This window comes from Cygnus olor, chromosome Z (assembly GCF_009769625.2).
Source record: "Cygnus olor isolate bCygOlo1 chromosome Z, bCygOlo1.pri.v2, whole genome shotgun sequence".
NCBI lineage: Eukaryota > Metazoa > Chordata > Aves > Anseriformes > Anatidae > Cygnus > Cygnus olor.
The window spans coordinates 645,710-934,067 of record NC_049198.1 but is presented as its reverse complement, the minus strand read 5'-3'; the positions used below and the strand labels follow the sequence as shown (position 1 = coordinate 934,067).

General features: G+C 45.7%; 2 protein-coding genes across 9 annotated transcripts; one reads left to right on the top strand and one right to left on the bottom strand.

The window, feature by feature from the left end:
• Nucleotides 1-125,425: 125,425 nt before the first annotated feature.
• TXNL1 (thioredoxin like 1) lies at nucleotides 125,426-141,233 on the bottom strand. Its single transcript, XM_040541182.1, has 8 exons — nucleotides 141,046-141,233; nucleotides 139,645-139,741; nucleotides 138,476-138,649; nucleotides 134,862-134,984; nucleotides 134,418-134,487; nucleotides 133,632-133,804; nucleotides 132,348-132,452; nucleotides 125,426-125,677 (listed from the first exon to the last, which is right to left on the bottom strand). The coding sequence occupies exons 1-8, from the start codon at nucleotides 141,141-141,143 to the stop codon at nucleotides 125,648-125,650; spliced, it is 870 nt and encodes a 289-aa protein (XP_040397116.1). The 5' UTR covers nucleotides 141,144-141,233; the 3' UTR covers nucleotides 125,426-125,647.
• A 1,584-nt stretch (nucleotides 141,234-142,817) lies between these two features.
• WDR7 (WD repeat domain 7) lies at nucleotides 142,818-257,986 on the top strand. Of its 8 annotated transcripts, none has more exons than XM_040540757.1 (28): nucleotides 142,818-142,926; nucleotides 148,130-148,301; nucleotides 149,494-149,600; nucleotides 151,778-151,856; nucleotides 152,344-152,518; nucleotides 154,342-154,418; nucleotides 156,031-156,150; nucleotides 156,346-156,491; nucleotides 156,981-157,083; nucleotides 158,136-158,277; nucleotides 158,782-159,030; nucleotides 159,174-159,394; nucleotides 160,863-161,058; nucleotides 161,736-161,950; nucleotides 163,503-164,272; nucleotides 164,806-164,894; nucleotides 168,171-168,260; nucleotides 170,139-170,257; nucleotides 172,416-172,539; nucleotides 184,091-184,204; nucleotides 200,080-200,301; nucleotides 213,977-214,163; nucleotides 223,722-223,839; nucleotides 224,628-224,777; nucleotides 225,393-225,475; nucleotides 231,432-231,531; nucleotides 252,423-252,527; nucleotides 255,309-257,986. In XM_040540757.1, exons 2-28 carry the CDS (start codon nucleotides 148,143-148,145, stop codon nucleotides 255,510-255,512), a joined length of 4,464 nt encoding a protein of 1,487 aa, XP_040396691.1. In that variant the 5' UTR covers nucleotides 142,818-142,926; nucleotides 148,130-148,142; the 3' UTR covers nucleotides 255,513-257,986. The 8 variants fall into 8 exon arrangements, with proteins under 8 accessions (XP_040396691.1, XP_040396685.1, XP_040396688.1 ...); XM_040540751.1 differs by having other exon boundaries at nucleotides 142,841-142,926; nucleotides 158,136-158,280; XM_040540752.1 differs by lacking the exon at nucleotides 142,818-142,926 and adding an exon at nucleotides 143,307-143,428 and having other exon boundaries at nucleotides 152,353-152,518; nucleotides 158,136-158,280.
• The last annotated feature ends 30,372 nt before the right edge of the window (nucleotides 257,987-288,358 follow it).

The window sequence follows — 288,358 nt, the reverse complement described above, 5'->3', positions numbered from 1 at the left end:
GTGAAATACCTCATAAACCCACCCTGCTCTGCCACAGCTGCTGCCCTGGGGGCCAGCGGCCTCTGCCCACCTTGCTGACCTGGTTCTGTGCAAGTGGCACCATTCGCTATGGGACAGCCCGTTTGGAAATCCTTGGTCTAAAACACGCTGGGATGAGTCCTTCCCCTCCCTGCTGGAGGGACGCTGGGCTCTGCAAGCAGCCTGGGACAGCCGCTGGGACTGTGGGTGCTGCCCCCGCCCAGCCCCAGCCCCGCTCCTGTCTCCAAACTGCACCGGCCAGCCCTCGCCCAGTGGCCATCGCTGGTCCCCATTCGCTTCTCTCCTGCTGACCCCGGTGTCTGACCATTGACTGCACCTGGAGAGGGTGAAAAAAAATGACATGGGAAAACGGCATTAAAAAAGTCTAAGAATTCTTGAAACCCTTTTTTATCAGCGCTAAGGCTACGAGGCAGACAGAGGAAAACAAAGTCAGCAGTGGTTGTAAATTGTCTGGAAACCATAAATTAAAATTAAAGAGTTCAAATATGATATAAAATCATTTAATCTGGATGATTTATGCTCATTCTCAGATGCAATTATTTACTAACGCTTCTGTTTATTGCTCTTTTGACTTTTTTAATTACTGTATTCCAAAAATTCAATTACCGAGTGTAGTATATATTTCAAGCAATAGTATTGTAAATAAAAAGAGAACCAATTAATAATGTGCTTAGTCTAGCAAAGCTAAATCAAGTGTAATACAAAGTGCCTGGGAACTTGATCAAGGGCTGAACGCTGATAGAGAAGACCCCATCCCGCGGCGCAGGGGCTGCGCAGGCGCACCCGGGGGGCTGCGCTGCGTGAGCAGGAGCCTGGGCAGTGCTCGAGGAGCTGGGACAGATTATTGGGATTTTGGGTGCTGGCTACCCCACGGGCTGCCACGTGCTGGGGCAGTGCCCTGGTGTCTGTCCGGTTGTCGCCAGCCCTGAGCGTCCCCCGTGCGTGGGGACAGCTTGGGGCAGGGTTTAACTTTGGGAATGTTTTCATAATAAATGTTTTTTCCTTTTATCTCGTTCTGTCAACAGGCTTTGACATTACTAGAAAAATCAATTTCTAGTCACCTCAGGAAGATTGTTCAACAAATATCTCGTCTGAGACCTTTGCTTGTAAATGATATTTGCTTTCTCTCTCTATAAATATATACACACGCTGGTACAACAGAGACAAAGGCGAGTGTTTATGCTGCACAGAATGCTATAGGTGGGCCCAAGCTGTCTGATATAACATTGTTATAAAAGAAAAGCCTGACAGAGTATTTTAAAATAGGAAGAATGCATTTTTCCATAGCCTCTTTCTCAGAAATGGCTGAATTTATTTTTTGGCCCTTGGTGCATGTGTGTGCATGGGGATGGGGGCTCGGGGACCGGCCCCAGCTGAGCCCAGCTTGCTCCCATGCCTCAGGTGATCAGTGCTGGCTGCGGCCCCTTTTCACCTAAAAAAAAAAAATTAAAAAATGTTTACTGCCGTGTGTGGAGCTAATTTCTCTTTCTGCATCATGTGCCCAGTAAATCTATCATCCCGCAGTCTAGCAGCTCCAGTATTTCACATGTAACGTGGTACAAGAAGTAGTGATTTGTGAAATGCGATAGCTGCTCTGTCTGTAAGGCTGCAGCTCATGTAAAACTGGGGAGTTTTAAAAGCCATAAGTAAAGCTTCAACCAGAACAGGGGAAAGAAAGTGCTCTCCAAATCTTCTTCTGTCCTCAGGACAAAAAAAGAAAAAAGAAAAAAAGAAAAAAAAGCCTTATAAACTGGAATTGATTCTTGTAAAACCTTCATAAAAAATAAATCCAAACATTTAGGAACATCTGTTGTGGAGCTCAAGATTTCTTTGAATGAGTCCAGCCTTGGAGGTGTGTGACTGGGCACATCCTATAACAAAGCACCTTCCTGCTGGATTCTGGTCTTTGCAATATTAATTAGGATTAATTTTTAACTCATAAATAATTGTATGGTGTATGAGAACAGCATCTCTGCAGTGAGCCTGTCGGGCTGAGGCATGTGCAGGGGTGGGCGGTGGGATGCTGTAAGGTTTTCCTGCTTGTGGTGCACGTAGCCGTGAGTGTAGGGGACACGGATGGGAGGCAGCCCCACAGCCAGCACAGCCCAGCCCCTCCGTGTCCCTGTGTCCCCATGTCCCCATCCCCTTCCCTGGGGCCAGCTCTGCGGGGAGCCACCCTCACGTGGCCGGATGGGGAACACTGTGAGCCCAGGGCTACGTGGAGCTTGACCCCAAGCCCAGCGCTACCCACAGCCTTACAGCAGGCACACATCTCTGTCGTATTCAGGTGCCCAAATCTCCCAGCTTCCTCCTTTTGGTGGGTCTGCAGGGTGTCAGACCACAGGAGCAGAGGTGGGTTTCCCACACCTCCTATTTATTAATGGGAGTCATATGGCCGAATCCCTGCGTGCCGCGCTGCCCCCTGCATATCCATATGGTCCTGAGGACTCCAGTACGCCGTGTGTCTGAAGGTACTGAACGGCTTAATTAGAATATTAAACTGATTTACAGTTCCTAAATAATAGGTATCATTAAGCTAACTCTGCTCAAAAAGGGGTTTGACACATGTACACTTCTAGCTATAACATATGGAGCAAAATCCTGAGCAGTCAGCAAAGAGGCGCAGCGGCAGCTTGAAGCCGGACATCGCAGCCCCGCAAGATGTATGGATGCAGGAGAGCAAAGCGAGCCGAGGTGAAGGGTATCCTGCGGAGAGAGCAACCTCAGGTGCTTGCTACCCGTGCATTTTGTAAGGACAGGGGAAGGGCAGCGCATAGCGCCGGCGGAGGTGGGCACGGTGGGTTTGAGTAGCCGTGGGGCGCATGGGCTGCCCCAAATGCTTGGGGGTTTCCACCCCGAGGAATAGCTGATCCCATAGGCAGGGTTGGCACAGGACAGTGAGGTGCACCAAGAGCTGCCAGGGAGCAAAAAGAGAATTGTTTGCAGAATTTCCCTCGCTATTTCTCCCCGGAACTGCTCACTCCTCTTTGGAGTCCCGTCATGATGCAGAAATATATTTAATTTTTTCACACACATTAGCTAATTTTGCATCAGAAGACAGCAAGACTGACTTTTTGAACATTTTAGCATGAACATTTATTCTTCCAAATTAAATTTTAAAGGTTTAGCTCCTCATGCAGAATAAGCCCCTAAGGGATGTTTGCACTAAAGGAGAAATTTTTATGGAAAAGTGTTTCTCTTCTGAACTTTGAACAGAAACTAGAAGAGAAACCTGGAAGGGGAGGGCGAGGGGAAGTGTTACCAACTACCGGGCCTTGGTGCAGAATGCCGAGAGCCCTTGGATCCTCATCTTTGATTAGAAAATTTAACATTGAGGCTCTGCATTTGCATTGCGTGCCTTGTAAAACCCAGCGCTACCAAGGGGGAAAATGGAAAAAGTGAATTTTAGCAATGGTTTGAGGATGTCTAAGGGTGGAGGGGGGGGGGGACTGTAGAGTTTTCTTTGTGTTTACACGAAAACCGTTCCAGATGGTGGTTAGGAGGAATTTACACCCAGACCAGATGCAGCCTGGTTCGTCTAGACTTGTTTCTGCTGCGGGACAGATGCAGGAGCTTGTCGTAGGAAAGAAGTCCCTGAACCAAGGATTTCATTACAAAAAGTTATTATCAACTAAATAGTAAACGTGCTACCTGGCTAGAAGAAAGTATTAAAAGATATTTACACTTGAAAAGAAGTAATTAGTAGTAGTTCAATCACTACGGAAAGTGCCGGGACAGGACAGAGGAGTGAGTGTAAATAGATAGAGACAAGAGAGATTTATTATTAAATTAAAGTCACTTAATTACTGCAAATGTTAAATATGCAGTTTTCTGACATTTAAATGATATTTTTCACCAAAATTAAAATGAATTGTCCACTCTGAATTCCCACTTCTTAGACAGCATGTAAATGTCAGTCCTAAATTAAAGTTAACTAGGATCGGTGTCTGCTATCCATTTCAAAAAAAAAAAAAAGAAAAGAAAAGGAAGAAAAAAAAAAGAAAAAAAGAAAAAAGAAAAAAAAATATTTAATTAGAATCAATAAAGCACTTTTTATTGAAGTTTCCAGCCTGTGCTGGATTCCGAGCACACGGGAAGCCGCTAACGCCAGCCGCCCGAGGATCTTAGCAGCTTCGGGTCAAAGGCGAGCGCTGCCGCCCCACCTGCGCTGGCTGCGGGGCTCTGACCCCCGCCAGCACCGCCGAGCTGCTGGACGGGGACGGGGATGGGATGGGGACGGGATGGGGATGGGGATGGGGACGGGGGCGGTGGCAGGGGTGGGGGGGCCGGGAGGAGCGGATAAGTGAGAGCAGACCCTCGGCGGGACCAAGCCAGCAACGCCGCGCTGATTTACACCAGACGAGACTCTGCTCCCGCGCCTTTTTTCTTGCTGTGTGTTTTTGGATGGGCTCCATTCAAGCTGTGAGGTAAGCACACTGCCTTTTGACTTGCAATTAAAAACACTATTTTTAACTTAAATACATCCTCTGAACTCCTCAGAGTGTTTTCATAAAAAGAAATCAAAACATATCTACCCGTGCTTTCAGTTAAAAATGATGAAAAGCCCTTTAATCCGCAAATGTATATATGTTACTAGGGCTTTGATTAAACAGTCTGTCCCTGTTCAGAACGTTTTTCCCCAAATGTTCTGCTGACTGGAGGTGTGCTCGAGCACACATGGGCACGTGCTGGCCCGGGAGGGCGAGCAGCGCCCCGTCCTCACAGCTCTCCCTTCAGGCACAAGCTCACCTATTCACGCTGACATTTCAGCGGAGCAGCTTTTTCATGTTGCCAGTCCACTTTATTTTTTTTTAAATCATTTCTGTGAGCTGCACGACTACTGTACTCATAATCACCGCTGCGTGGAAGTGATTATATTAAAGGCCTTTTTACAGTGCATGCACTCAGATCAAGATGTAATATGCATTTCATATCCCCTGACTCCCTGTCCTAAAATAGAGACAAAACATTCTGTAATGTCAGATTGCTTTGAATTAGTTTTAATTTGATTAGAAATATCCCACAAGGCTGCCCTCGTACGTAGAGATTATGTATAATTAATGCTGTGATCAATTAGATCTGAATTGTTAGTCCATCAAGAAGCAATAACATGGGCTCTGATTTTCAAAGAGTTTTCCCCTAATCGTCTTGTTCTAGGGCTCTTTATGATGAGACACAAAAGCTCCTAAATTAGGACAACACGGTACTGCACACATTCAGAAGAAGCGTCCCCTGGCTTGTTGCTGACGAACACATACGAGATGTGGCAGGCCAGCCCCGACTCCTTGCACAGGGATCTGTGCCCACCCAGCCCTGCCGGGACCCCCTGCTCTGACTCCATCACCGGTGCACTTCCAGAGTAATTGTTAAAGGTTAAAATTCATTTCATTTCCCCTCTGTCGGAGGCTGATGCTTGTGGCGTGGCCTGACCTGACCCAAAGTCCTGGTGCTGTCCCCAGGTCCCCAGGTCCCCAGGTCCCTGCTGCCTGTCCCCTCGTGCCAAGGCGGGCGGGCAGCTGTTGGAGGTGGCAGTGGAGGGACATGGTCAGAAGCCGCCTGATGGCATGGCTGGGGCAGGCATGAAGCGGGTGATGAGGACAACCCCGTTTTCTTAATGTGAACCCACACGTGGAACCTAGTCATGCTGTCGGGTGACGCAGCCATTCGCAGAGTCCTGTCCCTATACTGCAGCAGCCGGCTGGTGCAAGGCTTCGTAGCCTTGGCCATGTCTGCGAATGCTGCTCTGATGTCCCTCATGGGTTCCCCAGGCCTTCTGGTGTCTGGGCCGTGCCGGCTCGTGGCTGACCGGTGACCGCAGGGCTGGCGGCGAGCGGGGCAGCCCCAGTCTGGACAAACACACAGCGAGCGGCCTAGGCCAGCCAGCGGCTGCTGGCAGCGCATCCCAGTTGTGTGTCAGACATTTATGACTTATGAAGGGCAAAAGATGATCAATCCGAATCAAACATCGTACATGAGTAATTCAGTCAGATCCTCTAGCAGTACGAACATGCTTCTGGTGCACCCCACACCCCTCTGTGGCAAATGCCCCCTCTTGCTGCCTGCAGCAGCGGCTTGAGGTCGGGGATGCACGGCGGGGAACGCGCCCGGCTGCCTCCCGTGCGTTTTACAAATGCAGCAGAAATATTTCATCTTGGATTCACAGATGGTGGAGGAAGCCTACACCTGGTCTCCGCTGGGATTTAAACCTGTGACCTCGGAGACGTGTGAGAAAAATATGTCAGCACTCTTCCGCCGAGGCTATCACGAATAATGCGCCAAGCTGCCACACGGCGAGCAAGGTGCAAGATCGCCCTTCTGAAGTTGTAATAAAGTTGTGTACTTTAAAATGCGGATCAAGGTGGGAATTGTTTTCCAGTGTGCTACACGAAAAACCTCTAAATAATTCATAGGAATTTATTATTCAATGAGTAATTCCTACAAAAGCTAAAATCAGGCAGTTGAAGCCCTCAGGAATGTTTTCCTCCTAACTGCTACACATGTCAGTCTGCGAGCCGAGGTATGAATATTTTAAGTACGACAACTTTTTTTTTCCCTTTTTAACAGACTGTATGTGTCACTGCAGGCCGTAGCCAGAACTGGCCAAAACTCTTAATTTACACTCCATGAGGAATGATAACGTTCTGACACTTGCTCCAGGCTGGAAAAAAAAAAAAAAAGTATAAATGTTTTTAAAATTTCTCAGGAAAAGGGATTTCCCCACTGACTCTTATTTTCTGGACTCTCCTCTGTTTTTCAGAATTTCATCTCAGATGTTGTTTTAATTTCTGTGTGCATAAGACATGTATTGCTTATACTGCACCACCGATCTCAGTCCCAGGACCGTGTGTCAGCGTTGCCTGTGGTAGTTCCTCTGTGTCCGTGAATCTGCAAATTCAACGGTGTGTGTTTGGGAAGGAGTGGCCTTTTGTGAGGAGCACATCAAACCAAAGGATCATGTAATTGGCTGTGGATTCTGAAATAAAACAATAAATGAGGCTTTCAAATCATTTTAGAGTGACGAAAAGTACATTGTTATTGGGAGGATAAAATGTTTCTATTGATATCTATTTGCAAATTTCCTTGATGATTAATAAGCAGGATGCAAACAAAAATAATAATAATAATAATAAAAGTGCTATACTTGATTCTATACTGACAAACTAAGTGCTACTATGTCACACCATTGTGATAACAGGAACACAGAAGAAAAGCATTAGAAAAAATGAAATGTTTAAAATAGCAGAATAAAACTGAATGTACATTTTTGTTTCCAAATGTTTTTTTCTTTATAATTTATTTTTGCCAAGTGTGATGTCCTGACAAAAATGGTTTTATTCAAACTGTTTTTTCCTGTAAGAAAAAATTTGTCAGCATTTTCCTGCCCAGCCTCAGTCACAACGTGTCATGCTCTTAGAGCTTGCTTAAAATAGGCAATAAAATATTTCACTTGAGGCTTTTGAAGCTTGCAGCTGGTTTAAGAACACCTTTCCGTGGTGCAGTGCTAGCAGCTGTGGGCTGCACCCCGCGACCAGGGCCACCCCATGCAGGCAGGACCCTGGCACCCAGCTGGCCCCACAGCCCCCGCACCGCTTTTGCCTGCGAGGAAATTCTTTCCCTTTTCTTGTTTATTTGCTTCTTCATTTCATTTGTTTTGGTGTTTTGGACAGCACGCACAAACGGCATTTAATCAAGCATTTCCTGATTATGTTTTTTTTTTCCATTTTTTTCCCTTTCTCTTTCAAACCCTGTAAGGAAGGCACTGCCCCATGCTCGTTTCTCATGGCCTGCTGGTGTGCCCAGGCAGGCTTCAGGCCCTGAACCTCCAGGAGTTGGGGTGATGCTGCCCTTTGGCTGCAAGGTGCCGTGGCCCTCACAGGGCTGCTCTCAGCACCTGCCCCGGGTCCTGCAGGAACTCACGTGGCATTTGGTGCTGGCAGGGGACGTGCCACCACACGCTGCTATTTCCAGGAACGACGGTGGGGTTTGCTGCGGGGGCTGGTGCTGCAAGCCCAGCAGGAGGACAACCTGCCTAGATGAGGGTGGCCCTGGCCCAAACGCCCTGAAATCGCTGCTCTGCGAGCAACGTCATGTACAAACGTATTGGGTTGTTCTGGGGGAGATGCAGGTTCTACGTGTTAGAGGTGGAGGTGCGGGAGGTCCCATCCCGAGGACACCCAGTGCCGGAGCCCTCTGTCACCTCCCTGGGTAATTCCCTCCTAGGGTAAAAAAAAAACTCCCGGCACACACACACAGAGCCACTTTTCATTATTTTGTGTCACTCATTTCTCATTTGTTGCTATGCATATTGTGCCATTATAACAGGAAATTACATTTGCATCTTGTGTGGCACAAGCATGTTGTGAATATCATAAAAACACATATGGTCATAAATGGTTTAAAAAAAAGGCGATAAAACTGACATTTAGAAAACAGCTTTTGAAAAGAGAAAACATGTTCATAGAGCTTTTGTACATTTCTTCTATGTGAAAAATTCTCCGGTCCCATTTCAGAAGCTTTTTAGGCAAACTTCTTAATTTTTTTCTTCATATTAGTTTCAATGGTTTGGAAATTCTACTTTGTCTTTTGAGCTCGAATATCCTAAAATCTCACAAAAAAAATCTGAACAAGTCCACTGAGCCTAATTTCGTGTTGCAAGTAGACTTTCTGTTTTCTATGTGACTGCTGCGCACATGTCTGATTTTATTCAGGGGTGCGGGGATTTGAACACAGTTTTAAGCACAAGTCCTTAATTTCAAGCAAATCTGGAGGGTGGTGGCATGCAGCTGCGACGTGTTTGCGTGCTTGGGAGCGGGGTCCCAGCCGTATCGACGTGGACAGGTTGGCTGTGGGAGCTGAGCTTGAGCCGAACTTCCCTGAATCCTGCCAGTGTCAAGGGAGGGTTAGTTCATATCAGCATCCTTTCGTGGAAGGCCTGAGGAACAGCAGAAGTCAGTGCACAACATAAGATGGCAACTTTAAGAAAGAAAAAAAATTACACATTGAAATGATGTGCACTACGAGTCAGAGGTCTTGGATTAAAAACTCCGTCTCCAGATTTATTCACGTATTTTTCAGCCATTTCACCGTGCCCCTAACTTTCTCCAGGGCACACCCTCGTGCTGTCCCTGCTGGCCCCTGGTGCTCGCCATGCGAGGCCGTGGGCTGTGGCACCACCACTGCTCACTGTCCCCCAGGGTTTTGTTTCTCGGTGGCTGGGTACATAACCATCTTCTCGAAGCTGTTTTTGCCATCAGTCAGCTGTGGCTCTTGGTCCAACTTAGCGTCTGAGGGAAGATTTCTGCTAGTCATTGTGCTGTGCTCACAGCAGGGAATTCATTCTAATTTTCCAGGGCTGTAAACTGCAAACCTTTTATCTGTAGCCTTTAACACGATCTGTGACAAGCAGATCCGATGTTAGCATGCTATGCTATAAATCCTCCTGAAATGTTCCTTTACACAGAAATTATGGTACTGATTCATGATCCAAATACGGATTTTCAGTGTGGGCCTTGCCAAGCCGCCAGCTCTACCTTCTGCTTGAAATGCTCATGAGGACTGTCTACCAAGCAAACGAGCTTTGCACCAGGGGAGGAGGAAGCTTTACAAGCAGCACCAGATCTTCTGCTTTTATGACCAGTCGTGGGAGAGGGCTTTGCTGCCACGGGGCCGCGTCCTCTCCCAGCAGACGCCGCGTGGCAGTGTTGGGAGGCACACGGATGCACACGCTGCCCAGCGCGAGGACGCTCACCTCGCCCGTTTCTGCAGGTTTCATGCAAACTGAGCGTGGTGCCCATCCCTTGAGCACCAGCTGCCCACGGGTCCCCCTGTCAGGGCAGGGGCCGATGGCACCGTGGGGACCCCCGCCAGCCTTGTGGCAGCCCAGTGCCCGCAGCCCCGTGCTCCTGGCGGCTGCACCCAGCTGGGGCTCCTCCGGTGGCTCGAGGGGGCCAGCGGTGTCTGCAGCCTCCAGGCACCTCATCTGCCCGACTGTGGCCCTGCCACCCCCATCCTGCGGCAGGAGCGATGGGGGAAAGGTGAAGCCCCCTGCTGCTCTGCCTGCGTGCCTCCGGGCTGCCCGCAGGCACTGAGGGAGCTCCTTGGGCAGGGAAGGCTCCCGCACCCCCCGCTCCCCTGGAAGCGCACCAGCCTCTCCGAGCCGAGCATCTGGCCTCATGTCTGAGACGCAAATAGACATGGGAAAGGCTGGGAGTCTACACTCGGGTTTCTAAATCCACAGTTAGGCACACACTGACAAAGTTGTGACTTGCAGAAGCACAAGGTAGGGAAAGGAAGAAGTTTCCTTCCGCGTGCCAGCTGCCTGTTTATCCGCTGCTCCCAGCCCGGTGTAATTCTTCCCCCTAGTTTTCAATAATGGAATAGTTGACATTCCTTTCAGCTCAGAAACTGCGACTGCAGAGCCATCCTGATCCTCCTGCCTCAGAGAAACACCCTTGCTCTGAAGCACCCTCGCCACGGAGCATGTTAGGTTGAAAAGGAGCTGGTGAAGGAAACAAAGGGGAAGGAGGAAGGATGGGAGCGGGGGCAGCAGCCAGCCCTTCGAAAGGCCTCAGTTGCCTGACATGACACAGATGTCCTACACAGCTACATGTGAACCATCGGCTCCTCCGTGACTCATTTCTTCATCTGCTGAATGGAGGCAATTGTTACATTTCCATAAAGCAAATAAAATCAGCAAACACCCACGAATCTGCCTTCTCCCCATCTCCGTGCACTCCTCCCCATCCTTTTCACACAGTGCGGCTCCGCAGCGACACCTCCACCTCTGCCCAGTGCTCCCCGAGTCTCAGCAGCCTCCTCCCTGCCCTGTCTGCTGCCCCGGGCATGGTGCCGTGGGGAGCAGGAGGGAGAGGAGCAGGAGATCGAGGAGGAGGAGAAGTAGGAGGAGGAGAAGGAGGAAGAAGAGGAGGACAAGGATGAAGACGAGGAGGTCAAGGCTCAGGAAGGAGTCCCGTGGAGAGCACAGTTTCCCCACTGCTCAGATAACAGAAAGGGGTTGCAACGTGTCAATGGGATACAGGGCAATATTTCACCTCTTTTAGCCTCCCACAGCTCCGCTTGTATCAGAGCACGTAGGATTTTACCCCCACATTTGTAAGAGGTGCTGCTCAGAGCCGGCTCGGTCAGCTGCGCCTCGCCCTCATCTGATGTGGTCTTCGCGTCTGCATTTTTTTCTGCCATTCAGCCTGATTTCTGATTGCACATTCTCTTTTAATATGAATATGAACATTTTGTACTTCCTGAATTTAGATAGGTGTCATATTTGTTGCTGAGCACCCATAATTTTTGGAAGAGTGTTTGTACTGAAAATGGAAACCTGTCATTTCTCTGCAGCTCCCTTCTACATTTAATTACATCAGCTATTGTATCTGAATGTTTCACATCTCCTCTGTTAAATTATGATAATGTTGCTCAGATTAAAACTAACATGCATATCAAAAATTCTATAACCGTATACAATTTTCCCCATTCTTTTTAAAATTTCCGCAGGCACTGATCTCTCAATGGAGTTGTACCTCTGATCATAATAAACCATCAAAAATAGGTGACTGATACAGAAACTTGAATACTAAGTCCCCATTTAAGCAAATCACTTTTATTCACCCTCTGCCGAGAAAACCTAGGAACTGGAAGCACTGATATTTTGGAGCCAAACATTCAGCATTTGATAATTAGCATAAATTAAGTGGGTGGGAGAAAGAGACCTGCGGTGGGGACAGACGTGTCCCTGCCCCAGAGCAGCGCTGTGGCAGACGCTGCCACCAGCTTTCCCAGCGACCGTACCAGATTACAAACAAACAAACAGAAAATTAAAACATTTTGGAGCCTCTCGTGGAGGAGTTCATATCGTATCGTTTGTGGCAAAGCCCAAGTGTGACCCTTGATGTTTTTTCCTGCAGGATGCTTTGTAAGGGGCATCGTGGTCTTGTGGTTGGACTCGATGACCTTGAAGGTGCTTTCCAACCTAGATGACTCTATGAAGACCTGAACAGCGCTTGTTTGGGTGTGTATGCTTTGAAAACGAGGTTGAAAAAAAGTCCCAATCTTAGTCATATGTTATCTCTAGTAAACATACGATCCGTATTTCCAGGGAGCCGAGGGTTACTGCAAATCATCCCAAGGTTCACAGCGAGCCTGTTCTTCTTATTATTTGTCTTTTGGTCATCCCCAATTAAAAAATGGCCTTCCTGGGCAAAGTAGTGCTCGCTCCCACATTGGAAAGTTTCTGTGCAAAAAAGCTAATTATTCACCACAAAAAGAAGAGGCTGGCTCTTAGTCCGGGCCCAGCAGCCGCGGAGGGGCCGGTGTCACACCGCTGGGGCCGGAGCTGCCGGCGGCCGCCTGGTAGTCACTGCTGTGTGGCTTTGGGAGGCTGCGGTGCCGGGGTGCTGGGGGTCTGTTGGAAAAAAGCTGAAAGCACAGCCCCTGCAGAAAAGTGAGCGTGGTGCCCGTCAGCTCTGCCAGTGTGTGCAGGGTCCCGATGGCAGAGGCACCTTTGCAGCTCTGACCAGCACACAGCAACAGCCCGAGCCACCTGCCATAGAAAATCAAATAAAATCCAAGCTCGCTTGCGTGTTCTGTCCTGTGACCTTTACCGGCACATCCTGACAACGGTTAGCTGTTCAGGCTTCACTGGGGAAAAGGCCTGTGAATATTTGTCCATGCAGTCACTGAAAGCAAATTATCAATTTCCAGAAAATTCCCCAAACGTTTTCCTGAAGGAGAAATTCACAGCTCCAGCGAGAGGCTGGCTGTGTGAGTCATTCGGTGGCGTTGCTATTTCCTGACGGCTGCCTTATGCAATCCCTGGTGTCAGCGCCGGCTCTGCGGGAGCTGTCCTGGGCCGGGGGGCACGCAGCCCCATCCCTTGGGGTGGCCGTGGGGCTAGCCCGAGCCCCCACTGTTGGCTGAAGCCATGGGTTTGGCAGCAGTGGGACCTTTCTGCAGGACTAAGGGTTGCCACAGGACTGGGCAGCAAGCCCCCTGCCCCTCCAGCTGAGGGCATCTCCCCTCTCGTAGGCATGAGGCGAGGCCAACGCCTGCCCCCTGCCCATCGCTAGCAAAATCAAACGCTGCAGAAACCAGCTGATTCTCCCTGCCTTTGTCCCTGCTGTGCCACAAAGATGTATCTGTCTCGCCGACACTAACAGAGTCCTCCAGCTGCCCTCCCCGCTTCCCTCTTGGTATTTTTAAGAATTTAAAATTAACACTGTATGACTAAATCCAGCCCTGGGCCTAGAGCCAAATGTGCAGCATGACACTCGGTGCAGAGCCGTGCGCTGAGAGCGCCTCTGCAATCCAGCAGCACCCTCCTCCTCCTCCTCCCCGAGCACCCAGAGCACCAAGGGGCTTCTGGTGTGCGCAGGGCAGGGGCTGAGGGAGCAGCCCGGGCTGTACGGGAGCAGGAAGGGGCCGTGGCACTTGCCAGGTGCCGTGGAGGTGCTGGGGATGCTCACGAGCAGCCCCGCCGGACGACTCGCAGCCAGGGGACCCCCAGTGCAGGGAGCTGCCCCCGGCACTGGGACACTGCCACCACCCAGCCAGGGGGAGAACCAGGCCGGGGGGGAGAAGGGGCGAGCGTGGCCGGGCTCGGGGTTGAGCGTGAGGACACAGCTGCGTCCCCTGGAAGGACCAGAGGCAGTTGCCTTGTCATGTATTAATAGAAGTTTTCTGTTTTAAATAACAAACACGGTAATCAACTTAGGTAACCTAACTGATTCTGGTTTGTTTTTTCAAATGCCCTGGAAATTGGATCTAAAGCAAAGATCCAGCAAGGAAGATGAATCATCTGATCAACAAGCAGAGCTCTAACCCACCCGTGGGCAGGCGTACCCAGGGCCTGTGCTCGCCAAAGCCCTGGCCCCACAAAGCCACCGCGGTGCCACCCGCCCTGGCCATGCTGCAGGCCTGCGGCTGCACTCGGGTCCCGCTTCCCTTCCCACTCGGGTGGGAAAGGGATGCAGGAATGGGATGCAGTGCTGTGCCATGGCACAGGGAACCCTCCACAGGGAAACTGGAACCAGGGTTTCTTCCATTTGTCAGAGCTCAGGACTGGGAGGAATTTAGATGATTTTTTTTTTTTTTTTTTTTTTGCCAGGAACTTCTCTTAGTAGCATAATGCAGCAGCTTACAACCTAATAATAGCATCATAAATATTTATTAAAATATAAAAAATAATAAAGCAGGCAAAACCACCGTGCCTTACAACAAAAGCAGTGGCAGTCAATATCCCCAGAAAGCCACCACGCACTGGAGGCATGAGGCTGAGCTGTAGTCACCCTTGGGCCGCGTCCCCTCCCTCGGCCAGGGAACGAGGTTGTCACCGCCACAGTTTGCTCTCCTCTCCCTTCGCTTTGGCAAGGAAGGCAGCTTGTGTTGTGGAAAGGGAGACACCATTTTTCCTTCATACACCTTGATTTTTGGCAGGCCCTATAAAGCGGCAGGGCAGAAGCCTCTGCAACTGCCCCTCTCCGCCCTGCGGACGCGAGCAGCACTACTGACACGAGTGAGAGAAGGGAGCTCGCTCCCCAGCGCACAGACACATCCATTTTTAAAACCAGGCCTTCTGTGCTCTTTTTTTTTTTTTTTTTTTTCAGCTGTGTCTCTCCAAACCAAGCAAAAGATGTTCTCAGCTTAGTGGGATTAAAAAACAAAGTACGGTAGAAGTATTCTGGCAGGCAAGGCGGCGTTTAACTAAAATGGTCTGCCACAGGCACATCTGAAATTAAGTTAGGCTTTAATGGCAAACAAAAACGGGAAATGGCTCTGCAAAAGAAAAACCCAACCACCCCAAACCCCATCATTTTTCTGGTGCTGCGAATCGCCTGAGGAGAGGCAGGTCCCCACGGCCACATGGCCGCACGCCGTGCAGCCGCGCAGGGAAGGCAGATGCAGAGGACGAGGACGGAGCTCTTCCTCCCCGCACGAGGACAGGCAGCCCGGCCAGGGGCAGGAGGAGGGTGCGATGCACAGCTCAGAGGCTGCTGCTCAGCTGTCCCCGTGCCAGTGCTGCCCGCTCACTCAGTTATCGGTGGCTTTTGCTGCTGCTCATAAGCAAAGCGCTCCCAATTCCTGTTCCAGAATTTGGAACTGGGAGCAGGGAAACAGAAACGGGTTGAAAATGACATGAGAAAAAAAACAGAGAGCAACGGTGCTTTGGAAGCCTGTTCAAGCCTATGATCTCCGGTGATGTCTGTACTGAGAGAACAAATCCACGCTGTGCTCCGGGCGGGGGGGCAATGCCACCGGCCGGGCTGGGTGGCACAGGCTGCCCGCAGCCACAGCACCTCGGGCTGGGACCCTGCCCCATGTCCCTGCCAGCTCCCCGGGGAAAGCTGGCAGTGCTGCGGCAGGGATGCAGGAGCCTTCCCCCCCAGAGAGCAAACTCCAGCCTGGCAGAAAACGCGCTGTGTGACGCTAACGTCCACCACCTGGAGGCTGCTCCTGCTCAGGAGGCTAGGTGTGGCCTTGAAACTGCCTTTTAATAACTGTCAGAGAAAGAGAAAAAGACCGTTTTTTACTATCCGTTCTGAAACAAGAATTCCCTTCAGTTCTTAAATGATGCGAGGAGCCACACCACAGCTTTTCCCAGCTCCTGCCTCAGGGGCTGGGCGAGCAGAGGCTGTGCTCAGCGCTCCGAGCTCTGCTGGGGAAGGGCCAGGGGGTGATGCTCCACCGCGTCTGGATGAAACTGCACAGGAAGAGCTTTGTCGGTACACAGGAAAGCGATGTCTTCTGAGACAGGCATCCCTAAGCGCCAAGCAAGTGTTCAGCCAGTTATCGTGGTATCTGCGGAGCATTGTAATGTTTCCGTCGAGGGAACACGAATTCCTGTTGTGTTTTGTTTTGTTCCTTTCCAGAGCAATGTTGTTTTTATAATGGTGTCTCAGGAACTTCTTTTGGACATCTGCAACATTGCACTTTCCCGGTTACCAGCCAAAGCACTTTTTATTTTTTTAAGCACAGTAAGAAAATACTTAATCAGACACATGCTGACAGACAGATTTGCTTTATCTTCATTGGGAAAACCCAGTGGAAGCAGCATTCCCGGCGACGGAGGAGATTTGGAGAGGGGACGGAAATGGAGCGGGAGGAGGCTCGGTCCCGGGCTGATGCTAACAATGCTCTTTCAGAGGTTCATAATGAACCTATTGAGAACACCGAGTTATTTGGAAAAATCCTCAACTGTGAGAAATATGCGCATGTTGCAGTTGAGTCACAAGTTGGCACAAGTGACACCAGAACATATTTTTTTAAGTGTACTTTTCTTTTACAGATTCAGAGACAAGGAACCATTATCATCATTTAATTTAATCTAAAGCAAAGAATAGCTGCATCCAGCACAGTCCTGCTGCCGAGCTAGAACAGCCCTTTCATAAGGATATCTGTCTTGATTTTAAGACTTGAAGGGACAGACTTTCCATTATGTTTCTTGCTAGATGCTTCCAATGGCTAAATTTTCATCCCTGTTGAAAACCAAAATCTGCTTATCTCTAGCCTGAAAGTATTTGGCTGTGACTTCCGCCATGGATCTCGGTAGCTTCCTGCCTGCAGGATTAAGAGACCCGTTCAAATCTATTCTCTGGCAGATATGTTAAAGCCTCTGGTTTCTTGTACCCTTCCCTGTCCTCTTTGTCAAATTAACAGGTTTTCCACACAAAATATAGCTGTGAATATGCAGGATCTGAAGAAGGGTTTGTGCGCCTCAGAGCTGGACTGGTTTTTGTCAACTGGAAAAAGCGATGGGTGTGCCCTGAACCTTACCTGGGCTGTGCCATGTCCGATGCCTTGGACAAATTGCATTTTTACTAGAAAAAGTGGTTTCTTTACAAAGCATGTGAAACCGTGCTGTTTTTTGAACAGTAGTCATAAAAAGAGGTGAAGGAGAAGGTATGTGGTTTTGTTTCTTCTTGATGTAATCGTCTCACCCATTTTTCCCACATTTTTTCTCATATTTTCTCATATTCTCATATATATGTTCATATATATTTTCATATATATTCTCATAAATATTTTTCTCATATTTTTCTCATGTTTTTTCTCATATTCAGCCCTTCTGGCCGGACACAGCCTGGGTGACGCTGCACCAGCACCTTGCTCTCTGCAGGGCCGCACCGGCTCATGCACAGAAGGGCCACGATCCCAAAGCCAGCGGAGAAGTTCCTTTTTATATTTTACTTCCCTATAAGGAGATTTAGATGTGCTGGCACGGCGACTGCCCTCTTGACATGGCACTGACCCCTGGCTGCCTTGCAGGCTGGGCTTTGAGCGGCCGATCCTCCGCGTCCCACAAGTACCTATCCGAGCGTGCTGCATTTCTGCTGGGAGCGCGTGATGCGGGCGACGGTGACCTGCCAATGTATTGTTGTGGAAGTGCCGATCAGATCAGGCACAGATGGGCGACACAGAGCTGTCATAATCAGCCTGGATTTGAAAATGTTATAATTGGGATGGTAAACAAGTTCACAAGGACCCTATTGAGGCAAGGGATTGCCATGGTAACAGACCAGAAAAGTCTGGGAACGAGGAAGGTATCGATAAGTGGGGGCAGCGGGAGGGAAGGTGCGGCGGGCACCCCGGGGACGCTCCTGCGGCGCGGGTCCCTGCCGGCATGGCAGCATGGAGCAGAGCTGGGTGCGGGTCCCTGCCGCCGTGCCACCACCACCCCGCTCTCTGGAGCGACGCCGCTCCTCCAGGCATTGAGCTTTCCCAGGACCTAGCAGGCGTGAACAGTTTCAGCCTGCGGGCGAAGCTCGGGAGAAGCCCGCGGAGCACGTTGGCTGCTCGAGCCCTCTCCCGGTGTTTCGGGGTGAGATTTGAACTTGGAGAAGCGTGAAGGAAATTAAAAAGCTCCCTAATGCATATCGACTTTGTTTTTATTCCAAAATAATATATTTTTAAAAACCTTCTTTTATTAATCAGCTATTTATCTTTCATAGGGTAATATTTTTCATTCCGAGACAAATGCAGCAATTTTCCTCACTACAGTAAAACAATAAAATTAGTTTATAGGCAAAAAAGAAATGTTAAGGGCCCAGTGGCACTGAAACCTCATTAACAAATCTTTTTTAAGTGGCAGGCTTGCAGCTTGAGTGAATGGACAGAAAAAGCAGTTGCACATTTCCAGATAATCAGGAGCCGAATCTGGTAATCAATCTATTGAGTTGGAGCAGACTTTTTTGAAGATTTGGTCTTGTTGCTTTTACGGTGAAAATGAATATATATATAGATAGTGTTTGATGCTCTCTGGGGTTACTTTAGAAAGCAATGGTAAGGTTGGGAAGCAAACCTATATTTTCAAAATCACACGTAATAAAATAACGAGAAAGGAAAAATATTCTTTTGGGGTAAGCGGCCCTAATTTAGTGGTTGTGCCAAACATTTGGGCTGCATATCTGCTAGGCTATTGGCAGATGTGGGGGCAGTGCTGGATCTTCTCTACTCGCAGAGACCATGGGTGTAAGTTAACAGCCAGGAGCGCCTGGACCAGGGGGAAGGAGCCTCCTCATTGTTCCCATCAAGTGAAATAAATAAGTCAGCAAGGCAGGTATCACACTGACAATAAAGTTCTTTGCTGTAGAGAGTAGCAGCAACAAGGAATGCTATAATTTATCAGAATTGCAATATAATATATGGCTACTTAGTGCACTGAGGGCATGGAAATGGAGCTGGAGAGGAAAACAACGTTTTACTAGTACTTTGTATTTAAATGCATCCTTGATGGCACGTCCACTGCCCCCATGGGATATTACTCCATGATACGACTTTTCCATCTGAACTTTTTTTTCAGTGAATTTATTACACAAAGAGTTTAATTATAACAAGAACAACAACAAAGAAGTAGGAGGAGGATACGAATCTAAGCATGTTTCCAACCAGAGAAGGAGAAAAAAAAAAAAAGAAAAAAAAAAAAGCCTTAGGACTGCTTGACACCTTAAGGAAGAGTCTAAACACTGTTTTTATTTGGGTGGCACCAACTAAAAGGAAAGGAGAGTCTGACTCCCAGGCATGTTTTGCCTTTGCTCACTTGCTGGAACAGCCACTAGAGCTAATGAGCACTCCCAGATTTCGTACCCTCTGGGAAAAGATGTCTCCCAGGAGTTACACAGCTTATTTAGGAAGAGGCCCTTGAAATACATCTGCATTCATCCTGGAAATAAATAAATTTGAATTCAGAGGAGTTAGATTTTTCCAAAAGTGGAGAGCGAACACGTGGGCACATCGTTATTTAGCAAAAGACTGCGAGCCCAGATTTTTCCATCACTATCATAACCGTACAGCAGCACTATTTATCATTTTTCCAGTTGCTGCATTCTGTTCCAATCACAATGAATTGCTATGAAAGATCTCTGATAATAACTAGCCACTAAGACCTATGAGACTTCATTTATTATGGCATAATATACACATTACCTAACTTGTGTTGGACCATATGGAGAGCTCTCTGTTGAATTTGGCGTAGTTACTGGGGTGAAACAAGGATGAATTTTGTTCCTCATCCTCTTCAATTATGCCATAGATTGGATCATGCAGCAAACTCCAACAGATCATCTGGGCATAGCAATCAGCCCTGAGGACCACATCACTGATTTAGTCTGTGCCAATAAACACAGTGCTGTGTGCGAAAACACTGACGGGAGCGCGAGTGGCACTGAACAGCACTGATCCCTGGAGCAAATCAATAGGGCTTAACACTTACCTAAAGCGAAGGTCTTCTCTGCAAATGGGAACAGCCTTTTCACTTTGTCACTTGAAGGCAGAAAAAGGCTTTGGGAATATCATGCTTGTCTCTGAGCTTATGGGGAAGATGGGCGATAAGATCAAAACTTACGTAAACCAAGGTCAGTTCAATCACTGCATTTGAAACTGCAGGGAATTTAGCTGCAAAGCTCAACTCTGCAGGGATAAATCCTTTGATGGCATAATGTGCAGTGTAAATAAGCTATAAGATTATCCCGTCTCTGCCTCTATGCATACGCATGCATGCTCTCACCTACATATTCTTTCATTTCTCTACAAATGTGTGTGCATGTATGTGTGTATCTACATATACCCACACACACAGAATCACAGAATCATTAAGGTACACATATCTGATGGGCTGTAGGAAAAAAAAATTAAGTAAGGCAGATTTGTTTGGGATCTTACTGTCTGCCATTAGCAAACCATGAAGTTAAGAAACGCAGTCCGGTCTGGTGCCCATAATTACCATGGAACCGATTTTATTTTTTTTTTAAGTGGAGCTGAGATGCCCAGCACTGCTCAGAAGTGCTCAGCAGTCCTCGGGACTGAGCCTTAATGGTACCAGTGCCTGGATATTGCATGCCACATTTACATCAGAATTGCTGTGCCTGTATTCAACTCTACCCAAAATCTCCCTGATAAATAGTCTCTATTTAACTAAAATCGCCTTTTTGGTATATAAGGACTAATAGAACATGACATTTATTATTCAAAAGAGGTGGCAAACGAATCGAGACATTGATTCGATGTGAACAGGCAGAATACGATCCCCCACTCCTGCCTCCGTGCCTCTCTCTCTCTCAGACATAAATAATAGAACGGTTCCCATTCCCATTCCATTATTGCTAATAATGAGTTATGAGTAAAGCGCACCATGTCCCTCGAAAAAGGCAAGATATAGCTATGCTTATGGTTGATTATTAGAGGATAAAATAAAAAGATTGATGCCCAAAAAAAAGTCTAATTAGTGTTAGTCTATTGGAGAGGAAGCTGAGCATGCTGCTCTAGCACTGCCAAATGAAATTAAGGCCCAATTATTGATAAATGAAGAGTGGTTTGTGCTGGAGTCTGGCCTGGAGTCGAGGAAATACATCTGTCATTTGGCCTGCACAGAAGTCATTCATGTGTGACATAGCATCCTGTGCATTTATCATGCATCTGTAGATTTTTGTTTTAATTCAGTTAGCTGTCTAACTAGATTCGGTGCTGGATGCCGCGTACATAGTCAGAATTTGGACTGACAGATGCAATTCGAGTCTGAAATGGTGTGTGACACGACTAGCTATCCTGCATATTAATTATTATTGAAACCATTGTGGCCAAAGCTTATACACTAATGGTCTATTTTGTTATCTGGTTTTGTGGCTTTTGCATTTAACAATTGCCCGGCGGCTCCGGGGCAGGTAAGAGACAACCCAGATCAATGGACCATTGTTGTTAAGCGCCCTTACTGTTACCACGAAAATTGGAAACGGAGGCGTTTGAAATGATGTAAAGAAAATGCCTCGTTTTACCATTATGTAAACTGCAAACTCTATAAATGAGATAAGTGGGGTCAGGAGCTGAGTGGTGAGATACACTTTTCATTAAACTTAAATTGGTGAAATAGTTTATTAATTCCATTGTCAAATGCAAATGGAAAACAAACGTTTGTTAAGATGATAAAATTGCAGCGCTGGTGCGATTGTTCTGACGCCAGTTCGGTGCAGTCAACTGTGAGACTTATTTATCCTGTTGCACTAAAGTTTGATTTAAAGTTCATGTAATTTCATCATCTTATTGTGGGGAGAATTGAAAATAAATGTCACCTTCAAATGGAGAGAGCTAATGGAGTTTTTCAAAAGTTCTCAGGAAGCCTTGGGCAGGAAAGGTGCTCAGGAGGCGCACGCCTGGGCAGCCTCCCCACCCGTCCTCCTTGGCCTCTTCTTCCCCTTCCTTCGGCCATGCTACCAGTGCCCGAAGCCTTCCAAAGCCTTGTCACACATTTTTGCATGGGTGAAACCACCGTGACTGGAAAGCACCGAGCCCCATTCCAGCACGAGCTCCAGCAGCCTTGCTGTGCCTCGCTCATCCCGCACAGCCACCGTGGTCCCGCCAGACGGGTGCTAACATGGGTACTCCGGGTTCCCCTCCGGAGGCCTGGCCTCCCTCTCCTGGCTCTGGGTGCATGGGTCTGGGTTGTGCCCAACGCTATTGGCTTCAGAAGTGCCAAAAAATCTTCCAAGGATCCGGGTTTGGGTGCTGATCTGCTTGGCACTTCAACACATGGGGATCACTCCTTTAAAATTAAACTTTAGAGACAGGCACCTGATACATCTTTCCAAAGTAGGCTTCTCACCGTCACAGGTTTCAGTGCTTAGCGGCTTTTGAAGGACCTGGTAAGATCTTCGACGTATCTTTTAATACCAAAACATTTTGGGAAATCTGCCCCACTTCTAAGTAGGGCAGAGAATGTCTTATCGTCTCAAAGAGCTGTAAACCGATTTTCTAGATGGGGAGTAAAGTTTCCTGAGGCACCGTATGATCCATATTCCCCAGTCCTATTTAACCGCCGCTGTGGCCAGTCCCAGCTTTGTGGGGAGGCTTTCCGAAAACCATGGCGTTTGGTCTGGGACTGACTCTGGAGGTCAATGCCAAGGTGATGCAGTGCCTAAGTCCTTCTTACTGCAGAACAGCACGCTCAAAATGCCCGTGAGCTCCAGGCCTCTACCCATTGACCTCTGAAGGAAACCCTGCTCGAGGTCGGAGCCCAGGTGGAAATCCAGTGGCAAGAGCCCCCCTGGGCCTGTGTCCGCATGGGGTGCAGCCGGCAGCGCTCCTGGATTTCCCCCCAGTTTGGCACACAAACCCCTCATTTCCCTTCACAGTAATCCAATTCTTTCTTCACAGTTAAGGCTCTTGCAAATGAGATACTAATAGAATTTTCTACCTCAGATTTACAACATTTTGACCAATATTAGAGCCACTGAAAACTAACAACAACAAAAAAAAAGAAAATCCTTTCTGGAACGTGCTTCTCCTTGTGACTTTTCCCTGGATTCCTCTGAAATGGGGATTATGCCACTAGCTGCTATTTTCTGTGTACTTCACAAGCTGAGCAATGTCGTGCCTACAATATAGGCGAAGTTTCAAATATTAAAAATAACAATGAAGTATAATTCCTCTTACTCATCCTAACTCGATTTGGGGCCGCCAGCATGAGCCGCGTGCCATATGGAGATTTGTTAGCCACTTCTGCTCAGTGACGCAGCGTTTTGGAGGGGCGCGGACGGCGCAGAGCCGCCTCCCCCGTCCTCTCCTTCGGCCGCCCCCCGCAGCCCTTCCCCACCCTTTGCTGCAGCCCCAGCACCGCAGGGCAGTTTTTACCTTTCCCTTTGCAGCACAGCCTCCTCTTATGGCACAGTGCTGCTGCTGGGAGTGCTCGTCCCCTGGCCCTTGGTCCTTGGCCCTTGGCCCTTGGCCAGAGCATGGGGAAGGAGGAGAGCTGAGGGCAGAGGTCTGGTCCCCAGGCGCTTGTACCTGCCCAGGGCACCCCAGAGAGTTCCCGCAGGCTCTGGCCCTTGGGGATTTAGGAGCTGCACCCATGTGAAGCACTCCTTTTGCAGCAGCCCTGGCGGCCGAGCTGCCCAGACGCTCGGTGACACCTGCATGAGGCAGGGACCTGGTGGGGGCAGCTCGTTGAGGGCAGCATCTGCCCTGACGCTGCAGATGAGCACAGCCGACCTTGTTTGTCACCGCCGTGTTGTTCCACCTGCGCCGTGACCCTGTAACTTCCACAGAAAAGCAGTTTTTGCTGCCAACAACAGTTTTGTGTTTACAAAAGAATATGCAAAGCAGTGCTAAGTAGGGAATGACATTTTCTCCCTCACAAAGAGACAGATTTCCTTGCTCTCGCTCTATGCATAACCATATCCCCACAGTATCCCGCGTGCTGCTCCCAGCCCCTGGAATGGTTTTCCTGTAAGTCACGGCGGCAGGAGATGCTGGTTTGGAGCCAGCACTACGTGGGCTGCCTGCTGAATGCTCCAGGCATTGGGCATGGTGGCCACAAGGCATCATCACCACGCTGAGCATCATCCCTCGGACCAGCGCAGTTTTAGAGCAGGGACACAGCATGCTTTCACCGGCGCTGAGTAATGAGCTGCATCACACACATCAAATGGGAAAGGTCGGCCTTTATCCTTTTTACTTTTCTGTGAGAATATTTGTGCTCAGTGACACCCCAGCATGTGCAAGAGAAGGCCAGAGATCTCCAGTGGTGGGCTCCTGCTGCCAGGTGACCCCTTCCTTGCCCCCATCCTTGCCCCTGCAGCAGCTGTCCCTATGCCAGGGCAGATGAGCAGAGCTCACTGCTGCCCAGAAGCCCTTTTTCCCCTTAAACCTGGCCCCAAAACCTGAATGGCCCCTGCCTAACCCTGGTTGCATCCCTCCCCTGAGCGCTCAGAGAGGAATACAGCTTTCTAGAGCCTTTGAAGCGAGGATTTGCAAGCACACCTATGGGATGGAGACATCTGCTGAAAGGCAATGGAAGGCGGCCACCAAACTACCCGACACTGCCTTATAAATCCCAGAGTTTATATTTACAGCTCCAGCCTTTAATTTGTCCTATTCTGATGAAAATGCAGCTTTGTGTGCTAAGGAAGTGGCTACACAGTATGGCCAAGGTACCCTTCAGCCAGACCCGCTACATAGTACAGAATGAAAAGAGGAAAAAAAAATTATATATATATATATTAAAGAAAAGAACATCAATAAAACTTATTTAAAAAAATAGGGGAAAAAAAAAAAAAAAAGAACACAACAACCCAGTCATGGAAAATAAACCCAGGAAAGCCAAACTACACAGACACAACAATAGCTGCAGGGCTGAGACCTTGTAAAGAAAGCTCATGCCTGGAGTAAGGTTTTACAGTGAGTTTTAAACCACTTTAAAATGTCAAGTTTGGTTTTTGACGTGGTTACGTTTACCCCATAAAAATAAAGTGATTTGAAGACCCTTTGGGGCCCTGGAACGGCTCCCAATCTTGCTATATAGACTTTGCTTCACATGTTGGTTTTAGCTGCTTATTGCCTTTTGTGATACTCTGGTTATTAGGTTAGATCAGCAGCACTTCCATTAAAAACCTCTATTGATCATATGCAATACCTGAACGGTCGGTAGCTTTTATGTGAAGAGAATAAATGATATATTTGTTTCTAACTGTTAAACTGTAGGGTTATCGAGGGACTGAATAACTGCCCTTAATATAGCAATTATTTTTGCAGGTACAGTACTTGGTAATGTTTGTGCGTAATTACCTGGTAATCTGGTATTTACTACGTAACTGCAAAGTGTAATATTTGCACCTTGTAAAATAAAACAGGCATTTAAAAATATTTAGTACTTTCTGGCTTTCCTTTGTGTCTCTGCCTGCGTTTCCCCCACAATGCAGCGCTGCGGCCCGTTTCCTTCCCCAGACCCCTGTGGCTGGGACAGGACCAGCACAGCGGGTCCCTGCCTCGGGGGCTGGCCTCCCCCAGGACCCCACCAGTCTGTTGGTGGGGCTGCAGCCCCCAGGCACCCCACACCCCGCGGGGACTCGGCACGGCCACCCCAAACCCTCAGCAGCAGCCCTGGGAAGGAGCAAGGAGGGCCACAAGCAGAGGGAAACCATTCCCGTGTCGGATGCAGAGCTGCCACTCCGCAGCGTCTCTGAACCCCGTCACCCCCCGACTGGCAAGAGATGCCCAGAAGGATGCCTGGCTTTCCATCTCCCAGCCCGGCTGCTCCCCGCGGGCAGCAAGGGGCAGGCTGGAGCTCCCTCCTGCCTGGGGGAGCGCTGCTGCAGGATTGCTAAACTGCCGAGTGCTGTAATGTGTTATGACATAGATCAGCTGTTGTTTTCCAGTCTCAAAGGAAACCTTGTGGAATCTCATTCCTTTGACTGTATTAAATTATCTGCAAATGTTGTCCTTTAAACACAAACTCAAGGCCTTTGCGCTGAACATTAAACATGGATTGCGCGAAGGGTAAAATCTCTTTAAAGCTATTGTTTCTTTGGATATTTGGTTTACCTTTAGTTTTAGAACAAAGTAAATTAATAAATGAAGGGTTAGGAGAATTGTTACTATAGCAATCCCCATGGTAACATAAAAAATGCCACAAACACTCATCTTCAGACTCCAGCTCCTGCGAGAGCACGACTCTGGGTAAAATGCAGGGACGGCTCTTCCTCGCCGTGATGCTGCACTGAGCCAAATTCCAGTTGTCTTTCAGATTGCACTCGAGAGAAGTTACTGCCCTCAAATAAAAAGAAGTATCTTGAATCTCCGCAAACCTCTCAGGAAAAAAAAAAAAAAAAAAAAAAAAAAAAAAAAAAAAAAAAAAAGGCTGTTTTCTTAAATAAACCCTGGGGAGCTCATGGCTTTAGAAAATATTTCTGACCTGAAATCAGCTTTGCAATGGGAACGGTTCTTTTCCTGCTGAGGAACCAGATCTGTCTTCAGGCTCTTTGGGCTTCCTAATAACTTTCTACTGGGTTTGCATAACTCCTCTGTTGTGAAAGAGCTTAGCAAACATCAGCACAAGGTATTGCATTCAGATTGGCACTGCACTCACATTTTTCCTCCATCTCCTCATGTCTCTGCAAAATGGGATGACATTGGAGCCACTCAACTGTTACCAGAGGTCACACTGCCACCGCTCCGAGTGGCGGAGGAGTCAGTGAAAACGGGCTGAGTTTTGGCCACAGAACGAAAATTAAAGACACCTGCTGAAATAGCACTTGGCCTAAAAAATTAATCAAAAGAGTCATTCTGGGCTGAATCCTGATATTTCACTCTAATGTCCTCGTTTTAGGAGAGCTGTCCCCGGAATGCAACACCGGCAGCCAGAGTGCAGGTGGGTGGGCGGGCGATCCCCCCAGCCAGCCTCCTGCTCCCTTAAACCAGCACTGCGGCTAAACACTTACAGCTCCACGGGGCACTTTTAAGCTAAATTCCGCAAATTAGTACAGGAGCCTGCGTTACCTGGTGCTGACGGCCAACCTTGTGGCTGCTTTTGGGGTGCTAGTAAACAAGGTCTCAGGGAGACACCCGCTTGTGTGGTGCTGCGGGCATTGAGGCTCTTCTGAAAGGCCAGCAGTGTATGAGCAAGGGACAGACAGGTGGACAGAGAGGCAGAGATGCCTTGGGGACAGGAGGGGAGCCCCAGCCCCAGACCCCACTGCGAGGAGGCAGAGCAGGAGCTGGTCCCAGAGGTGCCAGCCGCAACGGCTGCCCCTGCCCGCCCGGCTCAGTTTGCTTGCACTTCCCTTGGTGCCAGCCGGGTAGTACTGAGCATAGACCAATTCCTTATTATTTTTGTGTTCTTCTAGCCCTTTGCAATAAATAGCGGGGGCCTGGGAATGTTTTCAGAAGCAGAGTTGTGCCATTTTTCTGCCTGTAAACTTCAGCATAGTTCTTCTACTTTTACTAAACATTTACAGAACGGTATTTGTAAACTGGATGTTCACGAAAGCCATGACCCAAAGCCCAGCAGGTCCAAGCACAGGCATTTTCATGTGCAGATTGCCGGGCAGGATCAGGCCCAGGAGCTGAGCGTTACTGCCCGAGGCCTGGTGTGAGCGGTGCCTTGCAGCCTGCATGTGGGCCTGCACGCCGTGCTGCGCCCTTGGGCCCTTTGCAGAGCTTAAACAGCAGCTCCTTCCTCCCAGGGGAGGCCAGGGGAGGCTCCCTCTGACTCTGCAAAACAGTCGGAAGAAAAAAAGCCCCCAGTGTTGGTCCCGACAGCAGGTGGTACGCTGGAGTTGCTCCCCAAAGGTGAAGCTCCGCCCGAAGAGCAGCCAAATGTGCCTCTCCCACAGCACCTCCTCGTCCTCTCTGTGGAAAAGCTGCTGCCTGCCAGTAGGGATTTGAACTTTCCAAGTTAAGCTATCAAAATGCAGCTTCGCAGCTCCACACAGGGAGTAAGCACACAGAGCTTCCACTTGTCTTTATGCTGACAAATTCGTAAAGTAACACGCTGCTGAGGCGCTGCTGGTTCGCCCCAAATGAAATGATGTGGAGGTTAAACACTGCTGGTAATACTTTATTACAACAGGGTATAAGTGGAAAATTAAAAGAATAAAACGAGCACTGGTGGCTCCGGCAGGGCTATGCACACAGAAACAAAGAGAAATGTAATGAGGTTGAGGGTGAAAGCTTTCTTCTCAGCTCTGCAATTGAAGTGTTCAAAGAGCAAACTGTAGAGCAAGCTGCAAGGGTCAGATCTGGAGAACAGCCACGTTCCGTGTCTCAGCATCCGTTCGGGGATAAATTTGGCTCTTAATCAGGGCTGACAATTAGGCCGTACAGTTAATATTTTTACAGCTGTTTTATTAATAACACATACAGAGCATCCAGCCAGGATTTGTTGGAGACACCTCAGGAAAATGAATGATGTAAATAACAGATGGATGCAGAATATTCTTACAAACAGGCACAGAGATATTCCCATCTTGTTTAGAAGGAATTTAAATAGACAGATTGTAGATAAACAGGCAAACCGAAAAGAGGAGAGAGTGGGAATGGGAGTGGATAGCTCGCAGAGGAAGCGCTGGGGTGCCAAAGCGGCGGCGGGGGCAAGGTGCCCCCTGTGCTGCTCCCCGGGCACGCTGCTCGTGGTGCGTGGCCTTCGTTGTGCAGTCCTTGCCTGTGCGTTTGGTGCCTGCATCCCCTGGTGCACGTGGGTCTCAGTCACCGCTCCCTAGCCGCAAAACGGTTGTCCTGTGGATAATTTCAACATCCCTCCCATGATTTTACCTTTGAATCTTAACTCCACTAATTACACGGCTTCACATCTACGAATCTCTTTGAATTTTTGTACATGTCGATAACATGAGAGAAGGGAGTGGCGGGTGTGATGCGGGGGAGCTTTTGAAGTTTTGGAAATGAGCCTCACTAGAGGCTGTCACAGGTGATGCACAGCTGCAGGGCAATGGACACAGTCATTTAGAGGGGCCACCAAAAAAGCACAGGTGGGAGGAAGCGCGGGGGCACATCTGGGACAGGGGTGAGCCAGGAAAGCACTGCCTGTCCCCGTCTCTGCTGGAACTGGGGTCTCTGAGAAGGCCAAGCAGGTCAGGGGGACAAGGCCCCAGGGCTGTGCAGGGCGTGCGGGGCTGCCAGCGCCAGGCCCGAAAGCACCACCCCAATTCTGCTGGCGAAGCTTCCCTTCAGGAAGCAAACTCCATTGGCCCAACAGGAGCAATTTTTTTTTTTTTTCAGCAGAACTACGTTAAGCAAAAGGTGACTTTCTCTCCTGCAAGGTGAGAATTTAGGTGCACGCTCGGAGTTCAGCACACATGTAAGTGCTCTGCTGAGCCGTGGCTTTGATTAGTGCCTTTCTCGGGGCAAAGAGCTGCCAAATATTTTGTGTACAATACAAGATGATAAACATCACTAGTGTATGATACACTAATGCTTTGTGCATAAATGGTAAAACAAAATCATTTGGCACCAGCAGCCAGTGAATCATACGGATTTGCAGTTGGATTTGTACGTTGGGATTTTCTTTGGAGCTTTGCAAGCAGATCCAATGGTTAACAGCTGTAATTGATTGCAGTTGCTGAAGCCTGAGTTACCCGGTGCTTAACGTGGGCCGAAGAGCACAATATATCAGTGATGGCAAGAGGTGGACACCAGCGCCAGGCAAAGGCAGATACATGTTCTTTTCGCCATGCCCTCTGCCTGGCAGCTGCCCTGTACAGCTCACACGCTCTGCGCACACCATGTCCAGGCTGACAGAGAGCAGGAGGAAGCCCTCTGCAGCTGGAGGGGTGGCCGGGCCATCACAGATCTCTTCGGCAGCAGCAGCTCCTTCCAGAGGTGCAGCATTTCCTGGCGTCCCCGTTTCTGCAAGACCCTGAGTGCAGGGCTTGTCAGCAGGGTGCGCAGGGCTGACCCAGCGGCTGAGGAGCCGCTCCCTCCTCCTCTCCAGCAGCTGTTGTTCACTGCAGACTCCTTCCTCTGTGGTTTACCAGCCCTTCTGCCATGAAAGGCTTTCTTAGCAGTTTTGCTCACTGAAATGACATGCTCAAAATGAATATGGCATAAGCCGTGGATAGGGTTGCACTGCACCCTAGGAGAGACAAAGCTGGGCAAGACAGACCTGTGAGCGGTCCTGCTCTTACGCCCTTCCACTACAGCAGATTCGGGGTTCGTAACTGTACCAGGACCCCACATGCAGTGGTGCAATGAATGCAGCAGGAGGGCGATGCTGCTCCTGCTGCTGTCTTGTCCCACCCAAGGAGCCCATCTTTGTGCATTGGGATTGGCTGTTGAGAAGATAGGGTCAGCCTTCAATGCAGGAGTCAGGACCAGAAAATGCTGCAAAAATATTTGAGAAACAAAATGAATGAAAGTAGACGAAGCTCCCAGACCTGTCAAGTCCAGTCCCCAGTAATTATGTCAACACAAATCCCTTTATCATGCTTATCCAGCCATCTTACAAGTTGGTAAACTTCTTTCCCTGGTGTCTTCCAACAGCTTTTGCAAAGACACTGCTAGTGTAAAGGTTAAGATTTTTTTTTTTTCTAGTTTTCAGGCTTAACTTAGAGATCAGCACCAGCTGCAGAGAGGCATCCTCATATGTTCTCTGAAGGCTACCACAGTACCAGGCCCCACACTGATACTACGGTGCTGGTGGTGCCATGACTCCAAACAGATGCGTTACTAAATAATGCCATTGGCATTAAGTGGGGCATAGGATGCTCAGCAGATGGCACCGGGGCCACCCCATCCCATCCCGGCTGCGGATGGGCGGTGCATGTGGCTGAGGTCTCACACCCACATGCTGCAGGGACTGCGCTGATCTGAGAATCGTGATATGTGCAGGTAAGTGCATATGATATTCTCACCCAAGCATGCATTCAGCGGAGAAACATCGCTCTAAATAGCAGTGAAGTCATCAGAGTATGGAAAAATACGGAAAGCAAACATATTCAGGAGTTCTAAAAATCAAACTGTGATAAATATCAGCATAACAAGCCTCATTTGGGAACACACCGTTCTCCCAGAGGAGGCTGTCTGACTATCAGTGCCTTTAGAAACACACTTTCTCCAGGGCTGTGTACTGAGCACGGGGTAAGATAAACACGAGTGCCTTTTCCCAGCCTGCTCATCTACAGGCATCTAAATTAAGAGATTGTGTTATCAGTGATAAAAGTTCATTGAGGGTTCATTTCAGTTGGTTTGAAGGTTTTTAAGGAGAAGAATAAACAAACAGCAATTAGCACCATATTTAACATCGCTGACATTTTGTGGAGCCTATTTCTATCACGGGTAGAGGAAGATCTGCTCCGGAGATCGCTGTGTCTCAGCACGGCGTTACACTTCTGCCTCCGGGACCTCGCCGGGCAGCGGCAGGGCTCGCACGCCCGTGGGCAGCGCTGGCTCTGCGCGGCTCCGGGGTGTGCAGCAGCTGTGGCCAGGCTGCCCACGAGCCATGGGCACACCAGTGGGACCCCAACCCCAGCACCCCGGGGTGGGCTGGCCGAGGCCACGCTCCCAGCTGGTCCCCATGGTGCTTGGTGGCACTTCGGGGGGGTCTGGCTGAAGGGCACGTCGGTCTTCCTCCTGGAAACGGCTCCTCAGGGCTGCCCTGAGCACAAATCCAACCTGTTCCCCGTGTCAAGCTTCAGGATTTCATCCACTTACTGAATCACCGCGCTACGTGCGGGCTGTGTAATTGCACTTTGTTACTTTTAACACCAGGCACCCCTGCTCTGAGCTTCGCCAGAGCCCCTCGCCAGGTAGAGCAGAGCTGTGCGACGGAGCGCACACCAGCCACCCCTCTGCCAGGCATCGGGACCGTCGGGTGCTTCGGTGAATAGATACAGGATAAAAAGTAGAAGCAGACAGTCTATTGTGCTTAGCTACTGATGTGCAGAGCTCTACAGTACAGACGTCTTAACACATAAATTTAACAATTATTATTGTGTTGCCCTTTTCCAAGAAAGGGTAAAGGAGATTTGTAGGAGCACTTAACACATGTAAATCCCCACCTCTTTAAACCAAAGCAGTGTGTTAAATGGGTCCATAAATATCATAAGTATTCTGTCCTTTTAGAAATCATACCTTTTTTTTTCTCCTTTCAATGCAATTAAACCCATGCCTTATTATAACACAACTCTTGGGAACCAGACATTTAAAAAAACTCCAAACAGGTGTTTATTGAGAAAGACAATGATCTTCATTGGGTTAAGCGTAAGTAGAAGTCAAAGACAAAAGGCAGTCTGCATAACACACGGTCCTGAATCACAATTTGGCAGTTTTCTGCCAAAATTAAGTTAAAAATCTCATTCAGCCACGTCTCTCACCTACATGCGAGAGCTGAAATATTCAGCTGGGGCTTCTCTCTCTTCTTGCACAGCCCCCGGGAGCGCGGGCGGGATCTCCCCAGCTGCCGGGTGTCCGTCCCGCGCCGTCACCAGCATCACCCCACGGTCCTCGGGAGCACCCCTTCACCCCACGGCAGGGACCCAAGCCCCTGCTGCAGATCAGCACAGCCCTGGACAGGAGTCACAGGATGTTTGGTGAGATTAAGCCCATAGTCACTGTGTGCACATGCAAACCAGGTTTCCCAGGTGTTTCTCTGACAATTAAAGTGTGTGCTTCCTTATCTTCAGTGGATTCTGACACACCTATGGGCACCACCACCACTTCCCTGGTAGGAAAAGAGGCCACCACCAACCACCCTGCCCAAGGCAGGCTCCTGGTCCCTTGGCCAGGACTGTGTGCCCTGGTGGAGGGAGATGCTGGCCCTTCCTGGGGCTGGTGGGCCCCCGGCGAGCCCCCAGCCCACGGATGGCAGGCAAGGCCCTCGTGGGCCATTTCCACACGGGCACCACAGCTTGCTGCTCGAGCTGGTCCTTGCAGAATACCTTCAACACATTCATTGTGATTGAAAAGTGCCTAATGTATAATTTATATGTTATGATTGCTGCACAAAGCCCCAGTTGTAAATTAATGAGGTTGGACGGTACTTAAATCCCGTATTCTCGAGTTAAAATTCACTCGCTGGCCTGCTCCTTTTATGATTCCTGTCATAACTCTGTGGTGTTGCATCACTGCCAATTCAACTACACTTTTACCAGTATGATGAATAAGGAAAAATGAAAATCGCATTTGGCACTTTTAATCAGATAATTATTTTTAAGAAACTAGCAGGAATGTTAAATACATTTTCCAGATTTTTCCATCTGTTCCGGCTGACGTGCAAGACTGGTGCTCTAATAACAAGGCAGATCTCATGAGCACGCCTCATAATGAGTATTTCAGGATTATTCATGTACAAAGATATATATGTGGTATCTGTTTGCAGGACATCTGGCTGCAACATGTGCCTCGTTAAGTTACACCTGTAAATCTGAGGTCAATGCCTAAACCTGCAAGGGTACAAATAACAAGCCCCATGAATGGGGTTATTAACGGTGCCAGGTGCTGGCGGTGCTCAGGGCTGGGCAAGGCGCTGGTAATGGCCCCGGCCTCGGCGGGCTGGTGTAGTGTGTCAGGAAGCAGGAGCAGGGCTAAGCTCTGCCGAAGCCGTCCTCGACGGAGCCCGTGTTCTCCGCAGCCCGGCGAATGCTTTCTCCAACTGCACTTTGGTAAAACAACGAACTCGGTGTAATTCTATAATATTTAACTTTGTTCAACTAAGCTGTGCGTTGTATAAACTGACTTGAATGTTTGGTTAAGGTTCAAAGCCAGCCCAAATACTTTCTATTCTGTAAGAAAAATTCACTTGCTTTTTTTCCTCTTGGCGTGTTCCGCACTTGGACAAACTGAGTAAATACATAACGCAATCGAGCAAAGAGCAAGTGCCGGTGTGGGAGTCTTCCCAGCCCTCGAGCACCAGAGCGGAGGGGAATTTTCCTCTCTTTGAGGGACTTTCTCACAGTTTTTCCAATACAAGCTGCAAAGCAGAGCGCACAGACGGCCAGGCGAAAAGTCGAGGAAAAAGGTCACGCGCACCAACACGCGAGGGATTTCGTCTCCAGTCCAAAGGGAGAGCGTACCTATGGTGTAAGGACGAACACAACAAGGGAAATGGATTGGAGAAGCAGTTGTAGGCATTTGTGGAAGCATTATCTGTAGGCTAGACTTTAGGGGGTATGGGGGTATCTAAACACACAGTCATGGACTTTGCAGCTCCCTCTGAAAGTGAGAGCGCTGTTTCCCCTATTTTCCCTAGCTGGGAATTACAACACAGAGAAGAAGGTTTGTTGTTTTTGCTGAATATTTTTTGCTCGTTTGTTTGAGAAAACTGTTTCTGGAAAATGACTTTCCTTGTTAATTTTACCCTTTCTCCAATGTTCGTACTCAAAACAAGCCATTTCGCCCCCTCCGGTGCTCCTGTGAGCAGCTCTCACTGTGCCTGCGTGCTCTCAAACGTCGCACCTGAACCATACCTCCCAGCCGAGCTGCTGGCACTCAGAGAATTACAGGCTGCAGAAACCTCACCCTCACCACAGCCACGTGAAACTAAACACGAACAAACAGAGGAACATCCCCTAATTACCCGGGGGGATTCCGAGGCGGCCAGGTGCTGGGGACGTCGGGTGCCTTTGCTGAGGGCAGGCAGTGCCTGTGCTGAAACGGCCCCACCAGCAGCAGGCACGCAGCAGCAAGCCACGGCCGGGGGCATCCCCCCCCAGTACGTGGGGGATTATCCTGGGGCTGGGTGCTGGGCGCCTCTGTGACCTGCCTTCCCGCGGGGCGCGCTCAGGAGCCTTGGGTGAGCTTCTGAGACGGCTGGGTTTCAGAAACTTTTAAAGTTTGCTTTTCCACCAGCGAGAGGAGCAAGTACAGCAAAGTGGACTTGGAAGGGGGAACGTCTCCTATTTAATTTTGCAGTTGCTATAGTGATTGATTAAATTAGAAAAAAAAAAAAGAAAGAAAAGAAAAGAAAAAAAAAGCAACTTGTAAATTCAAAATCCTAATTGTACTGACAACAATCTAAATGTGGTTAGAACAGTGAGTCACACTCCAGATTATGTGTCTCAAATAAGGTATTAATTTAAATTTAACAAGGCAATTATTGTACAGTATGTTAATTCAGTATCATTTGATTAACAAAAATGTGTTGTTTGAGCTTTAACACCTATGGTATTTAGTTAGATCTATACCTATTACATAGTTAAACCTCTCTGGCATACGTGGTGCTAATAATTAACATACAATAAGCGTGCACATAAGTGTACCTTTCTAGATTTGTTGGATATTTGTGATGTAGTAGCTGATTATTAGATATAATTCTGTATACAGGGGTCCAACGACAGTGGAGGGGGAGCAGAGGCGGCAGGTATGGACAGTGAGACAGGCTGCCGGAGGGGGCTGGAGCAGATACGGAAAATTAACTTTGATGATCAAGGATCCAAAGATTGTGATAAATGTACAAGATGAGAAGACTGAAGTGTTAATGGATATAGCGCGCGTATATATATGAAAGGGCAGGAGGGGAATGCTGCCCAGGAGATAATAGGAAACAAGGGCAGGCAGGGGATAGATTGTGACTGATTGGGCTTATATGACAGGGACACGCTTGTGGTTTTTGTTTGGTGTTTACTTCTGGTCACTGTCACAGGTTTCGCTGAAGAGCGCCGCAGCCCACAGCCTGAGTTGTTCCTGGCTGCTGCCCTGGGACCAGCGGAGGACACGGAGGAGTGGGACGTGCAGGGGGCAGGGGGGGAGGCCAGTACAGAAGGCTGCTGGCTGGAAGGACAGACTGCTCCCCTGTGCGCCTGGTGGTGGGCTTCGTCACGGGCAGGTCCTTCCTGGTACCAGCTCAGGTACCGAATGCACGTTTCAGCTTTCACCCCGGGCACCTCTGGGTCCACCAGAGGAACCGTTGCCACCATTCAAGCTGGAGGAAGGTCTTCTACCCGGGCAGGGCACTTAAAATCCAACAGTGGCACAGGGTAGCCTGAGTCAGGGACCCCTCAGCTCTGCAGCCACCAGGAGAGCTGCAGGATGTGATGCCTGTCACCAGATCTGTTGCAGGAGGAGAGCTTTCCTTCTGCTGGGAAAGCCACTCCAGCCCGGCTGGGCTCGGTGAACACCCCAGATTTCCTAGACACCGTGGCACAGGACATTCCCGCACCCACCCACCCACACACCTCGTCATGCTTTTCATTAAAAATCTTTGAACACCGAATTTTGCACTAAGCTGAAAACTGAAAGAAAAAATAATAATAATGGTGAGGCATAATGAAAATATTGAATCTAGTATTGAGTTCAGTACCGCAAAGATGACTGCACAGCATTGTTTTATTCATTTTCACATCTAATCCCATAAAAGCTTCTGTTTCTTAATATTGGAAGTTGCCAAGGAATTCAAGGCCTTCTTCCAGAAGTTAGGTCAATACACAAAGTCTTGATAATGAGTTGTTGGTGACTCAGCTCTGAGACTTGGCAAGGGCGGGAGGAAGTTTTCGGAGCTGGCTCCGATCCTTCCTCCCCACAAGATCCCAGAGGGTCATAATGACCAGCTGCACCACTGTCTCGACTCAAAACTTGCGGGTTATCTGCAAGTCTCTATCTTCTCCCACAAACTTCTTAACGCATATGGAAAAATGCATGAGAAGATCGGGAGCCATCAGGGAGCCGAGTGCCATCGGGACACAGACGACATCCACGTCTCTGTCCTCCTGGCGAATGCAGACAGCACCACCTCAAAGCTGCCTCCGGGGCTACTCGAGGCAGAGACCTGGACGAAGAATTGGGCCATTCCCTCATAAAACCTCCCCAGATATGGGTGATTTCCTGGCAAACAGAGGGCTGTGGAGAGCGAAGCAGTGCCATCACACGACACCGGGCCACATTTCCCCCTACGGGGCAGCACCGACTCCTTTAGGTGCACAACCTGCCCCAAAGGCCCCAGGGCATTCCCTTCCCAAGCCCGGCCTGCAGCGTTAACAAATGATAGTGCATTTTCAGCATGAGGTACTTTTACACTACTAATTGATTTTGAGCCATTTCTGATGGATAATAATCTTCAAATAAAGCGCGCTTCCTTTTAAATCCATATTCTCAAGCCTCTATATCTATGTCTCATCTCTAAATCACAAGCTTTTACCTTCAACACAAGTTTCCAAACTGGTGGACTTTGGGGTTTTGCACTGGACTGCCCTCTTTCTAGACAAAGGAAAGATAGCTAAAAACACGTTAGTGGTAATGGTTTACAGCACCACCGTTGAGTGCTAAAGTTGTTTTCCTATGAATATAGATTACATTTTTTTACATAGCAAGTAAACAGATGCATAAAGATGCATTATTTCATAAGCATAAAAAAACCTGCTGCAAGTATAGTGCTTTTAATTTGTTTTTATGATTACTTGTAATTAATTAGCATCAAAAGTAAATTATCAACATAGCTAAAAATTGAAATTGTACCAGCAAATGCAGGAATGATTTCGCTGGTTTATCTTTATACTAAGGTGGAAAAAAGAAATTATCCTTTTTTTTTAACTACGCTTAAATTAAAGTGTCAAATGCTAGTGGCAGTACAGCCTAAAAATGTACAAAAAGAGAAATAATATTCTATAATTACAAGCTGTGCAGAGAGCATGCCATGCACATAAATATTTAAGGCAGTTCCAACAAGTTTGGCTTATTATTAAAGCTGTGTTTCAAAAAGAATTTTTAGAAATCATGTTTACACTTTATGGAGCAATTTATGAGGTCACTGTTCATGCACCTCATCAAAAACTTCAACCTTCAACTGAAAGCCATAAAACGGAGGCATTTTGACAGGATCTGGAGACTTTTAACAAGTTCTTGCTGCTGGGCTCGGCGGCCCTCCCCTCCCCGGGATAAACGGCCGGGCTGGTTGTGCTTTGGTCAACCTAAACCAAATCAACGGGCTGCGAAACAGCGATCTGCCTGACCCCCATCCATTTCCCTTGACATTTACTGCCACGTCCCGCCCTGCTGTCAGACGGTTTACACGGTCCTTTGGAGGAAGGACGTGGAAACGAAAAGAAACGAGGTGGCTGTTGGGGGGCAGCGGCGGTGCCCCCCCAGCCTGCGTGCAGGAATGCATCTGATCCCCAGCTCGCCCCTGCCCCGCTGCCCAGACTTCAGAGAAACTCAGCAGCAAGGGGAGAGGAAAAATAAACAGGCTGGTCACGGGAATGCTCTCCTGCTCGCTCGGTAACTCTGAAGCTGGTGTTCCTTGCCTGTGCTAACTGGGTTACATTAGGAGGAACTTCGGTGAGCAGGGTGTACCTGGGAGCAGCACTGGGATCCACCTTTTGTCAAAGACGGAAAACACAAAACCATCATTTTCCCACTGTTTCCCCTCCACCTAATCAGAGGAATAGAGCAGGTTCTGTGTGGGGAATCGCTAAACACAGACTTTAATTAAATCACAATCAAAGTAACTCTGCGTAAAGCAAATTATGCTGGAATAAAAAACTCAGGCACAGGGTAACTTGGGAGGCGTTCTTAATGATTTCCTCCCCTTCTCTATGGCCCTTAATCCAATTAAATTAATGCTATCAGGCGCTGGGATGCCCACAGACATCAGGACACTGAGCTGGGTGTTTCAGAGGAGGGGTGTGCGTGGTGGCATCCCGGGTCAGTGCAGAGACCTCCACTGGCGGCCATCTCCACTGGTGGCCACTGGTGGCCAAGGTTTACTGATAACTCATGGTGGCTTCTTTAAGCAAATCCCCAGGCTACCAATCCTATTTCACAAAGACATGCAGACCACTGAGGCTTTGAGGTGAGTGCTGTGCAGTCTGACAATTTTCTTGGTCTTCCAAAACCAGCGAAGACTTGGGGAAGAGAAGCAGTTCTTGGAGATATATCCATAACTCTGTTTCTGTGAGTGCATCTCCAGTATTTATCATCCTGGAACCTTCCTGTAAGCTGCAGAGGCTGCTAACCCTTTTTCAAATGAGCGTGGTGCCTGATAAGCTCTTTTTAAACACCACTTTTACTATTAAATGCCAAATCTAGAGCTCCATGCCCTGCTTCATTAGTTATTAATGAAGCAACATATTTGTTCAAAATTTATGATTGTTGATTTGCTCCCATCATTGTATGAAATATTAACACAGCATTTGTACTTGCAACCATTTTGCAGACATTAGATTGTGAATTTGCATATTCATGAATGCTCATAAATGTTTAAGGAGACAGCACAGAAAGCATGTGAGCTGTCAGGGAGCCAGTAAAAAGGCATATTTACAGTGTTAATAAGTAGTTGAGTTTATAGGACAAAACGGCAAGTAACAAATTAAATGAATTTCAGTTTGCCTGTTGCAACAAACTACAGTAGCTTTTCCTCCTCTTCCTTTTACTAAGCTGAGTAAACTTCAAACCTGCCTGTGAAATTCTCCATCGAGCAGCTCACGATGCAGCTGAGACGTCTTGCTGCTTTTGCTAGGACTTCAGCTTTTCACGACGCCGCGTTTCCATCCAGCAGCATGCACGGAAGACATCTGTGCTATGCAGTTCTATAATTTGACTATCTGCTTATCTGCTGCCAACGGGAGATGCAGGGCTCCAGGGCTGCGTCCTCGCTGGCTCATTAGCGTGGCATAAGGCATCGCTGGAGCAGGGAGGCTGCGGGGCTGCGTGCTGCGCCAGGAGGTCCTCCCGGGAGCTGCAGGCTCCCACCAGCCTCTGCTGGCCCTGGGAACGTCCTTCAGGATGAGACCTTCGTTACCTGGATGCGCACAACTACAGACAGATGAGCCTGGGAAGCTCTGCATACCTTTGCTTGAAAACTGGGCTTTGTTTCATAAAGTATAGGTGCAGACATTTCATACCTACAAAGTGTGTACACCTAAAACTGGCTGCTAAAAGGAAATTAACATTGTGTAAATCTTGGAAACTGAGGCAGCCACTCTGCTGACCTGATTAAAGTTTTGGAGGTATTATTGCTAGCCAGGGAAGACAGTCATTATTTAGAAGAGCTATATTTCTAATAAAATGCTAGATTACTTTTATTAAATAATCATTTCATGTTTATTAACTTTTTTTTAAAGCAGGACAGTGATTCATTGGCGAGACAGAAAAACTTCCTTTTCTGCTTACTGGATTTTTCCCCCCCTGCAAAACATAAATCATATTTTGTGTGAAGTGTACATCCTTGCTTTGAGCTGCCCATGTTTTAATAGCATAGCTAAGTCAGTTATTTTAATCTCTGGTACTTTATAATAAATGCTTTTTATTGATTTTTGTTGTACACTGCCATGAATTGAATAAACTATATACATGAGCAGCTGAGAGAAAAAGGCTGAAGGAGAAAATGTGATCAGCATGTTTCAAAGTTAAAGGTGAAAACACGATGGTTAGCACTTTCTTGGTCAGCAGCTCCCTGGGAGTGCCATGAAAAGCACCGAGCATGATGTACGTGTTATTCTTTCCTCTTAAAGACCTAGAACTGGAGTCATTCTTTGGGGAGGCCAAGTATGATGTACTGCAGATATTTCTTCAAAATGCAATTAAAAAAAAAAAAAAAAGTAAGAAAGATTTTCCTTGAAAACAAAAAGATCAACGTGTGCTTTGTTAATCCTGAAATTTTGAATTTCAAAAATGACATTTTTGAAATTTACTGCTGGGAAAGAATTACGGATCGTCTCTCTCCCACTCATCTTTGCCCCAAGGCCACGCAGACACGGAGCGGAGCACAGAGCACCAGGCACGCAGCGGGACTTGCTGGGGGGCAGCCGCACCGCGCCCTGCCTGCAGCCCAGCCTCGTGCTCCGGCGGAAATGGAAGCTGTTCCAGCACTGTGCGGGGGGCTGAGGGTGGCACCACGGCTTTGTCCCTGGGCCCTGCCCAGGCAGCGAGAGCTGAGCAGCTGGGACGGGTGGGAAGAGCACGAGGGGACGGGTGGGAAGAGCAGTCACCAAGCTGCAGCCCAGCCCGGGGATTGTTGTCCACGCCAACCTATTTTACAAACCCTTCTTCCTTGTATCCAGAGGAGAGGGAGCTGCAAACCCGGTGTCTGATGGTTTGCCAAGAACTGTATAACACATAAATAACTGTTTCTTTAGCCGTATTGCTTTCCCCTACCTAAAACCAGACACTCCCTCCCGTGGGGACAAGTCTTAAACACCAGCAGAAGAACGACACTGGTTTATTATTTCCCTGAGTCCCCTCTCTGCAGATGACCTATAGAAGTGATTTAATGCAGAGCCACTGGAGTTCCAACACTTTCTCGGTGCTCCTCAGGCTGAGACGAGCTGATTTCTTTGGGGTGTTATAACTATGACCTGCTCCATTAAGTAGCAAACAAAGTACAGCTGGATATAGCAAGCTCAGCTTGACTCTTAGCTTTCACATAACCTGCTTGATTAGGAAAAATGTTGTGCCCTTGTCACACAGCTCCTACTGTAGTCTGAAAAGATGGGTATCCATTGATTTCTGCATAATATGGATTCACACTGTCTTTCCGCAACAGCATGTTTCACACCCTAAAATAACCTGGCAAAAACCATTATTTTTCCTGCTGGTTTAGCTGTAAAAAGTGTTACTACTCTAGGTAATGTGCTGCTTATTACACAATTACCTGAAGTGCTTTACAATGCATTAATTGCTGCTTGATTTAAACATTTCCCATTTAGGAACCAAGCTATATCATTGTGACAAATTACAAGTCAATAATCTGGTTACTAAGAAGAGGAAATGAAGAAGCTGGGGACTGCTTCATTAAGGGAAGCAGACCATTGCTAAGTAAAATACCAAGCTGATGCTATTATCAATATTGTGATGCATGTACGCTGATGCATGCTGCAGAGGCAAGCGGGAAAGCAGAAGGTAAAACTGATCCTCTTGTAGTGATGCACTTGGCGCTCAAAATAATGATCGTGAAGACCTAACGGTGAATTAATTCAGGCAAAGACTTGTTTCCTCATCAGGGCTTGTTCTGCCCTCAGCTGGGAGCCCAGGCGTGGGGTTCAGGACGAGGTGGGTTTTCCAGGATGCCGGTTGCCACAGCAATTGAACGTCCCTTGGCTGAACCTCCAGGTTCCTCCCTGCTACGGATGTATGTTACTTTCCACGAGAAGTCACAAAAAAATGAAAGCTACACGTCAGATATCTCCTGCTTAAAAAGAACCCGTCTCTTCTTCAGGATGCTGTGGGTCTGCTGCAGGAGGCAGAAGGGAAGAGGACCTGGCGCTGCTGGAAAAAACACCCCAGGCAGCTCTTTACAGTTGATCTGAACCCAGAAGTGCAGGTGGAAATGTGCACAGCCAGTACAGTCAGGGGCTTTGGCTGGGATTTTGGTGTTGCCAAAAATATAAGTATGGTACCCCCCCACTTAAAAGGATTCCAGGTATGACTGTATTGCATTATTTCAATTTTCTTTCCTTTTCAGGGTCTCTGGGGGTCATATTTAGAAGCTCTACCCTGCTGTTATTAAAATCCGCTATGCTTTTATCATCAGTTGTCTTCAGGGGCTGGGACTGTTAATAACGCACTGAGAAACCTCGTGGTATTACTCCCACAGTCAGAGGCACTTTTTTTTTTCAGAATTGCTCAGCATTAGCCTAGCTCTATCTCATCGATTTTAGAGGGAGCAGAATGAGATCAATGCAAAGAAAATCCTACCATTAATGTTTTGACTTAAGCTTTGTATTTCTTCTTACAAGGGCATGCACAGAGATGCCATATTTTAAAAGCACTAATGTGGGAAAAATTAACACGAGTGATTTTTAACAGAGGAGTAATCAGTAGAAGAAAACCCAAGTGTGGAAATAAATAGAATTACCACATAAAAACCAATCCTAAGTAGAAAGGACAAGAAAGGAGATAGAAAATTGGAGAATAAGGATGAATTATGAGACTCGGTGTAGCAGAAGATGATACATGAGACACACATATTTGACAAGCAAGGTGCTGGGCTGACACCAGATAAAGCAGAGGGGAAAGGGAAGCCAGTGGGACTGAGGGTGGAAATAGAGAACCGGCACTGATGTTCTCCAAGTCAATTTGAGGAGCTTGCAGCACACTTTCCCTTCCTGCAGCATCCACCCCACATGCACGCCACTGCAGTGGGGAGCTGGGACCCCTCAGCAGGGGACAGCCCGAGGGGATTTCTGAGCCCAAATGCGAGGTGTGATCAGTCCCTGCATGCCTCCCATGGCCAGAAACCTTACCAGCTGGGCATGGGCGAAACACCAGCCCTCCGTAGCCCTCCAGACTCACAGAGACGCTGCCCTGAGTGAGGCGAGAGCTCTGCAGGCCCCTGCAGCCTCCCGCTTCCCTCCCTCGGCCCTGCCCCAGCACTGCTCGGTGGCAGGGGCTCCGCTTGCTGCCAGCACCCGGGGACACGCGGCCACGGCCATGGGAGGCTCCTGCCACCGGCCTTCTGAGAGCATCGGGCTGCTCCTCGTGTGGGCCTGAGGGAATGATGGGCAAAGAGCACGTCTCTGCCCGCACTGAGAAGCCATAGGCTGCACGCTTCTGCAGAGGGAAGGGGAGGAATAAATCATTGGGAATGGCCTTAGAAAGCCAACCATCGGGCTGACTTAAATGATGATTGATGAAGCTACTGACTGGAAAAAGATAGTCTTGCCATTAAACCGTGGGACTGGGGCTCAGGAGAGCCAGGCTGTGCTCTTCCTGGGCAGATGGACTTCACGAGTGTCTTCAGGCAAGTCATTTAAGGGCAATTTGTCAGGATGAAGGGATAAATCATCAGATATATTACTACGGTAATATTTATGCAATAAATATCTATATGGTTAAAGTTACTTATTCTGTAGTTACAAGCACGATTTAGATTTATATGTTTAACCATGTACGTTTGTTTCTAAACCTGCAGTTCAGCTGCTGAAGTGTCCAACATTCTTTCTATCAACAACACAGTTCAGGCCTTAATATTCCTCCGTTGCAGTTTTCTCCTCTGTCCAGAGGGGAAGGGATCTGCCCCTTCACAGGGCTATTTCAGGACCAAAGTTATTACTTAGAAAAAAGTTCAAGATCCACAGGAAGAGATGAAGAGGCAAAGCATTGCATATTTCACAACAAAATTAAAATATTCATCAAGTCAGGGGAGAACAAGGCCTTCTCAAGGAATTGCTCTCAGGCCACCACCTCAGTGACTACGTAAGCAATTCACAAAACTCTGCAAAGTGAAAGGAGCTAGGACGTAAAAGAGCTCAAAACCATGCCCTGGTGTATACATTCTCCATATGTCTGACCTTCCAGAACAACACCAGAGTTGCTGGACTGCCACCCCTGGTGACAGGACGGCAGCATTTTGGGGGCTGCCAACCCCCATGGTCTGTCCCAGTCAGAGCTGAGGTACTGGGCCTGTGATTTCAGCTGTGAGCCTCCCGCAACCAGCCCTCTTGTAAACTGCCACATTTGCTGATTTTGTAACATAGATTAACACTGACTAAGGACCTTGGGCACAACTATTAAAGTATTCACTTGTGAAACCCAACTGGATTAAAAATAGTTTTCCCTGGAGAAAAAAAAATCCCCATCAAACAACAGAGCAGGGAAAACTGCAGACCTCTGGCCCTTCTTCTTTCTGGTGTTTCTGCTCCCTTTCCATCCGTACTCGCAGCCCCCAGCCCTGCTAACCCCTGCGAGCTGCTGCGGGTGGGGAGGCCCCAGCAGGGTGCCCGTGGTGGGACAAAGCCATCGTGCGGCAGCACACACACCGTGACACCGCGCCGCGCCGCCTGGCAACACCCGGGCGAAATTCTGGCCGTTTTGAGGTCAGTGGCAGATTTTCCATTTGCTTCAGCAGGGACAGAATTTTGCCCGAGGTGCCTGCAGATGTTCAGAGTGATGCCCCAAGGCCCTGCAGATCACCATGCCTTCACTTTCTACCTTTCGCATTTCCTTCTGCCTCGCTGCCCGCTGCTGCAGCCTGTGTATCTCCCAGCCCCACCTGCCTTGAAAAAATAGCTCATGGGTGGCCAACTTCTGGTTCTTGAGCCATGGTTGAGCTACAAGAAAATTGAAGGCAGCTTTCATACCAAAATTTATAATGAGGCTGTTTGTGCACAGAAGCTCCTGAGTAATCCTGATTTCCAGCTGTGGGGGAAGCCAGCCAGCACGGACCCACAGCGGACATCTGTGGTCCACCCCTGGATGCAGCTGCACGTCAGCCCAGTGCCATCGAGCAACACACGGAGCTCTGTCTCTCCCACCCAGCCCTGACGTTCTCTGTCCAGGAAGACCTCAGCTCTTTGCACCTTGGAGGGCTGGAGGATGTGTCCCACGGCTCAGCACCATGTGGGGACCAAAGGGAGAGAGGGTGCCGTCCTTGAACCAATGGACATCTGCTAGCAGCTTGGCTCCAGTCCTGGCGTGGTGGCTGCACTGCCTGCGGTGGTCCCCATGATGCTTCCTCCCTTTTTGCATGCATACAGCAGGGCCGAGTTTCCAGAGCTGCCCGAGCTTTTTTACCAACCATGAATTTATACAGAACCAAAGAAGATTTCATGAAAATGTGAGTTACTGTGGAGCTATGATGAGCAAGAATTTAAAGGAGATTTGTAATTTATTGGCCAAGATCATAGTTCAGTAGGAGCGACACTTGATACTGCATTTTGTCTATCTACCAAAGTATTTTTAATACTTGAATAATTTAAGAGCTCAAATCCCATTTACAATAGCATCATGGAAATCAAAGTCATTCAAATCCAATAACAAATATGTTTATTTATTTTCTTTTGAAAAAGCGTGCAGAGGGAAAGAGGTAAGAATTTAAGATTCTCTAGGAAGACTGAAATGTTCTAGAAAGACTGAAATGAGTAAAGAATTTCCTAACTAAGATGTTTTATTTTTATACTTTCTAGCTGAGAGAATCCCGTGATGGTTTTATGACTTGCAGAACCACACTTCCACAGGACGTTTCATCAGGATATTCTTCTAATGGAGATGTCCAACAGCTCATTCAGAAGAAAGTTTATTCTTCTAGGAAGTTCTGTGACACTTCTACAAGGTTTCGTACATCAAGATAAACCTGGCCTTCCCCTCTCATATCTTCCTCCCTCCTTACTCAAGGTTCGGGCCGAGGCACCGGGGTCCCTGCTCTGCTTCTTCTCCCCCGAGGAGGAGAGGGGCCTGGCTCTCACTGCTGGCAAAGTACTCTCGTGCTGCTCTGCCGGAGTTTATCTTCTTAAACAGTTCTCCTGGCAGCCCAGCCTTGTCAATCCTGCCGTAATGACACACTATTAGTCAGTGCATGTATCTGCACCCCTCCCTTCAGGGAGAAATATTTGTGTAATAAAACTGTTTTCAGCAAAATGTGAACCAAAGTTGGTTTTTTTTGAAAAGAAAAAGAGAAAAAAATCCTGGTGCTTGTGTTTCAGTCACAGGCTGATAAAATGGCTGTTTCAGAAAGTGCTACAATGTGATGGAGCCTGAAATTACCGGAGTCATTTATGATGAGGCTGCTACACATGTAAATAAATTGTCATGGAGAAATACTCTCAAGAAATTCTTCACATCCAGACAGTAACTTTAAAAAGCCAGAATCACCAGTAGGTATTAATCAGTATCCGAGGTCTGCAAATATTTGCTTGTTTCCATAGCGATTGGTAAGCCTACGTACAAAAAAAATACCTTTTCTCACATACGTTATCATCACTTCCTAATAATATAATCATAAAACCATTTCTCAGGCCAGGCTGAGAGGAGAATAAACACCATTAATTAACAGATTCATAAACTAGTGGAGGAGGAGGTGGCAAATGAGGAACTGAGTGTAACATGCACATAGGAGCAGAAGATGATGGCCTGGGCCTTTTTCATTTCTTGAGGAAACTTCACAAACTCTTAATTATCTCACAAAATACTATCTGTCTTTTTTCCAAAAATAAAACTTCTGACAACTGTTCAAACCACGCCGCACTCTCACCCACAAAACACACATTTAAGTAAAAATATAAAGCCATGGCTGTGAAGTGTCAGAGTAATTTATTTGAAGTAGAAAAGTGAGACTTCTGGCACCGCTCTCGAAATCTACTGAGAAGTTCTCTGCCAGAGAGGGATGCTGCGGAGCGCTTGTCTGGAGCTACGGGGAATGTGGCACGTTACAAAAGAGTAACATTTGGCCAGCTAGTAAATTAGTAATGTAATTTGCACAGCGCATACAGGATTCCGCACAGGAACAACAGTTGTCTTAAATAATCAGTCCTGCGAACAACAGGCTCCCGCTTATAACGGAGCTTATGTTTCCCAGTGCAGCCAGCCATAGGACTGCACGGTCGTATTCGGATTTTTTTGTTTTTCTGACAAGGTTGGTTTATTTATGCGCACACACACATGCGCATGCATTCACGTAAATGCATATATGCACGTGTTTCTGTGTGTGCAAACGTAGAAACCTGGAAGCAACTGAAAGACAACAAGGAAGAAATCTCACTCCTGGGCCTGACAGAAGCTAACTGAATGCATGCTGAAAATCAAACTCGGCCTGTGGTGGTACCAAGGCACCGACACTCATGGTGCCTTGTCGGGGACGTGAACTGGAAGCTGTGTGCCTCGGAAAGGAGGAGCTCTTCTCTTGAGCCACCCTCTATGGTTGCTTGGAGAAGTGTCCAAAGAGAGAATAATTACCTTTTAGTTTGCGTCTCAGTAATGCCCAACCTCCTATATCTTCAAAACTGACCCCATACGCGTTGTTGGTAGTTCTAATGAAGAACCGAGGAAGAAAATATTTCCACACACACACTCCTACTGATGGAAGCTCAAATCAGACACTGCTGATTTATTTCCCGGTTTCTGCAAGTGTCTTGTTTTATCTTTTGGAGGACAAAATGCGTTTTCAAGCCACAGGACAAAAGTTAAGCAGCATTATTTAGACAAAGAAGCAAGTCTTTGTTCCCCAAGTCTTTGGTCCCCAAACAAGGAGGATTTTAAAAACTGAAGACGGTATCTGCACAACTGAACCTGCACAAACCTACTTACTTATCAGGGAGGTTTCACGGTGCCCGGTCAGTGCCTCCGTGTGAAGCAAGAGGGCATCCCTCTTGCCAGCTTTGGGAGGAGGAGGAGTGTGTAGGTCCTTCTTGCTTCCCTGCTGAACAGACACCTAAGCTTGGGGTTTTCAGAATAAATCTGAGAATTTCGGCCACTCTGATGCTGTTATGTTTTGCAGCCTGAGACGAGGAGAGGAGCGTGGCTGGCCTCTCGTACCGGAGTGCTCATGGCAGCTGGATTGCTAGCAACAGCTCTTGTTGATTAATAACATATTGCCATCTGTAAAAAGAATTGAACATATATATATGGGCTGCAACATTTAGCAATCTCAAATGACATCTGAGTAATGTTGATTTTGTTTAGATGACAACCTCATTATGGTGCATAATTGCTAAGCAATCTCCTAGTAAACACTGGGTTAAAAACTACTGGAAGATGCTTGTTCCTCTCATTATTAATTAGCATGTGTCCACTCCGCCAGATCCAGAGCCCAAACTTCATTTGTTATGTTCAGCCAAATGCATGAATAGCTTTTGAGTAATTATTTTCCAACATCATCTAATACCTCTCTGCACATCAATTAAAAATCCTCTTAACAAGGAACTGCATTTTGTTTGAGATCAAATGCCTAGTCCAAAGCTGTATCAATCATGTAGAGCTAATTAGTGGGTCTGCTTTATATCATTTGTTTTACTTTATTATTCTATTATACACTTCCTAATGAAACCAATTGAACAATTTTAAAATCTTTGTTCAATTAATTGAAGGCTTAAAGGCCAGCTACCTAGGCAGGCTTTTTCTGCTTTAAAAAGCATACGTGGAAAGAAGAAAAAAATCCGTACATGGTTTATATCTATTTGTTTTATGTGGTAAATGATCTACAGCTGTTTTTAAAGGTTTATCACTGCTTTTATATTGCTTGCAAATAACTTACGGCTCACCAGACCCTTGAAGCCCTTTGTTCACGGTCACGTGAATTTGGAGAAAAGGGTTGAAAAAGGGGAGAAAGATCTGCGGGAGCTGGTCTTGAGAGCAGGGCTGCCACGTCCCTGCATTATTACCAGTCAATGCTGGCTTTTTCTGAGCCAGTTGCATGGTGTTCTTCCTCACCGCAAAAAGGAGCTGTGAAAAGTCTGGTCAGGGGAAATGCTTGCCAGCAGACGTTAACCTTTTAATTCTTTTATATTAGAAAACCAGTGGATTAAATGTTATGTGGGGCTCTAAAAGGTTGATACTATCTAACTTCTCACATATGAGTAGTTTGGCAGAAGCCAGTATGGGCACACCTGTACTTTTGACATTTGAATAGATGCATTTTTGAAAAAATGAGGTTAATAAGTAATATTAATATACCTTTAATCACTATAAACATATGTTACACTGCACTGTAGCTGCACAGAGTGTCTCCCCTTCCCACGTGCCGTGCCTTCTGCATTCCGTAGGTATTACTAGAAACGCCTTTTGACCCCAGTCCCAATGTGAGCACCATGCCCAGGACAGCTGCGGGGACAGGTGCCAGCGTGCTAACACCAGCAGCGGGCAGGCTGCTCTTCTCCCAGGCTGGGCTCCCGCACGCAGACACGGAACTCACCCCCTTTTCACCAGCAGCTCCCGCAAGCAGGCTGGGAGCTGACGGCCGGAGCCGAGCGGCACTGACTTTGCTGTCCTGAGCTGCCGAGCCATAGTGCTCTCAGCGCCGCTGCGTTTTCCAGGTACCACAGGGAGGGGAACCCAGCTGGCAGGCTGGCTTTTCTGATGGTACACGGTCCAGAACAAGTGGTTCCTGAGCACCCTGAAACACGGCCCTCAGGCTGTGGCAAGAGCGCAGGAGAGCTGGGCAGGGGGGTTAGGACAGATGGGAATGCATTCATAAATAAATTTAAAATCCCATGAGGGAGGAGCGCGACAGGCCAGGTCTGCCTGAGCACACACCTTCTCACCTCCTCCCTTTTGCTGGGGCCACGTCCGCTGCCCCTGGCAGCAGCTGTGCCCCCATTTAAGCCTTTCACCAAGGCACTTCCACAGGAAATATTCCTGGATTAGAGAACTGGCACATTACTAGCGGCTCTGCCTGCTTGGGAGAGATTCGAACGGGCAGGGTGGGTTATAACGTTGTCCTCTGCAGCTCGCAGGGGCTGCAGGGTCACCTCATAGACAATGCCTTACTGGACTGAACTTTTCGTTGGAGCTGAAAATAAAAACAGTGAAATAACCTTAAACATCAGCTCACACAGAATACCCCCAGCACCTACACACTCAAGGTGCAGAAATATTTTTGCCAACAGTGCCTTTACCTCTTCTGTACTAATTTTAAAATGTCAAAGTGCCTAATTCCCAAAATATTTCTGCCAGGACATATCACATGTCACAAAGCATATCTAAATTAATGTACGATCAGGGTAGTTAATGTTGGTAAAGTAGAACTAATTTTCTCCGGCTAGCTTGTCTAAATGGTCCTCTCTGCAGCAAAAGTGAATCCATTTTAACTAAATAAAACTGACAAATCAGCAGATGCTTAGGGGCTTACAGCAAATGGACTGTGTTTCCTTTTTCATATGGGTAAGAAGGGTAAAAATAAGAATAACTTTCACATGCCGTCAGATTGCTTTGGAGAAATCAAGTAGTATTACAGAAGCATTTGAGCAGAGGGAATTCAGATTTAGACCTCTAGAAATCTGGGTTTGGGAGCTGACTTTCTACTTCTTTTTTAATATCAAAAAGAAATCCTGCATTTGTTACAGGCTGAATTTAAAGACACATGCCTCTCGGAGAAGTGCCATGCTTCCTTCTGCCTGCGCACCCGGGCAATTCCCACGCCTTCAGCAGGAGCATCCCCACCTGCCACCACCACCCGCTGCAGAACAAGGAGCTCGTGCATCCTGCGGGGCTCTGCCCGCTCCGACGTGTGCGTGGTGGGCTCTAGCCATGAACGGTGTGGCCACATGCACTAGTGTCACCCGTGGTTTGGACAGCTACATGCCAGCCCCGCAGCCCAGCACCTCGCCCAGCCCGGGGTCCCACCTCAGCCCAGAGCCCACTGCCCACGGGCCCTACAGCAGCTGCTGGCAGCACGCGAATGGCAAAGACAGCCCGGAGAAGGCAGAGGGAACCCAACAGTCCTGGAGGCTTAAAGAAAATGGGAGACAGTGCACCATAAAGAAATCCCAAAAGGCGTGGGAGAAAACTGCCTGGCCTCGGGAGCACTGGAGCCTTCCTAGTGTCTGGTCCTGGTGATGGTGTCGCAGTTAAATTTCATCTGCTGGAGAGTTACCAAAGCCTTGGTGGTCTTGGCTCATGCCTGCACCTTGATGGGATTCCCCAAGCAGATGTTCTGCCCCTTAGCCAGCCACATAGAGCAAATGTGTACCAAAGCATGCGTGACCCTGGAAAGCCACAAACACGTCCCAGGAGTGTGCACTGCAGCAGGCACAGATCCCTTCTGCCCTGGAGTGGAAACCCCCGGGCAGTGCCTGCTCCTGCTCCACAGGGGAGAGCCTGTGACATTTGCTGCACTTCAGGCTCTCCTGCTCCATGTTGCATGAAATGCAGCAATATTTGTTGGACCCCCCCCGTGAGATGATGTTTTCCCAAATCTGTAAGTCTGAAGTGGTGGGGATGACTCTGTGTTCAACCCAGTTAATTAATCAATCTATGCAAATTGGGACAGCTTAGCAGAGGAGGCTGAGGCTCTCCTTACAACCCTGTGTGAAGCTGTAGGCACACACAGGGCTCTGCCATGCAGCTACAGCCGACACAGCCAGCATGCCACAAGAAGTGTGTATTAGTTTTTATAAAGAAGCGTGTATTAGCTGGACCATGCAGCTCTGTAGCTCCTGTTTCCCAGCTGAGCTCCTTAGGCTTTGGTCAAGTGCCTGGGCAAAGCTGAGCTACATGGACATCACACCTGTATTTTTACCATTTTTTTTTCCCTAAGATTTTGAGTTGTATTCTTGTTTCTTAAGGCAGGGATGGCATTTGATCCTGAGGCAACAATTTCCCAGGAGAGTGTCCTGTTAAGAAAGAAATGCAGCATTTTTTCAGCCGTGTGTTAAAAGAAGCAATCCTCCCTCCTAATCAAGACGACAAACTCTGGGCTGTGAGTGCCGAGCAGAGATTCACATTTTCCTCCTTGGCCATCTGAGCCCAAGCAGGGGGGACTTCTCAGCCTTGTATCCTTTTCTACAGCTAAGGACGAACTGCAAGAACATCAGCTTGTCTCCCCATCTGACCCTTAATCAGTTATGACTTGTGAAGATAGATATAATCCACTGGGTGCTGCTATCGTGGAGTTCAGTTGGGAACTCCATAATGTGATTAGTTTCAGCAGCCCACTCACACACTTGGAGTTACACATGCCCTTATACTTTCACATATGTTTAAAGTTCACTGGCAACCAAAGTGCAATGTGTCTTTGCTTACATAAACATCCCTAAGATTAAAATCCTAAGTCAAGGTTACTGCACATGTGTGCATATTTGTTGGCTGAAAGATTTTACAAGCTCTGATGGCCAAGTTACAAACCAAGCATGCAAGATCTACATGATGGATTTGCAAATAGCTGTGGAAAAAAAGGAACTTGCAAGCTTCATTGGCAAAGCCAATGGTGCTTGTTAGGTGCATCAGGTGAATAAGGGGGGGGCTGCAATGCCTGTGGACACAGAAGCGATGGGAGCAGCTTCAAGGGGAGGAAAGTTAGCTTGCAAAAAGAGCAAATGCACAACGAGTGCATGCAGCAACTTAAACAAGAAGCGGAAAAAATAGATACAACATACCTAAAACCTGGGCTGAATCTCACCTTTGTGCTGAAGATTGTTATTCATCCTGCAGAGCACTTATGTCACATTTACAGTCTCAAAATAAGGTTTAAGTAGGACATAAGTGTTCATAACCTTGTGCCGGCCACAGCACGGGGATGTTTTCAGCTCAAGTGAACATTGAATTCTTGCTTCAACTAGATGAAATCCTCTTGGCATTGAGCCTTGATCAAGGTTTGGTGAGTGTGTGCTGTTACAGCCAGCGCTCAGGAGCCTGAGACTGCCCTTGCCGAGACAAAACGGAGAGCACAAGTGTCCTCTCCCAAGTGAAAGCATCCTTTATGGATCTCAGGACACAAATGAAGACTGGCCATACAATTCTGCCTCTATTTTCTCCTGCTTCCTTCCTCCCTCTGAGTGCTGCAAATTTAGACTATTCAAAGCAAATGCTACTCTGTCCTCACATTGTTCTTTGTGGACATCAGCTTGCGATGCCTTTACAATTAAAACATACAAAGACGAAGTGACAGTACTCCCTCCATCCTCCGCCGTGGTTCACACGGGCCAAGACCTTCTCTACCTCATCGGCCAGACATAGGAGAATGGCCATCTGGAAATTAATTCTGAACAAAGTGTAAATAGAGAACATTTTTGTGATCTAATTCTTTAGGTAGCATTATTTAATTTATTTGTACAAAGAAATGAATATGGAGACAGATGCAAAACAGAACTTGAGAGGCAGAGAGCACATTGTTCTGTTCTTCTTCTGTAAAGAGCCAATTATTCTTCTTTAAGTCCTTTAGTTTCAGGGGCTGACTGAGTAGTTTAAGGGATAAAAGTATTAGCCTTTCATCTGTGGGATTCAAGTGCCAGTCCTCAAGGCAGACCAAAGCAAAATGAAGTGGGTAGTCTTATTTTGCTTCTTAATGTATTATTATATAATGGCATTATTAAACATTAGTGAATAGAGAATTAAAATTTCCAGCACTGACAGCTGATTAATTTTTTTTAAGTGAAAAAATTTCACTTATCATCAAAAATATAAATTAAATCTTTTAAAGCAACTTTCAAGGAAAGCACAATGGTTGCTATTTTCCGTAACTATAATACTCCTTTTGGTAATATTGTAATCAGAGTGCATTGCCTTTCAGCCTTTGAAATCCTAAAAAAACAGAGGGCAGGAATAAGAAGGAGAAACGTTTGCGCCGTTATTGCTGGCAATGAAGGGGTCACAAGTAGTTACAGCATATACCTTTTTCTCTTGCATTTCTCAGCCAGCACAGGTGATTTTCAGGCAAATCAGCTATTTCCAGAAGTTGTTGTGTTGCTGTGCTCACCTTCATTGTCACTTTTAATCTGTCTGTCCAACGGGCGCCACAACATTTACCTTCCCCCTGCAAGCATCGCCTAGTTAATATTTCAATTTACGCTCATTTGAATCAACTTTTGCTCTAAATCCTTGAACCTGACGGGGGAAAAGGGACGTTAAACTTGTAGCGCTTAGATAAATTCCTCTAATTCTCTTAGGCTGTCACTCCTCAGGGAAGAGGAGGCAGAGGGCCTCGTCACTGGCCTTGTCACTGTGGCGAGGGCGCAGCGGCACAGCAGGCCCGATGCTCCCACCAGGGCTTCTGCTGGCCTCGGCGGGGCCACCCAGCTCTCGATCCCACCTCTCTGCCCTGCTGGGCTCCCAAGCCTCGTGCCCACCCACACAAGAGCCCTGGATCTGCCAAAAGCCCGGTGGGATCCGCGCCCCCCACGCTGTGACAGGAGCGCCGGCCGTAACGGAGAAGAATGGCTCAGTGGATCCGACCAGAAGAACCCCCGAAACTTTCCATCTTGTCAGCAGTTTTCTGTCATGTCCTAATAGGTTCATTTGAGTAATTTTGTTTTCACTAATAGGATACAATGAATAATATAATCATATCAGGAAGTTTTTAAATTATATTAGGAAAAATGAATCTTGGAATGACAGGATGGAAATATGAGGTACAAAAAATGCAGGTAAAAAAGGGATATTTTGGGACCTGATTCTATTAGATATTCCTGTGGCATTAGTCATGGGGATGGTATTACTGTCCACAGCACTGCGTTTGATGCACAGCCTGTAGTTATCGGGGAATGGCAGACATCTTCATCATTCTGGGATGTTTATATGTTGGGAAAAGAATGCGTCTTCCTGACTCATATATGTTTTCCCCCATAATGTCCTTATTAGCCTTCCGTCTGCTCACACAGCAGTAACTGGCTGACTATGGCAATATGTTTTCATTAGGAGCCCAAAGCACACCGTGCGGGCAGACGGCCCGCCATCCCCAGGCACAACCCTACGCCTGGGATTTGAAAGTTTGTTTGAAATTGGTCAAGTGTCAGTATTACCTAGGAATAACTCAAAGTTTAAAAAAATAAATAAATAACAGTAATTGCTATTAATTGTTAATATTTGTTAATATGCATGGCCAGAGCTGAAAAATGTTTGTATGTAACTTATCAAAAAAAAAAAAAAAAAAAAAAAAAGCTAGTAAAATCACTAGCACCCTTCTGGAAGTAAGAACATCAGCACAGAATTTTCATGGAATCCTTTGTTCCAAGAAAGCAAAGTAAAAGCTGTAAATCAAGCTCTGAAATAGATCTCTCATTTTGCATTGTTCTTCCCTGTGAAGCCTGCATTACTCCTCCTTGACTGGAGCTCTGCTGGGACCCAGGAGATCAGTCCCAACCGGATGGATTTGGTCCTCCAAAGCATTCGCATTTCTTGACTTCAGTGCTCACATGTGCTCTCCTTCACTGTCCCCTCTGTTTCCTTCTGATTTCCATACCCACCCCACGTCACTCACTGCTCTGTCAGACAACTTTTAAGGTATAAATTTGAACTTTTGAAATGAAGAAATTTGCCTGTTCCTTGCTAGCCTGATTTCAAAACAAAGACATACCTATTACCCCGCAAAAGAAATCCCCTGGGCTGCCTGACCCTGTGGTCCCACCGGCGTGCCAGGGCCTCCTGCCTGCCCCGCAGCCGCTCGTGACCCCTCGCTCCATCCACTGCCTTTCGACTCTGCCAATTAATCAAGTCATATTAATATTAATTAGTAAATTGTATTAATACCTCACTTTTAGGAATAAGGACACATGGTCAAAAGCAGTTGTAATGCCATGGCTTGGCAATGTCTGAGTACGGAGTCAGGAAGTAAAACTGTGTGGGAATGTGTACTTACTAAGTGGTAATATCTCAAACCACAGCTCTTTCTAGATGAGTATCTGACCACCCCCCTACTTAGAATTAAAATTGCCTTAATTCAGTCTAACTCACCTCATTTTGCAGAAAATCAAGCTACATCAGATTAAGGTCACTTTAATTCCAAATGCACATGCTTCTACAATGCCTGAATTTAACTAACTCATTACAAATTCACACCTTTTATTAATTCCAGTTAACTTTCCTACATGTCCTGATATAGAAAGTCTTAAAGGTTGTTATAAAATATAAAAATCTGCCACCACCACCCCCCATTTACTGTAAGTGACAGGTTTGCAAAGAAGTACCCTTGTTTTTCCACAGTTTCTGGTCTGCATTCCCCCTGAAGAACATACAAACCAGATCATGTGGCATCAGTACCAGGCTGCTGACTACACAAAAGTGTAATGATTTTCATCAATCTCAGGAAGCCTCAAACAAGCTATGGAAACACCCTGGAACAATACACCTGTCCCAGGGACAGGTACTGCACAGTAATTACCAAGACCTTCCTGCTCCATTTCCAGATGCTGCACCACGGCTGCTAATAAAGATGCATGGCTTTGATGCCATCCATCTGTGTTCCCCGAGCAGGTATGCAGCCACACTCCCCACCAAGCCTGCTTGCTGCCTGGAGGAGCTAGACACCCAGTGATATGTCTGCAACTGTACCTGCCTTGTGCCCGTTCTCATGACATTACCATACAGGACCAGTCACTTCTGAGTTTATGCAGAGAACTTAATGATTCTGCTATTAACACTCTCTGCTTCATTTCCCAGCCAAGCGATATTGGCAAAATTCCCCTTTTCATTGAACCTTGGTAATAAGACAACAGGAGTGTAATGTTATTATTTATTATTATTACATTATCGTTATGTTGAATCAGGCAATATGTTACATTTCCTATCAGAGGCAATGAGGCAGATGGGGGTTTCCATGCTTAGATGATGGTCAATCGGCCGAGTGTGGGACGCTGTAACAGCACGTGGGTTTCAGAGCAGTCGTGCCCGGCGAAGGAGCCCATCCATCAGCCCTCTGGTGGGCCATGCAGCCAGCCGCAGCCCCTTGGCTCGGGGGTCAGCGATGGGCTGGGGACGGAGATCCATGCCCTACTGCCCACCAGGGTTACTGTTCTCTCCAGCAGTGCACCCATACCCACGTGCAGAGACACAAGCCATGCCCCAGCCTGCACGGGCTCAAAACAGAGGGTGGAAACAGGTAAGGAAGACTATCCCTATGCATCAGATGTCTTTTTCCTGTTATTAAAGGCAGCACAAAGACATGAAAGCAGCCAGCATGCATGCCAGAATGACATTTTGATAATGACACTTTCCCTCAATTTTAAAACAGGTTGGAGTGTTATCATAATCTCTGCAGCAGCCACAAGGTGCTTCCTGACTATCAGCCTTAAAGAAAGTGTAACGTTTGCATGAGAAGTTATTAGAAACTGGAAATAATATCTAATTGCATTTTAGTTTGTGGTTTGGGATCACCTGTAACACAAGAGTCCATGGCTTTTACTAATAATTTTCAGCAGCTTTGGGCACACTGACTGCAAGGGACAGACAGTAAGGGCGTGCTTTTCTGAACAGCAGCACCACTTTTTGTTATTTCCACACAAGTATTGCTGTTTGTTATTTCTTCACATTCAAAACTGTGTATTTTTATGGCAAAAGGGGAGAGCCTAGTGGCATCTTCCAGCTCTTCACATGGATTTGGTTATCTCAGAGATTAGGACAGCTTTAGCCATATGCCTAGTGCAGACTGCTACAAGCAGCATTTCAAACTCCTAATTTTACAAAATCTCTGTACTACCCTAAAGTTCAAGATCTTTGAGTGACCAACAGCTTTCCCTAGATTGTTGCCCAGAGCTGTTAATCCCAGATTTCATCCTTTCCCATTTTTTTTTTTTATTGGTTGAGAAATGTAATCCTAATCTAATCCTGACTCTCAAAAGCAATGAAAATCATCGCTGGGCCGGGGCCCAACAGCCAGCTCAGAGATGCAAACTCTCCACCTCATGCCAGTGCCAAAGCAGCCGAGGCGCTTTTTTGAAATTTATTCATTTATTTAAGGCTCTTCAGAGAAGCTCCACTTGCAGCAGCAGACGAGAGTGCCCTGGGAACCCCGGGTGTGAATGTGTGCGGGAAGAGAGGGGCAGGGACAGGGAGAGGGGTCGGGGGGATGCGAGGAGCTGGGATCCTGCCCGGAGCAGGGCAGCAGGCCGGGCAGGGCCTGGCGCTGCGGCCTAGCAGTGGCGCACAGCTCCAAAGCGGCATTCAGGACTCTGCTTACCTAATTGCACCTTTTTATTATAGCAGCAGTCTGATTGAAAGACAGGGTGTCATACTTAACTCCGAATTTCTGTGCTTTATTGGATTAATTCTGAATATAAGATGCTTAATGTTAGAGTAACAGACAGGCAGTTGAGTGGTTTAAGTCTTGGTGATTTTTTTTTTTTTTAAATTTTGATTGAAGGAATGAGCAGGGGGATTTATAAGAGACCTTTAAGATAAATTACGTCCCTTGCTTTTCTTCTTTCCTGCTACTTGGTTTCACAGAAGAGTGGCAGAATCACTGCAGAAAGACCCTTGACCATGCAGGTGCCATGCACAGTGGTGGCCTGCACCAGCCAGGTGCTCACTAGTCCACCCGTAACACCTTAATCGCGGTCACTTTTCCACCACATCTTCACTCCAGCCCGCTCTAGGCATGTCCAGAGCAGGTAACGGCCCGGTGCTGAGCTGGCCGTTGCACACCATGTCGGCAGCAAGGGGCTGTGCTGGGACACGAGCTCAGGCCTTGAAACCAGCCTGCTGCGGTGAGCAGAGTGCCCTGCTCAGCTCGGGACACTGCAGGATGTGGCCACCGGGTCCTGGCTTGGCACCCACTTATCCCCATATGACAAAAGGCTTTTAGACCTTTTGATGTCCTGCAGATATTTCTGAAATCTTTTTGTGTCATCTGCAGCAGATTCTGAATTTTCTTAATTCTTCCTAATAGTGCTGTGTTCTATAATCTCATCCAAGCCCAAACACGGATGAGGTTTCTTTCACAGCAGAATAAAGCTGTCTACAACCAGCACAGTTTATTTCCCTTTCCAAGTACCTTTATATTGCTGTAGCAGCATCCAAAATTGGAAGGAAATTTTAGTTTTGGTGTTATGGACTTATCTGGGTGATACACCCATCACTACTCAGCCTTCGAAGTGGAGGTAGGTCATGATGAGAGATGTCAGGGAGATGACAGCTTCACTGTGAAGCTGAAAGTTGAGTGGACAACTTGGACGTCATTAACATGTACATTATGTACATTAGCATGTACTTTAACATTCTCTTTGAGACAACAGTCAAGTTACCTAATCACTGATGTGAATTGACGCCAAAGTAAATATTAACAGCTCCTCCTGGGTTTGACATCCTCAGTATATTTCAAGAACTTTTATTTTCCTTGTAATCCACTACATCTGCCTTTTTCATTGAAGAGCATATGTTTTTTAGGAAAGAGAGACCATAAATACATCAAGACAGAGTGGGTGCCAATGGAAAGGAGAACATATATTTCTTAATTCATTCAGATTAAAAATTTCTCTGTCATTGACAGTAGTTGTGTTTGTGCAAATGGCACTGCCTGGCTGTTTACAGGAAAGCGTCTGATTCACCGCTTTGCACCCGAGTAACCCCGCTAACTTCACGTACACTTGCATTTCCTCTTCTCACACTGCCAGCACAGCTTCTGCATGTACTTGGCTCTATAATGTTTCACTTGAAGTAGAGGAACCAAAATACAATCTCATGTCATTTGCTGTCCAGCTGCAGTCTGCTGAGTTAAAACACTGCTGGCTCAGTTTCTAGGACAAAACATTTTTCATGTTTATTTTTATAATTAAAAAAAAAAAAAAAAGCTTTCAAACTTTTCAATGCTTATTTAGACTGCACATTATTAATTTTTGTCTGTTACTGATTTAACATTAGTCTTCTGTGTTGATAGAGGGCCCTGTTTCTGTTCTCTTTTTTTTTTTTTTCATTCTAGTTTGGTTAGAGAAAAAAATAATGTGTATTAGAAATGAAAATCTGACATCCCAAAAGCACGTAGAGCCAAAAGCTAGACATAGGAACCCTAAGGTCTTAGCCTTCAACCCACTTATTAGAACCAGGATTTACTGTGACTTTGTGCAGCAGAGGATTAATAGAACGAATCACCTTACTTCCCCTTAAGATTTGCCTAGGCATGTGATTTGTGTCTGCTAAGCTGGTATAATGATGAACAATCCTTTTTATTAACGTGGTTAAAAATAGAAACTGCAGTAAGACCTTACATAAACTGGAAGTAACACGTGCCAACTCATGCCCAAATCCCCCAGTGAGCTGTTCAGGTCTATGAGATGTTGGCATCAAACAAACAAGTTGACTATTTTGAGAAAATAAGAAAACACTAAAAAGCTACTCTTGTGCTGTTCTCTAAATGCTGTAAGCACAAGGTCATGTCTTTGCTTTACGGATTTTTCCCACAGTAAAATGTAATGGTTTGGGTGTGGAGTACTGCATACACATGGGCACCAACACAACCATACGAACACACACTCACATGTGTGCACACAGACACACAGGAACACACACTGCATTTCTGAGCGGCAATGTGCAGGAGCCCAGTGCACCCAGCCACGGGGCAGATGGTGCAGAGGAGGCTGGGGATAGCTTTCTGCCTCCTTTACGCCTCCAGTACTCGCGCGCAGAGGGACAAGCACTCGCCTGGGTGTGAGCTGAGCCTCAGTAGCCAGGAGTGGTGGGTGCCACCCTGCAGCACCCCACGATAACTCTGGTTCCCTCCCCTCCCATGTGGGAGTGTCATCCTGATCTTACTCTTAAACTGCATTTTCTCCATCACCCTCTTCAACTCAAGTATAATGATAACAACTCTAATACAGAAATGACTTTTGCCTTTATTATTATTATTTATTAGTTTTAAAGGGACACAAGGTGCACTGCCACATCCATTCAGTCTGTAGCTGTCAGACGTGTTGCAGCTCGTCTCCTGGCTAGAAGACTCTTGTCACTGTTCTCTTCAGAAACTAAGTCGCTCTGTTTGATTTGTAAATGCTCTGGACGGCCCCTCTCCTTGACCTGCAGTGAATGTTAACTTTGTCCAATGCAGGAATGGATGGGGACCTGTAGGAGTCAGAGAGCATGGTGGGGGTGGCATCAAGCTGAAGAGCAATACCCAAGTTATGTCTGTGCTGGAAGAGCAATACTGGGGCATCACCTCCTGCGTGGCAATCAGTGCTCAGCACAGGCTGCTGAGCCTATGGGATTGCCTCAACTTTCAGCCTGTGGAAAAACAGCCAGGAGGCTTTTGGGGCAGAGCGGTTTCCACGTTCAGCCCCCTTCTTGCACCTCCCTGAGGCAGCAGGGCATGCCGATGTGCCCTTTCTGAATGGGCTTTGGCACCTAAACTGTGCCTTCAGGCATCAGCTCTCGCCAGCCTAGCCTAAGATAAAACAGGTGGATGAAATAAAAGAGGGGCTGACATCATGCGTAAAAGAAAATGTTTGTTAGCTCATATAGAATAACACCATGGAGAATACCCATCACTGGTGAAATACTTTTTCAAATGCTTTCTCGCTGAGCTATATTAGCAGTTTGCAAGCTATAACTGACTGAACCAACTTAGAGAAGCTTCCCTTTAAAAAAAAAAATATTTTAGAAAACATGACAGCTTTTCTTTAAGTCTTGCCTGTTCGTAGTAAGTTTAAAGACCAAATTAGCAATGCAATCATGAGAAAAAGAATTGGAGATTTCTCCAAGCTGTCAAGTGCATTTTACTGGATGATTAATTGGCAATGCTCTGGCCAACCCTTGGGTCCTGCTAAAGGCCATGCCCCTTGACTTGCACCTGCCACTGTATGACTGATTGCAGAAAATGGATGTCTTCACTTTTTCTTTCCTTTTTTTTTTTTTTTGTTGCAGCTGTTAAACTGCTTTAAGGAAATCTTATTTATCTAGAACAGAAACTTGAACTTCTTCTCTAATCTCAGGAGGATAAAATGAATGTGATTCTCTGTCTCAGACTGACTTATGGAAGCAATATTTTAGAATCTTCAGGAAAGCTGTGATAATTGGACATGATTTTGCGTTCCTTCTTTATGAGCTTGAATGTTTCTTTCCTTTCATGCCTTCTTCTCAGAGCCACGACAAGATGCCTTGTGACAGCAAAGAGGAGGTGTCTGCCCCCCAGGGCCAAACGCAGCCACCCGGCTCCTGCGTGGCAGGAAGGTGGGAAAAGCGAGGTGAATAATTAATTACCTGTCACCTGCCAGGGGAGAGATGTGGCAGGAGAAACTTTAATTTTACTAGTTAATTTCTAAATACTGAATAAGGCCAAAGGGGCAAAAGCAATGCCAGCGAAATCCAGGATATTAGGGGGAGCGATTCACTAGTGTGGAAAAACAGGGGGCAGACAGCACAGAGCACTCAAAATTACCCAAGGAAATGCAAGCAGTTCTAAAGACTTTATTTGGCCAATAAATATTTACAGAAATGTCTTGGGTGTGTAAGTGCTGTGTTCAAGCATGTTGCCTTTAAAAACAAAAAGAGTCTCCTTTTCCCTGTACTGTTGCTGGATGTGGTCCTGGGCTGTTTCTCACACAAAGTCACCCTGGAGCACCACGTTACCTCCTTTTCTTTAACGTCAAGTCTTTCACCAGACCCTGACCTGATACTTAAAAAAATGAGTCAGATAAAAGCAAAAAGGTCATATGCAAACAAAATATCCCAAATAATCCTGATATTTTAGAGGACGTAAAGCCAGCTGTTTCTATATACAGCAAGCCAATAATACATTGATTTACTGTCATTATCTTCATACCAACTGCCACACACAAGAGAAGGAGATGGTGCCTACCCTCAAACCTACAGCCCAAGATCCTACTTCCACGGCTGACTTTATATACAAAGATTCTGCCCTCAGTGGGGTTATCTGTAAAACAAACAGGCAGCTGTAAAACTGGGATCAGTTATAGGAATCCCATACAGGCCACGACAGCCCTTATAAGTTCTGCAGTCAGTTTTTCCACAATATAGATTTAATGCTTCTTTTTTTCTTCTTTTTTTTTCTTCTTTTTCTTTTCTCTAGGATGAATGCTAATTCACCATATTTTAGGTATAGTCACCTACTGAGATATATTTTAGCATCTGAAAACACTATTTGAAGACCTCAGTGTTAGAATGAAAGCAGGATTATGGTGATGGATGTGAAATAATATGTAAGGTAAACAGAAAAAGATGTCACTCTGACGACTTCAACTTTGATGCCTCACACAAAGTAATTCCTGTGAGACATGGCCAGTACAGCCCCGGATCTTGTACAACAGAGTGGCTTTCTGTTGGCACCAGAATGAGGCACTCTCGCACCTCCTGAATGACCTCCCTTTCCTCTTGCAGGAGTGGTTTCGATTCTTTCTCAGTTACACTGGATTTTTGTAAATTTAGCTGCAGATTTGGGAATTTGTGTCATGCCCTTCTGTATTTCCTCTGGGCTCATTTGCATCATGGTGGCAATAAAACAAGAGACAGCAACCCAGTGTCTTTATTTTCTGTGGTAAGAATCAACTCTCATGAGATCTTCTGTAATTGTATGTGGCTACAGCAATTTGCAAGGTTTCATACAATGCACTTGCAAAATGGCTGCTCCCCGATTCGGCCTCTCATCTGTCCACCTCCAGGTCCAGGGAAGAGGACATCTGATATTCTTCTTTCCTTCAGCTTCTTCTCCTGTTTCTTTGCTGAACATTTCGTCCCATTTCACAGTCAGGGAAGAGGAGCTCCTTGAGGAGTGAAGTGAGTAGTTAAGCGGCCTGATAATGAGGTGGGTCCTCAACTGCACTGATGCTCTTCTGCTGTCCTGAGACAACATCTCTTTGGTGGTTTTTTACTGTGCCAAGGGCACCTGACACATACAGACATGTTCAAGGTGTTAGCAGCTACAAAAAAAAAAAAAAAAAAAAAAAGAAAGTATATAAATACATAGTATTAGTATACTAGAAGAGATTTTACTGCAATCTCTATAATGCTAAGTGTTTCATTCAACAAATAAATAAATAAATAAATAAATAGAATAAAATGGCCTTGGCATTTGCTCCCAGCAGCTCCCCACGAAACGCAAATCCCTGGTCCTGCACAAGCAGGGAGGGTAACTCTGCTCTCAGAGTTTGGCTCCTAGACATGAAACATCGAATGGGTGTCTCTGATGAGCCTGCCTGGAAATGGCTGAAAGAGAGTTAGAGCCTGGCATTGCTAATTACAGGCATTAAAATCACAGCCACACGCAGCTCACGGCTGATGGAAAAGCCAGAGTTGCTTCTTTGGTCGACGGTTCTCCATCTCTCATCTGTGGAGGAGGGAAGGAAGGAAGGGCTGTTCGCAGGCTTTTTACTTCAAGGAAATGTTTTGCAGTATTTGTCAATTCCCCTGCGGCTTAGAGACTTCTCATCTACCTGCTGAAATCTTAGATCCTCATGAGGTACCAGGAGTGTAGAAGCTGGGACTTTAAGAACAGTGTCTAATATTGTAAGACTTGCAGTAATCTTGGAAGAGTTGGAAACACTTCTGCTCTATAAATAAACCCTCCATCGAGCCCATATGCAGCTACTGTATTTTAAACCTCAGGAGACACAGAGAAGGCAGTCCTGGGAAGTGTGAGCTCCTCATTAGCGCAGGAGGCAGAGGGGAATGATAATTTCTGTATTCCTCTCCCTGCAGTGCCTCCACGGCCCACACCCCCCTCCCAGGCTGTCTCTGCTCCCACCCAGGTCTTGTCACCCAGGGCTGGGGTGGCATGCTGATAACTGGTATTTGTGGAATCTTCTCAGATGAAAAGCAATGGAGAAATGCAACACCTTCTCTTGTTTTGTGTGGTGAATGTGAAGAAAACACTTCAAAAATCTTTGCAAAGCCAAGAGAGAAAGGTAGGATCCTTTCATCATCCCACAGATAAATTGTCCTTTATCCTGATTTGCCCTTGGTGGAAATTTTCTTAACAAGTGTTTTGTTTGTTTGTTTGTTGTTGTTGTTTTTTTCTGAGAAAAAACAAACAAACAAACAGCAACTGAATTGCATAAGAAAGATGTGAGCATATGATTGACTAAGTTGGCTCCCTTAGGGTCATAGCAGAAATAGCTGTCACTTGAACTGAAGTGGAGATATTAGCTGGATTCAGAGGTAGTTATCCCTTTGTGGACTAAGAAAGTGACTATGCAGACTATATAAAGTCTGCATAATGCTTTTGTGTCCAGTTAAGATGGGGCTGCAATACCTCAAAACTCCAGTGCAGTTTCGAAGTTGCTTCGAGATCCTCTGGCAGAGATACCACTAGAGAGATGTAATTGCAAAGACAGCACCGTTTCGTCAGCCAGTCTGAGATGACCTGTAAATACTGTTGAAGAAGAGCATGGATTCTTACTTCCTCGCAAGTGGGGTCACATTTCATTCCTGATCATAATACAGTGCAACAAATAGAGAAACAAATAATAGAGAAGTTAGCGCTGGTCCTTTGGAAGTCAATTTCTCTGTGCATTTAACCATAAAAGCAACATCTGCTCTGCTAAATACAGGTGTTTTATATCCTTGTCATTAATTGGAGGGGACATTATGTCATCATACATCAACAGTTAAAGTTGGTTAAAGTGCCACTTATCTCAGGTGCTATCATTAATCAGATCCCTTTCATCTGGGTGCCCACACTGCCTCTGTCAGCAGCGACATAATGCCCTATGAATGTTTGCCTTTTTTTTTTCCTTCCCCGGTTTTGAATTAATGGCTTGGAAATGAGACACACGCAGCCACTCGCCAGGGCCGCAGTCGCTATCAGGCAGAAGCCCCCCGGAGCACGTAAGGCTCCGTGCGTGCTGCCCGGAGGGCGAGGGGCAGCGGCGTGGCAGAGCCCCGGCCACAGCCCCGCTATCCCCATCCAGCACCCGCAGGCAGGGACCAGGCTGGTGGCAGCAGCTGGGCAATAACCACGTCCCTCTATCAGGGCATCGAACGTGGTCACAAGGAGCGTGCGGAGAAACAGCCCATTAGCAAGTCTTAACTGCAAGGGAACTGTAAGTAAAACAAATTGAGTGTGACATAAAAAAGTAAAGTATTGAATGGATTTCCTTTCTGAGAATTACACGAAGTCAAGTATCTTATTAAGTTCAAGAGAATTACATTTTACATGCTTCAGCAAGAGACATGTACCCTTTAGAAAATAATAATGAACTGCTTTCTTTTTCTTTTTTTTTTTTTGCATTCATTTACATACCTTTGATAAATTACTGTAACCAGATTAGGGAGATAAAATAACTAGTCTATTAATTACAATGATTATTATTTAATAGAAAATGGGATTCTGGGCAACTTGTATGGTAAAAGGAAGGCTTAGCAATGCATTATATGGATGTGGTATTTTATCTTAAAGAGTAAGATAAGTGTCCGGCTCTTTCTGCAATCTAAAGAATATGTTCATTACCTGTGCAAGATTTATAAGTATAATTGAGTGTAATATTTTAAAACTATTTGCTTTATTTCGTAGTACATGGAGGACAAGGCAGAGCTGCCTCTTTAATTAAACTGTGTAAATTCCTCCATGAAGTTATCTAACAAGGGCTCCATTTGTAAGGAAATTACTATTTAATTTAAAAAGTTTGCAAGATGATTTAATTGCAGCCCAGCTTAAACTTAGGTGGCCATAGACGTGGGTAGTTATCTACATGTGTCTTCTTGTTTTAGGTGTGACTTATGTAAATCTTGTTACATCTAAACGCATACGTGTGTCTCTGTGCACATATTAGACACATGCATACATAATTCTGTGCATACATACACATGTAGGCATGCATACCCACCCACTGGCAATTAATAAATGTTGGGGGGCTGTCCTTGTTCCTCCTGGTGCCCGCCTGCCCCTCCAGAGGCAGCGACGTGCAGGAGCAGCGCGCTCACACCTCCGCCCTCGGAGAGCGAGCCCTTTGCTTCACTTCCATCCGCCGCACAAAATGGCCTTTCTGAGGGAAGATGGCTTGAATTGTGTCCAAAAATAGGAGACTGCAGTCTGTCACAGCGGAAACGCAGGAGAGGGAGGAATGGGAGTTACGAGCACAATCCCAAATCTGGTATTTTCCAGCTCTGAAGTGCCTGGCTTTGTGGCTGACACACTCTTCATACCGATTTTGAATGCAGTTTCCGAAGGTTTTTTGTACTGGTTGTGATTTTTACAAGGAAAACAGTGCAGTGCGGGTTACTCCATGCTGCCGATGCCACCCTCCCAGCAGCCCCGCCGAGGAGCTGAGGCCGCGCTCGTGGCACCCTGCTCGAGGAGGATGCTGTCCCCCCGCCCGGCCTCCACCCCACACGCCTTGCAGGTTTTATCCCACCTTTGCCACCGAGGGGGCTCAGCTTTAGGCAGCTTACATACCGTCCTTGCCTTTCAAGCAAACCATAAGCAGCATGAACTTCTTTCTCATGATTAATGCCACCACAAAACTGAGCAAAATCCAGCTGGACTGTGACAAAGCTCTGCATCCGTCTGCGAGCATCCCCCGTCAGCCATCAGGAAGGTACAAGAAGAAAAAGCGTAGTCTGAGAATTATTTGCAATAGACACCGATAGGCAACAGGAATGCATTGCACTACTTGCCATCAGCTCATTTGCTAAAACATCTTTAAGTAAACTCTTCCTTCTGTCCTTTCAAACCTTACCACTAGGTGGGCATGGCACAGGACCAAGACTTAAAGGTTGGCTAATAGAGCTGAAATTCATCTGTGCACTCAGGAATGTGAAAAAAAAAACCCACAAGATTGCTTATATCCTACTCCAGCTCTTGTCTGGGTTGTGAGAGCCAGCTTGGCTGTCCGTGCAGCAGCAAATTCATACAGGGTCCCTCCGGGACCCCCCACTCTGCCCTGCGGTGCTGCCCTCGCTGCTGGACGGCCTCGGGCCCCGCTCCCGACCCCGGGCTCCCCACGCTGACAGCCAGACCCGGCTTCTGCATCCCCCTCTCCTGCCTTCCCCGGGTGTCTCCTCTGTCTCGCCTGACTCGGGAGCTGTTGCCACCTTTCCCAGAGAGGGTCTCGTGTCTCACATCTTCTGTTCACACTCGCAGCATCTATCATCTGCAGCCGTGCTGCCGTAACTTCTTTTGGCATATGTCAGGTCACCATTTATTTCTACGTTTTATTTTTTTAACGGAGCGTCCCACATGCTGCACTCGGTGCTGCTGATTTACAACCCCCTGCAACCTCTCCGTAGCTATTTTTCTAAGCGGGTCAGGAAGCAGTGTCGGAGCTAGCCCTTCCCCTCCGCCGTCAAACAGGGGCGGCTTTCCCCAGCCCCGGGGTGAGCTGACATGCAGTTGTTCTTAGCATATCTGTCACATCTGGTTTTATTCACACATCTGGCAAAAGACAGCAATTACATATATTTTCCAGCTCTCCTAAGTGTTCCTGCCTTGCTTCCAGACGGAGGAAGGGTGAGGTCACGCAGGAACATCGCTCTCTGACAGCTCCTTGATGGCTCTATGCACCGAGCGCTGGTCCCAGGCGTGCTCCTCCTCGGGGTGCTCCCGCACTTAAGGAAATAAATCATGACTGCTGCTCATTAGCTCGGGGCATCGCTGCCCCACAGCAGGCCAGGCACCGCAGCCGGAGCACGGCGGTGCCGAGAGCCCTACAAACCCTTCCAGCTCCATAGGGCAGAGCCCCGCCGCCCCCACAAGCCTGGGATGGGCCCCCCGGCCCCCCCACCCCACTGTGCAGCTCAGGCTCCCCCCATGGCAGCACTCAGGGCGGCTGAAGACACTCAGGATGGCAGAATAATAACAACCACCTGCCAGGTCTTATTACTCAGGTATTTCACACCAGAGATTTGTTATATTAAAGGGCACTGAAATTACTTATGTCAGGTAACTGAATTATAATTAAATGCTATGTAGATTATTAAACTACTCTTATGGCAATGGGGAAACATAAATGATAACATGACAGCCCCATTACAGAATTAGCTTACTAGCAGTGTTTTGCTTTGATTTGCCATTAGCTGCAGTAACGACCCGCTCCCCGAGGCTCGCTCCCACTCCCTCCGGATGGCCGCGGCAGCTCAGAGCCTGTCCCTCCCTGCTGTCCCCTCGCTGCCACCACCCGCCCAAGCTGCTGGGTGGCATCGAACCGCTGTTCATACAGCGTAATGCCCGCCAGCACCCCTGGCCAGTGCCTCGGACAAGGACCGACAGCCGCCTGCTCCCTCCCATCAGCCTGGTGCCACCGACCCGGAGGGTGCTGCAAAAAGGAAAAGAAGATGGTGGGATGGGGGGGGTTCTGCTTCCTGCTTTTTAGCCCGTGAAAAGCCTACATTTGTGATACATTCTGATCTAAAGAAAGCACAAGAGTGAAGTGTATGAACTGAATGGACTATGAGTTTGCAGAATCGTTCTCCCTTTCTCACTCACTGCTGCATATGTGGAGGAGACAGTCACGATAAACTGCAAACCCCTATGATAAACAGCAGAGTCATCTCTAAGCCCTCTAGGATTTAACAAGGATGAATTTAATATATTAAATAGAGTTCTGCAATAACTATCCTGAAGCCCTACAATACAACATCCTTGGCTTCTCCTGGCGGGGCTGCCCCAGCACCGGGGCTGTGACTCCTTGCCCTGCTCCCTCTCCGTTTCCCCCCACCCCTGCCCAGTAGCTCAGCTTCCACGGGAGGGAGGGGAACACCCCGCAGTAGCACTGGGATTAGCCCGCCACTAACACAATCGGCATCTGCTCAAGCTGGCAAAGCCACCCGACATGGGTCATGCTCCTCCTGGGATGAGGGTCAGGGAAGATGTCCCAGACCTCTCCTGGTTTTCCTCCTGCTGGCACTGCCAGCCCCAGAAATTTCTTCAGGGAAGCGCTAATCAGCAAGACACGACGAGAAATAAAAAGTAGCGGTGGTTAATAATAACCCAAATGCTGTGGAAAGAACAGATTGCTCTAAATATTGCTGTCTTCCTCTAGATTTTGGGTTTTGGTGGGGGTTTTTTGGGGTTTGTTGGTGTTGTTCTTAGCTGATAGTTCCCAGCTGGGACTATAAATTCATCTGTGTACGGAGCTATTTTCTTACTCGTCTGCGCACCCGCTGGGACATTTTATCAGAAAACAACAATGCTTATACCATCAAGTGCCTGCACAAACACAGACACACAGAAAGAAACTTCATTGGTATCCTACGTGTAGGTGAGGAGAGTTTCTCAGTTACAACAGTTACACCGGGACAATCTTTCTTTGGAAGCTGCTATTTCCTCTTCGCTAGGCTAAAGCAGTGAAGTCTCGGGGGGGATGCTGGTCTGCGTGCCCGAGCGGGGCCATCCCTCAGAGAGGTCTGGTTTTCCCCTTTGGCAGCACAGAGAGGGCTGGACAAACATCCGAACAACTCAAAATATACTGAACTGAAATTCAAGGGAGCCAGGGGCTACCTGTGGTGATCCTGCGAGTTAAATAAGACCTAAATCGCTGTACCAATTATTTGCTCTGAACGATTCATTCAGCACTAACGATAAAACCCCACACTTGAGTTGTTTCCCGTCCAGCACCCTGGGCACCTGCTGGGATGGTTCCGAGCTGACAGCCCCAGGGGACGGGTGCAGGGCTCTTGCTTCTGCCCAGCCTCTGTGCGTCCCCCACCTAGGCACCCCCAGAGATCACCTTCCCCTGGGTCTCAGAGGAAAAGGAAAAAATGCCCAGGGCAGCATCCCCTCGCAGGTGTAGTCGGGTTCCTCTCACGGCGATCGCCCACTGTGTTTAAAAATAAATAGGTAGGAAATTCTTTACTGCGCTCTCTATAGGGTGGAAAGAGAGAGCGGAACGGCTAGGAGAGGAGCGTGCATATGTGTGTGTCTCCGTGTTAGTTTACATAACACTTTAACTAACAAGCTATGATCTTCTCCAGAACAGTAGATAAAATGGCAAATGAAATATAGGGCAATAATTCTGACACTAAGGCGAAGTTGCTGGTTTTAATATATGCCTCTTTGCAAGCAGATAGGCCATAACATGACAATAATGAAATATAAATGACCTACATAAAAAAAAGATAAAATCAGGTAATTACCGAAGCGTCAGTTCTTTACAAAATAATTGGTAATGACCTTTGATAAAGAAATCACTTCTGCGATATTGCTGACAGTACAATTTTCAACTCTGAGAAAACATAGCAGCTGGCTCTAAATCAGGGACAGCCCCACTGGGACGCGCGGCGGCGGCGGGGAGAAGCGCGCTGGCTGCTCGTGGCAGCGCCCGGAGGGTGGCTGGGCCCTGGGCTCAGCACCGGGTGCTGCCACGGGCACCACGCTGCCAGGGGGGCTGCTCCCAGCCCTCCGCGTCCTGCAGCCTGCTGATGGTGCCCAGTGCCGCGGGTAGTGGGGTGCTGCATTCAGCCCCTGCACAAAGGCACCAGTACTACCGCGGAGCTGCTCCTCACAAAACGTGTTGGAGCGAAGAAATTATAATAATAGCCCGACTCCTACTAAAACCATCCCGGCAGCCGCCGAATCTCGCAGCTTCGTGTGGCAAACCTTGCAGCACACCCACTCCCCGTCCCTTCCCCCTCCTGGCGGAGAAGAAAAAAAAAAAAAAAGATCTTCACACTTCTTCTAATACCAGCTGGTTCATTTATATTGCAGAAGTTTCACGAGACAGTTACTGACAGTGATACACTAAACACAGGTTAAACCCGCCACGCTCGCTGCCTCGGTGTGCGCGCTAGGAGCTGACAGCATTTGCATAAGACGATAAGGAGGGCACGAGGCTCCTCGTGCGCCCGCAGAGAGCCCCGAGCAGGAGCAGAGGCACGGCACAGCTCCCCTCACCTCGTGGTGCACGGCCCTGGTGCTGTGCTCAGGCTGTACGGGTGGTGCTGAGCTGCTGAGAGCGGGCAGTGACTGCCCTCCCGCCCCAAAGCCTGCTTCGGCTTTACTGGGGAAAGCCGGGTGTTCTTCTCCTTGTGAAGCCAAAAAATGGCTCAGCAACCTTCCTGCTGCTAGGTGAAGAGCTTTTGTTTTCCGAGGAGGTTTCACAATATTCTTCTTCTCGGAGTAATCTTACAACTACAGTGTAGGAAGAGGAGGGCAACAAGGCCTGTAGTGATTTGGTTAAAGCACTCCGTAATAATAAGGCAAGCGATAGCAACAGCATACAAGTATGATCCTGCTCATGGATATTTACAGCTCTTTTCCAGCTTCCCAGACGTGATGTTTGAGAGTGAAACCCTTATCCAGCAAGCAAGGAGGACGGCAAACGCCCGTGCCTCTGAGTGGCGGCAGGTGCCCAGCAGCCACCCGCAGCCCTGTGCCCTGTGCTGCTGCCTGGTGCTGGCCGTGCACCTCCCAGATGGGCTCTCCTGCACTCAGCACCCTCACCGGGTGCCTCTGTGTCAGGCCGAGCCCATCTGGGGACAGCACAGGCATTTTGGCACCTCGTCCCTCAGCTGTCTGTCCGCACCGATAATGCCCACACACGGGCTTTGCCATCTCCTGAGCCTGGCCAGGGAAACACCTTGAGCTCAGCAGCCTGCCTTTGCTATTTCCATTCCCAGCTGAATTTCCAGCCTCTAGAGTCCAAGCAAAGCAGCCCATGGGTTCCCTCAGGCAGGGTGGGTGTAGGGAGAATGCAGCCCTGGGTCTGAGGATGCAGGCAGTGCAGAGGGGGAGCTGCAGAGGCAGGGCAGCACAACTCACGCAAGGCACCTTGGCCAAGATCAAGCAGTTTAGCTAAAAAAAATCTGTTTCTAAAAAAAAAACAGGGGGAAAAAAATCTCTTTCTTTCTTGAGAGTGAGGAATAACCTGCCTTTTGACTTCGTGCGGCTCCTGCAGGCCCCTGCTGAGCATGGAGCATGCCTCTGTGTGTCTGCAGCCGTCGGCTTCCAGACCAGATGATGAAAAAGTTCCAGGAAAATCAGGTCTGCAGATGTGTGCTCTTTATTTGTACTTAGAGATGCTCCCAGTTCTCCACTTACATGCTGTCTACAGGTTAAAGAGAGGGAATGCTTAGCCATTCCAGCAGGGTTTTTTTTTAATGATCTGTGTTTATTAATTTACAAGCTTTACATCCAGACCCGTTCCATAATGCCGTAATTTGCATGTTAATACAGAAGTTTGCACCGTTTCTGAGCTGCTGCAGCTGGAGCGGCGGTGCTGAGCCCCAGGATGGCACTCTGCGACTCAGCGGTACTTCATGGGAAAGCAGCTCAGGCTTTTTGCAGAGCTGCAAACCGCGACACCGATACCTCAGCCGAGGGATCAGCCAGGGAGGGACGGGTGGAGGCAAGCGTCATCGGCAGAGCGCTCTCTTTATCACGTTTTGAATCACTTTCCCTCGTGCCACGGAAAGCCTGACTACCCCGGGAAGCCTGGCTGTCCAGCACTAAGGGCTAACTCTTTGGTGCCAAGGTGCCTCGGGGCTGGTGGGACGCTCACACCCTGCCGTGCCATCGCTGTGCTGTCCCCGCCTCGGCACCTTCCTCCTGCCTAGGGAAAGGAGAAGAGAAGCTGTTTGTGGAGACAGGCTGGGACCTGCATCAACTGGAGGCACGACAACATCGGCGAATTAGAGACACCCAAAAATTGTTATTGAAAAAATGCCCCTTGTCTGGCACAGCCTCAGGATTTGGGGGGATTTGCTGGTGATTTAGGAACACTTCAGACTAGCACTTCTGAAACAATCTACTTCCAGAGACATTAAATGCCTAATAGATTTACTGTCCATCTTCCCCATCTCCAGAATTAACTTACAATACTTTTCAGTTCGATATATATTTTTACATATAAGATGCTTTTTTGCAGTTCCTTCTCCCAGCTCTGTCTGGAACTGAGGAAGCTCATGAGCTCCATTATCCTCCCCTTTGAGAACAGCAGCCCCATTCCCTCACGCAGGGGAGGGAAGGAAGGGTTCTTCACGTTTCCTTTTCAAAGGGGGGGAAGGAAGAAAAATAAATAAAGAGAAACAGGTGCTTTAAAATTTTCAAGGTGCAAACTAAATTACAAGATGCCCAGGAGTGTGCAATAGCATTTCATTGTTTGAGATTGGAATAAAAGACAGATAATTAGGAAATTGGGAGTCTATTAATTTTCCAAATTTACTCATGCAAGAAGCACTGAGCTATGGTGATATTTGCTTACCTCGTCATTATGCAAAAATATATTAGCTAATTATTTTGACTAATGCAATTAAGATATGCATATTTAGCATAAACTATACAATAGAAATGTTACAGTCAGCAATTGCCAGGTTGCACTCATGGGCAGCAGAGAGGCAAAAGTCTCAGCACAGTCTCTGATGGTAAACCATAATATTGCTCCTATTCTGCCCGAACTGTTATTATTAGTTCTGTTGCAGTAATTAATTTACTTTACAGCATGACTAGGTGGCACCGTTAGCAGCGGTATTAATTTCTGTTATGAGCCACCTGAAGATGTCAGCTTTTGAGCAGCAGAGACTGTGCCTTTAATTGCCTAAATCAGTGGAAATGCAGTAACTCTTGCAGGGATCCAATTAGGACACTCAGTAGTTCCTCTTTGCTCTTTACGAGTCCATCACAGGACCAACGTCGGATGCATCACTGTGCCCGCACCAGGGATGTGGACACACAGGACACACGTCCTCCCCTGCTGTTCCCGCACTCCTGCGCACATGGGATGTGCCCCGGCAGCGATGGAGGAGTCCCTAGGCTTGGTGAAGAATTTCAGATGAAGCTGGAAGACGTAGGATTTTGTAGGACTGCTCTCCACACTGACACCTCTTCAGGTGCGTGCCAAGCAGGCAGGCAGGGCTTGGGGCTGCTGGAACCCTACTGCATCCCCTGCCTGGGCTCCCAGTACCCGAGTCCATCAGCTGCTCAGTCACCATTTTGTTTCCCTCTTCCAGCTCAGCCAAGCCTGGTAAAGACCGGAGCAAAAGTCCAGGGCACTTTTTACTTTTTACAGGGTAACATTTTACTCAATAGTTTTAATTCAGGTGTGGTCAGCGTGACTCAGGAGCGAGCCCACCGTTGCTTTGATTTAAGGGCATCCCAGATGCCCAAGGCACTGCAGCAGAGGACTCTAGGTAGAAAAGAGGAGCAGGGAGGAGAGGAGCACACTCACACTGAAATCGCTGAAGGTTTGGGTGCCTTCACTCAGCTGCACCTCCAGGTTTGCTCAGCACTGGCTGTGCTTCCAGTGGAGTCATTTTGGCTAATTTTGCACTAACCATGTGGACTGTCAAATGGCTTCTGCTGTATTTTGTTGCCCTTTCAAATATTTCTCAAAGAGTAGGCTGTACCATCTGGTGGACAATCTGCCTGTGTGTGCAACAGCAATATACCTAGCACAGCGCCGAGGGGCCCAAAGCAGCCATCGGCATCCGCAAAGGAGCTGGCGGTGCCCGCAGCACCCGGGGCTGTTCCCTGAAGGCTTCCCCTGCTTTTCTGCTGCTTTCCTGCTACTTCTCCTCCAGCCACATCGCCCTTTGCAGCAGTGCCTGCCCGCAGCCACACCCCATGGCACGGTCCTGGCGCCCTCATGGCGGGCAGCTGGAGGCTGCAGGAGGGTGGCCATGGAGCACCAGGCCTGGCACGGCCTGCGGCCTGCCCCCAGTGAGACCTGTCCCCATCATAGCCTGTCCCCATCGTGGCCTGTCCCCATCGTGGCCTGTCCCCATCATGGCCTGCCCACATCATGGCCTGTCCCCATCATGGCCTGCCCCCATCATGGCCTGTCCCCATCATGGCCTGCCCACATCATGGCCTGCCCCCATCATGACCTGCCCCCATCACGGCCTGCCCCCAGCACCGCTGCCTCCTCCGAAAAGGAAGAGTTACGGGGCATCTGGGAACCGTTCCCTGGAGCTGTCTCGCCAAGCTCTGGACCTCTCTCCTTTCCTTTTTATTGATTTATTTTTACATGTTGCACATTCACAGTTACTGCTGACTCCACACACTTCTTCCTTTTCACAGCACGCTCTGATAGAAGTTGCCAGACAGGTTAGAGAAGGCGGATTATACATTGCTGATGGTATATATAAATCCTCATTTATATCTTGCCATAGAAGGAACAGGATGGTCTTAGGGAAATTACTCAAATAATTCCTTGTGGATCAGTCCACATTTTGTTATCAAAAGCAAAAGCCTCAAAGACTGTAAGAGGAAACCAGTAACATCACCATTCATCTCAAAACACACATATCAGCCGGGCGTTGGAGGATCACAGTGCTGAAATAATCACCTTAGCCACAGCAGCCCCCCTCGCTCTGTGTATGCACACACACCACGACATATTACACGTCTGCACATTATATGTGTAATATATCCATTACACACATACAGCACTTAGTTAGAAACCAGAAAGGATTGACAAATCTTGCAGGATAAGACTGAGTCCCTTTGTTGGGATGCTTTTAAACACTGCTGTCCTCTGAAGGCCATCTCCTTCTCATAATACAGAATCTGTTCCTGAGCTCTGGCAGCCTCAAACACACTGCAGTGCGATATTTCAGCTCACACCCGGACAAAGCAGTTTATTTTTTATGGCCCGGGTATGACCAGAACGCAGGTGGTGATTCTGTAAAAATCCTCTGTCGGTCTACATATTTCAGCCTCTCAGCCTTTGTCCGGCCTTCTTCATCCTGATCACTCGGCCTGCCAGTGCCTCTCCTTCATGTATTAAGAAGCCAGATTGTCAAAGAGAGGTATTTCAGCCCCAGGAGGGCAGCACTGGAAAGGGAAGGGCTGTGGAGGAGAACTGCTCCCACAGGCTGGCCAGGGCCCCTGTCTGGATCAGACCAGCAGCAAAGTGCAGCCTGCGTGGTCCAACGGCCACAGTGGGTTTCGGGTGTTCCTAGAACTCAGTTCAAGCTCAGAAAAACATAGAAAATGAAGACCAGCACCACAGCTTGACCCACCAGGCATCAAAATGACGTCTTGGGTAGATCACTGTTTTACATCTCCACACCTACAGAGTTAAACCACCAGAGGGAACCCAGAAGGTGTGCAGTAGGGACACGGCAGCTCCTGTTCCCCTGCTGCATTCAGCACACAGCTATCAAGAGCAGTCAGAATTTCACATTCTCTGGATTTATGGGAATTTTGTGCCATGATAATACAAAAATTCTCAAAACAAAAGGGTGTTTTAGCGTTTCAGTGACCTCAGAGATACCCACGCAGGGATGAGGGATCAAGAGCAGAGCTGTTGCATAAAACGTCAGGGGTCACCACGCTCCTCTGTTCCTGCATAGGCTAAGTCTCACTCGCTGCCTTTTGGAGCCACACCCCCCCACCACTCTGTTAAGGCACCCACAAGGTCTCCTGCTGCTGCTGGCCTTCCTGGCACACATCCTTCCCAATGCGGCCGGGGTCTGGAGCCCCAGCGGCCACCGAGCCGCTGCCCAGGTGTCCCAGCACACGGTGCTCGGTCAGGGCCACACTGCCAAAGGCAATGCTTTTTCTCCCACCCGCAGAAATTTGTCTTTATTCCTGAGTATTTTAGGCATGCTTACTACGTACGATCTTAACAGCTTTGGGGGCCAGATTATTTCAGCAATTGCTGGCACGCAAATCCCACCAGGTTCAACAGGAGTTCTGCCACACATCTGACAATGCTATCTGGCGGCAGATCTCACGCGTGCTTGTGCTCCTACCAGAGCTCTCCTCTCCCCTGGAAGCTGGAGTGAAACTTAATAGGGAATTACACAATATGAATGCACACTAAGGAGAGACAGGACTTTTAAAATCATGCTGGCATCCAAAAGCCGTTAATCTTCTTAGGTAATGATGAAAAATGCAGTGGGGATGATGATGTAACTCACCAAGGGGGAAAAAGGAGCTGTAGTGAATGGACAGCTTGAGTAAAACTTCTGCTGGTCTTCTGTTTATCCCATTCTCAACTTAATTACCACTCCCAAATAGTTTTTTTTAAAACACTGTAAAAACACATCCGTGTAAGTGGCCTTTTCAGTGCTGAGAAGAGAAAAGGAACTCACACCAGCAGGCAGAGAATGTCTGTTTCTTTCCTTCTTTTCATTTAATTAATTCCACAAGGAGAACAGAAGAGAAGGAAACCTTGGGAGCACTGACACGGGACAGCAGGTGCACCGTGCGAAATGACAAACGCTGCAGGAGCGCTGGGACGAGGCCCGGCGCTGCTCGGGGTGCGGCGGTGCCCGGCTGCTCGAGGTGCTGGGGTGGCACCTGCGCAGGGCAGCACCTGCACAGGGGGTGCCCTGCCCCTGGGGACCTCCGTGCTGGTGCTGCCAGTGCTCATTCCCAGCAGCCTGCCACAGAAACTCCCCTGGAAGCCCTGGCTGCCCTGGAGACTTTCAGGACTTTGAGCTTTTATTTTTTATTCCTTGCAAATCCCCACTTACAAAATTGGTGTGCCAGAGAGCGCGTCTCCAAACCACTTTATATGCATGTTATACTAAAATATAACTCTATATTCATGTTATACCAAAATATAAGGGGAAGTTCATCAGATTAAAATATTGACGGCTTTGTCCCATCCTCAGGGATGCTCTTGTGCAAGTGCTTGGGGCTGTCCCGAGGCCTGCCAGGGCAGCGGAGCCGCCCCGGCAAGCACCCCAGGGTGCCAAGCACCCCGTCCTGCCTCCTGACTCCACCTGGGACTGAGTAGGGCAGAGGAGCAGCTCGTCTCCAAACCAGCTCCATTCCTGGCAGGTGGAAGCCCAAGGAGGTGGCTGGAGGAGGACAGCGATGCTGGTTGGGGGGCACGGGGACCCCTTTCCAACCGCCCCAGTGCTATTTGTGCATGGCGAGGAGAATCCCACAGCACTCCAGAGGACAGACACACTTCTCAGACACCCGAAGCCTTCACCACAAGCTGTGCCCTCCTGCCTACTTTCAAAGCAGGAAAATTAAGAATAAGCAATGCAGAGCCTTTGTTTTTACAGAAGCTGCCAGTACCATCCCCTCCAGGTCTTTCTGTGACTTTTCAGTATTTGCCGTATTAGAGCCCAGGCGCATTACAATGCAATTTAATGCTCACTTTGTAACAGAGCCCAAGGCAGCAGTTGGGGCTGGAGGCTTTGATACATCAGCACTGCAGCACTTGATGGGGAGGAGGGGGCTGCTCCTCGCTGAACTTAAATACGTGCCCTGGTCAGGTCCTGCAAACCCTCACAGCAGTCCCATTTGACTCCCGATGCTCACACACCGCAAGTGAAACTGAGAAATATTTATTGTAAAGAGGATGTGCTCTGTAATTAAAACTTTCTGCTATTACGGAGTTTATGATCTAATGATGTTATAGGAAGCAGAGTTTATGGTCACTGAATCAGTACTTGATTCTGAGAGCGCAATTAACAAATCACAGAAAGAGTGTATCAAAGTGCATCGTTAGAGCCAGAGTAGCCCTCCTCTAATGAAATGCTAGCTTTAGTAATATAATTATTAAGATCACCATTTCACTATTATAGTAATAACTGTAGATAATTGCACAATATTATCTTTCACGGAATCATCTTCTCTGCATAAATTAGAAGGTTCAAAATATAATTCTCAGGGCAAAACCCTCCCAGGAAATCCGTGGGGAAGATCAGAAATAAACAGCAGAAGTGATGACTTGCCTTGATTGCAGCAAAGACATGTGGCTTCATCATGTGTTTCCTTCATAAGGTGGTATCTCTGCCTAATTGGCCTACAGGGACAGAGCAGTACTACAGAAGAATAAATTGTTTGGCTGTGTGGCCGGAGGTACAGTGAGTCCAATAGAGTTAAATCGTGGTTACAAACAAAAGTAATGGTTACATGACATCTTTGGATCTATTTTTAATTAACTACCAATAAAGCTGTACAGTAATTATCAGTTGCCCCAGTCCCTACCACCCGTGATATATGGCTGTTGTTATTAGGACTGTGGCTGCTGTTGTTATTCCATCCTGTGCCGAGGATTTCCAGGCGAGCTCAGACTGCCCATTTCACATGTCAGCTCAGGCTTTACTGAGCAGGGGAGCTGCAGATTTCCCCGGTACCTGTGTGCAACCACACGGTCAAAAAGAAAAGGCGCCGTGGCACTGAGGTACCCCGCCTCAGCCTTCTGGAAAGGCACTGGGGGTCCTGGCCAACACCAGCTGGGGCACCTGGGTACACCATGAGGGGTGCGGGCATCCCAGAGAGGCCAGCAAAGGGCCGCAGAGGGGAGTAAGGGACAGGAGCATCTGGCATGTGAGCAGGAGCCGTGGCCCAGCGACAAGGGGACTCACCCACAAGGGAAGGCCTTGGGTCATGGTTGCTGCTGCAAGGCACATTGAGCTGCTTGTCAGCTGGGGCAGGGTGTGTTATGAACAGGCCTGAAAGCAGAAATCAGAGACCCAGTCCCCCCTCTTCTGTTGAATGCCTTAATTGCTGGGATGGAAACCCACTCCTTCTTCTTCATCTTCTGACTCTTCAGGAGAACAGTCTGTGGGCAGCGCTTTGACAAGAGGGCTGAAATTGTTCCCATCCCCAAACACCTTTAGCTAGGTGGTGCAGAACATCTCATCAGAGCCATATCATGTTCTGCATGAACTGCAGCAAGCAGAAAAGGCAGCTGAACCCAAAGGATTACTCTTCTTGGCATGCGGGTCACTGGACATGAAGACATCCCTGGATGCCAGGTTCAGTGCATGGACTTACCCCTAGGGGCACCAGGACTAGAATATATATTTTAAGGACCCCAGGTTGGTTTAGGCAGAAAATAAGTACCAAGATATTTGACCCTGACAGGATGACAATTTCTCTGCACATGCACATAAAAACCCTTGTATGAACTTTCAGAACTTTTCTGGTTAAACCTGAGCTGCCAGCAGACTTCAGCGATGGGATTTAGCGGCCTACAGCATCCCAGCCGATCGCATCCCAAAGCAGACATCAAACCACGGCAGATAAAAGTACTTCTCCCCTGATTAGAAATCAAGCTTAGATGCCAACCACATTTGTAGATCTTGAAAAGTACATGAAATGTTCCCTATCCTAGGGACCTGAAGGATTAAGCAGGCACCTTGGTGTCTGTGCTCTGATGTACTTAAATATTGTCTGTCACCAAAGTTATGTCGGGTATGCCTTTCTTCTGGGTGTGAGAATAAACCCCACAGTACCTTAGAGGAGGGTTTCTTACCCTACAAGTGCAAATTTGTAGCTGTTCTTCCCAGTTGCTGTTCTCTAGCTGCTCTTCCCAGCTTTTTTGGATTCACTTCCTCAGGACTGCCAGGAATGCAGTGGTGGAGCATTTGTTCTATTTATGTCTGACTAAAAGACGATAAGGACATGGATACCGATTGTGTCAAAAGTCCATTTCCAATCAGCCATACTATACTGATAATAATGAACTTGGACCAAAAAAAAAAAAAAGGAAAGATTTATTAGTGCTGAAATTGCATTATTATTTGGGACAAGGACTTCTTTTGATAGAGAATAATTACCTTCTCTCTAAAACTTTGAAATTTAGAAAGCTTTTAAAATGCATTAGCATTATCCAAATAATAAGTAATATTCAGATGATAATAAATGTTACTTCCTGGAAAAATAGGAAAAAAGAAAAAAAGAGAAAAAAAACAATATACAAGGAGAATCTCTAGCAAATGTTATAAGCATTTTGTTCTTTACACTCCTGTCACTTCTTTCCTTTAAAGTTAGTTGCAATGGTTTGGGCCTTCACCTGCAAATGAGTCTTTGCACCAAGGAACGGTGCATGGAAAGTCCTAGGTGCTACATCCTTTACAGCATAGGCTGTCATTTGTGCTAACGATTATGCTACAGACAGATTTAGCTGCACCCATTTTACAAACAGGAAAACTCAAATGCAGCCACATCTGCTTGGCAGCTGTAACAGCCTAAGTTAGGCACAGAAATCCCAGTTTCCACATTTATTTTTGGCTAGATGATGTGAAATTGATACAAAAAGCCCAGTGAAATAAATATGAAAAAGAGGGCATCACTCTGATAGTGAGGAATCTGAAGTGCAGTGTGCCGAGATCATCTCTGTGCAATATTAATTATTACGAATGATGGGTAAAAAATGTAAAGCACTGAAAAAAGAAAGAAAGAAAAAAAAAGAAAACTTCAGATGTGCCTCACTGGGAAACTAGAAAGGACACAGCTTCAAGTAATGATTATTTTTATTTAGAAAAACATTATACAAGGGACTCTTTCCAAGGAAAGCAATCTGGGTTGTGTCTGGGCTGAGTACACAATGTCATCCTGTTGCAAAGAAAGCAAACATCGTACCAGGACGTATAAACAGGAGTGTCATGTGTAAGACACATGAAGTCATCCCCCGCTCTGGTGGGAGGCCGCAGCAGGAGAGCTGTCCCCGGGCTGGGCACTGCGTTCCTGGGAAGCTCAGGACCGGCTGCAGGACCGGCAGGGGAGAGCAGCGGCAGGGATCAGAGGCTGAGAGCAAATGCCCGTGGAGGAGAGATCAGAAGAGATGGGCTTGTTTAGTCTAGGAAGAGACGTGTAAAGGAAGACGTGTAACAGCTCCTCAGACGTGTTCGAGGCTGCTGCAGAGGCAGGTGTTGAGCTCCTCTCGCTGCCTGTCATGTACAGGGCAAGGCGTAACAGCTCATGTCTCTCCTGGCAAGCAGACCACTGCCAGGGAGCACCTCCAGTTCTCCGAAGGGAAAGTTTTACGGGGCAGGCACCACATTCTGCAGCACACTGCCGACCACGCGGCCTTCCCCTGCTCCGTCCTGCAATTCCTCTCCTCGCTGTGAGGAGCCTGTGAGGAGCGGCTCTCCTGGAGAGCTGCCGCCCTGGCACATCACCTGCAGCTTCTCCTAGGGCTCGTTGCAGCAGTCACCAGTGCAATGCTTTCATGGGAAAAGGTGGTGCTCACACAGGCATTTTCCCTTTCGTTTGCCTCAAGTAAGGAGAGAAATTGCTGCAGATAAAAGAACTTCTCTGTTCAGTGTTCATCTGTGTTCTTGTGTTGTCTGCAGTGATCTCTGCAAACTGTTTGCAAGGGTCTTTGAGAGCCTTGGGGATGCGGCTTCATATCAATACCAAGCTAAAAAGAGATATTGCGGATTAGTTGAAATGGATCTATTATCCAAAAAAAAAGAAGCCACACAAATACCTATTTTCTCTCCCCCTCTCTCCTTTTTTTTTATCCCCGCCATAGAGCAAGGGAGTCAGCAGAGCATATTGAGCTGAAGGTGGCTAATCTCTCCTTCATGCCTCTGTACTTCTAAAAAACTGCGCAAGCGAGCAGAAATCCGCTGTATTTCAGATAGCCTGCGAAAGGTTGTATCCCAGGACAGTCGCCCCTTGGGGAGGAAGAACTGTGTGACCTTGTTTAGCTGAGCAAGCACATCAGCTGCCGGAGTAAAGATGCTGTAAGCACTTCCAGCCCGGCTGGGAAGGAGGTCACGTTGCAGGCGGGCTACCTGCCACGCAGGGGGCTCACCGGGGCCTCGCGCAGCAGCCTGCACGAGCAGGGGAGGCCAGGACAAGGCAAAGGAAATCGAAGCATTTAGGAGAAGTCACAAAGCTGGAGGAGAGCCGTGCGCAGTCGCTTGCAAAGCTGGAGAAGGACTCGCACCGCTGATAGTCCTGCTTAATTTTAACGAAGCAAATTGTGCAGCCGGCACCGCAAAGCTGCTCGGCGGTGGGAAGCGTTAGTCCCCAGGCGCCCGGGGGAGACTCAAGGTGACAAATAAGTGAACAAGCAAGGTCTGCTGTTTGCTGCGAGCGAGGAGTTTACCTAGCTACAAGGATGCAGCAAGGAGAGTTAGGGTTTTGTAAGATCAGTTTTCATTAGGGTTTACATTGTGATTTTGCCTAATTAGTCTCCAATAATTAATGCTGTGAGTGTAACAGAGATGTAATCAGACAAAATGTTGGTAAGTAAACCCCACGGAAGCCATACATCTTTTGATAGTAATGATTATGTTCTTTTTTATTATTAAAGATCCCATTAGAAAGAATTTATGATTTTCCCCTTTGTGAGAGAAATAATAAACATTACATTGGATGCTCTTATTTTTGGTATTGAGCAACCGAGTATACGTAATTAGCCACAGTTAAAAAGAAATTTTGCCTGAATGGCTTTTGGGGAACATTACATCCAAATTACAGCCCTGTAGATTTTTTTTATGTGAAAATACACTATCAATAGATAACTCAAATACAGTTTGTCTGAAAAAACATTTAGATTCTGAGGAAAACATGCAGGAAAGGAAACCGAAGCTGCAGCAGGCCTGAGTATCCACAGGAGAGAGAACTGTGCCAGCGCTACCACGGCCGCTGCGTCCTGATGGCTTTTCCAGGGCACTGCTTTGCTTCCTGGGAATTTGCTGGTGGTGCTGGAAGCACCAGCACCCAGCCCCCAGCCCCACCTGCCTGCCCAGCACTGCCCCCGAGCCCTTCCTGTGTCCTGGTGGTGCTGGCTGCCTACAGGACATCCCACTGCCCCCACCCTGATCAACCCACAGTCCAAAAAGAGCCATTCAGACAGTAGAAATCTGAAAAAAATGTTTTGTTCCAGCCATAACATTTATGTTGCAGTGCCATAACACTTCGGAGGACCTGGCCAGATGCAGGAGATGCCGCGCTAATCCTGCAGGTGTCACAGTGAGAAAGACACAGGCAGCGGGTTTGGTAGTGGTGCTCCGGAATGTTAGAGCCCGGTCCGTGCACTGCTCGTCTACCTGTGTGCTTCAGTCTCCAAGGGGGAGCACGTTTTCAATACTCTCCACCACGCAGAGAGCAGCTGCAGGGTGTTGGTAAGAGGTCTCGTGGGTTTGTAAATGGCTCTGGGCGAGCCGCTGTGACAGCAGAGTTTGAAACGTCCCCTCTCCCTGCAGTGAATTTCCCCCCAAGGTTTCAACCTGGACCAAGAAAAGCACACGCCTCCCCGCAGGTACCGAGACCTTGCCTGCAATACGCACACGTCTCCCCAGCGCGGTTGCTGTGCTGCTCGCCATAAGCCTGCAGTTACTGAATGTCGCACTGCTCCTCTTTCTGGGCCATAAAAGTGGCCAGCGTTTCCCCTGCCCTGGGAGGGACGAGGGTGCTGTGCGGTGGGCAGCCTGCTGCGCCAGCCCCAGCCCTCCGCTCCCTGCTGCGGGCCGGCACAGACGAGCTGTGGCCTTGTGTGACAACCAGGCATGAAGTGCAATCCAGGCAGCTCCTGCAGAGCCTTTGGTGTGAAGCTGTCTGACCTACACGCTAAGATGCTCCAGGAGCATTATCCCTGCCAGTAGTCAGTGCATGTGACAGCAGCAGCGCTGCCTGCTCGGGCAACTGAGACTCCTCAGCATCTAGCGATAAGATGCCGCATAATAGAGCAGCCAGTGAGGGAGGAAATGAAATGAGAACTGCTAAAAATGACAAATGTTTGTTCTTTGCTTCTTGCCAGAGAGAAATCCCCGGGGTGCGCATAGCATCCTGCAGAACGGTGCGCGAACACCTGCGTGTGGTGTGCTGCCCTCTCTCGTACCGCAGCCGGGGGGGCGACCCACGGTGTGGCAATTTACGGAAAAATATCCTCCCTGGAGTATGAGAGACCATCAAAAATCCTCTTTGGGATATAAAGGATGCACCTACAGCCGGAGGGACTCCAGTCACTGGGAGGACGGCAGATGGACAGCTGAGGAGAGGCCACGAGGAGGAGCGAGGCGCTGGGAGGGCTGCCGGGCACAGGGACCTCCAGGGCCTGGCTCATTTGTTCTAACGAGACCAAGACCAAAAATGTGATTTGTCCAATGTATCAGAGGTGAATACCAGCAAGGAAGAACACTCTAAACAAAAAGGGCTCTGAGGAAAGGAAATGAGACAGGGAGATAATTAGGAAAGCAAGGATGATCAGAGCCAAGGAACACAAGCAACCTTTATGGCTTTGCAGAAACGTGAGCAGGGAGGGGAGGCAACCTTTCAGCCAGTACAATATGAATGCAATCACCTGAGCGGTTTGACTGTGAGCTCAGGAAGCACGAAGTCCTAACACGATCAGACCTTAGAGCATCACGGGCTCTGCAGCTCAGCAGCTACTTCCCAAACTCAGAAGTCAGCGGTCTGCTCTGCGAGCATGAGAAATAGCATGTCGACGTGAGGCAGCCGCGGGTTTCTCAAGCCAACTGAGCCAATTTGTTCTTGTCTTCTGGACAAGCTCCAAGACGGAGAGGACACAGCCTGCTCCCATGACAAGACTTTTGTCTCGCTGAACTGGTAATCGTGAAGAAAATAGATACATTGAGGAACTTTCTGTGGAAAAAAAAAAAATAAAAAAATAAAAAAATAGAGAGAATTGATTCAAATTCATGTCCTGTCAGTAACGGGAAACAGGAAGAAGGAACAACTTCATGATAAAGACGACCTCTCTCAGAGCAAGATCTGCATTCCCAGGCTTGAGAGGGGATGCTCCAGAACATGGTAGAGCCAGTGCCTTCTGAGCATCTCTTCAAAGGAGACACTCTGAGCCCTTCGTCCCATGGTCAGAGACCTGGCAGAGCTGCAGCCCAGCCAGCAATATCTGATGGGAGAGTCAGTCCTTCCTCCATCAGCAACAACTGATGAGAAGTTTCTCTGTGCACGGGCAGAGTATTTCTGGAAAAACACTGAGCTGAAGTATTTTGCAGCTCTGAGGTGGGCTTTGCGATGAAGATTACATCCCAGACTAACCTTGGAGCGAGTCCCCTCACCAGGGAGAGCAGCCTCCAAAGTTCAGGGCTGTGCTTTGCCTGATTCAGGACTGGTGCTTGAGCCTCCACCTGCAGCGCTCACCGTGAGCAGATCAGGCAGAGAAGGAAGGGGTCAGGACTGCCAACCCAATGCTCTCTCTCCCAGACTGTTTCTGAGACATAGCTTTGGTATTTCACAAGTACATTTTCAATGGTCCCAGGTTTGTCCAGATATAAATAGCAAATTTTAATGGGACAAAACCCATTTTACACCCGTTAGGACTGTGCTTCAACAGCTCGAGGTGCACATTCATACCTTCCATGGGTGCCATTTCAGCAGCTGCACTTGGAAGTGGTTTTAATGGAAAGCCATTACAAGAGGAAGTCATTTTAAGAACATTCACATGCTAGGAAATTTTGTTTCAGTAGACATTTAATGCAAATTTCAGTCTGTATCCAGGCTGAAGTCTTTGCTTGTTGAGAGTTGATAAATTTAAATGGCGCTTGCCTCCAGTGAAAAGATCTGAGTTTTACACTGTGGTGTTTGCTGTGGATCTTAAAAACAATGCATGTACAACTTACATTTAATGTGTGAATTCATTTTTTAATTTCAAGAACACAGGCACTTTTTAAAGAGATGTGCAGTCATGAATTTGGCAGACTGCTTAATTCCGTATACAGTAAGGATGTAGCAGGGAGCCTTTTCCATTTCGAATCAAATGGAATTTGTGATTTGCATGCACCTTTTGAGTCAAAATCAAACATTTGCCCTGGATTGGCCCTAGTTTAATTAAAATGATGAGAATGTGTGATATGCTTTTGGTCTAAGGCAAAAAGGATGCACAGCACTGAAATTTGGAACAAACATAAAAAAAAATGAGAAATGCATGGTTGGAAGTGATAAGAAATGCCAAGACTATGTATTACATGGGATCACGGGATGAAAATAGAAAATATCCTAAAAAAATTCTGGCGTACTGTGAAACCGTTGTCGGAAGGTTTGGATAGGATTACATGCTTTATGGATAATGTCCCTGTAACTAGCACTGTCGAGGTTTGTAATCTTTTCTGTGGTCTTCCTGTAGAGCTGATGGGGATGCTCATCACTGCGAGCAGATTTTCCCCTTTCGGTTTGGTGTAAGGGAAGGGGATGGGGATTTTGTCTTAGACTTGGGCTGTAAGAGCTGGTGGGTATTTCCAACAGTTGTATAGATATTCCTGTGTATAAATATTCATGTCTTTATGTGGTAGGGGGTACATCTCTCATAAATGTGAGTTTTAGAAAACAATTGCTTGTTTCTAGTGAGAGACATTATTTAGGCAATCAGCAGTTCTCCCTCCTCTATTCCTATAATTTATGTCTTTGTACAGTGCAGCATTCAGGCATTTGGGTGTCAAATTTCAAGACATGGGTAAACTGGCTTTTGAAAACCTTTAGGCATGTCTTTCTGCCTTTCAGATCATGATGTCCAGAAATGAGAAATATGGGCGAGTCCTCCTACCCCAGCCTGCCAGGAGAAAATGTGTGTGGCGAATTGCTCAGAAGAGCTCCATTTCAGTGCATGAAATAATGGATGAAACTTTCTGATCACCAGTTTCTGATCACCTCTTTCATATAACCGTGTCTGCCTCGTGCAGCCTGTCTGCACTTGCTTTCCACTGTCCTATCCCTCTCTTGAGTCACTTCTTTGCTCTGACCGAAGGTTACCAAAAGTAGGGAAGGGGACATGCGTCAGAAAATATTTTCCCCAGTTTATTTTTAAAATGTAACATTGGAAGGCTGTTAAAAAAAAAAAAAAAAAAAAGAGAGATTAGAAATATATTTTGTTTTCACCAGAGAAAGTTGCCAGTTGAAGAGGTGAGTTATTTATAGTCTTGGACACGTAGCTCAGAGGAGCGCGGCGGCCACATCAGGGACGTGGGGGTGCTCTGCCAGCCCTGTGCCAGCTTCCGAGGGGTGAGCTGCCCCAAATGACCAAACGCTGCCATAGTTCCTCAGCTGCTCACGTGAACCAGAAAGCAAGCAAAGTGCAGATACTATAATGCTGATGCTGGTTTAAAGGGCCCTTTTTGTAACCACCATTCAAGTTCAGTGTTGGCTGGGTACAGCAATTTCATATGATAAAATCCCTTCCCATATTAATTTTTCCCTTTTATGAAGAAATCCACATTGCGTCCCCATCAGCCCATCCCATTTCCTACAGCACCATGAGACTTGACTTTATTTGAATTTGTAAATACTTTGATGTCTGTGGACTTGGCTCTTGTACAGTCCTAAACTACCAGCAGGAGGTAATAGTTTCCAGGACTTAACTTTACTTTATTTCCCACTATTCTTCAGGCTCTCTGATTTGCATTTATCTTAAGGGGGAGCTATTCATTTTCAAGCTGAATTTTCTTCTGCTGTTGGGCTTGCTGCTATTCCAGGGCTCGTGCAAGGCCCCATTCTTGCAAACCAATGCATACATATGGTTTGTGAAGAATGGGTGGAAATGTGAATAGAAGGGGCCGAGATGCAAAAATCCAGATGATTTGGGGAAGGGAGAGAAGGAAGGAGGGAGATGCAAAGGGTAAAAGCGGGGCTGATGAAGACTTGGAGAAACTTGTGAGGATTTTTCCTGCTGTCCTTATCCTGCCCTTCCTGCAGCACCTAAATGAAGAAGAGGGGTGTAAGAAAACTTTTTTCCCCCGTATCTCCAGCAATGTTTCTGGGGACCAGTTCTTCTCCCTCTCCCTGTAATGCCCCAGGATCTCACTTTGAAGACACAGCCAGTTCACCTCCGTATTTCAGTTGCTTTCCAGGAACCCCACTCTGCACTCCCCAAAAGACCCCTAACGTGCTGGGGTTAAACCTGAGCCACCAGCAGGTGGGGTGAGCCCTGTGTGAGGGGTGAAGCTCAGCTTGGCCCTGGCTCTTGTTAAGCGTGGCGAAATGCCCAGGAGCTAGGCAAGCAAGAAGAATCGGTGACTGAGAGATGTTCCTGCCTGCCAAGGGCATTTTCATCAGGGGCAGGAGGGAAACTGGACAAGGCAGCATTGCAGACTGTAAAATGGTAATTTCAATGCCTTCCACCAGTACCAAGCACCCTTCTTAAAACCCTTAGTGGCAGTACCCATAAAAACGTCAGCCAGCATTGATATCATCCTGCTGTGCGTGGCTCTCGAGGCTTTGGGGGCTGTCAGCAGTGCCCCTGTCCCTTAAGGAGAGCTTGATCCTAGGATGCCCAGCGCGAGAGCAGACTTAATGTAGGTACAGCTTATTGCCACAGGTCAAATGGAGACGGAGTTGCATAAACAGCCCGTCTTTGAGGAAGATGCCTTCTGCAGCCTCCAGGCTACTCAGCGTACCCTGAAGGACCGAGCTCTTTGCGCAGAGAAAAGACAACCCTGGAACTTAATGCGATTTTAGGAGAGACATCTTACTCCCCCTCCCTCAAACTGTTTTGGTTTGGTGCCCAGAACATCTGGGCACCCTATAGCCTTTTTTTTTTAAATCCAATAGATACATTTTTGCAGCACATTGCCGCCTGCCAACAGATGAGCTGCAACTGCTGGCACCAGGGAGCCAGCGAGGCATTAGCATGTGCCGCGGCTCCGCAGCCAGACCCTCCGCCCGCACCGCGCTGTGCTGGTGCTGGCTGTGCGGCCGCATGCGGAGACCTTGCACAGGGACCCTGCCTTTCCGCTTTGAAACAGGAGAGAGAGCCCGTGTGGGAGGGAAGGGGCTTGTTCTACTCTGGAGATGGCTTAGGGTGTGGGGTTCTTGGTTCTGGGGAGGAGCAGCGGTGAGTCCGTGGGTCTGAGCTGGAGGCAGCCCCGTGGATGGCCGGGACAGGGACCCGAGCTGCTGCCGCCGGGTGGGTGTGCAGCCCCAGGCTGTTTTAAACCTGAAATTGTCATTATTAAATTTCTCCTAGAAGCAGAAATATTTCCAAGAGTGTTACCACTGGTAGTTTGCAGGAACAAGGAACTGTTTTCCTTTAAAACCCTCCAGCAGGGATGGACCCAGCAGATATCAACCTGCGTGGGTGTGTGTGGACGGGGTCCATAATGGCCAGTGCCTCCGTCTTCGGCTTTGCAGAAGCAGAAGTGGCCTCCCCCAGCCGCTGCCTGGCTCATTCAGGAGCCGCCTGAGATGACACAGGGAGTGAGTCCCCACTGCCCTGCTGTGTGCTGGCTCAGACTTAACTGCACCCCGTGAGACAGTAGCGGAGCAGGACAGCACCGTGTGTGAAAGACGCTGCTGCCCAGCACGTTTAGCAGGGACATGGTAACTCACAGCATCTCAGGACGTGCCCTGCTCATCTCAAGCCCTGCCCTGCTCTCCGCTTGCATTCGTTGCTCATTGGTGTCTCGGTTGGGTTCATATTGCACTTGTGCTTTCGGAAAGCAGAGAGGAGGAGGAAGGCCGGGGACGGTGGGACTTGGAGCCAGGGTGTCAGGGTCGCATCCTGCAGCCCGGGGTGCAGGAGCTGCACAGCCCTGCTCTCCTGTGGGGCAGAGAGGTCAGTGCACCGAGCCGTGAGCAGGGGAAAAAGCACAATGTAGTGCAGCACTGTTTGGGTTAGCAACACACTAATATTGGTATAAACCATAACATTTTTAAAAGTGTAACAAAATAAGCAAGTGTTTTTTTCAAACCTTACCTCAGTCATGCCACAAGTATTTCAAGATGTTCACCAAAGAATTACAAATCGCAGTGTGGGCTATCAATCTGTCAATGAATAGCACGAGCTTTGGTATTTTCAAGTGATATTTGAAATCCTAACCCCATAAGAAAATTAAGCCAGGCAACAACATCCTGTTTTCTGCAGAGAGCCTTCAGCTTCCCCAGCAGTGGGAGAAGGCTGCTGTAGCTGCCCTCCTCGTTCCCTAGCGAAGCATGTAACGCGCAGCACCGAGCACTAAGCCTCCTGTTCTACACCGCACACCGATTTGGAAGCAAATATTTTCCCAGCAACATCACCAAACCTAAAGCATTTCAAAAGCCTGAAACCTCCCAGCAGGACCTGCCTGGGCGAGCGCAGATGTGCCAGCACCAAGAGCCATGCACCCAGCACCCGGCTCCTCGCAGGGGGACTGGGGGCACTGGGGGATACTGGGGGGACACTGGGCTGGCTGCCGGGTGCTCTCCAGCCCGGCTCTAGCGAGGTCTCTGCCTCTTTGCTGTTCACTTTGAGCAGGTATAGACACTGAGACCACATCTCTGCATGGGCGCTGGGAGAGGTTGTCTTTTGACAGACAAAGAGAAGCAAAAAGGAACGCAGGAAAAAGCCAGTTACGTCTTGCCAAAGCAGTGAGGCAGGCCAGTTCTAGTGCTTTTTTTAGCCGTTTTGTGACTGGAGGAACTTCCAAGAAAGGAAAGAAGAAAAAACCAGCTTTCTGATTGAGATTATCAGTAAGTGAAAACGGTTTAAGGGCAAATGGTGAAGCCTCCAAGGATTTTGAAAGGTTGGGGGACAAGGTTTAAATATAAACCTAGATAACTCAAAAAAAAATGGAAAAAAAAAGAAAAAAAGAAAAAGGTTTAAAATCACAAAAATGCAGAGCAAGAAACCCTAACCAGCAGCTACGGTGCCCACCCTCCTGGGAGCCAGAGCTGGCCCTGCAGCATCACCTGCGGCCGGGCGGGAGGCGGCCGCTCGCCCCCCCGGGGCGCACAGGGGAGGGAGCTTTGGCCCTCCAGGACTGGAATGAAATATATGACAGATGGTTTAAAAAAAAAAAAAGCAATTATCAAAGGGGAAGATTTTGGAACATATCCTTTGAAATAAAAATTTGTTTAGCATTTTTAGCAGCTGAAATAATTTTCAGAACATCTGATGAGAGATTTAAGTGCTTCATTTCCTCCTCTCACTCGCCAAGCCATCCGTTTGAAGATTGTCTGTGGCACATCTAGTTCTCTGTTTTATTGCTATTGGTATTTTTCATTGGATAATGGTAGAATTAGAGATCAATGGAGGAGAGGTATGAACCACAGTATTCCTGGCTGTTTGAATGTGTGGATGCTTTTGAAATGCTCTGCGGCTTTGCAGAAGATGGAAGGAAAGTATTCTGTGATTCTTTAAATACAACTACATGAAAGTATGTCTTATTACATCTTTCCTTTCTTCCCCACCTTTCTCTGTTCTTCCTAAAAAAAAAAAAAAAAAAAAAAAAAGTAAAGAAAATAAAAAGAAAAAAGAAAAAAAGGAAAAAAGGAAAAAAAAAGACAGAAAAGGGAATTAGCCATCCACCTTGTCCATTATCCTCAGTAATTGCTGGATCACTGGAAAAATTAATAAGATCACATACCTAAAGGTGAGGGTGAGAAAGCACTCTTATATTGCAGGCACAGAGTGCTGCTGCCCAGTAATGCAATTGCAATACAACTTCTCTTTGAGCTCTGGAATGTGATCTTCACTAAAAGACTAGAGAAGAAAAACTTCATTATCTAAATACTAAGGATGGAGCAGTTAAAAATGTGCAATTTCTCTCTAGCTCGAGTGTGCTAATTTTCAGTTTCAAAATTTCCAGTCCTTTTCTTCCCAGACTCCCGTTTGAGTCACAGCCACGCTGACACTGCTGTCTTACCACCCCTGGTACTTACCCAGCTGAATGCGAAGCCACATAAATTCCCCAGAACTGCTTGCAACTGCCACTCACGATGATTAATGGTTGGAGATCAGTGCAATAAGCGTCTTTGTGTTCACAAGATGGTTCTTAAGAAGAGTGGGAATTTTATACTGAATGCTTGCTAGTTTTTAAGGCCTAAGATGAAAAGAAGTGGGGCAAGTTTCCGTATGGTGCACTCGCCCAGCGCTGATTTTCAGCATTTTCTGAAATCAGGACTAATTGCTAAATTGTCCTGGTGTTTGAAAACTGCTCAGAAATATTCTGAACTGCAAGGGGAATTTAGCTTGCAAAGAGTGAACTGCAGAGGAGTGTAGCCTCAAATAGGCTCCGACAAAGCAGATCCTGAGTCATCAGGAGGTGTTGCAGCCCGCCCACGTAACCCACCCACTGGCAGGGGTCAATCTGCTGCAGCACCTGGATTCACAGGGCAGGTAATAGTCAGAATACTCACAGCCAAGCCATGGCCGTGTGAGGGGATGCCCAGCTCTCCTGGGCAGCAAGCCCCTGTGCTGAGGGCCCGTGGGACACCAGTGGGGATGTCAGTGACACTTCCCATTCACTGCCATGAGACTTGGAAAAGAGGACAATGAGGTCCTGAACGAGATTAAGGACGTTCACTTCTCCTGGTGTGAATCTGGAGGAGAAAAGTCCATAATCTTCCACCAAAGGCAAGATCCGAGGCCTTTAAATGCCTCAAGCCATGTAAGTTAGGGCTCCTGCTGGACCCGACGAGCGCTGCCAAACTGGGGGTGGCAGCAGGGGCTCAGCACCAGGAGCCGGGCAAAGACCCCCCTGTGAGGGCCTGGGACACATCTGTCCCCATCACCGCCCTTCGCCTGCATGCCCACGTCACTAGGCACCTCCATGGCACGCAGGAGGCATCCAGCGGAGGAGGATGAGGACAGTGAGGGGTCTTCCCACCACCCCCCTGCCTCTCTGTCCCACACTCAGCCTGCCCCACAGCCGCAGGATCCACGGGTTTTGACAGAGAAATCACTGCTGAAAATACGGGGGGCAAAGAGGCAAGGAAGTGAGAGGTCAGACACTGGTAGCTGCAACGGCTTCTCTTTTTATGGGAAAAAGGAGAACTAACTGTACAGCTCAGACAGACTAGTGAGACACCAGGAATGCGCATTTTGGATTTTCAGCGTGGTTATATCAGGACTGAAGGATTTTTATTTATTGGTATCTTTGTGCAGAGCTGAGCAGAAACAATCCCAAATGCCAACTGGTGGATCTAAGCATGGCTGAAATTAAAGTGGAATCTGTGTGGCTCACAAACTCACGACTTTGCAGGAATACCATGTGGGAATCGCAGAGCCTTGGTGAGAACAAGTGCCACATCTGTGCAACACGCTCCGCAAACAGGGGTCTTGCACTGAAGGGGCAGAGGTGCTGCAGGTGTGCAGCATCCTCAGGGCTGAGCGCAGCCAGTCCTGGTGGCATCGCTTGCGGTGACCTTCTGGAGGAACCACACCAAGGTGTCCCCTCTCCCAGCTACAGCACAGCAGGAGGATCTCTCCCATCATGAGAAAACCATCAGAGAAAGGGTGCTGACACAAAAAAATAAACCTCTTTTTCCCCTCTGATTTCCATTAGCTGGTCAGCATGAGGGCAGCATCTGTACGGCCCAGAAGAAGTCAAAGTCCTGGCCACTGAGCTGCCACCCGTGATGCTGGAGTGGCCATGGACCACTGTCACCCCACAGCCCGGCCAGGCAGGGTGAGAGCTCCGGCTCTGCCCGGGGGCTCCACGGGGCTGCGCTGCTCCCCTTGCTCTTTCAGGTTTCCCAAGTGCTGTCCTGCAGAGAGAAAAGTGCTTTAATGCAAACATTTCCCTTGCAAAACCTGCACGCCAGCTTTGTCCCAGCCCAGGGAACCATTTGAGTGCTCGGGTTGCAGTGACTTTCCTGGGGAAAAACTCCACGGTCTCGGTGCGACTTCCCAGGTCTGGGACTTTTTTTTTTCATTTTGTCAGGACTCTGATGTAGGCAAATCTGCGGCTTCCTAAGGCTGAGATAAACTAAAATAAACATGATTTAATCAAGGAGACTCAGTCATGAAAGATGAGTGTGAAGGGGGGCTGTGTTTGGAAGTACACTAAATCTTTATGGATTTTGCTGTGTAGCTACAGGGGGACCAAAACACGCAGAGATGTGAATCACTCCAGAGGCATGAGGTTCTCATTTAAAGTTTTCATGCCTGTCATCTTTCCCTTTTAATTTTTCATTTTACTCATTTTTTTTTCCTGCAATAAAGAGTGGAGTGACTGTCTTCATCTATTTCAATCATAGATTTTTCTGATTAGACCCCCAAGGAAAATGAAAAATGCATTGGGCATCTAAGTGTGACTCCTGTTTCTCTGAGCAGCGCGCTGCAGATGTGTGTGTTCAGCAGGCGCTGCGGAAGAAACCAGGGCAGCTGAGGGAAATGCTGGACGGGAGGCTGCCAGTCCTTCACGGGACTTTCCTGGGAAGCTTCAATGTTCAGAATCGAGTTTCTTTTTAAGCTGACAGTGCTGGTAAATGGGGGTAGGAAAGTGCATTTCCTGAGCCAGCAGCAGGCAGCGCAGACTGTGTGCAGGCCGCACACACCTCAGCACCAAGCCTGGCAGGAGCCTCAGGAGAGGGCTCGCGGCCTGGTGTTCCTCCAGCAGCGGCTGTGCTCCTCCAGAGCCCCCGAGACACAGCAAACCTCACGCAGAGAAACCTCGGTGTTTCCCTGGCTGTTTAACGGGGATGGAGTGGGGCAACGCCTCCCACATGAGCCTTTGAGCTCTTTTTCTAACACATACTGCTGGCTTCGTCTCTACTTCTTTTGTGTATTTGGTATTGCAGGCATCAGGGAGGTGTCTGCTTCTAATCCAGAACAAATCCAGTCGACTCAGAAGGCTTCACCCCGACACGTTTGGTGCCAATACAGTCGCCATTGCCACCGGGTAGCGCCTCAAGCCACCGGGATGGCTCATGGCACTGTCCTGTTGGAAATGTTCCCAGGCTCGGGCCTGGTATGGCAGCAGGTAATAACATACCTCATTTAAAAGTAAAAGTGTGCCTTTGTTGGTGGTGGAGGCCTGTGATGCAGTACAGGTGGCACAGACGGCTGCACCCCTTCGGGTCCAGCAACAACTATTGACAACCTGTCCCATTTCATCAGGGCTTACTGGTTTCTGACGCCTTACCTGTGCCCAGCGCTCGGAGCTCCGGATTTTGGCAATGCTAAGCAGAGAAGTAGCTGCAGAGTAGTTTGCTGAAAAGGGAGGGGAGAACCAGTAAGGTTTCACCTGTCAATGCATTGTGCCAGTCACTGAGGCAAGGCTTTGAGCCCACCAGAGGAAGAAGCGTGGTCCCTAGCCTGGAGCCGACAGAGCCCTCTGCATTGCTTTAGCCCCACTCCTCTCACCAAGGCTGGGAGCTGCCATCCCCCCAAAGCACTGTCCCCAGTGGACACCGTCGGGGTGACCCCAGTGGGAGCAGCCGGCATCCCGAACACAGGGGGATGCCATCCAGAACACGGGCATGCAAGGAACGGGTGGTCTTCCCCATGCAGGAGGAAGGGTCCTGCTGAAAACTGGGGCAGCCAGTGAGAGAGCTGAAAGCTGTTCTCTGATGTGGGGCTTCATACCAGCGCAGAGTACATTATGCTAAAAAATAGAACAGTCTGTGAAGAAAATTCATTGAGTTGAGCCAATATCAGTGATTTGGGATACGTGAATCCAAGGAGATGAAGCATGTTTAATGTAATTACACATCCACTTCTTGTGATGTACGACCATGTGAAGCATTACTAATCCCCAAACAGATACCTGCAGGGAGGACTATCAAGAACAGCTGTTTGGACAACAAGAAATGAACCACATGAACTCCCGGTTCTGCAGGCTTTCAGCAGAGACACTCTGGAGTCAGAGCTTGTCCGGCAAGAGCAAGATTTACAAGGAATTAAACAGTGCTCCGTAAGAAAGTACATTAGTTTCTTATATAAATCACACTGCCAACTCATTTATTATTGTAATAACCTTCAGCATTTCCATTATTGGAGAGGACTTCTCCTGAAATGAAAAATGACTTTCCTAACTGAGTGCGGGGAGCTCGCCGTCATACTCGTTTTGGCTTCCTATTTCAGATGGCAGAAAGGAAGACATAAACCCTTACGCCCAAAGAGTGCTATTGATTGCAAACTAATGCGTTGTGTGAGTTTATTGTGTATTTGGGAATTGTTAATAAATAAGAGAGATAATAATGCAAGCAGTATCTCTCCTCTTGGCTTACCCAAGAAATCTCCTACTCAGTAGCTGCTGAGGACAGTTGAGCTATCAGCACGGTTGTTTGTTTACACACAGACCGTTTAATTACCAGAACCTATAAGCTCTTTACCATCATATTACAGCACTTTAATAACCTATATTTTATTTATACCTAGTTTCCAAGTTTATTACACTTATTATCAAATATTCACTTAAGTGAATAATTAGAATTACTTTTGTGAATTTTTTAGGATCGCAGATAGATGACTGAATTATCTGCAGCCGCTTCCTGCATGCTAACAGGTGCAAGAAGGATTGACAGGGCTGCTGGAAACGTTCCTGCCAGGGGTTTGTCGAAGCACGGAGTGAAACCTCTCTATCATTAATGGCTGGCAACAAATGAGTGGTTTTACCCAAGCAACGTAGCAGTGCACACCCAGCTGAATGCTTTGGTCAAACTATTGTCCTGTTTTCCGGGACTTGACCCTTGGTGCGACTGCTGCCTCTTCCCATGAGAGGCAGAGAAGAAGAGCAAAATATTTGTATGTATATTTACCGACAAATGTATCAGGACTACTGAGTGGCACTGTGGTCAGGCCACCACACAGTTTTCCCAAATTTACTGGGAGGTTATTTCACAATTGTACATAAAACATTACCCAAGAGATCACTTCTGAACACGCGGCAGGGTACAGGAGGGCACAGGAGCCATGCAGGAGGTTCTGCTCAGCACCGCGAGCAAGGTGAGGTGAGGCGATGCCGTCACCCAGCTATGTCATTCTCCTGCTTCTGGATGCATGCACTAGACTTGCTTCATATTCACAGCTGGCAAAAAGCAAGTCTTGCTGCTGGGCTGAAGTCTCCCATGGGTGAAGGCATAGCCTTTTGATCGTTGCTCACATTATTAAGATGATTTTGGAGGATATGAACCAAAGAAATTAAGCTAGTGGCTCTTTGAAATAATGAAAGTCAGGGAGCCGAAATGGCACATCACTCATCCAGGATGCACTTGCCACGGAGAACACCTCCCTGTGGCTGGGAAGAGTGTCTGATGGCAAGACTTTCTGCAGGGATTCGTCAATACCCAGACCTGTTCCAAATGTAGCAGCATGCTTGATCACCAGCGTGAGCCACAGCCTGTGCACCGTCACTGCCCGTGCCGCTGTGACAAGTGCGTGTCCCTCCACCACAGCCAGGCAGCAGGAGGAAGCCACGGTGGGGCATGGGGCAGAGCCAGAGGGCAAAACTCAAGGGGCAAAAGCAAGGATTTGCTCCTCCCTGGGGCGCTGCCACCTCCTGGTGGGACACACAGCCCTGACACTGCCACCGTGCCCACCTGAGGCTGTGCTCCATCACTGCCAATACATCACGGAAACATCTCGGCTGTGCTCTGCCCTGGACCTGTGCACGGAGGCAATAACATTTTTCCTGCTGTTATTGCCCGTACGCACTATAAGCGGTAGATATAGGTCAGGGAGCCATTAGACCGGATAGAAATCAGAACTGAGATTGGTTTTCAGGACGGTCTGATCAGTTCAGATAAAAACAAAATCTAGCCACATTTGTATAAACAACTCAGATGTAATTATTTTTAAACTATTGGCCAATGTACATGCTGCCATGTGTGTCCTGCTTTCAGGAATTAATGTCTTTCACTCGTAAGCCACCTACTGCTGTTTACTTTATTAATGACATTCTGGTCATCTCTCCTGAGGGCAGTAAATGAAAGCTAAATTTGGCTCACTGTCTTCATTTCGATGATTTAGTCTATCAGGCACTGACTTTTTATAAAGCTGCGCTAAATGTGGACAAATATAAAGAGAATTATTGTTTATGGCTAATGAGCAATCATGTGGCAGTAGCTCTGTTTCACTGCAGAAGCGAAGGGAATTTTCCATTGTTGTACGTGGCTGACGGCGCTCAGTCCCGGCCGCCGGTGAGCGCCCCACACATGTTGCACAACACCCAGAGCCACCCATCGCGGTGATTCGGGAAGGCTGGATAGTTTCACTATGAGTAAGAATGAATGAGTCTCCCTAAGAGAAACCATATTGACATCAGCTACACAGGTCACCGCTAGAGTAGGCGTGATAATAGATTTCTTAAGCTATACATTTTCTCCGGTCCTTTAGATGTTCGATAACGCATGGACCACCCAAGTTAATTTAATGCAAATGTAATTTAACAGATTCCTTGTGTGCGTCTTCTAAACATCTCAAGCTTCTTGCAGGGCATACATCTAACAATGAACAAGGTTTTTTGCTAGCTCAGTACTTTACAGACAGGGTTGAAAGGCGCAGGAAAAGAGGGTTATTTACCCCAGGCCCCTCACAGGTCAGATTTTCCTGGCGGTGGGACCCTTGCAACCCCCTTCTCTCCACTGATGACACCAGCTTCCACCAGCTTTTTAGCATCAGCAAGCAAAAAACCCACGCGCTCATTCAGATCATGCAGACAGCGCTTAGTGACACATTTCTGACAGCGGAGGATGTTTCTCAGCAGCATTAAACTCCAGCCAGTTCCAGACACACCGAAAAAGTGTGGATCGGAGCCCTCTACAGCCCAGCTGGGGGCTTGGCCACCGGCTCCTTCCAGCCTCCCACCGAGCCCCCGCCTTTTGCACATTCTCGGACCAGGTCTCTGCAGGGCTCCAGTTTGTAGTTATAAATCGTGGCTCAATCCTTCCTTCCCCTTCCGACTTCTTCACCATGGCCGCAGTGCTCCCGCAGCACAGCCGGCTGCTTGCTGCCGCAGGTGGCTTGTATGGAGAAGCCTCCTGGTCTCGGCTGCAACCTTTGGGCTCCTTTGCGCTGCACATGCTGTATGTTTTTTAACATTGATACCCAGATCGTTTTGTGAAGGGTGGCTGAGGTGTGCTGGACGCAGGTCCAGCTGCTTCGTTTTGTTTTCAAGCAGGTGTAGCTGCACCTTGTCTGGAGTTGGAGAAGCACCCAGAAACCTCGGCAGCAAGCAGCAGCATGCAAATGGCAGCCACATTTTTACTTTGCACAACAGAAACAAATTTGACTCACCAGACCAAACATTTCAGCTCAAATAATGATTCCCATTAAAGAAATGACAACCCTTCCTTATAATGTGTAGTGTATAAAGAAAGGCATTTATAGTATGGAAAACTAATTGGTTTAGGAATCAAATTTGAAAAATGCAACATCTTCATACAGCAGTGGGAGTGCAAACACTCCTATTTTAATGAGCTTCCTCTAAAGGAGGCTAATGTGTAATATTTCTCTGTATGAGTTTGCATTAGAAATCTGCTGAGATGGGAATACTCATTACCTGCTACTATCTGAGCTTTGCACAAAAATATTGGCTTCTCCTGAGTAACCTGACGTGATTATCAATGGTTTGGGGAAGGCAGCACGTGACCGAGGCCCGAAACAACCATTGTGATGTGCAGGTGTGCAGCGAAATTTTTGCAAAGATGCAACGACTTCTTGGAAAATATGCACAACGAATATTAAGCGAATCTGGGAAATTCAGTCCTGATGGCTCAGATCGGATCAGCCCCATCTTTCCTAATGACTCTCATTTATCCTGTTGCAAACACGTTTTTCTCATTATTTCTGTCCAGCTCGGGGTGCACGTTGGGGCTGAGCCCCTCGGCTGTGCGCCCAGGCTGGGCGCCGAGAAGCAGGCGGGTGCCAGCGCTCTGCCCGGCCGGTCCCGCGGCCGTGCCGGACGAAACCACGGCTTCCAGGTGCTCCAAGGGCGGCCGTGCTGCGAGCAGTGTGTGCGAGGCAGGACGGGGCGTGAATTTGCATGTGGGAATAGATTTCATTAGATCGTGCCTACAGGTTATTTGCTCTTATCTTTCCTTGTAGAAAACCCCATGAAGCCAATTTAGATGGTGCTATGCTGACCTTTGAAAAGCATAAATGTAATGTTCCATAAATTATATCTTTACAGCTGTATTCTATTATTACAGCCGTGTTCCAAGGCAACGGGATCCGGGAACTTGCAGCATTTCCCCCTGCCCGCGTTTCACCATGCACCGGCATCCCTCCTCTTGCTGGCTTGGAGTAACACCAGAGAAGGGTTTTTCCCTATTTGTGGATTTTTATTTTATTTTACTTTTTTTTGTGGGGCTGCCAGGCCATTTGAGTAGCTCAGATTGGCAATGTCAGATGCCCTGCTGAGAAATGATCAAATGATTTCTATGCCCAACAGCTCTTTTCAAGTTGATGAATTTTTGAATTCCATTTCTGAAGGCTAACTTTCCAGCAATAAAACGTATTCACCCAGCGCATGCAAATGAAACAGTTTAACACCAAGGATACAAGCACAAAGAGTCATGCTCTAATTTAGACATTCATTGCACACAGAAAACGATAAAAAATAAAAATAAAAATAAAAAAATCCTTGAATATTTCTGATGGCCACTTAAGTATCATTCATTGACAAATAGTGAAACAATAAGTGCAAGCTCCTGCTCTTTGGAATCCATAGACCAAAATGAGGAAAGCTTCAGCCGTGTGTTCTGTGCAGAGCTGGGTCCAGGAGCTCAGAGGACTTGTCCTTTACCTGTGACTCTGGGCAGTCCCTGCAGGATGCAGCTGGCCCCGCACTGCGGCCGGCTCACGCCAGCCCGCGGCAGCACCATGCTGATGTGCAGATGCTCCCTGCGCCGCCCGGTAGCAAGAAGCACGAGCATTTTGCCAACAGGAGGGTGCATGAGGCTGGGAAGATGGGTTGTTCCTGGTGCGGTGCTTGTCTTTCATTTCTTGGTCTTGTATGAGCACCCTGAGCTGCACTCGCCTCGCTGTTAGCCAGGTACCCAGGCAGAGCAGAAGGCCCAGCTCAGCAGGTCTGCAGTGCTGCCGCGGGTCTGCTGAGGTGATGCTGGTGCTAGCGGGGCTTTATGCACCTTCATACGCCTCCTTATTTAAGATTAATAGCCCTTTCATTGTGATCGTGTATATTTCTGCAAGTAAAATTAAAAAAAAACTTTTTCCTCACCTTATCTTCAAAAGCTGTAGCCAGAACTGTTAATGAATACGCTCCCATGCTTATTAGAGTTCTCTTGTTTGTTTGCGTTTAGCTAAAATAAATCTGAAGAAAGGCTTGCCAGATGCTTTTTTAAAGACAGTGGTAGGAAAAAAAAATCAGCATGGGTGTTTTGGAAAGAATTTTATTTGCATTCTTTAGTTTATTTTTGTTTCTGGCTTGCTTTTGCAAATTTTTGAAACCAGGGAGAAATCTGACTTTTATGGGGTTGGTTCTCCAGCAAGCAACAGGTTGCTGAGAGGTGCGTGATAGTTCGGGCTCCCCATTTCACCACGAGAGCTATTAATAAACCATAAAAATGGTGCATTTGTAAGAAATGCGTGATCTGCCAGAGGTACCGGGAGGTGGCCCAAGGAGCCGCTCATTTCGGGGGCTGCCCCTGTGCCCCCTCCTCCTCCGACCCGCCGAGATGGCAGCAGCTTCATCCCATGCTCCGGGCCCAGCGGGGCCAGCCCGCGCTGGCAGATGCAGCGCTCGGAGGGCTCTCGGAAAGGTCAGGAGCATACATTAAGCCTGCCTCCCGGCAGCTCGGCATATGCCGGGGTCTGCTGCGGCAGGTAACCTCGGGCGAAACGGACCTGCAGCAGAGGCAGCGCCCGGGGAGCGACCGCAGCACCCGCCTCGTGGGCAGGGGGAAGCGTGCGTGGTCCTGGGTGGGTGCTGGGAGAGGTGGGCGGCAGCACTGACAGCACCCGGGTGCTGGCGGCTGGTTATTTGGCTCCATCCAGCTACGATGCTGCCGATGGGGTTTGTCAGGCCGCTCGGTCAGCACACAGGTGTAGAAGGGGAAGGCTGAAGCGAGTAGCGCTTTGGCAGGGATGGGTTTTATCGAGGATGTGCAAGCAGCAGCACCTTGCAGCTGGGCTGTGCGGGCACTGGCTTGGGGCAGGGCTGGGGGAGGCAGCAAAGCCCCCCCAGAACCCCCAGTGTCCCTCGTGGGGCACCACAAACCAGTGGCACGCCGCTGCCAGCGCCGCGGAGGGAGAGGCAAACCGCCAGCAACGCAGGGCGAGAACAGCAGTCTGCGTGCGGAGGGGCACGAAGGCGGCTTTGAAAGCGGAAAGTATTCGTTTAACGATACGTGGGAGTCCCACATCCTGCCGCCAGCTCTAATTGTGCAGCCTCGCTGAATCCACTCAGGTTGCAAGGGTTAAGGGAGAGCAGAATTTGGCCAGTGGCTGAAGGAGATAAGCCATATGTCTACACGCTCCTGAATGTGGAACAGAAATAATTACTTGATGTTCCAGCTGATAATAAACCTAATACATTATCACCAGAAATGACAGCTTTTCACAATATTTATGCTTTCAATAAAATGTGACGCGAGGAAATTGATATTACACTGAAGTTTTTGTTCCGTAAGGCGAACGCAAATAAATTGCCGTTGCAGCGTCCCCCCGGCTTCCACGAGGCTGGAAGGGGCGCAGCAGGCGGGCTGTGAGCAGCGCCGGGATGGGGATGGGGCGGCCACCCGAAACCCGGCCTGCGATGGGCGAGCTGGGAGCAGGGTGAGGCCCTCACGCTGCAGCCGTGTGCCCTCCTAAGGGCGCTCTCCTCGCACAGCGAGCAGGGAGGGGACGTGCCCCAATGCCCACATGGGTTCCCCCTCTCCCTTCCCGACCACGCGAGCTCCCCGAGCTCCCCACAGCGAGCAGCCGTGGGCCGAGGGGGCTGCGGCGAGGCTGGGCCGGGCCGCGGGCCCCGGGGGCTGCTGGTGCTCGGGGCGCCGCGCCAGCCATCGCCAGCTATACGTGTTTGCATTCCTTCTGCTTAATATTTCTGTAATCTTCTCTGGCATCATGCACTAGTAATTTTTCTCCTCCTACTTCACACTTTTGATAAGCCTTCTGGTCCCACAGCAGATGCATTGTGAATCTTCTCCTTCTAAGTATCTTGCATATGTTTCATTAAAAGTGTTTGTTTCTTTGATCAGCTTGAAGTTCTGATGTGAAAAAAAAATAACTTTTAGGACTTGGCTTGGCAGCACGCGGCCCCGAGATGACTAGCGGCGTCTCAGCACAGGCAGCCCCTCGGGGTCCCGGTGTCACCGCGCGCTCCCCGCCAAGCCGCCCGCCCGTCCCCCCGCCAGGCTACGATGTGCACTGGCACCCAAGATAGAAATCGGCCCTCGAACACGAAAGAACATGGTGGGAGGTGCCAAATGGGACCGGCACTGACGGGCTGCGCTCGCCGCCGTTGCTTAGCGATGGGGAGCGCGGGGGGTGGCACCTCCCGGCGCGGGGGCACCAGCCCTGCCGCCAGACGTGGGCGAGCTGCTGGCACGGGGCGAGGGCCAGAGGGGACGGGGACGGGGACGGAGGGGGACGCTCGGGACCGAGCGAGCTCCGTGCGGGAGGATCCCCGATGGAGCCGAGGCATCGCCGCGCTGGATGGCCCTGTGGAGGATGGCGGGTGGAGGTGGCACCGGCACGTGCCACCCGTGCTGTATCCGCACTGCTGCGGTGCTGGCTGCGAGCTCCCGGTCCCACCGCTCTGCCCGGCTGCCCTGAAGCGCCAGGCCATGCCAGACCCAGCGTGCAGCCCGCCAAAGCACCACGGGGCCATGTCCCCCCAGGCTCTGCGGGCCAGGGCCACCACCCGCCCTCTGCCCGCACCCGCCCCACACCGCACGCGGAGCTGCTGCCCTCGGCTCCGTGCCTCTGCGCCCCGGCAGGGAACGGGAACAGCGACAACAGCAACCGCAATGGGAACAGCGCTGCTTTCGGTTGTGTTTGTCCCTAACCAGATTAACGAGTGCCGAGTCTGCAGGTGCAACAGTCACTGCTATTAGCATTAGTATCATTGCCTGCTACTTGCCCTGCGTGATTTATTTATTGTCATTTGCATTACCAACCCTTCCGCTTAAGTCATTTCCAAGACACACTAACTGTAAAAAGCCGTCCTTCCAATTATCTCGGGCAAGGTGCAATTTAAAGGCAGGAGAGGGTGAGAACGTCTCTCCCGACTCACGGCCAGAGACCAGTTCATCCCTACGGCTTCAGGCAGGAGGAGGACGACGCTCTCACGAGCACCCGGCAGCAGAGGGAGGCCAGGTGCCCCCCACGGTGTCGGCAGGGCCCCCACCGTGCCGGCACGCAGGGTGCCCACGCGTGCTGCAGGGACGGAGCCGCGCTCCCGCTGGCCTGGGGGGCTGTCGTGGTGCTCCAGGCACTGCGCAGTGCCAGCGAAATCCCCGCCTGGCTTATTCGTTCAGCGCACATATTTTTATTGAATCACTCTTAACACAGCTGCCATTCATAAAATACCTAAGCCTGTACTTTTATTCCTGTTGGAAAACATATTTAGCTACAATTCCTACAAGTGTGTGGCTGTTAAAAATAACATAGTATCCTGCAAGCCCTAACACATATGGTATTTTAACTTCCACTAAATCAAGAGAGAGTATCCTGAATCATCTAATTCCGCATCCTTTTATAAAAGCAGCTTTTCACCTTATTTCAGTCCACGCGAGCCTCAGCAGAGGCAGCTCCAGCCGCCTGCTGTAAGCAGGCACGCAAGCAAACGATTATCTCTGTAAAGGGTGGCAGCCAGGCAAGGACACCTGGATGCTGGGGCACCTGGGATCCAGGATGCCAGGACACCAGGACGCATGGATGCCAGAACACCAGGACACCAGGCCAGTAGGACCCCAGGACATTGGATGCCAGGACCCCAGGACCTCACACCGTCCGTGAGCCATCCTGGAGCCGCGTGATGCCGAGCACTTCCTCGCACTCCCCAGCTCCGCTCCCTCCACCAGCCCCGCTCCCTCCCCAGCGGCACGCAGCTGCCCCGGCCGTGGGCAGCACCCCAATTTGACACCGACCAGCTCTCACCTTGGCCGGCAGGCAGCGAGGAGTCAGGAGGAGGCGACTCTGCCCTTGGCAGTCCATCACCGCGGCTCCGGCGGGGAGGAACAGACGCTCCGTGCTGCTCACGCTGTCCTGGAGGCTGCCGAGCAATTTGGGCGTGATGGATGGGCGCTCTGAGCTGACTCCCGAGCCCTGCCGCGGGACCAGGGCCCCCCACGGCTCGTCCCAGAGCAGACCCCACATCATCCTGGAGTGGGTAGCATGGGATGCCCTGAAACAGGGGAGGAGGAGCGCCTGTGCTCTGGGACTTTTCCCCTCGCTGAACCCATTTGGCATCGGCTTCATCCGGAGCTGCCCCAGCCCTGTCCCAGCACCGCTGAGCATCCCTGGCATGATGCTGCTCGCGTTTTTCTGGACACACCGCACCACCGCCAGGCACGGCCCCTGCAGCAGGGATCCCAGCACCCCGCCGCTCGCGCCTGGGTGGTGCCCCAAAACCAGCCTGGAGCCCCACGGGAGGGGGCGAAGTGTGCTGCTGCCAAGGGTCACTGATAATCAGACACTAAGATCTGTATTTCTTCTGATTTTTTTTCACTGGAATCACCATTTTCTGATACGTTAAGATCAGTATTTTTACTACGTACCTGCCTTACTTACATCAGTAAGACCCAGTGCTTAAATTTAACTACAATGCAAACAGCTCCACTTACACTAACCTCATCACACTCCTGAACACGACAGAAAATCCTTTACAGAAGCAAGGCCTTCGTTTGTGCAGCACTTTGCTGCCGTCCTTGTTTTTTGGCTGCCTCATTCCCCGGCTGGTGCAGCCCCAGGTGCAGTGTGCGGTGTCAGGGCTCCCCCACAGCTGCCCTGCCCCCCCAGGCCACCCATCTTTGGGGTGCGTGCCCGAGTGGTGCTGCCAGCAAACAGGAACCCCAAATAGGCCCAGAGAAGGCAGGAGAGAGAGGTTTGTTGTGTGGCGACCAGCTCAGAGAGAGCCCTTCTTGTCGTTGAAAGTCATCTTGCCCCCAACTGTCTAGAAGTTTTGCATTCAATTTTTCTGATGTCTTTCATGAAAAATGATGTTTTCTTACCAATCACAGAAGATATTTTCCCCGGCAGGTATGCTGTCGAACATGTTGCATTCACAACATGACACGAAGTCTAAAAATCACAGAGAGACTAATTACTGGAGGAAAATTACACCAAAAGACCGATTTCCTCATGATGGAACTGACAGCCCTGAGCCCAGCTCCCCAGCCACTCCGGGCAGCTGGCCTGCAGGATCTGTTACGCCCTGCTGCACGGCACGGCACGGCACGGCACGGCACAGCCGGGGAAGTGCCGCGGTGCAGGAGCTGGGCCCCCAGCCCCAGGATCTCGCAGCCAGCCCCGTGCACGCAGCCCCAGCCCCTCACCCTCCTCGCTGCCTCCCTGCAGAGCCCCGCCGGGATCGCTCCTGCTCCACCAAACCCCTCACATACCCGATTTCCTGATGTTCTGCACATACGGGCACTCCTGTGGCTTTGCTCCCTCGGCCCCCTCTGCACAGAGTTTGCTTCATTTTCCTTTCATTTTGCCGCCTTTTGCTTTTTTAACTCCAGTGATGGCAAAGGAATGGGGGAACCCAAGCAAGCGACTGTCCCACTTCTCTCTTCCCGTGCCACTGCATGGTCCTGCTTGTCCTGCCCCCGCCCCTGTCCCCAGACTCAGAGGTTCCCAGCAGGCTGAACCCATTAACATCTCGGTGGCTGAGGGAAGCATTAGGGTTTGAGATGGTGCCATCCTCAAGGGACGTGAAAAAGAACTACCAGGAGGATATGAGAAGAAGGCAGAAAGGTTGGTCACGTTGAAAAATGATAAAGAATGAAGAATTGAGATGTAGAGCGCAATAAGAGGGGAAATGTCATGTGGGTGCTCTTATTTATCCTTCTGCACCATAGGGCCGGTGGGACCCGGTGATGCTGGGAAACGGTGAACATAAAACTAGCCAAGGGCTAGCTACACGTTTCTTCTAAATCAATCTAAAATAAATAAACACTTAAAACAAAAACTACCATACCTCTTTTCTCTTATCAGAAAGTAATGTTAATTCTTATGCAGAAACGCAATTAAATTAATGCTGTAATAGTTTCAAATATAGTCAAATAATCCCTCAACTGTAAGAGTTTATATAAGATGCAAAATGCCCCAAAGATCATTTATATGAAAGCTGAGATATGCCTGATGAATTAGTTCATAATATTTACCTAGATTATGTACAATAAATGTAATGTAAATCATTTATATCCATATACTTCTAATTTAGTTGCAATCAGAAAATAATGCAATATGAATTCACATAAAAACAATTCTGTACAGGAAAATTAAAATGGTTGAGCATATTGTTTTATATGAAATATTGAGCTAGGTAATCATATTTCTTAAATGCTTTGAGCAGACTTCAGCAGGAAAACCATATTGGTTCCCTTTGGAGCTTCTTTATATGTGTATAAAAGCTTTAATTTCATACGGTCATAAATGGGTAGAATTTGACGAAAATACTGTCAACATTTTTCTCCCTTTTCCATCAACATTAGAATGCAATAAACAGATATTTGGAAATGCACGCCATCTCAAGCTGTGTTTCCTTTATGTTAAGTTATTCAGAGGCTATTTTCACTCATTTATTAAATATAATTATTAAAAGCTATTGAAGATCCCCACCACCACCACAAAAAAAATAATAATTTGCCAACTGTGCTGCTGCAGCCTAGGTTTTGAACCTTCATGTGCACACGGGCTTTGCTTTTGCACGGAGATGTCCTCACGGAGAGACGAACTAGAAGGTTCCTACACAACGCTGAGCCTGGAAATGAGAGCAAAGCCCACGGACTTGGTGCCTGGGGCTCGGTGGGTTTGGTAAAAAAGCCTTCCTGTGGGAGCTGAGCTCGCTGGGCGCAGCAAGGAGGTGTGAATGGGGACAGCGACCTCCCGCGCGGCACCAAGGGCCCCGGCCAGCACCCGCTGCCGTGTGCCGCAGAGCTGACCCCGGGTGCCAGAAAGAGTTCACAGGGCTTTGGAAAATCTGGGGCCTTGAAGGCATTCTGAGGCAATTCAGGGGCATTTGGGGAGTTCAGGGGCAGGGTAAGCTGCTGCTGTGGCGGTAACCAGCATCACTGATGTCCTGAGTGCTCCTAACCCAGCCGCTGGCAGCTAGCGTCAACGTGGGGCTCGCCCGTGCCCACAAACCCGCGGCTCTTCTCGCCCGCAGAACTCCTCTCCAGGCCTCGACAACCAGGAACGGCCCCACAGACAAACCGGAGGCACCACCGTGAACAACATCAGCTGTGGAAATTCACCAGCTCGTGAAACGATTGCCAAGAGGCGCCCAGAGCCCTCGGTGCTGCAGAGGGCTGGGGTCGGCCAAACGCAGAGCGCCGAGTGAGGGGACTGCAGAGGGGAGCCCGGGGTCCCCAGGCACCAGGCGGTGTCAGTGCCCCCGTGTTGGCTGCAGCAGCTTCTGCAGTGGGTGTGCAAGGCAAAGCAGGGAGGAACTGCAGGCTCCGGGCAGATTTTCCTGCGTTCCTGCTAACGTGGTGCTTAAGGGGGGAGAAGGGAGCTGGTGTCATTGTTACCGCGTGCGCCATGTGCCAAGCTGCCGGGATACTGCCAAAGATACCTGAGTCTTTAAGGTGTCTGTTAAAAACTGCTGGTATGATGAGATGCGAAAGAACTAGCCCTGCGCAGAGGTAGAAAGTAATTACGCAATTCCTATGTAAAATATGCATGCTTACTTTCAAGGAATGATGCATGGCCTTAAAATGACATCTCGATTTCTTTCCATGCTGGAGTACACTGGAGATGTCTCACTCTTCAGGCTCTCCAGAGCTGGGGCTGGCTTTTTCCGCAGCCAAAAACCAGAGCCAGGAGGACTTGTCGGAGGAAATAAAATTAAAATTCTTAGAGAGATCAAATAAATTTTTAAGCAACCTGTGTGTCTGTGTGAAGTGCATGCAGCCGATCCAAACTGTGTGCGTGTGCACATGCACACGTAAGAAAGATGAACTTAAAAAATAGCAGCTCCATATTTAAAGAAAAGAAAAAAGAGAAAAAAAAAAAAAAAGCGAAGCTGTCCTGGGCACGGGACATTGCCACTCTTGCATCTGCAAGCCCTGCAGGATCTACGTCAGAGGGGTCAGCAGCTCCTTAACGTTGGCTGGCAATAAACCCAGAAAGGTCCATGGCACAACACACTTTGGAAATTCATCCCGAGCCTTCACTGGGAGCTTCCCGAGGCACTGCTCATTATTTTAGGCTGTAAATAACATATTACAGTAGAGTGATGAATGTAGTTCAGCACAGTGCACTAACTGGGGTTCCACAGATAAATACACGGTAAAATAAAACCATGAATGAAGTGTGTTTCACTGGGGTGATAGCACAGATTATTTACAGGTGCAAGCAAGGTCCAACTCTTCAGAAAAATGGACCGATAAAATACCTATTTTAGATCTCCAAATAGATCTTGCCAGCCCTCAAAATAGTCCACAATTGAATCCCACAGTTATGAATCCCCATTTTTCTTTGATTTAGCACCATTCCCTTCAGGAAAAAATTCCCCACGTTAAAGCACTTTGGAAAATATTCCACATATGTGCCCACATAATTATTTTTCCCCTCTCCAGTCCCTCCTTATTCATCCGCTCAGCTTTCCTCACCTCACAAGGTTATGTGCTTTCCTCTTTCAAGTATCCCTTTGAAATCTATTTGACCAAAAATCCGACAGTGTTTAACCACATAATAGGGGAACGGTTGGCAAGGGAGCACTGGTGGAGCATGCCTGTCCAAGTCACAGCACACAAGGTGCTGTGCGCTGCTCCGGCTGTGCAAAAACCAGCACAGGGTCCTGCACCCAAGCCAGCAAGGTGGGCAGAGACACCTCGTAGTGCTGCAAAGCAAACCCTGCTGCAAGCAGGGCAGGACACGAGGAGTTTTGGTGTCCCGCAGTTGGACGGAGGTGGCCGTGGTCTACTCAGCCCCTTCAGACCCCATCGCACCAGCACATCCTGGCAGACTGCAGAATAACCAAGGGGCACTCAGCAACTAGGACAGACGGCTGAGGAAGGGCAAACGGAGCAAAAACTAATGGAAAATTTAATAAAATTCACAGGCATGAATTTTAAAAGCAGTTACTTGCTGTTTTCACATTAAGTTAGCTACTCGACTAAAGATCCAGTGCTGCTCTTTCCCTACTATTCCACCCCCTCACCTTGCTCTCTACTAGCTTTAAGGAGTTTCTTCTTGCTCCTTCTCTAGTTGGCACTCCTCGGATTTTTGCAAGGAGAGAACACAATCCTTAGCATTTCTTGATGGTGTGAGGACTGAATATAACTGTTACTTATTTCCACAGGCCTCATGTAAGCGAAGCAATGCAATAATAGCCATAATTGTAATATCCTTCATTTAAGTGCCTCTGTTCTGAATCGAGCATGATGAAAAACTCCCATTAAAACTTTTGGTTTTCCGTTGTAAACCATCCTTTTCCAGAAACACCTCTATTTGTTTTCCCTCCCTCGCAGACCACTTTTTAGTCTCTAGGCTTCCCTTTTGGTAGGTCACACACCACTTTCCAGCCCTAGGATGGACAGGCTGTTGGTCCGTCAGTGGGACTGTGCTGCTCCTGTTTATTGACCTTTCCTGGCTCAAAAAGCAGCCAGAAAAGTTAGACATCCGTAAACATCAGTTCGGCACATCCCATGGCTGGGCTTACTTGATACCTGTGTCACCATGCAGAGCTTTGGGCTTATGAAGATATAAACCCTCAACAAAAAGAAACAGCAAAAGTTAAAAAATTAGAACGAATAAATTAATATTTTATGAAAGTTCACTTCAGGAAAAAAAGCATTTTCCCAGTGAATGGCATACTTATTATCTCTCCATTTCATTGCCTGAGAGCATGGAGTGGAGAGGCAGTGCTCTTGGTGAGTAAAATACATGTTACAAAGGTTAGGAAAAGTCACTGAGCAATTGTTATTGTCTAATTTTTTGTCAAGATGCTGAAAGTTGAAAATTTCACCTAGTGTTAATAATACAGTATTAGTTACACATGACTGCTTTGCTGGAGTTAAACCAACATGACTCCTGCTCACTCAGAATGAAATGTCTCTGGCAGACGGCTATTTAGGAAACAAAAGCCTTCATAATTTGCAATATAGGTCAGTACTTAGTATGACAGGAGCCTTAACACAGAGCAAGCGCAATTTCAAACTCTGAGCATTTGCAAAACATGCCACAAGAATACCTGCTGCGAGTGGAAAATATGGGGAATTTGGGGACTCTACACTGCAGAAGTGACTCCCAAAAATTCCGGCTTGAAAACAAACTGCATCCAAGCAGCGGACTGATTTTATGACGTGCAGATACTCATCAGGCACAAACCAGCACAGCTCAGCTGGCTGCAGGTCATTTGTTTTGATAATCTGGGGGTTCACGAGTGGAAATCCACTGCCGAGAGCGTCTGAGGAAAATAGAGACCAGAAAGAAAAGGGGTTTCTTCGGAGAGGTCGGCAGAGCTAGCGGCACTTGGCACGCTCCCGGCAGCAGATTGTCCTCGCTTTGCAGGACCAGGCAGGGAGGTTTGCTTGGCAGCTCCTCCACCGTGATACCCACCTCTCTGCAAACCCTGGGCTGCCAGAGAAGTCACATCATTTGTTGCCATCATCGTGATGGGAACTGAAGAAACTCAGTTTCCCCCTGCACTAGATGCTAAATATTTTCCATCTTCGATATTTGGCTGTGTCAGTGTAACTGAACAGAAAATAAGGCCCAGTAGATTTAATAACAAAAGAAATTGGAAACATTTCTAGGAGAAATTAGTTTTAACTTAAGCATTTACATGATCTTTAGTAGATTCAACAATATTTTTATGAGCATCAGTGAATTCTGTGGCTAATATTCACTGATGATAGAAGAGATCCTGGGAAATCGGATAATTTTTCAGAATATAAGGTATTTAGGAGCATTTGGGAAATGTCTGCGAGTATCTAGCTACATCCCTTTGTCTCCCAGCGGCTCAATGCAGCAGGGGTCACCAGGCTGCCGAGCCAGAGCCCCCCGCAGAGCCGAGCCGACCTGAAGCCCACCACGTCCAGCAGCCCCCCAGAGCCCCCAGCCCTGCAGCTCCTCGGGGCGCTGCTCTCGGGGCAGAGGGGCCTGGGCTGAGCACTGCATCCCCGCCCTGTGCACAGCGGCTGGGGACGCCACGCAGGGAGCTCTGACTCCCAGCCGCCGCCTGCTTTCGCCCCGTTCACCATGCACCAGAGTTCGTATCCGGCACAACTTTAAAAACACATTTGCTCATCATTAGCCCCGCTATTCCACGTGGAATCCCATGAGTTACAGCTGTTGCTATAAAATTAAGATGTATACAGGGAAATCATTCACAAAGCCTGTATCTGTTGCATCTGGAAGTTCTGGAGTGCTGATTAGTTAAATACGCAATTATGAGATAGCCTTAAAGGCGAAAACTCTATGTAGTGACTTTTGCTAAGGATTCTCCTGTTGGTGTTATCATACAAAATGCAAAATGCTGTGAGTCTAAACAGGAAATTTATCTTAAAGAAAGAGGTTTAAAGACTTACACTGAAGATATGACTTCTTCAGAACATTTCTTCACAAATTAGATAATAATTGAATACAAATTAATTATTCTCACAAAGCATATCATTTAGGCAAAAGCATGCATTTTTGAGGAATGTCAGCATCTTGTTCATTAATTACACAGCTTGGAAGCACACAGTTTGGTCTCATTTTTATACTATTGCTTCTAAACTCTATATGTTAGCTCTGATTTCAAAAGAAAGCGTTCATTTCCACCAGTAACATGTCAGTAATGCAAATAACATGTTGGCAAAGCTAGACCAACAGGGACTGAAAACTGGAAATCCAATATGAGCACTGAGAAGTGATCCAGAGCCAGCAGCCGTAGCGGGAACAGATCTGCTAATTCACCGGCACAGGAAAGCCCTTAACCAAGTGCACAGCCCTCCGAGGTCAGGGGGGCTGCTGACGTGCTTGAAGTTAAGCCCACGCTTAAGTGCTTCCTTGGAAAATCCCGAAGCTGTAACGTCGGTCTCTGCTGCTAATTACAGTTCTTCAGGTTGTCGAAAGCCTCTTTGATCTTCCTGGGAGCCGATTTTGCCATTCCAGGTCAACCCATCGTACTAAATAATTGATTTTTGAAATCTTTTTTTTTCTTTTTTTTCTTTTTTTTTTTTTTTCAGGAGTGCTTGCTGAGTGGGGTTCAATAACCACATAACCATAGTCCATCTTGTGCCTGTCTTCAAAGCACCAATCCAAGACACAACATATAGTCAAGGGGCAGGCAACATGACCGAATAATAATTAAGAGCATCCACAAAATTGAAATTTTTGTATGGAGAGGAATTCCTCCACTGCAAAATTTTGTGTCATGTTCAATGAGAAAATCCAAATATTAAGAACATTTATGCCACGGAAACTCCGAAGTATTTCAGTTTGAATAAATGACCTTATGGAGATGAAACACTTTGACAACTATACATTGTTTCAAACACTCCAATAAAATGCAATTCCAAAATCAATTGTAAAGTTAATTTTGCATTGTTTGTCATTGTTTGTGAATCCTTTTGAAATTCTTCAATTGAAAATTTTATGAAAACTGCAATGTTCCTATAAACCATTTCAGTTTCAACAAAAGAATATTTTCCAATGAAAAATTGTTCAAATGATTTCTTTCCTGCCAGCTTTAGCTGTTCTCACTTGTTGAAGAAAGCTCTGGGAATTTCTAGGGGATAATTGTTTTAACCATTCAGCCTCATGGCTCGTTATCATGAGTTCTTTATCTAGAGGAAAATTTCTGTTAACATGAGGAGTCACCGGGAACTCTCAGGTGCTCTGAGCTTTAGAAAAATCAAGCTGTTTGATTGAATTTCTGAGTATAGCTTTTTCGTTCTGCCTCCTATAGTGGAAGCAGAATTATATTAAATTATATCATATGGTAATTTATTGTTAACGAATGAGACTGGAAGCGCTGATGGAAGATCTAAAGCATGACATTTGAAATCACGTCTTTATTTTGTTCCAAAGTAACAAAGAATTGCTGTACCCTGACATATTTACAGCACTGAACGGAGGAGTCGATTATGTGCCAGGTGATTGTCACCGCCGCCACCCGTAGCCCCGACCCCTGGGCAGGAGGAAGCCACACGAGGTAATGGAAGAGCGGCCATGTGGCTGCAGCACGCTGCCAGAGACCCTCGGGACACCCGCTCCAGAGGCTGAGTGTGACCACCACGCCAGGGAGCTGCTGGCCGCTGGTGGCCCAGCCACTGCTTGCTCTGCAGCCGCCACCTCCTGCTCCCCAAAAGGGATCAGGAAAGCAGAGGCCGCCTGCTGGGCCTCTCAGGAGCAGCCCTCTGCTCGAGGCGCACCTGCCAGACCGCAGCAGGCAAAGCCGTTCCCTTGCTGCAGAGGGGCTTTTCCCCACATCCCGTGTTTGCGCTACACAATTACGCTTCTTCTTCAGCTGTGTCGCAGGCCAGGAGGAAGGAGATGCTTTGTCCCGGGTCAAAAGTGGCTGAACTCAACCAAGATAGCCCTGGAAGGCAAGGACAGGGTTTCTGATGGCACTGAACAGCTTGGATCGAGCCTGTGCTGTAAGAATAACAGAGGCATTTTGGACCAACATGGGCTCATGCCATAGGGTCTCCTGCCTTGCAAAGGGAAGCCCCTGCTCCCCATTCCCGCCCTGCTCTGTGCCCGCCCTGCTCCGTGCCCCCCCTGCTCCGTGCCCGCCCTGCTCCGTGCCCACCCAGCTCCGTGCCCACCCAGCTCCGTGCCCGCTCTCCATGCCCTGGCAGCAGGCGGCGCCTCCGCAGGCACACAGGCTCGATCGCAGCGCCCGGCACGCACGTGGATGTGACGAGTTTGATGAAGTGCTAGATTAGGGCTTTTAAAATAATTGTGATAAATGATAGCATCTGCATGCACTAATTTCCCTCAAGATGTGTTAGATTAATTTTATGAAATTAACGTCCAGAATAGCAAACATTAGCCATTTGTGTGACCAACGCTTGGAATCAGTTTGAGCTCTCTCAGCTTTGCATGTGCTTTCAAGCATTTTAAATACAGGGAACAGCACAGATTTGAGGGGAAAAAGAGGAAGGAGCCCGAGCCCGGCCTTCTGAACCAGGAAGCCCACGTAAACAGGCTGCTTGGGCACGCCAGTGTCTCTCAGAGCTGACCTGAGCATCTCACCAAGGTGCCCAGACCCGAGCAGAGGCCTGACGTCGGCTGGGTCAGCACTGCAGCAAGGGCTGCTTTCGGCTCGCCCGCCGCACTGGCCAGCATGGCTCCCACCTGGCTCCCACTCACCCTGCCAGGGCTTTCCCACAGAAATACGTGAAACAGAGCCCAGGGCTTGGCATTAGCATTTTATAACATTGTTCTGGTGTACTAGCACACTTCATGTTGTATGCCATGGTGCTTGCACCGTGGGGCGAGGCAGCTTTATTCACGTTTCTGAATCCCGCGAGCAGTTCGTGCTGAGGACATGCAGTCCTCGGAGCTGAGCGGGCCTGACCCGTGCTGTCCAACACCACGTACGTTACTTATTCCCACAGAAGACACAGCTGAAGGGGATGGTACACTCTCAGTTCACTTTCCTGTTAACAGACTAGGGAGAACAGACGGCGATTTTCACTGTCCAGAGACGTGTGAGTGCCGCCATGCCCTGCTCCTCCTCTCCCTCAGGATCCGGACCGAATCCCCGCCGTGACCCAGCTGACAGGGGTGTCTGAACCCGCACCGTCTCCTCATCTGGTTCACCGAGCTCCGTCGCAAGGAACGAAATGTCTGAGAGATACGAGCATCTGGAAGAAAAATGCTGAGCTGAAACCCAGCCCAGAGGAAATGGAAGTTGGAAGAAATATGGTAACACTTAGCAGAGCAAGCCAAGACCATGACTCTCTCCTCCACTGAGGGAATCCGCGCTGCTGCTGCCAGGAGCGGGGTACTGCGGCGGCCGGCCCTGCTGGTGGGCCTGGCCTGCCCGTGACACAACACGCGGTGCCTTTCCCACGCAGCCGCTGCCGGGGAGCCCCAGGAGGACTTTGCCGGGAGCCCAGAGCCCACCAGGCCCCTGCCGAGCCACCAGCACGGCCAGAGCAGGGCGGCCGGGCAGCTCGCGGGGTGTCCTAGGGCTCCCCGCGGTCCTGTCTCCAGACCCCACGGGATCCTTCCAGGGGCTGCCGAGCAGTCACCGCCAGGGCTTTCTGCTACACCCATGGAAAACCGGAGAGCCTTCCAGCGGGAGGGAAAATAAGTTTTTGTTTGGTTTGGTTTGTTTCAGTGAAGAATGCAAAATTAAGCCTTTCGTGCTTTTTTGCCCTCTGTGGTGCCCCTGCACCAGCACACATCTGCGCTGTGAAGGCCGAGCTGCCAGGCGCTCACCTGCTCGGACCGGACTGCTGCCGGCTTTGCAGGCCTGGTTGGCGCCACTCGGTGCCCTCCAGTCTGTTTCTTTACCACCAAGCTTACACAACACCTCAGGAACCACGGAGAAAGAAAACAAGGAGGAAAGAGTGAAAAAAATCAGAAAAGACACATTCACACGGCGAGAGATAAATCCACCTCAGCTGTGTCTGCGGCAGCACCCTTACCCCTGGAGGAAAGGAGGGCGCGCTTGCAGCATGGAGGAGGAACACAGCCGTCTCCCTTTCACTGCGAAGGGAAACCAGCTGGAAAAAATAACTTCGGTTTCAAAACATTTGTGTTTTTTTCCCTGACTGTTTTATATACTTCATTGTGCATCTGAAGATGAAACAGAACTCAGAGCTGATGCAGCCCTGAACCACCAGCATTCAAAGATAACACTAACTCTGCTTATCAGTGTCTGTTGGCAATTACCAATGCATGCAGTGCACTGGTACATTTGGTTTTACTTATAATTTTATTTTTTTTCTGTGACTTGGCCATAGTATTTTATATATATAAATATATACACTCAAAGCTATATATTTATTTAGGTGTGTACACGCACACACACATTACTTTCACGCCTGTGTGAACACATTATTGAAACTGCACCACGACTGATGTCAGCTCTTGCTTCAGCTCCTGGTCGTGATCTGAGGCCCTGACCCTACCAAAACCATACCTGCGTGGCCCCTAGCAGCTGCAGGTCGTAGTTTCAGCAGAGCTCTGTGCCGAGGAGCGTTTGCCAGTAAGTGTTGTGTTTTATCTGCTGTATCAGCACTGCACAAGTACTCTGCTCTTAGCAAACTAGTGCACACGTACCGAAGTAATTTTCATTTTGCTAATTGTGAGGAAAAGAAAACTGACTTATGGCAGAGGAACTTGGGAACTTGGCCTTGGGAATGGAGAGCGGCAGTAGAAATCTGGGTTCGTTGAGTTTGAGGCTTTTTTGGCTGGATGCAGCTCACAACACACTGGTGACACCACACAGGTGCCACCACAACCACACTGAATGCACTGTGTGTGGAACCCCCTTCCAGGGGATCAGACACTCGTTGTGGCGAGCTGGAGGAACAGCTCATGTTAACAGCAAGAACACAGAGCAGCAAGCTGCTGGAACGAGATCCAGCAAGGGCCAGGTGTCAAAATTAGTAGATAGTTTCATAATATTAAAGGCCAGTTTGCACAAAGCGCCAGCGCAGCCTCTGCCAGTGGCCATTTGCCTCACGGCCTGTAGCACTGGCACTGACAGGAAGGCAAGGCCTCATCTCTCCTGCTCACTTGAAATTGGATGAGAAGCTGGGGCTGGGAGCCAACGTCCCACCTTCGACGCAGCCCCAGCGCCGGCCCTGGCAGCACCCCTCACAGCCTTGGACACAGCACAGGGGGCCAGGAGCTGCAGGGTGCCCCCACAGCTGCACAGAGGCAGAGGTTTGCCTCCCACCACCCTCCCCAACAGCAGGCAATGTCCGGGTGTCCGGCCTAACTCTGCAGATCCACTCGGGCAGTTACAGATCCGAGTTAGAAAAAACATTTAGACAATCTGTCAGAGTGCCTATTAGAGACGCATAGTTCAGTTACCTCTGAAATTTATTTGAATTAATTTGAAATAACAAAGACATGCAAGATCATACACGTTCACCTTTTACCCTGACACATCATTTCCTCTCTCTTTCACTTCTCTGAAGGGAAAGGAAATTTCCTGGGTAAAATGTAGCTGCTACAGTGCAGCTGAGAGGAAACGGCACATTAGCAGAGCCAGTGCTATCCAGCCTTCACTCCCTGACACCCGTGCTGGCTTCACGAGGCGGTGTTTCCAAAGACTTCAATAGATGTACCTCGGACAGCCTGCACCTCCCACCGCTTTTACTCCAGCACGGAAAGCATCTTTGCAATTTCCCCATCCTAAAACTCGGTCCTTCTTCTGTCAGAACAGCAATGTCAGCTCCTTCTGTACACTGAGAATATTGGCAATATTCAAAATGAAAAATAACACTGTACAGGTGTAGAAGGTTGTTGACGATTCCATCAGCTCGGTGTCTGGTGTATGCCATCCATTCCGCTCCCATTAGCAGCTAGATCTCAGCATACATTTACGAGCATTTTGATTTTGTCTCTGCATTGTTTTCAATTAGGAGCTTTTCTGCATGTGATACACCAAGGGAAAAACAACACTTAGAGTTAGAACTTAGGTACTCCCGGAGACAAATATGATTAATGGGATAATCTTGTAGACTACAATAGTTAGAGGCAGTTCCTGCCATTTCCCACTCTCCAAGGACTGGTTCTACTCACATCCAATACAAACAGCTGCAGATTCCTCAGTACCATTAGTATCCAGTGTAGGACTGTTTGACATTTTAAAACTCCTATAATATGCATCTTCTATAATTGCCTATTGTCTAGACTGAGTTTTACAAATTTAATCTTAAATAGTGTTATTTCTTGATTGAGGGGATTTTTGTGGAGCTAGTTGTGTGCGTGCTTGCCTCTGCAAAAACACACCCGTGCACACACCCACAGTGCTCACACCCGCTGCAGGTAATACCCTTCAGTTAATCACATCCTAATTAAACAATGATCAGGCCTTATTTAATAACCTTATTGTCACTGAGAAGAGGTGTATCTGGTCGATAAGAGAAGCAATGGCTCCTGACTTTCATCTGAATTCCCATTCAAGCAGAAGGCTTCAAACACTCAGCAGGAGGCACCTTCTAAACTTTGGGGGCAGGTTTCTTAACAAGTACAACCAGACACCACAGGAAGGATTAATTGTGATAGCTTCAGTTGGCTTAAAACTCAGCTTTCTAACAAATTTAATAGAGACAAAACATTAGGCTACTGAATTCAAGTGTTCCGTGTGTGCCACCCCCCGCCCCCCACCCAACCTTTTACATTCCGTAGCACTCATAAAATTAATGACAAAAGACCTATTTTATTGGGGAAAAATAATTTTGGCAAATATCTATCTCACAGATCACTAATCTCAGATTCTGGCATATGAATACAAGATTAATGTTTCCAGCAAGGTGACCAGAAAGAAAAACCTCTGTGTAAACACCGGCACACAGGTTACCAGCACCAGGCTTTGCAGTCAGCAGCAGAGCAAAAGGAGCAAAGCAGCGCACTTGTTTCAGAGGTTTGCTTCCCATCACAACCGGCAGTGTGTGGTCAAGTTTGGTGCGGTGGGTTTGGGCTGCAGCCACGGGAGCTGGGAAAAAGAAAAACTAGTGTGAAACACAACACAAAAGACAAATTGCACAGCAAATTTCACACTTGCAAAGTTTTGGGACACACAAGAGTCTTATTACATACTTTAAGGTACCATAATTAATTGAACCGGTCGCTAAACCTTCACAACAGTGCTGTTACACCTGAACAGAAGCGGGAAGCAAGCCGGGCACAGGATGCTCAGCCGGCCTCCCAGCCCCTGCTGGCCCCTGCTTGGCACAGAAGCACACAGTACGTATTTTTCTTTCTGAGAGCTGAGTGCTAATTTTGAGTCTTTTCAACTTTTTTTCTCAATTTGTATTTGATCTGCTTGCATAAATTACTTATTACTGCTTACCGTAGTTTGCTTTTAATTATATGCGCAAAGAGAATCTTCATCTGGAGCTAGGCAAGGGACACGCTGTCCTCTGGAAGCACCCACCTCCTCGTTTCTGCCCCTCTCTAATCAGGGCAATGTTAGCTTCTCCTTGGAGCACCAAAGGAGGAGCAGTACCTCAGAGAGGTCGGGGCTTTCTTTATTTCCGTGCAGCTAACCCATTTCCTCTGCCAACGCTGGGGCAGTTGCCGGTTAAAATTTCACTTGAAGTCACTCATCCGCACATTGCTTTCTGCCGTTCACCCTCACTCGACTTGTAATTGATGTACGTACAAATTTTTTATTTTTCTTCCGTTGTGTTACAGGACAAACGTGACGTGTGCGGGGCTGCCCGCGCAGGGGGGAGGCCGCCGCAGCCCTTCTCCATCAGCAGGGAGCGGGAGCCGTTCCCTCCGGGCCCAGCGCGGGGAGGTGGCCGCGGCCGCCCTGCCGCACCACCCCTCGCCCCCGAGGCCTGCAGCAACAGGCGGCCGGAGGCAGCAGCCACCGAGCGGAGGCGAGCGGCGGGCCCGGCGCCCCGCGGCCCCGCGCCGCATGGCCGGGCAACGGGCGGCCCCTGCTGGGCGCGCGGGGAAGGGCAGGGCCGCGCCGCGCCGCGCCGGGCCCAGGCGGCCACAGCCGCTCTTAGCGGCCCGCAGAGGCCGAGCCCGGGGAGCGAGGTGCAGCCGCCTGCACCGCGAAACGCGGCGGCCACGCCGAGCCTCGCGTGAGCGAGCGGGGCGGCGAGTAAGGCAGCCGCGGGCAGGAGGTTCGGGCAGCGGCCCGTCAGCGGAAATTAGAGTTACTCGTACCCCCTCGTTAGCTTTGTTTGAGGAACGCCACGCATCTCAGTGAAGAAAAATGCAGAACGCTTTCAGAACTGTGACAGTATTCAAGGACTGTGAAGTAGGAGGTGCTATCAGTCCCTAGGGAAAGGGGGTAAAAAAGGGGGCAAAAAAAAAGGGGGGGAAAGGGGGGGAAAAAAAAAGGAATATTAAGGCGATATCAGAAACAAGTGAGACAGGAATATAGCTAAAGCAAGTTGACTGAGTTTCATTAAATAAATAATATTAAAAAAAAGAGCAGCTAAAGCAGACCTGCCACCTGCGCAGGCTCAGGAAGCCCCACAGGCAGGGGGTTGTAAAGCTGGCCCTGGCAGTGCTGACCAGTGGTTCAGAGCTAAGCCTGAGGTCATCGCTGATAAAAGCATCCAGATAAAAAAGCTGCACAAGAAAAGTAAACAAGGACAAAGCGCAGAGTCCTCTGGACTGCCTGGTGTCAGACCATTCCAGCAAAATCCTTCTTCAGGCAGCCAAAACCAAAAGCCAGCCGTACCCATGGAGCAGGGGGCGCATGCAGAAAGCAGGCCTGAAACAGGCTGAAACACCAGGCGGGAGCCTCTGCAGTTTTATTTCGTTATCACTCCCAGCAATACTCTTGAATTCCTCCTCACCACATTGAGGGGACGCACCGCATCACAAACCCGGGTCTCCTATTGCCCAGAAAATACTACAAGAGCCTTCAACTAAACGTGAACGTGAGAGGAGGAGAGAAGCAACGCTCCCTCAACGCGACGTTGTGAAGGGATCAGGCAGATTAACGATGTACCTCCTTGACCGCAAGCACTTCTGAAAGGCTCTAGCTTCTAACCATTACTACTTTTTATACTTTCTCCATTAATTTAGAAGCCAAGTGATATTTAGAGGTTAGTCTTTTAATAACTTAAATTCTTATCAGAAATAGAAACATTGAGGCCTATCAACATGAAAATAAACAGCTTCCCTAGTGCTGTATTTGCTCTCTCTAGCAGCCTTTAGATCAAGTCCGGCAGCTTCCTGGTAACGCGTGCTTATTAATCTCAACGCACAAGCATAAATAAAGGATAAGACAAGACAAGCCTACATCAAAGGCTCCCGGCCATACAGTATCTGCTGGCAATTCAGGCCCCACCCCACCCCCCAGCAATGCTCCAAGCCCCATCAGGGAGCTCCCAGCCCCGTATCCTGGCCATGACCGCCCCTTGGGAAGCCCTCGGCCAGTTGACCTGTAGGGCCTTACCTGTCAGGCCTTTCGGTGCTCAGCAAAGCTACAGCTGAAAGAGCTGCCCGGGACCAGCTTCCCAGCCCTGAAGGAAGCAGGGGAAGGTCCCACCTAAACCATTTTTAACAGCTGCTCTTAGGACTTTTGCTGTAAAATACACGCCCATTTTTTTTTCTTTTTTTTCTTTTTTTCTTTTTTTTTTTTTTACACCAAAGGCAGTATTTTAGTGGAAGTTCACCAGATCAGGGTTTGCTAGAAGCATCAACCAAGGGCTGGGCTGGCTGTAGGGAGCCAAGGAGGCCAGCATGCTGCAAAGCTAGGCCACAGCTCGCGCATCAAAGCGCTTATTTTTGTGCGCACACCACCTACCTCAGTAAGATTTGGAGCAATACAACGGCTTGTTTCATCTTCCCACCCCAAAGGAATGCAGTCTTAAGGTACAGGAAGCAGCGAATTGCAGGGGGAACCAACTTAACCTAAAGACAGGGAATGGTGGTGATCCCTCTCTCGGGTTAGCTACAGCTGTCTATTAATTAGTACCACCTTTGCATGATTTGAAGAGCAAGCACTACGGGTTCCCTTCTAGGCAGTTACAAAACAGATCAAGTTGACAGCAGGACTTCTCCCATCCTGAAATGATCACAAAACACAGGCCAAACAGCTGCATGGCACACACTCACCCTGCAAGACACAGGTGCAGCCAGGAACACTGTTTAAGGATAACTTCACTCAAAGGCCAGTATTAAAAAACAAAGCCAAAGTTATGATTCAAGCTCCTTTTGCAGAATCCTACCCCCTCTTCCATTAAGTGAAACATTGAACAGTCACCTCTGAACATTTATTTCATCTGTTTACACGGTATCATTGTGGAAGGTATGCACCATGCAACCAACGAAATCACAGAAGAGTCGCATAACAATATAAATTTGACTAATCTCTTACAAAGATGAGAATCACTAGGTTATCAAATCTCTCAGGTATAAATATTATGAGGTAAGCAATACTTAAGATGAGGCACTTAAACAATAACCCAAAAGGTAATTAGTGTACAAAATTATAAACAGGAACAGTTACTCATATTGCCCTCAATTATATTTTAAAATGATTTTATATTCTATATACAGTGTGTTACATGCCTTACATCCTCCACTGAAGCAAAACATTACGGAAGTATGAAAGAAACCAAGTCATCGTCACATGCCATTAAGTATAACGCAGGTAGATGAGTATCCGGGACTATGTAGTGATACAGATTTTATTTAAAAAAGTGCCTCACAAGGAATGTTTTTTTATACAATCCCTAATTTTCTGTTTGGAGAAAATAACTATGCTAACAGAAAGTTAACTTGGTATTAACATAAATCTCCCAAGCCAGAAAAGAACCACCCTACTGTGTTCAAGGAAGGAATGCCAATTAGGACAGGATTTAAGCTTTAGTGGGATTTATGGTAATTAGAAATGTAACAAATTTAACTTTACAAAGAAATTAATTATGCCAATTAAAACACTTAGCATGTCTGACTGGGAATTTATACAGTATTATATGTATACGGTGCTGATCAATGCCCGATTTATTAAAATTACTTAAGGCATGCTTCCAAGAAAATTTACTAAAGTAGTACAGGAATTCCAATTAAGATGCAAAATTGATATTTGCAATAAACATTTCCTTATCAAGATCCAGAGACGGGAAAAGTGCCCAATAGAAGCAGTAAGAAATTCAGGTTCAGGTGGGGTGCACAAGTGTATTTATCCCTGTAACTGCACAGCTTGCGAGAGTCTGCCTGTGAAACAAGGTCGGTATTTTCTAATATTAAAAAATAAAACAGAACAACAATTTCAAAACACTCGAGAATTCTGTGCCAAACAGCTTGTACCAGCACGCCGTTTGTGACAAATCTGCGAGTTTTGATCCTATGCTTTTTTGAGGCAGGGAGGGAAATGGAAGTTTTCAGAACAGGTGAAGTTATTCCTGTCTGAGAAATACCTGCATTTTGTGCAAACAACGATCCTAAGTTCCTTCAGCCTCATACCAGAGTAGCTCTTTTTCTTTTTAGATAGCCTGTGAACAAGCCATCTGTATTTTACTTATATTTAACATTTTAAACTCTCCAAACAAGTGCAAGCTACATTATGTCTTCTGTTTCTAAAGATAAGCCAGTCCAGTTTTTAAGTTTAAAATGGAACACACACAGGAAGAGCCACAGTTACCAGAATGACAAAATTAAACTTGGCAAAAGTAATGAATTTTATTTACAAATACACGTATGAGGATTACAACAGAAACACACTAGTGAAACTCCATCTCAACAAAAGCAATGATTTATTGGTAATGGCATTAAATGAAACAGACTGACAGTCTCTGGCTATGGTCAAGCAATTATCCAGGAGTAGTAGATAAAAGTGAAGATCTCATTTGATTGCAATAAGGCTTTCCAGTGTCTCGCGCATCCTAGTGGCTCTCTCCTTTTTTGCCGACTACCTGATAAGAGAAAACAACAGAAAGAAACTATGAACATTTAACCAAAGAGGTGACCCTATTTTTTTTTATTAGCATCAAAACAAAACAAATGCAACATTTTCAACTAAATTAGCGCATTTAAGCATGCATTGTAGCACTTGCAGAAGCTATGAATCCCTCTAAAGAACTAAGAGGGACGCAAGACACAAGAAACTTATGTTTAGTATTAATAAAAATAGCAAAACACCGGTCTCACTTGAGAAGAGTTAGAAGACAGTAACTGCAACATAACAGACCACATTTAACGATGTTATATACCAAGCATTCAACCTTAATATGCTATATAAAATAATACAGCAAAAAGAGAGCCACTGGGTGCTCCCATGAAAATAAGTTTGTTCATTTCCCTTGGCATCCTTAGTACGTACTTCACTGAGAACATTTACCTTATAATGCAGTTCAAACCTGAAGAGAAATCTGGAAGTCATCTGATTTTCAGTCTTTGTCAAAACATTACTCCTTACCAGGGCAACTGCTAATCTCCAATTCTGCAAACTCCACCAGGAATCAGAGTCATCTCAGGACTTCTCATTTCAGAAAAGATTACCACTGCCACCAGACTTTGGCAGCCAACAGCAAGTGCAAGACCAGCACTCTACATACTGCCGTGCAAGCTTACAGTTCGCACAGTTCATAACGGAAGGGTTTTTAGTCCCCTTCCTTAACATAACTTAACGCAAGATCCCGAGAGCAGAAAACAACGTGATTCTAGGCACTTCTCTGAAAAGATTCAGATTAGTTCCAATGCTCTTGCAGACCCTAGAAAATACCCATTTATAAGTCAAACAAAATAAAAAGATAATAAATCTTAAAAGGTTGGACTTAACTGCAAGAGACCTTGGGTAAGGCAACAATTCCCAACTCACTTCCATCTAACCAAAGCAGCACTTACAGATCTGACAAAGCTTTGTCAGGATAAGCATGAATAGAGATTTGAGGATCTACATTAATGGAACATAGAATTTCCAATTACTAATGCTGAAAACTAAGCAGTAAAACCTTTTCTGTACTCTGACTCATATAGCAAATACGTTAAGGATTAATTACCTCTGCAATCAGGTGACAATATACCACAAGAGATTCATACAATCAATAGTGAAATGCAGAGCTGTGGGACATGACCCATAACAAACAAAAAACAATATACCCACAGCTCTGAACTAGAGAATTCTCATGGACTCACTGAAATTATTCTGATCATTCCACCTTTTTTTTCCCCTCCACTTCTTGGAGGAAGATTTTTTTTTTTTTGGGGGGGGGTGGGGTAAACTATTCTTTTGGTGAGCTGAGTTGTCACCATCACAAGGTAACTGAGATCTACGAAAAACCCTTTTAAAGACCCCTTTCACCTCCAAGGAACCTTTGACCAGGAACATATCACCAAGCTGTAAATTCAACTTAATGATTAAGGAAAATTCCACTTGACAACATGAGGAAAAAAAGGAAAAAAAAAATCAGAAAACCAATCACTAACATTGAGATCCAATTAATGAAGTTAAAAAAAAGTTAAACTTGTCAAAAAGCAGTATTTATTTTGTGTTTCCAAGACAAACTGTGTTTAGACACAGATTAAGCAAAGAAAAAAAAGAAAAAAATGCAGTTGAAAGATTAAAGATTAGATGTTAGCAAGTGTGTAACTCCAATGAAAAATATTGCTATACCAGTCTGAAGTTGAAATTGACAACTCGCCCATGTGTATTATCTGTGAAAATTAATCATGCTGATATGGATATTTTGTCATCACAGGTCAAAGAAACCCATTTTCTGACCATCCCACTCCACCTTCCCAAGAAGAAAATGGACATGGAAACTGAAATCAAACAATCATCATCATTCTTTTATCCGTAACGGATCCATTTCCTTCTGTTGACAGAAACAGCGGCCATCTAGTGCACTTTAAGATACCGGGTACAGCCTGTGATTCCCATGTAATGAGAACGTTTTGAAGCAGGCTTTTCTGATACTGTTTTCCTAACCACCAGCCCACAGCCTGACAGTGACAAAAAAACTACAGTCCATTACAAACAGTACAACGGGAAACCGTCACTGAGCCTTGTGGAGCAGAAGTGGGCATTTGTGTGTATGTGTGGTTTTGTTTTCAATATATAAAGGTCAAGCAACTGATCTGTTGCTGTTGAAGTACCCTGATCGGGCCACCTTTGTACAAGCACTCACCAGCTCCTCACTGTGTCTGCCTTCAGGAGGTTCCCTAGAGCCAAGCGTGGGACAATAACGGGTACTTGGCAGCCCTCGCTGGCTTGCACACTACTTACTGAAGGGTCGCACCAGAGAACACTAAGCTGTACTACGATTAAGAAAGCCGAGTCTTGCTACAGCATTTCACAAACTGCACTTCAAACAGCTTTTACAAAACGCAATACAGGCTGAAAAATGAGTTACAGAAAAAAAAAAGTACTACATGGTATGCTTTTAAAAATGTCAAGTTTGGGATAAAAAAAGTTTTAAAAGACTGAAAGAGAAGCGCTTAAAATAAGATTTGGATAGGGAAAAAAAAAGATGAGTTGATGCATCAGAAGGTAGAGAAGGCTGTTCCTGATTGCAGAAGGCTCAGAGATGACTCTTGCATCAGTGCTGAGATTGTGGAAAGGGTGAAAGAGATGCTAGATGAGCAGAGGGAGCAAGGAAGGGAGTAGTGCGAGACCACATCAATCTTATTATTACTTTTTAATTTCTTCTGCATTTTTAGTTCTTTAGAAATGGGAAGTTAAGCTGAAAAACAAACAAACAAAACGTTACAAGGAAAACAGCAGCAACATAGAGCGCAAATAAGTAGTTCTGGAAAGCCTTGATTCAGGAGGGGACCAAAAAAATCCCACCACCTGTCCATATCCCCCAGCCTCAAAACCGAGCAGCCATGTTTTGTTTCTTAATACCAGAAGCAACAAGAACTATATTGACATTAAGTTGCACTGTCTTAAAAAAATGTTTCCAAGTTCACGGCCTGATTCACAGGAATCTATTTAAGACTAAGCTATCAATCAAGAGCTACAAAGACACAGCACCTGCACCTTTACTCAGCACTTTAGCTGTCTATCCCACGAATTAGCTTGACTGAGAAGCAAATTTGGAAGCAAACTTCAAGCATAAGCTACTACATCTCAAACGCAGTCTCTAGCATAGTAGCTTGCATAGCTTAAATTAAGCCTTAAATCAGACCACGTGCGGCCAAGAGCAGAAGTAATTCCAGTGTTAAGGACAGTTCTTTTACAAAGGGCATACCTTTAAGGCGTGCTTTTCAAAAACTATTTCTGAATGTTAAATGTGCATGGGAAGGGAATATTAATCACAATCTTTTGCTGTTTGGGCGCCCTTAATTTAAGCAAGGGAAAAAATCTCAGCTCTCTCCCCTCTCTTCCCTGTGTTTAACCCAGTTAGATCTACACTTCCCCCCCCCCCCCCCTTATGTTCCCCTTTCCTGTCACGCCAGACTTCCCTCCTCCCCAGAGGTTAAAAATTCAGTTGTGCAAGGAGCAGGATACACACAATATACCAGAGCAAGTTGGAAATAACTTTTTTTAATCTAACTTTACTTAGCAAATCCACCAATGCTAACTACATGTATGTCAAAACTAACTTAAGGCCAAGATCCCTAATGAAGGGCCTGCTTAGCTTCACCTGCTTCGTACTCCTCGGTACTGCTTCTCACAGTAGGTGAGTTTCAGCTTTGCATTTGGCAGTATAAATACCGGAAACAATACCTCATTTATATTAAACACAAACTGCCTTGCTGATCAAGAAGAGGTGATTTTTCTTGCAGCCCTGTTGGTGTTAGCAGAGCACCACAAGCAAACACAAGTTTTCCTCGGCTGTCTGAAGGACATGGGTGCTTCAGTTATGCATCTTAATAACTATCTGCTGAGCAAGGAGCTGCTACAGCTGAGCATTCATTCACATCCCACTGCAACTGGGTATCAAAATACATCTGCCTGCTCCTCAGCAGAAGTCATTGAAACCAATGTTTTGTGTTTTCTTTTAGATTTTGAAATTGTACATATCTACTACAATCACCTGAGCAGCAACGTGACGAATCATAAAAACCGTAACTGGAATCACACTCATGCCTACTATTTAATTGCAGCCCTTCAAATAACATATTTTACTGATTCTTACAAACACTTCTCAAAAATAGGGAAAAAAGCACTCCCCCATCTCGTTAATCATGCTGCAATACTACTTCTATCATAACTAGAAGAGAAATATAAACAGTACAGACAGACTGAGAGAAGGAAGTCAGATAGCTGAGAGCAGTGAGGAGTAGGGTGGGTAACTACTGAAGGAGATGAAAAGAAAAATAAGGTTTCCCAGTTAATCTACATGCCTAAATATAATTAATGCCCAACACTATATTAAGGTTTCATAGCTGACAGGATCACTGGAAGAGAGGAAACAAAAGTTAGAATTCCTAAGAGCTCTGTAACTGACAGACTACACATCCCATTTAGTATGATAAAATATTTTAACAGCCTAATATTAAAACTACATGTTCAGGAAGCAAAATAGGACTGAGAGGATTAGCTACCTCACAACCTAACAAAGCAAGCTCTTCTATGTATGGTACTTCTGACCAGCTCCTTAACATGCTGATGTTAGCAGTGAACGGTACCACACCTGTAAGGTGTAAGGTAGATCTACCTCTTGTGGGTCTGTGCTCCCCTCCCCTTCCAGTTAAACAGAAGTCACAGATCATATTCCCTGATAGTGCAAACATATTCACCGCTGAACTTCAATGAAACCAAAGTTTTAACTAACATGGTATTTAGCAGGCTATATAGCAGCTTCCAAGCATCTACGCTGCATCTAGAACTGAGAGAGACTGACAAATCCCCTCTAAGTACAGTGCACAGATGAGACCCACACTACTTTAAACGTCTTTATGGGGTTGTGGGTATACTTAGAATCATAAACCAGCCCAGGCTGGAAGGGACCTCGTGAGATCACCAGCTCCAAGCCTTCATGGGAAAAGCGTGCTTAGATGAGATTATCTAGCACCCTGTCCAATCGCATCTTGAAAACCTCCAGTAAGGGGGTTTCCACCACACCCCTGGAGCAGTTGTTCCAGCGATTAATTGTTCTCACTTAAAAAAAAAAAAACTCCTATATCAAGACAAAACCTCTCCCAGAGCAGCTTGTACCCTCAACGTATCATCAATTACCAAAAAAATCAAATCACTATCTGAACAATCAGATGGTCGGGTTTAAAGAGTGCACTTGTTTGAAAATAAACTTTCAGTACCTTAGAAAGCAAAACTAATTTACAGAGTTTACAGAGAAATGAAACTGAGACAAAGATCAAATACTGAAAATATCAGTGTAAGGGTGCTATCCTCTTCCCAAAAGTACCAGAGAAGTAACACAGATTATTCGTGTTATGTTAAATAGTAATGGCACAATTCATTGCAGGGTAATGCCCTATTATCGTAAGTAGTTGCAAAAAAAGAAGCTGTACAAAAAAACTCAACCATGGAAGCAGATTTTAAATGAAGTAACCTATTTCTAGTATTGGATGAACCAGAAGTGCTCCATTAGAAACATCTACATTAGATATCCAGTTAATTTGAGTATATTAGAGCAACTTTTTCAATGACTTCACATTTCAGTGAAAGACAACAAAGCCTGTTAACTTATTAACTTTATTATCTGCGAAGTTATTAAGTTTTAAATGTAAAAGTTAAGATCATTTTTAACAGTAAAAATTGGAAGTATACGAAGTATGACAACCATTAGCATTTTTAGCCTTCTGAAGTTATAGGCAGTTTGTATAATAAATTCCACGGTGCTTTCAATGTTATTGGTCGCCTAGACATGAGTTTGTAGACAGGGTTACAACAGCAAATGTCTTTCTAAACAAGCTAAGTTTTAAAGCAGTTTACTAGTTTACTTTAAAAAGACATTAAATTTCGAAGAAAAAAACGTAAGTAGCTTTAAGTTTCAATACTTTCAAACCCATTTCACATTCTCAAAAAAAATCAAAAACTTTGAGCATGCCTTATTGTTCAGCACTCATGGGTCTAAAGTCACACCATAACGAGTTGTTTATTTCTTCCTTTAGCTTTAAAAAGAGCAGATATGTTTAATGTAATGGTCACTTTGTGACCAAAATCTTTTTTAGATCTGAATTTTACATAACATTGCCCATTGGATAAAATCCATAAAATCCTTCACCAAAGCAGAAGTCCAATCAATCACAAGGAGTCTTTATTTCATACACAGGCTTGCTTCTCTACTTCCTGAACACCATCAGAATGCAGGCTTCTAAATCAAGGCATAAAACTCACAGCTGTTAAGAAACATTGCCTATAGTACACGTAATTTGAAAGTCCCTCATGTTTTAAATAGCAGGTGTATACGTTCTTACCCCTATTTGTGTTGTGGTTTTTTTTTTTTTGGTTGTTGTTTGTTTTTACAAAGCTGATGAACAAAAACTTGTAGGTAAGACCAAAGATCAGTATCTGTAAGATAAAGCTACATGTTTTGTTTGGGATGCCAATCTACCAATGGCAAATTCCATGCCAAGTCATGGAATTATAACAACAGCCAAGTGTATTTGTTCAGTCAACATTTTTGAGAACATTTAAAACATTCATAAGTGCTTTTAAGAAAGAAGACTCACTCGCTTGAAGTCATTCATATTTGTTGCTTGGACTGGAGTTCCAATAAACGTGAAGTATGTAATTCTTGTTGTCTCTTCATCGCCATGATTGGACTGGACAAACAACTAAAAAAATCCAAAACACAAGAGCGAAGGTAAACAGTCCATCCCTGAATTCATACATAAAATGTTAGCCTCCCAAGATTTTTGAACTAACCCAGTAAATACTTCTTCCAATTATAAAGGCCTTGTTACCCTCTAGAGAAGCTTCTGTCCTCTCATTTCAAATAATGATTATATAGAATGCTATTATTTTCCCAGCAGTTTGTTTAAAAACCCACGGAGCTTGGATATTTCTAGCTTCCACTTCCAATGTGAAACCACACTCAGCAACTGAAAGGTACTGAAATATTCAATCAACTATGAGACCATAACTGGCAAACATAGAACTCAGACCATGAAAAGCACTTCCTTAGAATAGAATTCAGGGGTTACATGGGATGAGCAGTTCAACACAATACTGCAGGAAACGGGGCTAATGCAGACCCAGGGTAATGATGTCAAGAATAATGCAATTCCAGCATCAGCTTTGTCACGGTGCATACTACACTAAAGCCCACACTTAAAATGAAAGAGGAAAAACTGCACCTGCATTTAAGAGTCACAAAAACCTTACGTGGAATTCGTGGAAAGTCTCTTACAGCAAGAGGGTTAGAGAGCTCATTAAAAGACAAAGGTGATTTGATTACAGCATTTAAGAACACTTACGAGGAACAACGGGTATTGGGTTTTAGCATATCGTAAGCACTTCACTTGATACTTACAAGTCTGTCATTTTTGCAATCAGGCTACTGATAAACTGGATTTCTTACCTCCCAAACTCTCCAAACGAAGACAAGATGCCTTTCAAGAAGGCACGTTAGTAAAACACAAGTTGTGTTCAGCAGCACACTAGCTCATAGAATGGAAGGGACCATAAAGATCACCTAATTCCAACTCCCCTGCCATGGGCAGGGACACCTCCCACTAGAAGATATTTCTTCATAATATCGAAATCTACCCGTTTTTTAATCTCTCATGAAGAGATGAAAATGAACCTCACCACACATACGAGGTCAGAGACATCACATGCATACGGCCTTGCCTGACCTTAAATTTCAGAAATCCTTTGAGCATTAACATACAGTATGCAATCAGTGGAGAGCAACTAAGAACATTTGCAGCCAAGTCAACAAACGTCACAGCGCTTGAAAAGTCTACTAAGTTTCCAGCCTGCACAGACCTCAGAACAGAAGCTTTACTTACAGTTACACTGTTAACATTCTGAAATTTAACATAGCGAAGCTGGATAATACCATCTTCTTTAATATCATCTGGTGTCAGCTCCAGAGCTTGAGTTGGTTCACTTCTCTCTGCTTCTTCAAAATCCATAGATCGGGGAAGGTTGATAAAGATTTTTATATACTTTGGACCTTGTCCTGTGTTAAAATATGGAATTGGGATTCAGTTCCTTACTTGCATTCTCAAAATGCTACTGAAGAAGCCCTTGCTTATCACAGCATCTAGGTACAGCTCAAGGAGGGTAGGGACTTCAATAATTCTAGCATCTTATCTGCCTATCCCACACCACCACCCTGGATACCAAACGACATCTGAAGTTGCACTACTTGCCTACGTTTCAGTGACAGAACTCCACATCAGAAATCCAATGAAATGTCTAAAAATAATTGAGTTTGTGTGATGTAATACCTGAGTATTTTCTGTAGTTTTATAACGTAAATCAACTTAGCGTAAAAATTAAAATAGCTCTTATATTTAATTCTTGAATAGAACGTAGGTTCTCCTTATAGCATGTCAAAATACAGTAAATATTTATACTTGTGTCATATCAGATACCAATGCATGGCAACAGAGTAATATTACTGTGAGATCAATCTGTTATGTTATTTATTTACACCAAATTTACTGAAGCTGCTATGGGATTCACAGAATGTAAGAGGTTCTAGGGACAAGCGTCTTTTTTTGACATTTAAGCTAAACACATGTAAAGCTTAGATTCTAAGGATAAGATTAAACAGACACTTCACTCACCATTATCTGGCCCCTGAAGTTTCATAGAATAAAGTTTGACTGGTTGACTAAAAGCTACAGTAATAAGCAGCTGTGGAAGAGAAAGTTGTTGTTAAATACCATTTTCTTCATCCTTATAAACAAGCATAGCACAACAATTAACTAGAAGCAAGTCTGAGCTTTTAATTTAAAATCAAGTACTTACATTCTCTATATTCCACACATGCACTAGTCTGCCACTAGTCACCAGTAAATGCCAGTCTGCTTGGAATTTTTCCCACAAATGGATAGAAGACTGGAAATGCTACAGTGACCTCTGTATACCAGTTTTGCTTCCATCCACCTACCGTATCCCACTCTTCCTTATACCACTATAGCGACATCAAGTAATCAAGATCTTCAAAAAATGCCTGCAGACCAGACATCATTGAAAACATCTCACTTAAGGAAAAATATCTACTGTACCTGCTCATCGCAGTCTGATTCCAAGTAGGTAGAGTCTTTACGTAAACAATTATCAAACCCATGCTCGTCGCTTTCATTAAGACATTCACAGCCGGCTTTATTGATAAATGGCATTAAATCCATCTGAAAGGAAAAAGAAGAGCATTACTGAGTGCGTAAATCTGCCGTGAACTTATCTGAGATCAGCAGACACTGGAATGAATGAAATTCTTCATTCAACACATTAAAAAACAGAACCCAGAAAACCTCAGGGCTTTTTTTTTTAAACAGAAGAAGATAAAAAAAATAAAAATGTAGTAGTACTCAGATGTATCCTGTTCAGAATTCGGTGTTCTCCCACTCAAAGTACCACCCCCCTGGAACACAAGTTTACCATACTGAGAATAAGCAATTGGGCACAGGGAGAATTTTTCGGATACGTTTTTGATTAACTTCACCTGGCTACAAATACAAACTGACATTAGACCGGAGCTATGATTAACTTAACAGGTAAAACAGAAATAGCTTTCCCATCCAAAATACTTCAGTGGTCATCTCTTAATTTCTTCTGCAACTACAGTTGTTACCAGGCTTTACGTGCAAAGATACTCTTATTTTCCTCCTCTTTCTCAGCATCATATACAAATCAACTTTTATGAAACTGGTTCCCACTCCCTTCCCCGTATACTTTGGTAAAGTGCAGAACAACAGAAAGCAGAAACCGCCCAATTCACCATGAACCAGTTTGCTTCACAGCAGAGCTCTTTTGTAAAGGGTCCAACCAGAAGTTTCAACATACACGCATTGCCAGATTAAAGCAAACGCTACGCGTGCTGCAAGCTTCAGCCATTTAAAAGGTTTTATTATCGCACTGGCAGAATAGCCTGAACCAATTCCCAGACTGCCAAGAGATTTTGCATACAGCTAAACTGACCCAAGTGCAATTGAAGCACAGTAAGCCACGTTAAAAAAAAAAATGTATAAAAATCAAGTGTTTTGTTATCTTAAGGCCTGAAGACACGGTATCAACATCTCATACCACAACAGTACAAATTTGAGATCACAATCAGCATACAGTCAGAGAAAACTCCAGACAAAGCCTATAGGAACTTTTGGCATGGCAACCTAAAATACCCTTCTTACCGACATATATGAGGTCCCAAAGAATAACATACCACTCGTGATAAAAGCCCTACACATTAGCTTTAAAAAGTTACTGCATGTTACTACTCAGGCTACAGCTTCATGATATAAACTAAATCCAAACACATTCTCTCAGCAGCCTACAAATCACTGCTGGTATCCCATTTCCCTTAACACCAGAAACTATGCTATTCCAAACAAAAACAAAAAAATCACCTGCCTGCCTTTCCCCTTCCAGGTCCCCTCTGCCTGCCTGCAACATCCCAACGAAGACTTAGCCCGCATCCTGCGTACTCGGTAGACACGAGGTAAGGAAGGAGGCACGCAGCTGTGCAAGAGGAGAAGGATGCATTCCTGGAGCAGCTGGCAGTCCAGTTTGGGTCAAGTATATTCTAAAACTGCATTCCAGCCTACTGCTAGTAAGTCGAACACAATTCCTGCTTGGCTCGTATAGTCCTGAACGTTCTCAGCGTCTTACCCCTATGAATTAACATCTCCTAACAAGATTAACTTTTAATAGAAGTTGGCATCTCCATCTCAAAACAAATATAACTTTGGAGATGCATGCCAACCTCACATATCTGCTCTTGCTACTTGAATGATTTTCAGTGTGTCTTGGGCTGAAATCTAACAAGCTGAACCTTTGTCCTTTGACATTCCAATACCTCTACGCAGGATTTCACAGTAATTATAGATGTGAGTGTTCACATATAAAGTGAAGTGCAATGCATACTGCGGAACAGTTAACAAGTAGCTGAACTGCTAGAAATTCAAGGGACCTGTGCCCTTGAAGCTTCTTAAATGAGAAATATTCAGCTGGATTTGCATCCTTCTCACATGCCTGATAGGACATGGCTAGCTATGAATTTCAAATAGTTAACCTCCAAAGAAACCTGGCTTTGCATTTAACATCATTTTGACTTCTACAGATACTCATCACAGCTAAGTTGGGTGTATTAGATTTGCTAATGCGAAGTAACGTGCACGCTACAGAACTAGCGCACAACTAAGTCACATGTCGCAGTTCAGCGATGTGGTATATTGTATTTCACCTAACTGGGTTAATATTCCTGGCAGAACAATAGACAACCTCATTTAAGGAGTAACCTTACACCGAGGATTGCTCGGAGAACAACACCTAAGATGACAGCTCTAGGAAAGTGTTTTGTCACATTAGAGGTCTCATTTACATGTGTTTGGTAGTACAGCTGTCAGATAGGCTTGTGATTTGAAACACACAATTGCCTTGAGGTAACAGGAAAACACACCGAACATGGTGAAAATAATCTCCTGAGAGCACCAAATATTTCTAGGGGGTTGTTCTGTTATTGGGAGATTCTGATTTTTCTATGAGACACATACAAATCTTGCAATGATAAAAATCCATTCAAAAATACAGATTTTTAAATACATACAAAAAATAAGGTTTTCCTTGTGTTATTTAGATGCCACGTTTAAAAAATACTTAGCTTGAGAATATATATTTACAAGTGTTCACTTTTCTTTTTAACTTGTGATTTACTGGGTTTACACTATCTATGAAAGCTGATCAGTGATTACTGCAGTTGTATGTAGTACCCCTACAGAAGCGAAATGATACGCGTTAAGCATTAAAAGAAGTTGTATTCAGCAAGAAGTAGTTCTTGTATGCCACTCAGAGAAGACAAACCAATCTTTCCAAATATTCCCATTACATCTGTTAATTTATATATTCTATATCCATCATTCTTTTACAGACAAAAAGGAATTTCTAAAAAAAAAAAATGTATTTTGTAGCACCATCCAGGCTTGCAATATTAGCAACCAGGCAAAAGAAAGTATATCATTTACCTAACAATACCTTCCCAAAAGCACCCCATTCTCACAGCAAATTGATAAAAGCAGGACATAGCCCAAGTTATGAAGCTTAATTCCTCCAGCAAAGGGTTTTAGTTCTTCGTTTCTTTTTAAAGAGATGAGAAAGAAGATTAAAGAAATGGAGGTGCACAAGAAAAGGAAATCCATGAACAACAAATCCACCTAGCAACACATGAATAACAATACTTCTTAAGGACCAGCTAGAGCGATTTTTCAAAGTTTTTGACAGCTATGTCTAACAATGTATTTTTTCACGGAAGACTTTACACTTGGAAAAGCGTTTTAGGAAAACAGATTGTGATGTCTGAGAAGGGGTAAGAAAAAGAATACACAGCTGTAGCAAAGCCTTCATCATAAAACGTGAAATTCATTATTTTAATCACAGAGGGCTACGCTTAGAGATTTTTCTTGAAACATTTTACAATTCTGTTACATGTACATATTAAGTAAGTGCAGTTAATTTTTTGAATTTTGTCTGAAAAAGGAAACCCAGACAGGTGATCTTTCTAAAGCTACGGGAAGCCTGTAGCTTTGCCTAAAGTAGCACTGTTTGACAAGAATATGTTTAGAAAGGAATACATTTTCAACAGGTTCAAGTTATGCAAGTGTTAAAAAAAGACTTAAGAGATGCATACATATCCTTTTGGAATATCTGTATCTTCATTGTTTCCAGGATCATTCTCCAGGTGCTGCTTAATTTTTTCTTCTAAACCTACAGCATCTGCTCCTTGATATTGGTCGATTCGCACTTTGTTTCGAAAAAACAGAAATGTCGGTGTTGCTGATATATTATTGGTAGCAGCTGTTCCCTAGAATGCATAAATTAGTTACAAGTGTTACCTAACAGACCATTACCAATATCAGACAGAAGCATTGTTTTCACCTAGATGACAACATACACACCACATGTTAACCAAGATACATTAGCCCCCCAAAATCACAAACAGCATTTGTTATTTTATAAACATCTCCAACTTGAGCAACCATTTTAAATTCATTTAAGTTCTTCAGATCCTCCTAATCCTTCATACATTTGGGTGGTCTCTGAATGGATTTCACGTTGACAGTAGATTTGTTGGTAAGCCATAAAAGTCATATTACTTGCTCACTCTTGAAGGTGGACAACTGCTTCATTTAACACTTCACAAGCATTCTTTACACCTGTATTTCTTCCTTTTCCGAAGGCACATTCACGCACACCCTGGAAGTTGCCACCATAGAAGGTGACTTCCTTTTGATTTCCACCTGTATGTATGTGTTAGGTACCCACAGCAGCTTCCCCAAAGCCTTCCACAATAAGTGCCATTTGCAAAGCATTGATACGTCTATATTCATCTCTCTCCCACTATCATTTGCAGTAACTCAAGAAATTTCCTTTCAACGTACCCTTGTTAATTTTTGTTAACGACCCTTAAGTCGATCAACAGCTCATCACCGGTTTATTATATTCATCATTTTATTCAGCAATTATCACAGAATTTGTTCGGAAAGACTTGCTCTTCCTAATTCATACTGGTGTTCTCTCTTATTTTAAGCCGTATTATTTAAACGGCACACGCAGCAGAAACTGTTAAACCACTTGTACAATGCTTAAATGAAGGGTAACAAAGTGGTACTTGCAAGAATACATTTCGAAATAAAAGTATAGTTCATTCACATCTTTGTGCATAAGTTACTTGTCATTCACCAACCCCGTGAAAGGATACTCTTAGTATATCATTTGAACAGCTTTCCTTCGAGTTTCTCATTCACTCTATTATCTTCTCTCCCTCTCACTAAAGAAAATTAATTTTTGAGTACCAACCTGGCACTGATGCACATCCACTTCCAAAAACGTTGCCTGGGGATATTTGTTACTCAAAGCATTGAATGCTGGGGCTATCCTTAAACAAGGGCCACATCTGTAAAAACAAAAAATTCAACGATTATTGTTTTGCTTTGTTTTTAAGATACCTGCCCTACGCAGACTTAGCGCATTCACGTTCTTACTATATCCTTGGTACATTTTAAAATAACCTTCCTACCTGGCTGACAGATGGCGAGCAATCCTGGTGATACAATTAAGAATGACATTTAGAAACACATCGTGAAGTGTTAATTCCCACTTCCTCAGACAGTTTCAATGTCACATGATTAGCTGCACCTATCAATTAAAATGAACTTCATATTTCCCATCTAATCTGTTTAGCTCCAGCACCTTTTGCTACAGAGTAAGATACTCCTAAGTAAAGGGACTTTTTTTTTGGGGGGGGGGAGGGGGCAAAGACTTAACTGCTTTTCCTGATACAGCAAAACATACTCTTAACAGAAAACTAGTACTAGCAATTCCCGTTACCAGCTGTGACAGATGTCTACAGTAAGGTGTCTACATGGGACTTGAAATATTTAACAGTAACAGTATATTAAAGCCTTAGCAGGAATCACATAATTGTTACCGTGATAAATTTCATTTACTACAACTGTAGCCAGTTACCACCAACGTAGCTCTATCAGCTCGGTTGAGAATACATATTTGTTGATGACGATAGCTTTGTTGGCATACACGAAGCGCACAGACGCAGCTATTCTGACAAAGCAATATTCTTACAACTTTGCTTGTTGTGAAAGAAGCGATTAAAGGGCAAAACAGTAGAAAACTCCCACAGCAGTGTATTAACATATGACCTATCTAAATCAGAGAGCCCTGTAGCGTCAGCGTGAGCCTGCCGACACACACAGCTTTAAAGCAGCACCAATAAAATCCACTTCACCCTTCTCGTCCTCATCTGAGAGGAGACGCGGATCCATGGCTGTGCAAGGCAGACCTGCAGCTGTTCATAAATGGGACGCATCACGCCGTTAACCTAACCAGAGCTCGTCCGTAGCCAAAACGTTTTCGCGGGCGCTTGCGCAAGGCGTGCGAGCGAGCCCCCCGCCACCTGCGGGTGAAGCTGACTGACCGAAGGGGCGCCAAGCAGCAGCGGCCGGGTGCCGGCCGTGTCACCAGCACGCCCCGCGGCACCCGCTGACACGCAGCCACCGGCTCGGGGCCGCTCCCGGCGCTGCACCCACGGCTCCGCAGGCGGGACGGCCGCCGGGGCGCCGGGCACGGCCGGGAGGCGGAGCGGGAGCGGGGCCCTGAGGAGACCGAGGGGCGCCGCGCACCGGCAGCACGGAGCCGGGCGGGCGACCCCGGTCGCCTCCCGCGCGGCCCGGCCGGACTCACCCCCGCATGGTGAACTTGACGACGGCGAGCCGGGAGCCGGCGGCGCTGAGCTCGGGCTGGAACTCGGCGTCGTTGGCGATCGCCTTCACGCCCCCCATGGCGGGCGGCGGCCCCGGACCGCGATCTGCAGCGTCACGCCGCGCCGCGCGCCCGGCATGCACCGCGCCCCGCGCGCACCGCGCACGCGCGCCCCGCCCCGCCCCGCCCCGGCCTGGCGGGCCCGCCGGGAGGGGCCGCCGCCATTTTAGCTTGGGGCAGGCGCGAAGCGGGGGGGGCCATTTTGGTTCGGGGCAGAGCCAACGGAGCCCAGCGCCCCGGCATCGGCACCAGCTGGGCCGCGGGCCCCCAGCCCCAGGGGCACAAATCCGCAAAGAAACGCACGCAGCTGCCACAAAACCGCCCCTGGGCCCCGGGGGGGTCAGCACCCATGGGTGCCAGCGCCTGTGGGACCCATCCGCCAGCACGTGTGGAGCACGAGGGCACTGCAACCCGCTGCGCCCCATCCTCATGTTTGTGCCCGGTGTGCTCATCCTGCCGCTGGGCACCACGCATTTACACACGTTGTAACCCACGTCAGGCATTTACACACGTTGTAAACCCCCGTCAGGCATTTACACACGATGAGGTCTGCCTGAGCCATCTTGTTAACGTGTGTTGGTGAAAAAAAGTGGCATGTTTAAAGTCACAAAATGATCGTGTTCAGCATTTTTACTTGCAACTTAAGAAAGCTTAATATTTTCTGTAACTCAAAATGCACTCGAGCCTTTTACAATAGCTAGGATAAACCAATCACGTAATTTTTCCTGTTCTCCTGCTTAATCTTGTGATATAAAGTGGCATGACTTTGACCAGCGTTGCCTCAGGAATTTATTATTACCGGACAACTGGAGAATCGCCACTCTCCCAGCCAAAAATAATTCACGTTGTAAGCAGGCTGCTGTTCCAGACAGGCATCTGTTCTTCTTGGATGACAGGGCACCCAGCCCCACTTGCCAGGCGTCTTGTGGTTGTATGTAATTTTCATACCTCTATGGAGATAAATCAGTGGATCTCGGCATTACTTTTCTCATAAAAATATACCAACACAGTATTAGCGTTTGTTCAAATGTTTATACGTGACAGTTGAACTGAAATTGGTTACTAATTCAACAGCAATAAAAATTTAGTGCTGCTTTGTCTTTGCCCATCAATTATAGGGAACTGGGGGTATGGAACGTCTCGATAAAACGTCCACAAATAGTTAACAGGATGTGCCAACACACAATAAAACAAGTTGTGAACTAATTTCACTATTTTAATTGCTTCTGGACAAAAGAAAGCGTTCTCTCTCGTTTCAACTGCAGAAATAATTGTTTTTCCCTTTCTATCCTAACGGTTGTGAGGTACCGATGTGCATTGCTAAGTTGCTGACAGGAAAAAAGAAAGCCGTCACTGCAGCTTCAGCACACCTGATGAATTTGTGTGCGGCTAAGGACCATTATTCACACCTACGGAAGGCCTGACAGCAAGAAGTGCTGTTTCACTCGCGAAGAAAATGAAGAAGTGACATCAGTGCCCCACCACACCTCCTTAGCTTGGTCCATTGAGAGGTTCAGAAGGCAAGTCTGGCACACGCAGGTTGCCGTCTCTGAGACCTCTGCATCATTTCAGCTGAAAGCTGGGAATCATTTGAGCAGGGAGTTCCCTCAGCAGGCCTTTAATCCAAAATCACCCCTCGTTTGGGCGGCGCTCGGCGGGTGCCCGGCCCGGTCCCGCCCCGTCTCCATGGAGCGGGGCCGGCGGGGCTGCCGTCAGGCGCCGCTTTGCGACAGCGGCAGCCGCTCGCCGCGCCGGGCCGGGCCGGGCCGGGCCCCGGGTGCCGCCGCCGCCCCCGCCGCGCAGGTGAGTGCGGGACCGCCGGCACCCCCCGTCCACCGGGGCTGCTCCACGGGCGCTGGACGCGGCGGAGCGGGGCGGGCACCGCCGGGGCCGGGGCCGGGGCCGGAGCCGGCTTCGCAGCCCCCGGGGGGTGTGGGGGTGTGGGCGCCGGGCGCGGTGTGGCAGCAGCCCAGCGCCACGGGGCCCTGCGGCCGCCCTCCGGAGGCAGCCCCGGGCGCCGGCGAGGACCTGCAGCGCCGGGTGCCGTCGCCTCTTCTCGTTTTCCAGCCGTCCGTGTGTACGTGGGGCCGGGTTCTCCCTTCCCCGTCGTCTTTTGTGGTGGGACAGCCGGCGTTACCTTCACGTTGAGTGCTTTTAAATCCGACGTTTATAGCCCTTTGCTCAGCTGGGGCAGGCGTTCGTCTTTCATTGGGCCGCGGCTGCCGTTGTTACCCCGTAAAGATTAGGGAGCGCTTCTCTGTACCCGCCTGCTTTCTTCTCGTTTAATCTCTGTTTGGGAAGACAGGTTTGTAGTTGTCCTGTTGAATTTAGCTTTGATCTGGGTGCACTGGGAAGGTCTGGCAGCGGCGTTTACGATATTTTTGTTTAGGTGACGGCGATACACCGTGGCTAAGCGGAGAGGCAGAGCTCGGCGCCGAGAGGAGCGCTGGGTGCAGGTGCGGAGGCGACGTGCCGCCTGCCGCACTGCAGCGGGGTTCGGCCTGGGAGCCGAGCCCTGGCTGCCCGCTGCCGGGGACAGGCTCAGCCAGCCGCAGGCGGATAAAGGAAGGCCAGGTGCCCCCAGGTTTGTCATCCCCAATCAACGCGACATGACCGATAGTCAGTTTCGCTGGGTATTACCTGGGTTGCAATTCCCCAGCGCGTCAGGTAGCCGCAGCGCGGCTAACAGTTTGGCCTGGCTGAAAATAGTGGGTTAGTTCCCTCCCGCAGATACGCTTAGCTCGGCTGTAATGAGTAGGGCTAGCGAGGTCAGCGTGAATATTCATGGTAGGAAAAGCGAGTGTGCTGTGTTTGCCAAAGCAGGGCCTTTGAAAAGTCCTTGCACCTCTCGGATATGTACAGATACCTCAGTTCTCCTTGACAGCTGCTTTATTTTTTTCTTGTCTTGAAATGGGTACAGTTAATTATAAGAACGAATGCACTTGACAGCTTAATTAGCCAGCTGCTGTCCTGCTTTGCGTGTATATTTGCGTGTGCATGCCTGTCCAGGAGGCTGCCGTTAAAGCTGCCGGTGTGCTGTCCTTGTGCTAGGCTGGTTTCCTGACTTTGCTGTCATCGTGACAAGCCTGTTTCTTGGTTGTGCTGTACAGCACTGAGTGCATTCCCCACCTGTTTACTCGTAGTACTCTCTTAGTGAAAAATGACATTTTTAATGCTTCTTTTTATAAAGACAGTGCACAGTGTTGCAATAATTCCATTGTGTTTGCAAATCAGAACGTTGAGCGTCGATAAAATACAGGCATCGTTCTCCGAGTTTTGAGTTTAGTGCTTGCCCGATGCAAGCTGGAATGATAGTGGTTTGTTACATGTGTCAAACTTAACGAACTCAGCAGGTAGATCTTTTTACAGTATTTTGTATCATGCACACGTGGTCCAAAATTTCTTGGACAAAAAAAAAAATAGGGATTCATTTACTGTAAAAGCATTAGCCTTTAAAAAGCTTTCTCAGACTTCTCGGGTGGCTTTACAAAGAGGAAACTGTGCTCTAAGCAGCGTGCTAGCCTCCCGTGATGACACAGATGACTGGCCGGGAGGATGAGGAAGAGCAGTGGGTGTTACCTCGGCTGGAGCCAGCGTCTGACACAGATTCCCGAGGAGTTTCCGTGCGCTCTGGTAGGCGGGCAGCGAAGCGAAAGCCTCCTTCGGGAGGAGAGGTCGGTAACCAGAGGGTTGTGCACTGCGAGGATGGGACACGGTCCTGGGCAGCGGCTGTAGCTGACCCATTTTGTGCTGGGCTTCGGGGAATGTCACCTCCCGAGGTGCCTTCCACCCTCAGCTGTTCTGTGGTTTTGTTAGATTGATGGTAGGTTAAGAACGCAGAAATACTTTGGTTTTGATCCCCTTATAGTGAGTCAAAACTAATTCCCAAAGCCCCTGAGCACTCCTGACAGACCTGAAACAAGCGAGATTTTAACTAGCAAATGTTACTGAGCCTTTGTGTTTAATAACAGAATGGTTTGTTTATTTACTTAAAAGTGTGAATGTTTCAATATTTGGGTTCTCACAGGGAAATGTTTCTGTAACTGGGTAAAGCACTGGATTTTCTTCTCCCCGCTTCATCCATCTTTTTTTTTTTTTCATCTCCAAGTATTAAATGGAAGAGGTCATTTGTAATAAAATTAAAGAATATCAGATTTTATAAAATGCATTGGGTGATTCAAATGCAAGCCATGCAGTACTAGGAGGGAGCCCCGCCATAAATGTGATTGCCCTCATGTAAATGGCTTTAGGTGTTACAGTGGTGTTACAATGCTTAGCCGATGTCTTTTCGAATGAAGGATTCTGTACGTGTGAAAAATATTAGGCATAAAAATCACTGCTCACTTGAAAATACGCAACCTGAAGGTTTGTGCTGATGTCATGGATGGCAGCCATCTCTGTACTTCCTGGTGACAAATCTGAGTAAGAACAGAATTTAAATTCCGCTGAAAATACAGAAAAATGACATTAACATGTGGTAAACATTGATAGGGGAAGGAATGATTTATTCTTAACCTTTCTAGTTGCTTTGTTTGTACATACGCACAGTTAGGTTTGTTTAAAAGCAGATGTTCATTTGGCAGCCCTTAACGCTTCGCTTTGGAGCTGCTGTGTACTGAGAGCAGATATGATGAAGACACAGTCGGCTCGTCGATGCAGTTTCTGACAGATTCTCTTAGCGTCCACACATGTCTTAAAATCGAACCTTTCTCTGCATGTGGTTTATTTGAAATAAGTATCGTTTGCGAGTGGAAGTCGCTCACCAGCTGCACGGCTTCCTACCCTAAATTACTTCTGTTTGGGTGCTGCTTGTGTCTGTAAAACCCTTATCATGGATGCTCTCTCGGGGTAAATGGCTTAGTTCTTGAGTTTTACGAGGTGCAGTGACATCTCTAGCTTCTTAGGGCTGAAAGTTGTGGGAAAGCTTGCAGAAGTTGCAAATAAACTGAAGTTTCAGAAGCAGCTTGCATGCAGATGGAGGAAGGTTTGTGGATTTTTCTGCCTGTCTTTTGCGGTCACTTGGAAGGATAAAAGTACATGCCAAGGCCGGACAGGCAGAAATGCCAGCCAGTTTTAAGAATACTGGAATTGGTTTCCAAGCATGAATCGTGGCAGAAAGTAATAACCCAAATTAAGTAATAATTTGTCTTTTCCCACACCCCTGCCTCTCTGTATTTATTGCCTCTTTGACAGAGGTGGTTTGAAAGCGAAGCCAGGTAACTTACAGATGCTTTTATGTGCACGCACGGTAACACGAGATCGTTCTGGTTTTGCATGTCTGGAGGGAGGAACCAGAGGTTCTGGCACGTGTGCAAGTGGCAGGGAAAAGCTTGAAGATCCCGATGGAGACACGGGTGGCAAGCACGAAGAACTTCACTCAGTTCGATGTCTCTGATTCCTTTCCAGTTCAGATTCCCAGTTCTCACTTCTGCAGAAATTGTAGGGAGGTGCAAGTAATAAAACACGGGTTTTCATTTGTAGTGCTTCCCAGCATGTTTGTTGAGCATTTGTCAATAAGCACAGAGCTTATTCGCTGCTGTAGTTTGTCGTCACTGACGTAAAAAAAAGATATATCGATTGTTACAGAGATAAGTGAGGTTGGGTTTTTGCAGGGGGTGTATTTGGTGTTGGGTGGCGACAGAGAACTGTTGTTCTGTGTGGTCCGAGCTCTGCAGCCGTTGAAATGAGCCTGTGGTGCTTCCTGAAAATGAAGTTTTTAATGAAGGCTTTGCGATACCATAATAAAAAACTAGAAGGAAAGAGGTACCTTTGCTTTTTGCTCTTTCTCCCCGAGGGGTTGGTAGTAAATGCTCTAAGAATTATTTTTCCTCTCTTATCTAAAACTTTGGAAATGTGGGTATTTGTAAGCCTTTAAAAAGCGTCTTGCTGGTAATGTTTGCAGTGCTTTTTCTCATGTTTGTCTGCATGGAAAGTATAAAATATATTAGGTTCCTTCTATATTATTACTTACACTTTGGGCTGTTGTGTTATGTTACGCAGCTATGCACCTTTTGGTAAGGTCACTGTATCCTTTGCATCTTTTAAAATTATTTTACAGTTCCATATTGTGATCACCCAGGCTGGGAACAATTGATTCAGCATTGCGTAACAATTAACACTGTGGTTACGGGCGTCTTTTACAAATACTGATTGCCAGGTAGCTTCTAGTGTGCCGTAAGAGAGTGGGGGCTCTATTGGCGGTCTGTATCTATGTTTGTTTATTAAGTAATGGCTCCTAAGTAGTTTTTAATAACTGTAGTTTGATTGGATGCAATGTACGTGATGCATTCTCCATGGACATTACCAGGTTCAATTCCTCTGGCTGCAGGGATTGGTTGCACTCGAAATGCAGGCAGCGTTTGTCAAAATTACTATAAAACTATGTTCTTGAAGAAATTTCCTTGTAATGTTTATATAGATGAGATACAGCGTTAATTTGTGTTGGACTCCACGTTTTTGGAATAGGTCTTGTGCATGCCTTATACCTGGGTCATACCAATGATAAGTGAATGTAACTTTAATCCCAGCAGTTTCATTCATGAAGTTCATGCCAGGCTCTTCTGACAGAAGAGTAGTTCTGGAAAGTGCACAGCGATCCATGGGAAGCCCCAGAGCCTATTTTTGACAACGGGTCCTTGGGCTTGCAAAAGAAGAACTCTACCAGTCGGGCCCACGATGGGTGCTGCAGCCCAGGGACTTGAAGTATGTGCGACTTCAAGATGTTGTAAAAAGGGTGATTTGGGGCAAAATTCCTTATGTATGTTGGGAAATGCTGAAATGTTGAAAAGGACCTTTTGCAAGTATCTTATTTTGTAAGAAATCAAACTAGCGAGGTATAATACCAACCCATTTCCCTGTATTTTTCAAGTGACCATTTCAATATGTTACTCAATCCCTATATGAAGGTGAACGTGTTCCCCAGTGAGGGAAGAGACAACTGGGTGCCAGGTGAAGAAATGGCATACCCGCCGATAAGTGATATTTCTTATTTTGATTAAATCGGCAGGTGTGAGAGCAAAATGGCAGGAAACAGCCTGGTGCTGCCCATTGTTCTCTGGGGTCGGAAGGCTCCCACCCACTGCATATCAACGCTGCTGCTAATGGATGACGTGTCCATGATCGTCACGGGCTGTCATGACGGACAGATATGTCTCTGGGACCTCTCTCTAGATTTAGAAGTAAGCCTCTGCGTGATTTTTAATTTTCTCTGTGCTTTAAGTGTGTATCTTTGTTGCCAAAATAATTTTAGTCTTCAGTATTACAGTATAGGATCCATTCTGGCCTTCAGCTCTTGCTATACTCCATTCACTCATCCTTTCTTCCTCCCTTCATAAGATGACACCTGGATGTGACATCATGCCCCCAGTAGTGAATATTTCAGGTCAGAAAGAGGCATTTTTGCTCTCATACTCCGTTGCTGCTCCTGCAGTAATTTTTAAAAATAATTATCTCCTCTTTTGTGGAGCTACTCTAAACTTACCATTACTTTCAAGCGTAGCTGCTTTAAATTGTGTTGTAAAAACTGATTTCAGAGATCAGAGACCTGTATTTAGAGAGCTCTTCAAGGTTATTTTGAATAAAATAACTGCTGATTTCCATGAAAACGGAATGGGGAAAAAAGGCTTGGAGCAGAGATATAGATTGATGATTGATTGATAGTTATACATATAACTATGGTATCATATGTCAGTGGCTGTTCTGGTGTTGGAATCTGCAAGTGTCTCTTCTGAATAGAATTTTGTAATTTGCCTCAGTACAAGGAGTATTAAACTCCTAGAATATATTAGAAAAATAATAATTTCTTAAAAATACAGCGTAATTTAGAAAAAAGTTACAATGAATTCCTAACAACCTCAACGTCTGAGTTACCTTCCAAAATTATGTCTAATATATTTTAAAAAATAGGAGAAGGCAACAATTTCTTTCTAGGATGGACAAAGGAGATTTTTTTCGTCTTTCATCTATGAATGGATTGTATATGGACTTATTTATAAATGTAGAGGGTTGTGAAGTTGCTTGACTGGGAGGAGAAACTGTTTTTGCAGTACAACACAGTTTGTTCTTTTGGGTCAGGCCAAAGTCCATCCGTGATTTAAAATTGTTGCTGGCGTGAGTTTTATGCAAAGTGCATTTTTTCACAAATTGACGTTACAATGTTAGGTAGAAACTGTTTTTTCACATAATATAGCAGCATTCTGTGCAAACTCAAGATGATGTCCGCAGCTGTGCTAATAAAATGTGTACATATATTAACACATTTGTATAATGTAAAAGAGAAAACTGGAATATGTGTATTCAAGCTAAGTTGTAGTGCCTTTGTTATTTCACAGTAACTATGTGTAACTTCGCATTTTATTTCCCTGATTCTAGATTAATCCCAGAGCTCTGCTGTTTGGTCACACAGCCTCAATTACGTGTTTATCAAAGGCCTCTGCTTCCAGTGAAAAGCAGTACATAGTGAGCGCCTCGGAGAGCGGGTGAGTTTTCTGGGCATTTATTAACGTGCGGGGCTGTTAAATAACGGAAGCCGAGGGTAGAGGAGAGATCAGGTTGCTTCCACCTACTTCTTTGCATTCCAACCTCTTTATCAACCAGTTCTGCTGCAGCAGGATGCTGTTGCTTGTGCCGTCCGCATTGGTTTCCACGCCTGCTCCAGAGCTTTTCCCCAGGCCGCTGAGCAGCAAGCGCTGCGGGGGAGCCGGGGTCGGTCCCTGCGGGCACAGCCCCGGTGCCACTCGGGCAGAGACGGGGAAGAGAGCCCCAGCCTAGAGGTGGCCGTGGAGAGGCCGAGCTGAGGCAGCCCCCTGCTTGTTCCCAGAGCTCCTCAAGGCCGAGCAGCTCCTTATCAAAGCTGGCCGTGAGCCTGGGCAGCCGAACCCCCGCAAGCGGGGAGGATGCAGGCGCTGTACCCTTGTAATCTGCAGAAGTGTTCTGGCTGACCGTGTGCCAGCCCCGTCCTAGGCGCCAGCAAGCAGTTTCTAGGAAGCAGGCCATGGTCTTGTTCCTCTTACAGAGCGACTCTGGAAGGCCGGAGCTGTTTTCTTTCCATAATTTGAGCCTAGGTTAGGTTCGGGGAGCTGAAGTAATTACTCTTGTCAGCAGGAGTCTAGAACAGCTTTTGAGTTTCTAAGAAGCGTGTGAGCAATTCAGTTACAAATGAGTAGCCTGCCTCTGTGGACTTGCATTGAGTAGGATGGGGTCAGCTTTCACTTGTCTTAGCGCAAGGCATCTCGTTATTACTGATTTTAGCATCTTCTTGAGCCTTACCAGCACAGGGTAACACTACACGCATGCTATTCCTTCTTAAACTAGTATAAATTTGAACATTTAGATTTGGTGTGCACGTGTATATTTTTTTTTTTAGAAGTATGCCCTTGTGCTTTGCTTTTTCAAAATTTGCTTTGAAAAGCTAAATTTTCTATTTCGGCTGTCTTTAATTAGGCAAAATATTTGACCTGAAAGTATTTCTAGAGATGATCCTTCCAGAGCATGTGTCTGTGACTGAGAGTTGCTCTTTCATTCATGTATGGAACTTGGTGTTTGACTGGCAGACCTGCTGGTATGCAAATCGAGCTATAAAAGGCAAAAGAAGTTTTGGAGTCCGTTCTTGTATTTGCTTTGTTTTTGAAGGCTGGTTAACAGAAGGTAGACCTCCAGGCTAAGGTTGATTTGATCAACTGTGGCTGAGTAAGAAATTTCTTAGCCTCTGTCTATATAAATGCAGTTGGAGAGATATAGGTCAGTTATGTATCCAAACAAACCCAGTAAGTTTATTTGACAAAGTCAGGGAACGAGGTATTTAAACAACCTTTTAACCTGGACTTTGTGAATAGAGCGTGTCAAAACTTACAATTTCTGCCTTGCAGTGATTTCAGTACTAAGTAGTCTTTTTGTTTCGGATTTAAAACCAAAAAGAAGTTTTGTGTGAAATTATATATCTGATGCAAAGGGAAGAAAGATGAGGCAGCAGCTGACAGATTCCGTTTTGATTAAATTTTAAAATAAAATTTTGAAAGTCAAAATGTTGGGGGAAAAAACTGTAAATAGGGGGAAATGTTTCCTTATCCCTCTGAAATCTGCATTAATTCACAGAGGTAACTGTAATATTTTCTTATAAGGCAAGTCAGAAAAATATCTACTGATGCTATTTATAATTGGTTGTTCCATGATTCCATGAGGAGTACCAGGTGATGCTGCCAGCTCCTGCCAGCCTGGAACCTCTGAAAAACCGTCAGTGTTCACTGCCATGTGATGAAGTTCTGTTTTTCTGTAATACGCTTTTCTTCCTCGCTAATGTGGAAAAGGCAAGCTAATCTTCGGACACCTTAGGGGAAGCAGTAGATGTAGTAAAGATCTGAAATAGTGGTGAGAGAAATGAGAAATTCTCAGTTAAATGCTTGCATTTACTTAATATGTTGATTGCTTGTGATGTATTTTTTCATTTTGCTCATTTCCCTTTGTCTTTATAGGGCAGAACAGGCTGTGTAGATTCGAATAGAATCAACTCAAGTAGATTTTGAGTTTCCTTTACCTAAATACAACTCACATAGTCAATAATAAATGTTTCAGATTCTCCCAGCATAAATAATTTTTTTTAATCCTTGGAAGACTGAAATATTTTGGATGTGGCTGTAATCTGTCTTTTGTGTTTTAGGGAGATGTGTCTGTGGGATGTGAATGATGGGAGATGCATAGAGTTTACGAAGCTAGCCTGCACGCACACTGGCATACAGGTTAGTACTCTGGGTATGCTTCAGAGCTCCTACTCTCTATGGTGCAGCGTGGATAACTATAGATAGTTATTAAAATGAGGCATGGAAAGTTATGCAGTATCATCAAATGCCTTAGAGCTGGACGTAGGTGCTTTAATTCAGCTTTTGGGGGAAAAAGGTAATTAGAGATCCTGGAAAGAACGGAGGAATAGGATAAAACTGAGAAGTACTGCTGGGGGAGGTGGGAGAGGGAGGTTGACCTCAGCAGGCAGGGCTGTTACAGGCTCCTGTCCGCCACCGGAGCTGGGTGAGCTGTCCAAAGGTCGCCTCGGGAAGATAACAGCAGATGGGGGCCTCAGCAAAAAGCTCCGCTCATCAGAGCCCAGTAGCACTTTTTTTAATATATAGCCAGTAGAATATATTTACGGAATGACAGTCTTGATTAAAAATGAAGCAGTCAGTGTCTTGCATGGAGTATAACTTTTGTGTTGTGTTAATATCCGGTTAGTTCTATCAGTTCACAGTCGGGACTCAGCGTGAAGGGAGACTGTTATGCCATGGACACTATCCAGAAATTCTTGTTGTGGATGCCACCAGCCTTGAAGTTCTTTATTCTTTGTTATCAAAGATATCTCCCGACTGGATCAGCTCCATGACTATCATTAAATCCAATAGAACACAAGGTAACTATTTTTGTTGCTTTTATTATGGCTTTGCCCCCCTGTAAGATAATACTATTTTCAACTTCTCAAAAAAGCAATGCATACGTAGTTATTTCTAGTCCCTGAAAATGTGCAGGGAGCAGACTCTTTGTGGTTTTGGTATCGCCTCTGTCGCTGTTGCATCCCATGAGAGCTTTAGCTCTGGCCAAATTTTAGTGCTTTCTCACGAGCAAAACCTAAAATGAGCGTCCAGGTAGTGAAATCAGCTACAACAGGTTCCAGGCTCACCTGGTAAGTAGTTCAGTTCTGTTATCTTCAGTGTGTGCATGTGCTGAAATCTGAAGGGCAAGGAGCATTGCTACAGGAAGAGTCATTTTCTTTTGGAATAAAAGCACATTCCACTAGAGTGATAACTTGTTTTGTCTTTGAGAATTGAAAAGAGGTTTTGGAGAACGCTGTGATAGCAAGAGCCTGGAAACTGGCACGAGGCTAAAGGAAGAGGTGCAAGCACTCTAGATGCTAAGGCTGTCATTTGCATTACTAATGTGATGTGTGGCATACATCGAGATCATTTGGCACGCTAGGAATTGTGATTTTGACAAGATATATACATACCGCGAATATTCCTTGTGATTAGTAGCTTTATAAAAAGTGCTGTCATAACATTTTCAAAGCTATTATTGCAGGAGATGTGTTTAAGGAAAGTGCTGATTAAAGTACACAATAAAAAAGCTGAAGACTGCAGAGAGAGGAACTTCTAAAAAGAACGCCAGGCAGTTTAGTGAAGAGGTTTGTGGGTAGACAGAATGTATAGTAGCGGATGGGTTAACATGGTTTGAAGCAATACCTGTCCACACATCTGCTTCGCTGCTAGTTTGTGTTCAGTTGCCAAGCTGTAAATTTTTGGCAGCTGTGGAGATGTGCCTCATTCAGCTTTTTCCATTGTTGAAGCTGTTAATTTCTAAGAGTTTGAGGAACACTAAGAAAGAAGATTCTGAAGGAAAGAGACTTATCTTCAATTAAGGCTGACAGCGGTTGTAAACTGTTCCCAAAGGGCTGCTGTGGGAATGCTGAATTGCTGTCTCCACAACATCTGAGTTGCTGGAACAATGGGAAGTGAACTCTGGTTTTAAGTTCCCTGCTACTGCATTTAATTTTACTCTGTTTTGTAATCATTTTAATCGTGTTTGTGTTTTGTAATCAAGAAGTTATCCCTTGGCCCGGGGATTTTTGTCCTTCAGCAGAATTGCCTGGGGAAAACAGGAATTTCTAGGAAGTGACTAGCAGTAGGTGTGGGTTTGGTGTGGGGGGGTTGGTTTGTGTTGGGGGTGTGCGTGGTTAGTGAATGGAATGGATGACTTTTTCGGAGAGACTGTTGGGGAACCCCCAGGCAGGTTTCCCATATTAAGCTTCAGCAGCCTCTCAGGCCGGTGTGGGCAAAGAGCTAGGCATAAGCAAGAGGTCTTTCCTCCTACAAGAGAAACACCTTGCTTTTGGAGACAGTGATGAGACAACGCCTCGTGTCAGACAGCAGTGCTAGAAACAACTGGGGCTACCCTTCACCCTCTGCCCCCCTCTATTTAATTTGAGCCCTAGGTGTTAAGAGACCATGTCCCCACCCATAATGGGAATGAAACTTAAACACAAAACCACTGAATATGTGTATGTGCACTTCTGGCATACCAGTTTGCAAATAAACATTTGATTTTGAAGCAAACAGTTTAAGATTGTTTTGGTAAATTCCAATGTTGAGGAGCTCTCTCATATTTTTGTACTCAGATATGTACAAGTGTGTACCAAAATGAAGACGTTCTTGTATTTAGCTGCCTTTTTTCCCCCCCCAGAGGATACTGTTGTAGCAGTTTCAGTGACTGGCATCCTGAAAGTATGGATAGTAACCTCTGAAGTTAGTCGCATGCAGGTAAGCAAAGGCTTCTGAATTAGTGACATTTCCCAAAAATCGTAAAGGACATACCACCCTCAACTGTTAACTCCCAGATTTTTTTTTTCCTCAAGTCCTGCTCTGATGAAGAGAGAACATCTGTTAATCCTTTTTCCTGTTCTTCCTGCTACCTGGAATATCATGGGCTTTATCTTTTTTTTTTTTTTAAATATCAACAGAAATCCTAATGAAGATGTTCTTTGTTTGACTCTAACAGAACTTATTTCAAAATTAATACAGTAATTAATTTCTACAAATCTGTTTTTTTATGCATGCCATTTAATGGTTTGTGTTAATGATATGCAAATATTTTGGTCTATTCAGTTTTAGTTTTTCTTCTTTAAAAGTCCTGTTCTTTCGTGAAATTATCTTGTACCTCTCACAGGCTTTTGAGATCCAAAGTAAATTTAGTAACAAAAAATTGTTTCAGTAACCTTTAGCTTTCCAAAACGATGTGGATGCTACGCTGTATGTGTAACTTGGATACGGACAAATTTTATGTTAAAGACCTTGCAGTGTAAGTCCTTATTAGTCAGAACATGATATTAATAAATACTTGTTTACTCTGCATAGTACAGTGAGGAGTATGAAAGTAAGAAACACATACCTAAACGGGAGTATAGTCTGTTTGGGATAGTGGGAACCGTACAAGAATGAAATGTGAGCTGAATGTGCTTAGTTTCAGCTGGCTGTCTAGAAGAAAGCTAATCCACCGAGAGTGACGGTGCTAAATAGGCACCACTAATCTGTCCAGCTGGGGAATTTGTTAGGCTTAAGTGACAAAAGAGGATGCCACGTGCTCTTGCAGATCTTATGAGGAATAATAGAATAAGAAATGTGACAAGGGTTTGGTTTTTCCGTAGAAGTTGGCCATCTGGCATCTTATGAAACCACGTAGTCCCTCTTCCATCACGTTTTCTGTCATGTTCTAAGGTCAGTTTGAGCAAGGAAAAAAAATCAGCTGGGTGTTTTCTTGTTATCTGATTTCCATACATATGTTTGCCTGTGTAGAGACTGCCAGTTTCAGGTGCTGGTTGTGTTTTCATCTGGACAGGCTATCGGAAACCGCCCTCAACATAACCAGAAGAAAGTTACGCTTTAATGCGGACCGAGGTTGGTCAAGGCACAGCACCGATGGGGTAGACCCGTCTGATGCTCTAACTCAGCAAAGGGTGTAGGGCCGGAGGGGTGAGGTCCAGTGCTGCCCGGTGGTGCTAGATGGGATCTCAGGAGAATGCGGTCAGCGGTGACTGAACCTTCACCTCTAACCCAGTCCGTGGCTGGGAACTTGGGGACGTGAGCTCGCTGACGCGAGGAAGGAAACAGCCTTGTGTGCTCAGCAGTTCAGCGCTCTGCCTGCTGACTGCTGGTCAGTACTCACGCCCGATGGGGCTGTACACACGTGCTCTCCAAATAACACAGCCTCCTGTTGGTGCCATTTTTGTCTGTCTCTACAAGCCAATTTCTCATCACTTCTTTAGTTCTGTTCTTCTGCATATATGTTACTCTCGTACCTGTGACAGTCTGCAGGCTTTTTAAATCAAATGTAGATAATTTAATGTAATTACTTTGCTTGTTTATTTTTATTTAGGATACCACACCAATATTTGAAGAGGAGTCAAAACCTATTTATTGTCAGAACTGTCAAAGCATTTCTTTCTGCGCATTTACCCAGCGGTCGTTGTTGGTAGTGTGCTCCAAGTACTGGAGGGTAAGGAAAGCTAGCTGAACAAACGCTAGCTTATTCTCACACTAGCACCTCGTGTAATTAAATTGCCAGTAAGACATTCAGATCAAGATGTTCTAAATCCTGTTAATATGCGTATGTGGAAACTGCAATTAGCTGCTGCCTGGGCATTTTAATCTGTAATTGGTTGATGACTGATAGACTTCTGTTTCTTTTCAGGTTTTTGATGCTGGAGATTATTCCCTTTTATGCTCACTCCCTAGTGAAAATGAACAGACCTGGACCGGTGGCGACTTTGTGTCAGCTGACAAAGTGATTGTTTGGACAGAAGATGGACAAAGCTTCATATATAAATTACCACCCAGGTACTCAACAATGAAATGCTCTGATTCCTTTTTTTTTTTTTTTTTTAAGATTAAAGCATGAGACATTTTGAATGGTTTGAATGGTTTTCTTTTTACATCTTTTAATTTGTGATATGCAAACATTTCTTTGTTCTGGGTGGAGATGCATTTTTATCATATAGATCCTCCAGTATTCTCACATAAGTCAGACAAGAAATCCTTTCTGACCTTCATGTGCCATCACAGCGTAAAGAAGCAAGCAGATCTACCTGGTGCTCTGGTGGAGGAATACTTGAGTTTGGTGTGGTTTGGTCCTGAGTAAAAAGCCAAATGTTTTGAACTCTGAACTCTTCTGAACTCTGAAACTCTGAACTCTGAAAATGCAATGTTTAAGAGCTTGGATACTGTTTTTGCTTAAGAATCTAGCATATTATTTAGTTAGCTATTGACAGAGTGATCACTTTAGTCATACAATAAATTTTATTCCTTTTTTTTCGTTTTTAAACCCAGCTGTCTACCAGCTAGTGATTCATTTCGCAGAGATGTGGGAAAAGCAGTAGAAAATCTAAATCCTCCTTTATTGTACAGCATATTGGACAGAGCAGATAAACAGGTAAAAATACGTTTCTTTGGGGTTTTCATTTATGGTCAGTATTTCTTCTTGAGAGAGTTTAAATATGCATGCTTCATGACACTTTCTTCTCATTCTAAGTAGACCTTCAGAATTTCCTCTTTTGCTAGAGAAAGTAGACGATTGGAAGAAAACCAGATGTAATTTCCCTGCTATTTTGTTTCTTTGTTTTGGTTCTTGTTGGTTTTCAAATAAATGCAGAGATTAGTCTATGGTCAAGTGAATCTTCAGTTCTTGTATGCTCACAGTTTATCATTCATCAGTGCTGGAGCAGAAGTCAAGTTGTGATGTGCATGATGATTGGGCAGTCACTGAGCAAGGGCTTTGAGAGTCACAACTTTGACTTTTCAAGCTTAGATTCTTGCAAAATAAATAAAAGCCAATTCTGGCTAAAATCCTCATTTAACTATACTTGTTTTTATATTATATTGTGAACTGTATCTGCTATAAACTAATATATTTTGGGACTGTTGTGTGATATACCTAGTCATGTGTAGTACTAGGTTTAAATAATTGTCTCGCTTACAGATACTGTTAGTGTAAGACTATTGTATGGATCCTTTTTTTAATAGCAACCATTTAATCTGTTGCCAAATTTGGGCATTTAAACACGTATAGATTTGATCTGCTGTGTTATTTGTTAACATTATAACTTCCTTTTCTCTTATGGCCACATTCCTTACTGAGTAGTGTATCTCCAGCTTACCATTACAGTTGAAACGTTAACAATTTTACAGTATGCATATATATATAGAGAGATATAAATATAAAAATATAAAAAACACATATATTTATTATATATACATATTTTTTCCCCTAGAACTGTGACTTGTTTCATAACTAACCACAGTGTCTTCTAATTCGTATTGATGTATTTATTCTTCCTTCTATAACAAAGATAAGGCATAGAGTAGCTGTTTTTTGTTCTACTTTCAAAATGTACAGTGAGTTATGTGGGAAAAGTAAATACTCAGATTTTTACATGGTTTGCGTATGTCTGAAGTTCTAATTTATTTTATTTTATTTTTTAACAGTTACTTATATGTCCCCCAGTTACTCGATTCTTCTGCAGACGTAGGGAGTTTTCCTATAAGCTGCTAATCCAAGGAGACTCTTCAGGAAGACTGTGTATTTGGAGTGTGCCTGAAAATCTTGAACAACAAGATAGTGCAGAAGGTATTACATAATTATGTCTTCTTGCTAGGTCTTGTTATGGACATCTCTATTTTGTTACGTATTTTGTTGCTGGATAAAGCACTGCTGCTTTTCCTATAAATCCAGGAAGCTTTTTTTGTTGTACTTTTTTTTTCATTGCTTCTTTTAAGAGTTGCAGTTACTTAACTTTTTAATATGTGATCAAAATCTTACATTTACTCTGAACACTTTTCAGGTATTAAGTTTTAATGGCCTTTTTTTCCAAACACCAGCTGTGGTCATTGTTGTCTGCCTACATAACTTCCTCATGTAGTTTAAATCATATGCTTTTCCAGTTCTCTCACATGTATTGTTTCCATGTGTTGCTGCAGCTTCCCTCAGGTCAGTGAATTGATCTCCGATATCTTTTATGTGGTGTTGTAGCATGGTGTATTTTAACTTTGAAATCCTTCAGAAAAAGCATTCCTATTTTGGTTCTTGAATAGTTTTCTTTTTTTTTTTTCTTTGTCCCCTTTTTTTAAACAGGACTGCAAACAACAACTTCAATATCCCTCCAGGAAGCTTTTGATAAACTCACTCCTCGCCCAGCTGGGATTATAGACCAACTAAGCTTAATACCAAACTTCAATGAACCACTTAAAGTTACAGCCAGTGTGTATATCCCAGCACATGGGCGTTTGGTCTGTGGTCGGGAGGATGGAAGCATTGTTATTGTGCCAGCAACACAAACTGCTATAGTTCAGCTTTTGCAAGGAGAGCATATGCTTCGGAGAGGTATGCTAATAAGCTTTTGAAAAGCACAGCTGGATCGCAGTGTGTGCAATCTAATTTATGAATTGTTCTATCAAAAATTAATTATTTTTTTCCCTTTTTCATCCTTCCCCACCCCGTACCCCCGACCTTACCCAATTCCTCAGGTTGGCCACCTCACCGGACTCTCAGAGGCCATCGAAACAAAATTACATGCTTACTGTATCCTCACCAGGTTTCTTCTCGTTATGATCAAAGGTATTTGATCTCAGGTGGTGTGGATTTCTCAGTCATCATGTGGGATATATTTTCTGGAGAGATGAAACATATCTTCTGTGTACATGGTGGAGAAATTACACAGCTTCTAGTTCCACCAGAAAACTGTAGTGTAAGTTTTAACTAATATGTCCTGATAACTTGTCTTATGCTTCCCATGAATGCTACAGCCCCTGAAATCCTTCCTGAGAGTGTGAATGCAATATGAAATACCAAAGCTCTAGCACTGAGCTAAAGTATAACCCTTGCAAATATTTAAAACCATTTAACTGTTCCGTTAATTTTGGTTTTGTTTGCAACATGATTTAGCTATGGAAATAATTAAAAATAGTGGGAAAATGTATGTTAAAACCCAGCTAGTTAAGGAAATGCTTGACATTAGATGATATCCAGCATTAACTGCAGGAGAGGATTTCTATCACATGGAAGCAACTTTTTTCCCCTGAAAACCTTTGAAACTGAGGCAAGTGTTCCCCACCAGTTAGCTCATAAGCCCTTAGGTTTTGAATGAAATTTTATTTTTGATAACTTGGATGAACAGAGAGAATTTAATGCACAAATGACACAGGTTTACTTGAGAAACATGGGTTCTCCTTTTTGCTCAACACAATTTCTTTGCCTTTTGTTTCCTTTTTTTCCCTTCCCTTCTTGTTCCCTTTTCCTTTAATGTTCTGCTTTTTTTCATCCTCCTTTTCATACTTCTAATTCTTGAGCCTGTTTCCTGTACCTCTGCACTGCTTAGCTCTGCTGAGACACTAACCTTCCTTGGATATCACCTTTGAAAACATCGTGACTTAGCATCTTAATCTAAACCATGTGTAGATGTGAAATTTTTAATTTAAACTTCAGTATTAGCATATAATCCAAGTCTAAAGAGAGCTGGAAGAAAACGCAAAGCTATTAAAACTATTTGAAGGGTAGTTCTTTGAGTGACTTCACCTGTAGCAGTGTTTCTGTTAGTGTATGTGCAGGGACACGCCTATTCTGTATTATAAATCAAAATGCCTCTAGTCTCTTTTTTCTTTTACTAAGAAATATGCATCAATATTAGCTAAAATATTTTGGCCTATAGCATAAAAAATTAAATAAAAGTGACAGGCTTGAGAGTAAGTAGTCTGTATTTTATTTGCCGATGAAGTATTATTTTTATGACTCTTTTGAACCCTATACAGTTACTTCCCGTTCAGATTTTAAACATTTGAAAAACATGTTGGTAGAAAATAATTTCCTTTTTCTGGAAAGATTGAAAAAATTCTGAACATGACCATGAAGTGACATTATTGGTTCAGTGCATAAAATTTTTCCGAGGTAGCGATATCACGTGGTTATGATAAGGAGGCAGGACATTTTTGTGCCTGTGTGCTCTTTATGACATGCAGGTATTTGGATTCGAGAGAATTTCTGCAAATGAAAATCTGTTTCCAGTGATAACAGCAAGTTTTGCCATAGATTTATGTGCCTGCGTTTGCTTATAAAATGGGTTGTTGATCATTATACTTCATCCAGTGAAGAAGAGATTCTTAAAAGTAAACTGCCTACCTTATGATTAATCTTTATTTATTTATTCATTCATTTTTAAGGCAAGAGTCCAGCACTGTATTTGCTCTGTTGCCAGTGATCATTCGGTAGGTCTTCTGAGTCTGCGGGAGAAAAAATGCATCATGCTGGCATCCCGTCACCTTTTTCCTATTCAAGTAATAAAATGGAGGCCTTCTGATGACTACCTGGTAGTGGGATGTTCAGATGGGTCTGTGTACGTCTGGCAAATGGATACTGGTAAGGTTAAGTTCAGACATTGTTTAATCAAATTTTTTTAATAATACTTGGTAATCTGTGCAAGGTGCATCTGAGACGTGTTAATTTTTTTCATGCATTTTTGTTTAGAAATGTAGCTCTCCCCATGTTAGCCAAATTTGTAGATCAAATATTAAAACGTATTTAGAATAACTCATTTATTTTTGGAGAAGTACAGCTTCCTCTGGCTTTTTCTCCCTACATATATTTCCTATTTATCTTTACAGAGAACAGTTGTTAGCTGCACGTGTAGTGTCCTCTTAATTTATTAGTGTTCATGCTTCCTCTTAGTTTTCTTGAAAGCTTGGTGTAGAAATGCAGCACCTTGAATCTCGAATAGTTTCTTCATCTGCAAAGTGAAGGATAGTCATCAGTTCTGTTGTCTGTTTGTCTGGTTTGTGTTTCCCTTCCTTTTGTTTTTAAAGGGGCTAATGCTCCGTTTCGAAGACAGTAAGAATGAGCCCTGACACTTCAGTCTCGTGGAAATTCAGGAAAAATCCATTCCTTTGGGAATGATATTTCTAAAAATAGCTGTTAGCAGAAAGCTTTACCCGTTGCATCCTGTGGTATAAATTATTTTTGCACATTGTTGTACTTACAATATTTTGCGCATTCTGAATTGTTCCTGCTTAAGCTAATGTTTTCCAAAACGTTTGAAGGTGCGCTGGACAGGTGCGTGATGGGAATAACAGCAGTAGAAATCCTGAACGCCTGTGATGAGGCAGTTCCAGCGGCTGTGGACTCCCTCAGTCATCCCGCTGTCAACCTGAAGCAGGCCATGACTCGGCGTAGCCTGGCTGCTCTGAAAAACGTGGCACATCAAAAACTGCAGACTCTTGCCACTAACCTGCTGGCTTCTGAAGCGTCTGACAAAGTAAGTTCTGGTCTAGCTTGTCTGTTTCTATGCAGTATCCAAACAATTTATTTTCATATGTAATTCAACAAAATACAGCAAGTCTTCATCATTGTAACTGAAAGGATCTTATCCAAACCACTCTGAAATTTTAATAGAAAAGACGTAAGCTAACTTTACCTGGCCTTGGGTAAGCCCTGGAAGGACAAGGAGCACAAATTGAAACGGGGGAAATTTCAGTCTGAACATAGGGAGACTTCTCTTTACTGCAAGGGCAGCAGAGCAGTGGAGCTGGCTGCACGGGGCGAGGCTCTGGGGTGTCCTTCTTGGAGATGCTCAAAGCTGGACTGGGCACGGTCCTGTTTTTGCGAAGGGTTGGAGTGCGCTCCAGCCTCAGCTGTTCCACGGTTCTGTGAAGTAGCTGGTCACCTCTTATAGCTCTAACGCTTCTTTTGAATTTCCTATAGAGATGTGGCTTGCAAAAGAAATTAAGATATTTTTCTTCAAACCTGTTACTGCCGTTTTGAGATAGAAAACATCATTTTATTTTATTTAATATCGATCAATGTATTTGCAATGTCAGTATGTGCTTAATACATCAATACCATGAAGTCTGTTAAGAATAAACAATTTATATGTTCAGGTGTGTATGTTGGTACTTGTCTGAATGAAGTTTTTTTGTATTGCACATGAGAGGACAGTTTAGGTATTGAGAGGGGAAAAAGAATATCCTGACAATAAAGAAATAGCTTCATGTTTTCTGAACACTGCAATATCTAGGTTTTTATTATCTCAATTTGATTTATGCTAGGGATTAAAATCTGTAGACATGAGACTAGTGTTAAGTTTCATTTGTGACCGTATTAAATCCTTTAGCAGGGGTAGTTTTTGCCCAGTCAATAAGGGAAAACAATTACGCATGCAGAAGCAAACCCAAGAAGCTAAAGGTTGATGGAGGAGTAATCACATTATGAAAAATGTATGCTGAAAGAACTGCTGGGATTGCTCTTGCCAGTCTCTGGGTCCTAAGAAAACGAGCTTGTGTGTGATTGTTTGCTTGTTTCTTTCTTTTGTTTTTCTCTTGATAAATGCAGGTGTCTGATGTTCTGGCAGTCTGGCTTCTGACCAGCAGAGAGCAGCAGAGGTCTGCTTCGAGCTCTATTTATTTTCCTTTTTCCTTTTTTTTTTTTTTTTAACCTTCCTGCGTCCTATTCTGTTTGGAAAAGAGCGGTCCCTTGCACAGGGCATTCTTTGGAACGGTGTCACCTTGTTTTTCCAAGTATCTGAGTGCCCAGGCTTGTGCACCGGTGTTCATACCGAATCCTCTGAGTGTCGGTGTTACAGTATTAACGTATATTAGGTTTGCAATACTTGATCACAACTCTGAAATTCCCAATGTTATGAGAATGTCGGTGAAGCATCTTAGAATGATTTTCATGTTTTATACCTTGCGAGTTTTCAAACTTTGTTCACACAGGGCTTCCTCAATTTGTGAATTAAATCCAAGAGAAGTATAAAGACAGTTATCCAGTTAAAATTTTGAAATAGCTTTTATTTTCTTTTATTTTTGCAGGGGAATTTACCTAAATATTCGCATAACTCCCTGATGGTTCAAGCTATAAAGACAAACTTAACAGATCCAGACATACACGTGCTCTTCTTCGATGTAGAGGCCCTGATTATTCAGCTGCTGACCGAAGAGGCCTCGAGACCCAACAGTGCACTCATTTCTCCGGAGAATTTGCAGAAGGCATCTGGCGGTTCTGACAAAGGAGGCTCCTTTTTGACTGGCAAACGAGCAGCCGTCCTCTTCCAGCAGGTCAAGGAGACGATCAAAGAGAATATCAAAGAGCATCTTCTCGATGATGAGGATGAGGATGAAGAATCAATAAGGCAGAGAAGAGAAGATGGTGACCCAGAGTATCGCTCTAGCAAATCTAAACCATTAACTTTATTAGAGTATAATCTAACCATGGATACAGCAAAGCTTTTTATGTCTTGTCTTCATGCCTGGGGCTTGAATTCTGTTCTAGATGAGCTTTGCCTTGATCGCCTGGGGATGCTTAAGCCGCACTGTTCGGTGTCCTTTGGCCTCCTGTCTAGAGGTGGCCACATGTCTCTGATGCTTCCCGGTTACAATCAGTCTGTAGGTAAACCATCCTATGAGGGCATGGAGCTGGGAAGGAAAATGTCCATTACAGAAGGACTCGGAAAGGGGACATACGGAGTATCGCGTGCTGTCACCACTCAGCACCTCCTGTCTGTCATCTCGCTGGCAAACACGCTGATGAGCATGACTAATGCAACTTTTATTGGAGACCACATGAAGAAAGGCCCGACCAGGTACAGAAAATACTCCCTTTAACTCACGACAACTTTCTTTCAGTCTCTACGTTGATACAGTGCTTTATTTTCCTTAATTTTACTGTGGAGTTTGATGTGTTAAATGGCTGTGAAAACCTTTGGTACCCAGGTGACCAGAGTGCATTTCTTCTTATCATGACTAAAGCATTTTTTGTGCCAAAGTAACTTTATTGCTTTCAACTGAGTTAGATAACTTACAATGTTAATGTGATGTGGAGTTAGAGTAAGATTTGTGCCAGGAGGGATGAGAGGCCAGTTTTGTCCTTTTTGATGAGTTTTAGTTTTAAATAGACTAAAGAGCAGGTCAAATTCTAAACAGATCAAAACATACGGACAAACTTTTCATCACCAAAGAGTGAGCTAGGAACTGTAAATGGGATGCATCATTCTTTACAGGATTGCCTTTCAAAGTTTGTTTAGTCACAATGTCTTAGCAAATAATCCTCCCCTCCTTCCTTTTTTTTTTTCCCCTTGTCTTCCTTCCTCTGCCCCTTCATGCACGTTGTGTTTAGGCCGCCTCGGCCTGGCACTCCAGAGATGACAAAAGTGAAGGCACCTCCTTCGATGTCAAGTCATGCAGCTCAAGGACAAATTAAGCAAGGTAAAAATGACTTTCTTCAGAATAATTTGATATGTCGTTTCAGCTTGACACTGAAGTTATCACCTTACTATCGTGATTAAAAATATTGCTAGCTTCTACATGGGAGGAAGAAGGTTGATGTATGATGTTGAAGGATCCTTTAGTAGTCTTCTTTTTCTCCGTCACAAGTACAGTGGCTAGGTTTAAGACGTAGAACAACATGCGATACGAGAAGAGGGCTCACACCAGATGAGGCTTGAGTTTTGTACTGGAGCAGAGCCGTGAGCAGAGCCTCCTCCAGGTGGTGGGAGCACCACGGAAGCTGTCCTGTGGGGAATGGAGGGATGGAGGAGGAGGAGGCAGCTCCTCCCTGCTTGCTCTCTAAATTAAAGAGCTGCTGTTTCATGCAGCAAACGATTTGATGCCAAAAATCAAGTTAAACGTGTGTAACACCACGGTGTGGCCATCTTTGTCTTGAGTGCCCAGCTCAGGAGCAGGTGCCCCGTTTGAAAGAGCGGTGCGGCAGCTGGGGAAGCTGGCGCTCCCCGCACCACCTCCCGCGGGCCGGGCAGGGGGCATGAAGCCTGCACCAGCAGGGGGGGGTTGGTGGTTGTGGGGCACGTCCGAGTGTGAGCTTGGTCGTGTGTCTTTGCTGCCTGATGAAACAAAGAGGGAATGTGTACCTCGCTGGTCTTATCACCACTCTTCGGGGGTTTTCTGGGTGTAAGGCCAGCTGTATGCATATACTTTAAGGCAGAGGAGCAGTGTTTTTTCTCTTTTTTTCCCAAAATGTGTTTGATTTTTCACTAATCTATAAAGGAAATATCTTTCAGGACTCATTTGAAATTTTCTTCCTTAATTACATTTAAAAAACAACACTTAACTGTTATTGTTAGCTACTAAAACTTTGTCTTTTCGAGTTACATGAATATGAAGAAACTTACGCTTTGTAAAACGGTTGCATTTTGCAGAATACAAATGCTTTGTCATTGTGATATTTTATGGATATTTATCTTCTATATTTCAAATATCCTTCATGTACATCCTAACTTTTATCTTTAAACTGTGGAAATGCTCTTGTATTAGAAAGCTGGTAAGCACAACAGGTAACTTCATACATCAAATGTCTGACTTTCATCATTCACGTCCAAAAATGAGGGAAATTTATATCTGAGGAGGAAACTTACTCATCAGCAACACGTGTGTATTCTTTTGCTAATTTTTTTTTTGTGATCTGTGTTTGGAAAGGGGAAGTCAGTTTCAAGAGTGATGAACATACAGCTTTTCTTTTCATGATCAAAGGTGCTACATAAATAGAGAAGCAGCAGTCAATAATAAAAAGTACAAATAAATAAAAAAATCAGGAAGAGCTGCTGTTTCAACATGTGCATTTTTTTTCCCAGCTGCTTGCTTTTTCTTTGAGAGATATGTATTTGAGAGGTCAATATTTACCAGAGATGGTGTCTGTATGGCAAATTCAGTGCCAGAAAAAATGTATTTCTTACAGAGGATCTGTATTTCTGTTTTTAAGGGTACAGTTACATCGGGGTTATCCTTTCCCAAATGAAAATTATGTAATTTTTCCTAGGAATAGCTTTGCTGTTTATGGTGATAGACGTACTTCAGTTATCCAATATCCTTTTAACAATTGATAAAAATTAAATTCTGTGCATCGTAAAAAGTACAGAAAAATACTTTTGTTCCTAAACTGTTTTTTGGTTTTTTGTTTTTCCTATGTTTGGTGGCATGTCTTGCATGCTCCTGGGGAGAGATGAGTTTGTTTGAATGGCACCCTTAGGTCATAAGTTTACCTTTACCTCCCACTGTGTGCTACTTACAGCATCTCACCACTCATAAATTACTAGTGCTTATTCTTAAAAAATCAATTAGTATAGATACAATTAACGCATGTTATGACATGCTTGATCTCCATCTATTTGACCTGTATTTGTCCTGAGATCAGCACTGCTCTGCGCTACTCAGCTACGGGGCCAGCTGCTTCCATTCCAGTGATTGTTATAATTACTGACACTTGCAGGGAGAGAACAACAGCAACAAAAGAGGTCAGAAAGGAAAACTTCAAAGGCTTGAGTTTTGTTTTAAGAAAGAAAAAAAAACAACAAAAAAAACCAGTGGTGTGTTTTTTCCATAAATTGACTAGCTTCTTTTATACAGCTACAAAAGTCCCTTTTGTCGCGCAGTGATTGAGGCTGGTGGCGGTGTCCCCGTACACGTGCCATCATGCTGCGTTCGTGTGGAAGGTATGGCAAAAGTAGCTTGGATGCAGATGTCCTGCAGCGACAAAAGAAGCTCACTGCATGAAAAGCAAACAGCCTATTCAGGAGACAATGCTTAATATGTTCAGGAGCCTGAACCCATTGTTGTTCTGCAACGGAATAAAAGCGGGGGATTAATTTGCAGATGCTTGTGCATGACATATGGTAATTTCTCTATAGGAAGGAAGTGTCAGATAGTGACCTGTAAATCCCCGCGTTGACCTCTGGTTGTAGCATGTGTATGCCATAAGGTCTGCGCATCTTTTCATGTGATAATATTAAGTAATGAGCATTAGTGGAAGTATAATGTTTAGAACTGCTTTTAAATTACATTTGGACCGAGAAATTACGTAGTTCACAAAATAAATACGTCACAGCTCTTGCTTTGAGTACATGCTTGACCTGTGCTCTTTTGTGTTTGCTTTCCTGTAGTCTTGCGCAGCGTGGTTTATATGCTGCTGCTTTATATTCGTAGTCCTTTCTTTTGTTTAGGTTTAAACTTATTTGAATGGACACGTTTCACAGAATCACAGAGTCTAAAACTAGCCGTCGGTAATACATCTTATGACGTTTTAGATTAACAGGTGGGACAACCCAGGTGTAAAAGGGGTTATTTCTGATGTATTTTTTTAAATGAGTAGCACAAATTCCAGATCTATCTAGAGATGGGGAAAAACAAGAACAAAAGTGAAACTCCTATTTCTAAACTCCCAGTCAACCGTTATGCCAAACCAAATCCCACCTTTCTAAAGACACACTCGTAGTTTTTTATTTACAGGTACTTTCTTTTCAAAACACGCGAGTTTATGTTAGTGTATCTGTGTTCCTCTGCAGTTGCATGTCTCCCTCTCACTGACATTGCACTCCTTGTACAGCCTAGAAAATTTTTTTAAGTTGAATATTATCACCGTTTCCTCCAGCTTTGTTTGTCATTCTTCAGTGATACTAATCTGTTTTTCAGAAGCTGCTATCCTCACTTTCCTATTTTTTTCTCTTTATTTCTTCTTCTTTCCTCTGCAAGTTGCTCCTGCTGTTTCTTCTAGCACTGAAGCTGGTCACTCTGGCTCTGACACTGCTCCTACTTTACATACCTGTTTCTTAGTAAATGAAGGTATTCTTTCCTCATTTTTTCTATCTATTTGTCTTTTACTTTCAACTAATGTCCTTTATCATTGTTACGACATGACTTTAGTTTGGTCTATGTAGATACTTTTCTTTGCAAGATACAGAGGCAATGGGTATATTTCTGTGTTCTTTGCCATTAATGCTGGCAGAGGGTGAGTAGATCTGGTTTGTCTGTCGTGGACTTTCTTTATGTTCAGCTCTCAACTACTGTATCAAAGGTTGTATTTCAGATCTTGTTTGGTTTTGCTGTTGCCTTTGGAGGAAAAAGTCTAAGACCCTTTTAAAGCAGGGAAAACATAAGTGTCTTTTCCCACTTGTGAGATATGAATGAAAGAAGCTGTACTCCATGTGGTTTGTATTCCATTTGTGTGACATTTCCCCTGTCTCCGTTGTGGACATAGCTGCTGCTTCTTGGTACGAAGGTTCAGCCCCGTCTGGAGCCTTGAGGGTCCCTTCTGGTATGAGCATGTGGCACTCGTCTGCCTTGGGGACGAGCGAGCAACAGCACTTTGTAGTTCACATTGCAAACCAAAAGGCTGAGAAATTTCATGGTCCTTTTAAAAAGGAAAGAGAAGCAAAATCATTTCAAGTCACTTAAATTTTGGTTTTGGTGCTTATGAAAACAGAAATGATTTAGTTAAGCTACTTGGGGTTTGCGTTTTTTGGTTTGTTTCTTCTAATAAATGTTTATCTACATCATGAAGAATGTCTTCCTGACCCAAGGATTGGCACAAAAAACAAACAAACAAAAAATCAGAAAACAAAAACCAAACAAAACCCAACCCCTTGTATCACTGTTTAAGCCTTTGTTTTAATGCCTTTCTTGCTAAGCGATAAATTTGTGCTTTCACGCAGGAGTTTCAAGTATGAAATGATTTCTTTTCTTGTACCGTCATGAAGAGCTTTATTAGTTAAAATATTTAGGTTTTTATGTTCCCAATTGCTGACAAATTAAAAATATAGATCTGTATGCTTGCCTGAAGTACTTCTCAGGTTTATCAAGTCAATGTAGAGCATAATACTACAAGATTTCTTTGCGTAAAGTACATTACAAGCATTTTTATGATCCGTGTCATTTGAGCTTGATATGCTTGCCTGTACTGTTTTTAACTACATAATATTACAGGTTTACAGTATGAGTGTACTTGAGGTAAGCTTGTTCAAGTAAGGTTTGGATGGGAAGATGAGGAGGGCAGACAAACGTGCTTTTATGCATTTTGCATACCTTTGAAAATGGGACAGGAAAGTCTATAATATTTCAAGCGGTAATTCATGTGCTTAGTATCCTGTAACTGAATTATGTCAAAGTTGCATGTAGGTCATTGTGTTAAAATAATGACAATTGTTATTTGAACAGATCACTTAAATTAGCCTTGTGCTCAGCACTTACGCTGAGGAGCAGTTTGTGTGCAGTATGTATGTTGAGTTGACTCCGAAGGTTGCAAGCTGACAATCCAGGCCTGTGACTGGGCAGTGTTACTCTTCTGAAGTCTTTCTGTGAGGGGATGGGGAGAAAGAGGGGTACTTGTCTCAAACCAGTCCCGATTAAACACAATCTCCTGCTGGCGTCGAGCTCTGAGCAGCTCTTTGGGGCGCACGGTCAGTCCCGGAGGAGCTCCTCGTGTCCCCGCCTGGCGCAGGAGGCACGTGCAGTGCCTGGGGGTCCGGCTGCAGAAGGAAAAAAATTGTTGTTCTGCTGCAAAATTGGTTCTTTTATTTTCTCCCCTTCTTTCTCCCACCTTCTCCTGAAGACCTAACGTGTGCCAGGCCAGTGGCCAATGTGAATTTACTCTCTTGCATTTTAAACTTAACATCTTTTCGGTGTTAATTACGTTCGCCTCGCCGTTACGCTGTGTTTTAACAGGGTGGAGCCAGCTGGCTGCTATGCACTGCGTGATGCTCCCCGACCTGCTGGGGCTGGACAAGTTCCGACCTCCTCTCCTGGAGATGCTGGCCCGCCGGTGGCAGGACCGGTGCCTGGAGGTGATTTCCGTAGGAGTTCTGTGCTTGGGATGGCTTCTCTTCCTACCTCAACTCAATGCTCAATTCTAAAAGTCCAAACGTGCATGCTTTCAAATATCACTCCAGCTTTTTAAATCTTACTTTCGTTGCTTTACCCTGGTGCCTCGGTTTAAATAAGAAATGACACCCGAGGGGCTTTGTTGGCCCAGGCAGGCCCCAGCACCCCGCTGCCGCTGGCGAGCACCCGGCTGCTGCCCCTGTGACACCCTGCCCCGGACCTGTGAGTACCCCGCTGGCCACTGGGCGTCATCCTGCTGCTGCCGGAAAGGGCAGGGTGGCGAGATTTACGGGAGTAGAGGTTTACAGAGCGGAGATTTATGAGAGTAAACTAGCTATGAGAGTCAGCTAGCCCGTTAGAAAGAAAGGCTCGGTCCCCCAGCACCGGGAGCTCTGCGCGCTGCTTGGGGGACCCGGGGAGGAAGGAGTGGGGGGATTTGCTAGGAAGAGCAGCAAAAATAATCCACGTGTTGCAAACAAAATTTGATGTTTGAACCTCTTGTTACTTTTTTTTTTATTTATGCAAACAGAATGTAGCTTTATACAACTCTTCTGTGTTGTTGTCCTTTATTAAGCACATTTCTCCTCAGTATGAAAAGTTACTAATTCCTTTCCGACACAAGATCCTGGAGTTGTTTATTGCAGATTCAGGAGGCCAGTTTTCCAGTAAAATGTTGAAAAAGCGATCTTTATATTTTTGTAGCTTCTGTGTGGCATATGGTATAAATGTATGCTATACATTTTTTTAAAAGAAATTACTGGATTAAAAATTTCTAGGATTCCATTATGAGTCTCATTAGGATCAAAGAACTACTTTTTTTTTCTTTAAGAGACTGCTGAGTTGCTCTATTTTTTGGAGCGTGTATACAGTAGTCAGTAAGTGGTTTGTCACCCTACTATTTGATAAATGACTAGTGGGCCTTAACACTACACCTATGCTGTTCTGGCAAAAATTTTGTTGACTGTGCAGCTTTCAAAGTAGGAAAGGAGGAACATAGCTGGATTAGGGGCTGTAGGTCTTCAGCAGGCTTGTGACTTAATTGGGAATATCCTTTTTGCTACCTGGGTGCCTGTTCTTTTGCTAGTTAGGGTGTACTTTGAGATGGCTTCCCGAGAGGGTAATTACTTTGGAGCTAATTAGAATTTGAAGCCCAGTTACTAGATAGCCTCAGGTGTCAAGTTAGCGTTTTGCTATTCCCTGCTTGCCCACAGTTTTCTGTTTTACCTTGAGCAAGTCACTTAACTTCCTTGTGTTTAAAATCCTTTAGACCAAAAGGTAAGGTATTTATGAATGCAATGAAATCCTCAGGTAGAACACATGAGATTTTGATGGGGGACAAATTGTACGTGACAGTATTTTGTATTTCTTGGCGTAAAAAGCTGGATTTTTTTTTTTTAATTTTAGAAAAATTTAATATATATTTACCTGTGGTTTCGTTATTCAGTCTTCCATGCTACAGACCAGATGTGTGTACCCCATTTGAAAAACAGTTTTTAAGTGATTTTTATTTTGATACTATATTCCAACATCCACCCATGATACTTAGAAAAAATACTGATTCATTGTGTATCTTGGAGTTGTGGTGGACAACTTTGGAAAGCTTATAGAGAAGGGTGATCACAAATTACTCCTAGAAAACTAGAATTTTGGTGGTCTTTTGATGTGTCAGTGCCTTCTGACACACCTCTCTTACTGTTTGTTTTTTTTTGGGTCAGGAAATAGCCTCTGTGGGACTGGCTGTGTATGCTGAGAAAGGGACATGAGCCGAGGCTGGGGAGAGGTGGGACAGCTGGTTGGTTTGTGCTGTCACTTCTGCTGGGACCTGAGTGGTGGACTTCATCCTCTGGTTTTCTCAGAGGGCAACATGTCTCCGATGACTCCCAACAGAGAGGACACAGCATAGTTTGGGCTTCTCTTATTCATGGTTATTTTGCTTCTGTATTTAAGTAGGAGAGGAATAGGGAAAAATGTGGGTTTTCTGAAAGCTTAGTTCAGTTTTCTGAACGTGTTGCTTTTTTTTCTTTAAGTGATGCATTTTGTCGTTCTTGCTAAATTATACTGAAAGCATCGTGATAAATATTTGATGTTTGAGTTTGTAAGATTTTCCGGTTGGTTTTATAGGTAAGAGAAGCTGCCCAGGCCTTATTGTTAGCAGAACTGAGAAGAATCGAACAGGCAGGTCGGAAAGAGACAATTGATGCGTGGGCTCCATATTTGCCACAGTACATTGACAGTGTTATATCACGTAAGTAACCCTGTGTTTAATCTGAAAATAATTGGTTGCTGGATAAAGGCCAAAAAAAAGGAATTTCACAAGCAAATTTATGAACACTACTACAAAAAAATGCATTTGGGTTATGTATAACAGTTTCTGAAAATCTTCAAAGTAATTTCACAATCGTGAAATTGCGCTAAGATCCCTCGTGCTGATCAGGTAAATAGAGCATTTCAGTACGTATCTTTGGGAATGAAGGGGCTTTTGCAAAGGCCATCCATGCTGCTGAGGGGCTAGGCTGTAGTTTGTAGGTTTCAGGGAAGAAATCTACTATGAAAAGGGCTGATAAAATTACAAGCTACTGGTGGTAAAGCACAGACTTTTTTTTTCAAGGAGTCTATAATAAAATTATAGAAATGGCTATAAAGGGATCCTTTGGTATCCCCAAAGTATCAAAGGATGCTGAAAGGAGCTAATGCAGGAAATGTCCATCAGCATCTGCTTGGCATCTGAGGTGATTCCAGCCCAGCTGGGTGTTCAGAAACATTGGCTACCAAGCGCTGCAAGGAGACGTTGGGTAGAGATGGTAGAATAGTTATCGAGGATTCGTTAGGCAGTAATTTATGGTGATGGTTAATCAGGTGAGCATGAGATTACAGTACTTCCTTTGATGTTGCAACGCAGAACGCTTGAGAGAAGTCTAAAACTAAAAGTTAAGGGGCTTTAGGGTGTTAGAAGCTTAAGCTGGTTTTGCAAAGTGCGTGTAGAGCGCAGAAGCAACAGAGAAGATGTGTCTTGCAGTGCTCTGCCAAGATGTCTTAAATTGTCCCAGAAGTGTATCAAGAATGAGAGCTGTTCCTTTTTCATCTCTCTTGCAATTTATAAAATGCAAGAGAATTTAAAAATACAATTTGTTAATTTTAAAGAACAGTAAGTCATTTTATACAGGCCTCTGCATAGTCTTTTTTTGGTAACTGGCTGTTCACACTAACCTTCTGACTTAGCTTGGATTATATATGCTATTACCAATTCTTTTGAATCATTTACTCCTCCTCTTTCTGATTTTCTCTGTCAAATTCGTGTCCCTTTCCTGATGTCACTTGTGTTAACACAGTCACCTTATTCACTTGGTGTACTTTCTTCGGATATTTAGTAGAAGGCAATTTAAAATATTGCTATGAATGCAATTCTGTAACTACTTCAATTATTTAATGTGGTTTTAAAAGAAAACTTTTTCATAACAATTGTTTTCTAACATCTTCATGTCCTCGTTTCTTTTTTTATTAGTTGATTGGGCGTTAACTGAAGAAATGAAATGCATTAAACTAATACAAATTTAAAATCTTAAAACTGCCAGATGAAACAATTTGTAGTTCTGTATGATTATGGACCAAACAGGGTTAATCTTAAAAATCAGCTGATCCCTTTTGATAAAATGCTGTCCATTAAAACATTGCACTTGTAAGTGGAAAGATACAGGGAATTTCTTTTAAATACTTTGCTTGCAGCCTGTGAGAATTGCTTACATTTCTGAATGATTGGCCTTATTTGGAACAGTTGGTTGATGGGCAGAGAAGGGTTTTAACAGAATTTAGTATTATCAAGGGCACATAAGTCTTCAGTGTACCTTGAGCCACTGCATGCAAATATGTATTTACCAAAACATTAGGCTTCTGACTGTAACTGTGCACATATCTCTTGAATTAATACCGTGATATGCAATATAATATTCCCTCTCAAAATCAATCGTTACTGACCACTGTTTAAACTGTTATGTTTTTCTCCAGAACAGCTATTTTCATTTTATTTGTTCATAACAAAGCAGAGATCGTCCAGGCTCTAAGAATCTATTCTTGGAAGTTGTGTCAGCATCATAAGATACTCTGTTCAATTATCTGTCTAGAAACTTGCCTTTATAGAACAATGACACAATATAAAGATATAAAGAGATATAAACACACCTGCCATACATAACAAAGCAGTAAAAAATTATATTTTAATGGATGAGAATGTTTGCTTTTAAGTAGTAGACATTCATTTTTCTTAAGATGTGATTCTTTTTCTACTGAAGAATGTGGTTTCTATTCAGGGAAGGATCTCTATTAAATACCAATTGATTTTTGAGAGACGTGTAATAATCTTATTAAATCTAAATTGAATGCATAAATTACATGGAACACTGTTTTCAGGTGATGTTAAGAATTTGCTGGTGAGGCTAAGCTGTTGTTAATTACAGCCTTTAGCCATGTAGCATTTGCCTTATTACGGGGATGTTGCTGCGCAGTTAGGCGTGCAGCCAGGCAGCGAATAATAAGCGTTGTACGTACATGCCAGAGAGCCTTGATTCGTACTGATAGGTATTTGTGCCGTTCGGTAAGTTGGGATTTATTTTTTAATTGATCCTTTTCTGAGGTCAGTTGCACGCAGTTTGTGGAATACAGCTGTAGTTGCCCTCTAGTCTTGCAGGTAGCTGCTATAGCAACTGTTGATGATTACTAATTTCTTTCCTCTGGAGTAATGCTGGTTGACCTTGTTGGGTGCAAGGTTATGGGCATAATTGTGTTGTTGAAGTGTATGTAAACTTCTTTGTAATGCCTGCTTGCTTTAGCCAGCGGGCTGGTTCCAAAAAAGGAACTTCTGTTTAGAGTACTTGAAACCAACCGGTAATTCATATGAATTCCAATCCTTTTGCCATTTCTGGTACTTCTCGTTACTTACACACTTCCATTTGAAAGCTTGAGAAGAGTGTGCAGCCTTATTTTGCATGTGCATCAGCTGGGAGCGTAATACCTTGTTCTGCCTCTTGTGCCTGTGTTCAGGCCGTAGGCATGGATGGCATTTGTTTTTATACAGCTGTTTAATAGCCAGGGGCTGACTGGTTTAAAAAAAAAACCTCCAGTATTTTTATGTATTCAATTCAAGTATGCACACAGCAGTATTTGGGATTTTTACTAATTACTAGCAGATCAAAGCATAGCATTTGATTTAACACTAAATTAGGATAAGCTTATCTTTCAGAACCAACAAGAAAGTTTTAAAACAGGAAAAAATAGAGAAATCAGCTGAGGAGTATGGCTGAATGAATGACTTGAATGTAAATGTTCAATATCGTTAAAGCACAGATATTGAAAACCTGTAAAACAGATGATGAGTAGCAAATTGGAATTCATTTTTTTTATATTAGCAGTGTTGAAAACTATATAACTTGAACCAAGTTTGTGCTTCTCCTGAATGTCAGGGCAGAGATGGCATTTAATAGTGTTACTGTCTGCAAGAGCATACACAAAGATGCTGTCATCCTGAAGAGGAATAATAATTGTGTTATCAGAAAGGACAAATGAAATACTTAAGGAACTAAAAAGCTTGCTCTTGTGGGTAGGGAGTGAAGTATACAGATGTTTCCGTAGTTCTAATATAGGACATGATAACGGAGAATACCTTTTTTAAAAGGTCTGGGGAGGAATTGAAGGAGATAAAAATAATTTAAATGGCCCAAATGGATGCAGTGGATTTCTGAAAAGCATAGTTTTGTGCTAGAAAGGCAAACAGAAGAAATATGATAAATCAAGAAATACCGCTTTGTTTCTTTCATCCTCCACTTCTCCCTAACTCCCCTCTTTATAAAGGGGCGTAAAATACTACCAGCATATTTGAGTCCAGCACATCTTACTGCTTTACAATAGTTCTTATATTCATTTTATTCTTATATTCTTATATTGCTTTTTGGACGTAGCAGGTTCCCTTTTAATTGAAACAAATGCTAATCACTAATAGAAGCTTGCTGCTGATATGATACTTAGTCATATGCATTTAATTGAGTCTTGAATGTCTCAAGTGTGTGGTACTAGCAAACAGAGATGAAATCTTTTCGCCATTTGTATATTCAGCGCACAGATCCAATAACAGTTTGGAACATGACCTTACTCAGCAAGATCAAGCTAACTCTCGTGTCTTCCAGCTTTTTGATGAAATGTGTTTGGGAACTTGAAAGGCAAGTTTGCACTGGATTATCTTTAAATAATCTTTTAACTAATGCAAGAGAGAGTATAGTGAACAATAGAGGTACAAATTTTAGAACTTTTGTTTCAATCACACTGCCAGTTACTTCGGTGAAAAAGTACGTGCTCAGCCAGGTTTTATTCCCATACCTGTTTTTGCATTTCGATGAACACAGAAAAATGTGAGCTGGTACCCCAGCGCGTATTGAATATGGCATCTTAGGAAACTGTTTCATCAAAATTAATGTTTATTTAATTCAGATTTTTTTGCAATGTATGGTAACATTTGCTGAAACAATAACTAAGGCTTCATATTTAGTAACGTATTTGTAATTTTTTTCTAATATTCTCATGGATTCATTTTTCTATCGCTTCTCAGTATTTACACAATAAATACGCAAGATATATTTTTTTAAGCTGCGTTTTTGATTGGTTTGCATAGATTTATGCACACAATTTGTATGTGATGTTCCCAAACAACCTGATGATGAGCTGAAAGTGTTAGGATTGAGTGTGTAAAGTACAGTTAGGTCTCTGTACCTCTGTTGTGATTTTATTCTGCAGTTTTTCATTTCACAGGTATTTTACTCTATGAAGGTTTTGTTTTGTTTTACATCTGTCAGTTTGTTTCATTTTTCATTAGTTTTTATAAGTTTGTTTACGAGTTAATACTTTAACAGCTCTACACTGTACAATAATTGATTCTTCTTAAGATGCTACTTTTTTTTTTATCCTCTAAATCGCTTGTTTGATATCAATAGTCTTCCAAATGACATAGGAGACTTAATGGAGTAATAACATGTTCCTGTAGATCTATTACAGTCATTATAGCACTGGAAAGTGCATTTCTAATGTAGTTCTAAAGCTTTTTCACTTTTAAGCTCCACCAGAATATGTTAATTTAGACTCTGCAGCATCCTACGTTGCCTTCTGCAGAAATGCTTGAATCATTTAAATACATGCTGAGGCATGACAGAGGATGAGGGGAGGTCTTAGTCGTGCTTCTGTAGCCATGTTGAAAGCAGTAGTTGCATCTGTAATGAAGATTTGGGGGGGTGGCTGATAATAAAACTTCACGAAGTCTTCTTGTAGCATGATGGTATCTGAATCTGGTTAGCCCAGCCCAGAAGAAATTGCCTGTTTTTCACGAAAATAAGCCTTTTACTAGTAAGGTGGTGGCACAGAAGACTCTATGCATGCTGTCTTCTATTCATATTTCTCCCTTCCCGGTTCCATCTTGGGTTGAAACATGACGGTGGTGGTCTAAACATACTCAGATATCTTACAGTCAGTGCAAATGTGCAAATAAAAATTAGAGAAGAGAAAGATGTTTTTGGGGGGGGGGAATGGGACACGACAGGACACTTCGCTTTATGAAGTAAATGAGCCATAAAATCTGTTATTTCCCGCTGCATCTAGTTATTTATTCATTTGACGGTGGTGAACTATCAGATGAGTAACGGGAAGTCTTGGATTAGAGATTAGTATCTTCTGATCTTTGACCACTACCTGTTAAACATATTGCAAACAATGAGAATACCCTGCTGAATGTCAAATAAGACCTTAGGTTTTTGTACACGTTGACACCAAACACAGACCTGAAACTTGCAAATGGTAGAGTTGTGGAAGTCACTTGGTGATATTGTTTGTACATAGGCAACTGCAGTAGCCTGTGGTGTACCCACTTAGACTATATCTGTAACCTATTTTACTTTTTAATTCTCTCTTTTTGGTGATTATATTTTCTTAGGGTCAAGGGCTGTCACACATTAATAACTTAACACCTGGCATTATTAGCATATTTGGCAAGAAATTCATTCAGAATTTTTTTTCCATCTGTAGTGTACTACAAATTGTAATTAAATAATTTGGGTACTGAGATCATGAGTGAGCAAGAAGCTGCCAAGGTGGCAGGAAGGAAATCTGCTAAATACACGTTTAAAGGAAAGACAAAGAAAGCTAAGAACTGGAAATAGGCCTGGTTTGTAACTGTCACCTGTGTGTTTTCTGCTCGTTTTGTGCAGATAAGGTGAGGTTTTCGAAGGAGAGCGCGCAAAGGGCCAGGGCAGGGTGTGTTGTCAGTGCCAGAGCTGCTGCCTGGCCTGGGAGTTGTCCCCACGATCCTCGACCTCGTGTGGCTTCCATGGGCCTGGCAGCAGCCACTGGTGCAGGATGGGGGTTTCGTCAATTTAAGCCTCAAGAAGGTTTTGGTTTGTAACATATAGGCCAAGAAGACAAATTATTTATTTATGACTTATTTTCTATTTGGTACATGATGGATGGAGTGAAGCTCTGCCCAGCCACGTAATCATTTCAGCACCGCAGAGTCCACCCTAAGCATCCTGCTGGAAAAAAGGTCCATTAGCTCTGGCTCGGCACTTGACAGTTGTCATCTTGTGCTTTGGGTTGATTCAGAGCATCGGCAGAACTTTGACCAGCTCGGAATACGCAGTGTAGAAGTGCCCAGCGTCTTGCCAGGGTCGTGCTAAGTGTTGGTTTCGTGGTGTCTTGGAGCAGGATGGAGCCATTCAACAAGCGCTTTTTGTATTTGTAGGTGGTCATCTGCCAGCATAAGCAGTGCTTGGTTTTGTTCTCATTCCATGGTTACTTCACATAGGGATTATAGAAGTGTGGGGTTGTAGGTCTCTCTTAACAGGGAGATCAGTCAGCCTTTGGGAAAAAACTACTCATTGTAGAAATAAAAAGGGGGGGAAAGTCATGTCTGACAGCATGCATTTATTATTTACTGGATACTCTAGCTGTTGGAGTGAGTCTGAATAAGAATATATAATACGGAGGTGCTGAAAAAAATAGTCCAGACTTTGTCATGATTAAGTGTTCTTTTCATAGGTGTATTAAAAAAGTTGTTGCTATCCTACAGGAAGACTTTTCATCATTCTGGCTGAAAGTGATTGCTTTGCTCAGTGTGCACCATATTTATTATGTTATCCCCTCTTTGTTTCTAAGCAGCCAGCTGAGATGTCTCAGTGAGAGAATCGGGGCTGTGCAGGGTAAGCAGCAGGACCAGGTGGATTCTTTCTGAAAACTAAGTTCCCATTTCACATCAGTGTCTTTGATGAAAAAGAGAAAGGGGAAGCCCTATAGTAAAACCAGAGCATGTTTATTGGGCTGTTCTTTACAGACAGTGTTCAGCCATTAAGCTGAAGATTGTAAATACGAGATTTACGGTCCGAGTTCATATTCATACCAAGTCCTGATTTGTCAGGTCAGTGCTGGATCCCAGTCCGTCTACCACCTCAAAGCCGTTCGGTTGTGAACGATGCCCCCACGCGTCTCTCAGAGAAGCAGACGTGTGCAAGACAGAACTGTTTGGAGATGCTGTAAGCAGCCCCCAGCTGACTTTGACACCTGGGCAGCGGGTGGAGGAGCAGGCAGAAGGCCAGGGGGGCTTCGAGGAGGATCACCTTGAGGAGGCCCCGCTGCGCCCATGTGGCCTCCACAGCCATGGGTGGGAGCTCGGGGGGTCGGGCAGGTTGGGCGCAGTTACACAGCGCGGCCTAGGGCGAACGATGAATCTGTGTTTGATTTGGGCCTTCACACCCAAAATCGGCATGTCGGTTCGTCAACCCCAAATCAGATGTTAACGGATGTGTAGGCAATGCCAAGAATTAGAAGTATTGGAGGTGGTTTAGCCATTGGTATTTTTCAGGCTCCCACACAGGAAAGCAGTGAAGCTTTCAAAGCCTCGTTCATGTCCTGTCTGCTGAGGTTGTCATGCAGCTGTAAATGTTTGCTGTGGCCTTGCCTGCTCCTTCTTTTCCCAGCGTGAGATTGTTTCTGCGTAGTGCATGGTGGTTTTCCGTGAGGAAGGGTTTCCAGGTAGAGCTCAAAAAGGGAAAATTTCTTCCTCCGTTACCTACTAATGTTAAGAGTAAGGACTGTATTCCATGTAAAATGGATTCTGCAAAGTGATTTTTTAAGCGATGTCTTTGGTGAGTATCTTGTTCTTTGTTTTTATGGAGATCAACATAACATTTACACCAAGCACTGAAGCAGCCATTTCACAGGCTGCGTGCGGTGGAGCCCCCGAAATCTTCTGGTAGTGGGTTAGGCCGCTAAGCAGCGGGGAGACTGATGTATTTTTAAATATGTGATGTTACTGCAGATAGGAAAATGGTTACTATGTCTTTAATGGAAAGCAAAAGGTTATCTTGCCATGGCCTTTGTGTGCATGTGCTGATGTGGTGGAGGCAGCAGACAGGCAGTGTGTGCAGAGAGGCTGGGGAGCGGGCCGGGATCGATAGGAGCGGTGTGAAGGGAATTAATGCGAGGCAGGCAGGCTGTCTGTCATCGGGGCTGCGGGGATGCGGGGCAGTGCTGGTCAGTCACTGCAGAAATCCGTTTTCAATAAATTCTGTCTAGAAATTAAGTATAGACACTTCTGTTGCTTCCCACATTGCTAAAACCCCATTCATCCAGGTAGACGCTTGTAGCAAATTATTGTTTCTTTTAAAGTGGAAATCCTAAATAATGCAGCAGAATCAAATTAAAGAGAGAAAAATTTCTTTAAACTGCCTCAAATAATAATCCGTGTTATCACTGGAAAACAAAACAAATATGGTAAGTCTATAATAACAAATATTATGTTAGTTTTTAATAATATATTTCTAGTAGATATATATATCTGTTAGAAAGTTTTATTTAAAGCCAGATTAATTGAGTAAAACTTAATTAAACTTCCATTGATTTAAATGGGAGTTTTCGTTGAGTAAGGATACTTTGATTGGACCCCAAAGACTTTGCTATTTATACATCTGGTTGATCATTCTACTCGCGCAAGGTTTGACTTAACAGAGCACAAAGAATTAAATGAATTACATTTGCACTGCAACGTTTTGATACATTAAATGAGCGGTTTTATGATGCTGCAGGAAAGAGTTGTACATTTCTAAATGGTGTAAGTTTCTAATATGAGTGAATCTTGCCTAATTTTCCAATGTTTCCTAGTACGTCAACTGGCTTATTTTTAATACATTCCATTTTTTATTACCTTTTTACTTCTAAAACCTGTTTCTAAGACAATTTTGGTAATTTTTGATGAATTATGTAGAAGGCATTTGTGTCCAAGAATACATGTTCCTTCTTACTAGATTTTCTTTGAAAGGAAGCAATAATTTATTGCCTGAATTATTTTTGCAACTGTTATTTTTCTCCCCTTTTGTTTTTATCTGTTCATTGTTTTTTAGGGAATGTTTAAATCTATTTAATCAGAATGATTGTACTTAAAATTTTATTTTAATTGTATATAATTGTAATAAACTTGTAACTTTTCATATGCTGAGCTTGGAACCAACTCAAGCAAAAGCACTTTCTTCCTTCCACTGCGTTATTACTAGTCTTGCTAAGCACTCTGGAAAGGCGTAGCACGTCTAATACGAAAGCTCAGCCTCTTTCCAGTAACTCAGGGATAGAAAGCAATGAAACAATTGATGTAGTAACTAAAAAAAATCAAAGGCTTTGAGTTTTGACCCAGCCTAAACTTACCTTTTAGGGACAGCTGGACCCTTGGCTCCTACTGACTGGAGTATTTAAGCACAGAAAATGCACCCTCTGAGATGAAAGCTCATCAGTAGAGGCTTCATACTGCAGTTTTCAAAAGACATGGCAACTCTGTACCCTTCTCTGTGTGTGGAAGGAAATCAAAGAATTCTAGACTATGGAAGTGATATTTAGGAAACAGCTGTATGCTTGCTATGTCTGCAGAGATTACCAGCTTCTTGTGTTAACCAGAATGCAAAATGTGAAGCAGTGCCTCAGAAATAACCTCCTCTTTTCCCTTCAGCACACTGATCAACTCCAGTGGGTATTTGCAAATAGTACTGTTAGGAAAAGTTGGTGGTGGAAGGTGAACAGCAAAAAGTATTTTGACAAAGCGGTGCTGCAGCCCTGGTGTCCTTACTGAAGCTGGTAAAGACCACACTGGGTGATACCCGGGAGCTGTCACAGCTGCATCGTAGCATTAAACTTCATTTTTAAAAGTGTCCTGAATAAGGTTCATGTGCAATTTGTAATTGCATGTGATCTCTGTGCAGTCCTGCCAGCATGCTTAATGAAGTGATAGGCTATTGATTGGCAGCGTGTCCCAGCCTGGTTTTACATTTATTGTCACTGCTTTTATGTATGTTGACATAATGAGAAGGACATTTGGAAAGTTATTAAAAGGTACTAGTTTCTTTATACAGAGGTGATGTCAGACTAAAAGTTAGAATAGGAATTGCTGTGTCAGGCAATCACTGTTATCACAGAGTGCAAGTATTACTTTGTATAGTGAGTGCTTAGTATTTAACAACTGTACCAAAAAATAAAAACTAGCATATTCATGAGAATGTTAAAGACTCAGGGTTAACTGGCTTTGGGATGTGGATTCACAAACTTTTGTGCATGCAGCCGACCCCCTGAGAGAGATCCTTCCCTTGTGACTTATGATGGTACCAGCTCCTTTTCATTTATCAATCAAGTCTGTATGTTTGGAGAGACGAGACATTTATTACGTGAAAACTACTCAAAGCTGAAGTAGTGTCTGTTAATATTCTCATAAAGAAGATATAAAAACGGCAGAGAAGCAGCAAGCACAGCAGGCGGTTCTCCTTCACCCAGTGCCAAGTGCCAGCTCGGGGCAGTGCAGAGCTGTTCACCTTCCCAAAGGCAAAGTCATTTCCAGAGACTTCATTTCTTGTTGAAATCTGGTTGGTGCTGACAAAGGGCTGTGGTCCTTTTTTTAATGGGGACTTAATGCCTCTATAGCTGGCAAACCTAACGCCACAGTCAGGAAAGCGGCAATCTCTTCATATAATAAGATTTTTGATAGTATAGGCTGACATAAAGGGTGTATCGGGAGGAAAGAAATCTTATCAGGGCTTCTTGTCAGTCTGCTCTTTTAGCTTTCCTAAAGCTCTTTGGGAAGACTATTTGTGAGGCTGTACTTTTTCACCCTTAGCAAAACACTTCTTTTGATAATGCCTTGATTAAATTGTGGTAAGGGCTGTATAGGGACTAATTAAAGATTATAGCCAGGCAGCGTATAAACCAGTGAATTATAACTTGAATCACGTGCTGCTGGCACGTGGCACGATTTGGCGTCCATAATGTATGTCCAACAGCAATTAACTGATGCATCACAGCCAAAATGATGTGGAAGGACTCAGATGAATGAACGTACTCTGCAGGTGGTGTGGAAACAGCCCTTCTTCGGCGAGAGATGAGCATTAAGGGGAGAGGTAAGAGGAGTCCTGCTGGAACTCCTCCGTTATTTGGCCAAGTATGTTAGGTTTTTGGCTAAAGATTTTAGTGTATCTGTGTGTCTGATATTTTTAATTGTGCTAGAAGATGATGTAAAAAGAAGAAAATAGGAGATATTTACTTTGTGGAAAAGGTTTTTAAGAGGTAGGTTTCTGAAAACTGCACAGAGCGCTAAGGGAAGTCAGAACATAGTTGCCCTTTGCTTTATCTGTGTTTCGTAGCATTACCTTGAGTCAGAAGGTAATGTGTGTTTTTTCCTAATGGAAGGATGTTATCTACCCCAATCACTGACTTTTGTGGGTGTTTGGCTGTTATTTTTTCAGCTGGGGTAACCACGGAAGCCATTCAAACTGCTACGGCAAGCCCAGATGCGTTGGGAACAGAGGCAAAAGTTCAAGAGGAAGAGCACGATCTGGTTGATGATGACATCACGGCAGGTGAGCACTACCCCAATGAATACGCTGGTTTTTGACATACTAGATACCATGCAGAAGGGATGCAACACTTTCTGCCAATTTTTCCGTACTCTTCATGAGAAAATGAAATACTGTGGCTGTTTACGGAGTACGTGCTATTAGAAATACACTGAAGTTATTCAATAGTAGAAAATGCAGAGCTCTAGGCAAAAACTAAATACCTGCTTAACTGCAGCTACTGTACTATTAACATGTTGCTACTGCAAAATGTTTTCTATATTCCAGTGTGTCTGGGGCTTTTTAGTCTGCTTGCGACTGACATGCTTAGCATGTAGTTCTTGAAGAATAAAGGTTGGTTCTTTACAGTTATCCCTTAAACAATTTACCTTAAACAATTTACCTTGGTGAAAAATCTGATGCAAGGGTGCTACCGTCATAGTCTGCTTCATGGAACTGAGGTTCTCAACACGAAAGAGTTGTTAGTCACGTGCAGAATTCAAGTGTGGTTCAGTTCTAAAAATACCAATACAGCTTTTGCCATTGTTGTAGTTCATTGTAAACTGGTAGATAAAGTTGAGAGTTGAGATCCCTCAAGGCATATTCTGAAATGACAGACCATACAAAAATATGCATTTAATTATAAGCAGTTTATCTTTTGATTTGTTTTTTCATGCTTATTTATGCAGTGCCATAAGGAGAATATCTGTGTGCTCAATATCAATATCCTCAGAATCTGAATGACTCCAGTATGTATTTTAGCATAGCATACTGCAGATTATAGAGCACAAAAGCTATCTTTTTTGACTGAGCTTTTTATAGATTTTTGTGAAAGTCTGAAAGAGAACTATTTATTTCTATTGACCAGAAGACAGTTAGTATGACAGATCGAGTTTTGGGTCAAGTCTCTGGTTGAAGGTGACTGAGACAAGATTTCTGCTGGTGGAAGAACAAACTGCTTGGAACAGAGAGTATTAACACGAGCTATTTGTAAAAAGCTAACAGGCAATAGTCAAAGGGGAGGGAGAATGCTGGGGGTGCCTTAAGTGGCTGGGGGAAGATGCAGGATTCATCAAGAAACAGCGGTGAATAGAGGCTGAAAAAAATGGAAATAAAAGAATGAGGAAAAAAAGGAAAGAAAAAATAGAAATAAATTAACAAATAGGCTCCAGGTACCCTGGAACACAGATCTTCCCAGGATGTCCATTACATCAGTCTTCTTTCAGAAACGTAGCATCTACCTGATTCTACATCTATGGGAGACCTTCTGGTTCCTTTTCTGGAGGCTTTAGCGACAGCGGTATTATGAACAAGTGGGTGTTGTATCTGGGGCAGCAGTCTCCCTCTTTGATGTCTGATGTTCTTTCCAGAGGAAAGGGAATGGAAGTAGGGTGCTTTAATGGAGTAAGTTCCAAGTGATGTGCATTTTCTTGCTACGTTCTAGACTCTTAAGTTCTGAGGTTTTCAGAAAGCTCTCCATGATGTTGCTTGAATCTGAAGCTAGTAACCGTTTTCTTTACAGAGAAAATACTATTATTAAAAGGAATTGAGCTTTAAAAACTATATCCCAAGATGGAATTTCAGTCAACAATTGAATACAACTACATTAGTGTTTGTAGAATATTAAAAAAAAAAAAAAGGTTTAATTCAGATAATTTAAGCTTCACCTTGTCATCTTAAAATATGATGCAGTTTCTTTCTATAGTGGTCCTCTTAAGGCTAATATTTATTGATTTGACTGCACAAAGTAATACTAGTGTGCAATGGTCAACAGGTTTTTTTTCAATTCAAATGGGGATTCACCAAATGCTTTCATTTATCCAAAATAATTTTTTAAAAGGCTCACTTTCACATCAGTACTTTTAGAGATTAAAGCATTTTAATTTAGCTGGCTGAAAATATTTCAGTAACACACCGCAGTGCCTATTAAGCACTTAAAAACCTACAAGCAGGAGGTGTTTAGAAAATAGGGTCTATCTTCAAATGGATTGAAAAGTCATGCAAGAATCGGCTTCCAAAGTAGCAATAGCACGTACTGTTATCTTCAGTACCTAACAGGCTTGTCTGGGTAAGTAAAACTAGGGCGAATATTTTGCTTAAACAATTCGCATGTGGACAAAAATATTTTTTGATAATTGGGCATAAAATCCACTGACTTCGGTGATCAGAATTGGGCAATTCATCATGATGGCAAGTAGGCTTTTTAAAAAATTTATTTTATATTAAATATTTTGTAATTTTGTAATTTTTAATCTATTTTGTAACCTAAATATAATTTATTTATACGCCCACTTACGTTCACAGCTGCGCACACACGCGCTGCCCGAGCGGCAACGCGCGTCTCCAGCAGCAGAGGCGCCCCGGGGAGCAGTGCTGCTCCTCACACTGGGGGGGCTGCTTTGAAAATACTCCCTTCCGTCATGAAACCAAAACGAGCTCTTACATATGACCTGTGCATTTTGCAGAGGCTGTTCTGATATATTCTGATAATTCTAGCAGCTGCGGTGGTGTACGTGCAGAACGTTATATAGAAAATAAAAGCTCGGTTTTATACTGATAATGTCTGTCAGCTTGAAAGTTTAATCTTTCAAATCTTTCCCTTCAGTATTTCTAAATCTATTTTCTTGCGTAATGATTGGTATTTTTAAGCAATAATTATCCGCTAACTAGTGAAATCAGAAACGAGAAATATTGCTAGGTTAAGCCATATTCTAAAGTTAAAATGGCTCTTGAATCAGTAACAATATTTGTCTGTATTGTCTTAATGATTCAGCAATGTATGACTATGATTTTTTGATTTATCTTTTATCTGAACACACCATCACTGCTGTTGAAATGCAGCAGGACATGCAGCGTATTTGCAGAAATGTTTAATTTCCAGCATTTTCCCATACTTTGAGTAACACTTACTTTACTCCCAGCATCTAGATATTCAGATGTTGGTAGCATCTAACTCCTTTAGATAGTTTTAATTCCTAGGCGAAGCATTATTTTTTGCTATAGAGCATTACAATTTTTAACTCAAAGGTGTCCACTGTAATGAAAGAAAAATATTTCAACTGTGTACTAGAAGTTGTGTACTGCTAAGTTATATACTGTGCTTTTTGTTGCCGTTGTTGTTATTTTTTTTCTTATTTTTGATATATTGAGTTTCTGGACTACTCTGGTGGTTTCTCTTCATTCTCTCCCCTCCTGTTGGAGCTGGACGTGGAAGCAGCAGCGACAGGTGCCACTGCCCATTGCTTCCCTCCCCTCAGCAGCCAGACCTCCACTGAAAATTTGGTGTGAAGTGGAGGTGCACAACAAATGAAACCATCTGCCGTCCCCAACAAACAAGCCAGTGGCCCACTGTTCAGCACAATAAGGGTGCCAAAAGAGTCAGTCTCTGGATAAAGTTCCTGCTGGGTTGCTTTTAAGTAGGTTACACCAAACCTGAGCACCTTCTACAAACCCTGTCACATACGTTTTTGCATCTCCAAAGCCCACCATAGAGAGATCAAAGAAGCTTTTAATTTGTGCTTAATAACTCGCTGGAAAACCATCTACCATATCGCACGCCGACTATTGTGTAAAACACCAGAAAAATTAGATTTTATCAGCTAAAACAAACTTTGTTCCTTTCAGATGCTAATTAAGAAAACAGAGAAAACACACACTCATCTCTCTCATTTGGTCTTTTCTGTTACAACTAAAAATGGAACGTGGATGCACAGATAGGAGTTATTTAACATGTGAGTGCTAATTTTTAATGGAGTTTGTGTGTGTAGCAACAGGAATTTTGAAGCACCTTGAGAAATGTATTTAATTGATGGGTAATTGTAAAGAAAATTAATCAAGAATCTAGTTTCCTACCATTTGTCGTTAGCTGTCTACAGGAAAGCATGAAATTGTAGTTAAAATATTTTTTAAAAACCAACACTTTATTTAATTGTAGGGAATGTAACTCGTGTAGAAAGACAGGCTTTTTCAGCAGAGCTGCACGTCTTTGAAAAGACGTGGGCATCTGCCATTGAAGCAGATGTCACCAGTAAACGCCATTGAGAAATCTGTTCCCTGTAAGGGGGTTATGGGCTGGACATCTGTCGGAATGGCATATGTCAGTGCTGGGACAGTGCTGCGTGTGTTCCTTAAGTGCTAACTCAGGAGAACTGCTCTGTTTGGGCTTTCGGGGTGGTTTCTCATTGCTGGAAGAAGCGTACAGCAGGGTATTTAAAAAGGTAACTTTTCATTTAATTGGGAATACTTCTTGGTATCCGTATCTGATACACAACTTTATACTAAGCACCACACAGTGTAACTAACTAGCATCAGTCCTTGCACAGTCGTATTTCTTATGTGAAATCGGGAAGCATTCAGCATCACCGTGTGCATTATACATCAGTCCTTCGTAAAAATCAATCTGGGACTCGTCTGAAACTCTTTTGTCTGTTCCGGTGGCAGATGTCTTCTTCCAGCTCTGCGCAGTCTCCCTTTGTGCTGTAGTTACTTCAGAAAATTTCATTAACTTGGGAAAAGTTAGGTCTCAGTGTCTTAGTCAAACGTTTGTACCTTAATTGTGTTCTTCTGACTGCTCATCTTTTCTCAGTGGTATTAGCCAGAAATGCTTCAACTCGATGTTTTCGTTAATTTAATTGAAGACTTATGAGATACTATTACAGTCAAAAGAAAAATATTTAGAATAATCTGTTCAGTTGTAGAACTGGGGTTTTAAGGAGGCAGAGGTCGTAAAAGCAAGCATTGGTGCCGACACCCAGCATTTCCAGAGACGCGCGTAGCGATGAGCAGTTCAGTCTCAGGCTTCCCTTGATCCACCTCAGGAAGTTTAAGCACCTACGGTGCTGGCAAGGTTTAAGTGTCTTGGGACAAATTAGGTATAATCGCGGACCAAATACTTTAAGAAGCTGTTTTGCTGTTAACGTGTGTAGTGTCCATTGCTTCTAGCAGCATTTACCCGTGTAAGTTAACCATGTGTCTGTGGAAGACGGCTCCTGTGAGTGTAGCCTTAAGGACCCTAGGAGTCAGGAATTTCCACATGGGTATTGCTTTCCAAGAAGCTTGTGCTGGTTAGTATATGAATAATTTATTCAATGACCAAGATAACATTAAATAGAGTATACTACTTCTTTAATGTGTCCTTTAGTTTTGGAAGCCAATTCTGGCTGGGATTTGGAAAGCTTGGTGTTGTTTTATTTTAAGTTCACTGGGCTGTGTATCCTGCTGTCGCTGCCTACAGTTTTATGCAACGAGTACGTCGTTTTTCGTCTGTAATCGTGTAAGTTAACTGCAGAATTTGTGTATGAGAGGTCATGTGTGAGAGAGAGGTCATGAAGACCTCCAGGGATGGGGACTCAGCCATTTCACTGGGCAGCCTGTTCCAATGCAGCACAACCCTTCCAGTAAAGAAATTTCTCCTGGTATCCAACCTAAACCTCCCCTACCACAACTTGAGGCCATTTCCCGTTGTCTTATCGCTGGGTGCTTGGGAGAAGAGCCCAATCCCCACCTTGCTACAGCCTCCTTTAAGGCGATGGTACAGTACAGTAAGGTCTCCCCTGAGCCTTCTTTTCTCCAAGCTGAACAACCCCAGCTCCCTCGGCCGCTCCCCCTAAGACTTGTTCTCCAGACCCTTCACCAGCTTCGCTGCCCTTCCAGAGGCCCCCACGTCATCACTTTAAAATGCACCTGCTGTGTACTGCTGTTGTGATTTTAATGCTCTATCACTTCCTCTGACCTATTTTCCTCCTCAAAAATAACAGGTTTTGTCTCAGCTCTAAGTAATTCAGTGTTGGAGTTTAAAACAAAGCAATGAAAAAAAAAAAAATTCTCTCTGATATCACAGAGATAGCTACAGGCATCCAGTAGCACAATAACCTACCTGCTGGGCAGAGAGTGCTGGCCAGCAAACATCATCTGTAAGTCTGCATGGTGTGCCAGGGTGGGATCCCACACGTCCCCACAAAAGCCCCTCTCCTTCACCTTCCTGCCCCAGGACAGCTTTGTCCTGAATTCCTTTTGCCCATCTTTCTTGCACGTGGATGCTCTGGCTCTCTCCCCAGAAAACCCTTCTGGCCCCTCTCATTTCTTCGTGCTCGCTCCTCTCCACCAGCCGTGTACGAGTGGCAGTGCTTTTAAGAGCTTTTAAGTTCAGAAGACCCATTCCTGTTGGTGCTGTCTGATCTCTTTTTATTCTAAACAAAACGATTTTTCACGAAGATGGAGATCTGAAATGTATAGCAGGTTTTTTGGAACATTTTTATAGTTGCTGTTCTTAAAGCATTTTTATACGCTTCTTCTGGACAGATAATTTTTCAAGCTAGTAATTCAGAACAGCACTTATCTAAGTAGCATACGGAAAACCCGACAGAAGTTTTAAACAAACAAAGGAACAAAGCCCAAACACCCTAACAATAACTTGTATTGGAAATGGCTTGTTTTCACATTACAGCTCCCCAAACTAGAGCTATCTGAAATGGTTCAAAACTAAAGCGTAATGTAAGCCATACGGAACTTTGCTACGAGATCACCGTTTCAGTAGTACTTTGTATATGCGAAAGCTTTAATTTTACCTACTTAAGCAAGAGAGAAAAAGAGTGGAGTTGGTCCTTTTCGTTCTTTTACCGGTCTGTGCACTTGGATAAATAAATAGATGATCTAAGATTCAATAGGCCAATAGCAGCATATAATAGCTATTCAGAGGCAATTAAACTGCCTTTTTTTCATGCCGGCATGTGAGCGTGCCCTTTCCCAACCTTCAACTTGATTTGTGGTGATTCAAAATTAACTTAAAAGTCTTGTTTGCTGACAGCTTAAAGCTTAATTGACTGAAAGCCAAATAGAGCGCGTTCCGCGCTCAGCCCTCGGCGAAGCCGTGTGTGCCGCAAGGCAGCAGCGGGGGCCCTGCGCCCGGCTCCGCACCGCCGGTGCTGTGCACGCGGGCTCTTGCCCACCACAGCGGGGGGCACGGAGCTGCTAGGGGGGCTGCAGGGGGCTGCCAGCCGTCCTGCCGTGCCGTGCCTCCCGCTGTGGGTGCTGGGGCTTCCCCCTTCCGAAGTGGGCAGGAATGGGAAAAGGAGAGCGACGCCTCCCTGCTCGCGCTGATTGCAACGGATCCAGAGGTAAATTCTGTGGTTCCAGTGGGATCCGCACCAGTGTGACGGAATATTGCTCTAACGACTCTGCTGACAAACACAACAAATAAGTATTAAAACGTGCGTCACCCGTAGGTGCAGAGGCAGATCTGAAAGGTGGCTGGGTGCCTTCAGCATCGTAGCAGGAACCACCTGGTGGGCAAGGGGTGTATGGTCCCGATACAGCCCCATACAGTGCATCACCAGCGCGTCCGTGTCGTGTTGGGGGCAGAATGCACAGTGAATTGCAACCGCTATCTCAGCCTCAACACCCTTTCTTTCTTATGCTTCTAAAAGCCTTCCATTTCCCTGAATATTTCTGTATATATAATATTTTCTGTAGAGAAAAAGCTCGTTTTGTTTGGGAGTGGTGATGCCCATCACGACACGTTGTTCCTCTGCCGTGCTTACTGGGGGCAGGTTTGCTGCCCTCGCAGCTGAACGTTGTCCCCCCCGTGGGGACAGATGCCAAGCATCACAGGAGGTGCCTCCCAAAATAAACACAAGAGTGGTTTTCTGTAGTTCGGAGTGATCAGTAAGTATGTATTCGATACATCTTCAGGATGTATTAAATCATTTCAAATTAAATAATGTCTTTAAGCACTGGGAATGTATTTTGATCTGTCAAAATCAGAAAGATCTTAAAAGCAAAGTACCTGAAATTGCCAGAGGTGATATAAGCGCATCAGAAAAACATAATCGCACCTTACATGCTTTCTCCTGTAAATTCTTAAAGGTCCGCTCACATGAAAGTCAAATTTTAGTGTATGAAAGATAAAGAACATGGATTCTGATATTGCTCTATTTCTTATTGATTTCTTGGCAAATCATAGCTATCTAATTTTTTCTGCCTTCCTATTGATTTCCAATAGGAACAAAGTCTTTTTCATAAAGCATCAGGAAAACTTGCCATTCAGTTTCAAAATGACTATAATGTAAAATAGTTTTATGTTCCTTTCAATAAAATCATAATCATGCTTCAGAATGTGAAGCCCAGATTTTTATTGGCTTTATTGAAGTTTTACCTATGTCCACGCTGATATGAAACTCAGGAATGGATTTCCTTAACTGATTCTCATTAACAGCTTATCGAAATCTTTTTTTGGGGAAAAAAAAGCCCACCTTATGTTTAGATTTATCTGGCTTTAGTTATGTGCAAGCTAGTTACTCCTAATGCAAACATTAATAATACAATCTTGCTCTATTTTGTGATATTTGGGTTGCCTGATGGAATTGGGAATTCTGTATAATTTAATGGTAGAGTTATGTAAATAGTTGGAGTTGTCATACATTTATAAAGACAGAAGGTAAACATTAGTGTGTAATTTTCATTCATTTCAAGACTGATGGGCTCGTGTACAAAATGTGCTTTTCTACATGTGGTAAGTACTTTGTGCAGCCGCCACTCCAGTCTATTGCAGTTTAGCAGCATTTTCTTCTGTGCCGTGCCATTCCTTTTATCGCTGAATATTTCAGTGTACTGCAGCTGTAGGAACACAAAATGGGTGAGGATGCCTCTCCTCACACTGCTAAGAGCAGAGGAAAAGAGTCAAAGACAAAATGGATTCTCTGCTGTTCAGAGGGGGGAGTATAGGACACTTCTCGTTCAGTGTCATTAGCTTTTATTTAAAGCACAGGTAATGCATCAAAACTTCCCTTCTTACTAGTGACGTTAAAATGATCGTGATCAAAATTTTGAACAGGTATCACAAACATTTAAGTGCTTTTATTTATGACTCATTTATTTAGATAGCAGCGCAGCGGGATACGGATTTCTGGAAACTGCAGCACAAATCTGCATTTAAAAATGGAAGTAATGAGGTCAGGGTCCAATTAATACTTCATAACTTATATTTGTGGTTTTCGGCTGTGATATGAAACAATCCAGTGTTGCTCTGGTAAATTTATTCCCCAGTTATTAAATACTTCAGGCTATATGGCATTCAGTGGAATTAAATTAGTTGACGATGATGATTGCTTGGTTGAGCTTGTTGCTGAAAACGCATGCTGAGGAGTTCAGCTACTTGGTTTCCTTGCTTTTTGAAAGGAAATAAAAACATTTTCAGCACACGGCTCACAAAGCATTGATGACAAAATGAAAGGTAAATGCTAAGAGATAATGGCTCAACTCTATGCCTATGTATTCAAAAAATGAAATTTGTTATTGCTTTACTTGCTGTCAGATAGTAAGTTTATTAAATGTTTTTTGTTTTTGTGATTACAGACGGAAAGGGACTGACTTCACAGCGTGTTACAGGCAGAAAGGGACTGACTACAGCAACTCCAGTAGTTGCAGTTAGATGAAATCAGTTTGTTACCAGTTTCCTATAGCCTCGTTTTAGAGTAATAATCGGCACTCGAGTCAATGTTTCCAAAAAAAAAAAAAAAGAAACAGAAAGTTGCAGAGAGAACAAATAAGACTCTATAGCCGTATGAAAGTAATTAATAAAGATCATCTATCACTAGCCTGTCTGAACACGTGAAGCACGCTGGCACTTGGGCAATGCTGTTCAGCTTTTCCAAGGTACGAAACATTTTTGGTAAATTCAAAGGGTATGAGTGAATAGGAAAATAACCATCTCACGCATTTTCCTTTTGGTTTCTTGCAAGATAAGGTCGAGTAAATCAAACGCTCGTTTGTGCAAGTTGTAGGACAGGCTTTGCACGTGGAATAGGCTTACCCGCCGTGGGCAGTGGTGTAAGAGTTGGGTTTTCGGCGAAGCCGTTGTTTGCAGGTGTGCTGGGACAAGGAATTGCATTGTTAAGGTGCGGTGTAAACATCCCTAAGTGCTAATGAGCACACGGCAGTCTGTACTAATGCTTAGCGGATACCGAACAGATTGAGGCGTTGAGCTTTTTAGGAAGAATGAATGATGGCTAATGATTATTTAATGACAGATCTCTGGACTGAAAGGCACTTAGCACTCAAAGTGTACTGCAAAGCCTATTTCTCAAAGCTTCCGACAGGTTTATTTGGTCTCACCTTGAGTAGAGCAGTGCTGTATTGATTTCATTGGGGTGGATTTAAACACACTATTGGCTTAAAATAGCACCACCTATGCAGAAGAAAATCAGCACCTTAACCTTATGGTTGCCAGTAGCGGCTAGGTAGCGTTTTGGTTATAGGGTAACAGATTCCTGGCAGGTTTGCTTATCCTAAATACTATCATTTTTAATTAACATATACATTGCAATTTTTCAACATTTGTTATCCTCATATGCCATGTGGATACAGCGCAGGGATTTACACGTGGGTTCTGACCTCCGGGTACCTGTCCAGAGGTGGGCAGCGGAGTCAGAGCCATGGGATTTCACATCGGCTCGTAAATGACTGAACAAAAAGTCATTTTTAATTCAAATTTTGTAAACCTTTTTTTTTGGGGTGGGGGGGGGTGGCTGCAAGTCTTTTCTTAAAAATAAATAAAAATTTAAAATAAAAGTTCTATACTTATCTGATCAATGTTATTATTTACCATGGGAGGTTTTATGATTCTGTTCTCCTTCTTTCGAGGGTGCTGCAGCTGGCTAGCTGCGTAAAACCATGTTACTGGCACCACAAAGGGAATATGTTGTCAAAAAGCAAACCAGAAAAATGTCCTGGCTTTAATAATACAAAGCTATGTGACTTACTGATGTTTAATTATTAAACTTGTCTGTTGTAAGATGCCCTCTGAAATATTAGAAAAATAAAGTTTAAACACTTCCAGTTTTTACAGTAGTGACAATGCCCCATTATTTCAAATACTTTCCTGCAGACGTGAGAAGAAAATAACAAGACAGGCGTTATCAAATAAATCAGCACAGCCTGCGAGTAGGGAGGAGACCTTTTGGGGAGGGGAATCTTAAAAAAGAAAAAGGAAAAAAAAGTGATTCAAGAGCAATTCGTTTGCGCATCCTTATCTAAATTTATTTTCAAGTGATGGTATCAAGTCTTCTTTCATTATCTAAACATACATATCTCTTTCTAAAATGCATGTACCTTATCAGTGAGAACAATAGAAAATGAGCAGAAATTTTCACAAGATACATTAGTTTCTTCTTCTGTGGCTCCCTTCCTTGTCTAATAGTTTGGTAGCAGATATAAAACACAGGAAAAGACTGATTTAAAAATACTAATTGTTATGGAACCAAAACGCCTGTATTTCTGTTCTTGAGCAAATTTTATTGAAACTCTTCATTTCAACTGCATAAAGGTAATGCTGCAGTGTATTCTTCTGCTTTTAATCTTTTATAATTCTGGTCTCAATTATAGGAATAGTTAAAAAGTGATTACAAAATGCGTTATGTTTGTCTGAGCAAGCTACTGTGGGAATCCATGTTTGATTCCCCATCTCATCTGTACTTCCTGGAATAGCCCAACTGAAGTATTGGGAAGCCAGCACAATGACGATTATAAAAATGCTCAATAACCATAGGAGACAAACACTTGGAGGCAGCAATCACTGACAGTCTCGTTACCTTGCCCTTGCGCTGCCAGGGTCCTGCGTTGTGCTGGACTGGCACGGATCGACTGTCACAGTGGCAGTCAAGTTAAACATATATATAATTGTAATGGAGGAGAACAGAAGTGAGTTTCGCAGGGTGAGGTTTTTGTCTGCACTCATGTACATTTCATAAATGCTTTGAAGATACGGAATTGCTTCAGGTAAAAAGAGGTAAGGGGCACAGCATTAGGAAGGTGTGAATTTTCCATATGTCCAGATGTAGAAATAAATTGCTCCAGAAGGGGGGAGGAAAAAAAAGAAATTGTACTTTTGCCTCTTTTGTGTATGTGGCTGGCCCTGGCCCTGGCCCACTGCTTGCAGCTGGGAGTGTGGAGAGAAGCAGCAGGGCTGGGCCATGGGAAGACTCGAGGTGCTCTCACCCAGGTGGCCTTGGCAGCCTATGGGGTCCAAGAAGTTTCTCTTGCACGTTGCATTTACACCCCGATACCTTTTCCTATTCGCACCCAGTATCCTGAATTTCCAGCAGCGTGTTTAGCAAAGGCCACCTGCCCGTAAAGTAGCAGTGGGCACTGAGGCACGTTTAGTAGCGGGGTTGGTTGGTGGTTGTCTTTGTTGCCGTTAGTTTGTGGTTCGGGGGGGTTGGCTTGGTTTGGTTTGGTTGCAATTTCCGTTTCAGATCGTGAGCAGAGACCTACGTAAATGTATTACTGTAAGAAAACAGCGCAGCTGGTGTGAAAAAACATGTAAAATTACTGGTAAGAAAATACCATGCAGTTGCACGGATTATTGTAGCTCTTGAAGGTTCCTTTATAATACTGGTATAGTGCGGAGCAGCTCTCACTAGCGTGCAGGATCCGAGCTCCCTACCTCATTTGGTACATTTACGGTCTTAGGCAAATTATTTTATTCACTTAGGTCCTTGTATTTCTGTCCTCTAAGGTTAAAGTCATCTGTGTTTTTTTCACTCCACCTCTTGTGTGTGTATACGTATGCGTGTGTATACCATATACACACACCATACAATACATATCTCATATATATACACACATACAGACGTGTGTACGTATATATACATATATACGTGCCCTTTAAGGGGCTTACTGCTGCCGAAGCTGGGCAGGCCGTGGCTGCGGCACACCTCTGCTGTATTTGCGTTCCCATTTGTGGTGCCCGTAGCGGTGTGAGGGAGCGGGCCGGGGGCACGATGCTGGTGGGGTCACGCTGCCCGAGGCCACCCCGCTGTGCTGAGGGCCACCACGGAGGCATCACACGTCCGTGGGGTGTGTGCGGGTTATCACAGCTCCCCGGGCTGTGGTACCTGCACAGAACCGGGCCGTCAGACACACAGCACCTGGTGGCATCCACCTCTCGTAAATCCGCCCTCGGCCTTCATTCAAATCCATTGATCCCTATTCCAGTTAAACCTGAGGAACTTAAGTCGTCTTTTAAGCCTTTTATTGTAAGCCAGGATAAAATTAATTTTACCCAAGAACTATGCAAAGCCAATTAACGTGATCCTTAGAGTTATTTAGTAAAGTGCTCCAAACTGTTAAATTTACCCTGACCTCATGGCTGCACTCTCTGACTGCTTTTTAAATGAAGCAATCAATAGCTCACAGCCTTTTAAACAATTTAAACTTCGGAAACGCTTTACCTGTATTTTAAACCCTTTATAAAGATGCTTTGTTGCTTTGTGTTACCTTCCTCTAAGCAGGTGGGTAGGTTTAAGTCCCAAAAGCCGACGCGTTTTGAAATATTTAACGTGGTCATTTCGTCTGAAGGAAACCCGGATAAGCAAACCCACGGACACGATAGGTTTCTCTGCTCTGTGGTACTGGGAGCCTGCTATTTTTACAACTCAAATGTAGAGCGTTTTTGTCCTCTCACCAGCGTAGCCTCTGTTTTCCACATAGAGCTATTTGAGGTTATTAATTTTCTCCCGGTGATAGGGTGATCAACCGTCCTGTCAAGAAAATGGATCTCCGTGTCACCCTTTAGCATGATTAAATGGAGGCACGTCGCGGGGAGAAAATACCAAATTTTCATGAGACAAATGAAAGTGTAGAAAGGACTACTTTTATAGACGTTATTTCATTTGAAAATCTCCCAAATGGCCGTCAGTTTATTTGTAGGAAATCATTGCAATTAATTGTACGTTTCCGCTAGTAATTCAGAAAAAAGTAAAAAATGTTTGTGGGTTTTTCCTTTTTTTTTAAAATTTCATTTGGAGGTTTTGGGGAGGAATGTTGTTGGGAGGGGACTGGCTGCATTGGTTTTTGGTTTGTTGGCTTGGGTTTGGTTTTAGTTTCTTTTCTGTTGTTTTTTGTTGTTGTTTTGAGGTAGAAAACACCGTACTGCAGCAGTGAGCAGGATGAAGAGCATCCTATGCCAATGAAACACTCGAGGAATATTTCATAGCCCGTCCCGGCTCAGATTTATTGTTGGGTTAGCAAAGAGTATCTCACAGCAGATGCCCCCAAGTTTGTGATTTGCCCTTTGAAGAAGACACAGGGAGGTTGTGTCGAAGCAGGCCTAGGATGTAAAGGATGCTGCACGCCTGCCGCGGGGATGTACCAAAGGGTTAACTTCCTCCTGCTGTAACCAAAGGCAAGGGCAGGGGAGTGCCCCCGCCGTTTAATTTCCTCCTGGAAGCAGCACATGTGGTCGCTCTTCCTTTCTTCCCCACCTCGGAGCCGTGGCCGTGGCGGCAGCGCCAGGGTCAGTGCCTTGCCTATTGATCAGCGTCCCGCGGCCCTGCTCCAGCATCTGCTCCGCTGGCTGCGCCCCGCGCCTGCCGCAGCACGTCACCACAGAAATCCATAACCAGAGCTGTGCTCATCCAAGCAGGGCCAGAAACTAAATTAAACGGTATAAAACAATCTCGGATCAGGAGTTCGCACCGATTCATCTTGATCCGAGGCGTCACGGCGGGCTCGGCGCAGGCACCTGGGCTGGCCCCGCATCACCCCGCGTGCAGATGTTGGGGGGCACCGTGTCCACAGATGGCCGGTCGGATAAGTGATTGCGGAACAATTAGAACTGTTACACTTCTTGCTTTGTCTCCTGCAGCCCCTTTTCATCCTTCTTCCTCTGAAGGCAGTTACTATTGATTTCCCCACCACACCATTGTTAAGCTTTTAGTTGTTTTTCAGCTCCCCTTTGGCTGGCACGTTGCTGTCACAGCTGCAACGTTGCCTGAACTGGGATGGCCTTCTGATGCTGGTTCTCAAATTTGGTTAGTTCTTCTCATACGTCGTGTTTCGTGTCCTCCCGAGCCCCGTGAATGTCGTTAGTGCAGACAGACGCAGCGCGACTCGCTAATTCGCCCTTCATTAATCTACAAGCCCGCTAGGTCTCGTTCAGTGCCAGGTGCTGCCTTCTGACTCCTCAGCAAAGGTTTAACAGCCGAGCGCTGTAAGGAGGATTAAGACTTCGTTATTTTCGTAGCATATATGGTGGAGCATTTCTGGGATAGTGTGAATTAGTAACGTAGCTGAAAGTGAACTGTACTTGTCAGACGAAAGGAATAATGTACTTCAGCCCAGTAAATTTCTCCCAAGATTTTATTTCTTTATTCAGAAAAAAAAAAAAAAAACACCACCATCTAGTTACTCTAATACAGCCCTGGCATTTTTAATTTCACTAACAACGTAGAATTTAGAGTTTTATTTAAAATGTATACTATGAGGTTTTTCCACCATTTATGAGAACGTTCATTAAAATACAAAATGCAACATTCAGTGTACAAAAATACTAGGTCAGTTTAATAACATATACTGGTATGTTGGTATGTTAAAATGTAGTAAGAATTGGAATATGATGGTGTACCCTAACACAAAAGGATGCTTTTTTATTATAGAAGTATATTTTAAAAATCCATCTCATAAAATAAGTCAAAAGATTGATAGTCACTGAAATTCAATGTTAACAAGAAGCAAACCAGATACCACCTTTCACAAAGGCAGGTAAACATGGAATTCCCTGTGTTTCGTTTTTTGTTCTCCAGATGAACAAATAAAGCTCTCTGAAATGTTTTTTGTTGTTGTTCTTTTTACAGTGAGATTTTGGCAGTTTTTGAAGGGTAGGTGGCTTTGAGGCTGGCCATTGCAAACGCTGGTATTTAGACTTCCACTGTGCGATGTAGGTTTTGAGAAGTAAAATGGCATCATCTCTAGTGGCTGCAAATCCTGGTGAGGGAAGTAACGGTCCTGAAGGCGTTTTAGGTTAAATGGAAACCTCTCTTATTTTCTCTGGGAAACACGATGTTGGGAGTGTTAAGAACAGCCCTGCTATTTATTTTCCTCTTGCTTCTTTGTTTTCATTTTAGGTTGCCTGTCTGGTCTCCCGCAGATGAAGAAAATCTCTACCTCTTACGAAGAGCGCAGGAAGCAAGCTACTGCCATCGTCTTGCTGGGGGTGATCGGGGCAGAATTTGGAGCTGAAATTGAGCCTCCCAAACTCCTGACTCGGCCACGTAGCTCTAGTCAAATTCCTGAGGGATTTGGTTTAACTAGTGGTGGATCAAATTATTCCCTGGCGAGGCATACGTGTGAGTATCCTGGGTGCTCTTTTCCCTTGTTCTGGTGTTTCGGGGTGAGGGTGGGATGGTATAACTCAGTCATATACTTATGTTTCAGTACAAACCAAGTCATTAAAAATTTCCTTTCAGAGGACAAAATAGAGTAGAAATTTTGAACTTACAAATAAGCAGAGTCACAAGAAGAGGTCGCTAAGAAATTAGTGTGGGTAGAGGGAGCGGAGGTGTGGGGAGTGCCCAGGTGTGGGGTTTGCAGCGGTGCTGCTGGAGGGGGCACCGAGTGCTGCAGGAGCAGTCCTGCAGTCACTGCATTCACTCTTCTGCTGGCTGATCTTCATGTTCAGCACTTGGTAGCTCCTGCTCATAGTGGAGCTGTTCCTTCTGTAACTGAGCGCTGGCTCGGTTAGCTCACACACCGCACGTACTTTTTGGGGAGTGGATCAATAGGCATCGATAGGAAAACATACTTGGTGATGCCAAAAAAAAAAAAGAGGGGGGAGGGCAAGATGTCTGGTTTAAAAGTCAGAAACAGATGAATTTAATGGAAAATGCTATATAAAATGTTACATTCTGGTCCCATGTGAAATGTGGTCCTGCAGTGCTACTGTAATTATCCTTGCAACAAACGGTAAGCATGATCTGATGTTATTAGATGGTTACATATCTGTGTATTGCCTATTTCATGTTAGCATTGCAAAATCTAATGGAAGCAGATGCAGCTTCAGTGCCCTGGATTCCTGCAATTATTTTGGCGAGATTCCTGAGTATGCTGGTGTGCTTTTGTTATATGTGGAGTCTGACAAAAGTCCCTTCTGTTATCTCTGTAAGATCTCACTGCAGCACTACAGACTCATTGTCAGTATTGCTTGAAGAACAGTCAACTGTGTGGTTAGTTATGAAATAATCGCACAGCAGAGGATTTCTCCTCCTGCCCTGGTTCAGGCCTCACCTGATGCCCAAGTGCCTTTGAGAAAAAGTGAAAAACATAAATAGTAGAAAATGAGCATATTGTCTCAGCTCAGAGCTATTCACAACTTCTTTCTCCCAGTGTTTTTGTTTATCTATTTGCTTGCTATTTTTGTTACATTAGGCTTAGCAGAGCTGTAAGCTCCATCTTTGAACTCCTATTAATCATCATCTCAGAAACCCTGCACGACTGTCTGGCTGACTGACAGGTTGAAATTCAGTCTTTAATGTAGATGAAGCTTGACATGCTAAAATACTGTAAATTTAGATCCAGGCTATAAAGTAATATCTGAAACGGATGGAAAGCCAGAAGAAGATCAGAACGTTTTTGCCTGTGACGGTTTGGACTGTGAAAGGCAAGCGCTATATTGTTTGCTACTGAGACCCCCTTCACACCCAAAGCAAGTAATCCAGGCTGCGGGTATCACTCACATCTTCCTTTTAGGAGAATTCTTTACGCAAGAGAGTTGTTGCAACCCTGACAAAGTAAAGACTAATTGGAGGAAAAAATACAGGACGTGATGGGTTACACTTTTGGTTGATGATAGCATTAGCCGTGAACTTGATCATCTCCATCACATTTTACATACAACCCTTGCTATTATAGTGCTCAAGGAGAGGAAGTTCAGTTGGAAAATTCATGAGGTCTCCTGTGGGCCTGACTCCCAACCCGCCTGTGCGAGGGCCTCTCACAAGGGGACGCAGTAGGCAAAGGCTTAAGGAAAAGGAGAGGTCACTTACCGGATAATGCTGTTCTCAGGATGTTTTTTCTTTCTGTAAGCATACTGCTTAAAAATCCATTCTAGTCCTTACTCCATGTATATAACGGCAGAAGGAATTACTTATAAAACTGAGCAGTTGTTCAAAAATTAAACATTTCTTGGACCAAGTGAAAACAAAGCTGCATGTATGCACTAGGACTTGCAGTTTTTCTTCGATTTGTCTTATTTTGACTTTAAGGCACCATACAGGTTATTTCTGTGTCTTCTAGTGACATAGAAAATATTCCTTGGCACTTCGAAACAGATAAAAAGAGTTGATAAGGTGAAGGCTGGTACCTTGTGAAAGGTGGCAGTAGGATGGCATGAAGCAGCAGACACTTACGTAAAGAAGTGACTGCTTTTCACCCACTTCGAGATGTTTGAATTCTCGGTAGCAGAGCACCATGCAGCACGTGCTGACGGACACCTGGTGCTGGATGGACGTCCTCCAACACGGAGTCGGCTGCCCTGTAACCGCTCACAAAACGAGCACAGCTTCGTTTCCCCTGCTCACAACCAGGGGTGCTGGAGGGCTGGGTCTGCTGCAGCCTCCTGCTGCCCACCCCTGTGACAGCCTCTCCAGAAACCGGTTGGGATGATTCCTCTCCTCTGCTTTAGGCTGACTTTGTTAAGATGCGGTCATTTTTCAGTCAGTGTATTTCGTTATCATCTACTGAAATTGAGCGGGCCATCCGAAGCAATGAGAGAAATTGCATGTGTCCTAAAAGCACCGTATTTTCTATTTCAAAAGAACTTACCAAAATGAATTACTTCTTCATTTACACTGTTAATGTGTGCATATTTTTTGCAGCGTAAGTTGCGCACGTTGTGATTTACTATATTTAAGAAAATAGTAATTGTGACGATGCCTTTTTGAGAGAGTGGAATTCTGAAATCCATACAGTGACCTTGCCTGACATCCTGCATTAATCTCTGTTGACCTTACAAGTAGTTCATGAGATATTTAATTATAAAATGCCACCCAAAGAATTTCTCATTATAGATGCACCACATTGCACTTAAACTGCAGCTAATGCTGTGTTTCTAAAGTTAATGGGCTGATAAATCTGAATGACTCTTCTGTCCTGAATATGAAAATCCTTGATTCTGTTGTTAATGCAGTGTATTTTTCAAAGCATCTGCCGTCAATATAGTTATTAATGAGAAGCATTTTGCCCTTTAATTCAGTCAGTGTCATATGTGACAGCATGTTCATGGCGTTGAGTTATTTATATTGTTTTTGCAGGCTGTGTGTTCATGCTTCCTTCCTTCCAAAGCGAATTTTAGGGTTTCTGTGCTATACTCCACGGCAGTCTCTCCAGTTTCACTAAATTACTTAATCTGAAGCCAGCCAGCAGTTAGGTTCCTAACTCAGGCTCATGAAACCATTTTTTATTTTTTAATTATCATTTCCCCAATTCCTAGCAGCTGCCTTCCCGCCTGTTAGGCGGGAGAAGCAAGTGAAAATTCTGGATAGAAATAGAAATACACGTCTCCATAATTGTACAGGGCCACGCTATCTGTTGTAAAGGTGGTTTTTTGTTGTCGGGCCGTGTTGGTAAAACCTCCCATGTTTGAGCAGATACCTTTACACTGTTTAGCTGTGTCTCTGGAAGCTTTCAGCAAAACAATGAAGTCATTAGCCTAGCATGAAGAACAGATTTATTTTTCAAAGCAAGTGCAATTTTAACACCATAGAAAATTGATCACTCCTGTGTTTGAATCGTGGATCTGCCGTTAAGGGAGTAGCTTTTGTGGTGGGGTGTGCCTGCGTCGGCCTTCGGTGTCCTCTCTGAGGAAAATCTGTCAAACTTGAAAAAATTCTTAGATCTGTGGAAACTAGGTCGGAAGGGGTCTCAGAGATCATCGAGTTAATTTCCCTGCCACGATGTTTCTCCTAATCTTAAGCCGTTAAACCACGGAGACTCGGTGGGCTCCCGGGAAGTCTGCTTGGGCTGTGCTGGCCTCTCGTGTTAACCTGCACCCTGCAGCATGCCCTGGCTCCCAGCGCAGACCTGTGTTAACCCAGCAAGGTGCAGTTCAGCGGAAATGTTTTATTCTCCCAAACACACGTTTATGTACTTCTGTTACGGCTAAAGCTCTTCAAGAGCTGCTTTGAAATTGATACCCATTTTCCAGCAGGCATTTCTGTATCCAGAGGAGTGTTTTGCAGAAGCATACAGTTGTTTTCCCAGCACTCCAGTAAGCTCGGGGGATGTTTGCTTCCCACTGAGAAGCAGATACAAGAATGATTAGAGCTAATTTTAGTTCTGAGTATAAAATCCTTCAGTGTGATACAGTTTTAAAATACTTAATACGTTCATACCACAAACCTTGGGGTACTTTTCCTTTGCTGTATGAGAACTTCAGTCCCAGAGCAGTTCTCTCCTCTACCAGGGGCGTGCCATCACACATGTTGACTCCAAAGCTCTGTTATGTAGATGCCAATGAGACACATTAAGGTTGCCGAGACCCATTTTTCCATTTTCGTAAGATTGCTGCTAGGAGTTTCAGGAAGTTTTGCTGATACGTTTGAAAGCTAGGAATTTTGCATTCTGTTTGAGGCTATGGAGCCCTCTGTAGTAATCAAAAATCAGTCTGTACACACCTCTGTACTTAACTGTGCAGGCTTTATCCCCTGCAGCCTGTCCCTCCTCATCTCATGCCTCTCAACTCTCTGCACTCTGCTTGAATGGAAAGAGCTAGAGATTTACTGCATAAAAAATACAAAATTGAAAAGATTTTGTGCACTATCAAGGAAGCAAATAGCAGTTTTCTTCTGGTGGTGCCACCACTTCTTTACATTGCCAGATACTTCCCTCTGTGAGCTTGTCTTCTCGGTTGTCTGAAGCATTCAGGTGTTGGACCTGAAAGTTGGTATTAGTTATGTTTAATTAGAATTCGTTTGGAAAACATCTTCTAAAATGACTTCATCATTTAGAAGAAGAGTAGAGAAAAAGATTTAAGTTTAGTTTGAAAAACCACATGGCAACTGCTCCACGAGTGCTGTAATTCCACGTTGCAGAGCAGGGGTTTGAGGTCCCTGGGGCATCACGATGTCCGGCTGGGCATCTCCTCGTGCCCTCCTGGAAGGGACGTCGCTCTCTCCAGACCCGTGCCTTGCTTCACACCGACCTGCTTGGTGGCTGCATTGCTAGAGCCACGTCTTGGGGAAGCTGCTGGCTTCGAGGGGAGCAGGGCTCGGTTCTGTGGGGCAGCGCCGCGTCCTGCTGGTGCTGGGTCCCCGCGCAGCGCAGCAGCACCCGTGGGAGCAGAGCTTGGCTTGAAACCTCTTCTAATGTCTTTTGATCCGTGAGGTCTGTGTTGCGAAAATATTCAAATTTCCCCTCCAGACAACGAGGAAACAACCCTGGTGAGGGCAACGTCGCTCCCCAGCAGTTGTGCTTGCCTATCGCAGAGCTGGCAGCAGCAATTAACGCAGACGAGCGGCCGCTCAGGATCATCACTTGCAGGAGCAATAAATCAGCCGAGCACCTGAACAGCAGCCTTTCAGGGCAAATTAAGCAAAGTGGCTCAGTAACTTAATTTAAAAACAAACCTAACAACAACAAAACACCCGCAACATGGTGATTAAAGCAAATAACTGATTTTATTGCTCGTCATGAGCAATTGCTATCAGCGCATGCCACATTCTTGGCTGTATTTTTATGTCATTTATGCAGGAAGATGCTCATGGATCCCATGGTTGGTGGCATTATGCTGACTCTTTTGGATCTGTATGTTTCAATCAACACGCTCTGAAATTCATTACGAATCCAAGGTGTGGTGTGGTTTGGTTTTATTTTCCCTCAAGTTGTTGTGATTAGATCAGTGTCTCAAGCAAAATTTTGTCCCTGAAGGAAAAAAAAAAAAATGGAAAAATGGTGGTTTATAAAAATCTATACCTTAGCCTTAGAGATAATATTTAGAAAAAATAGTCAATCCGTATGACAGAAAACAGTCAATCTTTGTGGCAGATATTATGCCCTAATTTAAATCTGTTGGTATTTTTTTGTTATTGACTTTAACAACAAAATCCAATCTGAAAAATTAAATTTACCTTTTTACCCAAATCCTGTAAGGGATGAATGATCTGAATTCTGTATTTTTAATCAGAGGTTTCTTTTTGCATAGTTAACGTACGCAGAAGGCCCTTCGCTGCAGGCCCCGTGGGAGCAGCCCCTTGCTGCAGGCCCCGTCTCGCCTCGGAGCCGCTTCCCGGAGCTCCTGGAGCCCCTCCTGGAGCCGGGGTGAGATGCTGGGAGCCGAGGGGAGCTCTGGGGGAAACCTCCCAGCCCTGCGAGGTGTGCAGCCCCCGGTTCAGGCTCTTAGGGCTTCAAGCTGAGGCCGTGTTTTGAAGCCCTGAGGGAAATGTACGCGCAGGAAGCGGCTGTGGTTCAGAGAGCAGGATGCCTGCCCAAGTACATGTGATATCAGGCTAGCGGGATGTACCGCAATTAACCTGAACGTCTTTCGTTTCCCCACGTTTACAAGCAGTACAGTTTGTGTTAAGAGACGCCGAACTGCTGCAGCGAGTCCCGTGTGTGTCCAGAGGAAGGCAAAGCTCCGGCTCCGGGGCTGGGTAACGAGAACCGAGAGAAGAGCGCTCACCTGTGCGCTGGGCCTGGCCAGTTCTGCGTGCTGCGGCTCATAATTGCGATAGATGCTTTCTGGCCACATAGCTTTGTGAGCGGGCGTATCATCGGAGACTCATTCTTCTCTCCCTGATGTGGGTGGTGAAGGGCCCTCTCTATTGGAATCTGATTCCCATTTCCATCTCGCACAAATAGCCTGGGCTGGGGGGCTGATGAAGGGCGCTGAGCACCACTGATGGCACGGCACGCAATAACCGTTTGTCGTACGATAGATCATGCGCAAAGTCTAGCTGGTTGTGCCGTGCCGGTCACCTGTGTTGGGAGAGCTGGTCTAATGGGAAGGAAAGCAGCCTCTCCCCAGAGAGGGATCCCCAAAGCACTGCAGTTCCGGTTTTGCTATGTTTTATATGGCTGATACCTGCTTTTAAATTGTGGTTACGTTCAGAGACGCTGTTTGGCACAGCAGATAAGTTGTATTGAAATACTGCAGTGGGCTTTAACAACCAGCAAACAAGAGTGTGCTTGTGCATTAGGTTACATTACCCACATGCACTTTTACCAACTTAAAATCTGTATGTTTCGTATGTCAAGTGGGAAAACCAAAGTCACAAGTGCCTTTTGCTGTTCAGTGTCTGTGTTAAGAAGTAGTGCCCGAACGTTGTCAATCAATAGTGTGAATGTTTAAAAAGAGCACTTCAAAATAACTTTATGAACTGTTGCTTAATAAGCTGTGACGAGTCAATAAATCAGCCTGTGCTTGCCCTTGTAATGAGTGAGATGAAGGGAAACTCAGAAACTAATTTAATTCATCATACAAATTAACATTATTCCTTCATTAGGCTTGCAGATGCCAAGCCAAGCATCTTTACCTTAAAAGAAAAGGAGAGAATTTGGAGTTTCAGCATCTCACAGAGGTGTGTCCCAGAGCGATCCCAACCCCAGCGGGGCCGGGGGCGTCCCACCGCCCGCAGCAGGGCCGTCGGGGCTGCCACGGTCAGCGTCCCGCTGTACAACACCCACGGGTATGGCACATCGCTGCAGGTAGGCTGTGTGGATATAGAGGGGCACCACCATGGTACAGAGGAGGTGCAGTTGCGATCCCCGACTCGTACAGGCTGTGGCATGGACTTCCCTTACTTCATTGGCATTGTGCATCTTCCACCATTGTGTTCAGATTAAAATAAATAGCATGGATTAATGGTATTATGCAGTCAACAGGAATGAAAATAACAAGTTTCATACACAGTTAGCCAAGTCATGTTGGCTTTCTCCTTCCTGCTAGATTATAAACAAATATTGGATTAAAATTATAGTTTACTTTTTCTAGAGCACTGTAATATAATTTCATAGTTAGAGGAAGAAAGCATTTAAGCCAGCCTAGTTGGGTTCTCTCCATAAATTGAAACAAGTCTGATCTAAAACTCATTTACTGTCTTGGAACAGAATTGATCTTGCTTTCACATTTGATTCCCCCACTGCAGATTTTGAGAGGAAGAAAAATGGCATTGTTAGGTCAGTTTAACTAGGCCATAGTTAGACAGAAAGGACCGGGAAACCAGCTATTACAAACATTTTTCTTCTTTTTTCCTTTGTCTTCCTTCCTAAGGATTTATGTAAAATCTTAGAGGATTTTAATACAACTTCGCGGCAGTGTTTGTGTGGCCCCACTTACAAGAGTTCCTTGAGGTCTATTCACGTGATGTAAAAGGCAGCATATATCAGTCTGCTTAATAGAAACGCTGTGAATTTACTACACCTAGAAATGGTTGTTCTGACCTATTAAACCTCTAAATTTTCAGAATTTACATAGATAATTAAAACAGAGGAAATATTCCCCTTACAATTGAATAATATTTCTGATGTTCTTAAGTCTTCAGAGTGAATAACGATACTTCCTTTCGGATCAGATAAATGAGGAAAAAAAAACAAACACTTTTTTTTCTTTTATTGTAGGGGAAAAAGATCTTAACTGTCCAATAAAGCACCAAGGTATGTAAGTGCTGCAGGAACAGCATTCAGCAAGGAAGCGTTTAATTCTCAAAATCCTGAGAGGTTGTTGTAAATTTCCAGACAAATTTTGCTTCCTCTTGCATGCTGACCGAGGGCGGGAGGCCAGCTGGGGCACGTGAAGACAGAATCGGTCTGGCAGGGTGCTGCTCAGGTATTCCTCCTAACCATCTCTGCGGGTCTCCACTTAGCATTCTTTTAATGCATGTACACTTACAAACATTCACTTTTCTAAAATAAATGATAAAAGATGTAGCAAGACATCGTTATATTTAAAGGTACATTTTTGCTAATTTCAAGTTTTGCTCTATTATCAGATAACGTGAGCCTCAACCAACAATCTGAATGTTCTGACACAACACACGAGGATTGCCTTTCTGTAGTTGTCTTTCAAAATTGTGTGAGCTCCTGAGTAGATATGATAGAGGGGGCTGTACTTGAGCCCTCGGAAGAGCGAAGCCGAAAGTATGACAAGTGTGTGCTGGCCAGCGAGCCACGGGAGTGTTAATTGTTTCCTTTCCCTCTGAAAGGGCTCAGGCTGAGCTAGATGGGAGCTATTGATTTACTGTACAGTAAATGTCCTATTGTTCTCTGCCTGTCAGCCTGGCAGGTGGGTGCAGCTTGGGCCTTAACTGCAAAATTTGACTTCATCGGGAATATTGAGGATTAATTTTGAGCCATGGCACGGTGCCTGAAACAGCACAGAGTGAGCAGTGAGACGCAGTAAAGCAGTCCTTGTGCGAGCGGGAGCTGCAGATATAAATCTCGCAGGTATCTTGTCTGATCTCCAGTACAAAATGGCTGCACAGCAAGTCAGGCTTTTTTAAATTCTCTCTCTCTCTTCTACGTGGGCATCGTTTCGGCAACATGGTGTAAAATGACAGCTGCACCCAGCATAGCTGCTCGTCTGCAGATGGGAATTCGTGCAGGGTTTTAGTAGCATCGTTCGGTCTGACGTGTAAGAGTTGGGGATGGTTTCTTTTCAGTCTCTTTGTTTTTCTCCTTGCATACAGGAGCAACACAAATGTAATTGTAAATCGTTTTTTTTTTTCCTATGAATAAAATGCAGTCTGCATTATTGACATGCACAGGAGCTACCTAGCTTCTTAATAAACTGTAAGACCATACTTGTGAAAAGAGATTAAAAAAAAACAACACCTACATATTCATGTCAGTTCTGAAATTACCGTAGAAGCTGAAGCCGTTGCACCTATTGCAAGAACGGAACATAAATGATTTGAAGAGATCATCAGGAAAAAAGAAGTCTCTTCTAGCATAAATTCAGTTGAAATTCAGTTGAAAACATGAAACACATCAGAATTACATTTAAAGTAAAAAAGATACTGGAAATGTGCTCTGTAAAAATTAGGATATTTGTCGCTGAATGTGATCAAAACCTTTTTTAAAAAAAAATAATTCATGATTTTAACTTCAGAAATAATCTTCAAATAATGCAACTAGTTATATCTTAATTTAGGCCAGAAAACATTCTCTGGTTTACACCTCTCTGAAAGATGACACAAGCTATGCGATAGAAGTTCACTGCTCTAGGAGAAGGAAGGGACTGAGGGATATGGATTGTTAACCCAGATATCCAAACTTATTTCTCGCTTTCTGCTGGCATTTCACACAGGTATATGTCAAACCAGGGAAAAAACCTCATCCAGAAAAGGTGACAGTGGGGTTTAATTTCTTGTAGAAAAACTGTGCCCACAGACAGGGGAAGAAAGGGAAGACTGAAAAATTCGTTAGAGCCATGATTCTTCACTTTTATTTTTTTATGTAAAGTCCGAAAATATGACTTAACTTGTTTTGAATCTTTTCTGAGTCCATCATTTTTATTTAGTTGGAACTAGATCTTGTGGCAGATTATGAGAATGGGAATCAGAGTTATCAGTGTCTTGTTCGTGCCTGTGCTATTGATTTTCCTGAGCAAATTATTTAATTTTTTTAAAATCTATCTGCAAAATGAGGATAACAATGCTGACGGATGTAATATGTTTAAAGCTCTTGAGATCCAGCAAGGAAAGGCATTTTAGAAATTCAGACGGGTGCATGCATTCAAAACAACTGGATATGCTTTAGCATTCGGGTCACGTTTTCATTAACAAAAATGACATAAGCAGGTAAGACTCAACCCTTTATTTTTGTGTTCAGGTAAATGCTGGGAAAAGTGGGCGGACTCCGAAGTACGGCACTCTGCTTTCTGGAGGAGATAGCTCCGTGTGTGCTGCTTACGGGAGGGATGTTCCCGGTGAGGACACGTGGGAGGAGATCCGGAGCATGGGCAGATTTGCTTTCTCGAGCCTACATTTTGAAAGCACTTAATAATTAGGGCCAAAATGTCATCCCCTGCTAGCTGGGAGAACTCCAGTCTGGTTCTGGTCCCCATGTGAACCACCGGTGCCACCACAGCACCCTGGTGCCCCCCCCAGCACGTCCCCGCGCTGGTCCCACGGTGGTGGCAGCGGTGGTGGCCCCTGCCTCGGGTGGGGAGCAGAGGGGCCCACGAGCGGCCCCCATCAGCAGGGCTCTTCCCGGGCTAATTACCTCTTTACTGCGCTGACTCTAATGTGACATGTTTATTGCCTTAACTAACAACTCATTAGCTTAGTTGATGTTTTTGTCAATATTAATTCGTTCATTTAAGCCGAGTCAAAGCTTAAACAAAGATGTCCAGGCTGAGAAACGGGCAGCAGAATGACTTTTGTTTAGTTCATCTTTTTCTTTAGCTCAATTTACACAAGGTAGGTGTCAACAGGAGCGGCGCTAGGAGCATCCCTACGAGCAAGGCCGGCGTATTTCATTGCAGTAATGTCTGAGTAGTCACACTTTTTAATAAGAATCTTGTATTTGAGACAGAAAACTCACACAAATTAAAGCTTTGTGGCCTGCCACGCTCGTTAAGAAGAAGATTCCAGTTCATTTGTTACACACACATCACGGCTTGGTGTGAATTTATTAGTACAGCATGTCTGCTGTTGGCTCTTCTGGAAGCTTAAAATGACAGGCGGTGTATTTAATAAAACAAGAAACTCATGGAAGATGGTTCTGAAAACTAAAGAAAAACCTGTTAAAATCAATAGGTTATCTTTACTGCGATAGCGAGCTAAATGAATGTTATTAAGAGGTAACAAATAATTATGTAGAGATAATGACAAATTACCTTTATCTGGGAGCGTTGCTTCAGCGTTCCCTTGCATTTATATATAAGCAATTACTTTTATTTTAATGAAAAACTAATCTGTTGGATGAAATTATACAGCACGCTTGCTGAGTAGGCAGAACCTGGATGAGAATTTGGATTTGTTGGCATTGTTGGGGGCATCGTTCCTCTCGCCCTCTCTCTCAGCTATGTTTCTCTCTAACAGAAAAAAAGATATCGTGGGAGGAAGGAGCCAGTTAATCAAGATGGAAACCAGTGCTGTGACGTAGTTGTGGAAAAATGGATGGGCTGGGGGGGCAGCCTTGGGGAAGGGAGGGAGGGAAACCTGCCTCCTGCTCACCGTGCGGCGCTCACCTTTCGGGTGCCTTTGCTGCAAGGCAGAGCCCGCCGTCCCGAGCTGCCTTCATCTTGTGAGCCTCGTAATAATATGAACAGCTAGCTCTGTGCTTGGGGGAGGTTAATTCGTCCCAGAATTCTGGATTGTCAGCTGCTTTCAGTGAGGGAGGGAGATCACTGCCGGCTTTTGTTTGTTTTCAAGACACGACCTGAGGGCACGGTGCTGGTGGCAGTCACTGCGGCAGAAATGTCCGCATGGAGAGCGCACTGAAACCCATCAGAGATGGCCCAAAATTCATTTCCTTCACCCGTGTGAGATCAGTCTCACGCTAGTCGGAACCGATTCAACACTGTCACAGGCCAGGACTTGAGGACTCCTGGCACCATTTGGAGAACTTCCCAGTAACTGGTGGTGCTGGGCTGGGAGGTCTGAGCCGGGTGGCATCCACTGCCCAGGAGCTGCTCCTTTTACCCCAGGTTTTCTTGTAAGTGCATTTGTTTATGTGCGGCAAGAGCATAGCTTTGGCATTGTTTCTCTACTTTTTTATTCAATTAAATCTCAGGTAAGATGCAAAATTGGAAACTTTCGTTTTTAAATAACCTTATGCCTAACCTTTTATTTAGTATCTGGTGATAACATGTGCGAGGACTGGCTTTCCATGTCTACCACCGTGATGTTTTGTTATCTTATTCGATAAACCCAATCAAGTGTGGCAAAGAGAAGGGTACAGTAGGGCACCGTGCCGCCTCTGCTCTGCCACCTTTGGGTGCGGTTGGGGACGGGACTTCATACATAACACATCGTTAATTCATCTGGTGAGCATTGTAATACCATGAGTCATCTAGGACTCATTTGGTTTTTCAGTGTGTATAGTAATCTCAAGAGTTGTCAGTGTAACTGAGCTGTTAATTAACGTACCATCCTTTTAATGCGACCTTCTATGCAACTTCTGCCTCTCGGGCTGTGATGCTGGCAGGGAGTTTAGCCACCAGCAGTAACCGATCTCTGCTCACGTACGCAGGGGGGTGTTACTGAACGTTCGCGCCCTGCGCAGTGTTTCTGTAGCTGGAGACCGCGGCCCGGCTCCGGGAGTGCTGTGATCGCTCTGTTGTGCATCCGGAGACACAACGACACGGAGGCTTTACAAATAATCTCATTCCACTGCCTAAATAAAGCATTACTAATCCCCATGCATTTAACACTGAGGAGCTTTCCGTAGGAAGTTTATTTGGCCAGGAAGGAAAATCCTTGCTGTAAAATTGGCTCTCTGGTTCCCAGATCGCCCGTGCCTGGGAGCTGGTGCTGCCCGGGCCGCTCAGCGGCGGGCAAGAATGAAGCACAGATTAAAAAATTTGTTTCTGTACTAAGCATTTTTTCTGATGGGCTCACTTCAGAGCATCCCTGTTTCTGTAGCCTGCCTGCCGTCTGCTGTTGGTTTAGCTAAACGTGCTGCTGGGGAGCGTGGGTGCCGGCTGTCTGAGGCGATCTGCACCGCCGTTCCCTGCCTTTGAAACGTTGTTAGTATCTGTACTGGGGACTGTCGCGGCTTACTGTCCGGGATCCTCCGTAGTGAAAAGCCACGGCACGGAGAGTCTCTGGGCATCAAATGCCTTGCAGTTAATTAGCATAATTGATATCCACAGAAGCACGTTTCTCTATTTTCATTTACTCTGGAAGGCGCTGCAGTCGTAAGCTGCTGTCCCTCCTTAGCGAGATAAAGCCGTGGTGTGGTGTGTTCTGTGAACACATTTCCATGCGACGTGTTTCCCAACAGCAAGCAGTTCAAAACAACAGAGCCAAATCAATTCCCCAGTTCTCTTTCATTGTACCAGTTCTCTCCCGTTCTGCTCGGCAGGCAAGGCATTGACGTTTCTGCTGCTGCAGCCGCCGAGCCCCAAGCTGCCCGCGCACAGCACCATCCGCAGAACTGCCATCGACCTGATCGGCCGCGGCTTCACCGTCTGGGAGCCCTACATGGACGTCTCTGCTGTGCTCATGGGTCTTCTGGAGCTCTGTGCCGACGCCGAGAAGCAGCTTGCTAAGTAGGTATCTCCTTAATTCACTTACAAAAACCCTCGTGTCTTTCTGACTTGCAGCTCCTGGTTTTAGGAGTTGGTTCGAGTACAAATAGCTGAAGTACTTGGCAAGAAGATGGAAGAAGGAATAATTCCTTGTTTCAAGTTCTGCATTTGAACCAGTACCATCTAATCTAACATACACTGTGCAGCCGTGTGCGGCTCTGATGTGCGATCTTGGGAAGGGAGAGAGCGTTAGCGCTGGCCGGGCAGATCGGGTCACCTGTGAGCGGTGGCCCTGCGGCGCTCGCTCCTCTCATCTCTGAGCCGTCCCATCCCAAACTGGCAGACACCGAGTATTTGGTAGGCAACGTGTTGGGCTACAGAGCACGAATCCTCTGGTCACATCAGCAGTAACTTCGAGAAAACAAACGAGTGAAGACAACTCTATATCTAAAATACGTCTGTCCATTTTTTTATAATACCTTTTTACCCTTTTCTAACCATAAAAGTAGTATTTTCAGAAGGTATTTTGCACCAGCATGTGCAAAAAAAAAACATGGATTTTTGTCCCATGGTTTTATGAGCCATCCTATCAGGATATGAACTGGTTTGGAAAGCACACTTTGGGAAAGGTGGTTATTTGGTCAGTAACACGCTATTAATAGCATCAAGGTAACTTGTAGATTTAAGGACTGCTAACAAATCATGAACTCAATAGACCGCAGCCCGTCTCTTGGGCCAGAGGACAACTTATTAAAGTGTCCCAAATAAAGATTTATGTAGAATGCTGTCTCATATATGTTCTGGTCTCCTTGAAATAAAATCTTTCAGTTCGGTATTTGTAGCTGGGTCTGAAAAGGAAGGGGTGTGTGAATTTCATCCTGACGTCTGACACTTTAGCGTAAAACACATGCTAAAAATGTAATATGGTTTATGTATTTTTTTCTTTGCATGGAACTCTAAGTGCACATATGTTCAGTAACTTAAAAATAACTGTAACTGTAAAACTTCAGGTCTGTCTGTGCAGCACTAGAATAATGTGTCTATAAAACCCGTTGGCTGGATCTGCTCCCTAAATGTTTAAAATATATATATTAGACATAACATGATAGGCTGATGAATTAGAGTGAAATAAGAATCAGTTCTCTGAATTTGAGGATAGCATTGTAATCTTGCCTGCCCTGTTTAGTATTTGTTAAATCCCAAAAAAGTATTGCCTTTTCTTACAGGGTAGCAAACAGATTTTCCATTGTCTTAGGGCCAAGCAAATAAAACTTTCAACGCCAGAGCTACCACAGCTAAAGGACTCGCTTTAGTCTTTCATGAATGGTATGGTATAGTTACTGTTCTAAAATTAGTGTGTGATTTGAACGATCATCTTCCCTTCAGCGCTGCCCCGCGGACAGTTTGCCACCTGCCAGGGCGTGCGTCCAGCTCCCTCCCCTCCCCTTGTTGCGTGCAGCGTGTCGCTGGCTGAGGCAGACTGCGCAGCTCTTCTTTTTCCTATTGTTATTTTCAGTTCAGGTCTTCTGTTCACTTCATTTATCACAGACGAGATTCTGCACTAGCTGGTGCCATATCCTATCAATCACACCGTCGAATAATTACGGCTAAACGCCTAGGTGAAGTCATTAAGATGCCTTGCCTAATAAAGGTAGCATCTTACGCATCTTCTGTTACGATCGTGGAATTCTTGAATTTTAGCATGTGGGTTTTTTTAATGTAATGTGACTTTACATGAGTCGAGCAGCATTTCTGTTGAATATCCCCAGATTTTATGACATGAGAGCCAAATGCAATAAACTGGGGACCTGATTCTCACACGAACAGTCTTTGCTCGCACTGTTAATCTGATTAATGGCAGCAGAGCTATTTGCACAGCAAAGGGTTTTGCAGTATAGTCTTTATTTTTATTATTGTTTGCTGTAAAATCGACCATCTTGTTTGAAAATTGCTCTAAATCGCTATCTGAATAAATTTGTCTTTATTTAGTTTTTACCAAAAAAGCAAACCACTTAGGTATGCAAAAGGAAAGGCCCTGATTTGTCTGTGTAGTTAAAGTAAAAAGAAAATAAGAGCAGCAACCACAGCAGGCTGTCTATGTGAAACAAAACAATGATGCTATGCTTTATGGGCTTCCAAAGCTATTTCAGGCTTCCTGCTTTTAATGTAAAACCTTGAAAAATATTAGTGGGTGTACATTAGCGCTGTTGAGACAAAATTTTCATTTGTCAGTACAGTTATTGCACAGGAATGAATTAATCCCTGGCTGCAACATAGAAAACGTAGCTCCTGCTCTAGGTGGAGGATTGCCATGAGCAGATACAAACTTCATATTTATTTGGCTGTTAGTATGAATTAAATTGTAGTATCAGACATCTGCAGGCATCCATTTGGAAAGTAACTCTTACTAAAAATATGTAAATAATCTGATAAATAGTAATTTTCATCACACAAAATAAGAAATGATTGATGGTTTTTCTAATAGAAACTTAGAATGTTTTCGTTTCTTAAGTTTGTATCCTTTGACTGTGATAACTTCATAATTCCAATGCCCAAAAATTTGGGTTCTGAATTTTGACTGCGTGCTGATGAGATGTTTCCCTGCAGGATATAAAGCCAACTCTTCAGCATGTGCGAATCGTGGTGCTGCTGTTGATTTCAGCACAGCTTTCCCAGTTTGCTCCAATTGCAATTTTTTATGTCTGGCACCCCAAGCGTTGTGTGAATATTCGCTTTTATTTTTTTTTTTAACATATTTCATGTTTAATATTTATTTTATGTAGTGTTTTCTACATAATGTTTTAATTAGTGGTATTCCTTAAGTGTTAATTAGTAAGCTACTCATTAATTGATAAACCACTCATTAATGAGGAAGCAATTTCAATCCTATAGGAAGACTCCATGACTGGTCTGTAAAATTTTATTTGCAAGGTTTTTGCTCAGGAAAAAAAAAAATCTTTTGTCTAAAACTGCAGAGATCATCATAATTGATTATTTAGGTATTAATTTTACTGTATTTCTTTTCTTAAAGTGTGGAGGTTCCTTTTTGAGTAGGTGCTTTGCTTTGTGGCGTTGCTACTGTCTGTCAAGCTTCTGGATATATGCTGAAGCGTGGGGGAGAAGGAATTGTACGTTAAAGGGGAAGGAAACGTCTGCTTTAAAACTGCAGTAGGCCTCTCAGTAGCCAAGGGAATATCGATAGGGACGTATAATTGTGTGGTTAGCATAAGGAGGGTAGTTGGTTATCATACAGATATTCTTCTTTACAGCATTGCTGTAGTAAAATTGGTTTCAGTATTAAAAATTATATTCTAAACAATTATTTTTCTATTCCGAGCCTATTGTTTGGTAAATCACAGTAAATGCTGTTCTATGGTGAAACTGGTATGTCCTTATAATTAGAAACACCTGAACACCTCACAATAATGTTTATAAATAAAAATAGAAATACGTATTTTTAGATGATTATGTTTTTCTCAAGATTTTTTTTTCCTGTAGTAATAATTTCTAACAGCACAAGCACTTTTAGAAGCCCTTTAGAAGTTGAGAACTTAGTTCTGAAAACTGCTTTGTTAGGAATTGTATTTTATGAATGAATTTATAACTGGTTATTAATAAAGGCACATGCGTTTTACACGGTATGTGCAGTGAAGGGCTGACCAGGTTTGTCTTAACACCATGCGTGTGTCTTGACATCCGTGTGTGGACGTATTGAGATTTCTGGCTTTCTTTATACGTTATATTAAGTCAGATATTACCAATTGTTTATAGCAGTTTAAATTTCCTCGGGCTTTAAAGAATGAGCGATCGGTGTGTGTTGGGGGTTAATGGAGAAATATGTACAAAGCGGATGGAGGTTGTTATTTGTCTGAACCTCAATTATTTCTCGTAGCCTGACAAAGAAGCCCAGACGTTTACCTTCCCAAAGAAGCTCGTACGCCCTATTGTATTTAGATGTGGGCTTGCACAAACCGAGTGAATACAGTTCTTCAGCAAGTAATTTTCATCTCGCTATTACATCCTTAGCTGTCATAAAGATTAGTATGGCTCTCTATACCCAGAGCACTGAATAAATGAATGTATCAGCATGTAGCCTTGAGGAGCCCAATGCAATTTTCATCATGATAAATTGCATAATAAGCGAGAAAGTGTTTGCTTATTAATCCATAACAAGATTTAGATTGAAAATGGCCTGTTACATTCGTGACAGATACAGTACTGACTGCAGACAGACTAAGATGGAAAGAAACAGAGCAACAATGTGTGCAGGGGGTTAAGTGTGCATCTTACCCTCGCGGTGCCCTGCTGAGCTGCCCCTTTTTGTGCCTGATTTACCGTGTACACAATAACAGTGCACAGCTGCCTGGCTTCTCTCCCCGATGTTAAGAACGTTTTATGAAAGAGCTTTTATGTCAAGCTTGTGCTTTAAGAAGAAAAAAAAAAAACAAAACACATTTATTGACCAAAAAAAGCGGTGTGTTCTTTTTTCCCTTCTGAATTAAATAAATATCTGAGCTGAAATCCACAACTCTGATATTTATAACTCCTCCGCTCACCCAGTTCATCCCAGTCCCCAAAGACCGTAGCGTGCTAGCCAGCCGTGCCGAGTGAAGCTGCTCAGGCATGAGGATTAAGAGTATTTTTCTAGCATTTATTAGGCTTTGATTTCTTGGCATGGATGACTGTAGGGAGCGGTGCTGCCTGCAATTTTTGCTCTTTGAATTACAAGCTACACTGTGATACAGATTATGACGCCATATACCAGAATTAACAAATTATCTTTTAGTTGATCCGTATGTTATACATAAACGCGTACTAAATAATTAGGCTGAATACTGTCAGTTTTGATTGTGTTTAGCGGAAACCTTTAGTTTTGCGTTCATATGAATTCTGCCCGTGCAAACGTGCGCTCTGTAGTAGGGACATCCCTAGTTTTCAAGTACAGGGGAACAACTTCAGAGTATGGCCTAAACAATTGCCGAAATTGAGGTTTTAAAAGGAGAAATGAGAGCTGGTGACGTGGCAAGCTAGCATGTGCTGCAGTGACAGCAAAGTTTTAAGCTTGGCAGCAGCAGGGATTTGTATCCTCACCAGGTCTGGCCTAGACCTTTCATTCCGGGCAGCTGGGGCTCTGCTTCACCTCCCGACAGCTGCAGGACACGCAGCGCCTGCAGCGCTCCTTGGTGAGGCCGGGCACCCCGTGTGGTGGTCGGGGACCAGGAGGAGGAAGAGGAGGAAGATGAGTTCCAAGCTTCACGCCGGGGAGGATGTTTTGGCCCTTCCCCTTTCTTCAGCCATCGCTTCAATGCACACGTCGAGAAATTTAGGGGTCTGATGGCTAGATTTTGTGTTCAGCACCATCCACACCTTTTCCTTCCCCATTTTTCCTAGAGATAACCTGCAGCTCTCCTGAACTACCTTGTTCGTTTTCACTGGTTTCTAGAATCAGCTTTTTAAATGTATCCTCCTTATTTCTGTAGATGGTAAAGTATACGTTTAAAGTAGGTTTAAAATAACTTATTTTAGACAGGTATGTTATAGAGATTCCACTCACTTACTTAAGAATGTAAAATGGTTTTACAAATAACAAAGTAACAAGTAACAAAATGCTTGAAAACATACCTGCTAATAAGAATCAGCATTTCTTTAAGAAAGCAGATGAGAAAGACAAATGAAAAACTATGTAGAGTATTTGGACCCCAGTTTCTTGCTTCTGAGGTTAATTTGTGATTTCAGTCAGTCCCCGGTGCCTAGCATTGCACACACACGTGCTGTGACATCGCTGAGGGTTCCAGCCCGCAGGGTAGGCTCCTGTAACCCGGTGGAGTTTTGTCGTGCTCCCATCGATGCCACCCAATAGCTGCGGTGACCTGAGGATGGGTGTCCCTGCAGCGCCCGGCAGAGGTGCACGGCTCTGGAGATCTGTGAGGTGAGATAGATCTGGGCTGCAGCTGGAGGCTGCTTGTAGCCTTCAGAGAGCAGCTCTCAAACTCTTGTCTGAGCTAGAGTGGGACTTTGTGTAACGCAGCTCCAAACGTGCTGCTTGTGAAGAGGTTCTGGTTATCATAGATATCTACAAAAAATAGTAATTCTTTCTTTTTTCTTAAATATGGGGGTGTAGTACCATGTTGCTGTAAGACATCATCACAGGCCGACGCAGGATGGCCGCCGTCACGTTGTGATTTCACTCAGATACAGCCTTTCTCCATTGCCTTCCTGAAGTTACTTAATTAATCTGTCTTAACCTGCCACCTATAAAAACAGCAATCCCACCTCTTCTCTTTGCTAATACAGCTGCTGAGGAGTTTGGGGGTTTGCAGAGGGTTCTCAGGGTGCTTTGGAGAGCGCTGTTTCCCTGGCCATGCAGGATAGTGACCAGTGGGAATCGGCCGTCTACTCGTCAGCCAAAAGGCACCAGTCAAAAGCATAAATAGATATTAGAGGCAGGGTCCCTACTGTTGTGTGCATGTGGAATATTGGCTCTGGTGTCAGAAACGTGCCTTACAGGACAGGCTGCAACCATTTTGTGTGATGCGCTCACAAAAATCATTCCTCAAATGTCTGCTGACAGCTGCGGTGGGAGGCCGGGGGCAGGAGGGACAGCACACGTTGCCTTCCTGTGTTGGGTGTAGTGCCGACCTAACACCCATGGACGTAAGAACAGAAGCCTGGGCATGAAAGGCAGCCCTTCCCTCCGTACGTTGGTTTTGCATCTGCCTCTGTTTTGTTCGGGGGTTTTGGTGCGGGGTGCCCGCTCCACCCGCACAGCCGCCTCCTGAAAGGGGCCGTGCGGAGCAGCTGGCCGCCCCGGGAGGGGGCTAATCTCTGCCCACATACTGCCACTGCTGAGCGATGCTAATGAATTAACAAAAAGCCTGTTGCTTTTCAGGGAAATGCACGCTTTATCAAGCACCCTGTAAGGCAAAGTGCTGCTGGCAGAAATGGGAAGCCTTCTTACAGAAAAAAGGGCCGAGCCATTGAAGTTCTGATTGCTTTTGGAAGATAATGAGTCTTGGAGACTCATGAGACTTTGATACCTGCTTCCTGCTTCATCACTTCTATCTGGAAAATCCTTATGTGACTTTTTTAAGTTATATTCAAATACGCTTTTACAAGGAAACAGGGTATACGGACATCTTTGTAGTATTGTTGCAGAGACTTCCATTTTCAAAAGCTGTAGTTTTAATATATATACGTGGGAATAATAATGTGTATACGATGTATATGGGAAAGGAAATAATAATAAACTTTGGTTTATATTTTAGTGAATTCAGGTCTATAAAACGGTAATCTGTACCTCGTCTTGTTGTTGCTCCAGAAAAATGGTTCATTTGGCAGAGAACTCTTGAACCATGCTGAAATTCTTTGTTGCGAAGCATTTAACTTGTAAGCTTCCAGGAAAAAAGCTCTCATAAAATTATTTTTAAGGACACTTAAAAATTAAAAAAAAAAAAAAAAAGAAGAAAAAAGAAAGAAGCAATTAAAAAGATAAGTAACTTAACTGTTCACTTATGATGCTGCCTAAATTCTCTTTAAAACCATAAGTGGACTTTGCAGTAAGCTACTTATTTGACTTTGTAAACTTCTACTACTCTTAAAAAAAAAAATCAGTAGGAATGAGTAGAAGAGCCCTGGGGAAGAGAAACCCTTCAAATAGTGCCCGAGGTGACATTTTCAGTGCATCTGATGAAATGACATGCCACGCTTACTTTCTCTTACCCACATTTTTACATGTGGTCTTGTGGGAGTGCTAGGAAATAAAACCTTTGTGCTTTCCATCCTGGCTCTGAAAATGCAGATTTCCTTCTGTCTCGCTTCCAGATAACATTATGCTGTAGACTTTACCTTTTTTCATGGAATAAAACTATCTTGTGTTGTCAACATGCACTTAAATGCCATAGTTTAACAAAAAGTTTCGGTTTTATTAATACTTAACATGTATTTGTAATACAAACAGCTAAGGTGTAGAAATTCCTTTAAAAGAGGGTTTTGGTGCATTCTTAAAAATAATTTTTCATGATTTAGCAAAATCTCCGGGGAATTGCACTGTATTCAGATGGCTGACTAGTACCAGCAGTGAGCAAAAGAAAATGCCTTTCTTTTGTCTTTATTTAAGAAACAAAACAAAACTCTAGTGCTGCTTCTTGGTGGAAGTGTGGTCATAGCAGCAGAATATATGTTACAGGAAACTTGAAAATGTTTCAGAGGTGGCAGATTGGTTTGTGTCTCCCGTTCCTTTCTGCAGTAGACCTGTTGGAGCGTTTCCTCCGTAGGAAAGGCTACGTGTTCAGGCTAATCCCAACACACACCGGTTCCCAGATGCTTCTTCCCCTTCTGTAAAAGCCCAATTCCAAAAACGTGTTCTTCCCTCTAGCTCTTTTCTGCCATTTCTTCCTCCCACACTGCTGCTGGTTTCTGTTGGGGAATTGTTCTCTCCCAGTGCGTCAAAGCCAGCAGGTGAATACTGCTTTGCCACGATGGTCTTCTCCCATGATCTTTAACCATCATTAAAAGGATTTCTTCAAGTATTGTTGAACTTTGTAGGGTCAGATACACCCTTATGCAGTGGTTTGGTTTGCTAAAGGCACAGAGTTGTGAGCCCAAAGAGGTACCTTTGGGGGAGGCCTATGGACTGTGGATGTGAGTGCAGGAAGGATCGGTAGAATTGCTGGATAACGTCCAATTAGCCTAACAAACACACAGGCTGCTGTGGCATAGGTAATGGTGATAGTTAAAGGAGTACCATGCTAAGAAATTAAGCTTTCAGACCAAAATTAGCTATGTATCTTTTTTGTCAGGTAACACACTGTCACAATTACCAAATACTGGATTTTACTTTTGCTAAATGTAGTTATCAGTTACTTGCTGTTATTTTATTGTTTCTTACATTTATCTTCTCATAGCAAGTACAAATGCTGCGTATGGAAAATTTAGGTACCAGTTAATCCCTTAGTGTTAATTTGAAGACTTGCGGTAAAAACCTGAGTGTTAGAAATGCTAAAGAGCATTAGAATAATTTCATAGTAAGTAGAAAGCACGAGGTACGAGGCTGTCTGTCATCTCTTCATGCTTCTGTAACTGAGTCGTGCGCTAAAGAAAATCACACTGAATAGATTCAGTGGCTTTAGGTCTTCAGGAAGCTTCTCGCTTTAATCTCCTGTAACCAGTGCTTAGCTGAATTAAGTAGAATTACTATAAACGGGATATTTTTCACCCTGCATTTAAGATTTTGTAAAAGAGTAAAACATAAATTCTTTGGAAGACATTCTTCATTTGCCTTGTCCTCACCTCTGTGATATGTATTCAGCACATACAGATAATTTGTTAACAAGGCCTTTTTAACACTTTGGACAGATGCACATACTGTTTTCAATCTTCATGGTTAATTATTCGATTTTGTATTTGATGATAGAACACCCTGACTCCTAATCACTGCTCATTGTTGGGAGTCCATTATATTCTAACTGTTTGAGTGCTCCCGTTGACCTTGAACTGACATTATAAGCTGTTTCTAATCTTTTCACTCTATATTTCTAATGCTCCTTTTCTTTCTTCCCTCTTTGTCTGGTGCCTGTTTAGCATCACAATGGGGCTGCCCCTGAGCCCGGCAGCCGACTCTGCCCGCTCGGCGCGACACGCTCTCTCGCTCATCGCCACCGCCAGACCACCCGCCTTCATCACCACCATTGCCAAGGAGGTGAGCGCCTGGGCAGGGCTGGGCTCTAGCAGCAATCCTCTGTGCTGGGGCACCGCGCTCCCGTGAAACAGAAGTAAACCCATGTCCTGCCCTTCCTCCCCAAAAGGGAAAACAAGCAAGCGTAATGTTTGTGTTCCTGCAAATTGGTCTTTCCAGTCACCCGTAATTAACGGTTGGTTTCACGCCGAACTCAATCCGTTGAGTTGTGCCTGCTTTAATTTGTTGTATCCTGATGTAGTGGCTATACAAACTTCAAATAGCAATGTGTAAAATCCCGCTTTCTTTGGCAATGCAAACGCCACCCAATTAAGTATGAATTCAGACTGGATGGAGATTTGGCCGTGCAGTCTGGGGGATGAAGAGGGGGGGCAGTGCTGTGAGGTTAGAGTAGGTTGGGCACTGTCTTTCTGAGACCCGTTTGAGTGAACCCAGGTGCTTGGAGCTCATGCTTGGCCAAAAATGGCCTGTTACAAAGCAGACGTTTAATACCCAAAGAAATATGCAGCAATATGTGAAAGTTATGTAATCAGGACCCAAGCATTTGCTCACCTTGACCTGTAGTTTTACAAGGTTGAGAATTAAAAAGGTAGACCTGCGTTTAAAAACTGCCTCAAGGATAACCAACCTTTAGCTCTACTTGTAACTGGGCGTGGGAATAACCTGTACGTCTCAAAGGGAAGCAAAACGTTCTGCGTGGTACGGGCTCTCAAAGTAACATGCATATAACAGTAAGCAGAGATGGAGAATACGTAGCAAGGCGCGTTTGCATAAACCCTGCTCTTTGCTAGGTGCACAGGCACACCGCCCTGGCTGCAAACACGCAGTCTCAGCAGAATATTCACACCACCACTCTTGCTCGGGCTAAAGGAGAGATCTTACGAGTCATTGAAATACTAATTGAGAAGATGCCTACCGACGTTGTGGACCTTCTTGTGGAGGTAAGGCTGTTCTGCCATAAATCTTTGATTTTTTGATGCAGCAGTGGGTAACTTACTGGCCTTGACTGGCGCTGTAGAGCTTCATTCTGTGTGGGCCATAAACCTTTCACCACCCAGCTCATTTTTAAACTTAAAAGGTTTAGACTTCTTTGGCATCGTTGAAGAAAAAAAAGAGAATTTGCTGGTGGTACAGGTGTGCAATAGTACTTGAACACACTGGGGGATCACATGGACATTTTTATCCTTTGTGTTCCTTGCTGCTCACAAATTTTGCTGAAGAATGGTTCAGGTGATGGAGTAGTTTTGTAACTTTGGTACTGATGCTTTGAAGCCTTCTTAACAAGAGAGCTACTTTCAGGGCTCCAATAGCTTATGTTTACCAAAAATTAGTCTTCTAATAATTGTTTTCTGGTGCTGTGAAGGGTTCAAGATGCCAGTACCATTGCTGTGGTAAGCACTATTACATGCAAGACAGTTTTGGTTTCTTTTATCCCAATCATACTTTAAACTTAGATATCAAAGCTGCAGTCAGGCACAGAAAATTTTTATTTTTGCCTGTCAGAAGGTTTATTATGAAATATATAATATCAAATAACATTAACTTTTGTTTCCAAGGTTATGGACATCATCATGTATTGCCTGGAAGGATCTTTAGTTAAGAAGAAAGGTCTTCAGGAATGCTTTCCAGCCATCTGCAGGTAAGCTCTACCCTCAAGAGTAATGTGAAGAAAATAATAAGGTCACCAGAAAAATATATTTCTTACTTGGAGTGAAACGGTCTTTTGTATGATACTTGCCCCTTAAAACAGCAAATGTGAAGAGTGGATTTTAGCTCACCTGTAAGCCTTTACAGGCTTTTAATTTTCATTCACATCTGGTAGATGTGGACCAGAAAAGAAAAGCGTTAACAACTCTTTAAAGTTCAGGTATTTTAAAAGTCCAGAAAGATGAAAACATTGTGCAGTCTCTTGAAAATCTGTGTCCTACTGCCCCTTCATACATCCTGGCTGCTCCGCTGGAACAGCTGCACAATCTGACCAGGTTAATTGTACGGCTTTCTTTCAAAGGGTGTATAAATATCTTTGTTGCCGTTGTTGCAAAAATGATAATAACATTCTTGAGTAACAAGTTAGACTCCCATGTGCAGGACCTGCTAATGAATTAGTTGACACCATCATACAGGCTGCAGGGAAAAAAATAAAAGGGGCGAGGCGGGGAACTGACTAACATGGAGAGCGCAGAAAATAAGGGTTTGGCTTGGAGTGTCTGGGGGCCTAGTCGTGGTGGGTTGTTCCCAGATACCCTGCGCAGCTGGCATGCATTGTGGTGGCTTCCGTAAACACCTTTCGGCCAACTGCTGCCCGTTAGTACGCTGAGACCAGGCCAGGAGCAGCCAGTTTGAGGTAGGTGGCAGAAGAAGGTTTCCAGGTGAGCTGAAGACACAAGCTGTCCACACAAGCACGTTGCGCTGCTGTCCTAGAGGCAGGGTCAGTACCCGTGAGATGGTAAGACACAGGCAGTGCCAGATGCCTTCCTGCAGGAGCACCCTGCTTATTCTGACCCGTGACCGTCTGCCAGGCACCCTCCGGGCACGCAGCTTGTGCTCCAGACGCTCAGTGGGCAGTGATGGCTGGCGGCCCCAGCACCGTGGGGGCTCCTGGCCCCGCCGCCTGCCTCGCAGCGCCGTCCCCACCGTCCCCCCCGCGGGCAGAGCCCTGGAGGCCCGGGTGCTGGGCGTCTCTCCCACTGGCAGCACTGGACAATGTGCAGTTTGGGAAGCAGGAACAGAAGCTGAGCTCAGACAACACCTCCTAGGGGATGGGTCTGCCTCCCTGGGCTGCCGGGTCCTGCGGCAGGAAGCAGGACACAAAGGCTAAGTCTCATGCTGGATGCAGGAGATGGAATTTAAATAAAACCTCACCAGATCAGAGGAGCCCGGCTGGTGGCTTTCGAGCTGCCTTGAGGTCTGCTCGGTGTGCAAATTCCCAATCGAGGCAGCAGCCAGCCAGTGAAAATAACAAGAGTTAATTGCAAAAGTCACAGGGGCGGAGAAGTGTGGCGGTGGTCCCCTGTGGTCGCATGTCCGCGTGGCCAGAGGGCACCGACAGGCACAAGGGGCTCCCACTGACCTTGGGAGGGAGCTGAGCACCGACAGGCGATCTTGTCGTAGGCAGTTTCTGCTTTACTCTGCAACCGGTACTCTTAATAGTAAAATGGGATTTAAGACGTGAACATTTACAGCATCCTTAGACTATGATAAATATCCCAGTTACACTATTAAACTAGTACAGCCGATAAATTAAAACATTCATCTCTCAACCATTACATTTTAATTTAATAAGCTATTAAAATATTGAATAGTTTCAAGAAAAGAGCTATTATCCTGTTGACAGATAAGATACTGATAGAGGTAGTCTTCTTTCTTCCTGATACTTTAAAAGGCTTAATTTAGCATATAAATGCAAGGGCAAGTGGAATTAATGCAGAAAATCTCCCTGTTTCTGTTGTACTTTTATAGTTATAAGTTATCTTAAAATTTTCTTAAATTACAAGTAATATTTCCTATTACATGTAGTTATAGCCACAGTAAAAATGATACAGCACCCCACTGATGTGATCATTCAGCCCAATGGAAATTTTCATAAGATTTCAGCAAATCGTTGGATGTCTGGAGAGACTCCAAGTGGAAGCATTTCAACGTAATCCTACTATTAATTCTTTTAATATCCTAATGCTCCTTCTGCTGCACTGCATTACGTGCACACCTGTTGTGACTAAATCACTCAGGTGTCTAAATCGTTTCACTAGGTGTGCAAGTTCTTTTTTCTCATAGCTTTTAATAAAGTATTTCCACGGTGTTCTGCCTTGGCAAATACTTGTTTGGTGCCTGTGCTGCATCTTTGAAGTGACGTCCCTGCTTTTAGTGGAACAGTAAAACCCACAGCTGTGAGCAGCAGTGAGCTGAGTTAAAGCCCCAGATTATCTTTCCTCTCTTTTTTTCATCTTCTTTCTTTTACCGTTGTACAAATGGAGCAGTCATGCTGCTAATTGCATGACTCGGTCCTGATGGGTTGTGATGAAGTAAATCCATCACCATGCAGGAGTTTTTATTGCATATGATCATGGTTTTCCCAGAAGTGGTATTTTTTTTATAGAGGATTGTACTACCTCTACTACCTCTGTGCAAACTCATTTCTTACCAAAATAGAAAGTATGTAATGTATATGAAATATTTCTGAATTCCTTTAAAATTTTGAGGGATAATACTGGAGGCGGTAAAATTCTGTTCAACTTTGGCATTTTCCAGATTCAGCAGTTGCATACAGCTGATGGACTCTGCATGGTTGGGCCATGAACTTGTACAGTCTGCTGGCTTAAAGCCTTCTATGTAGTGCTCCAGTCTCACGCAGGAAAATAGATTAAATTTAAAATAACAAATATTGTATATTGCCTTTTTACTAGGGAACAGAGTGAGAACATCAAGGATTAGGCAAAGTGAGGTTATGCACAAAGCTCTCTACCTTGACTATTTGTAGAACTCAGGAAAGGAGAATTCGAGGAGCTTGAGTCCATCAGTCAGAGGTGCTGTTGTGGTAATGCTGCAGGGAGCCTGAAGCCTGATTCTGTAGCAGGGAAGGAAAAAAGGATGAAATACACAAATGTATTGAAGAAAGAGGGACTAAATGTTAAAAACACATAATTGCATAAAAGTTTGGAAAAAAAGAACCTAAAATAGCATGACTCTTGCGGCTGGAAACAGGTGCAGCATGCCATTACAGAGGTCTTGGGTCCATTATTTGCCTCCAGTTCCCTGTTGACATTTTGAAATAGAGTAAGTTTTTCATTGGGTATTTGCAAATTGAGTCTCTGTTGCGTATCTCGTGCATCTGCCGTGGAAAATTGCCCTCACAGCGCTGTTAGGGACAGACGTCAGGCCGGTGCTCAGGCCCACGCAGGAGCACCGTCCGTTTTGCCCCTCTGCGGCGCTCCTGCTGCTGCACGGCCCGTTTTGCTGCCGTCAGTGCGACGCTGTAGTCAGTGGCACTGCGCTGTGGCTGCACGCGGGCACGAGTGGGAGAGGCCGGTGAGGGAGACAAGGTCAGCGGGGCAGACGGGACCGTGCTTGTCTTTGTCTTCGTACACACAGTTCTCATTTGGGAAATGCAGGGAGAAGGATCCCAGTTCCCGCTCATCCTTTAATTTGGAGGATTAGCTGGTACAAGCGACCGCAGCACTGTTAATTTGGTTCCAGCAGAATCCCCCCCAAGTTAAATTGAGCTGTCTTTTGGCTGACTGAAGTTTCTCTGAAGAGCAGTAATGGAGCAGCACTCAGAGCAGGGTTTCCATTAAGATGCCAATGATGGATATGGAGGCACCAGCTAGGCTTGCAAAAATGAATCCGTAGTGTAGTCTAAATATATGCTGGCATATCATTCTCTGCTGAACTCTACCATATAGAGGTTTAGAAAGGGAGGCAAAGGATTAAAACGTTTAAATCGAGGGCGGTTGCAACAATACCGAGCTAACTAAATGATAAAGAGCGAGGCTAAAGAGCTGACAACGGAATGTCAGCCTAAGGAGTAGGGGTTTTATATAAAAGTAAACTCAAAAATGTCTATTTCCTTGAAGCTTTTTTCCACAAATCCTCTGTTGTTACAGAGACTGATGGATTCTTCTCAAAGGAAAATACTGACTCAGCTCTCTGTCTAAAGGGGCATTTAAATGCAGTAAGGAAAGAAGAGCTGTATGCTCCCGTATAACAGCAGGTGATACTCTCTTTCTACGTCTGCTGGGGGAGACCAGTGGACTGTGCCCATTCAGAAGCGTAATAGAAATAAAGGGGATATAAAACATTTTACGTAGAAACTTTGTTGTATTCTATTTCACTCGTGATGACAGGTCGTGTGTACTTTTATGTAAGGTTAAATATAAATCCTGAGTTTGCTGGTTATATGAAATAGCCTAACAAATAGCCTCCTCCCTGTTCACCTGAGGCACCGCGTTAACCGTGTAGGTGACTGCAGTTTGGCATGAAATGGTGAAAAACGGGAAGGCTCTCTTACGACAGTCCCACGTGTTATTCTCTGTATAGGACATGCTATAGACCCTGTGGCTACCTGTTTGCCCCCAGCATTATTCTTTTTCTTTCCTGATTTTCGTGACTGGCTCTTCCCTTTCCTGTTCCCTAGCTGCTTACCAACAGCTTTTGATTTTTTTTCTAAGCACCCCTCTTTTTTTTCTTAATAATAAATAAGAAGATATTGCTGCTGTTATCATTAAGTAACAAACAAATAAGTTGTGTTGCTGCCCTGCCCACTGCGACCGGTCTGGGACTCTGAGCAGGAAATCATGTCTAGCCTACACAGGTTTTGCCTGTGTCTTGCCCCCCCGAGCTGGCGTTGCTCGCTGAGCTGCCGGCTCTTTCACAGCGGGCTCCTTCCCTTTGATCCGCCTCGAAGCCCCCACCGCCGAGACGCCGGCACTGCGAGGATGGCGTCCCTGGAGCCCAGGAGCGAGGCTGGAAGCCGTGGGCCTGCAGCAGGGGTGTCTGCGGGGCGGGTGGTCCTCGGGCTCCGGGAGGACAGGGGTGCAGAACTGCCTCTGAGCTAGGTCGCCTTGCCCTTTCTCTTGCACGGAACTGAATGATTTTCATTTCCTTGTGTTTGTTTGTTTGTTAACACCGTGTTTCGTGCTGTTTGCCTTCCCGACTGCCATCCCACGCTGCAGAAACAAGTGTATCGTCCCTGTAAGAGAGCAGTTGCTATGGCACTCTGGGAATCCTTTAGAACAAGGAGATGGATCGTTGTAAGATTTGTTGTCTGAAGCCATAAATATGGTCAGCAGCATATTTTTACAGACCGATTCCAGCAAGCTCTGGCAGCCTTTGCTATAGTAAAATTTAACTGAAACATTAAAATTTAAGTGGAAAAGCAATCAACAGTTTTCATGGGTCTGTTCTTCCTTTGAGAAGACAGGCATAGATATTCCCAAATATTTCAACTGGAAGTAAGGATTCTGATTCTCTTGTGTTTCAAGATAGAGAAATTCCTTGAATTTTGCAATTTTTTGTGTTCAGATTGATGGCATACACTCACATCAAACTTTAAGGACTCTCAAGTGCTTCTCAGCTCCCTTTCACCTGAAGAATGTTGTTGGGTTAGAGACAGTTTGATGACTTGTCCTTTTTCTTCCCTTTTTTTTTTTTTTTTTTGAGTTTGCATATTTTTCCCTTTCCTTCCTTGAACCTTTCTCGCTTGATTTTCAAAGAAAAATGCTCTGAAATCATTCAGGGTGTCTCACTTAACCCTTTGACATCCAGCATTATTGTTGTGTGGAGCTGTAAACTACGCTTGCACATGGGCGGTCAAGGAACCAGTGATGACTGCATAGATTATTCCCAAACTCAACAGAATTGCTGTAACGCTGTTTAGTAAAAATAAAAAAATAAATCAGATAGGATTCTGCAGTAATGTGCCAAACACCAGTTGGGTTTGTTTGCTAAATGCCACATATGAAAACTGGCAGCTGATGGATTTTGAAATCAAATCTCTGTTCCAGCACTAATGTTAATTACCCAATGGCATTGCAAATTAATTTTAACATCATGCAGGCAGGGCAGATCTCACCTGTTACTTGTTATAATGTTCAATTCAGGTTCTACATGGTCAGCTATTACGAGCGGAGTCACAGAATAGCAGTTGGAGCTCGCCATGGTTCAGTGGCCCTCTACGACATCCGGACTGGGAAATGTCAGGTAAATAAATCATTGTGACTTCCTCCCCATAAAGTGTGGAAGTTATTGAAAGGAAAGAGCAGCAAGCTCTGCATCAGTTGACATGCTGAGCTGCTGGAACATTATGGATAATGCTAAGGGGATCAATAGTTTAATGAAGGACTCAAAGTATATAGAGCCCTACTGTCTTCATTCACTGGAACTGAATGGGTGCCCCAGATGGGTTAATAATGAAAGCCTAAAGTTAGGTGATACCCTTGCTCTGAAATAAATGAAAAATCTGATTTAAGAAGTTAAGCCTTATAGAAGTATACTTATCTACGATAGAAGTCACAAAGAAAATCTACTGGTTATTTCTTCCTAAAAACTCCTCTCTGTGAAATGGCACAATGCTCCTGACTGAGGTATTTACACTTCTCTGATATTAAATAAGATACGTGTTTTCTTACCCGTCACCTAGGAGAGGATGTACGTGAGGATAACATTGAAATGAGCGCTTTGCTTGAATTTGCTCGGAATTACAAATGTTTAAGTAACAAAGCATTTTCAGAAAAGTTAATTGGTAAGACCCTTTATTATTCCTCATGCTAAGTGATCAACTATTATTCCTCGTTGAATTTCAGTAGTCCTTATGTAAAGCTTGGAAAAAATACCTATATTTTAAATCTGCCTTTTTAATTGTTTTCGGTTGTTGGCTGTTTTTTAGTGTTTTGGGGTGGGTTTTTTGTTTGTTGGTTTAAGGTTTTTTTGATGTAAATGTAATGGTTGGGTGCAAATATGTTTTTTGTTTCTAAACTTGGACTAAATCCTTAGTCCTTATAAAACATGCATTATAGACAAGGTAGCATAGATTTCTTTCTGCTAAATCTGCAGTGTCACTTAGTACTTTGCTGGCAGAACCGTGTGCGTAGGTACACATGGCTGGTTCATTTTCTGTTCTGAAATTTTGATTATTTCCCAAAACCAGTAGCTAACAACGTTGTACATTTTGGCATTTTTTGTTTAGACAGCTGTCTATGGAAGCTGAGCTGGCCAAATTTATTTCATAATAGCTATATAATGCAGGCAAAGAGTATCAGTGGACTGTTCTATCTTGTTTTAGATCATTGTTTGGATCATGATTTATTAATTTAACTACAAAATTACTCCACAAGAACTGCTTTATATTGGTATATCAGATGTCACTGAGCATTTTTGCTGCCTTGCAGTCCTGTCATCAGCACCTGGCCAAGATTATGCCTTGCTGCACACAGCTATCTATATTCTCTTTTCCAAATATACATGTTGCATTACTTTTTCTCCCAGCTATTCACCAACCAGCATGACAAAGCAGTTAGTTGCTGAACATCTCCTTGTGGCCATTAAGAGACACTGACCACAATTCCTTTCTGTGTGCATCATTGCACCGAAAATTGAGAGTGCAAAGTCCAGATAAGTCTGTGAAGTCTTGGCATCTCAAACTAACAGCTAATTCCTGATCCTGCTGGAGAGGAGGGAAAAAAAAAGCACAACCGTACACTTCCTTACATCTCTCTGTTTTCAGAGCACAAGAAGATTGGTGACAAAGCCCGTTCTTCCATTTAGCAACAGTATTTAACCAGTGCTATCATCCTTGCATTTTTAACTTTGTCTAATTCGTGCTTCATCTACTGAACTGGCTCCAAGGTGAACAGAGGTGTTTGATAGTATGTGGAGTAATTATGAAAGTTCTTTCTTGACAAAGTGAATTCCAGATGGGTCTGTAAAGCATTTTACACAATCTGGTGGTCTACAGTAGTTTTGCAGAAGACCGGAGTTCTTTTAAAATGGATTCTGTGTAATGACCACCAGCTCTTTTGAAGGTGATTGTCTTGATGGTTGCAACACTTTTATCCAAAGTAGTGTCACTTCCTTGTTAGCTGATGTTCTTTTGTGTTTGGTTCCTGGAACTAACTCCAGATTTCTGCCAGTAAATTGTCTGAATAATTCACTGCCTGAATTTGATGTGTTAGCGAATATTCACAATACTTGTTTTCTTACTTTCTTAGTAAGCTTCCATGTAAGGCATGGAGGGCAGAAGTGGGTATGACAGGAAAATTTGGACACGATTCTTTGCAGATTTTATTATTCATAAGATCAGAGAAATCTGTTGAGGGCCACATATATTATTAGGGGGCAACGCCATCTATTGGATACAGATATTTCTTATTCCAAATCCAATCTTTTAAGTTATTTCTCACAGTTACAGATTTCAGGCTGCTCAGAAGACATGAGATAAATTTAGGACTGTGTAGAAGAAGATAATGTTGCAAAAAGCTCAAATTTTTTTTTTGTTTTTACAAAAAGTTAAGCTTTTCAAAGTGTTTATCAAAATATTTTAATTGCTTAATATGTTTAAAATGAGCATGACTTAGAGCAGTTATGTGGGAAGTGCCTTTTGGGATCAGGGTCCTGCTGTAAGGCAGAGCAAGAAGTCAGTCAGCAGGCCCCGCACCACAGGGCAGTGTGCTGGATGCCTTGGCCAGCCCCGCTCCTGAGTGCTCTTGCTGGGACCATTTAACTTTCTGTAAAAAAATTTATACCAAAAAATGTTTCTATTGCCCAGGCCACTGTCTATCTTAAGGTCTTTTTTTTTTTTCTGTTTATAGTGTTTATTGAAAGACCAGAACTACCAGAAGTTACAGGATCAAAAAAAAAAAAAAAAAAAAAAAAAAAGCTTAGTATTCACTATTTATTAAATTTCTTTTTTTCTGAAGCTGTAAAAATAATTTTGTATTTAGTAAATATGCTGGTGTTTTGAAAGTAAAAGTTTTAAATAGATAAGAGAGTTTTATTAGTTACCCTCATCGTAATTCATATGTAACCCATTTTTAGTCAGGGATAGGAAGAGGTGGGAAGAGCCTACTTTTCCCCTGCTTTACACTCCTCATTAAGGGTGTACATTAACTGAGCTTAGAGCCGAGATAAGCGCAAGGGGAGAACAAGATACAGGTGGGACCTCCTGGGGACACGAAGGCCTGCTCCTGCTGCAGCAGGCAGGAACGGCTGAAAAAAACTGGGTTTCTTGGCACCCAGTGCTCTGCGTGAAAGTCGGTTCCAGAATACCGATGGGTTAAAATATCAAGGGTTAGAAATCTGTTCTTTTATTCCCACGCCAGTGTAGGTATGGTTATTTAAGCCTCTGTACCAACATTGACCTTTATCTTAAATAACCATTTCCTCTCCTTGGATTTTGCTCTTCTGTATTTGCAGGCAGCCTTTGTTCTGTAAGGGGAAAAGAACAGAGGGCTTTAAAACTCCATCACCGGAACGTTCTCTCCATTTTTGTTCATTATCCTTAGGCAAAATATTCATTTTTTATTTATTCCAATCTTACTGCTTAGCTTCCCCAAGTCTGCTTTCCTTTCTCACCTTTGTGGAAGCACACAAATGCAGAACTTTGAAAAGCCTTTCATTTGAGTATTTTTCAAAACGACACCCCACGTTAAGTCTCACATTTTTGGCACGCGCCTGGTATGCCTGTGTGTGAAGAAGAGCTTCCTCTTCTTTTTAGTTTCTTTACTTACTCCTAATACGTTTTGCTGTGTTGTGTTTTCAAGTCCCAGAGGTAACTCCCCTCGGCTCAGGGCGTAGGTTTCAGGTGCCCTTAACACGCGTGGCTCAGGAACCTGAGGGTGGAAGAAGTGAGTCTTGGAGTTCTCCGTCGCACCGAAGACGTCCCTTGCTTTCTGCAGCAGTTCCAGCAGGCACCAGCAGCAGCGGCTGCTGCAGCGCGTTCAGCAATAAATAAAATAAAAGCTCGCTGTCGATGAAAAGATTTCAGTTGCAGTTCCAAACTTGGCTTACGCCAGGAGGCCTGTAGGTGGTCCGCTTCCTCGTCAGCCGGGGGCATGCGGCTGATGCCTGGCCTCACTGTAGCCGGTGCTGGGGCTGTCGTTGCCAGCAGCATTGTCAGGATTTCCCCGTCTCCGTGCCGTCGTGCCGCAGTGCTCCGTGCCCGGTGCTCGCATGGGGCCTGGTCCTGGTGTGCTGCCTCGGTCCCTCGCCCCCGGGAGCTTCGGGAAAGCTCTTGGAGAGCGGCTGCAGGGCCAGGCCACGCTGTTTGCATCTGCTCAGCAGTGAATCCAGTACATCACACACATACAAACTCATACAAAATCCAGCACAGCGGTGAGATCCTTTCCCCACACGTGCTCCTGATCTCGCTGGGAGACCTCTCGCGGCCGTGGGTGCTGCAGGGGCTGAGGTGGGCGCCGTGTCGGGAAGCCCCTCTGCCACCGCGAGCGGGGCCGCGGCACGCGTCTGCTCGCCCCCGCCTGCTGCTGATGTCCGCACTGAATAATTCATGAAAATATAATCCGATAACTTACTGCTGCGCATACTGAAATAGTTACGGTGATGAAAATAAGGCTTAAAAGGTTGTTTTTTCATTTCAGACAGCCATGCTAAAAATAATAATAATAATCGTTGCTTTTAAATCCGGTTGATGGCAGGATCTGAGTAGTGTGGCTTTTTTGTATTACTAAAATTGTCACAGAATTAACGCGGTTTATACTTCGTAGAAAATTTTATAGTAATTATCATCAGCAGAACAAACTGCTCTCCTAAATATGTGCTCTCTTAAATGTGGTTATTTTATTTTTTCACGACAGGTGAAATAGGGCAGGAATTTTATCATCTCCTTGAAGAAAAAAGGCAGGCTTTTTAGCTGTAATAATGGAAAACAGAAGCATTTCATGGTTTTTTTTCCTTCCAGCATGTTTTTATTTTGTTTTCAAGAAAGATGGTTGTACATACCGACTGAGAAATTACATCTAATGATTAATAGAATGATGGATGTCAAGAATCACCTTTTTTAGCAAATAATAAATCAACATTTATATATGATAGGGTTTTTTTCCAGAGAAATTTACAATATTAGTATCACTTATTTAACAAAGTGTCAATTATTAATACTACCAGTAAAATGCTGCCTCAAAGCCAGTTATCTGCAATTCAGTGTTTTGCGTTTGGTTTGCATCATTGTTATTGCAGACACAGATGCATCTATTAATGTGTGATTTCTGCTTAATAATTTAAAAGATACATTATTAATTATCATACTTCAATTTTTTAAACTGTTCTACATTAAACTCTTATGTTCCAGTATCTATCTTACTCATTTCAGGGGGCTTGGATTTTAGTTTCTTTTTAAGGCTTTGAATTGAAATGAAAATTACAAGCACATTTTGTTGTAGCATGAGCTTTCCAAATACGTATTTTTCGGGATCTATTTTTTTCTATAGTTAATATAGAGATTGGTCTCTCTCTCTCCCTCTCTCATTAAATTATTTATTAAACATTATCTGAGCATTACTGTATATTCCCAACGCCTTACATTAGGGCAATACGAAGTTTGAATTAATTTGGTTTTTAGGGTGCCTCGCTGCCCTAGCAGCAGCTTGTTGTGGGGAGCGGAGCCGGGCAGTGTCCTTCCCATGGCTGTATTGATTTGCCCTTCAGCTGTTTGCAGTGCATAGAGAACCCAGGGCCTTGTTGTTGATTATCTACACAATGTCTCGGTGAACATTATTGACCCATTGCCGCTTACTGCCTATGGCTCTTGATTTTTCACACCGTCTCCATGACACTCATAATAAAACATACTATCTTATTGCTACCCAACTCTGGAAGCCAACTGCTCTACCCTTAGAACAACAGCTGCCGTTCTGGAGAGCATTTTATTTTATGTGGGGCAAAGAGTTGTGGCGATTTTAGGATTGTCTTTGTACTCTGTTTCAAGGGGGCCCTGTATCTGGTGGTTGAGCTCCATCCTGCGAGGCAGTCGTTTACTCACAGGAAAAGCAGCTCGTTTGTTCCTGCATCTGGTATTGCAGATTTCAGAGAGAGGTTGTGTGAGGCTGTATCAAAACTGCTTTTGAAATGTTTGAATAATCAAAAAATGCCGGGAGGGTTTAAAAATATATATTATTACGAAAAGTGAGATGATATAAAATGTCGGGATTGCTTTTGAAATTTAAAATGCTGACATTAAATGCCAAACTAATTATGACAAATAGAAATATCAATCAGTTCAGCATTTTTGTTTTAGCTACTAAGTTACCTGATTTTTCCAAATTCATTAAATTATATTTTACTGTAAAATGGCTGTATCTTGGAGGAGATTATGGGGGTAAACATTTGTAGTAATGTCATCTGTTACAATAATATTATTTTACTTTAGATTATTGCTGCTAACTGCCATTATGAGGGGATGTCTTTGATTTTGCATAAATAAAACTACCGAACAATAAAGTATTAAAATGCACTGGGATCTCTGCTGTAAGCTTAAATTAGAGTTATTTAAAACAGCTAAACTTTGGCTTATTTTCAGAAAGAAATATAGTCAATTTTTACTGTTGAATCCATTCAGCATTTTCCCTAGCTGGAGAATTAGTGGGTTTGTGATGAGAATATTTTTAAATCCTTCAAAAACACTTTTTTCTGAGACAGATGATAGGATGTAAAGGATCTAGAGGAGGACCGAAGTTTTTCTCAATTGTGCAGTGTGATGAGCTGCCTTCTGGGGGATGCGGAGCACCCTCGGCACCTAGGGAAGACCCAGCTTCCTTGTAAGAGCAGGTATTTTATTTTTTTTTAATAGTGCCTAGTACCACATCCATCAGTGTGGCATCAGCGGTCTCCAGAGCTGCATTTAGTATTTCAGTGTGTATTCATCACCAGCGATGTCTCTCTCAGGAAAGCAAAGTTGGAAGTGGAGGGAGCTGACTGACGGATGGCTTTTGGGGTGGGAAAGGGGCGAAGCCTGGAAGGGTCCCTGCGATCCCCAGGCCTGGCCTTCTGGATGAGGCAGTGGGCATCTTCAGAGGTCATCTCATCCTGATCTTCAATTTTCCAGTAACGGAAAACCCACCAGCATCATCATAATTTCTTTCAGCAGTTAATTATTTTCATTTTTTAAACTGTATTTTGTTGTTTCTGGATAATTTTGCTGTAGCTTCAACTTCTCACCAGTTGGTCCTGTTTTACATTTAACTGCTAATTTGCATGAGAGCTTGTTAATTTGTTTTCTACGTGTGGGTGCTGTAGGTGGTGATCAGTCATACCGTCGTCCTCGCTGAACCAGAGAGACGGGCCCTTCCTCACCGGGTGCAGTGCTGTGCCCGTTGGGGTCCTGGCCCGGTGGTCCTGCCCGGACCCCCAAAGCCTCGCCATGTTCTTGCCAAGATTTTGGGTGGCTCCTGGGTGAGGAAGTGCCCCGACGGGACTCTGGCAGCAGTGCACCAGGTCAGCAGTTTTTCTGTTTGCAGCTGCGTTCCAAAGCACATCGATTAACCGGTATCTAACCCAGGTAGCGGCTGACCTGTTCCTTATGTATCGTTCTCATTTCTCACAGAAATGTGTAAAACTGTACCAGATACTTCTCAGAAGTCTTTCCCCGTCGGGGTTTTGACTTTTATAATCAAATGTAAATTTCAGTAAGCTAGCTTGATCCTACCTCTTTTGTGTAAAACTATGCTGTTGACAATGATTATACTATATAAATATTTCAGTAGTATCAATTTCATATGAAACATTCCTCTCCTTGGGGAGATTTACATCAAGCAGGTAAGCTTTATAGTTAATGTTACAGCTAATAACGCGAGCTTTGCCCTGCTCTGCAACATCCGTGTTTTTCTATCACTTGGAAGCAGCCTGAGGAGTTAATGCTCCAGAGGTAAAATACCGTTATTATTTTTCCTACTGAGGCCAAATGGCCGTTTTTGAGGATGAGCTACGATGCAGTGCAGGCAGACGGGACAGGTGCCTCTTGTGCAAGTGAAGAGGGCAACTGCTTTCCACTGCTGAGGAGCTCTAAACCTCCCTGAGCAGATCGTAAAGGCATAGACTCACAGGATGGTTTGGGTTGGAGGCGACCTTAAAGACCGTCCAATTCGAACACCTCCCACCAGACCAGGCTGCTCAAAGCCCCATCCAGCCTGGCCTCGAACACTTCCAGAGATGGGCTGGTTGGCATGATGGTGGCCAGCGGAGAATTAACCAGGGTGGGATCTTGTGGAGGGCCTTTTCCTGATGCACCTCAGGGTGGGCTTGGCTTTGGCAGGGGTCTGGCAGGCAGCCTGCTCCCCCCAGGCAGCCGGCTGGGCTTGCAGTTGCCTATGGGACAGTCGCAGCTCGTTCATGAGTAGGGCTGGGTGAGTGCCGGACGTGTCCCGCGGGACATGCAGTGGTGGCCTGGAGATTTATGACCAATTTTTCAGAAATAATACTGAACGGTATTGCCAGTTCTCACAAAATTTGTTGAAGTTTTATGAAGGCTTTCGAAGTATTTACTTATGCAGCTGTCTAATCAAAATGCCAGACAGCTTTTGCGCTACTTGCTCAGTCTGACCATTAGTAAACTTCCACAGTTTCCCTGAGTGCATTCAGCAGCCAAAAAGGCTGATCAAGGGCTTTTGTTTGCTTTTTGTAGTTGTGTTTGTGTGTGTGTGTGTTAAGGTAGTGAATCTAAACACACCAGTAATTTTGTGCTTACAAGGGGTTTGTCTCGTGCAGCTTCTATTTCCCTGCTCTCTCTAAACACTGTTCTGGCTGAGAAAATTTGAAATTGACATTCTTCTTGAAATTCACATTCTGCTTGCTCATGCAAATTTTGACAAATTTCCTCAAATTTCTATTTCTAGAGAAACTGATGGATAGCTAAAAGGGGAAATATATGGCTGAAATCAACTCTACATTTTTCATAGGGAGGTAATATTCAGGTTGGAGATTACTCATGCTGCGCTCAAAACTGAAAATCCCAAAGAAAAACAGTTTACAACCTTATTCTTGGCCTTAATTCTGTTTTGGAAAAAAAAATAACATAAGAAAAGGGATGAATAAAAATAACAATTCTAAAAGAAAGGCTGCTAAACAATTAGACTAATTTATGTATATTGTGGGGTTTTTTTACTTTTTTTTTTCCTTTAATTGTATTATCTCATCACAGTTTTATTCTGGATAATAGGAAGCTACCTAGATTTAAATAGGCAAATATTTGCTGAAAATTATTCAGTCGTTTCTGCGGTTCTGTTCATTGTTATGCAGAGGTTGTCCTTTTTAGGCTGACCTTTTATTTGTACAGCTTTAAGACCGAGTGTGGTTCTTGGTTGTTGGAGCACAAGGGTGTGTTTATAACAATCCATGAAACATGTTCACTGTAGCTCTTTGTCTGCTGACTTGCTCGGTAACAAAAAGATGCTTGATGGTGTGAAGTTGCTATCCACGTAAAGCAAGCTGTTTCAGTGGTGGTTTTTCGAACAGTCAAAGCTTTTAAGTGTATGCAGAGCTTCCTTTAACTGAGTCATAGTTATCAGGTATTGCAAAGGTTAAGCTTTATCAGCTGCACAAAAAAAGGTTGAGGTTTCATCGAAAACTTCCATCCTCACAACCTGTCGACCACAATTTGATGATGATTATTGATTATTTCACAGCCTTTCACTCACTCTGGCACTGCGGCCAGCCTTGATATACAGATAGGGCTTCAGTCCAGCTAAAATAAGACTCCATCTTGATAATGGACTGAGATGAGATACTGTTATTTGATAAAGATAATTGATGTTTCACAGTGAATTGGAAAACAGTTCTGAGTGCACCAGATCTGTGGCTGCTCCATCTGCAACTGTGGCCCTTGTTTACAAAACATAGCAAAAGACATACAGTTAGACCACGCAGTGACAGTGGGAGTGCACAAAACGCAGCATTTTAGGGTGGGTGGCAATTTCCAGCCAAAAATAAAACACAAAATAAGAAGCCCGATTTGTAATTTTGCAGTCAGGATGAAGTTTCTTGAACATGTATGTAGCCTACTTCTGATGAGACAGCCTGGAAATCTTGTTCCTTCTGCTTGGGATGTACTTGGTAATTTATTTCAGGTGAGCTAATATCCTAAAGTCTTCCTTTTTTAATATACGTACGTGACATTTGAATTAGGCAAAATGCTACATGAAGAAGATGAAATTTGTCAAGGGAAAATAAGGCATAGTATACGTCTAGATTTCTTCATTCTCCTCAAGTTTTAGCTCCCTAATTTAAAACATAATGCGTGCTTATGGTCTTCCATAGATGCCTTTGTTGACTGCACATTCTCAGGCTCTGGTTTTGAATTGATTAAGGTATCACTCGTTGCAAGTTCTGTTCACCAAGTTCTTTTAGTCCTATTATAACCTTTGTAACCTCTAATTAAGCAATAGGAGATGGCAGGGAGTGGGGTTATCATGAGATAATGACACCCCAAGTGTGTTATGTGGCACAAGGTTCATCTGTGTGCTGCTAATCCTCTGGGGGAGTGATTATCTAATGATAAACGTACCACATTGCAGCTCATTGATACCGCGGCACTGCGCTCATGCCGCTGTCGTCCTGACTGAATTACACTTCCCATTCCAAATGTCATTTTTTTCCATTGATTTTACAAACTGACAGTTTTGAGGTTTTCTGAAGTGACTTACATACTGTGCAAAGTCATGACCCTGGAGTCATACTTTTTTTTTTTTTTTTTAATATATTTATGAAGAATGTGAAAAAAAAAGCATGGTATTTTTTGGTAGACTAAGAGCAGTCTCAGCAGGTTGGATGCAATTAAAAACAAAGTTATCATCAGCATGCAACTGCAATTCAACTTTTTCTTTAGAAGTGCATTAATATAGAAAAGAATGATACTGTGTTCCTTTTTTTCCCCAAATTGAACACTAAATCAGCGTTAACATACTGTAGAGATATATTTCAAGTAACTAGATTTTAGGATACGCGATTGTTATTGACTTTGGAATGATGGGAAATTATTAACATCTGGAAGTTGCTTAATAATATTTTGCTCTTTGGAGTCTCTATCGCTATTTCATAGCCAAAGCAGACTTAGAGTCACTATTCATTAATTACAGTCATGATAACTCATAAGTATTAACTCACCTGCGTTCTTACTTTGGAGGCTTTTCTTTTCCTCCCTATGCAGGTAAGCAGCAGGCATTTCGTCTAGTTTGTGTAAGGTACCTGCCACAGAAGGGTTCGTGCTATCATTCGTGAGACTTCTGAGAACGTTTCTGTCCTTGACTGTAGGTGGAATCCAGAAACTTGGGGTCAATGTAATTAATTATCTCTGCTTAAAGGTGCCAGGTAAATTCTTGCTGGGTAACAGAGAGCAGCCCAAAATCCCCCAATTAACTCATACACACAACCTATTTGGTTATGTTTCTTTTCATTTAAAAACCTAATTCTTAGAGGGGAGGGTGGAGAGGATGTAACTGTGTAACAGTGAATGCCTTTCATTGTGCGCTCTTCCTTCTGGTGTGGGGAAGCACAGGAACGGAGAGGGAGCACATTTCCAGCTGGTCTGTTGCAGTGATGGTGGCTGTATATTTTGATGTGTGATTTCTGAAAACTTTGCTACCGTAAAGAAACCTTCTGAGACCGAGGTCGTTGCTCACTGGTCCGGTGAGGCTTATGTTGAGGCGTTCACGGTCCGGACACTGGCTGGTGCTTGTGGCCAGCTGTGTTACCCATGAACAGAGAGTGGTTTGGGAAAATGTGTGCAGGGAAAAGCACACATTACAGGCAAGAAAACTGTAAAGTAGTCTATTTTCATTGATTAAATCTTGGTTTCCCTTATAAATATTTACAATTGTATTTATAGAGATACTTGTAATTAATCATCACAGGCTGGTGTTGAAGTGAGCCCTGCTTAGTGTAACCCAGCTACAAACCTGCAGCAGATGCATAAAGGGCTGGCCATGAAAACAAACAGTTCGTGTCGCTGCGTACGATCTCGTTCTGTAGGTCTCCCTTCTCTGTCCGGCCAGGCAGCCCTCTGCAGCCACTCCAGCTGTGCCCCCGCAGGGCCGAGCCACGGGCAGGGGTCCCCGTGGGACACGGAGCTGGGAGAACCCCCCCAGGCAGAGCTGCAGCATCCCTGGCAGGTCTGCGGGGGATGCAGATGGGAGCTTGTGCGCGTGAGAGCCGGGTCTCTTACAACGGGAGGTTAAAGGGAAGCCTGAGTTCTGCTTCGGTTTGTTTCAAAGCAAAAGCTGTTTCTGAACGTCGGCTGGAATCGATGCTGTTTGGTCTGGGTGCTCCATTTGGCTCACTGCAGAATTAAAGTCATGGCTTCGACAGTCAGAGCAGTAATTGAATTGCGCATAATATTGTTTGATTTCGGTACCTGGATGCCTTTGCAATTTTTTAATTCTTATACGAGGCAGAAAATTGTTTAATATTATATTTGGAATGAATAGTTGCTGATGTCTAGTGGCTCGCTTTAGCTAAGTCTGCTTGGTAAATAAAAGGCAGTGTTCTGAATTGCAGTATTTTGTAGGTAGAAAAGGAAAGATAGCCATCCTGTAATCTGAACATGTACGTGCATTTACTGACACTCTCACGCCGGCAAGTTCAGATGAGCCCGGAAAACTTGTTAGTAGGAACACACATTCTCAAATTGCAGATAAAAGATAATTACTGAGTATAGCCTTTTAATTTTACAGGCCAAAACCCTTTTCTCACTGGAGGCAGGAAGGGGAGGGAATGAAAGCCGTCAGGCTGCGGAGCAGATTCCATTGTGCTGTTCCTCAGGCACGTAGCACGTGTGCTCGTAGTGCCGTGTACCTGGGCTCTGAAAATACGCTCGTGTGTCCTGTCATTGGTACGATTAGCCACGTTAATGTGGAAGGGGGACTGGGAGTGCTTGACGTTCGGTTTAGTTTATAATCTGACTCACAAAAGCAGTAGCAAGGTTCACAAGGGAAAATCCATAGTAATGTAATACCAGGTAGTAATAAGTGCACTGCTGGCAAGTGGGGCAGAAATTTAAGGGGACATGCTTCAACTACAGCGGGACTTAAACGTACTTACATTTTCACGTCCTCGTTGGTACAGCTGGCTTTTTAAAATGCAAGCCGTGCTCTTTTGTTCCTCTTACATTTTATTTCCAGCATCAGAGAGCATTGCAGAAGAAGGAAACCGTCATGCTATCCTGTGTATTACAGACGCATTTTCCCCATAGGCTGCAGTAGTTTTACCCTGAGCTGATCTTTCTAAACCTGCCTAATAGGAGAGTTGAGGGATTTTATGCATTTTCATTATGACAGGAGATGGTCTTAGCCTATTAACAGCAAATCCAGCTACCTGAGGGATGCGATAACAAAATAAACATTTTTTTTCAAGTTTCTCAAATGTCTTTTAAAAATAGTGTTTAATTATGCCTAGGTGGTTAGGCTGGTGGTAATTTAGCGGTATATTTTATGAGAACAGACTGTGCTGATACTCTTCTGTATGGGAAGCTGGTGAAGGTTTATCCAAGGCATGAATTTACAGCACACTAACTCCACTGCATTAACTCTCCACTTGGATATTGTTGATCTGCACCAAGTTGCCTCTGTGCGTCACAGATAAATCTACTTTGCACATATAAATATATTCATTAAGCTACAAGAAAAAAATGCAAACTGAGAGTCCTCACATTACAGCCTAGTAAGTGCACCATAAATTCGTGCCGTAACTCCACTCTAACTTTGTAGCTTTGTAGCCAGGCAAAGTAATGAGGCCTCAGGAATCACAGAATTTGCTTTTTTAGGTCATGGCGATCAGCAATACTAATTTTTTAAGAGTCTTTTTTGTGTCTTTCTATACTCTTTTCTATTTGATTTGGAGACTGATTTAAAGGAGCTTGCGTATTTTGCCTTTGGAGACATATGGAGTTTACAAATACAGGAACATCTTGTTGGGAGAGGAAAGGCAGGGATAGACATCAAGTGAGGACTGTAAATCCAGGAGCAGAAATCAGGAGTGCTTTCAAATAATCAAAGTTAGTAAAAATTAAATAAGAAATTGATGCAACACTAGCTTTCTGCTTAACTCCAGTGCCTCAGCTGTTGGGTTCCAAAGTGGGGAGCTGACAATGTAATCAATTCCACTAAGGATTTTTTTTCCTTTTTGAAGTGATACAATTCAGTGTACAAGAGTCAAATAGACTGGAAAAAGATGCTAAACTTACCAACCAGCCTCTGAGGCCACAAACCCCACGCTGAGTATACAGATTTGTTACAGTACTGAGTTAGTTGCATCTCTAGAAGCCGCGGCAGAAGAAAAGTATGCATACAAATTTTACACTGAAATCTGTAAAGAAAATAAAGTTTCTAAATTTATATCTAGTTCAGCCGTTCCATCCTACTCAGACATTAAAAGTCTAAAGGCTGAAGTCAGCCACAGCTCAGTCCCATCAGCAGCAACTTTTGTAAACAATACACGTGGTAGGAAGGTCTCATCCTAGCCTGGGATGTAAGCAAATTTTAATCTGTCCACCCCGGCCTAATGTGTTTTCTTTCTGCCTTCTGATTTTGCATGACCACAACAGTCATGCTTGAAAACAAAGATATCCCTTATACTGTAATTCTCTCGAAAGATAAAATAGGAAAATTGCAATTTGAGCGTATTATCTTCAGCCAGGACTTTGCAACTAGTAGAAGGAGGGCAGAAAATGCTCAAAATGCATTAAATGGTCATGATCAAACTTAGGTTTCCCCATTTAGGGTTGCCTGTGACCAGCAAGCACGTGTTTAAACACGACTCTCAGTAGATATACAGAACTGTTTAATATCATGTTGCAAACACAGTTTTTTAACTGACCTATTTCTCCAATCTAGACATGACCTTCCAAATTTCCACTTGTTTTGAGAATCTTGATTTTGATGCTTTTGACTCCTGGAAGAAAATGAGAATGGTAAACATGGAACGAAAGCAGCTTCACAGAGTTCTGCAGTAGGCTGCAATTTGCCCAGGAACTGATAAAGATCTGGAAACACGGTCAGAAAATTAGAGTGAGGAGCAGCAAGAATCAGATGGCTGATTTCAAAAATCCTGGTGCAAGTTCCTTTTTTCCTCAGAGTGTGCATGGCAGAAGACACTTCTGGGAGGATAATGAAGTCCCCAGACCTTAGCGTTTTGGCAGGATATGCTGATCTTGTTAGCTTTTCCTACTCCATTTGAGTTGCTGAACACTTTAAACAAAAGTCTCAGGTCACTTGGGAACTATGGATTTGTGTGCTTTGCGAGTACATTGAAGGCTATGAAGTCAAAGGCTATGAAGTCAAAGGTTAAAAATATTGCAGTGCTCCAAATATGAATGTGATATCTAAGCAGTTCTCTGTAAAACTTCCGTGAGTGGAGCTGGAGCTGGAAGGGAAGAGCCGCATCCTAGCAGAACTGTTTAAGGACAAGTACTGCGTGCTGAGCCCAAAGTCCCATCGCTATCACGGCCCCATCTATACTGACACAGCTTAGAAGATATTTCAGCCAAACGGTACCTTAGCAAGATGCACTTTGACTAGAAAGAGTGGGGAATTTATGGGAACATCGTGCCTGCTTGAAAATCTAGTGACAGCTGCTTGAATAGGAAATGTGAAAAATCTGGCGCGCTGACACCACGTCTAGCGTGTCACCCAAGGAGTGGTCAGGGCTGGAGATGCTACGTGCCCCAGCCGCTACACACTCCAGTTATAAACCACCTTATACAGCTACTCGCTTTAAGGGTGTGATTTGCATTTTGAAAGTTGGTTAGATGAAGTCCCCGTAATAAATGGTAAATCTATTCCATGTTGTGACTTTTTGGAAAGCGTTCAATATTTTTTCTCCGTGTGAAGTGCTCTCTGGCGCTGGGATATCAGCCCAAACTTCCTCGCATCTGTTGAGTGTCAGTCCTGAGGGACTTGTGGTTCGAGATCTAAAATTTTACAGTGCTTCACAGCAGCGAGCATGTGCAAGTCAAGAGGCCTGGTACTTGGCCAGTATAATCTCCTTTCTAGGTTCCTATCTATATTTTGTATTTTTTTTACACAGACTGCTTGTAATTGATAATATACCTCTTTGAAGTAAGGATTTAAAATAATTAATGTTTCATCTCACAAAATGCTATTAACCTGGAGAAAATATTAAGCACTTTTTTCTCCCGTTTTCATTGCTATTCTGACCATAATCAGAATTCTTATTTAAAATTATTTCCCTGGAAGTTACAGCATAAAGGTCAGCCTACGAGCTGTTGAAACCTCTTTTAAAAGAATAATTGTCATGGAGACAACTCAGTAGTGTTATTGAAATTTTTGTCTGACACATACTCATGCGTATACTCTGAGGTGCTGCTACATTACCATGTACCTCTCTTTAAACCACCATGGCATTAGTTTCACAGATGAAAACCTTCTTGCTGGTATTAGGGGCCGACTGGTTCATACGTGTGGTGTATTTAATTGTCGTACGGATTTTGATGGTGCCACACGAAACTCTCGAACTGACAAGAACATTCTTGAAGTGAGAGCATAAACCCGGTGTTTGCAAACATCTGGGTGTTTGGGAAGTGGGCTGGGTGGATTTGGGGGGAGCCACGTGTGGATTACAGTCACAGTTTCAGGGGATGCAAGGCTAGCTCTGGGCTGTTCTACAGAGACGGCGAAATGGTCAGGCTGCACATTTTGGAAACATTTCTAAAACATCCTGTAACACTTGGATGGGTGCAGCTGTCATCTAATTTTTTCTGGATTAAGTTCGGTCAAGAAAGAAGCTGCCTCATTTTCTGGTTGTCATTTGCCCAGGAAGTAAAAGCAAATTGTAATGAGGGAATCACAGCAGGAGAACCTCCTAACAAATGAGAAGCATATATTGACTGACAGCCGGCATGCCATTTCGGTGATAAATGTATTTTTATACACTGCTGTTCAAGGTCACTTTCTGCTCTCGTTGCATGCTGCCTGTCAGATCATGCAAGTCACATTTTAATACTGAGTAATAGTAATGGTTGATGCAAAATTCTATTACCGTAAGATTAAAAATTAAGTTATATATGTTATTAAGTTAAACATTTTCATATATGTGCTTTGACTTTATCTTGATGCTATTGAGAAGCCACTTGAAGGACAGGAAGATTTAATTTGAAGATTTAAATATACTTTTTCTCAGTATAGTCCTGAAATTTTTACTGCAATTGTTATTATTACTTGAAAGAAGACGGAAATTTAATTATTAGAAATACTGAAATTATTTAAATTTATGCTATATTAGATAATTCTACTAAATTGCTTGGAGAGTTGGGTTCATGAAAGCCTTTGAGGGGGCATCACAGAAGAATTTATTTGTGGTATGAGAAGCGAGATCACGTATCTTTTCAGGTGAAGCTGTTTAGTTTTGCTAACTGTGTTTTTATAAAATGTCCTCAGTGTGTACACGCAGATCATGATCTTGAACATCTTGTGTGCTTGGATTTTGAAGGACAATTGGAAAAAAAAAAATTGAAAGAAAGGTTTTATCGGGCACGCTCTTGTTCCAGCTGAGCTTAGGCCAAAGCTGACAGTGTTTGGGGAACCATACGTTCAACATGGACGGTGTGCAACGCAGTCCTTCTGTATTTATGTTGTAATTATACATTGAAAGAGAGAGTGGTGATGATTGCAAGGTGGAAAAAAATAAAAATAACCAGGGAAGGAAAAGAAAAATGCGACCTGGGCATAGCACATTGCTGCCTTGCTGAGGTGCTGTTCATCTCCTCTGTGACTGAAACCAAGAGCAGCTGAGAAGGAGCTGCGATGGCTTCTTTACTTTTACAGCAGTCTTTGTAAGTATTTATTTGTAGGTACTCACTGCCTAGGTCTGCCATCTTCATCTTCATTTCAAAGACCAGTATTTATTTCCCCACACAATTTTGGCTCTCTGCATGTTCTGCGGGTCTTTGTACCCCTTGCTAGCATTAAAATTCAAATTCCAATTTTTAATTTAAATTAAAAAAGAAAAACTTTTCTTTGCATGATATAGAATTAGTCAGTACATGTCACTGCCAGAGGAGACCACAAAGAGATCTGTGCATGTCAGTAAAGCACTACTGCCCTGCTTTTCCTTCACAGCTCATTTCTGGTTGTTTGTTACATGCTGCTAAAAATAAAATAAAATAAAATAAAATAAAATAAAATAATGATCTATCAGACCTAGCTTTATCTATTAATAATATCTGTTCTAAACTTGCATTGTTTTTAATCTAGTTTGGGGAGGAGGTAGAGGAAGAGTTGCCTTTTTTCTTTCTTCCTTTTTTTAATGGCACCATCAATACCATTTTTTCAACTTATTTCAGTCGTTAGCTCTCTTCCGTTAGGCTTTGTCTTTAGCATAGATAACTTCTATTTGTGATTTATTTACATTCTGTATTATGATGTATTTAGGTCTGCTTTCTGGGTAACACTTAGAGGTGCTCGCTGTGGCAGAGGGCCTCAGCTGCACTGCTGGGTTTGCCCGTGAAGTCACTGCCAGTGATTCGTCTCTGATCAGGGCAGGAGTTAGAGTCATCTCCTCCTTAATTTTCAAGTAACCATTCCTTGTGCAGAGGCTGTTTCCCACGCAAAAACTGGAAACGATACTTTCACACCGTTCCCAGTTAAAGCCGGCGGATCTTTGTGAGTGTGGTGTTTGGCTGTGGCAAACCTCTTGTTTGCTGGTTTTCACACGATGCGTACTGGAAGGGTAGCGCTTCTGGGGGATGCAGTAGGCATGCTGCTGTCTCAGTAAGTGATTTTTTGTTTGTTTCATTTTACTTAAGGTACCCCTAGAGACTGGGGAGGTAAATATCTAATAATAAATGTGGCGGAATATTGCTGTGTCTCTGTAGTGGTGTATAAGTTACTTTATCAATTTAAAGTATGCATTTCAGTGTATTTATTAAAATAAAATTGCTGCGGTGATACAGTACTTATTTTTTATGTCACCTTTAACAGAATAATGCAGGTCAGCGTAGAGTTTGCTAAATATTGGACTTAGAATGAGGCTGTCATAGCTCCAGTATATCATGTGTTAGAGGGCTGCGGCGGTGGCAGGTGCAGAAGTCAAATAGTCTCCCAGGAGCGTTCTCCCATTAAAAAACAATTGGTTGGGCAGCGGGAAACTACAAGCAGCTGCACTTTGTCCCACCCCGCCTGCCGGTCAAAATTGAGACCGTTTTCTAACCAATGTTGCACAGATTTTTGCATACTTTTCCTTGCGTACTAATATAATTACTTCTGAACAGGAAAACTGCAAATTGTTGGTGCCCTAAAAGAGGTGCTGCAGAAGCACTGCTGTCCTAATCCATTACTGCAGCAGGACGGGGCCAGCAGGGGAAGTCTGAGCTCCAAATGGATGGGTGCAAGCAGGATATTTTGAATGAGCAGCAATAATTTGGTTTTGTTATGCTTATTCGCTTGCCTAAGAAACAGAAGATGAGCGTTGCAAAGTACACATTTAGATAGTGCACTAAAAAATAAATCTTGGCTTGAAAGGATTAGCATCAATTAGAGAAGCACTCGCTTTAAATAACAAAGCACGTTCATTCCCCTAAGGATTGTACTTATTGGAACACATTTTCAGTAGTAAAAAGAGCAACAAGTGTGCTAGTACTATTGATTTTCCACCTTTGTATTACCAAAACATTTTTTATTGACAAGTATTACTTGCTTGTTAAGTGCTGCACAGTTTGATGGGTCTAAAGGCTGGATCATCTAATTAATTGCCCTTTCAAATCTTCATCCTAAACTGTGGTGATTACATTAAAGACATGGGTTTGGGATTCCGTTTGACTTTACTCAACTTGTACGTGATAAGCAATAAATAAATATATTAATGGGTTGTTAATATTAGCCCAGCTTTAGGAGCAGTGTGCCTTCTCAGTAGGTCCGTGCCTTTTAGTGTCTAGGAGCTGGTGTGCCTTCTCAGTAGGTCCGTGCCTTTTAGTGTCTAGGAGCTGGCTGCAGGGGCACTACTTCTATTTTCACAGTCTAGTTTTTGTTGCTGAATATTACAAAGTCTTTTTTTCCACACATTTAAAGTCCTGCCAATTTGAAGCTGGCACAGAGCCTCTTCATGCAGAAGGAGCAGCCACCGTGTATTTTACCAAGAAATAGTTTGCGCGCATGTCACTGGTGTTTTCTTTATGATAATCCAATAGAAAATGATATTTTCAAAGAGAAAACTTCATGTGTTACTGTGAATTAAAAACAAACGAAGCAAAACAATGATAAAAAACCCACCAGAACCTGTATGTAGCCCTGTATTGGCTGGCCCTGCACTCAGTATTCACGTGGTGGTGGCTGCGTTTCTTCCTCCTCCTGCTTCAGGGCTGGCCACGCTCCGGCTCGGGGCTGCTTTTCCCAGGAGTGGGGTGCCACGAGTGGCTGGAGATCTTGCACCATTGGCTATGAAGTGGGAGGGTGGGGGGCTGCCCGGCTTCGTCGATACTGGCATCTCCAAAGCCTCAGAAAACGCTTAACACAAGCAAGTCCCGCCGCGTACGGCATCCGCCCATGTCTGCAGTTATTAACCAGTGAATGCGATCGTGACTGTGACTGGCCACAGAATGCCCGGAATAATTTTTCATGGTGCTCGTGTCGTGTCTGTATGGTGGGGTATTTTATAAAGCGGTTGTTTAACTCTGGTGAGACCCGTCTGTAGGTGTGGAGCGCACCAGGCGTGCGGCTGGTGGAGCTGGCACAGAGCAGCGGCACAGCCGGGGTGGCTGCGATCCCTGCCACAAAACTGCCTGCAAGGCTGGCGGCGGGAGAATGAGAGAGGCGTTACCCCAGGAACCACACTCTGAAATCAAGGTTCCCCTTTGTTCTTCAGAGGCATTTGCCAATAAGGCTTGTTTAGGTTGCGGGTGCTTTCCTAGTGTCATACCTGAGATTCAAGACCTAAGCTACAACGGTGAAGCGGGAGGAAGAGGCTTCTGCACGCAGAGTTTGCTTTTTACTGACTGTAGTGGGCTACTCAAGTCTTCCAAAAACAAATTCTAGAAGTTCAGCTCTAGAAGTTCAAGTTGTGTTTACGTACAAGCCTGTTGAGCACCGCCGTGGTGCAGAGTAACAAACGCTCTCGGTTTCTGTTCTCTCCCCTCTCACTAGACGATCCATGGTCACAAAGGGCCCATAACTGCAGTGGCTTTTGCCCCCGACGGCCGGTACCTCGCCACCTACTCCAACTCCGACAGCCACCTCTCCTTCTGGCAGGTAAGGCCTGTTACCGTGAGCCTGCGGGCGTTTCCCATCCCCGTGTCCCCTAGCGGGCCGGTCACACTCCGTGTGCTTTCACACAGCCCAGGTACACGCTGCACAAGTGTGTGCACACCTGGGTTACAGCACACTGACTTCGTGCAGCACGAACTCTCCAGAAGCTTTCCTTTTTCCAATGTTTTGCAGTGCTGTCTAGCCACCCGACTTTGCTGTGCATGGCTGCTTTTCTATTTTTTCAGTGTGCAGGTCTTTTTCTATTATTGTTTCTGCTTGAACGTTCCTTGCGGTTGTCACCCGATGAGGGAGGAGGGCTTGTTTGCATACGGATCAGTATGTAACTGCAGGGCAATCAAAGAGCAGTCTCAAATGTTGGGCTGTGTCCTATTTGATGTTTGAATCTGAAGCTGTTGTAACAGTTCAGTTTCACATACCTAAAGCACCCACCCGACAAGATTCAGGACCATGCAGGAGACCCCCAACTAGTTCTCAACAGGCCAGGACAGGTGCTTCTGCTCCCATCCTCGGTCCCATCCCTATCAGTAGGCATTTTCCTTCTCTAATTTCTGGAACCTTGTATAGAAGAAGACCTTCATGACATTTCTCCATTTTATTTTTTATTAAACACGATGCAGAACTATTAAGGTGACCACTGGTCCCATTACTGCTCAGCAGCCACAGCTGCTCTGCCTCGAGCCCGCGTGCCGTACCGTCAGGGAGCTGTGCTCCGCTGCACCGCGCGCTGTGGAGCTGCCTTTTATTTCCATAATAAGGCTGGAAACAGGAAAGCTGAGGGAGAAACGATACAAAGAGGGGCTGAAATGGGAGAAACTGAGGATCAGACTACCGTTTTGTGAAGTATCTAGATAATTTATCTTTCTTTTTTTTTTAACATCAGCAATTCTTTTTGTCTTTGTGATCTCATGTCAGTAGGAGTATTTTTGTTAATTGTGGATAGATAAACATGTAGCTTGGTGGGACAGATTGCCGCAGAAGAGGCCTTTACTGCTGCCTACATTCCCTAGGTAGCATTTTTTTCTTCCTTCAAATGGCTTTAGACTTCAAAATGGATCTGAACAAGCAATTTGTGCAGACTATCAAAATAATGTAGTTTTGCAGTGATCAGACTATAAAACCGAACTCAGTATACCCATAATTACCAGCTAGTCTTTAACGTAGTTCCCTCGTTTTGTTGCCATTCATTAGTTCTACAGGTGCCATAATAATTATTAAATTATTATCCCTCACTACATTGTGTGCTTTCTGAAACAGTAAATGAGAACAGCAAGAATCTTCATCCATCAGTCACATTTATTCAATTTAAGTACTCAGGGAAAATCTGGAAAGCAATCAGACCAGATCTTGTATAATTGGCAGGAAAAAAAAAATCAGGCACGCACGTGTTTTAAATTGTGAGCTGCCACATTCTTCCAGGTGTATAAATGCTCACGTTAAAGTGGCTTTTACATAAAGAGTTAAATATACCTACACATTTAGTTTTAAAATGTGACCTCGTGCACTAGTGATTTTTTTTCCCTTCTGTGTTCTATTTGGCACTATTATTAATGCAGGAAAATCAGTAACATTAGTCATCTTAAAAGGGTTATTACTCAAGATGATTTAAATTGTGAAAATGTCAGTGGTGCTTGCATGCTCCCTGCTAGAGATGCCATGATTTACACTCTCTGACACCATTCTGCTGCTGAGAAGAGCCAGGAAAAAGTAATGGCTTGTACTTTGTCCTGATCAGAATTCAGAGCGTGGCGTCAGCAGTAACGCACCTTCCCTGTCCCAGGGCTTCGCGTGGCACAGCCCAGGGATGCAGCGAAGCGGTCCGTGGAAATCCTAGGATTGCAGTGCGTAGGGACGGGAAGGTTTTCCCGAGGAGAGGAATGTTTTGGAAGGTGTAGAGGTCTGTGTGTCTTGGTGGGTTAGAGCAGCAAATCTCATTTTTAAAAACGTGGAGCTAGACAGCATGCATCAGTAACCGGCCTGCTTTCCAGAGAGTATAATGCAGCGAATCTCTCCTGAATGGTTTGTTTGTCCTCCAGAAAATAATAAAACTCTTGATGTTTAACATTTGCTTATTAACATTTCATGTTTCTCCTTAAATTTTGAAAAAAAATCCTTTAATAATAAAGCCATACCGATGAAGTATAAGTGATACTTTTCACCATACTGAATAAGCTATGCAATTTTCCTAGCTAGTTTATTGATTTAGATCTCACAATTCTATTTGAAAAAGATACAGTCAAGGAGAATGCTAATAAAAAAAATTACATGGGAAAAACAGGGAGATGAAGTGGTCACTGATTGCTAAACTTCACCGAGTTCTGTACATAGGAGGGAAGTTTTAACAGGTTCTTGACTGTAATTGGTATTCCACTTAGTCATATACATTCGTCGCCTTTCTCTTGTCTTGGAGGGGTGAAGGGGTACGTAGCTCTAAAGATGTTGCTCACAATACCGGGCGATAACATGCACTTACAGCTAGGGTGACTCCATGAGCTCCCCACGTGGGAGAGCAGTGTCACATGCCAACTGACTTTATTTAGTCCGTCCTTTTGCGAACTTGTGTGCTGTGGTCACTAACACCACCAGGGCCAGCGAGCGTGCTGCCGAACTTCTCGGCTGCTCTCCCATCGAATGGCGTTGCTTGGCCCTGTCTAACGAGATGCTAATTACGGCTGGTGTGGGTGGGCGGGGCAGGGCGGTGGGAGCCGGGCGGGTTCCCCGCTGGTGTTGGGGTGACACAGGGGTGACACGGGGCTGTCTCTGCAGATGAACACGTCCCTGCTGGGCAGCATCGGCATGCTCAACTCGGCGCCGCAGCTGCGCTGCATCAAGACGTACCAGGTGCCGCCCGTGCAGCCGGCCTCCCCCGGCTCGCACAACGCCCTGCGGCTGGCCCGCCTCATCTGGACCTCCAACCGCAACGTCATCCTCATGGCTCACGACGGCAAGGAGCACCGCTTCATGGTCTAGGGGAAGCCGCCCGCGCTAGAAATACATTTCTGTTTCCAACCTCCGTGTAACTCTCCCTCTTTCTTTGTCTCTGTGCTCCACACACCGATCGCCCCCCAGCGCCCCACGGACCGGCCAGGCCGCGGCGGCTCGGCCCGGCTCGGCTCCGCCGGGCGGACACGGACATGGACACGGGGTGGTTTCTCCCCGCGGCAGGGAGAGGATGGCTGCTGGGGAGGTCCCGGTGGCTCGGTGCAGCAGCAGCAGGAGACCCAGTCACGCCTTGACCGCGCTCCGAGGCCTGGAAAGTGGCTGCAGGCATCACCCCGGGCTCCTTCGCTGGGGGCCGAGCCCACGCAGCAGCCTCCTTAAACACGCTCGCGGAACCTCAGTGTTTACCAAAAAGGCTGGGTTTACACGGACTTTCTTCTAGTGACCACTGAATGATCGCTGGGTAACGCCTCTTAGAGCTAGCGTGTTAATGAGGGCCTAATTAACTCGGGATCGTGAGGAATTGAGTGTGCAGGAGTGAGTGGCCTCTGCTCTGAGCTGAGGGGTCACGTTTCCTCATGAAAAGACAGAGGTTTTGAGTTGGAAGTGCTGCTGTGCTCAGTCGTTGCTTGCTGTCGTCTGGAAGAAAGAGTAACAATCCACATGTAAATATTAAAAATCTCTCTAAGATGGAATAGCAAACTTGAACAAAGGAGTATTTGTATATAAAGGTGTTTTTTGCTACCAGTGAAGGTATTTATTTAAAAAAAGAGAGAGAGATAATAAGCTTTTTCTTCCAAAAGCCGCTCCCATTTGTGCTGGACCCTGCGTGGAAAGCAGGCTGTGCGCGCTTCATGGGCTGGCCTCGCCGAGAGACTGGGGGGAAACACTCCCTGGAGGGTGACAGCACAAATGTCGCTGGTGGTTAGCAATTCGGGCACAAAAAATTGTGAAAAATAGGTAAGTTATTTGAGTGGATGTATGGAAACAATTTCTTCAGCAGGAATATTCCTATGTAACGTTAGCTGTGACTGTGTTTCCTTCTTACATATCTAATTTTATGAAATATTTAATCGTGTGAAAGTACGCTGGTTTATGCTCACAGTAAAGAAAAAAATCTATAAAATACTATTTTATTTAAACATATTGCTGTATATGTTTGTATAGCTTTTTCTTTGCCATTTTTGTCTGAAAAGCTCACAGAAATAAGAAGGCTGTCTTTACATGGTAAAGTAAAAATGGTACTCATAGAATCCTCCCTTCCCCAAAAGGAATAAATTAATTTTTAAAACGGCTTCTAAATTTAAAAAGCATTGATTTTTTTTTTATTATTTTATTTTAGGTGGTCTATGTAGTACACTGTGTATGAAAGTGAGGTTTACAGTCCAGAAGCTACATATCTGTTTGCTGTTTAAAAATTTAAAAATAAAAAAGCGCAAGAAATTAAGACCATTAGGAATGTTTAACACAAACTGCCGTAAAATTTATTCTTTGTATCTGGCGGGAATGTAGAATATAGTAGAGAACTCTGTCGTAGAATATCAGGGTCTTTTCTAAGTGAACTAATGCAATGTGCATGTATATTGTGTTTATAAAGATATATATGTAACCTTGATGATCAAAGAAGAAAAGAAGAGCTGACAGAGGCTTCCATCTATGGACTGAAACGCGGTAACATTCGCTTTAGGCGTATGAGGGAGGCGTTAGGGTACACTGCAAGCATTCCCAGAGGTATTCCAGGATCCGACCCCATCGGTTTCGTTAGGGTACACCTCCAGATGTATGTGTTTACCTTCAGAAACAAACTGCGGCCCTGGTGGGAACAGCGGGCCGTAGCCCTCCAATGATTTCCTTTGTGGTACAGTGAACAAACATCTTGAATTATATATGCATTAAAACGTTTGTTTTAAGGTAGAAGTGTAATGGATTTTCTAAAGTGCGAAGGAGAGGCAGCCATTTTCCTCCCAGTCCTGCAAACCAAGCAGCAGAGGCGCTGACAGCGAGCGGTCCGGCGGTGGAGGAGCGTGCTCAGCCCGCGGCGCCCGTCTTCGGGGCAGCCGGGCTTGGTCTGGTCCTGCCCGGCCTGCAGCTCCTGCGGGTCCTCCCGGGAGACACCTCCCGTTTACCTGCCTAAACACAACCCCTGCTTCGGTGACTTTGTTAGCCCTAGTCCTCAACTTCTTCGCAGCCTCCATCTCTCAGCACTGCTGTAAAATTTGTATTGTCATTCCGGTGTAAGCTTTTAGTGCTCTATTGATTTGTTAGTGCTGTATTTGGACTTGTCCTTGTAAATGTGGAGACGTATGTGGCTTCATTGGCAGTTTACAAGCAAAAGATGACATGATGAGACACCTGTATGAAAATGTTGTAATGATGGAAGTCACCATCTGTGGTAAATGATTGAAGTGTCTGCCTCCCAAGCAACTTTTGAATCCACTCCCCATCTGCTGTATGTATTGAACAACCTGGTGTAAATATGCTTGTGAAATAAAACTGAATTGTATTGAAGAGTGTTGTTGTTGTGGCATCAGCCTGATGGCATGCGGATAATTTCCTGCACTTATTTTATGAGCCAGTAATCTGAAGTTTTTTCACCATACAAGAAATATATTTTTCATGTGAGGACCAGAAGAAGTGGCATTCCATCAGTCACGCAGAAGGCACTGAGAGCCCTCGGTACAAGAGGCGGAGGTAGGAAGGTGCTGGGAATAAAGTTCTCAACTCCCAGAACAACGTAGCTAAAGCAAACAAAGGAATTGTAGTCTTCCAAAAATTCACCAACATCAGTGTTGACAAGGTGATACTTCCTTGTATTCAGTTCAGATTCCTCCAAAGAAAGTAATTAATACAAATTAAACACTGAGATTTCCTAACATGGAGTGCAGGATATGCCACGTGTATTTAATATGCATTTGGGTTGAAATTTGCAATACACACTTTTTTTTTTTTTTTCCCGATTGCAATTGGTTTTACTTGTGCAAGAAGCCTGAGCAGCTTGGGGCTGGTGGAGGTGTGAGGCCGGTCAGACATTACCGAACAACCCTTCAGAACAAAGCAAATGGAAAAAAAAAAGAAAAAAGAATTGGGTGAATCTTCAATTTTCACAGTGCACGAATGTGTTAAAATATCCGTGGCCCCGGGGTTTTCTTCTAGGTGAAACGCAGGCGGTAGCAGCTCTGTCGGGGATGCCGGCGTGGATCCGGCACGGAGGGGCACGGCACTGGTGGGGGGCAAAGCCAGGCAGCGCCGGGCGAACTTTCACCTTTCCCCTCGCTGGCTGACAGCAGAGCTGAGTGGTGAAAAATCAATACCTAGGAGCCAGGAGGGAAATATTTCCAACCTCTAACTAGAGAATGTATTTTGACAAGGCCAAGATAATCCAAGCTGCACAGGAGAAAGAGAAAAGAAGACTCATTTTTAAAGCTTGACACTTCAAGGTGTTTTTGTGCAACGCTTTAGAGAGCATCGATACGCACAAATACCAAAGGTCAGAAAGAAAAGCCAGAAGAATTTCAAAAATTAGATGTGCTGGTTTTTGCTGTTTACTTCACAAAATATAAACTGTTTGATTTGTGCGTAGATATGTTCAAATGTAGTGAACCCAGTGAGCTCGGAGCTACAGTCTCCTCATTTAATAGAAATGAAAAGATACCAGAGCCTGTATTGTACCTTAAGCAATTTGCCTATAAAAAGTGCGTGCCTATTTCCTGCTATATATCTGCATTCGGGGACATTAATTGTTTTTGATTTGGCATGATTGCATTTTGATGCAAAAGGATCAATATTTTTTTCATTTATGCAGCATCATTTTTTTGATAATTTAATATCTGGCTGCGCTCTCGAGTGCTACACAAAATGCTCAGAAGCTCTGCGGCCCTTCCTGTGCTGCTGCTCCGAGGCTCTGGTCCAGGTCTGACCGGGCTGCAGGTGGCCACGACCGCGCACCTGATGGTGCTTTGGGTGTCCCCATGGCACCCAACGAGCGGGACGGCGGGTTTGTCCCCAGCGAGGGACAAACCGGGGCAGGAGCGGCGTCCCCCCGCTGCCGTGGCCGCGCTGGCCAGGAGCGCAAGTCCCCGTCCTGGTGCTAGGTGTAAAACCACGGCTTTGCCTTGGGGGGGTAAAGTCCCATCAAGGGTAATTTTGCCTGATGAATACGATCCAGGAAGTGTCTAGGATTAAGGCGTTGTGCTGATCAGGGTGGGAGGGCATGGTTAGTGGCAGGCAGCAGCATTTCCACGGGGCTGGCACCAGCAGGGCAGCGTGCGGGGACGGACTGACGGACAGCTCTTGACACACAGGCACAGAGGCGGAGGAAGAGTCAGAAGAGATCAAATGCGAAGGTGCTCTCTTTTCCAGCTTAAAAGAGCATGCATTAAGGCTGAGGGAGAGGAGCCAATACGGGGGAAGGTGATGGAGATAAGGAGTGATGTACTTTTACATTATTAATTGCGTATGCATGATTGCCTCCGAACTGTCACACAATATTCTGCTTGAACTGATGCAGTAGCGATTGCACACTAATTAGCGGGATTTGGAGTAAGATACTGGAAATGAGAAGCCACTTGAGATTTATAGGAGAAAAAAGGAAGCAGCAGAACTCTACCGGACACTTCAAACTTGCTGCCTTTAGTCACGAGAGGCACGGGGGAGGCCTCCCCCTGCTGCCAGCCCCACGGCCGCTCTCCGGAGCCTCGTGGGGCGCCTGGGCACGGGCCCTGCTGGGGCCCGCACGGGAGCAGGGTGCAGGGTGCCCAGCCTGACGGCTGCAGGGTGAGGTTTGATTGCAAGTGTGTGCATTTGGCTTCTGTCCTCTTCAAAGTGTGTCAGTCATGCGTAAAAACAAAGCTATTTGAAGATGCAGAGCACTGAGGTCAGTGCGAACTACATCAAATGTATTGATCACAGATTTTTTCCAAACAGCGTAATGTTCCTGTTTTACATTGCGCCTGCGTCTTGTGGCCCATCAGCATTCCTCGCAGCTGACTCAGAAATTCACCCAAACGCACCCCGGCCTCCCAGACGGACGTGTGGGGCTGCGTGTGGGCTCTGATGGCCCGAGCGCCAGGACAGCGCCATGCCGTGGGGCATGGCCGGGCCCCCGGGCTCAGCGTGGCTGGTGTGGTGCAGGTTTAGGCGATGGAGAGCCCCGTTCCCAACACGATGTGAACTGGATGGAAAGGACGCGGTGCTCTTCGCATGAAGCAGATTAATGGTGCGAAAGGGTCAGCAGAAGCTCACTCTTGGCTCACCTCTGGATGCGCTCCAAGATCCCAAGGCTCTGCTCACCAGGCAGCCAGCCGCTGAGACCCGCCGCGTGGAGAGCAAGGCTTTCCTCTCCGTGTGGAGATGGGTACGGCCAGGAGGCCACCAGTGCTTTGGAGTGAGCTGAATTTGGTCTCAAAAACCTTCTGTCCAGATCGAGTTACCAACCCCGCAGTGTTGCCTTCATATCTGTTTTCAGGCATTTTCCTTAGTCCTGGCGTGCTGAATTTCCACGCCTGCACATGTTGCAGTCCTCTCATACAAACTTCGTCTTTTGCAGCTTGAATACCTGACTTCATGGTGGCAGCAGGGGGGTTTGGTGCTGATCACTGCGTACTGCGCTCCCAAGTGCAGCAAGTCTCAATTCACAGGCTCGTGAATCTGTCCTGTCTGTGCCTGGCCTTTAGCAAACACCACAACTTCAACAATAATCATACTTTTGTCTTAACAAAAATATCAGGAAAAATGTGCATCAGGCAGTCCGAGCCTTCAGTGTGATAAATTGACACTTGATGGCAATAGTTGCCTGGAGTGCTCTTTGAACAGGAGGGCTCCTGGGGAACTTCCCTCTATCTCTGATGTCTGAAAATTAAAAATTAATCTTGTATGAAAAATTAAAAGGTGAAACTTTCTGCTGCAGCAGCATAGCTTTTTGAACGTTGATTTTGTTTTTAAAATGAAGGCTGAATGACATCTACGGGAAGATCACTGTTGGTTGTTACATTTAGAATATATGATTTTAATTGATTTCTGTAAATTGGAAACCAATTTGCAAGGGACCGGAGTAGCTTAAAATGTGGGGGTGGGGAGGGCAGATCTTTATTTACTGAAGTAACTGATTTTAAACAGGCATTTATTCACCCCTGTAGGGCTGCTCCCGGTTTATGATCCAGTAGAAGAGGACTGCTGTTTTTATCATAAACATCTGCACACCTTGCAAGTTCAAATCTGATTTTTTGTTAAAATTTGACAGCAGGGAGTGTGTTCCCCTTTGCTGTCAGGCCCTGCGTGTGCGCCTCGCATTCACCTGCTCCCAAGGTGGTCACGGCAAGTGCCCGGGGAAATCCGGGTGAGTTTAACACAAGCATTTCTGCTCGCTTCCTTTCAGGTCAGTGACGGGCACAGTCGTCCCAGTGCCTGATGTACCTTGCTGTGGAGGCAAGGGTAAAATCTCTGCCGACCGGCTGCATTAGCGATACCTGACGTGGACATTGCTGTTGATGAGCATCGAGGATACCACGTGGCAGCTGCCACATCACCTGGCTGCTTTTACACTACGCATTCTGAAATGTCGTGTACCTTGTTAAATAGTGACACTTTAAAAATCATTTAGTGCTCTGCGTCCAGCCCTCATGCCTCTCCATTGAAGGGCGTGGGGTGACACCATTTATAAATTCAGCCCAGACTTCAGTATGAATGATATTTTTTCCATGTAGGTTTCACCAGAAGGTGAAGTCTTCTCCAGCAGCCCACAAGGGCTGAGAGTAGCAGCGTGCCATTAGGGCCGTTTCCTGGCAGTCCCAGACGGCGGGGATGGCTTCAGGAGAAGGTGTTTTCTGCCTTGAAGGATGATGTCGACCCACTGTAATTATCTTGCTACTCCAGGAGGATCTTAAAGGTTGATTTTATAATATTTCAAGACAGAGATTCTATGGTAATGAATTGCAATGAAATGCAAAGAAGTAGGGAGTCAAACAGGCAGCGCTCTGCAGTGCGCAGCACCACTACAAAATCACAAAAACATTCCTCAACAGAGAAGTGGTTAAGATGTTAGACTGTATACAATCACTTCATTTGCAGCTCAGCCAGAAAGTGGATTAAAATTCGTTTTAAAGCAATTACAGGTTTATTGCAGAAACAAACGCAGCTATTGTTCAGCTGATGGATTGGACGGCTCAAAGAGAAGGAGAACCGGGAGGATCGGGAGCAGAACAAATGGAGGCCCCTGCAAGTCACAGGCAATGTGAGAGGGCAGCAGCGATCAGAAAGCCATGACAGACCTCGCTGTGGTGGCTGTGCATGGGCCGTGCAGCCAGCACCGGGCACTCCATGGCCAGAACCGAGCCCCAGCACCACACACTGCGTTGTGCAGAGCCGCTTCCCTGCGCTCGCCCAGCTGGGGTTTTAAACCCAGCTCATGTTTTTTCGTGAGAGTGGGCTGCTAGCCCTCCTGCTAGCGCTGCCAAAAAAAACTCAGGCCAGGCAAAATCATTTTAGCAAATCATTATTTTTCTGGAAAATGCTCTTCTGTGCAGCAGGTTGTTCACATCGTCCAGATGATGCTGGCAAAGAGCTCTCCCCATCGACACCACCAGCAGAGATATCTGTGTGGGGACGTTCTGTAAAACCTCCACGGGGCAGGAGTCAGCGGTGGGACCTGCCTGGGATCAGGGGACCTGACCTCGGCCCCGCTGCTCGGGGCAGGCCCCAGGCCCGGTACCGAGACCATTCGCTGCCTCCAGCCCGGGGCAGGGGCTCGCTCCTGCACAGGCACCGGCTAATGAACGCAGAGCTTGTGCGAGGCGGCCACGGGAAGGTGGAACCGCACCAGTGCCTGCAAATATCTCCTGGGGATAGGGGCAAATATTTGTCTTTTGTCGGTCTATTTGTTATCTGTGAATATTTTTTTTTTCGTAATCCCTTTTTGCAGCCTGAAGGGGAGAACTGTTGGCTTAAAGTAAACCTATTTAGAAGAGAAGTATTCATTGAAATATCGTGGGTAAGAGATAAATTATAAATATCTAAATTGCTTCTCCCTTAATGGAATAGTTACTGACTCGCTAATCCAGAAAAATTGGGCAATTTCACTCCTGGTGTTAATTCCCAGGCTTCTGGCGAAGCGGGAGACATTTGGGAAGGCTTCATGAGATGCGAGGCACATCCCCAGCTGGCGGTGGGTGACAGCACGCAGCCGGGGCTGCCGCAGGACCGCTCCTGTTTCGGGGCCTGGAGCAGGGTTTGCCAGCAGCTGCAGAGAAGCCCAGCACGGGAACGGGTGCAGCTTCCCAACTCGACGGGGCCTTCCCGGACAGCGGCTGTGCCGGGGGCGCCGTGGCATCGCCCCGACCCGTGCCCTGCCCCGCTGCATGCAGCAGCACCGCTACGGCTACCGGGCACGGCTGCAGGTGAAGCAAAGCACTGTTGTTGTTAGTGCCATGGAAACTGTTGTGCTTGCAGAGTTTTGTAAGATCTAACCTTAAAATACAAGCTTTTCAGAAGGCCATTTTGCAGCACGAGGACCTCTTAATTAGGGAGTCCCCTTCACTGGCACGTGCCGCCCCAAAGCCCAGGAGCTGTGATGACAAAAGGCAGGTTTCCTTCACGTTCCAGGTGAGTCTGCCCATCCAGCATGCTCACGTAAGCAGTCTGCTTTGTATCTCCTGAGAGGAGAGATGAGACGTGATGGCTATTTCCTGCTGGCCCTTCCAGCTTGGTTTAATGAAGTATGTGATCTCCGTTTTTCTGCTTGTGTAGGATCCTATTAAAATAGGTATCATACCAAGCATCATGCAAGCACTAAAGAAACCTGCTTTAAACGCTGGGCCCTCCATGTGCAAACCACACTGGCAGCGTCCCTGCTGCCTCTCCTGTCCAACAGCTTTCCTTCCTCTTTTGCCCATTTTCTCCCCATCCTTCCTCAGAAGGAGGAGAGCAGGGGAGGTGCCGTGGTCACGACTGCGGACCGCGAGCTGGTTTAGGGAGGGAAGTGGACCAGAACCCAGATTAGAAGCTAACCTGACACGAAAGCAATCAAAGTTATCAGCAAACCATTAAATTGCTTCCAGAAATAAAGCCGCGCCGCTCTCGGCAGGCAGAGAGGAGCGATGGTGGTGCCCCCCCCACCCCACCAGTGCCATTCCCCGCACCCTGGTGGGCGCCGCGCTGCTGGGCCCGGCCTCACCCCCTGCCCACCCAGCCCTGCAGGCAGGGGATGGGGAACGGCGGGGAAATGGCTTCCTGCACAGCGTGCCCGAGCCACGCGAGGCCCCCATGCCCCCCTGGCTGCCAGGGCCTTGATCCGGGTCAGGCGGGGGTGTGAGGCTGCCTGGGGGCCCGGCCAGGCCGTCACAGCCCTCACACCCAGCTCCGTGCCGCGTAGCTGCAGCCCTGTGCCTCCCGCGGCCTGCGGAGCAGCCCTCCCTTACACTGAGCACCGGGAGCAGGATGCGACCCCGGCACGGGGCAGGAGGCAGCCGCAGCGTGACGGAGCTGCAAGTGCCCAGTACACGTTATTAGGCCTGTTAGGGTGAGACACTCTTTTTATTTTAAAGCCCTGATGCTAAAAACACGCTAGCATGTTGAGTCGAGCTGGTGGGTGCTGGTTTTGTCAGAGGTGCTGTCCCTGGCAGCAGTGTGGGCTCCTGTCCTGTGTGTGCAGGGCCTAAAGGGAGCCGCAGCTGAAGGCCAGGGAAAGGAGGGCTGGGACGTGGTGATTGCAGCTGTCGTGGCCGCTGCAGCGCTCCGCTGCCGTGAGAGACCCTACGTGAGCTCCATTGATCATTCATAGGATGTCAGGTGGCTTACAGATGGGAACTCAAGCCTATTGATTTTTACTAGCTTGCTAAAAATTGAAAAGGGGGGAGCAAAAAACCCTTAAAAAGCCGATGTTTAAGTATTGTTCCCTATACGGTCATTCCCCCACACCGGTTTGTTTTAAAGGAAACACAATATATGCATCTGTGTCGTTTGTGAGACCACTGGGCAGCACCAAGTCGCGTTTGGGTCACAGGCTAGGGCATCTGGTGAGCTGCGAGACAAAAACAAACAAATAAAACCAAGAGCTGAAAACCAAACCCAATCTTTTAAAAGCTCCGTAAGTGAAATGAATTCAACCAACTCTAAATTGGCAACAGTTCCACTACGGGGATCTACAGGGTTTGTAATCAAAGGGAGAGCAGCAAGATGAGTTCCCATCAAGTGCATTGACTTGGAAAATGGGGAAAGTTTAGGGTCAGGCGTACGTATTCTCGGGGGAACGCTTACCATGGAAAATTGGAAGCAGAGAGGGCTTCAGACAACGCCACCATGATTACTTGTTTCAGTGTCAATTTTCTGTACTTTTCAGTTTACTGAAGACATCCACCTGCTCATAAAGTATCGTAGAGCTCTGGCTGTGGGAGAGGGATTTTGTCTTTCCTTGAGCCCAATATTAATTACCAAAGCCTGCACAGCCCTCGTGGTGGTTAATGTGAGTACTCCACTCCATGGCTAATGAGAGCACATTGTGCCAGCCGTGGATAAATTAAATGAAACTATCGCTCAGTGTTCTCATTTTCCTCACTTGTATCTCGGTATTGTTTTTCCTGCAGAAGAGATACTTTGAGTATGTACAGTAATTCATCTTCACATATAAGCCTGCAGGTAAGGCTAATATCAACTCCCTAATGGCCTGCTGTCTTACAAATGATATAAGATATTTGGAAGAAGCATAAATGGGACGCGTGAACTTGGAACCACAAACCACCTATCAGGGACATCTTATTTATTCGCTCTGCAATGACGAGTAATTATTCTGTTTGGGAGGGAATAATCATTCAGGTTTTGTCACCTGCCTTTCACACCTCTTGCAGACGTTCAATACCACAATCCCTCATGAACCTGCAGTGCATGGCTTGCAGTCGAGGTTCCCTCGGCAATTTGGGAAGAAATCGCTTTTCCTATGACTTCAGATAGATGATCTGGTACCAAGAGGATGCATGAAAAACAATATGCAGGAAAATAACCGCACCGTGCAATCCTTCATTGTTTTGAAAGACATTAGCCTAAAAATTGAGTTATTTTTTCCAGATTTGTGCTGGTTTCTTTTCCAGAATTTGTACAGTCATTCCTTAGAGACTGCTTTGGCACAACAAAAAATAAACCCCAGCCCTAGCTTTTTAGTTAAATAAGCAGAATTCAAGCACAAGGCTATGCTAGAAAATGTGCAGTAACCCCCTTCCCCCCCACCCCCAAGTGTGTCCAGGTTTATTTTGCACAAGGTAATGTCATCTTTGAATTATGTAGTGAGGGACAATACAAGTAATTAGACCTGATGTCAATAAAGCAGCTGATAACACGCCGCAAGCGAGGTATATCTGGCACCAGATGATCAGCTTCCAAATTCTGTTGTTGCTCGGTCGGGTTTTGGTGTCAGCTGAGCAAAACCCCCCCGTGGCCAGGCAGTGTGCTGTGTGCCTGGCCCCTGGCAGCGTGCGCCAGGTCTCCGGGACCTGCCACGATCCACAATGCTGAGAGTCGCTTTCTTCCATTTTATGTTTTTAAGAGCCCATCTTGTGAGGCAGCCGGCAGGAAAGCTTTCCTGGGCAACACCTACCGAGATTTATGAAAGCATTGTTCACAAAACAATGGTCCCACGTTTTGGGCTGTCCTGAGGGAGGCAACGTGCGGTGCCGGAGGTCGTGATTTCGAGGTCAGAGGTCTGAGTCACGAGGGATTAAAAGAGATTAAATATCTTCTTCTCCAAAACTGCACGTTTGGATAATTAATTGCTCCCTGAACATGGAGGCTTTAAATGATTGCCCTCCATAGATGCCAGATTCAGTCTCCCTTTCTTGTTATTTGTCTCTGCATGGGAAAGCACAAGCGCATGGGAAAAATACTTGTCTTTCTGTAAGGAGCAGTCAGCATTGTTCAGAACAGGGGCTGACTAACAAAGTTAACCATCTGCTAATTAAGCTCACTCGATTTTCCAGGTAAGCAGACACTCCGCATAAAACTAATACTCAGCCTCCCCTGCGCCCATGAGCTCTGCGGCGGTGGCTGCTCGCGGGCTGTGTCCCGCCGGCACCAGCGCTGCCACGGGTTTAAACACACGCTGAAATTAATCTGCTGGATAAAACCTTTTCTTCGTGGTCTTTCATTAATCACCCGTCCTTCCCATATTTCCTTGTAGGAAAATAGATTTTTAAACCTGTCAGATGTGGTTTTGTGGGATTCATTTTGTGCCTTTTCTGTCTGATCTGCGCTGCCAGGGAGGAGGCAGACAATTAACTGATGGTTTAAAAATGCAGAGCACTCATTACCGTACTTAGCTAATAGACGTGAATTATGTAACTGCTGGATGTGCTTAGGGTATTAAATATAGACTTTTATTTTGGGATATTAGGTTTCCCAGCAAGGCAAGTGATTGACACATCTGAAAATTCAGTTCCCAGTTGTGTGAAAAATAGGTAGCTGTGAAATCTGGGCCCAAATTTGGGAAAAGAAAAAAAAAAAAAAAAAAGAATAACTGAATAACTGTTGGCTCATCTGGCACTGGAAAGCTGCATTTGGTTTTTCCCAGACCCGCCAGACCTGCTTCAGTCAGTGCAGCAGGACATCCACCTAGGAAAACTAGCTGCCAAAATGCGAGCCCGCGGCGGGCAGCATAAACCCGACCACTTCTCTGTGCTCTGGCCATGTTCATGCCGGCTTTGCCCGGCCCCCCCGCCCCACGGGTCCCCCCCGCGTGAGTTTCCAAGCCAGGGGCTGCCGGGCGCCCTGCCCACACCGGCCGTGGTCGATGAGCGCGGCACCGGGCCGCGGGGCTGCAGCAGCGGGCAATGGGGAAAGGCTGGTCTGCAAGCAGGGGTGCTCCCGTCCTCTGGCAAGTGTCTGAATTAGGCAGTTTCTAGGATGAAGGCTGTCATTTACAGCTAAACGCCCCAATTTAGTGCTCTCAATTTGTCCACCTTGCTTTCTGGGTTAATCTAAATCCTGCATGGCTTAAACTCCCCACACCAAATGCCGTCTGCTTTGCTCTGCAGGGCCTCAGGGGGCACGGCAGCAGCGTGACGGAGAAGGGGACTTGACCCCAGAGCCTTGTCACCTTCTAGGGTGACAGTGGAGTCGGTGCAAGTCAGGCTGGCTTTCAAAGAGGCATGGAGCGGTCGGGGTGGGCAGGGAGCCCCGGGTGCCCCTGGCGCCCCCGGCCCAGCAGCCCCCCGAGCAGGGTGCCCAGCCCCACGTGCAGGCGGCTGCTGGAGACCTCCCCGAGCAGCCCCCAGCCCCTCTCTGGGCAGCCTGGGCCGGGGCTGCGGCACCCGCCCGGCACAGGAGTGCGGCCTGGCGGGCAGGGGGAGCCACCGGGGCTCCGCTCCGGCCCTGCCGCTGCGTCTGGACACGGGCACCAACAACAAGAGCCTGGATCTGTCCTCTCCACACCTCCCTGCAGGTGTTTGCAGACAAGGACAAGCTCCCCCTGTGCCTCCCCGTCTCCAGGCTGAGCAGCCCCAGGCCCTTCGGCATCATGGGGGTCCTATGCTGAGCTCCCTCCACTATCTCCACGTCTCTCTCGCAGGCTGGGCTTGGGCTCAGCACAGGTCGTCTGCCCAGACCGTGTGAACTGTGACGTCCAGAACAACCACCAGCAGTGTCCCTCGGGCACTTTCTCTGCTTTCCGGACCTCCCAGGGCTCCTGCAGCACCACCCTCCCTTGGCACAATCCTGCAACCAACGCGTTGCAGGGGGGGCAAGGCTGGGCGCGGAGCAGGAACGACAGCCACCGGAGAGTTGGCTCATCTGTTTGCAGCACTAATGGAGCAGACCACAATTACTGTCACAGCTTCAGAGGGACTCCTTAGCAACATTTTAACATCTGTTTAAGAGAGAGGTTGCATTGGAAGTAACATCTTACATGCGAGGCAAAACGAAGCTAAATGGTGATAATGAGGGTGCCGGAACCGGCAGAACACCGCGGAGCTGCTCCATCACAGCCCGCTGCGTGCTCGTGCACAGTCTGGAAACGCCAGGCAGAGCCCCACGGAGAAGTGCCCTCCCGCAGCAGCAGGCATGGGAAAACCCAGATCGGCAGAGAAGAAAGCTCAAACCACCCTGTCTGCTCCATGGCACTGAGAGCACCGCCAGCACCCGGCTCCTCGGGGCGAGGGGTGGTCCTCTGGGGACCTGGAGCAGCACTTGTGGGGCAGCTCGTGGGTCCAAGCAGCCACGAGGTGACAGTGGCAGCTGATGGGTCGGGAGCATTTTTGTCGCTCCTCTACCAAACCCAGTGGTTCAAACCCCGTTGCAGAGAGATGGTGGCACCCCCTGCACCCAGCTGCTGTCGAGCAGCTCCCCAGCCCTGGGCTCAGCGCCGGGCGCAGTTTGCACACTGGCGAAGCACTCTGGGCACAAAATCCCACGCTGGTATCAGTTACAGCACGATCAGTTGACGCACAAACGTCGGGGTCAGGGGGGGAAAAAACTTCCAGTAAAACATGCTGCCAGAGCCCGCGGGGAGGGGATGTGAGAGGAGGGAGAGCTTCACTCCCTAACGAGCCGGGGAGTGATTAGCCGTCTGCCACTTACGGGAAGGGCATCCGCTGTGCCAAGCCGGCGCGTTATCAAGCAGTCTTTAATTTGCCGGGAGCATCAGAGCAGCCCTGCACAGGGGCTGGAGGACGTGCTGGGGGTGACGGAGCAGACCCCGGTGACTGGCAGAGGGAGGGTGCTGGGGTGGGGGGATTTGCCCACTTTGCTCCCAGACGAGCCTGGGCTGGATCTCACCCACCCCACTCCCACCCCAGTTCCATTCCTGCAAAGTAAAGCTAAAACTGCACTTTCTAGAGGGGAATTTTTTTTAAAAAAAAAAGGTGTGATGCTATGGAGAAGCTCTGCTTATTGTCTACACCCCATGAGCTGCCAGACGTACACCCCCGAGCAGCAGGGGCAGGCTGTGCTTTGTGCTTCGTGCTCGGCATCACCTGTGGTAGGCATGCCAGGTGAAAGCCCCCGGCAGTGTTGGTCCGTGTTGGTGTGTGGGTGCACACCACCACTGCAAGGAGACGGAGCAGACCCTCTCCTTAGCTGTGTCCCGAGGCGAGTGCCATAAACGTGTCCGGAGGAGGCATTCCCGCTGCTTACAGGCAGAGAAACCTGGCGTGGCGTGACCAGAGTCAATTATTTTCTATGCCGGTGCTCCGGAGTCGTATCATGAACCGCCCGTGCCACCACTGTGACCCACGGCAGCTGGCCAGGGCTGCCCTGGGAAGACAGGAGCAGCCAAAACTTGTCCTATAATCGGTGATTATGAATTCCTTGTTCAGGTGTGCTGGCCTCGCGGATGAAGTCTGGGGCGACGCACCACAGGGAGAGCCAGAAGGGCAAAGGAGAGAGCAGCCCTTTCCAAACCTGGCCATGTCTGACGAAGGAAAGTTCAGAAGTTTCAAACACAGTTTGAAATTAAAAAATAAATAAGGCAAATTAAAAACTATTGATCTTGAATTGTAAATTAGTGAAATAGAGCATGCATGAATTTGGATACATCTGCCCTACAGCTGTATTTCGGTTCAATTTAGGGCAGCTAAACTGTACAGCCATGCTTATGCATTTGCTAGCAGGGGGAACACAGAGCTTTTGCAGGAATTTGCCAGGTGCAAGTGGACAGCGTGGGAGGACCTGACCCCTCTGTACATCAGCACCACAGCCTCAGACCCCCCCAGCCCTGCCCGGGAGGCTGGAATCCCCGTGTGCACGTCGGGAGGCTCCTTGGGGAGGCCCCAGCACCTTGGCTGGTGTCTGGGGTGAGGACGGAGACTTCAGCTGAGCTTCAGCTGGCAGGCAGGAGGGTCACCCCGCATGGCCAGGGGCAGTGCCCAGCCTCAGCTGGCCCTGCTCTGGGAGCAGTTGGGCCAGAAATGTCCAGAAATCCCTGCCAGCCTTAATTATGTATGAGCCTGCTATCTCAGCCTTGCAGCAAGACTGTCTCAAAGCAGTTTGGGTTTGGGTCATGGAAGAGAGCTGTGAATGGCTGGTTCCTCTGTTTGCAATTTAGAAAAAAAAAAAAGGCAGGACTCGGTCCCTGCCGCCAGCACCCACAGAAGTGGTGCAGCTACACCCCGGGTTTAGCGTGTCACATGGGTGTGAAATGCCAGCTTTCACCTGAAAGTCCCGTGCCACGCGTTTCTGGGCACCTTTGGTGTGCCTGAAGGGTTTTCTCCTGGTGGCAGCACACCCAGGTGGCACACCCAGACCCCGAGGCATGCTGGCTGCCCTGCGAGAATGGCTGTCGGCTCCGGGTGCAGACAGGCTGCTTGGACCTAGCAATGGCAAAAGGTCTGGGTGCTCACAGGAGTGTTGCATTAAATCTTGCAGCCTCTGAGGAGATCCCATAAACTCCAGAGCTCCAGAGGAGCTCCAGAGGTGCCTGCGAGGGCCAGGACGCTGCTAGCAAAAGGCACCCACAACACGCAGCTGGTGCCGGAGGGTAATGAATTGTCTGTAGCTGTGAAATGCTGCTCGTACACGCAGCAGAGCAGGCGAGGGAGTGTAAAAGGGTATGAAAAAAATTACAGTGGCATTGTTGGTGTTGAAGGATAAACTGCTTTGTATAGTGACACTCATGTTACAATGTCAATTGGTGGAGGGGTTTCATAGTGAATTGTATGATGAAGAAAGAGCTATGATTCAAAAGCTGTCATCAAAAGGAACCTCTGCTCTGTATAAATAGTGCACAAGTCATCCGCTTTAATAGGATGCAAACAACATTGTCATGTACCAGATGAGACAGGTCGCAAGTCAACCTGTCATATTCTAGGACAATTGAATTGATTTGTGTTTGCTATCTTGTTTTGTTTCTAAATGGTTTGCATGGAGAAATGTGAGGACCCAGAAGCTCCCTCGCTGCGCAGCAGACACTGGATTTCACAGCACCCATCCCCAGCAGCGCCGTCACTCCTGCTGAAACTAGGGCAGGGTTGTCGAGCCCCTTTATTGTGGTTAGAGTTAGCATTTAGCCAGTGCTAAAATATGGCAGGAGAGAGGACAAAACTGGATGCACAACATTAATCCAGAGACTTGCCTTGCTCTTTGTTCTCCGGAGGAGAAACGTGATGCGTGGCCTGTCTGACACCGAGCTGCCCAGTGCTTTCGTACCCGGGGGATTCGCCCCAGGCCCATCCTCACTGCCCTTCCTATGGAGAAAACGCAGCATCCCGGCTGCCATTCGAGCTCCCTGGCTTTCAAACGTCACAAGAACTACTTTTTTGTTCAATAAACATCAGTAGGTGCTGCAATGTCTTTGCAGCTTCAGCATTGTCTTAACTGCACTTTATAAAAGCACCAAACCCCACAGACACCCGCAGCCTTACCTTAAACTGCCCCTTGTGCCCCCAGCCCGTTCCCTGCCGAGCCCTGGGGTGGCAGGGAGAGCACCCGACCCCAGCCCAGCCGCTGCGGGAGGCAGGCAGCTCGTCGCTGTGCTGGGTCTCGGTAGAGATAAATCTGCAGAAGCATGGTGACATTTTTAGGGCACGCTATTTTTGCCTTATGAGTGGGCTGGAAAAATCAGAGTGGCTTTCAAAGAAATGAAAGCACCTTATTTATTCTGAGAAAATCGCCCTTACTGATTAACCTCCAGCTTTTCCACAGTGTCTCTCGTGACATGAGACTTAATCCCCTGAGAACTAAGGTTAAAAGGATGGGTTTAGGGAAAAGTTTGAAGATGGTGTGGACAAGGGCCAACATTTGTTTTACCGTTGAAACTGTCTTGCAGCTGCCAAATGCGGAGACGTGTTGCAATGCTAGAAAATAGTTATCCCTGAAGAACAACCATCCCAACACTGAAGTTCAGCAGCTGTTTATCAGCAAAAAGCAACGCGGTGCAATAGCACAAGGAGTTTTAAAAATGCATTCTCCAATGGTAACCGAATGGGGAGTTAGGTGGACGACTGAAAATGGACAAAGGGGCAAAAGCCAGAAGGCAAATCACCCCAAACTTCTTGTACTTCATCTGCTCCAGAGTTTGCAAAATTTCTCATGTGCATTGATTTTCTTTATGCATGAAGTTCCGTGAAATTTATGACAATTCTGCAAAGTGAAAGCCGGCACAGCTCGCCGATCTCTGGGGGCACATAGGCGGCAAGGGGAGTCTCGCTCTTCCAGCCTTCTCACAACTCAGAGACATGCAAACCACAGTGTGGAGAGGCTCCCAGACTTTCTTTTTCTTTTTTCTTTTCTTTTTTTCAGTGAGGATAATAATAACAGTGTCAAGGACACCATTCAAGTTGATGCCTGGAGAGCTATTCAGTATAGACCTATTTACGGCCATTATAAAATGCCTGTGGATAGTTCAACGACCGATTTTCAAGAGTCTTTTTCTACTGTTTGAAGGATCAGGAAAATCTATCAAACTGCAGAAATTAAGCTATTTTTCTTCAGGGGAAGAGAAACAGAGTAGGGAGCTTCTCACATTAAAATGCTGCTGTAGATTCCCGATGAATGAAAAATTGGTCTGCATAATAATGAGCCAGGAGATAGATTTTTAAACGGCTTAACACCACTCTGCACAGCTGCTGCGGCAGCGTGGGGGATTTGAGGCGATCTTGCTGCCTTTTGCTTGACAAAGCGGGGAGATCGCTGCGCTGCGCTCGGGCGGCAGCGGGTTTGGTCTCCTCGGCCGCCCGGCAGGCAGAGCGCCGGCAGTGGCTGCTCGGCGTCCCCATGGCCTGCTGCAGGCTGCCACCAGCCCTGGGGACGCCGTCACACGTCCCTGCTGCGCCCTGACCACACTGTGCAGCAGGACTCGCACCTCTGCTCTGCTGCCCACCTTCCCTGTGTGCGGCCAGCCGCTGGTGCACGCTGCATGGAGCAGTTTTCTTCGGAAAAACGCGGGGTTTGAGTAACGCGCGTTGATTACTCGCATGATAAAAGTAGATCAATATGCTGAACAAACAAACCTCTCTGCGCAAATGGGCTCCGTCACGATTTTGTTATCGAGTGCTTGCCTCCCACCATCCCGCACCACGAACAGAAGCCCCTTTTCTTTCCCAGCGCCTCAGATGAGGTTTAACGGAGCGGGCAGAAGCCAGCCCCAAAACACAGCCCTGCCCCAGGTGCCGGGGTCACCGCGCGAGGGGCACGGGCACAGACCCCGAAACGCGCTGCCCACAGGCTGGGTTTCACTGCGGGCAGAGAATAACACCACCAGCAGCTCTGCTTAGTTCTTACAAAACATCCATCGTAGTTTGCATTTCTTCTTTTACCAAAAAAATCAGAAATTTCACTTGAAGTTTTAGGACCAGTCTGCACTGCCCCGTTGCCATTTCCCCTCACTTTTAAGCCTGAGCCTGCAGAGCAGGTTTCCTTACTTCTGTGCTTTCTGAGAGGTAGCAGCGCACAGGTTATTGATCGCGTGTCTCTTGCAAATCAACAGTACGTACAGTATGAATATTAATAAATAATGACATTTTGATGCAGGGGATTTGGATCTGCCACATGCTCGTCGGGTAGGATCCTCTACTCCAAACATTACCCTCCGTGTGTGCCACTTCTGCAGTTTATTTTCTGCCGTGGCGGATATTGCTTCCCGTTAGACCTCGTCTAGGAGACATCGTCGGGGCGTTCCTGTGGGACGGGAACTTGGAGGGTGCATTTCCACACTGGCAGGCTGAGGGAGGCTCCCGGCCCTGCGGGCTGCCCCCTCCTGCTCCCGCGCGCTGCCACCAGCGCCAGCAGTGCCCAGGGCCTGGCAGGCCCCGTGCATGGCACGGCGACGGAGGAGGGCCCGGGCAGGAGGCGCAGGCCCCGTTGTGGCAGGGCCGGGCAGGAGGCTTTGCCACCTGTCTGTGCCCCCGTGCTCACGTGCTGCCTCCAGCCCAAGCCCCCTCCTGATCACCGAGGCCTTGGCGTAGCACAGCTCCATTTCCACGCCTCAACACCCACCCAATGTACCCGTCTTGCTCTTCACACATACAGGATTAGGTGGAATAATTAAGGCAGGACATGGTGAATGCAGATGAGGAAACTTTAGCCTGGGCACCTGGGTGCCTGTGCGGGCACTGGGGTGGCTGGGCTGGGGTAGGGGCTGGGGCTGGACGTCTTTGTGTCCCATCCCATGGCACATCAGGCTATTGCAGCACATAATGTCTCCCAGCTGGTGTTCCTGTCCATACCGTAATCTCAGGCACTTGGCAGACATGGAAGAGCTCAGCACTGAACCTCCTGTTCAATTTGGGATGAAGGATTAATTTCTTCATCGCCTTGGCACCCCAAGCTGTTTCTGGATCGGGGCCATAGCTGCGGCACAAGGGGACAACACACAGCTCTGCTTTTCTCCCTCTCCCAGCCTGAGAGCAGCTCAGCCAGGGTCTCCAGCAGTGAGGCAGACACTTCCTGGCTGCTCCTGACCTGTAAAGAAAAGAAAAAGCCTTTGCTCCTCGGGGTCAGGCAATAAAATGTCATCGCTGCCAGCTGCCTGCAAGGAGCGATGCAGCAGCAGCCGCCCCAGGAAGATCTCCCTGCTCCTCTGGCAGGATGCACCGGCTCCTGCATGGCCCATCTCCCCCGTGGGCCTGGGAGCACGTCCCGCAGCTACGCTTCCCCTGTCAGCACCCCCAGCCCCACTGCAGCACAAGCCGTGGCTGCCCCTCTGCCTGCAGCGGGGCCGGGGCTGCTGGCGGGGGCTGCCCGGGCCCCCCGGCAGCCCTGGCCACGAGGAGCCCTCCCCGCAGCCGCCGCGGTCCCGGCGGGCAGCAGCTGGCTGCTCCCGTGGGAAAGGCGTGCTGGCGAGCGGCCGCCCTGGGCTGCCGCCCTCCTTTCTCCTCGCTCCCGTCGCATGACTTTGTTCTTTGTTAAAAGACACGCAGCGGAGGAGATGCAGCCGCTCTTTGTGCCAGCAATTTGAATTTGACCCTTTCCAACACCAAAAATCAATACTCCCGTGGAGAAGCAGTGGGTGCTATTTTTCTAAACCCTGTTTACAGCAGTACAGTCCTTTAAGGCAGATGTTATCTGCTTCAGAGTCCGCTGCATACTTTACCAAATTTTACAAAGCATTTTCTGAGCACATAATGACAGTATTATCTTTGTCCACCTGCTGAGAATAGCAGTGGGCTCACAATAAATATCTACTTTCAAGACGTACAAGTGAGAGTCCATCTTATCTGTCCAGATGGGGAAAAAAAGACCCTAATTTACATCCCCGAAAGCGCTGGGGTGTGACAAAGGTCATCAGCTGACACTGTACCCTCAACTGGAATGAAAAATATATGAGCCAGGGCTGCATTGTTTGAAGGCGAGATAACTGATGCCGATGTGCGCCTTCAGGTCTCTTCTGCCCCTCTGCCTGGCGATGCCGTGGCTGCCCCGAGCCCCATGGCCTCCCCCTGGCTGGTGCGGGGCTGGGACAAGCCCCAGTGGGGCAGCGCCAGCCCGCTCAGGTCTGGCCCCCACAGCTGCCCCTGCTGGGGATGCCCTCTGGGACTGCCCCCATCCCTGCTTCACATGCCGGGGGTTGCACGCCCCATTTTGGAAGCTGTTTCGTGCCTTAGCTGTGCTGCTCTGCTGAAATCCCAGGTCGGTGGGCTTCAGAGCGGCAGATGCCAGCAAGAGGGAGTGAGCACAGACCATCGGGAAGAGATCCACCTCTTGCACTCGGTTTGGTGGAAAAGCACAAGCGCGAAGGGCAGGCACGTGGTCAGCTTTTCACAGCGCACACCTCTGATGCAGGCACTCTTTTGCTCTTCCAGCAGAGTTCTTGCCACACGCCGTGTCTGCGCAGGCCCTCTCCTTTGAAGCTGCCAGGACACCTCCATGTGGCTCAGTGATGGTGGAGCAGAGAACGGGTCCATGTTTCTGCTGTGGTGTGATGGCAGGTGAGCAGCACGGTGGTCCTGTGCCTCGCAGCCCTCTGTGCAGCAGTGATGATGAGACAAGTTTCAGACAGCGTGCTTCCCTTTCTGTTTCGAGGCAGGGCCATTGCTACAGGGGGAGCAGCTTTGGCTCCTGGGGAGCAGCCTGCACGCTTCGGCCGGGCCCGACGTGGGGCTGCTCACTCCCGAGGGGAGGCGGCGAGCGGCCAGGTGCTAGCGGGCAGAGCTGGGCCCGCACCCCATGCAAAACCAGAAAAGGACAGAGAAAAACGAGCAGGAAGCCAGGGGGGATATAAAATCATTAACAGAACTCCTAATACAGTGGAAGAAATGTCAACATGAACGCTGAACTAATGGGCCAATCTCCTAAAAAATTTTATTATCTCTGAAGTTTTAAATAATGCATTGCATTCAGATCACTGATGTCCCTCGTGGCATTAATCTTTGATCTTACAGTTCAGCACAAGAAAAGTGGTAAATCAGAGATACTGACCCTTGTCTACACATTCTGCAGATAGTAATTGATCAAAGATTTATTTATTAGCCAAGCCGTGATTGATTTATAGGAGTTTTGCTTGATCAAGTTAATTGCAAACAATAACTGACTGTGCTGGCTGCACGGGAAGCCCAGCAGCCAGGTCCCACTTCTATTTTCCGGGGTGATAACGCTGCCAAAGCGATAAGGTGCTGGTGTGTGTCTGGTTCACTGTGTGCTTTTGGCTCATATACCTGCAGCAGATAAAATAGTTACCACCATCAATTACCGACTTGACGTGGAGCCAGAGGATTTAGCAAAGTCAGGTTTAAAGTGTCATTTCCTTAGGATGGGCTAGGTCAAGGCATTAATTTTCCAACAACAGAGATGGTTAAATGGTAACTCATTCATGAAGTGGATAAGGAAAAAGGAAAGGGAAAAAGAAAAGGCGAAGAAAATCTCTGTCAGGTTACGGTACCCTACCAGAACAACTAGCACACAGCAGCACTTGGCATTATTTGGAAGAGAAACCTTGTCTGAGCCAGGACTGGGACCAGCAACCAGCACCTGTGCACCTGGCCTTCCTTGAGCGCCTCTTCCCCATTTATGCCTCTTTCCAAAAACAACACAACAGTGTGACAAAATTTCGGTGTCACCTTCCTGCCCTTGCCCAGGCCTTTCGACATAACGACTCGCCGGAGGAAGGGAGGAACAAAGCCGCCTTGCTTCTGAGCCAACGCACATCTGAAAAATTAATTTGGGGCTGGGATTTTCATGATCTTGTGGGAGTTGGGCACTTAACCCATGTGAAGCGCTAGCAGCTTTGACATCTAAAGGCTCTTTTAAAGATCCCAGGCTTAATTGTTAGGATTTTTTTTTCTAAATCACAGCTGTAGTTCAGGCTTCAAGCCCTTTCCAAACAAGTTTATCCATCCTTAATTACCGCTAAGAAACTGACCCCTGTGCGAGCCGCACGCGGCAGCTCTCCTCTTGGCTGACAGACAACTGTCAGCCAGGCAAGAGCTACTAATTAGTAATTGATAAATATAAGTGTGCTGTCTTCCCCGAGCAGAGTACCACTTGATGACAGTAATTAATTGTTCATTGATCCCCACAGGTTGGAGCTCAGTTACTGCCGCGCGCTCCGCGGTGGCTCCAGGCGAGCGCGGCCCCTTGGAGCTGCCCTGGGGACGCTCGCAGGGCTCGTCCTCTGCTGGGCAAACCCCACAAACCTGCGGTGCCCCGGGGAGACACAGCCCAGCCACGTTGCTCCTTGCAAAGCCCGTGTTACAGCTCGACGTGAGCACTTAACTCTTCGTCCCTCTTCTTGCCTTCATCTTCAGCTGTATTAAAACAGTGAAAAATTGAAACCGCACGAGCAGTGATATATTGGGAAGGATGGGAGAGGCGCTGGGCTTGCAGATGTTCATGCCCAGACCTGGTGGTGTACCTGTGAAGAGCCCCAGCACGTTTTTGCCTGTTCACAGGCTCAGGACCTGCAGCTGATGGGAGGGAAGTGCCTGCCTGACGAGGGGCTGCTCCTGTGCCTGCTGCAGCCGAGGAGCATCTGCCTTCAGCAGGAGCAAAGTGAGGCCTATGCTGACCCCAAAATGGGCTTGTGTTTTGTCCTGACCCAAATACAATCTTTCTAAGAGGAAAAACAAGCAAACCACTTACAAAATAAATAAATAAATAAATAAACATGTCTTTAAACTACATCTCCAAGGCAAATACTAGGATGTCAGTTGTCAGTCCCACGTCCATTTTGATGCTCATTGTCGCTTTACAAACTCTAAAACGGACCATTTCCTGCCAAGGCTGGTTGGTTTGTTGCAGGAAAGCTGACCCAGCCTCAGGGAGCAGGACAGACAAGCTCGTGGTGGGAAACCCGTCCCAGCACGTTGTTTCTGGGGACATTCCCATGCTGGGTGGTGGCTCCCAGTGCCATCGGACCCCTGTGCTGCTCCCCGGGGTGTCCCTCTCCCGCGTCCCATTGATCATCTCTCCGGTTCCTTCTCCGCTTGGGTCAGGCTCCTAAGCGTCGATCTGCCTGATAGCCCCCGGGGGAGTCTTTTGTTCTGAATAGGTGAAAAATTGTACCCACAAAAAGAGTTCCCCATCCGATCAATTCCCTCTAACAACTTTATTGATTAGCTGCAGTAACATTTTTCATTTATTAATTATGAAGAAGATGTTCCAGCACTTCCTTAAAGTTAACTATTGTGATTTTCCCTCTCTCATCAGTCCTCCAAACACCAGCTGGTGTGGCAGCAAAGCTCCAGAAGGCAGCAGAAGTCGCTTTTACGTGCTTCTCTTGTAATAGGTTTGGGCTTCTTCACTTGTCCCAGCCTTCGTGGTGCTGCGCAGCAGCTTTGCCCCTTATTAGTGCTCTGCCCTGGCACTCGGGCCTGCAGAGCACTGCGCATGGCTGGAAGGCTGAACCCTTCGTCCTTCCAGTGCAAGCCCTGGTGCCTGAATTTGGACTGCCAGGTCAGAAAAGCACAGCTTCCCCCAGCAGTGGCCGCCTGGTGCCTGTGGAGATGCCCAGCACTGCTGGAGGAGGTCACGGCACACTGCAGGGCTGCTGGGAGGAGCAGCATTGCCAGCAGGACGGGTGAGGCAGCGGCACAAACCCCTCAAGGTTTCAGGCATACTTTTGTCCATGTTAGGCTTTCTTCAAATGTTTTCATTCAAAATTCAGCTTCCTTGGCAAAGGTCTGTGATCTCCTACAATTCATCTTGCTGTGGTTCTCTTCAGAAGCCTCACATTTCCTAGATAAAGGAACGTTTGTTTAGAGCCTTCCCTGAGCAGAAGAAGTGGACTAGAAGGGAGGAAGGTTCCACCACCAACCCGGTGCTGGTCCAGCTCCAAAGCCCCGGTGGCCCAGGAGGTGGCTTCTCCACGGGCATCCAGCCATGGTCTGACCTCTCGGCCCAGCTGGGGAGCAGAGTGCAAGCACGAGGCACCAGGAATAAAACAGGCTGCTCGCTACTCAGTGAAAAGCTTTTATCAGAAAAGGAAAAGGAAAAAAATCAAAGATAAAGCTTGCTGTTTCAAAACCCGCCTGCTCTTTCAGAACAACCCCCATTTCCCTCCGCGGGCTGCACATCTCCGTGACAACAGGATGCTGTCAGCCGCTCGCTTCAGCCGGACACGAAAGGGCCGTATCGATGCTTCCCCCTGTTATCACTCGCAGGACTTGTTAATATGCATCAAACGCTTAATCCTGGGTTCACGATCCCGGAGCTGATGTACAGAAAGCTCTCGTGGCTCCGCTGCATCCCCGCCGTGCTGGGAACCGCCGGTCTCTGTGGCCCAAGTTATCTGCGTGCCGAACAAATGGGATGTCTCCATCACTTTTATTGTAGGGAATTATTGACATCAGAGATGACAAATCCCGCACCGAGGTCAGGAAGTCATTTACACACGGGGAAGGGATGCCACGGTGGTTTAAACTCCTTGAATGAGTAATTCTCCATGTCCTTTGCTGTGGATCTTTGTCGACAGCTCTGGCCTAGCAAGCCCTGTCCGCAGGCATCGGGGGTCCCTGTGCCATGGGCTGGGAACGTGCAGGTCCCCAGCGCCCAGCACCACCTGGCCTTGGGGCTCTCGAACACGGCGCTGGATGCAGGCTGGGTGGACGAACCATGGCAGTGCCGTAAATTGAGAGGAGTCAAGGGAGGGCAAGGAAGCCCGAGAGCAAGCTCGGAGGACGAGCAAGAAAGAAAAAGGAAGGTCAGAAAGAGGGTAATTAAGGAAATGCAGGAGAAAGAAATTATACAAGAAAGGATTAGAAATGTACAATTGGTGTCAGTACCTGGAAACATAAATCACACGCAGCTGGAAGGAGATAGCACGCTGCTGAAGGAAACCTAAGGGTGATAGTGGACTGATTATGAGTTTGAAATATGGTATGTTGGCAAAAAATCTGCTATGATTTATACTCTGTCAGAGGCCATCCCAGGAAGGTGGCAGGCCTTTCCCATATAGCTCTTCTGAGACTGAAACTCCAGCACCGAATTGATTTCTGAGTACACTAGTCTGCGCTCGGCTGGAGATGGTAACAAATAACACAGAGGAGAGAAGGAAAAATTAGGAAATCAAAAAGGAGATTACAGTCACGGGAAAACAAATGCATCAAGTGCGCACAGCACACCAGATGGAGGACAAATAGATACCTGGGCGCTGGTTTGCCATTTACTCCTAACCAAGACAGAGAGCACTTGCCAGGAAAAACGCATTGCATGTGAGGATGTTATTAATACCTCATAATATAGCACGCTGCTCTCGGTCTGGGAATGTGACTGTAGCCTGTCATAAGGAAAACCCCCATAAACAAACATAATCCAGATAATTTCCCCGAATTACCCTTCTACACTGTACCATGTCACAGAAAGGTTTTAATAACCCAATTTTTGCCATCCTATCCAAAACTAACAGCGATTACCAGTTCATGTGAATGGCCCAGGTAAACATCTACACTTTTTGCAAACAGCTATATATAATAATAATAATAATAAAGAATACAAAGCTTAGTAATCAACAAATCTTAATAATCGTAGTTATAGAGATGCCGAGGAGCTGCAAGGCTAATTAGATACCTGGATAAAGGCATGAACTGCCTTCGGGATGCAGGCTGCGTGGCAGGGGCAGCCCCACACCAGCCCAGCCCTGCTCCGGGTGCTGCCGGGCGCAGCAGGCAGGAGGCAGAGCAGGAACAGCTCCTGGGGGAGCTGCTGGCTTGGAGCAAGACCAAAAATACACCACAGCAGGAAGAAAGCAGAGAATGGGAAAAATGGAGAAGCTGATCAATACCTGAAGGCAAGAAATAAAGGGAGAACGGTGAACAGTTCTTATTCCTGACCTATGCTACAAGGGGCCTGAACTGGAGACCTGTTTTCTCTCAGAGAAAGTGCAGCAATAGCCAAAACATGAAGCAGATGTAAATGAGGGCAGTGATGGCAACGTCTTTCCAGGGGTTGATTCACTTTCATGTTTTCCCGGCCACTTCCCAGAGCAGCCCCCTGCAGCCAGGCTGCGGTGGCCCTGGGCATCGCTGCAACAGCACCACGACTTGGTGGCCGTGGCTCGTGTGGGGCTTGCCAGCAGGCCTTGGGACCCTGGGGCAGGCTCCAGCTCCCTGCACTTCCCCCAGATTAACTTGGATCTGCCTCATGCTTGTTTTGCCCAGGACGTCTCGCAGCACTGCCCTGCTCCCATGGCTTCACCCAGCACCACACCAGCAGGAGCAGAGCCACGGCCCGGTGCTCCCAGTCCTGCCCCTGACCCGCTCTAAGCACAGGACTCCTGCTGTAAAACAGATGGTGGGGAAAATGGTTGGAGTTTAATAATAATACTGATACAAAACTAGATCGAAGGGATCAGGACATAACAGAGGGGCTGAACAATAATTTGATGTCTCTGTAGTAAATGAGGAGGACAGATGCTTGCTTAAATTTGGGGATTAGATTTTGCAGACTAAAGAAGATAATAAATGAAATGATTACAGTATTTAAACGCTAGTCTTCCCGCGGACAAGCAGTTTAGGAGGATGCTTGTCCTCCCGAGGTGGGAACGGAGGGGCAGGCCTTGGGAAGGAGAGGGCTGAGCGTTTGGGACTGGTGGCAGAAAACCCCAGCCCCCTCCTAAAGGGTTCCCCAGGGAACACGGAAAGAATCCTTCTGCCACCGTTCTGCAGCAAAATTTAGTGCCACACACCTTTTGTCTTCTTTCTGTCTGAGTCTTGCACTACTTGGACTTTGGCCTTTAGTGAATGTTGCTTTTTGGGATAGCCTACCTACAGGGTCGTGAGGCAGATGCAGGAACATCTGCAGTAATTCAGAGGTGGAGAGGGAAGGTGTGGGCTGGGCACGTGGAGGCCTGGCCGAGTGGGCTGGAGTTTAGGGTTTGCAGGTGCACAATATTTGTTGACTCTGCCTTCCCGGTGCCCTGCAGCTTGCACAGCCTCGTACTCCAGAGGGTGTGAGGTGCTGCGGGACAGCCCCAGCACTGCCCTAATGGAGGATTTGGTAGCCAAATACCATGCAGGGGCAGCAGGATGAGAAGTACTGTGTGCAGGAGCCTGGCGCAGCGCCGGGCGGTCGGCGTGCCCCGGGCTGGGGGCACAGCACGGCCCCGCTCCGTGCTCCTGTGGGCACCTCTGCAGCTGCTGGCCTAATTGGTCCAGAGAGGTCTCGGAGAAAGATCAAGCCCACCGGGTAAAGGCAAGTGCTGGAGCTGCCTGGGGTTCATTTGCTGCAGTTCCTGTGTTTATTATTGCTGGAATTAAATAGTTTCCCATGGAGAAATGGCTAATGATGTCACTAAAATATGAGGAGGGAGGAGGCAATTACACCCGCTCCTGACCTAGCTGCTGCTGCCTATTCAAACAAAACACCCTCGTGTGGGCTTGCCGTACAAAAGGCTGCTGTGGCAGATCACGCCCGGGGAGCGTGAGTGGGCAGGAGGAGGTGAGGGAAGTGCTTTATGAGAGAGAAGGCTCCTCTTCGTGCACAAATATCTAAAAACTATTAATTTTGGGGCAGCAGTTAGGAAGAAATACATGAAAGGGAAATTGATTTCTATTTAAATGGTATGTTTTCATCACCTTTTTTCAGAGCATGAACATTCATCTTTGAGTACCTGTGCTAATTGATTTCAAATGCAATTCAACACAATCACTGTAGAATAATAAATCTCGGGGCAAAGGAGCAGGAGGGACACCGGCGGGACGCGGCACGGCCGGGGGCAGCAGTGGGGACGGGGGGGTCCCGGCCCCATCCTACTCTGAGCCCCGGCCCCGCAGCAGCTTCAGGCTGATGTAGGCCGGGGGTCCAGTGCCAGCCTGCAAAAGGTGGGCTCAATCTCATTAGGGGAGTCGTTGAGGGATCAGGGAGGTTTAGGGCTAATGCGAAGGGTTCTGCTAATCCCAGTAATCCCCCAGAGAGAGGAGAGGTGATGGGGGAGATGGGGCACAGGGGGACAAGCAGTGAAGGCTTGAGCCCACTGGGCAGCACCCGGGCTGGGGGAGCCAAGCATCTCCAGCAGGGCCCGGCAGGCGGGGAAGGAGCGATCGCAGGGCCGGTGGTGGCAGCGGGGACAGGGCTTGGGAGCACAGGGGACAGGCTGGGGGCAGCTGCTGGGAGTGGGGGCTGCGGAGAGCCCTGGGCCCGCACCAGCTCCTCACGCACCTTTCCCCTGTTAATGACTTTGCTCCCTTGTGCTTGTCAGCTGCGCTGCTCCAAGTCCTGCTGCTTTCCAGCACGCTGCGATGCGAAACCCCACGGTGCAACCCGCTGCCCCTCAGAGCAAGCTGACAGAAGCCTTCGAGCTCTCCCAGTGAGTCGCTCCTCTCAGGAGCACTGTTAGTCCTCACAAGCACCTGAATTAAATTTATGGCCAGGGATATTGGCTACGGCGTCTCCCTGTGCAGGGGAAAAAGTAAATAAAATTTCCTTCGGGCACATTGATCCTCTCTGCGAGCCTGTGGATGCTCAGAGAGGAGCACAAGGGGCGAGGAGGGGTGGCCGCGGGCACCTGTGCCCCCCCGTCCCCGTGCTGGGCGGCACACAGCACTGATGCCAGCCGATGGCATGTGGCCACGATGAGTCCCGGTGCCTGCCGGTGCCACTCAAGCAGGGCACCCTTGGCTCGTCCCCAGATCGCTGGAGGAACACCGTGGTGCTGCCAGGCACCCAGCTGCCTGCATGGCTCCCACCACTGCCTGGGGCTGGAGCTGGGGCTGGTTCTGGCAGGGCTTGTGACAAGGCTGGGCTCCGAGGCCACTGCCAGGGGCTCAGGAAGCAGTGTGCCAGGAGGACTGAGTGCCTGAAGGCAGGCACCTCAGGGTCGCACAGACCCACGCGTTTCCACACAGCCCGGTGTACCGGGTGCTGAGTGGGAGGGTGCTGCAGAGGCTGCTCCAGGGAACGGCAGCTCAGAAAAGCACCTTGCTTTTAGGTGTTTATCCTCGAATACATAATGGAACATGATACCCAAAAAGCTACTGTGGAAAAATGGGCTAATGGAAGCCCTGGCTAAATGTAAAACCTGTGGGTGAGAAGGAGGTGAGCGGCTCCTATCTCAGTGTGTGGCACTTGTAGGCAGATATTGCAGTGCTACAGCCTGTTGTGGTACTTACATCTCAAAAAGGTGTTGAGGTAACGGGGAGGGAACAGAAAATAGCCATAAAAATTACTTGCAAGCCAAAAATACACTGTGCGGGAACAGGCTGAAAGAGCCTAATGTGCTGAGCTTCTCAGGAAAAGAAGGAAAGGTGCCCTGATTAGAGAATATGAGAACTTCTGCAGGAAAAACGATGGAGTAACGCAGCACCTTTAACCTGCCAGGAGAGCGGAGCACAGCCAGCTGCACGAGGAACGAGGGCCCTGAAATACAGCCGGAGGGACGAGCCCCCAGGGCGGTGGGTCCGTGTCCCCCCCAGACCTTCCAGACAGACCCGAGCACTGGGCAGGGCGGGGGATTAATGAGTGAAATTCAAAGACCTTTCATAATGAACAATCTATGGACTTCGATGCGGCTTCGCAGTATGAAAGTTCAATAGCAATATTCATATTGAGTTATCTCCCAATTTATGGGGCACAAGATTGACTGCTTTGACTCTCATTTACTCTGAGCCATTTCATACATCCTGGGGAAGCGTGTGTACGTGGGAACTGCCCAAATCCGAGATTATGCTGCATGCCATCTGCAGGTCCGCATCGCTGCCGTGCCTGCCCCGTGGCAGGCAGGGCCATGGCAGGCAGGCGGTGTCAGAAACCGGCATGAATCAGGGAGAAACGTGGGGCAGGTGTCTCTCTCCATCTCCTCTCTAGAGAACCTGTGCTGCATCTTCCAAAAAAAAAAAAAAAAGAATTAAAAAAAGCACGTTGATCACTGCTACAACGATTAAACCCAGGAACAGTTTGAATTCTCATATTGATGCAGCTGGGACCGTAAGCAAAATAAACCCGGTAAAATAATAGCCAGTGGACAGTCAGAGACCATGGAGAACCTATTGATTGCAACAGGGTCTCTTTTCTGTGCAGCACAACGATCTCAGAAGAGCTGAGCTTCGGGTAATTTCTAGCAAACAATGTATTGTACACCATTATTTGTGGATCCTGAAAATCGAACCAAGGGGCCCAGGTCTCTCTTGTATGCCCGCACTTCAGAGAAGGCTCCGTAACGAGGAGCTCGTCACCGCCAGTGCACGGTGCTTTTCTCTCTCCGTGCTCGATGCCCGGGGCTGCTGGGGCTCGCGGTGCACTGGAAGGACAGGGAGGGCCGTGCGGGGCAAGCCAAGGCCCCTCACCAGCACCGGTGGGGCAAGGGGAAAATCCGCCGGGCAGCCGTCACCTGCAGGCCGTGCAGGCTATGCCCGGGGTGCCTGCCCCACACAGCTCCTGTCTGGGAGAGGAGGACTGGGAGCAGGGGCCTCACGGGCAGGTCCTCGGGGCACCATGTCTGTTCCTAAGGGCTCGCTGGTTATCGTAAGATGGACGGCAAGCTTCCTTTCTGGCACCTTCTATTCTGGAGCCTCCTCCTGCCCTGCATCGACCAGGAGCTGCCTGGTGCGGCCATCCCTTTGCTTCTCCTGACGGATCACCGCCTGGCTGAGTTTAGAGAGGAGAGCTGCAATATATTACACTTTATCCCTTGCAATATTCTATAAACGCGGCCAGCAAGTTCCTCGGGTCAATCGCAGCCGATTCCGCTTGCAGCCGCTGCCAGAAGGGGCGGGCCGAGGAGTGCTGCTGGGTTTGCACTGAACCCCCCACCATGCTTCGCCACTTTGCCACCCTCGCCCAGCCCGCGCTGCAGAGGTGCTTGTGTGAGTGCTGGAAGCCCACGGGACATCAGCCCGGCCCTGCAGCCCCAGAAAACCTGCCGGCACTGGGCAGTGCTCACATGGTGGGGAGCCCGGTGAGGGGGCAGAGCATCCCAGTGCCCGTCCGCCTCCCGCGGGATGCCCTGGGCCAGTCCCCAGCACCGCCAGCTGTGTCCTGGGCACGTCCCTGCACCAGGGAGCTGCAGCCCTGCGGCCCTTGCGGGGCTCGGGGAGGGCCATAAACAAGGGCCTGTCTGACGCCGATCGGCACTAAAGGTCTCGCGGTGCATTTAATTTAAAAGGGGGCTTGCCCTGATGTTTCTGCCTGAAAGATATATCCATCTCCTGCTGCTGCACACGTTGTTGCGCGCTGATTCCTGGCACCTCCTCACCTTTCAGATGGGGCCACTTTCGCCAGGGCCGTTTAGGGAGCCCCTGGAATAGAGTTTGAAAGAAAGAAGGTGGTGGAAAGACATGGGGAGGGACACGGCCACATGCTCATGGCCCTGGGGATGGGGCCATCTCCCCTGGTGCAGCCCATGCATGGGCAGCTTTTTGGCTACAGCTGTGGCTGTGACTTGGAGCCAATCTTCAGCTTGGAGAAGAAATGGACTTATAGAGGGTGGGTACTTATAGAGGACTATAAAGTCATGGGTGCAGAGAGAAGGAATGAAAATTATACGTGATACATAAGATAGGTGCGAAAGGGCATCCAGTGCATTTATCAGTGGAAAGGCTTAA

What these genes read in the sequence shown, in the direction of transcription:
- TXNL1 (XM_040541182.1), bottom strand. Translation starts at nt 141,143, where the DNA reads ATGGGGGGCGTGAAGGCGATCGCCAACGACGCCGAGTTCCAGCCCGAG. An exon ending in CAGATATTCCAAAAGGATAT is followed by an intron (nt 134,985 to 138,475) that starts GTATGCATCTCT and finishes TTTTCCTTTCAG; the next exon opens with ATGGATTTAATGCCATTTAT. An exon ending in ATATGAATGACTTCAAGCGA is followed by an intron (nt 125,678 to 132,347) that starts GTGAGTCTTCTT and finishes TTCTCTTATCAG; the next exon opens with GTAGTCGGCAAAAAAGGAGA.
- WDR7 (XM_040540751.1), top strand. Translation starts at nt 148,143, where the DNA reads ATGGCAGGAAACAGCCTGGTGCTGCCCATTGTTCTCTGGGGTCGGAAG. An exon ending in ACCTCTCTCTAGATTTAGAA is followed by an intron (nt 148,302 to 149,493) that starts GTAAGCCTCTGC and finishes CCCTGATTCTAG; the next exon opens with ATTAATCCCAGAGCTCTGCT. An exon ending in CTTCTGAAGCGTCTGACAAA is followed by an intron (nt 161,951 to 163,502) that starts GTAAGTTCTGGT and finishes TTATTTTTGCAG; the next exon opens with GGGAATTTACCTAAATATTC.